At 46.5% G+C, this 260,580-nt stretch overlaps 4 protein-coding genes across 6 annotated transcripts in view; 3 read left to right on the plus strand and 1 right to left on the minus strand.

Moving 5' to 3' along the window:
* Positions 1–28,107, plus strand: part of Phf20l1 (PHD finger protein 20-like 1) — an 86,196-nt gene extending 58,089 nt beyond the window's left edge. The window contains exons 15-21 of the mRNA XM_013025171.1: positions 8,882–9,046; positions 13,420–13,601; positions 14,384–14,483; positions 15,793–15,988; positions 20,817–21,177; positions 22,541–22,703; positions 24,048–28,107. Of these exons, the coding sequence (XP_012880625.1) occupies positions 8,882–9,046; positions 13,420–13,601; positions 14,384–14,483; positions 15,793–15,988; positions 20,817–21,177; positions 22,541–22,703; positions 24,048–24,190 (1,310 nt within the window). The 3' untranslated portion in view covers positions 24,191–28,107. The remainder of the gene's footprint in view (positions 1–8,881; positions 9,047–13,419; positions 13,602–14,383; positions 14,484–15,792; positions 15,989–20,816; positions 21,178–22,540; positions 22,704–24,047) is intronic.
* Positions 28,108–38,273: 10,166 nt separating this feature from the next.
* Positions 38,274–224,207, plus strand: Tg (thyroglobulin). Its single transcript, XM_013025192.1, has 48 exons — positions 38,274–38,340; positions 39,296–39,404; positions 39,904–40,001; positions 41,134–41,337; positions 41,769–41,928; positions 47,963–48,069; positions 48,542–48,685; positions 49,139–49,324; positions 52,782–53,879; positions 54,527–55,114; positions 58,324–58,560; positions 59,890–60,027; positions 60,395–60,472; positions 60,988–61,100; positions 63,704–63,806; positions 64,507–64,707; positions 67,600–67,812; positions 69,208–69,362; positions 72,340–72,496; positions 73,901–74,125; positions 80,342–80,491; positions 81,714–81,884; positions 84,745–84,861; positions 86,442–86,557; positions 89,866–89,974; positions 92,950–93,135; positions 98,813–98,980; positions 102,017–102,082; positions 103,270–103,350; positions 104,042–104,179; positions 104,891–105,067; positions 108,111–108,222; positions 112,888–112,967; positions 113,628–113,771; positions 119,519–119,581; positions 129,310–129,444; positions 131,161–131,325; positions 135,220–135,442; positions 135,826–135,919; positions 137,098–137,257; positions 144,321–144,523; positions 197,255–197,419; positions 198,511–198,678; positions 209,364–209,545; positions 212,489–212,596; positions 221,303–221,437; positions 222,831–223,018; positions 223,991–224,207. Exons 1-48 carry the CDS (start codon positions 38,274–38,276, stop codon positions 224,107–224,109), a joined length of 8,304 nt encoding a protein of 2,767 aa, XP_012880646.1. The 3' UTR covers positions 224,110–224,207.
* Sla (Src-like-adaptor) lies at positions 153,159–181,121 on the minus strand. 2 transcript variants are annotated; one of them, XM_013025194.1, is made up of 8 exons: positions 180,886–181,121; positions 171,009–171,106; positions 162,821–162,920; positions 161,679–161,765; positions 161,366–161,469; positions 159,401–159,532; positions 156,009–156,141; positions 153,159–155,025 (listed from the first exon to the last, which is right to left on the minus strand). In XM_013025194.1, the coding sequence occupies exons 2-8, from the start codon at positions 171,067–171,069 to the stop codon at positions 154,812–154,814; spliced, it is 831 nt and encodes a 276-aa protein (XP_012880648.1). In that variant the 5' UTR covers positions 171,070–171,106; positions 180,886–181,121; the 3' UTR covers positions 153,159–154,811. The 2 variants fall into 2 exon arrangements, with proteins under 2 accessions (XP_012880648.1, XP_012880647.1); XM_013025193.1 differs by lacking the exon at positions 180,886–181,121 and having other exon boundaries at positions 171,009–171,238.
* A 33,324-nt stretch (positions 224,208–257,531) lies between the features above and the next one.
* The window catches only part of Wisp1 (WNT1 inducible signaling pathway protein 1), a 30,738-nt gene continuing 27,689 nt past the window's right edge, over positions 257,532–260,580 (plus strand). For both annotated transcript variants that reach the window (XM_013025124.1, XM_013025125.1), the window contains exon 1: positions 257,532–257,645. In XM_013025124.1, coding sequence (XP_012880578.1) covers positions 257,577–257,645 — 69 coding nt within the window. In that variant the 5' untranslated portion in view covers positions 257,532–257,576. The remainder of the gene's footprint in view (positions 257,646–260,580) is intronic.

Raw genomic sequence — 260,580 nt, forward strand, 5'->3', positions numbered from 1 at the left:
AAGTTGTAAAGTTTGTTTTCTACATGACAACTTGTACTTCTCATTGTTGCAAAGGGTCCACCTGTATCCTTATTTAAACAACTTGTTTTTCCCCTTCCCCTCCACAAGTTATACCGACATCAAATACAGTGAAAGCAAGGCTTATACTGTGGGGGAGGGACATACAAAGCAACAAAGCAAACTGATATTATTAACCTAAGCAATTACATTTAGTACCATATATAAAGGACATAACCAACCCTCTGTTTCGATTGCAACATTTTTTACACTAGAAATTATATCATGAAAATTCACCACAATATAAGATAAAGGAGAACAAACATTGCTGTCTCTGCAAGTATAGAAAAGCATTCAGTGCATCCATGTATACTTATTTTTTATTGACTTTACACAGACATATGATGTTGTAAGGTAAATCATCCCAGAAGCCACATTTTAAAATAGAGAATATTGGAGTCTTTATTATAGAGTTAACAGGCTGCAGGCCACCAGTTGTTACAAAGACCTGCAGCATGCAAATACACATAACACAGCTAGGAAACATGCTGCACAAGAAAGAAAAAACAAAAACAATACCAACAAGCCAATTCAGCTCCAATGGAGAGCTGAACTGGGATGCCATGATGACTGGAGATGAGCCAGGACACAGGACACAGGACACGATCACAGAGACACACATGGCATAGAGTCCCGTGGCTAGGCTGGTCTGGGACTAAATAGGTTGGCACAGGGGGAAGATCCTCAGGAAATTCCCAGTGCCAGGCACTGGACTGACAGATTCATTACCTGGGAGGCAGGTGATGGGGGGGGGAGGGATTTCCTTCCCCCCCCCCATGAAGACAAGATGCCAGACCTGTAATCCACCATGTGGCCAATATGGTGCCAGCCAGACCTGACCTCCTTAATTCAATGATCTATCAGTCTTTTTGTTGTGTAATTGGCTACCTTTTAGGTATTTTTCAACTATGAATATCCTTAGTATTTTTTATGAAAAGCTGATTATAAACCTGATTAACAAACCTTGAAGAAGGCCTACATGACTGAGAGATAGTCATTTTCATGGGTTAATAAATTCAGTGTTAAAAAAGATGTTAGTTCCTGCTAAGTAGATCTGTAGATATAGTGCTTATTCTAAAATTGAAAATGGAATAGTAAAATGCCAGCAGTAATACTGTTACTATTCTGCTGTCATTTTTAAGGCAATCAGGTATTTAGGGGAATAAACATATTGATCAAGAACAAAATAAAATAGAAAAATTTGTTATCTATATGGGAAAAAATGAAAATTGAATCTCTATTTTATACCATACACAAAAATTATTTTTAAGTTTATTAAAGACAATGTGTGAAAAAATTATAAAGCTTTCAAAGACAGCAACAGAAAAAAAATATCTATGATCTCTGTCCGGGCAGGAAAGGATCTCTAAACAAACAAACAAACAAAAAACAGTCCTAGGAAAGGTTGAATGTAGAGCTAGACGGGAGTTAAGAAGTTAGATTCACCAAAAGTGTTATAAGTAGCTTCGAATGTCTGCACACCTTTCCAAATATCTCTTGTTTGCACGGAGGCAAGGAGGCAGGGGAGGATGGAGTAGTGCTGTCTCTAGTTGAGAACCACTGGTGGAAGAGCAGCTATGGTTTACGATTCAACAAAGGAAGGCTGACTTAAAGATTTAATTTTTCTATTCCCTATTGGGCCTAAAGCATGTCCATTCCAAAAATCAGAAAAAGAGTGAAAAAGCAACTTACAAACCACAAGAATTAATTACAGTGAAACCATATACTGGATAAAAGATTAATATTTAGAATAGCAAACTCTTACAAATCACAAAGAAAACATGAAATGTAGCTGGTCATACACTTGTACTCCTAGTGTTCATGGCTGGCACAGGAGGATCACAAATTTGAGGTCAGCCCAGGGTACATAGTGAGACTGCATCAAAATCAGTAAAGTAAGAAAAGCAAAGTTGTGAATCATACAACCTAAAATCTTCTGCGGAAGCTCACTCAAAGCAAATCCTCTAGTGTTCATATAAGCCTGGGAATCAGCCTAGGTCTCTGGGAGAAGTATGTGTTCCGTTAGTAGGGTATGTGGCACAGAGTAAAACAATTAAGCCAGGCACTAGTGGCTCATGCCTGTAATCCTAAACTACTCAAAAGGCTGATATTTTAAGATTTCAGTTCAAAGCCAGCCTGGGCAAGAAAGTTCACAAGACTCTTATCTCTAATAAACTACTCAGTAAAAGCTGAAAGTGGCACTGTGGCTCAAGTGGTAGAGTGCTAGCCTTGAGCAAAAGAAGCTCAGGGACCAAGTTCAGGCCCAGATTTCAAGTCCCAGGACCAGCAAAAAAAAAAACCAAAAACACCAATGAATTATAGATACCTCAGGGACAGAATGTTAAGCTAAATAGCATGTCACTGGGGAATAATTTCATTTATATAAAGATCAAAAAGTTGCATTACTAAGAGTATAGCTTTTTAGAGGTTCATTTGCCTATTGGAAAAGCATAGGAGAAAACAAGGTAAAAATAAGAATTCAGTAGCCTGTCCTCAAAGAGCAAGACACAGACATGTTATCAATTCAAACTGGAAAGTGGCAGAGAGCTCAAAAATGTCACTTTCTCTCACTGTACCATCAGTATCTTAGTTTTGTGGTATCAATATTAATGTCACAGCTCTTTTTCCATATTCATTTAATAAAGCCAGTATAAGAAATGTAAACACAATCAGGCAACATCAATATGGGTAGTCGTAATTGGGAAATTTTTCAGATTTCAAGTCTCTAATCCAAAACATATATAATTTTTCCATGGGATATGGCATTCCTGGATTGTCTTAACTCTACAACTGCCAGATTAAATTTGCAGGTAGAGGATCTGTATGTTGAAATCTTGAATTACTTTTTAAGGAGTTTTGGATATTCTTGCACTTTAGTGCCCACTTTGCTCCTTCCCTCCTTCCCTGCTACCACACCCTAGCCTTGACCCCTTCATGTGCAATGCTGGAAAATCTCAACTAGAAATAATGTCAGCTCACAAAAGTAGGGGACCTTGTAAGCAAAAGCCATTAATCTCATGATTTAAAAACTGAACAGCTGGGTGCTGGTGGCTCATGCCTGTAATCCTAGCTACTCAGGAGGCTGAGGATCACGGTTTAAAGCCTGCTGGAACAGGACTGGCAGACTCTAATCTCCAGTAAACCACCAAAAAACTGGAAGTGGCCCTGTGGCTCTAGTGGTAGAGTGCTAACCTTGAGCTGAAGAGCTGAGGGGCACACCCAGGCCCAGAGTTCAAGCCCACGACTGGAAAAAAAAGAAAAAGAAAAGAAGTGAACAACCTCTGTGTGTGTATGGCATAACTTTCAGACTACAGCTAAAACTTCCTATATGCACTGTGTCTAACTCAGTGCTAGGTACTTGATGAAGGAGGCAGCTTTTTGTGCATCTTCTGCTGCATCTGTGCTGAACTACCTGAAAAAGTGGGTAAACAGAGCCCCCAAATGAGGAGACCATTCTTGATGACAATGTGAAATAGAGATAGAGCTTGTGAGAACATAGCAAGTGGCAACTCTTAAGTATTGGGGATGAGCTGAGACATACTTACAAAGCAAACTTGTTACTTCAGACTTGTAATCACCCCTCCCTCTATTTCAGAGAGCCATTTCAAAAGCAGCAGTTTAAATTCCATCCATCCATCCCTCTATGTATCTTTCTAATGAAATAGAAAAGAATCCTCTACTTTCGTTTATATTTAAAATTAGGCCTGCAACTAAAAACCCTAACTTAGTCCATGGAACCCTTGTAAATATTGAATATACAAAACATTTATCTAAACAGCAAGTTGAGCTTGGCCATTGTCAGTATGTTTGCAATGAGTTAATACAGTAGAGAGAATTTATTGTGAGCTTTGTGTGCTGTTTACATTTATCTTGAAAGAGGTTTTCCCTAAGATGATTAAATTAAAAGACTGATATTTGAGTGGGAAATACAGGGTTTCAAGTCTGAGCCAAGTGCTGATGATCCATGCCTATAGACCTAGTTACTTGAGGGAGGGGAGGCCTAAAAATAGGAAGATCATGGTTTGAGGCCTCTTCTCAACCCAAAGCTGGGTGTATGGCTATCATCCCTAGCTACATGGAAGCTGAGATTGGGAGGATCATGGTCCCAGGCTAGTCTCAGAAGAAGAATTCATATTCTATGTCCATGGAAGGGAAGCTGACACGTGGTGTGTGCATATGATTCTGTGATGATGGGAAGCCTAAAACAAGGAGATCATGGCCTATGTTCATATATACCTGAATGAGAGGGGAAACTATGTCATAAAATAACCAGCAAAAATCAAGACTAACAGTGACATTGCTCTATCCTAGGAAGGTATAAATATGTGAGTTCAAACTTGAAGTATTGCTAGAGCAAGATTATCTTAATATTAAAAATTCATATTATTATTGTCTACAAATAAGAGCAGGAAGGTATTTTTAAAATTCTCTTTTACAAGTTTATACTCCCACCAACAATGCAGTAGGGTTCCCTTCTGGCCACATCCCCTCCAGCATCTGTTGTTTAATTAGAGTTCTTGATTATAGCCATTCTAACTGGGGTGAAGTGGAATCTCAATGTTGTTTTGATTTGAATTTCTTTTATGGCTAGAAAGGTTGAGCATTTCTTCATGTGTCTATGGGCCATTCTTATTTCCTCTTCAGAGAAGTTTCTCTTTAATCTTTAGCCCACTTATTTATAGGGCAGTTGTTTCTTTGAGTATTTGTTGTTGGGGGATTTAATTTTTTGAGTTCCAAGTATATTTTAGATATGAGACCCTTGTCCATTGTATGGCTAGTAAAGATCTTCTCTGAATCCGTGGGCTTTCTATTAATCTTGCTAGCTATGTCCTTTGCCATGCAGAAGCTCTGCAGCTTCATGCAATCCCATTTGTCCAACCTTTCTTTGATTTGTTGTGTTCCTGGGTCTCTATTAAGAAAATTTCAGCCTGTGCCAAGGAGCCCTAGGGTTTCTCCTATTCCTTCCTGTAATACTTTGAGGGTGACTCCAAGGTCTTTGATCCATTTGGAGTTGATTCTGGTGCAGGGTGATATATAAGGATCTAGCTTTAGTTTTCTACAGGAGAATAACCAATTTTGCCAGCACCATTTATTGAAGAGGCTGTCTTTCTTCCATTCTATTTTTTTAGCTCCCTTATTGAAGATTAGGTGACTATAGGTCTATGAGTTCATTTCTTGGTCTTCTGTTCTATTCCATTGGTCCTCAGGTCTGTTCTTGTGCCAGTACCAAGCTGTTTTGATTACTATGACTTTGTAGTAGAGTTTGAAATTTGGTATTGATATTCCTCCAGCATTGTTCATTTTGTTAAGGATCATTTTTGTTATTTGGGGTTTTTTATTGTTCCATTTTATTTACCTCTTTATTGTTTTGCATCTAGTGCTCATACTTTTTTTTGGGGGGGGGTGGTCCGGTCGTGGAGCCTGACCTCTGGGCCTGGGCACTGTCCCTCAGCTCTTCACCTCAAGGCTAGCGCTCTACCACTTGAGTCACAGCGCCACTTCCAGCTTTTGCTTATGTGGTGCTGAGGAATCGAACCCAGGGCCTCATGCATGCAAGGCAAGCGCTCTACCACTGAGCCACCTTCCCAGCCCCTAGTGTTAGTACTTGCTATACACCAAACACTGTCTGAGGAGTTTATACATGTGAGTCAGTGTTCAGAGTCTTCATGCTTAGCCTTTACACTATGACCTACTCAAAAAGCTACCAAGTAGTGAAAAGCAGATTCAAACTCACAATGTTGCTTTAGAATCTGAACAAAATTGTGATTTCTTTTTATTGTTTTTACAATTAGAACTTTCTGTTCCTTTTCTTCAGAGAGCAAGATAGATTTCATGGATAAAATGGGTAGCTTTGAAGGTTAGATTCTGAATCTAACATTTATGTTGGGTGACATTTAGCAGTTTATATAAATTTTCTACATCTTAGTTATCATCTCTAATATGGTAATGATACTTTCTGCTGTATCATTCATTAGGATTAAGTAATGTGATCATTGGGAAGTACCAGACACACTACTTAATATATAACATATGTCCCTACTATGTCCTTGTCTAGATAACATGGTGGTAGCAAATTGTGATGGCTGTGAATCCACTGGAGGCAGAGTAGTATAATGCCTCACAGAAACAGCTTGGTTGTCTTCAGTACTCCCACTTCTCACCCACTGGAGAGTGAGGCATAAGTACCTGGGCTTTGAAGAGCTTTCCTGGTAATGCACACATTAAATGTTGAAATCCCTGTTTATACTGGAGTCAAGCTGTCAAGTAGTATAAGTTTGACTGTTGGCTTTGCTTAGTAAGAGCTGAGTGTCCTTGAGCAGTTGCTTTAGCTATTTCATTTCCTAATAGCACTTGCAGCCAAACCTTCCTTATTGAGGTGGTTTTGAGAGCCTTCAGAGAGCCTTCAATTTGGCATGTGTACGTTTGGTTATTTATTGCTAGTACTAGAACTGAACTCAAGTCAATGCTCTGAACTCAGGGCATTGTGATCTCAATGAGCTTTCTTGGTCATGATTGGGACTTTACCACTTGATCCGTACCTCTAGTCTAGCATCTTTGCTAGTTACTTGGAGAGAATGTCACAGACTTCCCTCCTCAGGCTGGCTTTGATCATGATCTTCTGGGTCTCAGCCTCCTGAGTAGTTAGGATTATAGGTATGAGCCAATAGTACCTGTCTCTATTCTAATATTTATGATGGTCATTTGTGTACATTTCCTATAGTTGCTTTCACATGTTTCTATTATTAGTGGATTTGTTTTCTTTAACTTCTAGAGGTCAGAATGCCCAAGTAGATCTCATTGAGCTAAGATATCTTTAGGCCATGTTCCTTTCTGGAGGTTCTAGTGGAAAGTTTGTGTATCTGCCTTGTCCAGTTTCCAGATGCCGTCCCATTTCTGGGCTCTTATTCCCTCCCATCTTCAAAGATAGTGTTAACCAGTCAAGTTTTCCCCATATTACTTCTGACATTAATACTTTTGCTTTTTTCAAGAACTTTGAGATTATATCAAGCCTATTCAAGTAACCTCTATAATATTTTTATTTTAAAGCTAACTACTTATTTTCATTTCTTCTGTAACCTTGGTTTCCCTTCTCCATGTAACTTGAAGTGTTGACAAGTTCCAGGGTCAGGTGGGGTAAGGGTCAGAGGATGAATGCTACCTACAACAACCACAAGCCTCAAATGGATAGCTTGTACTGAACAGTTTTATTACTACTTCTCTCCTATAAAGATGTGTCCCTGCCTTTTTCCTTCACTTTTTCCTGTTCTTTCCTCTTTCTTGTTCTTAAGTCTGCCTCAGTGCCAGCATTTGCCTCACACTCAATTAAGAAAATAGACATACAAGGGGGAAACTAAAGATTTTCTTTTTTTTATTAATAAGTTTTTGTGAAAATACCGTACAGAGGGGTTACAATTACATGAGCAAGGTAATGAGTACATTTCTTATCAAGCATAGTTGCCTCCTCCTTTGTTTCCCCTTACCTATCCCTGTCTATCCATAGCTACATTTTTACCTGAATGTAAGACTCTACTAAAATGAAGGGAAAATATGCCTTGTATCATTACATTCACCAACCCTTTTTATTTTTTGTCAGTCATGGGGCTTGAACTCAGGGCCTGGACGCTGTCCCTGAATTCTTCTGCTCAAGACTAGTGCTCTACCACTTTGAGACACAGCACCACTTCCAGTTTTCTGGCAATTTCCTGCCTAGGCCTTGATCATCAGATCTTAGCCTCCTAAGTAGCTAGTATTACATGTGTGAGCTTACATTCTCCCAACCTTAGAAAGAAATCCCTCTTTTAAACTACTCTGTTTTCCTTAGCTCCATCTACTGACTAGCTCCCTCTGAAACCTATTTGTGTTACCTAGTTCCTCAAGCAGAAATGTGGAGCTCCATCTCTGCTTTCCACATTAGGTCTGTAACGTTTTTGCATCTTCTATATCTTTCACTCCATTACCACCATTACATTGTAAGCCACCAGCCTGTCTTACCTGGACCACTGCCATACCTCTGGCTTGTGTTCCATCTCTGCATGTGCCTGTGTCCTCTGCTACACCGTCCTACTACTGAGAGGCCTATTAGAAACATAACTGGACATTCTGCTCTCCCTTATATAACCTGTGAATTAAAAAAATACTACATTAGGATAAAACTTTGAAGATTAAAATGTGAAAACTGTCATACTCCTACCTCACTGTGTTCTAGCAATCATGATTGTCAAGTGTGCAGTGTACTCTTGGGCTGTGGAATCTTCCCACATATCTAGAATCTCACCCTCTGCTGGCTTTCTTTTCCCTCATCACAGCCTTCTTATATCTGTATGACTTATCCTAATCTGAGAACTTTGACAGTTATCTTTTCCCAGAACTAGTTCATTGCCTTCAAGGTGGTGGAGTATTTTTGTTTGTTTTTTTGCTCTAATTATCACTATAATAATCAGTGTGCTAGACATCAGAAGAACTTCTTCATGGGAAATTGAAAATAGAGGTTAATTCCATCTTGCAGATATTGCTACAGACCATAAATCATGATTTTACTGGAAGAAAAGGTAGAATCTGTTTGCATTTCTGCATATGAGTTTACTGTTAGAGTCTGCAGTCTCACCTGTGTCACTTTTGTGTACTGTGTGGAATAACTGACTTCCCCAGTGTTCTTGCCAAGACCTTTGCATCAGATCCATAATCTAGTTGGTAATGGATGAGAGAGTGTGCTTTTGGTATGGTTGCTTTGTGTATCTTGAAATGTCACTTCCTCAGTTTTGTAGCAACTTCTCTTGATTACTTGAGACTTTACTAATATGTCTTTATGTATCTTATGTTACAGACTATTCAGACTATGAAGACAGTTCCCTAGAATTTTTGGAAAGGTGCTCTTCTCCACTAACTCGATCTTCTGGGAGTTCTGTGGCTCCACGAAGCATGTTTACGGAGAAAACTACAACTTATCAGTACCCAAGGGCCATTCTGTCCGTTGACCTTAGTGGTGAAAGTATGTGTAAACATGTAATGGTTAAAATGAAATTAAGATTCCTAAATGTGGAGCTGAAAATAAACCTATTTCACTGAATGACCACTCACATAAGACCCAGTTTACAAAGTTGTTACTTAATAGAAAAATCTCAATATTAAAAAATTTGAGCTACATTCTAATTTATGTAAAGATTGGTTTGGTGGTGGGAAAAGATGTTATAAAATTAATATCAATACCCACTATAATTCCATTCTCCTATTTGTGTTTTTAATATATTCTTACATTTTTCTCTACCAACTTATAAAGTACAATTCTTACCCACATTTTACAGATTAAACAGAGTTGTTAGGTTAAGTAGCCTATAGCTTCTTTATTATGAGAGTTAAGATTCACACTCCAAAGATAATACTTTCCTACCAATATTGTCATAATCTTAGAAATGTACTTTGAGCTGGTAGTTCACACCTATAATTCTAGCTTACTCAGGTGGCTGAGATCTGAGGATTGAGGTTGGAAGCCAGCCTGGGCAGGAAAGTCCATGAAACTCTTTTCTCCAATAAACAACTCAGAAAAAGCCAGAAGTAGCACTGTGGCTCAAGTAGTAGAGCACCAGCCTTGAGCACAAAGAAGCTCAGGGATAGTACCTAGGCCCTGAGTTCTAGACCCAAGACTGGCAAAAAAAGAAGAAAAGAAAATGTACTTTAAATTGCCACTCACAGATATTTCTATAACAGATCTGGGATTATAGTCTGGTTAGTATGTAAATCAGACACAAGAATTACACACCTTTACAAAAACAAAAGACTTTGTCAGGCTGATAAGGGCCTAGAGTTGGAATCCATCAAATGGTTCTTGGGAGTCTAGCCATCAGGCTATATCGCAGTGGAAGGAATTAGGTACTCTTCCATTTCTCATACTGTGTACAATAGGAGCAGAGATTCTCTCAGCTTTGAACACCGAGGGAAAGCTTGAGAGCAGAACTCTAATGCAGTACAGACCAGAGTCAGGAAATGAGGAAGAAAGGACTAGGTCTTCATCTTTGGGAAAGCCCTAGAATCTTCCTGGGCTGGGCTTACTCTTTTCTTTGCCCTTCTGAGTTCTTGCGATGGAAGATTATAGCTTCTGTTTTATTTTGCACTATTACTGCATGCTCTCTTCCAGGACTAACTCATCCCTGAGATCACTAAAGGGAAGAATGTTTTCTTTACTGTGAAACACATTGCACTTTTGAAATTAAATTTTTTTTTTTGGGGGGGGGTCTGGTCGTGGGGCCCGAACTCTGGGCCTAGGCGCTGTCCCTCAGCTCTTCAGCTCAAGGCTAGCGCTCTACCACTTGAGCCACAGCGCCACTTCCGGCTTTTTTCTTTTTGCCTATGTGGTGCCGAAGAATCGAACCCAGGGCCTCAGGCATGCAAGGCAAGTGCTCTACCACTGAGCCACCTTCCCAGCCTCTGAAATTTTAATTTTTGTAAGTTCGAGGTGAGCGGGGAAAAGATTAACAAAAAGTCTCTTGCTTCCCTCTGTTCTCTTTTTCTAAGAGACACTCCTCCCCACTTTTCCCCATTTGGCCACTGGTTCTTAATTGAACCAAGTGGTCTGTGTTATGGTTCCTTTAAAATACAGCAGTCCTGTGTCCTACCACAGAACACAATTAATTGACATTTCTGTGGAGATCTTGTCAAGATACAGCTTCTATGTGATTCTGTGGCATTGCCTTAAGAACATTCATAGTATTGGACTATATCTGGGCTAGCCACAGGGCTAGAGTAAGAATGCTTGAGACAGTGAAAAGAGTCATACATATACATCCTTGATTCTTTCTTGTCTTGGCTCTGCCCTTCTGACCAAGTGCTAGAGTAGGAGAAAGAAAAATGTTAGAAGGAAAAAAGTTAGCATGTATCAAACCAGCCAACGAACTCATCTAAGCACATTTCCTGTATCTTCCCTCAGAATTGCTTATTTCTAACATGTACCCAGGTGATGTTAAGGTTGTTGAATTTGAGAGTCATTTTGAGAATGCTGGCTAGGAAATTGGTAATGATAGTTTAGGAGATAGGGCTAGAGGTTCAAAAGTACCAGTGTCCTAGTGATACCCAATTAGAGCCTTGTCCCTATAGTAAGAATATTCTTGATTTACTTTTCAGGTATAACTTTTAACCCAGTGACCAATTTTCTCAGCTCCCAAAACTTAGCCAGTGGTTGTGAGTTATATGTGTGCTTATATTCTAAAATCTTATTCATACACTTAATTCCTTCCAGTGATATAGTTTTAATTAAGTCCAGCATTGTATATGACTGTCATTCACTTAATATCACATATATGTTGCAACAGTTTCTAAAACTGTTTATCTACTGCACATGTTCACAGCTGTAATCCCATCTATTTGGGAGGTGGAAATTAGTAGAATTATAGTTCAAGGCCAGCCTGCACAAAAATAAGACCCATTTCAAACAACAAATAAGTGTGATGCTTGATAATGGCTGTCCCAGATTTGTGGGAAATACAGGTTGGAGAATCATCATAGTCTGAGGCTAGCCTTGAGCAAAAACATGAGGCTATTTGGAAAACTACCTAAAGCAAAAGTTGCTTGAAAGTATGAATCAAATGGTAGAGTGCCTGCCTAACAAGTACAGAGCCCTGAGTTCAAGCCCCAGTATTGCCTAAAAAATAAAAAATGAATATTTTATCAATATTCTAATCTACTCTTTTATTTTTTTTTTTTGGATCCGGTCATGGGGCCTGAACTCTGGGCCTGGGCGCTGCCCCTCAGCTCTTCAGCTCAAGGCTAGCACTCTACCAGTTGAGCCACAGCACCACTTCCGGCTTTTTTCTTTTTGCTTATGTGGTGCTGAGGAATCGAACCCAGGGCATCAGGCATGCAAGGCAAGCGCTCTACCACTGAGCCACCTTCCCAGCCCCTAATCTACTCTTTTAAAACATAAACTTGTAGTAAGAAAATCCCAAGAGAAAATACTAGTTTTGGATTTAAGCCAGCAAGATTATTGATTGATGAAAATTTCAAAATAAATATAATATTTGGAATATTAGGAGAATTTTCTGTATACACGTGGTTTACTTCTGATTCTTTGACTATTTAAAGGCATTTTGCTACCATTATCTCATTTCTACTGCCTTTATCCAACATATCCTAAGACATCAATGAGGATATTTTTCTTCAAAACATTAATTTTTTTATTTTTTTATTTTATTTTTTGGGTCCAGTTGTGGGGCCTGAACTCTGGGCTTGGGCGCTGTCCCTTAGCTCTTCAGCTCAAGGCTAGCACTCTTCCACTTGAGCCACAGCACCACTTCTGGCTTTTTTCTTTTTGCTTATGTGGTGCCGAGGAATGGAACCCAGGGCCTCTTGCATGCAAGGCAAGCGCTCTACCACTGAGCCACCTTCCCAGCCCCCAAAACATAAATTTTAATAAGTCAAAACTAAAGCATTGGAAAACACTGAGTCCTAGAAACTGATAGAAGGAATACTAAGAAATACTATGTTTTATTTTTGGTGGTGTAGGGGATTGAGATTGTCTCAGTGTACTAAATGAACATCTACTGAAGGATTATGTCAGCTCTATAGTCAATATTTAAAATATAAATAACATAATCTTCCGTAGTTTAAATGATGCCAATTTATATCTAATCTGATTAAATCTAAAAACTTTGTCTCATCTTCCTTACCTCTTCCACTCATACTGTGGATGACTAATATATGCCAAGCCTCTTTTTGAGCACTTAGCATGCAGTTTATCAAAATTAAAGTGTTAAAAAAAAACTCCTTAGGGAACCCCTGGCCCTGGGATAAGAGTACTGATGAATTAAGAACAAATATTATGAGTCTGTTATATTTAAAAAGAATGAGGCTGTCAGTATTTAGTTGGCTTTTATACTACCTGGCAGTGTTACTCATTCAACTTATGAATCTCCTATTGAAAGTGCTCAGTCAGTGCCTGGTGTATATGTTGTGGTGGTGTTTGCTCCTACTGGTGCTCTTCATATTATAGTAAGTATTATGTCCTAGGTAAGCTCTTTCACTTCTTTGAAGTTGTTAATCTCTGCAGCCAGAAAAGTGCTACTATTTGCGAATGATTGATCATAAGGAAAACATTTGTGAAAGTTTACAGGAAATACAGATTTTAATAGTTCCTAAAGCACTAGCCATAATCTATGTAACTTAGTGTTCATTACAATGATGTATGCACTAGGATAGAAAAGAGAATTACCTAAGCCTCTGTTTGTTTCTCTGGAGACATATTTTATTAGCATCAGTCTTCCCCCTGTTAAAATGATTAATACTTTACAGTCACTCTTCATAGCTCCTCTCTTTCTGAAAAATGACATAAGAAATGGAAAACTGTACTGAGTGTCCTTTCCATGTATCTTCTAGACTTATCAGATATGGAGTTCCTAGATGACTCTTCAACAGAGAGTTTGCTTCTGAGTGGGGATGAGTACAATCAGGATTTTGATTCAACCAATTTTGAGGAATCTCAGGATGAAGATGATGCTCTTAATGAAATTGTACGATGTATTTGTGAAATGGATGAAGAGAATGGCTTCATGATCCAGGTAGTCCCAGATTATTTCAGTGCTCAGCAGGTGCATCTGATGCCCTCCCCTTTGTACTAGCCATCACATCAAAGCCACAACTTTTAGATTGCTACAGGGTATTTAGATTGAGGCCTCCATGATGAAATTCTTAGACATAAAATGGGCCAACCTTTACTTGTAAGAGTGAAATCACAGTATCTGATCCATGTTGTGCAACAATTTGTATATAGTCACCCTCCAGTGAGCGGAAATTGAAAAAGTTGTTTTCTCAAAGAAAGGAAAACTTGTTGTAAGGGTTAACATCCTTCCCTTGCAGGAAAGGCATCTCTAGTTAAAAAAAAAGGGGGGGGGGAACTAACTTGTGTTTTGGAATGACAAAGTGGAAGATTTGGAGATACTGGTTACAGGAATAAAGAAAAGGTAATCTTGTTTGTTAGAGGTGTTCTCAGATAAGGGAACTGCAGATCAGCTAGCAAATAGACTTTAAGAGGTCATTTCTATAGGCAACAGTTCAATGCTTTAAGAAAACATGATGATAAAGTGTTTTTAAGAGAATGTGGTATTTTAAAAACAGTGGTTACCACAGAAATCAATAGAGGAGGGGAATTCTGGCATTTTATAACCTAAGTAATTTATTAAAGCACATCTTAAATCATGACTTGCTTTTGTTATTTGCATAGGAGTTGAACTGTCAGTGTCAAGAAAGCAAGCCAGCTAATTAGAAGGCAGGGCGTTGACCCTTGCTGGGGAGTGGGGACCCATTGCAGACAACACCGTATGTGTCTTCTGTTCTCTGGCAGTGTGAAGAGTGTCTGTGCTGGCAGCACAGCGTGTGCATGGGGCTGCTGGAGGAGAGCATTCCGGAGCAGTATATCTGCTATATCTGCCGAGACCCTCCAGGTAGGCTCTCGGCGCTGGGCTGTATATTTTGTATGTACTGATGGCTGGTGATATTCAAGACCCACCACAGAAGGCAGTGCTACTTCTTGCTTCACTTTTTTTTTTTTACTACAAATACGTTCTCACTGTTATAGTTTTATATTAATGACTTAAACAAACAAATATTCACTAAGCATTAATGTACCAATACAGTCACCTCTCATTACTGAAAGAGAAAATGTGGTTTTTTTCCTGTCAAAGAACTAGCTTTTGTCTATCTCTGTGTAGTAGTTTCAACTAAGCTTATTTATGGTGATTTGAAAGGACTGGTAGTCTACACTTGTATTCTCCTGATATGATTTTAAAGAAGTTTCTGGTAGTGCTACATATCCAACTCATTTCAGATCAGTGATAATCATAGAATATCTTATGCTACTGGCACTGAACGCTGTGTGCTGTGGGTCGAGGGGAAGCAGTAGTCATAGCTGACTGAGGTAGAACAAGATTATTGACTTCTGGTCTATTGTGTCTTCTCCATGCCTAGAGAATCATTAAGAAGCAAGTTTCTTACATATAATTTCTGCCAAAAAACAGAAAACAAGTTATTTCTAATAAAAGACAAATTGATTGTATACCTATGAAAGAAAAACAAGAAAAAAATAGAAGCAAGGGAAGCTTCTGACCTTGTAGACACTTGTTCCTTCAGTCACCAGCATATATTGTAGAAATATGCTATTCACTGTGCTTATTCGGTAAAAAAAAAAAGTGGACACTTATCCAGTAGCATTTGTGGATACTTTTTATTTGCCCCCTATTGTGGAAAAGTGAATGATTCAAACGAACTATGCCCCATAGTAGGGACACAGACACAGAGCTTCTAATGGTAATAGGATCTAATTTGTGTTTCACACTGAGTCTGTTGGATGATAGAGGATCCTGTGAAATCATAGCCATGTAAATGAGGTTCCTATTTGCTCGACTCCATTTCATCTGAAGACATAGTACTTAAAGAAGAAACCCTGTAATTTTTGTTCAGCCTTTTTAGCATTTTAGAAGACAAGTGACTGATAAACTGAAAGCAAGAATCAGTTTCCTTTGCAGGTCTGTCTGCCTCTGATCACATCCTAAATGGAGCTGTTCCTCCTTAAGTAGGCTGACATATGGGACATGTGGAAGGATCCTTTTCTCAGCATTGCTCCATCCAACATTGTCTTACTTTGGTTGTAAATGCACTGGTAGCTTCAAAACTCGCTTTACTCTCTGAGAAGCAGTGCAAGGGAGACCTGAACAAGTAGCATCCTTTGTGACTTTAATGTCAACTTCATTACAGGTCAGAGGTGGAGTGCAAAATACCGTTATGATAAGGACTGGTTGAATAATGGGAGAATGTGCGGGTTATCATTTTTAAAAGAAAATTACTCTCATCTCAATGCCAAAAAGATAGTTTCCACACATCATCTGCTTGCTGATGTGTATGGTGTGACAGAAGTGCTGCACGGGTTACAGCTGAAGATCGGAATTCTAAAGTAAGTGAAGGGCTGGGGAGGGCCATGTGTTCATACACATTTGGATAAAAATCAACTAGACATAAATACGAAAACAAAAATATTTAAAGTGGCATTTGAAGACCTAGTGTTGATATTTCTACTTTTCAAAAGGGCAGATGAGTTAATTTTTAAATGACTAGGTTTGCCAGCTTGTAGCCATTAGGTGACCATGGTTAAAGATTGATAACACATCTACCAGTTTAGTTCTAGTCTTATATACTCACCAGGTACAGAAAATTAGGTGTAGTTGCTGTGGTGAGCCTGTGTCTTCTGTGATGAGGAAACAAGAGGGATTCTAGAAAAAGTGGATATTTTCTTTGTTAGGTAGATTCAATCCTGGGGACCAATTGCATTTAGTCCCAAACACATTTCCCTTGAAGAAAATGTAGAGCAAGCCTTCGTTTACTATGATATCAAAATGTTACTCCAGGCTTTGCTTGTAATTCCTGATAATGCCTAACCATAATAACTTCTTATTTATAATCCAGGCTACTTGGGGTGGATCCAGGTTTGAGGTCAGTTAGCCAAAAAGTTAGCAAGATTCAACAAACAAAGCCAGGCATGGTGGTTCAAATCCATAATTCTGGCTATGTGGGAAGCATTGAGATCTGAGGCCAACCCAGGCAAAAAGATACATTGCACTTTATGAGAAATAACCTAAAGCCTGAAGAGATGGAATTATAGATCAAGTTGTAGAGTGTTTGCCTTGAAAATTTAAGACCCTAAATTCAAACCTCAGTACCAACAAAAATACAAATAAAAAATGAAAAGTTCTTCACAAGATTTTCTTCCTTTGAACTCCCCCATCCAGAAGCTTGGCCTTTTTCCCTCCTGTCTGCTTTCCTGAGTCTCCACATTGTTCCCTTGAAGTTGTTGTCTCCCTCTCCTTTGTTCCCTCCTCCCAGAAGTGCTGTCTCAGCCCTTCAATCCCCTGGGGCTCCAGTCTTTTGCTTTTCCAATATATTCTTTATTCAGTTGCCAGTATGATTTTAGTGAAAGATAGATATGAGATTATTTCTTTTAGTATCATAGTCTTCCTGTTGTCTAGTGAACAAAGTCTGAGCTCTCTAGCATGCACTCTGTGTCCTATCATAAGTATTTTGCTGCCACACCTTCCCTCCTAAACATTTTCCTCAAATGTCCAGCTATAGCAATGCATGAGGCATGCTTTCTTGTAAGACAGGATTTTACTCAAAGCCATGCATACCCTTCCACTATTGGCTTAACTAGCAGATAAATTTGCATTGCCTCTTGCCCAACTAAATGTGACCTGGCTAGTTGGGAAGTTCCGTGCATACTGAGAGTGCACTCAGCTTTTTTATTGCCTGTCTCCTCCAGGTGAACCACAGATTTCTTCTAGCATTTTATCCCTAGTTTGCTATATTAAGAGTAAGTACTTAAGAACTGGTTAAGTGAAATTTGTTTTCGTTGTATAGATTTCTTTGTTAAAAGGCCATGTAAGCTGGGTACTCGTGGCTCACACCTTTGATTCTAGTTACTCAGGAGAGATCTGAAGATGGTTCAAAGCTAGCCCAGGCAAAAATCGTCCTTCCAATTAACCAAAGAGCCAGAAGTGGAGGCTTGGCTCAAGTGGTAGAACATTAACCATAATAGAAAAAAAAAAAAATCAAAACAAAACAGGGGAGGGCCAGGTGCCAGTGGCTTACACCTTTAATCCTAGTTACTCAGGAGGCCGAGATATAAGGATCACGACTGAAAGCCAGCCTGGGCAGAAAAGTCTGTGAAACTCTTTAAACTACTGAGAAAAAGCTGGAAGTGGCATTGTGGTTTAAGTGGTAGAATGTTAGCCTTGAGCATAAAGGGGCTCGGACAGTGCTCAGGCCTTGAGTTCAAGCCCTAGGATCAGCAAAACAAAAACAAAACAGAAAAAAACAAGTGGAGGAGAAGGCAAGTTCCTGGGTTCAAATCCCAATACTGGTCAAAAAACAAAAACAAAATAGGCCATGTAAATGCTAAGACCTAAAGGAATGGCTTAATATATCAGTTCTTTTTTAAAAATGATTAAAACCCAATTTATCTTCCTTCTAGTTATCAGTACGAGTTTCTCTGCATTTATTATTATACTAAGAATATTTTAGCTTCATCATTTCTGCCTGTGTGCCTACAGGCCTTCCTTATATTAATATTTGTAGTAGTAATAGGCATTATTATGGATACTTCATGAAACTGGTGTTTTGTGGAGATTTGAATTAATCCTTACAATAATCAGTAAAAATAAACCTTGCTTTAAGGTAAATAGTTAAGCAGCTTCTATCACCTATCGTTGCTCCTCAGAGGGAATAGCAATATTTACTTGCTGCATTATTAAAATCCATCTTTTTTACTACCATTCCTTCTACTGATTGAGAATTTTAAATGAGCATTTTCTAGTTAATTATTAAATTATTAGAGATGGTGACTTAAATGGTAAAATGATGGCTTTGCATAAAAAAAGGCAAGCAAGTACACAAAGCCCTGAGTTCAAGCTCCAGTATTAGCACAAAAAGAAAAAATAATTTATTCGAGAGCCAGATGTGGTGGCATGCACATATAATCCTTGCACTAGAGATGATGCAGCAGGAAGATCGTAAGTTCGAGTCTGGTCTGAGCTGTATATCAAGAGCTACATGTCAAGTGCTGATGCTGATGATAATAGTACAAGAGTCTAAAAGGGGACACAGTGGAAGAAGAATGAGGAAACAAGAGGCTATTGGAAGATAAAGAGGATAGAAATGTATTACACACACACACACACACAAACACACGAAAATGACTTAATGAAAACCACACACACACACACACACACACACACACAAATGACTTAATGAAAACCACCAAACATTGTTTGAAAAAGTGGAGGATGGATAGGACAAATGAACTGATCAAATGATCTTGCTCAAAATCACTAGACATCTATGAAATCATCACAGTGGAACCTCATTGTACTGTTAATGTATGTTAATAAAAGTAGTTAATCTGGAACTGGGCGCCTGTGGCACATGCCTGTAATAGTAGCTACTCAGGAGGCTGAGGTCTAAGGATCGTGGTTCAAAGCCAGCCTGGGCAGGAAAGTCCAGTTTAATCTCCAATAATCCACCAGAAAACCAGAAGTGGTACTGTGGCTCAAGTGGTAGAGTGCTCACCTTGAGCTAAAGAGCTCAAGGACAGTGCCCAGGCCGAGTTCAAGCCCTATGACCAACAACAACAAAAATTAATCTGGGGAACAAAAGACTATGTCTCAAAAGCAAATCTAAAAGATAATTTATAATTTCAGAAAAAATGCATGATTAGTACTAGAAGAAAAATAATTTGACTCAAATTTAGGCGGTACTAATATACAAACATTATTGAGCCTTTAGAAAGGTTTATGGGGATGTGAGGGCAATCTGGCTGCTACATCTGTCACCCCAGTGATCTCCAGAGTTGATTTGGCTGATCTGGCTGGTGAGGCGAGTGTCCCCTTCCTCCCTCACCACTCCATGTGCATCCCTCCCAAAGCTGAGTGCTCTGTCAAAGAGGACGACTGTCCCTCCTAGAGGTGGACTGGTCTTTGCTCAGAGGTATACGAGTAGCTGTGCTCCCCTGCTAGAACCTCCAAACAAACTCTCAAGAAAAGTTTATGCTTCTCAAATACCTTTATTCACTTAAGCTCTGATAGAGTCATGCTTTTTCTCTTAGTTAAGAGTTGTCATGACTGCTCAGTTAAGTGCACAGTATTGTGCTCACTTGTTTAGTGAGGATGAGTTAAATAGACATTACCATAGACCCACACCATGGTAAGGTGTGAATAGTATACTCCCTTTGGAAGCCAGTTATACAGTACAATTAGAAATACATTCTGCTCAGCAGTTCCAAATCTATAAATGTATTTGGGTGCGTGCAAGCAGATATGCCTATCATTGGGCAATTGGTTAGCTAAATCAGATGGGTAAGTAATAAGTACCATTCGGCCACTTCAGTATAAGTAAGGGAAAGCTGTATGTACTTGGTGGTAAGGTGTCCATAATATGTATATATATATATATATATATATATATATATGAAAGGGGCAGATTGTAGTAGTCCCAACTGTATAAGAAAGCATGTATGCTCATCTATTCAAAAGTAATTTTATGTATATACAAATGTCTGGACTATCATACCTCATTAATGATTGCCATGCAGGAGGAGAGGTTTGATTTCTCTCTGTCTATACTTGGAATTTTTTTTTTTGTCAGTCGTGGGGCTTGAACTCTGGGCTTAGGCACTATCCCTGCACTCTTCAGCTCAAGGTGAGCTCTCTATCGCTTGAGCCACAACACCACTTCCAGTTTTCTAGTGGTTTATTGGAGATAAGAGTCTCACGGACTTTCCTGCCCCGGCTTGCTTTCAACTGCCATCTCAGATCTCAGCCTCCTGAGTAGCTAGGATTACAGGTGTGAGCCACAGGCGTCTGGCTTATACTTGGAATTCTTTTATCACAAGTTTTTGCTTTTTCATTGAGTAAATATCTTTAAATTTCACACGTAAATATTTTTGTATCATACAATATAAAAGTTATAGAAAATATAAGTATGATGTGACAACATTAATGATCAATAGAAGTCATTATTGCTCTTGTGGGTATTATTTCTTTAAAATTGAGAGAATCTGATTTTGGATGAAACACTGGAGTGAGTTAGCTTAAAGAAAATCTTTTCTCTTGTCATGGCTCCTAACCTCCTACTAACTTGGACTTGAAATTTATTATGGTCTTAAGTTTGTACCAGGTTTGTTTTTTTTTTATTTATGTTTTCCTTTACTTCTCTTTCTTCACTTTTGTTTTAAGGAATAAACATCATCCTGACCTTCACCTGTGGGCTTGTTCTGGGAAACGAAAGGACCAAGATCAAATAATAGCTGGAGTGGAGAAAAAAATCACAGTTCAAGACACAGCTAATTTAGAAGAAAAGAAACATGTACAAAACCATAAAGAGCCACCTCGTTTTCCCTTGAGAATGGAAGGAACTTACATAACAAGCGAGCACAGCTATCAAAAGCCACAAAGTTTTGGTCAGGACCACAAATCTCTTGTAGATCCTGGGAGCTCTGATGACGATGTTAGCAGTTTTGAAGAAGAGCAAGAATTCTACCTGGGAGCTGCAAGACATTCCCAGTATTCAGCAAAAGAGCATGGAATGTCAGAAAAGGTAAAACAGGTTCATCTGGAACAACAGATGGAAAGTATATAATACTAAACTGCATGAAGCAGTACTTGTAAAAGACACATATTCTTTGTTCTGCTCGAAAATTCCATCCATTTAAACATTAGTTATACCTAATTCAGAATTGGTATAATTAAAAAAATGGTTACACTAATAAAAGTTTGAATTTTATGAGCATACTTAAATGCCTCTAAAACTAGTGAGGTACCTTGTATTCCAGATGAAAGTGTCTATGTGAAAGAATATGAAAATAAGTATGGTTATAATAATGCCTTTTTAATGTATTTTAGACAACATAACACTTTATCTTTTAAATAACAGCATATTTGTAAGTGCACGTTAATTCCAGTATGTAAGAAGCTGAATTTCTTGTGCATATTGAATATCTGTAAATATTGTTTCCTATTTGTTGAGATTACCTTTGATAAGTTACGTCTTTTATTTTCTATTGATTTTCAATTACCATGGCCACTTTAAAATTATTTTCCAAGTAATTGTTACAGGTAAGGATATAACAATTTGAAAAGCTGTTATGAAAGTTGTTTCAAATATTTGTTGTCAAATTAGTATACCTCCAATGATTTATTTAATGCAAATGCAAGTTCTCTGTATGTGTGTAGCAGCGTGTGTGTGTGTGTGTGTGTGTGTGTGTGTTTTGTCAGCTGTGGGGCTCGAACTCTGGGCCTGGGTGTTGTGCCTGAGCTGAAGTCTTCAGCTCAAAGATAGCACTCTACAACTTGAGCCACAGCACCATTTCCAGTTTTCTGTTGGTTCATTGAAGGTAAGAGTCTCACAGACGTTCCTCCCCAGGCTGTCTGTGAACTATGATCTCAACCTCCTGAGTAGCTAGAATGACAGGCATAAGCTTGCACAGCTTGCACTCTTGAAGCTTTTAGACTACTTAGATACTTTAGATACTTACCATATCTTCTTGATGTAACTACAAGAGTAAAGTCCACTCTTTTGTGAACTAGACTTTGTATTGGTATTCAACAGTTCTTTTGTTTTTCCATTACTTGGCCCTTACTTCATTAATGTTACCAGTTGAAATTACTTGAAGAAGGAAATGTTCCAAATTGGCCCATTAGAGCAAAATAGGATTATTGACTTAATTCATCAAGTATCATTGAAACACATACGCTTTGTAGAGAGAGAAATGTACTTTAAAGGACCACTGCATGTAATTTGATTATGTACCTGAACTTTTCTTTAAAGACATCCTTAGGAATCAAATTGTATTGCACAGATTATAGTAGGTAATGAGGTTTTTTAATGTACCTTTCCCTGTTGACATTGCTTTTCAACCAATTTAGTATGTTTTGTTTTTTCTACTGGTCTTGTGAAGAAGAACCCAACTTTAGGAAATAAGGCATCTGTTTATAATGATAAAAGAGGCACTGAAGACCCAGGAGACTCACATCTTCAGTGGCAGCTCAATCTCCTTACACACATAGAAAATGTGCAGAATGAAGTCACCAGCAGGATGGACCTCATAGAAAAAGAAATGGATGGTAATTTAACAAAGAACTAAGATGCAGTTAATAGAATATGTTCAATGCCATTGCAAAGAAGTTGTTTAAAACTATTTAATTATATGATGAAAAGTACAGCTTCTCTCCATAACTACAGAGCCTTCCCTCTCCCTTTGCACTATATTAGCCCATATAGGGTCTTTTAGGCTCAAGGCACGGTGATTGGGTATTATCTTAATGTTTATTTTTGTGAGATGGATATTTATTAAAAACTGCTTATCACCTGCCAAGCTCAATACACAACATTTACTGAATATTTATAGTTTTATTGAGCCATTATCTCTCAGGGAATCAGCATAACAAGTATAAGCACATTTGACATATGAGGGAAAATATGGTGACCATATGGTTTTACTTTGGTTAGTATTGGGTACATGGAATTGAACAGCTTCCTGAGTTAAATAGCTAAGCCTTATGTTTGCATACAGATGTTCTAATGTATCATAATAGTATCATAAAAAATTACCATTACTTAGGAACTCAAAATTTAAGCAAGACAAATTTTATATCTGAGAAATCAGAATAAGTTGGGTTACTGGATTCACAATCCATGTTTCTTTTATTCGTTTTGACTCTTGTGTTCTTACCTTCCTTCTCTATTGTTCTGGTAAGAGCATGGAACACCTCACTTCTCCGAGGTTGAACTCCTGCCTTCTTTATCCCCCATGATGATGGTACACCCTTGCAGAAGCATGTTCCACTGGGGTTTTATCTTGGTTATAGGATTATTTTACTGTCTGATGTAAATTTTTGAAGAAATAAAATACAGCCTGACTTGATTCCATATTTTCAAAGGAGACTATAAAACTAGAATTTTAATGTACATGCATTAAAAAAGTTATAGTGATGAAATAGTAAAGCTAAAAAGGTCAATAGAAATCACCAACTCTTTTGTGAAAAAGGAAGACTGGATAGAGGTGATTTAAAATACATTAGTAGAAAGCTTGGGTCAGACACAAGGAGCTGTTGTTTCTTATTCCAGAAAAAGAATAGAAGGGGAAATTAAAAATGAAACTAATTTATATATAAAGGAAACATGGAGCTGATAATTTAGCCCAATTGTAGAGCACCTGTCCAGTGAGCACAGGGTTTCAGAATCAATTCCTAGCATTGAAAAACAAATTGGTAATGCCAGAGTGACTATGTTATATCACTGTGGAGTGGGTACAGACACCACTGAGCCTTACACAAAATGGCTTGAGTATATTTGCCTTCTGAAGACAAAAAACATGAACTCTTAGTCACTATTCCAACCTGCTAATGACACCATTTTCTAACCATTCGTCCAGAAATTATTTAAATGTGCTCTTCTCTTTCTTTTAGTTCTGGAAAGCTGGCTTGATTTTACCGGGGAGTTGGAGCCACCAGATCCTCTCGCAAGACTGCCCCAACTTAAACGTCACATAAAACAGCTCCTAATCGACATGGGCAAAGTACAGCAAATAGCAGCTCTTTGCTCTGTATGACAGTGGTGAACTTAGTGACAAGAGTATGGCTCTCCAGTCCAATCATTTTTATTATTCACATGATTACTAAGTGTGTACTTTAAAAATCTTAGTGATGTTTGGTCATTTACTGATTTGTAATGTCAATAGGAAGGCACCTTGAAAGAAAAAGAGCAACTTTATCAAGTGAATATTAAAAATATAAGCAAGCTGCAAATGACAATGTTTTGTATGCCAAGGATCAGCGAAATAGAATTAGAATATAATCTATACTAAGGGGATCAAATTGGCAGGAATTTTGAATAGCTGCTTATATGAAATTGAAGATACCTGTACAAAGAAATATGGTGCGTTTATATAGTTTTTATAGAAAGATCCATATTTATAAACCAGCATTTGGCCAAAATTAAAATTAATGGAAATTTAAATTCTGGAGAGTTCTACAAGGTTGCTCTAAGAACTGCCTTCTCAGCAGTTGAATCCAGCTGCACAGAAATTTAGGTTATTTAAACTTCCATAGGATCATGAGTTGTTTCTTGGGTGATGAATGTATTTAATCAGTAAACTGACAGTTTAGAAGTCTCACTTTTGAGAAAAACAATTGTGGAATTCTTACTTCATTATGAATGTATTTAAAAAAACAAGCACCAAATAATTGGAATTTACTGCAGGCACTAAGCTTATTAAAAACAAACTAGCTTGCAGAAAGATCCCATGTGCCAAATGTTGATGCTGCTGCTGGACAGAGGATTTAAATATTGTGGGCATTGTCACACCCCGAGTCTTACATAGTACCATGAGTTCATCCGAAGCCTTTTTGTCACATATATCACATATATAGTTAAATGGCAGTGTTCAGGTTCAACATAACTGTTTGATCCTGGATATGCTTGGTGTTTGCCTTCAGAAAAAAAATATAAATAACCTCAGCTGGGATGAGGAGTGAAAAATATATCAAATAATTTGTGGCTGTGGATTTTTTTAACTGCTAGCTAGTAGTGGAATACTGGAAAAGGTTCATTTCAGAAGATGAATTTTATTTTTGAATAATACACATGCACTCAGACTTTTAGCTTTGATCGCAAATGAACAGATTTTCTGAAACCAAAGGCAACTAAGTTGCTGTCTTAGCTCTTGCTGGATTTTGAGCCTAGGTCCTACTGTCTGCCAGTCCTCACATGAGTTGTGTGTGCCCCCAGTGCTACATAAGCAGGTATGCGTAAGTGTGTATGCTTGTTTTAAACACTCAACATGTACATAACCAACACATATTTATATTACACATATCTAGTTTTATTACTATAGACTCTACAAATTGGTGGTTAACATGAAATGTTGCCTTTTAACAGACTTTTTAAAAATTAAAAATGTATGTACAGGTTTTGACATTTTTGAGATTGTTAAGAGGAGGCCATTTGATGACATATAACACTTGAATATTTTATGCCTCATTCTGTTTATCAGTTCTAGCAATCTGTAAATGCATTTCAGAACTGGTAGACAGAGAACTTGAATTTATCTTTGATAAGAATTCATGCCACTGTACATTCAGATATTATTTAAATTTGCAAACACACTGTTCTATATGTAAGGTACTGTATGTAAAATTTTATTAAAACTATTCCTCATATCCTAAAATTTCATCTTGCCTTTTTGCGGCCTTATGTTTTAATGTAAAGATTAAAAGAATGTGCAAAGAAGTCCAATTTTATTGCCTTTGAGATTCTCCAACTTGACAAATGTGCCAAAGATAACCATAAATATAATCCTATGTATTTACTTGTGATGCGTTAACTTTGTAAAAAATTTATTGGTGAATGGAAAGCTTTAGCAGAGGTCATATTGTGGGTAGCTGCTTAAATTTTCATATTAAAATACAAAAAATAGTGCCTATATTCCATTGTGGAGTAAATTTGCCAATGTCTGCTTCATGACTGATAGTATAATCTTTCATTTGTGTTGAAAATAATATATCTGGACATTGAATTTGTGTCTTCATTTTTACAGAAATGGAGCAGTAACATCCCTCACCTGGGAATAGTGGTGGTGCCTAGATTCTTGTCAGGAAGTCAGAAGACCTTTGCATCCCATAGTACTCATCTCCCTCAGTTCTGGTGAACATGGTTAAAGTAATGCGCATTTGTTCTTGATGCCATCCTTAATTCAAAAGTCTGAAATCCTCCAAGGGCCAAAACTTTTGAGTGCTGAGAGGATAAGACCTCAAGTACAGGTTCATGGTCAAAATACAGGTTCATGAAGTTACCTCTACACAGCATGGTCACATTGTATATGAATCATGTAAATTTACATCTCATACTTACGGTATATAAAGCAAAGATTCTGACTCCCTCCTAAAATTGTCAAATCCCAAGTATTTCTGGTCCCAAGTATTTCCAATAAAGGATACTGAACTTGTGTTAATTGACTTAGTTAGCAACCAATAAATGGGACATCCCATTGATGAATTGTTAAAAGTTTTGTTCTGCTCCTATGTATGAATTGGAAATACAGTTTATAAGTTGAGATCTTTAAAGTACCTACCGGTTTATCTATGTGTACATATCCATTTAACATAGCTCATATCAGTAACTAGAGCCTTTTAGCAACTGAAGGAATGAATAGGCTTTGAGATTGAGGTATTTTTTTGAGGATTTTTTTTCTTTTTAATTTAGAGGGTATTTCTTTAAAAGATGGAATTTTATTTGCTATCCATACAGAATAGAATTTGAGCCTAGATGGGGAGGGATCCCTCTCAGTATATCACTGATAAATACAATTTGTACTTTCTCTGTTTGTGATTCTACTGACTTATACTATGGGAGTAACATACCTTGTTGTTAAAGGAATTTAGGTATTACAATTTCAGGTAAAGCCTCTTTCCTAACAGATACTCTTTCAAGTGTTCAAACTTCACATGTTCAAAATGAACCATTGTTTCCCCTCCAGCAAACAGAATCTCTGCCAGCGTCTCTTTGTTATCATCACGTCACCCTCCGAGCCCAGGCTTGATGTGTGCAGTCATTCCTCACATCCATTTCATCACCAGCTGTGGTGCCTCCTCAAGTACTGATTCTGGCTGCCTTACAACCCTTCTGGGAGCCACTGCTTTTCATAACACAACTCCATGGAAGTGTGAGGCATTCCTGTTCATCTCTGGTATTCTGTGTCTTCACTAAGTCTACATAATTATCACTGCCAGGACAGAAGATTAGCACTTACTGATTACCTGCTTTGTGCCTGCAGTAGCAAGATAGGTGAAAAAGCCCATTATTTTTATAATGAGGATGCTGAGATTTAGAAATACTTAGAAACACTGTGGATGAGACTTAAGTGGCAGCATCAGCATTTGACAGCATTTGAACCCTGTGCTTTTCAAAGTCATGGTTTTTTCTAGCATATGTGCTTTAGCTATTCCTATCATTTTAGTTTTCTGCAGTGGAAACTACTAATTCCTATTGCAAACCATATTTGGTCTGTATAATGTGGATGTTATGCAGCCTACTTAGCCAGCTCTCAAATTCATGTAAACAGAACCTCACAAACAAGATACTCCCTTGTTTGTGTCTACATAACCAGAAAATCTGATCTTCAATTTCCTTTCCAAGAGAAGGAATTTATTCGGAAGGTTGCTTCTTAATAGTGTCTTGGATTGTACCAGGATATGGGGGAACTATTATCAATGAATAGTGAATGAATGAATGAATGAATGAATGAATGAATGTGTGTGTGTGTGTGTGTGTGTGTAAGTGTGTAGTATAATGGAGCAGGCATGAGCTTTGCAATCTGTCCTTGAATTTTTATTCTGGCAGTTTACTGGCACTGTTCTCCCTGAGCTTTTGTTTTTGTTTGTAAAATGGGAATAATACTTTAGAAACTTGTTTTGAGAAATAAATAAAATGCCTAGAAACTCTTATTAAATAAACTGGAAATTCAATGAACTGAATGTCATCTGTTTACTAGTTATTAAGAAGGATGGGGTGGACAAAGAATAAGATTGGTCTGTTAGCTAATCAAAGTTTTCCAGTGAGAATACAAGAACATAGCCAACCCAGGAAAGTAAGATGGATTTGTAGATGGAAATGTTTGGGGAAACAGATAATGTATATTAAAACAGCAATCTGTAAGTGATTTGTGAGCTTTCTAAAGAAGTATTGAGAAAATGCAATCCATTTCTGATACCTGTTTCCTTTGAATACTCTTTAAGGTAGAACTAGAAACAAGTCTTGAGTTTATTAGACAATCCAAGGCATTCAATGAGGGAGCAAAGGTAAGAAAGGAGAGGATTAAAAACTATACAATGTATCACTGAGATCATAGCTATGAGCACTGGGGCTTTCATTCTATCACTGGAAGTTTGTAATTTAAATAGTTGCAAAGGTTGTGGTTTCCAATTTACTCTATATTACTGAATTAGGTTTGCTTCTTTGAGGCTTTTTTGTTCAAGGGAGAAAAAATTGTGTAGATGTATGCCCTCTGTGCCCACCCCTTTCCAGAAATTCATGTACTATCCTCCCAGTGGAGTGAGTCACAATGACACAGACAAATGAAAGGGACCTCACCTGGAAAGGAGGAAAAACAGATTTAGCTGACAGGTTGTATATAAGGAAAAGTTTAAGGACACTATCATAGCTAGTATTTCTGTGAATGATCAAATATCAGTTGGAAATTGAAGTTAAATACCAATAGCATACTTAATGGCCTAGAAAATATGAACACTTAATGATAATTTTTACACACATAAGCTACACACAGAAAACAATGCTGACAATAAAGGTGACAAACGAATAGACATGACAATTATAGATCAGCAAATTCAACATTTTTTATGTGTCAAATTGTTCTAATAGGCAGATGTAATGAAACCCTAGTTAATAACTTGAAACTCAAGTAGAAATTAGCAAATTTTCTCACACTTGTATGTAAATGCAAAGGACCTAGAATAGCCTTTTGGACAAAAAAAAGAACAAATCTAGAGATCATACAGTTATTTATTTACAGGCTCATTATAAAGCTACAGCAATCTGGATTGTAGACATACCCTAAAGATTCAGAAATAGATGGATGGCATACAACAGAGTATTCAGAAACACAACTAAAACTACCACCAGATGAATGAGCGTTCCTATTGTTCCACAGGCTGTCCACATCAATTATAGGATTTATCTATTTAGGTTGTAGTTTCCTAAAAGGAAATTGAAATTGATAGATTTCAAACAAATGGACCCATATAAAATTTATGTCTAGGGGATGCAGCCACTGAAAATATATCATGTTTGAAAAAAAAGTGCTTATGGCATGCTAGAAACAATACTAGGCACCTAATATGTATTAATTCATTTATAATCACAATCTGAAGTTAGGAACAAAGAGCACTACAACTTTAGAGATGATTAGAATAGGGTAGTTCAGTGATAGAGTGCTTGTATTGTTGGGTTCTATGCCAGCACTACTAAACAACCAACCAAAACAGAGTCAGTTTTACAGAGGAGGAAATTGGGGCCCAGAGTTACATAGCCGTCCAATGTTACTTCGTAAATACAAAGAACGATTTTAATGGCTGAACTTTTCTCTCCATTATTTTAATGGTTGTAAGGCCATTAGACTTAGTGCAGGTTTAGTGGTGGTATATTTTAGGGAATATAGTTCAGAAGGAAAGACTCTTGGTTTGTAGTCTCTGAGAAAGGTTTATTCCCCCAATTACTCTTGGTCTCCTGTTCTGTTCCTTTTTCATGGATGTTGGTATTTGGCAGGTAACCTTTCTTCTAATATAAGCATTTCACTGTAGTTTTCCCTTAAGCTGTGTACCATGGCTTTTGGTATTTGTATTAATATTTTTGGGTGTTGAATGTGTTTTTATATATATTTTTATTGTGAAAAGAATGTACAGAGGGGTTACAATTACATGTGCAAGATAATGAGTACATTTCCTATCAAGCATTGTAGCCTCCTCCTTTGTTTCCCCTTCCCACCCCTTCCCATCCTCCTCCTGCCCCCTCCCACCCAATCCTCCCCGCTCCCCCCCCCCGCCCTGCACCAAAGTTGTAAAGTTCGTTTTCAAAATAACGACTTGTACATCTAATTGTTGCAATGGGTCCACCTGTATCCCTATTTAAATGATTTGTTTTTCCCCTTCCCCTCCACGAATTATACCGACATCAAATACAGTGAAAGCAGGGGTTATACCATGGGGGAGGGACATACAAAGCAACAAAGAAATAATCTTATAAAAGTGTTAGAAACAATCACTTGAATGTGTTTTTAAGTTTCCCTTGAGACTTCAAACTGAAATATTTAGAAATGTTATTTAGTTTATAGGTGATTGGAAGTTTTATAGTTGTTTTTCATTTACTAATTTCTACTTTGAGTCCACTGTGCTCAGAAAACACATTGTGTATGGTTTCAATGATTTCTAAATCTGTTCAAGTAGTTTAATGGCTCAGAATATGGTCTATCTTAGTAGATGTTTTATGGGTACTTAAAAAGAATGTGTGTTTTGCCCTTTTTCAATGGAGTATTCCATAAGATTTAATAGGATCCTGCTGTTGGATGGTACCTTGATCTCTTTTGCATTCTTACTCCTAAGATTCCTTTCCCGTAAGACTTTTATTTACTCTGAAATGCTTTTTCTGATACACTACTTTCTTTTTATTAATGTTCACATGTATATCTTTTTCCTAACCCTAATTCTTGTTCTTGAATTATTTTTGAAGTGAGGTTTTGCAGACACTTCGCAATTGGCTCATGATTTCTTGTATAATCAGTTAATTTATATTTATAAATAGTATATTTAAACCATATATACTATATATAGTAATATATTGTAATGTATATATTAATAGTTGATACAGTGAGGCCAACAAGTCTGACATTTAATTTTTCTTTTCTGCTTCTTCACTCTGTTTCCTATTTTTATCTTCCTATAGATTACTTGCACATGATTTTAGAATTCTATTTTAATTTATATGTAGCATTTTAGTTGACTTTTTAATGCTTCATTTAGATGTTTTAATATATGTGCCTAACGTATCAATCTGCTGATATTGACATTACAAATTGGGGCAAAGTATAGAAATCTTTCTTCTGCATCCATGTCTTCACCCTCCTTGTTTGTTTGCTTGTCTGTTTGGCAATACTGGGGATTGAATGCAGGACTTAGTGTTTGCTAGCCAAGCCCTCTACAGCTTGGCCTATTCCATTAGCCATTTTTATTGGTTACTTTTTTAGGTGAGATCTCACTTTATGCCCTGGCAGGCTTGGACTATGATCCTTCTATCTGCTTCCCTATACTGCTAGGATCTGGTGAGTGCTATCATGCCTAGCCATTAACTAGATGGAATCTCAGCCTTGAACCACAATATCCCAACCTCTACCTCCCCAAAAAGGTAGGATTACAGCCTTGAGCTACTATACTTGGCTCAGTCTCTTGTGTTTATAAGTATTTTTTTCTGCACACGTTGAAGAAAAACCAAATTAGATTGTGTTCAACCATCAAAGAAAGCTAATTTAGGAAACTTAAGAAGAGAAAGAAAGTCTATTATATTTACCCATTTTCTGTATGTTCCATATTCTTTCTTTCTTTTTTTTTTCTTTTTTTTTTGTTGGTCATGGGGCTTGAATTCTGGGCCTGGGCGCGGTCCCTCAGCTCTATAGCTAAAGGCGAGCGCTCTACCACTTGAGCCACAGCACCACTTCCGGCTTTTTTTCTTTTTTTTGCTTATGTGGTGCTGAGGAATCGAACCCAGGGCCTCAGGCATGCAAGGCAAGCGCTTTACCACTGAGCCACCTTCCCAGCCCCCATATTCTTTCTTTCTAATGTTCCAAGATTCTATCACATCATTTTCTTTCTTTTTATCTATTCATTTAAGTTAGGAAATCTGGCAATAGATTCTTTTTTTTGGGGGGGGGTCCGGTTGTGGGGCCTGAACTCTGGGCCTGGGTGCTGTCCTTCAGCTCTTCAGCTCAAGGCTAGCACTCTACCACTTGAGCCACAGTGCCACTTCCAGCTTTTTCCTTTTTGCTTATGTGGTGCTGGGGAATCGAACCCAGGGCCTGATGCATTGCAAGGCAAGCGCTCTACCACTGAGCCACCTTCCCAGCCCCTGGCAATAGATTCTTATAACTTTCCTCCATCTGAGAATGTCTGGATTTCATTTTATTCTTTAAGAACATATTTACTGAATATAGAACACTGAACTGATTCTTTCAAGCAGTGAAAGGGGTCCTACCATTTCCTCTTTCCTCCCATTATTTCTTATGAGAAGTCTGCTGTTACTTGAACTGTTTTCCTCTATAGGAAAGGTATTGTTTCTCCCTTGCTAGTCACAATTTTTCTTTGTAATTCTCAAAAGTTTGACTTTGATGTGTTTTGACACTGATTTCTTTCGAATTTCTTCTTTGGATTTTGCTTAGTTTATTAGATCTGCATGTTTATGACTTTTGACAGATTTGGGGACTTTTTCAGCCAGTATTTCCTCAAATAACTTTTTAGTGCCAACACTGTTTCCTTTCTCTGGCACTCAATCTAGTGTTAGATCTTTTGGGGCTAAAAGTCACAAAGACAATGTTTATTTTTATTTTAAGTTCTAAGTCTATTTTTCCTCTGTGTTCAGATAGGTTCATTTTATTGTTCTGACTTCAAGTTCTTCTTTTCCTTCTATTTTATTATTTAGCATGTTTGTCAAGTTATTCAAGTTATTTTAGCTTTCAGTTCTAAAATTTCTGTATTTTTTCTTTGTATCTTGGCTTTCTTTATGGAGACTTTGTGCTTTTTCACTTGCTTCAAATTTTTTCATAATATCTTGAAGCATTTTTAGGATGCCTAATTTAATATCAGACAATTCAGATATCTGTCATTTAGTACTGGCTTTGTCCATTTTTTTCATTGCTGGCTATTTTTATTCAATGTAACATTTTTAAAGTGTTGGGTTTTTTTTTTTACATAATTTGACATTCTTGGTTCTTGGAACAATGTGTGATTTTTAAAAAATCAAAACCTATGCAATTGGGCATTTGTCAGCAAGTTTGTTAAGAGTCTTCTCTTTAAGCACTGTCTGACCACTCTAGTGGAGAACTGGAGGCAACTCTTACCACCAGGCGAAGCTAGAAGTCCAAGTTCTTCAAATCCACTGTCAGCTGGCAGGTAGTGTTTGCTTTTTCCCACTGGGTGCCCCTGGGAGTTCAAGCTCTCTTCAGGCTCCTACCAATGCACCCTGACCCCTGCTCTGCCCCAACGTCTTGGAGATAGTCTTGCTACTTACTGCTAAGCAATAGAGAAGGTCCTGATTCTGCACTCTGCCTCTCCAATACCATCCCAGTGGTAAGTGGAAGTGATCCTCTTTTACCACTAGACAGGGATGGATGGAAGGGTATCATTTCCACATCACCCTGTCCGGTCTTGGGAATCCTCTTACAGTTTTCCCGAGGTAGAAGTTGAGACTTCTCACTTGAGCTTGGTTAGCTTAGGAGGGGTTTAGAGCTCAGCTTTTCTTCTTCTTGCTGTTTTTAAGAGGCTATTACCTAAAAGATTTTGCCTTGCAAGATCCCTTTGTCTGGAATTGTGGCTTAAGTTGCTTGTCTCCCTCCCTCCTTCCCTTCTTCCTTGCTTCCCTCTCTGCCTCTCTCCCTTCCTTCCCTTTTCCTTTTCTTCTTTCTTTGTTTTTGTTTCATACTTCTTCCAAATGCAATCTTAAACATATAAGAACAAGATGAAAACCCGAGGACTCAAAACCGTGTCCACTTGGTCCTGAGATATTTAGCCACATTACCTCCTTCCCTCTCCCTTTCAGTGTCTTCTGTCTTCTTTCAGATATTGAACATGGTTTTAGCTATACTTAGTAGGGGAGATAGGGAAAACTATTTCTCCTCCATCTTACTGGTATAGATACCAAGTGGCAGGGATTTTTACTATTGCCCTGAAATTCTAGGAGAAGGAGGAATGTGGCTGTCACGAGGGATGAGAGAGGGGGAGAAGCAGTGAATGGGATCTACAAATATGGGGAGAGGTTAGACTGGGGAAGCAAATGCTGTGGGGGTAAGGTAACAGTGATAGTGATGTCTGATGTTCCCCTTACAGCATTTCCTCTTCTGTGTGCCACATATTACACACAGAATAGTCTACGTAGAGTCCTCAGATTGCAGAGAGATAGAGATGGAGGAGAAACTTAGGCCAAATCTCTGGAGTCAAGGAAAATAGGATCCAAAGATGCAGAGCCCACCAGGGTGACAGAGCCCTGCCTGAGGCATGGCCGTGCAGGTGCAGTCTCCCTGTAAGCCTGCATGTTCTCTGCCGCAAAAGGGAAACACAGCGGGAGCAAGAAGCTGAGTCACTGTGACAGGACATTGCAGGATGGAGGGCATTGGCTTGGTGCTCTTCGTGTTCTGCTCCACTGCCTGGGTGGAGAGAAGCACTCTTCATGCGATGTGGGGCAGCAGTTGGTGTGTCTTGAGAAAGTCCAGCCAGATTTGCTCCACAGAACACCCCACTGTCTTCTGAAGGGTGCTCTGAAGAGAGTCCACTCCTGTGGCTACCGTCCCTCTCCCTCACAGTCCTCTTCATCCTGGCCTGCTTCACAGATCTTGTGCCCAGAGTTTCAAATCACCAAATCCACTGAAGCAGAGACACCCTAGAGAGAGCCTGGGCTCTCCTCCTCCTCCTCGGGCTCAGGCCAGAGAGAGTGACTCAGCATATGACCCCCTCAGTCAACTTGGGCACATGTTTGGGAACCATACGAAGTCAGGAAGGCAGCAGGGATTGGGACAAACCTCTGACCATATTCAACTTTTACTAAGACTTACCTTGCTTGAGGACCTGCAACTGAAGAGAGGCATAGGGCTTCAGGACTATACCACTGTCCAGAGCAGAAGGGCCAGTGGGTTGTTGGTCAGGTCAAATGTTCCTATCTTGGGTCTTTGTTTCCAATAAGTGCCACTATGTCTCCCAGAACTAACTTTGCCTGACATCTGAGCCTTAGCTTTAGTTGAGCTTTAGTTGATTTCCCTGTTCTTTTTCCTTGTGAGCACTGTGGGGTGAGTCTCCATTCCTATAGTGGGGAAAGGGATATTTTCCAGTTTTTTCTAGGCCTGTCTGCAGATAGTGAGGAAGCCCTGGTGAGGGTTAGGCTAGAGCTGCTTTGGTCAGCTACTCCAAAGTTTAGGAAAACTGAAATGAAGAATAGCAAGATGACAGGCTGGGAAGGTGACTCAGTGGTAGAGTGCTTGCCTTGCATGTAGGAGGCCCTGGGTTCAGTTCCTCAGCACCATATAAGCAAAAAGAAAAAAGCCGGAGGTGGTGCTGCGGCTCAAGTGGTAGAGCGCTAGCCTTGAGCTGAAGAGCTGAGGGACAGCGCCCAGGCCCAGAGTTCAGGCCCCACGACCCCCCCCCAAAAAAAAAGAATAGCAAGATGCCAAGGAACAAGGCTAGATGGAGAAGCTGTTGTGATTTGAAGGCTGATTTTTTTTGAGAGGTTTAGGAAGGCACTCAGGTTAGAGACTATAGACAGATGGTGTGGTAGGGTGGAAAGTGTTGCAGAGATCATTAAGAGGCATAGCACTACCTGATGAGTGTCTAGCTGGCATGGATCTGAGCTTAGTGGAGAGACTGGCTAGAGACCCAGGAAGAAAGAGATGTGGAATCCCTGAGTATTGAGTGTACCAGGAAAGTTAGAGGCAGGGTTCCTTATCCATTTTTAAGCATATACTCTGACACCAGTATGATGCATAGTTTTCCTTAGTTTGTATTATGAACACAATATCAGTACCTGTTTAGGGTATCCTTCTCCTAAATCCAAATGTCCAAGTCCTACCCCAGTAGCTCAGGAGGTGGTTGTATTTGGAGACAGTAAAGAAGTAACTAAATTAAACTATGCCCGTAAATGTGGCCCCTAGAAAGTGGCGCTGTGGCTCCAGGGGTGGAGCGTTGCCTTGAGCTGAAGAGCTCAAGGATAGTAGCCAGGCCCAGAATTCAAGCCCTATAACCAAAAAAAAAAAAAAAAGGTGGACCCTAAGCCAGTGAGACTGGTATCCTTGAAGAGAAGAGAAGTAGATGCAGATATGCAAAGAGGAAAGAACAGCTGAAGGTATGGGGACAAGACAGCCACCCACAGCCATAGAGAGGGAGGAGCCCCTGAAAACACCAACCCCACAGCCTCCATGTGCTCACAGTCCCAGATACGATAAGAAGAGAAACATCTATGGTGTAAGCGACCATGGTATGCTTCCTTGCAATGGCGGCCAGAGCCACTGCCATTGTAGCCAGTGTCGTGCACTTCCTCCCTGTCCAACGTTATTTTAAATGTATCACATACTTTCACCTGGTTTTCATCTATGGCTACCCAAACTGCAGCCCCTGAGTGGGCCCTGAGGTTTCTCCTGGTGCAAGGCGTCACCCAGCCTGCCTCCTATCTGCTCCTAGTTCAGTGTTTCTCTAGATTCTCATTTGTCCCACCACTTTCCTCAGTGGCCTCCCCAGGTCGTCCACTTACCCCTTCTCCTACCCATCACTACCCTTACCCCATGGGGCTGTCATTCTGCGCCTTTGTGATTACTCGTTGCCAAACAGAAAACGGTGATGATAGGAACTGCCAGCACTAATGAGCAACTTCACTGGTTGTTTGGTTGTCATGTAGCCACTCACACAAGCCAAAACATATGGGCTTCTCCTTGTGGCTTTGCATCTTCCTGCTCTTCTAGCATAGCTCCCAAGGTCCTGGGAATGATGGGAAGGAATGGGATCAGAAATGGGATCAGAAATAAGTTCAGCAGGCCCAGCCTCTAGTGTGGAATCCTCTGAGTGCCTTTTGGCACAATGCTCTCCTTATAGTGCCAGTTCCACAGAGCTCATGTAGCTCATACATCCCTGTGCTGATGAAATCATCTTCATACAGAGAGACAAATGACAGGCCCTTCTAGACTTATTCACCAAATGCTAAATCAGAATGAAGCCCTAGGGATGGTAAATAATCTAACATCCAGGGACTAACTGATGGTATTGGTTCTTATGTGCTTTTAAAAGCATTTGCTTTGAGAAGAGTATATGTGCTTTTTAAATCACTTGGCTTGAGAACAGTACAGATGTGTTGTATAACACAGATAATTAGTGTGAAACTGTTAAAGGTAACTAAATTAAAGCCATATTGTAGACCTGTCCCAAAAAATGGGATCAGAAATATGTGTGCTGTTGCATTTGTGTGAGCATGTGTACATAAATTGTTTCCACACTAAATTTTTTCTATATTTTGGACATACTGGGGTTTGAACTCAGAGTTTCATGCTTGTTAGGCAGGTACTCTGCTGCTTCGGCTCTACCCTCAGTTTTTTTTCTTTGTGTTCTGCTTGCCATGATTCCTTATTTTTGCTTCCCAAGTAGCTTGAGTGTCAGTCACCTGCCCCCACACCTTTTTCTGTGGAGATGAGATCTTATGAGCATTTTGTTCTGTCTTCAAACTGTAATCTTCCTGATTTCTACTTTCCCCATAGCAAGTATTATAGACATGACCCAGTGGCACTCAGCCTAAAATTCTTACATTGTACATTAACGAGGACAGGAATTTGTCTTTCTTTTTTTCTCTGCTGTGTGTGTGTGTGTGTGTGTGTGTGTGTGTGTGTGTGTGTGTGTGTGTATCTTCATTGTCTAGAACAGTGTCTAAAACTCTTGACTAAAAACTTGGAGGAGGAAGGAGTAAGGAAGGGAGAGGGAAGGAGGGAGGGAGTGAAGGAGTGAGGGAAGGAGGGAAGGAGCGAGGGAAGGAAGGAGGGAGGAAAATTGGGAGATGGCTTCTTTTCTAGAGTGGCTCTATCCTGTCACTATAAGGCTACAGAACTCTGTCCTTGGCTAGTAAACAATTGTGTTGCTACATTACCCAGTTCTGCTCCCCAGGGTATAGACGGGTTCCCATGCGCTGATAGCCACTCAAGTGTCCTCATAGGGAGTAGACGCAGGTAGAGGGCATGCCCCGTGACCACCAGAGAAAGCTATGTGAGTCACTGCTCCACTGAGTGCCCTAGAGTGCAAGAACGGCCCCTCATTGCTCTATAAAAGCTGCTTGGCCACCAGGGCTCCTAGGTCAGACAGCGCTCCTGGTTCTTTATCCCAGGAAGGGGCCAGGAAATGGCACTGGTCCTGTGGGTCTTCAGCCTGCTGGGCTCAGTCTGCCTGGTATCAGCCAACATCTTTGGTGAGTTCTGAAGCTGAGGCAGGTGGGTAGGGAGGGGGCTGTCAGACACTGGGCTTCTGCATCAACCAGGCATTACCCAAGACCCTTACTCTTGCTGTCAGATTTAATTTAACCCAGAGGTTGGTTATTTGCTTTTCATTTCTAGATAAAGAGGCAAGGGTTCAGAGAGGTGGCTGTGTTGCCCGAGATCGCAGCACTGGTGATTGGAACAGTAGAGTTAGGAAGCAGATATTCCTAACTCAGGTCTAGCTCCTCCTTACCATACTCTTGGGTCAAGTTTTTGGCATTGAGATTGGCTTTTAATCCCTTTGGCTACCCAAGTCTATGTCACCCATGATAGTATTTAAGGAATAGACAGCAGGCAATAGGGAAAAATATTCGATTTCCTGGTTGAGTGAAATAGAATTAAGCTTTATACTTGACTTAGATGCCTACCTATTCAACTATGGACAGACTGCCCAGCTGCCATGCATGAAAAATTTGCATGTCATACCTCATGGTATGGTTACAACTCAGGAGGGATTTGTGCGTGTCACACAGCTTATCAGTAAAGCATGACATGGTGTGCTTTGTTAACTACTTCACATTGTGTGCCAGGTAATAGGTTAATCCAGTCTAGGACAAAGTTCTGATAGTGTTCTGTCTAGCACACAGAAGTTTGGGCTGCATGGATTCCCAGGGTTTGATTAGGAATTCTCTGTCAGCAGCTGTGTGATCTAGGGCAGGTTACTTCCACTGTCAGAGTATGGATACCACATTGGTGCATGGAAGTACTACCATCACTTCCTGGGGCAGTGTAAAAGATTAAAGGACCTAATGAGATCCTGGGAAAGGCAAACGACTGCCAAGTCTGTTCAACTGTGATGGTTAATGACTATGTACTAGAGACGCATGTGTGTCTGTGGCTGGGATCCAGACTGAATCCTTCCATCCTAAATCACTTTCCTTTGCCCAGAATACCAGGTCGATGCCCAACCACTTCGTCCCTGTGAGCTGCAAAGGGAACGGGCCTTTCTGCAGCAAGCAGACTACATACCCCAGTGCTCTGAAGATGGCAGCTTCCAGTAAGACTGACTTCCTCAAGATACCCCTGGGACAGGGGGACTTGAAGAGCATCTGGAATTTTCTCCTTGCCCTCCACCATGCTTTGCAGTCCTCAGAGTGCATGAGTAGCATGCCCTGCATATGCCTAGCCTAGCCCAGCTTCCGTTCTCCTGAGCTACTGCCAGATCTGAGTCAGGACCTCTGCGAATTCAGGGTGGCAAGAGAGGAATTAACTAGGGTGCCTTCCTTTTGTGAGGGTTTGTTTTTAATGTCCCTGTACCCATGTCTCTTGTTCTAGCACTGAAAATTCAGTCCTACCATGTCTGTAGGAAGGTTCAAACACCCTCTTTTCTTCTTCTCCTCTCCCTGGCTATCCTGCAGCTCTCAGTTTAGCCTTCTCTTCTGTGGGAAGAGACTCCTGCTCCTCCACACCCCCCTGTTATCTCCTGCCCCTTACCAGGTTGGAACTAGTGGCTTCCAGGATCTCTAATGGTGTCACCTCCTGCATCTCCTCCTCAGGACTGTCCAGTGCCAAAATGATGGCCGTTCCTGCTGGTGTGTGGGTGCTGATGGCAAGGAAGTGCCAGGCAGCAGGCAGCAGGGAAGGCCAGTGGCTTGTAAGTGGTGTCCAACGTGACAGGAAGGCCGGGAAGGGTCACCCTGGCTCTGGGAATGAGTAGAGCTTTGGGTGGTGACCCAGGCAGGTCCCCCTCTGGGCTGCGGGTCTTCTTATTAGAATAAGACAAGTTCCTGCCCACCACACATGCTCCTGTTTCCTAAAGATCCCTGTGAAAATCAAATGAGACATCGAAGTCATTTGTTCAGCAAGTAGCTGCCAAGGGCCTCCCTCACGCTAGGTACCGTACCTGGTACAGAGTGAACAATGGCTGATAGACCTCTAAGTGTCCTGAAACCAGAAGGCAGGTGGAAAATTAGGGATGCTGTTGGAGGGCTTGGGAGGAATTTCTAGGATTTGGGAAAAAGCTAGCTAGGTAAACGCTGTCTAGTTACAATGATGGTTAAGGTCAATTGTCAAAGAAACTGCCCATTTAGCTGATGTCCAACCTCTAAAACCAAGGTCATTTTGAGCAGATCACCTTGAATGGTGAAATCAAGCCTCCAGGGGGAGACAATAGTCCTGTCAGGAACCTTGGTTTTATGTAAACAGTGTGGCTGGCTTGGGATCAAGTTGGGCATCTCACATTCCACTTGGTCTTGACCATGTCCCATGCTCTTCTCTGGGCTTCAGAAGGCTTCTCTCCTGTAACACAAGCATTCAGTCTTTCTCCTGTAGTGTGGAGACTTAAAACACTCCATGCACTGAGTGAGTAGTGGTTTTCAGTAGGGGTAAATACTACTAATGTCCCTTTCCTTCATGTCCCTGGAGGGAGGCAGCTGTTACTCACTCTGTGCATGAGGAGAGAGAGGCACAGAAGAGCAAAGCAGCTTCCTCAAGCCACACAGCCCAGGCATGTGCAAATCAGATTTCATCAAGCTCTGAGCCTGATCTCTCTGGACAGTGTGTGGCCATTGTGTGTCTACTTGATGAACATGGCAGTAGAGAGACATACCCTCTTTGTCTCTGTTCCCAGAATACTGGAGCATTCTGAGTACCATGCTGAGCATCCCTAGCCCCTGCCACTGGCTCCCTTTCTACTGCATCCCTTAGGGAAAGAATGAGGGTCTACTTGGATTTATTTCCATTAACCTCTCTCAGCATTCCTCTGACACAACTCTCGGTGTTCTTAGGTCTGTCCTTCTGCCAGCTGCACAAACAGGAGATCTTGCTGAGTGGCTACCTTAACAGCACAGCCACCACCTACCTTCCTCAGTGCCAGGATTCTGGGGACTACGCGCCTGTGCAGTGTGACCTGTGCCAAGGGCAGTGCTGGTGTGTGGACGCAGAGGGGATGGAGGTGTACGGCACCCGCCAGCTGGGGAAGCCCACGCAGTGTGAGTCTCCTACGCACTGGTACCATATCCCTGCGCAGGCTACAGCTTTGCCCACGGTCACTCAGAGCCTGGCCCTCAGAAGGAGAAGGAAAGCTTTGTGCAGACAGGTTTGATTACTTCTCAAATTGTGTAGTGACGGATGATCCATCCACACTTGCTTCTGAATTAAAGGCCAGTAAAAGGACAAGGAGGATTCCAATGAACATTTGTAAGTCACCTGTTTCAGTCAGATCTTAGTCGCAGTTGGCCTTTTATCTGTCTAAAAGGCAGAAACATATTCATCTAAACATCCAAAGGCTGTAAGAGTTTTTACACCTGGGGATGTGGCTCCAGGGGTAGAGTGCTTGCCTAACAAGTATAAGGCCTTGAGTTTAAACCTCAGTTCTGCCAAGAAATAATAACAATGAACATGTTCCATAAAACATGTTTAGGTCCAAGGAGCTGTGAAATAAGAAACCGTCGTCTTCTCCACGGGGTGGGAGACAAGTCGCCACTGCAGTGTTCCACAGATGGAGAGTTTATGCCCGTCCAGTGCAAATTTGTCAACATCACGGACATGATGATTTTTGATCTGCTCCATAACTATAACAGGTAAGGGGAGTCATTGCCTGCCAGAGCCCACTCTCACCTTGAGAGCTGAAGTGCTCTATGTCACACGCACAGCCAAGGGGAGAATTCACATACATCTTACTGTGTGTGGTGTCCTCCTGTGCCTGTAATCCTAGCACTCAGGAGGTGAGTGCAGGAAGATTGTGAGCTCAGAGCTAGCCTGAGCTACGTAGTGAGTTCCAGGCCAATCTGGGTTGCATATGGAGACTTTATACCAAAAGCTGAAATTATATCTTCCCCTCATATGCTGCATGGCTATGTTTTCAACAAAGCAAACTGGCAATTTATGCGATCAATGTTTCACATCATTTTACTTTATTATAATACATGATTACTACATTACATTATTTATTATACATGTGCTGTCTAGTCCAGCTAGCCCAGGAAAAGGAGAGTATCAGAATGTGAAGACACACATACTGGGGTGCCTACTGCATTGGTTTTCATCAGCATGATAGAAAGAATGGAGAGGGGTGGCTGAGTGATTATCAAAGATAGTGGATGACTAATGTTGAGTCTCTATAAATACATATGTAGTCGTTCAAGAGACTGCATTAGAGCTAGAACGGCTGACATGGAGAAGATTCCATTGTACATTACGATACAAAATACAGAGTGCAACTAGCATGATTCAATGGAGGAAAATGAAAGAGCCAAAAGATCATTTCTTTATATAGAGAGGATTTTACGATCATGCTGGGGTCTCTATGGAAGAAGGGAGCCCCGAGGGAGCCCCGAGGGAGCCCCGAGGGAAATGTGGTTGCCATAGGCCATTCAAAGGAGCCAGGCTGCTGTAGAGAAGAAGGGATAGGCAGGAACAGGATCATCAGAAAAAGAAAACTGGTAGCAAAGATAGGGCCATTGTATAGGCACTTTTTAGTGATTTAAATAGCAAAGGCAAAACAGAGAGATGGATGATAACTCTTGAGACAAATAGGTAGATAGCTCTGGCTGTTTCAAGATAGCTACCTGATCATTGTGAAGGGCCCGTGCTGACTTCATGGGCAACTGGGCTTGTCTGAGTAAGAGAAAAAAGGTCCGGCCTAGGAATTGTACTGGGCTACGATGTAGCTGGCTTCTAAAACAAACCTTTACTCTTCCTGTGTGAGAAGGGACATTTTCATGGGCTGTCCCAGAACCCTCAGGCTGAAAGCATGCGCACAAAGATGGCTCTGCGTTGTTTGAGCTGCATAATATATTTTTTAAAAAAATGTAGGAGCTCTCATTAGGCTATCGCCCATGAAGTTGAGCATTAGCAACTTTGTATGTTCAACCTAAAACATAAAATCTGAGATGCTGATCTTAAAGAGCAAGGGCAAGAGGCTATAGGCATTTGCCCACAGCATCAGGAAGCTGGGCTTGAACTGCTCTTTCTGGACCAAAGCCCAACCTCCCATTCCCTGAGTCCCTCTCCTCTCCATTGCCACACTCTGGCACACTCCATCGATTTGCATGCCAGAACTGTCTTTCCCCTGCATTCTGCCTCTGCCACTTTTTAGCACCGTGACCTAGCCATTTACCTTTCCAGAACCTTGGTGCCTCCAGCCATGCAATAAAAGGCAATGCCCTGCTCAACAGGCCATGGTGCAAGTCTGATGTCACCTCATTGATAGGACCATTGAGAATTTGCAGAATTACTATGCATCAACAAGGAATTCTCACATACCACCCAGTTTTAGCATGTGTAGATTAAATTTTTTTTTCCTTTGGGGAATAGAGAATGACCTGTCGGAGAGCATATAGAAATCTCCAACAGGATCATTTACTATACGTATCCATGCAAATCAATGTGTTCTCAGTTCAAGTTAACTAAGTACTCACATTACACAGGGAATTTTTCATCCTTTCACTGACTTTAATATTTTTGGTAAATGCCAATACTGGAGCTTAAACTTCACTCTTCCTTGGCTCTTTTATTCAAGTCTAGTGTTCTACCACTTGAACCACAACTCCAATTGCAGCTTTTTGCTTGTTAATTGGAGAAAAGAGTCTCTTAAATTTTTCTGCCCACTCTGGCTTCAAACTATAATCCTCAGATTTCAGTCTACTGAATAGTAAGGATTCCGGGTATGAGCCACCAGTACCCAACCTTATTCCAGTATTAATAGAAGTCATTTGATGGTTATAGTTTTTAGTACACAAATTTATTTAGTACACAAATGATGACATTACAGCAGAAGCTAAGGAGCTTATTAATAAGTCCTACAGATGTCTGGATGCTTTTATTATCTTGCATTATTGCTATTCATCTCTGTTCCTCACAATGCCATAGCACAGGATCTTGAATGTAGTAGGTCTACAATCTATGGTAATGTGAATAGTCATCACATTGAAGAATGGTGTAGGAGGGGCTGGGAAGGTGGCTCAATGGTAAGAGCGCTTGCCTTGTATGCCTGAGGCCCTGGGTTCCATTCCTCAGCCCCATATAAAACGAAAAAGCTGGAAGTGGTGCTGTGGCTCAAGTGGTAGAGTGCTAACCTTGAGCTGAAGAGCTGAGGGACAGTGCCCAGGCCCCGAGTTCAGGCCCCACCCCCCCCCCCCCCCCCAAAAAAAAGAATGGTGTAGTTGAGATGAATGTACAATTCATAGCTATTTCCACAAGAGGGCAGTCTAGTTAAGTTCAAAAAAGTAATTGGTAAGCATTCCTTGTTTAACAAAAACCAATCCAAACATTCACTGTGGAAAACAGATCCTTTTCTTTTTTGTAAGTAATACAGACTCAGGGTGCCAGGTATATCTGGATTCCAGATAAGCAAAGGGTAATGTCCCCAACATTGCAAAAACCATTTTAAGCTGGGGAGTGAGTGGAGTATGATGTAATCACTATCAGGCTTAGAGTTGGGAAAGCATTGCCAATAGAAATAGCAGAAGCAACAACTCAACAATCTTAACAGTAAAAATTACTTTGCTAAAGGAGGGGGCCTACCATTATTATTTCAGAAACCATCCATAAAAATTGGACTCTGTCAAGTCTGACTTTGAAACACAGAAACAAAGATGTTTAAATCTTGAACTCACCCTGTTGAAGGCAGAATCATGTCAGCTCTATATCTAGAGAATAATGGAAGAAGATTTAGGATACCTGGTTCCTGCTGTTGGCTGGGTGAATTTGATCTAATCAAGTTGCCACTCTACATCCCAGCTTTCTGAGATGGAGATTATTTGAAAGGATAGTTGTGAGAATTTGGACTTAATATGATGAGCTCAAACATTCATAATGCTTTTATAGCATCTTATTTTCAATACACACTGCCTTTTACCCTGTTTGAATAGCAACTACTACTAAAAATCACGTGTTAGGTAAGGAAGGAAATTCTGATACATCAGCTCTAGGCCTTTAGCTCATCTTAACATCTATATAACTGGCAAAACAGGATTAAAGATGGCAGCACAGGGTGTCTGCCCCAGAGAAGATGAAGTGACAGTCTTAAATTGTCCATAAAGCTCTCTTCCTTGGGAGGATGTGATGACTCTACCTGAAGCAAGTCATTTCTAACATGCAGGAAGGGAAAGATACAAAGAGGGATACATGCTAAGAGCTCTGGTAGGTCCAGGAATTGGTCAATATATAAGAGCAGAGACTCCAAGAGAAGGACTTGGACTATAAAATTGCAGAATGAAAATATCACAAAGGTCCTGTAGGTCATAGCTTCTCTAGGCCAGGAAGTCAATATTAGCCATTTGATTCCATTCTCAAAGCATGGAATAGATGATTTAATCTCCTTGTTCCTTGTGATGGAATGGATTCCAGATCCCACTGAGGCAAGTCAGGTGACTGGTCATTGCATCTACCCAGCCCAGTATTTTCAACACCTGTTATGTGCCAGGAAAAGTGAAGCATTGCACCTTCAGAGAAGAGACAGTACAGTCATATTGCCTCACAAGAGATCAGGAGCAACCAAACATGTACTGAATAAAGCCACTGGCAGAGACTAGTAGCATGTGGTGAATGAGACCAGGGTGTGAGCTCCAGTTCTCACTACTAGATAAATATGGTGACCCATATCCCTTATCTTCCTCATCTCTAAACTAAGATAGAAGAAATACAATCTTTCTTTTAGGGGCATCAAGTGGACTACAAAATATTTTGCAGATTGCATTAGCAAAGTATTGCTCAACAGATAGAAACAACTATTATAGCCAGGCACTGATGGTTCACACCTGTAATCCTAGCTACTCAGGAGGCTGAGATCTGAGGACCATGGTTCAAAGCCATCCTGGGCAGAAAAGTCCATAAGACTCTTATCTCCAATTAGCCACTCAAAAAAACCAGAAGAGGAGCTGCGGCTCAAAATGATAGAGTGCTAGTCTTGAGTGAAGAAGCTCAGGGACAGCAGTCAGGCCAGAGTTCAAGACCCACAACCAACAACAAAAAGCAATTGTTATAGAATTGTTAGCATTTTTAGAATTGAATTTGAATCCCAGTTTCCAATAAATAAACTTTTTACTTTATATAACATACATGCACACAATAGACAAGCAACAAGGAAAAAATCTTAACTTACATATTAATTTTTGCTCAAATTAAAAAAATATCTGTTGCCTATAACTGGGCAGTTGCTCTCCCATGCATTGCCTTTTCAATGGCTTTTTTTTGTCAGTCATGGGACTTGAACTGTGGGCCTGGTCACTGTCCCTAAGATCTTCAGCTTAAGATGAGCACAGTACCACTTGAGCCACAGCACCACTTGCAGTTTTCTGGTGGTTAATTGGAGATAAGAGTTTCATGGACTTTCCTGCCCAGGCTGGCTTCCAACCATGATTCTCATATTTCAGCTTCCTGAGTAGCTAGGATTACCAGCACCTAGCTTCCCAATGGTTTTATGTGGTAGATTATGTAGCAGATTAGGTTATGTTGTGCTGCTGCCTTTTACATACTGTTATACATACTCCCTTTCTTGAGATTTCATAATTAGCATACTCATCTACAGGGTTTTATTTTGTTTATTGTAAGTTTAAAAAAAATTCCCAAAGTCTGGTGAAAACAACATAATTGTTTTCATTGTTTTTTATCAATAGATATGTTCATGTGCAGAATTATTGTTTCTTTTAACTTATTGTTTGTTTGGGGATAGATTTACATACATTGACAAAAACACATGTTCAAGCCTTGCGTGCTGGTTTATATAGAGCATGGAAAAAAAAATCAATGTTACATAAGGGTGAAAATTGTTTCTATTGACTCAGTTGTTGTACACAGGAAGACCAGGATGTAAAACATGGGGACTTAGCCAATGGCTGCTTGTAACAATTGTTTGGTCAGACATGATTAAGACAGACCTTTCATCAACTTATAGAGCAAAAGAGAGATAAGATGGTACTCTTGTCATTAATGTTTATAGGTGTTTTTACAAGGATTAGCACATCTCATTTCCTTTTCATAGACTTCCTATGGTGGATTTTGTCTTCTTTACAAGTTTTTGAAAAGCTGTAAAGAGCTCTGGAATCCTTTGATTATAAAAAATGAAATAAATTTATAGTATACCACAAGTTTGTAAAAGAAACTTGATCTTCTATCTCTAGAATTAGACTGTAGTGAAAGAATCTGTTAATGTAGCACTATCAAGGCAGTATTACCCTCATGAACAACCCAACAAGGATATAACAAAAAAGAGAATTAACCAATCTCCTTGATGAACATAGATGCAAAAGCTCTCAGTTCAATTCTTATTAATCAAATTCAACAGCATATTACAAAGATCATACACAAAACCAAGTTGATTTCACTCCAGGAATGCAAGGATAGTTTGATCTATGCAAATCTTGCTTTCTGCATGCCCTTTGAGACACATAGGGACATAAATTGATCAAATTCCACCAAGTGAGATAAAACACTAGTGGGTACATCACAGCTAAGCATGTTTCCTTCACCACTCTGCTTGACTGCAGGCCCCTGGAGTATGTGGCATGGAGCCTAATGAAGATATTCTTTCAGAGGACTTGGTTCACCAATTTTGAGGAGGTGATCATTTTCCTTTTATAAAAAACAATAACCATATATCTCATTCTCTCTCAGGTTTTCTGATGCCTTTATGACCTTCAGTTCCTTCCAAAGCAGGTTCCCTGAGGTATCTGGGTACTGTTATTGTGCTGACAGCCAAGGGCGAGAGCTGGCTGAGACAGGTAAGCAAGTTATTTCTCAGCTACCTTGAGACTACACTGCTGGCAGATAGTGTAAAGTAGAAATAACCATTTCTGGAGGCTACTTGCTTCTCTGCCAGGATCCCATGGGTCTGGAAGAAGATACAATCTTAGAGGAATTTCAGATATGGAACTCTACATGCAGCTGCTACCAGACCATACAGTGCCCTTTTGCACACTGAAAGAAGTCCCCCCAACCTTGGGTAGATGTAACCTTAAGGTTGACAAGTGGAAAACAGAGTCTATGGCTACCTCTTATTCTCTAGGCAAGTGCCTTTTTGAGTTGGAACTTGCATAATTAAACCCCAACTCTGACTTTAGAAACTATTATTGTTCAGAGTCCATGCATAACACAGCTGGTGAAGTCTGTCCCTGAGGTTGCCTGTTAGCACAGCAAGGTCAAATTTGATTTCTAAATGAGCCCATCTCTGAAATTGTGGCTGCCTCTTCTTAGGTTTGGAACTGTTACTGGATGAAATCTATGATACCATCTTTGCTGACCTGGATTTGGCATCCACCTTCACTGAAAGCACCCTATACCGGATATTGAAGAGACGGTTCTTAGCAATTCAATTCGTTATCTCTGGCAGATTCCGATGTAAGTAATACGCTGCCAGGAGAGCGATTTGTGTGTTTCTACTTGGGGCTTGAGGACCTGGGTTTAAGGTTGTTTCAGGCCAGGTGCTGGTAGGTCATGCCTGTAATCCTAGCTACTCAGGAGGCTGAGAGAGATCTGAGGATCATGTTTCAAAGCCAGCTTGGGCAGGAAAGTCTGTGAGACTCTTATCTCCTATTAACCATGAGAAAACGGGAAGTGGTGTTATGGCTCAAGTGGTAGAGCACTTGCCTTGATCTAAAGAGCTCAAGGACATCACCCAGGCCCAGAGTTCAAGCCCCACAACCAACAACAAAAAAAGGGTTGTTTTAGTCTGTGGCTATGCACAGGTTAAGAGCCAAGATTTAGATCATTGTGCCTTCCAATTGCACTGTACAATGCAAATATACAGGCATTTGTCATAACCCGTGGCCTTTGCTGTGACATCTCTTCCAGGTCCTACAAAATGTGAAGTAGAGCAGTTTGCAGCCACCAGATTTCATCACCCTTATATTCCAAGATGCCGCAGAAATGGGGACTACCAACCAGTACAGTGCCAGATGGATGGGCCATGCTGGTGTGTAGACAGCCAGGGGACTGAGATCCCAGGCACTCGGCAGCAAGGGCAGTTACCATCTTGTGGTGGGTTTCCTCTCCAGGGCCATCCTTTCTGGTCTCTTCAAGTTCTGTAACTGTAACCATTTCTCTACCTTCACCTCTCCAAAGTCCACTAATGTTTATCACCTGCTTAATGTGATTGAAGAACAGTGTATTATCATTAGCTGCCAATGTATTTCTTACCACATGTCAGCCATCATTTCTCTAGGAGTACCGAGGGCTGAGCGTAGCTGGGCTGAAAGAGCAGTATGCCACAGGTAGCTGGAGAAACATAAAGGGGACTGAGTTGTTACTTCTGTCTGGTGGTATGTGTGAGAAGAAGGCACCAGCGAAGGCTGTTGTTAGCTGTTACCACACTGAACAATTAACCCTCACTGAAACTTCATGAAGGAAGTACTTGTTGGAACACAGAGGAGGATGCTCACCACTAGATGGAAGAGCAAGAGCAGTTCAGTGAAGCCCTTCTTACTAGAGCCACGGCTCAAGATTGTCATGCTATAATTATAGGGCTGTTGAAGACTGCTGAGGTTCCAGCTGTGATGGGTTTGTGTGAGAAACGAATCATCCAGTATCCTTAGAGGAGGAACTTAAAGGAGCATTGGGCCTGAAGCAAGGGGGCTGGTGATGTTCTGATGAGAGATGGTAGAACTCCATTTGTTCTTAGGACTGTTGCAAGATGTTATCAGAAACTACATAGCTTAATACAACCAGTTTTGCTCAGAGTTTTGGAGGCTGAAAGTATAAATCCAAGGTGTCAGTCGGGCAATGATGCCTCAGAAGGCAGGGACTTTTCTCAGTTTTTTTGATGGCTGTGGCGGTTGCCAGCAATCCTGGGTCTTTGACTTACAATGGTATAACCCTAATTTTGCTACCATGGTTACATGGCTACCTTTTCTCTGTGACTGTCTGTGTTATCTCTTCTTAGAGGGGCTCCCCAATGGGAGCTCATCCTTGCCAATCACATCTACAATGACAATTTTCCCAAATCAGATCACATTTTTGTGATCCTAGGAAAGACATGAATTTTGGAAGATACAAGTTAACCCATGATTCAGCATGGAAGGAGGGAAAGTTGAGACCTAAAAATCACTATAAACACTATCCCTAGCCATTTCCATCTCATCTTCCTAGTTAGATTGTGAAGCATATTACTGATGGGGATAGGGAGCCAGCTTACAGGGGGAATTGGGAAGCTTCAGAAAGTCTTGAAGCAATAAGGGAGGAACCTGTCTATATAGCTTCAGATTAGATATATATCAGCATTCATTTAATAATTCCTGATAAAATCATTCAATTTGTCCAACTTAATATTTTCCCTGGTGTTTGATAACTTTCTATCTTCTGAGTGTAAGAACATAAAAAAATCCTTAAATAAATTTGAAGTCTTTCTTTGAGGTATTTGCAAACATTGCAAGAAGAATGTGCCTTCTTTCTCTCAGGTAGAAAGGAAGAACTCTGACTTTGTTAATTAAAACAGTAACTGCATCAGAGGCATGGATGGTTCACATATTTTCACTTTTCCTCTCTGATGCATGGAAACAAGTGACGCATAGAAACAACACAACTAGGCTTTACCTTAGCAATGCTATAGAGGAAATGCATGCAGGGGTCAGGCTCTTAAGGTGAGAATTAATGAAGAAAAGCTGGGGACTTTATGTCTCCATGTCTTCCTGTGATATCCATTAAGGGAAGTTGTGCCTTGCTAAGGGAGGTGCTGTGTGTCCATGTGCTGCCAGGTCTTTTTCCTGCTCACCACATGTTCCAGTTCTTTCTTGGTTGCCTGGTTACTGAGGGAAACTGGCTGATTTCTTGTTTTAGCATCTGTGCAAACCAAGAGGAAAGAATTATTTTTAAAAGTTTAGGTGGTTTAAAGGTCCCTTAAGATTTATGGTTTTATGGAGAAAAATGGAGCATACTTACTTCTGCTTATATGACTGACAGTCATTTAGCATTTGAATTTTACAGTTTTTTTGTGCATGTGATTACAGTCAACTCAGGATGCTTAGAAAGGACTGACATTAGAAATTAAGCCAATTCATAAATAATGAGAACAGGGTTTTAGAGAAAGGAAAGAAAAGGTTTATCAGTCTTTCCAGGCAAAGTGATGCCTATGTAAGCTGCTACAGGGGAAGATGGTGTTTTAAAGGAGAGCCCGGGAGCAGAGGCTTCTGGATGTACATGCTGACGCATAACTGCAGGCAAGATGGTGGCCTTACACCCACTTATTCTCTGATGTGCTTGAGTTAGTCTCTGGATGTTCATTCCTGTGGTCAGTGAGATAAGGAGAGGAGAAAGATGATCTTGTCTGGAACCAAAAAAGCATTCTTGAGTTTCCTTGCAAGGAAGTTGAGGGGAAGGAACAAAGATAAAGAAAAAAGTATCGATTTAAGACTTAAAAAAAACTTACACAACTGAAAACTGTCTGCTCAGCAAAGTGAGTTGGTTATTGGGCTAGGCCTAGAGTTGTGAGCATATTCAGGAATCTGTTCCCAATATACATCATGCATACAGCTGGCCCGAGTTAGTTAACTTCTCATCAGTAATTTCAAAGAGAGGTCAAGAGGTCAAGACAGATGTGCTAGGTGTGTTGTCAGGGTGGGTATTACTGTATTGAACTATACAAATGATATATTCCTTATATAGTTTTAATATGTATTACAATGTGGGAGCTATTTCTTATTATAAAAAACACTAATAGCATTCAACATGTGGGTCTTATACTCAGAGACATAAACTAGTTAGCCTAAGCACGAAGGAACCAGGCAGTCACATAAATCCACTAAGAAGACAAGAGAAGGCTAGAAGATAGTATGTTAGTAAACACAAACCTATCATAAATTGCTAAACAGAAAAACCAGGTGGCTTCAACAACAGGAATTGTTTTCTAGAGTTCTGGAGCATAGATATCTGAAATTAAGGTGTTGATGGGGCCCTATGCTCCCTGAGTATGGACATTCTTGATGTTCTTTGGCTTATGGTAACATAAATCTAGTATGTGCCTTGGTCCTAACCTGGCTTTCCTCCTTTTCATCTCTATATCTACACAAAACCTTCTCATAGGAGCCCAAGCCACTGGATTCAGAGTCCAGCATAATGATATTACATCTGCCAAGATCTTATTTCTAATAAGCTTACTTTCTGAGATAGACATACCTTTGGAAGGAATACCATTCAACCTTGCACAGTGGGCACATGTGGTCAGGCTTTCAGAATGTGGACCAGGGTCTATGAGAGTTGACCTGCTACAGTAAATGATCTAACCTAGAGAAAACAGAGAGGGCATACGGACCAGGATACTCTTTCCCCAAAACAGCCCTAGAGAGCCACCTCAGAAGGGAGGAAAGGAAAAAGGATACAGGGTAGAATGTGATCTACAATGTAGGTGTCCTTGATTGAATTTTTGGCAACTAATACTATTTTAGAACTGCCTGTGATGCTAAAACCGTGTCCTTCTAAAACCTGTTCCTTCTGTCTCATGCAGCTGAAGACCAGTCATGCACCTCAGAAAGGAGGCAGGCCTTGTCCAGGCTCTACTTTGGAACCTCAGGCTACTTCAGCCAGCACAATTTGTTCTCTGCTCCTGAGAAAACATGGGTCTCTCAAGGAGGAGCTAGACCTGACACATTCTGCTCACCCAGAATCAAAGAGTTCTTTGTCAACTCTGGGCTTCTCCATGCCGTGGTGGCAGGGCAGGGTCCACAGTTATCCACGTCAGGAAGTCTGCTAAAAGAGGCCATCAAGGCAATTCTGCCCTCCAGAGAGCTGGCTCGCCTGGCCCTTCAGTTCACCACCAGCCCCAGGAGACTCCAGCAAAACCTCTTTGGAGGAACATTTTTGGTGAACGTTGGTCAGTTTAACTTGTCTGGGGCCCTTGGCACAAGAGGCACTTTTAATTTCAGTCAGTTTTTTCAGCAATTTGGTCTTCCTGGCTTCCAGAATGGAAGGGGAATAGTAGAGCTAGCTAAGCTACTTTCTGGGGGATTGGATTCAAATTCTGCCACAGAAACTTCCGGTACTTCTAAAGAGGTTGTTAAGAATAAGACAGTTATAGGAACTTTTGGATTTGAAGTCAATTTACAAGAGAATCAAAATGCCTTAAAATTCCTTGCTTCTCTCCTGGAGCTTCCAGAATTCCTTCTCTTCTTGCAACAAGCTATTGCTGTGCCTGAAAGTGTAGCACGGGATCTGGGCGATGTGATGGAAATGGTGCTCAGCTCCCAGGCCTGTGGGGAAACACCTGGAAGGCTCTTTGTCCCATCATGCACCACTGATGGCAGCTATGAAGATGTCCAGTGCTTTGCTGGAGAGTGCTGGTGTGTGGATTCTCAAGGGAAAGAACTCTCCAGCTCAAGGGTCAGAGGAGGACGTCCAAGGTGCCCCACAAAATGTGAGAAGCTGAGGGCTCGCACGCAAAGCCTCCTGAGCAGCCAGCCTGCGGGGTCCAGCCTGTTCACCCCTTCTTGTACTAATGAGGGATATTTCCTACCCGTCCAGTGCTTCAACTCAGACTGCTACTGTGTAGATGCGGAGGGTCAGGCTATTCCTGGAACTCAAAGTGTAATTGGTGAACCCAAGCAATGTAAGTCTACTGGATATTTAACCTAAGTCTCTCTTTAACTCCAGACCCAGTGCATTGTAGGGAAATTATTAGTTAATTCACAGCTAATGGGCAATGTCATTTACTAGCAAAACAGGCAACTTAAAAATTCTCCTAGAGCTGGGCACTGGTGGCTCACGCCTATAATCCTAGCTACTCAGGAGGCTGAGATCTGAGACTCTCGGTTTAAAACCAGTCCAGGCAGGAATGTCCATGGGACTCTTAACTCCAATTAACACTAGAAAACTGGAAGTGGCCTGTGGCTTAAGTAGTAGAGCGCTAGCCTTGTGCTGAAGAGCTCAGGGACAGTGCCCAGGCCCAGAGTTCAAGACCCATGACTGAAATTAAAAAAAAAATTTTCCTGGAAAACTTGGCTGACGTTAACTATTGTAAAGAGCCAATGAGGAGATTTGTTTAGCCTTTAAGTACTACAACATGCATGTCTGTGGTGTTGATCAAGGTTCATCTGTATAGTGCTATGTAGTGTAAGGTGCTCTCTATCTAGATGTTATTTTCTAGTTAAAGCTGCTATATAAAGGATATAGATGGATTTTTAACAGTTAGGTGGTCTTACCTTGATCTTTGTGACTTACTCAATTGGTTAAACACTTGTTCATTATTCTTCTCAGGTCCCACTCGCTGTCAGTTACAGGCCGAGCAAGCTTTCTTGGGAACAATGAGAACCGTGCTCTCTAACTCCAGTGTGACACCCACTGTCTCCAGCATCTACGTCCCACAATGCAGTTCGACAGGGCAGTGGAGACCTGTGCAATGTGATGGGCTCCCAGAGCAGGTCTTTGAGTGGTATGAAAGGTGGGAGACTCAGAACAAAGATGCTCAGAAGCTGGCCCCTGCTGAGCTGCTGCTGAAGATCATGAACTATAAGGAAGAAACTTCTAGAAACTTCCATCTCTTTGTTCAAAGACTCTATGAGGCTGGCCAACAAGGTGTCTTCCCAGGGCTGGCTCAGTACCCTTCCTTCCAAGATGTCCCACTGACAGTATTTGAGGGGACCCCAACTCAGCCAGGAGGGAATATCCTCCTGGAGCCTTACCTCTTTTGGCAGATCCTAAATGACCAGCTTGGCAGGTACCCAGGGCCTCTCTCAGACTTTAGCACACCTCTGGCCCACTTTGACCTCAGGAGCTGCTGGTGTGTGGATGAGACTGGTCAGGAACTGGAAGGAACTCGGGCCGAGCCGAGCAAAGTCCCAACCTGTGAGTTAACTCATGTGAACAACCAAATTTATGTTTTCATTTGTAGTGGGAGAGTGTTTGTTGAGTGTCAAAGCTGAAGTGGCATTTGAGAGTGGCTATCTACATCCCTTCAACTTGTGGCTTGTAGAGAGGAATTGGCATCCTTATACCACAAAGTCAGGTGCTGACAAGGGTAATCTAGTCTGTTCTTAAATCATCTAGTAAGTGATCATTTTAGTCAGCAGGGTAGACTTTCACTGGATGTCTTCCATGTACAGAACATTATCTTAGACCTAATGAAGGTGATGGGGATGATCACTCCATGACCTTCAGGCTTTAGTGATCTTTCCTCAGTCAAGTGCACCATCTGATCTGTCAGCAAATATTATGGTGGTTCTACTACTTGTCCAGACAGAATACTCGTAGGTGGTCAAGACCTCAGGAAAGTGCAAATAACAGTCTTTCATTTACAAGGACAGACTTAACTAAGGATTAATTGGACAGCCACCAATGGAAACTAGTTTGGTTTTGTTGCAGAAACACTTACAGAGAAGTTGTGGTAAGTGAGGTGTAAATATAATAAATTACAAAGCCTTATTTCCATTCCAGCAGGTTGAAAGAACAACCAGACAGACTGAACACTACAATTGTCAAATTGGGATCTCTCTAAGCAGCAGTTACCAATATTACTGATGTTTACTTGGAATGAGCTCTCTGTTTGTTCTCCATATTAAACATTGTCACAACATTTTGGGATCATGTTAAAGTTCATCTGACTATTTGATACTAGCCAAAATTTAAGCTGTAGGGGGCAGAATCCAGTTAGGCCAAGGGAACATGCAACAAGAATAATAATACATTCACCACTGTAAATATCAAGAAGACAGCACTACTCAGATTTCCACATAGATCTAACAATAGGAACTTTTGAATCAACACATCTATGTTGGCATGACTGTTATATATGGAGTTGTTGTAGAGTCATTCTCAATACTAAAGACCAAACTGAGAATTCCTATACTTTTAGGTGCTCTGAGACTGAATTTGGTTCTCTGGATATGCAACTACTGTAGGAACCTTGTGACTAGTCTCATCCATTCTGGGATGAGCAGTAGAACTAGGCTTAGAGTATAGTGGCATTTTCATAGAGTTGGGAGATTATGTGGACCAGATGGCTATATGCATAAGACAATCCATTAGGTAATTATTACAATAGCCACCTATAGCTCATATTTTAAGTTTTCTTTTTGAATTTTGCAATAGCATTGTGTTAAAAGTTGCACCAGCTGAGAACATACTTCACCTAGTACATAACTACAGTGGTACATGCATTTACTTTATAAACAAAGAAATGCCTGTATTTTGGGGATATAGTTTCAGGCTCTTGTTGATAAAAGTTTGTGACCCAAAGTTTGCAGTTCTGAGCTTCAGTATTTACAATGTGGTTATGTAGCATCAGCTACAGGTGGCTTGAGAGAGATTCAGGAACTTGGGCTTCACCTGCTAAACTGAGACCTGTATTTCTATGGTATTTCCAGGCAAATCAAATGCACCCAATAGCCTAAGCAATACCAACCCAGAAAAAAGAGCTTGAGTTGTCCTGAATCTTGGTTCTGCCTCCCGCTGCTGTGTGCTGGAAGAGAGAACCCCCTGAGTTTCACCTTTTCTACAAAGTCTACCTTTCAATAAATTGCTACTTCAGGGCTATTATGAACATTATAAAGGGAATAAAAGTAAAGGGCCACTGTGGATCGTAGAAAATGCTTAGCAAATGTTAGCCAGGTTAATACATCTAACAGTAGTGAGTAGACCAATAATTTCCTACATGTATTCAAGGTTGGCTTAGGCCTCTAGAAGTATCAGACACATTGCTGCCTCTGATCTGAATGAAATTTTGATTTCAATGTTCAGTATGCATTTATGTGCCATCCACTGTATACATTATGCTGTGTGACATAGAGACAGTGCTGAACAGAGTTGTATCTGCCCTGAAGACCTCAGAGAGCAGTAGACCAATCAAGTCAATCATAAGCTATGAGGGTTGAATGGAAGAGTGCATAAAGAAAATGCATTGGAGGATGCCCAGAGAAGCAGGCAGGTGAGGTGGAGATTTACTTGGCACCAATTTCTGGGATGAATCCTGAGATGTGTTTTGGAATATGCCACTCAGGGAAGCTGTAGAAGGGATGGGCTTAAAAGGACACGACAGAAGAGGAGGGAAAGAAAGTAGGGTCAGATTTAAAAGCTTTTCCATGCCTGGTTAAATAATTTTCTCTTTATCTTGAAAGCAATGGAGTATAAGCAGATTTTGAATGTGTGATTATTGGCATCATGGATTCCAAATCTTTGAGATTGATAGAACAGATTTTTGATTAAGGATATGTATTTGATCAAGAAAACAACAATGTCCTCAAATTCCAGAAGTCACAGATTTCTGCTGATCTCATGCTCTCAAGAGAATCCAGGGATGCATCCACTCTTAATTTCACAAAATGATTGGTTGACATAAATATCTCCTGGGCAGCCATTCAATAGCAATACCTTCTAGAATAATTTTTAAAAATCTTATAGAAAATGGAGATTCTTCCATCATTCCCGGTGTACAGATCAGGAGAGTGACAGAGAAGTCAAATGTATTATCTACCACCGTGGTTAATAAAACAAAACAATAGAACTCAGGGATCTTAAGAGATGTGCTTTCTTGTCCACAAGAATACATTTACTGTGTACAAAACCTAACTGTCAGTCTTCTCACTCATCTCTCTATCCACTCATCCATTCACTCACCAATCTATCCATCCCCTTATTCACTCATCTTCCCACCTACCCTTATGAGTCTACCCATCTATCCAACCATTCATCCATTCTCCTACCACTTGCCCATCTTTCCATTACAAACAGCTGGTCCAGATCATCGATTCTAGAGTGAGACTATCTAGAAGAGAATTGTGAATCGATTACTTACTAGCTGGAACTTTGTTGAAATCATCTCACTTCTTTAGGCCTCAGTTTCTCATGTGTGACTTTGGGGCTAAGAGTATCTCCTCAGTCTGACACATACACTAAGTTAGATTATGTGAATGTACTTTAAGCAATGTCTGGCATGGAGCAAACTTCAGCTGTTGCTAATCTTCTTGTGTAGTAGGTTGGCTCTTAAATGCTAAGTAAATGAGATTGCAAAGTACCCTGCTTGGTGAATGAATCTCCTTGTCATGTTTTTATTCCCCCAGGTCCTGGCTCCTGTGAGGAAGTGAAGCTAAGTGTCCTGCAGTTTATTAAGGAATCAGAAGACATCATCTCAGCTTCCAATACTTCATTCTCTCTGGCAGAGAGTTTCCTAGTGGCCAAGGGAATTCGACTGACTAATGAGGAGCTCGGTCTTCCTCCATTCCTCCTATCCCGGGAAGCTTTCTCTGAGAAGTTTCTTCAAGGGGGTGATTATGCCATTCGTTTGGCGGCTCAATCTAGTGAGTGCTGTGTAATGAGGTTCTTTACTCCATTTCTGGGGAAGCAAGGGTGTGAATTTGTTTCTCCTCAGTCACCTCCAAGACTGCTATTTATTTTCCCTGAGGTGTTGGGTCACCAAGAAAGAAAAGACAAGCGATTTTGTGTTCTCAGTCAAGGCTAGGATGCTGCTCACTTCTCCAAAAGGCCCCCAGACTCTCCATTAGAGGCACTGGGGAGCAGAATGCACATTTTGTATTGCAGATGACCTTGGAGCCTTCCTGAAACCACATAGTCTTGTTAAAATGTGAGAGACCTCAAATACTCAGACTCCCCCACCCTGCACTGTTTCAAAACTCTCCTGCATCCCTGGAGATGCAAGGACTCTATGGAAGAGGTCGAGCAAGGACCCTGGTTGCACACAGGAGCCCCTCTACTCTTAACAGTAACTCCCAAAGATACATGCATGTGATGGAGGAAAAAGTCCAGAGAGACCCACAGTCCTCTGGCTCTAGTAACAGCCACACAGTACTTGAATTGGCCTTTGGCAAGGCATTTCCCATGCTGAAAAGATGATCAGATCTTTGCATTGATCCTCTAACACTTTCAGGGTAAAACAAGCCCTAATCACCATCTGTGATTCTTTCCAAATGGGAAACAGTCTCAGGTTGAACTACTTGCTCAGATTTGCCCATCTACTAACTAGACAGACCTGAGTAGGAAGCTGGTGGTGTGAGCCTCTGCCCAAGTCCTTAGGGCCTCTGTGCCCTGCCCAGCAGATCAAGGGCAGCTGAGGTCAGGGCCAAGACCTTCTTAGGATCCTGTCCTTTCTCCTCTACCCACAGCCTGGTCTGGCAGGAGGGTCAGAAGTTCTCTTGTTTCTAAGACTGATCCTACACTAATTTGACAGGAAACCACCTGTCTCCAAGCCTTCCCTAAGTACCTTACCCTCTCCCAATTGTTTTCTCTGAGTCCCTACCTGGAATGTTACTAGGCTTGGGTAGCAAGACAGCAGAGCTATCCATCCCCTGACAATGCATGCGCCAAACCAAAGCAAATCCATCCCAGGGGGCTGAAAGCTCCTTGCTTCCCTAACACTTCCTAACAAGCTATTGGCTTGAGGAAGATGCCTTCGTTCTTCTAACCCCATGTGAGAATCTCTCAAAGCCTATAGTTTCTTTTTATAGGAAAACATGCCCAGTGTCCAATGAGCCTCTCACATTTCAGCTTGAAATGTTATAGATGAATAAGTAGGGTTCCTTGGGTTGGCACAGGGGTGTCCTTGGCTTATCTCAGTGATGATGCCCACGGGGTAAATATCACATACTGATCTTCTCTTTCTGTGACTCTAGCCTTGAACTTTTACGGGAGCCTACGTTCTTCGCTGAACAATTCAGCTGCAGGAGCCATCCCTCTGCGGCCAGGCCCCTATGTGCCCCAGTGTGATGCATTCGGGAGCTGGGAGCCAGTGCAGTGCCATGCTGGGACTGGTAAGGCGGAACCTCCGGAGGCCAACAGACATCCACTTCCGTTTCTGCAAGGAAACAGCCCCACGGTGGGAGGCAAGTGGGAGGCTTGAATCCCCAGTTCTTCCTTGGCAGCTGGAATACACAAGCCTCTTTGCTTCTTTGGTTTTCACTTCTCTCCTGTGTAAGGGAATAGGACCTACAACCAGCCCAAAGATCAAAGGGGTAGTTGCTGGAGGAGTCAGGGCGCTAACATTTGTGACTGTGAATATTGTTGGGCAGTAGATCTTGTTTTTTGTTAAGCAGGGAGATGCAGACTGGCTACTTCACAGGCACGTTAAGCAAATGCATCTTTAGGTTGGTTTTGCTGACATGTGTGGCTCTTTTCTAGGACACTGCTGGTGTGTGGATGGGAAGGGAGAGTTCACCCCTGCCTCACTGATTGCCCGCTCTCCACAGATGCCCCAGTGTAAGTGACACGGAACTGGCCTGTCTGACGCTGGTGATGGGCTCTAGGCTCCTGGCAGCCGCTGTTGTCACCTAACTACAGGGACTTTCTGGCACAGCCTTTCAGATCCATCCCTAAATATAGCTGGACCCATTTTCCAAGTCTCTAGGCAAGGGTTCCCTTGATTCTTCCTTACTGGTGTCCCCAGCTGTGAAGGTGAGGAAGGAGTTGCTGAGTTGGGATGTCATTGGGATGTTACTGTTCCCTGGGAAGGTACAGCCACTCCTGTGGGCTGTATCTTCAGCCCAGCTTCTCTCCGAAGGTCAACCCTGTAAAGTCCATGGCCCACTTGACATCTCAAAGCTGGCACATCTCTTGTGTCCTCATCCTGTGACTCTAGCTTGTGTCTCCTCTGAAGATCTATTTCTGTGGAGGGGACTTCTATTCCTCAGATGCATGGCTCTGGGATCTTGGACCAACCAGGGCTCCCCAGTTACCCTCAGCCCATCAGTTAAAGGCGCCTTTCTCTCCTCTAGGCCCGAGTATCTGTGAACAATCTCGAGCCAATGCACTGCTTTCTGGTTGGAAACAGGTAGGAGTCCAAGGAAACCCATCTCTAGAAGACCTGTTCACCCCGACCTGCCTAGAGGTGAGGCACTGAGGGCCCAGCAGGGGCACAGGTGGGAGAGGCAGAGCTGGCTTCATTTGATTGCAAATTGCTTTTCTAGTCTTCAGTTCACTGGGCTGAGTGAATTCAGAGGGAGGCTGGGGCCTACGTGTTTGTCCTGGGCTAATTGAGTGCTGTTGTGTGCCCTTGGTTAAGCTATTTACTTCCTCGGTGCCCCACATTTTGGTTTTTGTTTTTAGTCGTAGAAGCAGGAAACATTGTTGTCCTATCTAGTGCTGGAATTGTTTTGAGTCTAAGAACAATTGTTTCATAAAAATCCTAGAAATTAATTGACCCCTGAGTGGTTGCTACCATACATTTCCAAAAGTCACATTGATTGGGCCACTGTACTTGCGTCTCAAGGACATCCCTTCAGGTGATTGCAAGAGCACAATTCAGTAAAGCACTGGCAAAGTCTCCCAGAGAAAGAATTCATTGTGCCTGACTCTGAGCTGCTTTCTTGGCACACGATGGAAATCTGAGCTGTACCTCTGTGTCCTTCCCCAGAAGAGAGGTGTCAGCTCAGCTCCCAGGGACTTTGTGAAGTCAGAAGAACTCAGCAATAACGGACACAGAGCCATGAAGGGCTGAACATGTCTCATTATTATCACAGGGTACAGTAGCCATGGAGTCCTGTTAGGAATGAATTCTATAGAGAAATTCTCCCAACGGATTTAGTCTTTTATCTTGGCTAACAACCATGTCCCACTGGCCCACAAGTGAGCTCCATATCTGAGCACAGATACTCACTCACAAGGAAGAAAGGGTGGGAACCGCAGCGTCTGAGAGCAGGGAGATGGCTCTGCTGAGCGCCCAGGGGCTCTCTGACCTCATGGTTCTCACGTCTAGCACCTGCATGGGATCCAGATGCCAGTCAGCAGCATCCAAGAATATTCCTGCCCAAATGGAGCCTTGTATCTCTGGCCCACTCCACCAGAAAAATTCAAGTTGCTGGACTCAACTTTGTTCTCAGACTTAGAACTCTGTTAAATTTCAGGACTGTCTCATAAAGTTTTCTTAGATTTTTGCTTAGGTTTGAATTTCATCAGCACAGTTTATAAGCTGGACAAACAGAGGCATATCACCGGATCTGTCTATACTACTCTTGGTAGAATGGGGACAATAGGGTTCTTCCCTCCCAGACGCTGTGTGGATGGTATGACGCATGTGAAGTGGGGGGCGAATGACACAGTGCAAGCTTCCTGTTTGCCTTCTGGTCAGTGTTACTATTCCTAATGTTGCCATTGTGACTAGCCTGCAAATCAGGCACAGAAGCAAACAGTAACAACACAATACTAAGGGCAGCACCCAGTGACAGCCAGCATAGGGTAGCAGCTGCTCTTCTCCAGCAAACCTGCTTGTACTGGTACCACTTCCCACTGCAGCCATAGAAGAGAAGGCTTGTCTGCTATTGGTGTTCTTAGCAGAAAAGTGCTCAAAGATCTATGCAGTCACTACCTCCTGGTTTTGTAGGTGAGGAACCTGAGGCCTACCTAAGGAGTTGAAGTGGTAGGTCATGGATCCCCAGATGGCCCAAGAGGAAGAGTTGCTGACACTTGTAGCATCTGGTTATGTGAATTCCAGCTAGAGTCAGGGTTTCATAACTGCTTGGTGTCTGTATTATTATTACAGATGCCTAGGGCTTGTCATTTCTAGAACTGAGGTTGGTCTGGAATGTGACTGGGAATGTGAAGACCCTGCCTTAGCTGTCGCTCAGCAGCTCTGATATGTTGCTCTATTATGCCAGTTGTCTGATGGAACCTCAGTTTCCCCCCTCTTGCAGCATAGCTATTGTCCTGGCCTCACACTCACAGGATTGTTGGGATCATTGGCTCAGGTTGTGTGTTTATGTGGGATGGGTACAGGGTAGTATATCTCACACAAAGATGCCTCAATCCCTTTTGAGAAGCTGGAAATGATTGTTTTGGAAAGAACAAGGAATGGTCTTCCTTCCTTCCTTCCTTCCTTCCTTCCTTTCATCCTCCTTCTCCTTCTCTTTCCAATCCCTCCTTCTTTGTGGATAAGACCTCATACTTACTCACCTTGCTTGATTGGCTGGCATTCCACCTCTCAAGCCACACCTACAGCCATTCTATTTGCTGATTATTTTGAAAATTGAATCTTGTAGACTTTTCTGCCTGGACTGGCCTTAAACTTCAGTCCTCCAGATCTCAGCCACTTGAGTAGCTAGGGTTATAGGAGTTAGCCATTGGTACTCAGCAGCCAATAGAGATTATGTGATATACTTCTATCGACCTTGCTTGTGAACTGTGCTGCTGAGAAACACCCAAGCAAAGGTATGAGAAAAATTTATGAGTTAGTCATAAAAATGTAACGTAGATCTATGTGAGAACTAAGTTGAGTCTAGCTATGGAGTTGACTTTTTCTGATGGAAAGGGCTAGAGACTTAGTACTCCATTTGGGCAGGGGCAGTCTTGGTTGCTGTTGACAGGCACATGGGCCCTATACAGGGGTTGCCCATAAGAGCCCCATAAAGAGAGATCCACAAGCCCATTCCCAACAAGAGACACCCCCCACCCGGCCAAAGCATCACCTGTGGTAAGGTAATCTGGGCTTCCTCTCAGACAGGAGAGTATGCCAGGATGCAGGCATCAGGGTCAGGAACCTGGTGTGTGGACCCAACCTCAGGCGAAGCGATGCCACCCAGCACAAGCAGAGGTGCCCAATGTGAGTAGCTCTCCCTGCCCTTGCCACTACTGCGGATGTCCCAGTGTGCCCTGGGTGTGGAGCCCTTCCCATTCCAGCCTGATTACTTCCTCAGCTGGGAACACAGCCCCGGGGCCCACTCTGCCCTGGGTTTTTATGTAGAAACAGGGCACAACCCTGCAGTGGCTGGTGTCACCCTCTGTCAGAGACCTCTGAGCTCAGGGCTAAGCTGAGCTCCTTTGCATGGCCCAGAGCCCTGAGCTCCTGGCCCCTCTCTGTCCCATGCATCTCTTCTTGTCCTCTCCCTCCACTTCAGGATCTCATAACCAATGGTGGTCACACTTTGGAAGAAGGTGGACCTTCTGTCTCCTGCCCCTTCATTCATCCGTGGATCTGTCTCTGCTCTGCTGCCTGCCCCTTTCCATCCCTCATCACCCCCACCCTGTGGAGTCTCCTGTAAACCGCCAGTTATTCCCAGGAAGCCCCTAAATTGCACAATTTGCATCCTTCTCTCCCTCCTCAATCACTTAGACCACCTCTAAGGTTATGCGCCCCGGGAGGAGGAGCAGGTGGTGAAGGGAAGACTACGCACACCCTTGGGGGGCCCTGCTGGTGACTGGCCTGGGGTGACAACAGGGGAAAGGAGGGATGTGGCATCTGTGCCTGTGGAGGGAACAGGGCTGCGCACAGCCTGGTTCACCTGACTTGTCTTTGTTTTCAGGCCCAGGCCTCTGCGACATTCTCAGGAGTAGAGCCTTGTCCAGGAGAATTGGCCCTGGCTTCATCCCAGCCTGTGAGGATAAGGATGGAGGCTTTACACCCATGCAATGCGACCAGTCCCAGAGCAGCTGCTGGTGTGTCCTGGGCAGTGGAGAGGAAGTGCCTGGAACTCGTGTGGTGGGCAGCCAGCCCTCCTGTGAGAGTAAGTTTACCCCACGAAGGACTATCATATCCAGGACTGTGGGAATGGAGGGCACAGGAGGTGCAGGAGAGACGTAGTGACATTTGATTCCCTTGGTGTCAAATTTTTGTCTGCGTTCTGAAAATGCTCAGCCTGGGCTGAATAGAAAGGGCTTGGCTAGGAATCTCCAGTGCTAGTCCTTCAGGTTGCTCCAGAACAGCTTACGATGGGTCTATGCGTGGTCTCTCTCTATGTCCCTCATCTCAGGATGTCGGGATGGTAATTCCAACCACAAGGTGCTTCTTGCACTTGGGGGTATGTTGACTTCTTTTGTCTTTATTTCTAGTTCAGAAAATTAAATATCAAATAGAAATATATATCATATAAGTATTATTAAGATAGTGAAATACATTACTGCATATTAAAATCTACTGGTTATGAATTGTTTGCTTTTTACTTCTCCTATATACTCAACTATCAGGACGAGGCAATAATTTTAGAATTTATTTGAGCAGTAGAGTGGAATAGTTCTAGGATCTTGCTCACTGTGAAGATGGTGTTGACTGACGCCCAGTAAAGTGTGACAGAGAAAACTCAGAGATGGGGACAACAACCACCACTTGATGGGGACCTGAGGCTTATCCCCTAAGCCCTCTGAACCTTATTTTCCCAAGAGTAGCTATTTCTTAGAAGCTATTTCTTAGAGTAGCTATTTCTTGGTAGGACTGGTGAAGACCATCTCTATGAACTCTTCATTAGTGAAGGAAATACTAGTGCCCTTAATAAATGTGTATTATTAGTTCTGCTAGTGTCACTGAGGGTCTGGACTGGCATATATGCCCAGTTGCCTCTCTCTACCTTCAAGGTCAAGGTCACGGAAAGTGCTGCCTCCTCTAGGCATTGCAGACATGACTGAGTGGTAGGCCGCTGGCTCAGAACATAGCTGTGGAGCTTCACTTGGCTCGCTTTCCTGCTGTAGGCCAGAGAAGTCCTTTCCATTCAATCGGATATTTATCTGTTGGCTGAGGCTGAGGGTAGTCCCTGCTTCAGTCTCTTATGTGTGAGAAGCTTGGGAGGTCTGGCAAACACACCTACAATGTATGCAATTCTGTAAGAAGGGAAGGTGGCAGGCAGAAGCGGTTTTCTGGTTTGTTACAAGCATGAGTTCCTGGGGATAGCACATAGCACCTTTGAGCTACCTCTCTCTGTCCCTCTCTTTCTCTCTTCATTTTGTCTCCATCTCACTGTCTCTCTCTCTCTCTCTCTCTCTCTCTCTCTCACACACACACACACACACACACATACACACACACACACACACACACACACACACATACACACACACACACACAGAGCTGCAGCACTTAGTGAGAACCAATTCAACAAGCAAGTCACTGGGAGATCTTTTTTTATTTTTATTTTATTGTGAAAATACCATACAGAGGGGTTACAATTGCATGGGCAAGGTATTGAGTACATTTCTTATCAAGCATTGTTACCTCCTCCTTTGTTTCCCCTTACCATCCCTTCTAATCACCCCCCCACCCCGTGCCAAAGTTGTAAAGTTCGTTTTCGACATAACGTCTTGTATATCTCATTGTTGCAATGGGTCCACCTGTATCCCTATTTAAATATGGTATATATACACAAGGGAATAATATGCCTCCATCAGAAAGAATGACATTGCCCCATTTGTTAGGAAATGGAAAGACTTGGAAAAAAATATAGTAAGTGAAGTAAGCCAAGCCCAAAGAAACATAGGTCCCATGGTTTCCCTTATTTGCAATAGCTAGTATATGTCTAGGACAAGAAGAAATGGTCACTGGGAAATCTTAGCCCAAGGTCATACCCTTGGGCTAAGGATTGATTACTCCTCATCTTTCATCACCAATGCCATTGAAGATTTATATCAGACACATTCTGGCTGCAATGCTGAGCCTGAGTGGTGGCGTTTCTCTAAATCTCAGAGTGTGTCTGCTTTTTAACCTATGCATCCTCCTGTGAGATGTTGGTCAAGCACTGTGCTGAGGCCTGGGAGAAGGGAGGGGAAGTCCCTTGCTCTTCCAGGGACACAATCCCATGGGCGTCCCAAGGTGAGTATGCAGAAGACTAGAGTCTTGAATAACTGGCCAAATGCAGGTCCACACCAGGGGCCTGGAGCCTAAGAGGAAGAAGGCCACCATGAGCCTCAAAATCCACAGAGAAGGCTGGAAGATTAAGGTTATACTACACCTCAGGGTATACCTGAGGGTCAAGTAAAGTCCTTTCAGGCTATGAGAAGGCAGGAGGCAAAGGAGGCAAAGAGGAGAAGGAAGAGGCAACCGCTATAAAAGGAAGAGGAAGTCCATGTCTGGTTTGGGCAGGGGGCTTGGGTAGGGTTGTGGGGAAAGGAGGGTAAGAATGAGGCTTCCATGTGGGAGCCCAGCAAGGAAGATTTGCTGTCTGTTTCGGCTGAAGCTAGGGATCATCTTGCTGAGGGGTGGAGGTAGACTGAAGAGGCATTGAGTCACAGCTTCACTGACTCAGGTCAGAGGAGACAGTGGCTTAGTGCAAGGCCACTGTGCTTCTCCCTTGGGAAGCCTCAAGGCAGAAGATGCCACTCTCGGGGCTTGTGAGCAGCAGCTGCTGCATCCCTGCATGAACTATTAATTCCAAGATGGAGAAGACAGCTTGGAGATCCATTGAATTTATCAGCGGAAGATGATTCAAGACTCACATGTGCTTATGGAGTGGGGGTCTGGAAAGCTGAGAGACAGTGGGCACCTACAGAAGGAGGGCAAAGAAGTAGGGGAGAAGCTCAGGCTATGCTGAGGAAGATCTGGGATGCTGAAGTAGGAAAACTGGAAGAACAGATAGAAGCTGAGCCCGCAAGACCTGACAGGTGCCTACGGCTCTTCTCTCTCCTGCTCCTAGGTCCACAGTGCCCGCTGCCCTTCTCCATGTCCAGTATGGCTGGTGGAGTGGTTCTCTGTGACACAGCTTCAGGTCCGGCAGGGGCCACTGTCCAGCAGTGTCAGCTGCTCTGCCGCCAGGGCTACCAGAACGCCTTCCCACCGCGGAGGCTGGTGTGCAACTTGGAGAGTCGACAATGGGCATCAGAGCCCCCTCACCCCCAGTCCTGCCAGAGTAAGTGGCCTTAGGAACCCATGTCTCAAACCATGCTTCCCCTCAAGGCTGTGGCTGAGGACCAGAATGCAGCTCCCTAGCCACTTCCTTTCCATGGCCCAATGTAGTGTTCCGTGATGAGCCAGGGTACGAGGAAGAGGATTCTTATGGAAAGAGCAGGTGTGTTTCGAAGGCCCTCAGAGTTGGACTTCATGTAGCTTCTCTAAAGCTGTCTGCCCTCTGGGGGAACTGCTGTCATTCCAGCTCTTCTGGGGAATCTTGGGGTTCAGCATATCTGTGTGTCTCTGAGGCCCTGTTAGGGACCATGTGCCCATGTACTCAGAGTTGCTTGTCCACCTGACCATGGCTTGCCTCTGCTTTCTCCCCAGGTCCATCTGGGCCTCCAGGGTGAGTACCTGGCAGGGAAGAGGGCTCAGGTAGTGACAGGTGGGCACCAGCACCCTCTGTAACTACCAGCTTTCCGTGCAGAGCCTTTCCTCTGCTGTCACACTGAGCCCATGTGACCCACAAGAGCAGATGCATAGGGCAGTGTGGCACTACTAAGCTCTGACCACATCTGCCTTGCCAAAGCCTCATTGTGGTGACTCGCAGCCAGACTAGGCAGGAGTGGACAGCTGGGACCTCACACTTGGCCCACCCAGGGTAGTGGGAGGGGCACCTGTGAGAGAGAGCCCAGTTCTGGGACTGACCATCACAAGGGTCTGAATAGTTACCAGATGGAAGAGACAGAATTACTTGCAAAGCATAGAGCTACTGAGGGGCCTCATCTAGGAAAAGGTTAAACGTTGATTTGGACAAGTAGCCTGTCCCTTTGTCCATGACAGGGTCAAGTCAAATGAAGAACAGGATAGTCACCATGGAATCTAGAGCAGGGATTTCTGGAGAAGAACAATAGGTGTGTTTAACCCCAAAAGCTGAATGCAGGGCTTCCTTATGTGATTGCAGATTGTACATTAAACAATTTAGGGAATATCTACCTGCAAAATTACATGGGGTGGCCTTGTTTGTTTGTAAAACAATGTGAAAGATGTTCCAAGGAGAATGGCTAGGACCACTGTTTGGGATTTTTTTTAACTGTAGATTTTGTTGTTGTATTTTCTTCTTATGGTACTGGTGATTGCACTTGCTAGGCAAGTGCTTTGCCACTGAGCTACATCCTGGCTATGACCTCTGGAAAGCATTCTGATTAGAGGCTGAGGTCGGACTGAGTTTGCATGGGTGCTAACTCAGAGACAAAATATCATGGTAGATAATATTTAGACTCTGATGATGATGGTGAACCATGACAGGACTTGTATGCTTCAGACGTGATAGAGGAGAAAGCAAAAGAAAGCTGAGAAGGACCCTGTTGGAGGTCTGTGGCCTTTGCCAGCTGATCCCAGTGTTTGCCTGCAGGGCCCCAGCTGTGGCAGACCATCCAAACACAAGCGCACTTCCAGCTCCAGCTGCCTCCAGGCAAGATGTGCAGTGCTGATTACTCTGGCCTGCTACAGGCTTTCCAAGTCTTCATACTGGATGAGCTGGCAGCCCGTGGCTTCTGCCAGATCCAGGTAGGTACCTGGCCTTCCCTAGCATGAGACAGAGCTGAACTCAGAGTCACTGGGAACCAGGGAGTCCAAATGAACCTGTGCTTAGCTTCAATCTTGACTCATTCCACCAATCGGAAAACGGAGGCTCAGATCTGGAGGAAAATTTGATCATGGTCACGTATGTCAAAATAGAAGTAGAATCCATATTCATAACATTATGGCTGTTTTTTTCCATGGACAGATGTCACCTGTATCCTAAGCCCTTATTATGCATTCATTGCTTGCTATAGATAGCCAATATGGTCCTCACAGGGACCCACTTTATAGATGAGAAAAGGAGATACGAGAATTATAATAGATCCAGAATCACACAGCCAGAAATGCAGGATTCGAGCAGTTTGTGGCACAAAGATGTGGTTAATGCAGGGCAAGAGCCTGGGAACATGGGAGAGGAAGACCAAGATATCAGAGTTCACTCTATCTCTCTGCACATCATGGGACCAGATATATTTTCCAAATCCCTAGAAGAATCTCATTTACCACCTGGAAAGGCACTCCACCTTAAATAATGCACAGCTGAGTTTCCCAACTGTGTAGTATCCAGGGATTTGGTCATAAATATTTGTAGAGAGATCCTTAAAGCCCTCCAGATCAAAGTCCTCCTGCTCAGGTTCTTGTCTCATTATTGGTACTCCCTAGTAAGAATTTTGGAGGACATTTTTACACTAATCAAAACATAAAGTCTTGATTTTTAAAACAAGTAGAAATAAATGTAATTAGTTTTATCCCTTAGCCAAAGAAATGTGCTTGACCCTAATATCAATTATTGAGTGCTATGTCTGTGGAGCCATGCTGGGAACTTTACATTCCTTACCTCTAGTCATGCCAACATCTTGCTGTGGGTGCCACCATGCTTCAACTAGCACATGGATTCACCAAATCCTGCAGAGGAGGTATACACTGATCAAGATTCCATATAGCTTAGATGGCCTAGGATTGTCTTGACTTTCACCGTACCTGATTGGTTCATTCATTCATTAATTCATTCATCCATTCATTCTTGCATTAACAAATGTTTGTCTGTCTCAGGCCAGGCATGGTTTATGGTCTGAGCATGATTCAAGATAAACTAAGCAGACACCAATTAAAATGGTAAGGGCATATTATATAGCTATAAACCAGTGCAATGAGGCGATGAGTCCATCAGAAACTGAATTCAACTTCAGTTTGTCCACAGTGACTAAAATTTTAAAGAGACAACAAGAGAATAGGGAAGAGAAGAGCAAGGACTTGGGAAAGCCAGGGAAATGGAAATTTTCAAAATCAGCTGGAAGAAGAAGTGGGTCTTACAAAGCCCACCTGGTTGTTTGCCAGCAGGTCATTGGTGAACTTTGTCTCTGTCTCCCATAAGAGGCGGGACCCAAGTGTTGTCTGGGGCCACCAGTCCATTCTCCTTGCAGCCTGGAGTTTTCTAGGCAGGTACTTTAAGCAAGGGGATAAGTCATTTCACGACATCACTTGAGCTATTGAAAACTAGGTTAGTGCTTGTTTCTATTTCCATTGGCCAAGACTGAGGCCCAGAACCCTGGTTAGAACTCAAGTCAAGACAGAATCTTCTGCGCTATACAAGAGGGTGAGGAAGCCTGGTTAGGAACCTAGTGGTGAGCAGTTCCAGGACAAAGTATCAAGGGGTAACCATAAGCAAAGAGGATCTAAGCCTGGGGCAGGTCTTATCTTCAGTCGGAGATGATGTACATTGTTCCATGGTTGACAGATCTGGGTTCCAATCTAGCCTCCAAAGTGTTCCCAGCATGACCTGGACCTCTACCAACCTTACTGAGCTTCACCTACATCATCTTTCCTCTGTAGCTAGGAATACCCACTTTGGAGGACAGATTCAGTGAGAAAATACATGGCTCCCAAGTCTTAAGCTCTTGACACTGCTAAGAGTCTTACGTATTCTAGAACTGCCTTGGTTTCAAGTCCAGGATGAACCACTTCCTGGACATGGGAGCCTAGGTAGTTCCTTAGCCTTTTCAGGGTGATTCTTCATCTATAATATTAGGGGGGCAATCATGGTCCCAATCTCATATATTTGTTCTGGAGATCAAACCAGCTCATGTATTTAAAGCACATCTCACAGGGCCTGACTAATGGAAATGTGCAAACATTGTGCTATATTGCTTCCTATAAATATAAAGTGCCTGCCACATGGCAGGTTCTCACTATAGAACACCCATATGCACTCACTGTTGTGGATGGTATAGCATGGTGCACAGACACATGGAAACACATTGTCTAGGAAGAACTTGCTACCAATGCTGAATCTTCTGTCACCTTGATCTTGGACTTCCAGCCTCCAGAACTTAGGGAATGAATTTCCATTGTTTACAAGCCACCAGGTCTACAGCTTTTTGTTACAGCAGCCAGATGGGCTAAGATATTCTTTCAAAGAGGATGATGTGAAGAGGGAAAGATGTGGCTTGTGTTTTACCCTGGATCCATGCTGGGCTCTTTCTTTGATCTAACAGTACTCAACAATGGTCTCCCTGCCCTGACACTGGCCTGAGGAATCTGCTGTTCAACTGTTCATAGACAGTCCACAAGTTTGATGTAGCCTATTTAGGCTGTAAGGGTCATGGAGACATACAGCCAAAAAAGCCAGTGGATGCTATGGGGTAGGACGTATGTGGGGTATGTCCTACTGGGTGTCTGATGGTTAACACAAGGCTGTCACTAGTGGATATGGTGAGAAGAGCTAGGAGCACTTGGGTTGTCAGTGCACAGAACTCAGCAATTCTTCCACTTGCACCTCTTCGCTGGGTGACCAGGGCACTTGTTATTGTCCTTGAACCTTGTTTCCTGGGGTGAGGAAGGTGCCTGTCCTGGTCCACCTGGTGGACAGGAAGTGACATAAGTCCTTCTGTCCTCTGGCAGGGGCTTGGCACCGTTGGGATGTGCCTGTGTCCCTGAATTGAGGGCGTCATTCTCCATGCAGGTGAAGACTTTCGGGTCCCTGGTGTCCATTCCTGTCTGCGACAATTCTTCAGTGCAGGTGGGGTGCCTGACTGCCGAACGTTTAGGAGTGAACGTCACATGGAAGGCACGGCTTGAGGACCTCCCAGCAGCCTCTCTTCCAGATTTGTATGACATTGGTATGCTGACTTAAAAATGCCAGGTAGCCTCTCTGAGTCACAGACTCTACAGCTGGTAAAGATATGTGGGCTTTCTGGGTCAATGGAGGGGAAGAGTCACATACCCGGTCCGTGGCAGGAGCTATGCATTCAAGAGTGTATAAAAAGCAGCAGAACTCTGGTGAGTAGTGAACAGTATCACAGACATGAAAGAACCTACCTGTGGTTTCATGAGGTCTTCTAAGGCCCAGTTTCCTCTGCACAGAAGGGAGAGACCACAGTGTGAAGAACAGAGTGGGGTGGGGCAAGAGCCTCTTTGCTAGTTTATAGTTTATGTCCTAACCCATTTGTAAAATACCTCAGACCCTGTCACTACGTAGGACCAGATAGTTACAAGCTGGATGAATGAGAGAGCACAGTGATACAGGAAGATGGGATAGAACGGAATCTATGCTGGCTACCGTGAGCATGCGTAGCTGAACTTCCAGGTAGGGTGCTAAGTAATTCAGATACTTGTAACCAGAGGCAAGGGCAGTCACTCTCTTTCTAACTCTCGTGCAGTGGCCAAACACCCAGGGTGACCCAGAATAGCTGAATGAGGGGAAAGTTCAGTGAGGGAAAAGTTTTAACAAACATACTCCAGGGCACAACTCAGGAAACAGATTGCAATGCCATTTGTCCTGTCCTCTTTCTGTTGTCATGGAAACCATTCCTTGTTCAGCATCATGAAGCTAGCTTCCCATCAGTCCTCTTCCAGAAAGGATCTGGATAAATGTGGGCAGATCTGACACATAATAACATGAGACAGTATCCCAGGTAGAAGCCATTCGGATGGTGGCTTCAGGTCATGGCTAGCTTTCCTGAAGCCCATGGTGGCATGGATGCTCAATGCCTGAGGAGCCACTCAGCTCCTCCTGCGGTGCTCATCTGCATTTGTCTTAGAACCCTAGGGTTTCCATAGACCTTGGGTTTAGCTGAACACTGTAGCAGAGTGAGTGCCTCCAGGCAGTCTTTATTTCCCCCTTGGGGTAGCCCTTAACATCCTCACCAACTGCAAGAGAAGCATCCCTGGGTTTATTTGGCTCATATTAAAACTGAGGCTCAGAGCCATTGGCTTCTAAGGTTTCCATGGCTGAGTATCTGAACAGTGAATCTTAGGTCAGTGGCTTAGTTATGACATCCTGTTCCAAGATGACCTGCATTGCATTGGTACCACAGTGACCACAGAAGTGGCAGCAGCCCAAGACCTGGGTGGGATTCTTACTTGTGCCGCTCACTCCTGGGTGAAGTTCCCCTCAGTTTGTCTTTCTGTACAAGGAGAGACCACATGTCTATTTCTTTTCAGCCAGAGTATTCCGTGTAGCTTCTCTGTGGACCTTCGCCGAGCACAGTGAGGTGACCTCCGTCTCCTCTTGTGTCTTACAGAGAGGGCCTTGGTGGGCCAGGATCTCCTAGCACGCTTTGCAGATCTGATCCGAAGTGGCACGTTCCAGCTCCATCTGGACTCCAAAACGTTCCAGGCAGATGCCACCCTCCGTTTCATCCAAGGCGACAGCGATAGCACCTCTCCCAGCACACGGTTTGGGTGCTTGGAGGGATTCTACCGTGTACCAGCCATGAGGGAGACCAATCAGGACCCTCTGGGGTGCGGTAGGTCCACTTCTCTTCATGTCCTGCCCTGTGGAGCCCTAGTAGGCTTTGGGAGGAGCTGGGCTCTGGAGACACATGGAGTTGAGAATCACTCATGGGTTCAGTCAAGGAACATTTTTGACCTTCCTCTCTGATTGAACGTTACTTGATAGTCCTTACCCATTAGGAGGTTTGGACTGGCTTGGACCCTGGGGCTAGGCTGCTCTGTCTTTGCAAATAAGGCTGATATCTACTCTGCAGTTTGAGTGGACGTTTCTTGGCCTGCCTGTGGCAATATATCACTAAATACAGTCCCTAGGTGGCCATTTACCAGCCCAGACTCTGACTCAGGGAAGGAATTCTGTAGGTGGTTTTCTTGGACTGCTCTTACTCTTGCCCTTGAGCATCTTTGGACAACAGTTTCACAGGGATGCACCTGCAAATCTGTTGGATGAAAGCTGTGTTCCTTTCCCACCATTACCATATTACCACAGAGTTATTGGCTTAGAATCAGTTGTTTACCTTACATTTCTGCAGGTTCCATTTCAGCTTGGCTAAAATGAAACTTGGTAGGCTGTATTCTTCCTAGCATCCCTCAGGTGATAAGCTTCTTGCCTTCGCAGTTTCTAGAGGCTGCGATTCATGGTTAGCATCTTTCCTTTTCTATTATCAAAGGCCACAGTATGGCAGCTCACTGACCCTGGTCTCTATGCCTCATCTTCTGATTTAGAAACACTTTTAACGACACACAGCTAGGTAATTCAGGATACTCCCCACTCCATCACAAGATTAGTTGATTTGTGACCTTAATCTTAACTATAACCTTCGTTTATCTTTGCCACATAACTTAGTAAACCAACGGATTCCAGGGATTGGGACTGTGACCTTTGGGACAATTGCAACATTGAGGGTTTCAGAGTGAGATGCTTCTTGCAGTGTGGAGGGAGATGGACAGGCTCTAATTATTTATTTTTAGACAAAGAGAGATGCTCTCATCCCCCCACATGCATTATTTATATTGGTTACAACACAAAAACTACATGGCCTTTCCTTTTTTGAAATCTGTACCAAATTCTGACCCCCACACTGGATTGGAGATACAGTTAATTCTTAGCCCAGGCAACAGAAGCCCAACCACTTCTCACAAATGTTTACAGAGGGTTTGCAGTTTTCAATGTGACTTTGCAAGGAAATTCTCATAAGGGTCGTTGGCGACAGGGTATTTCTCCATTAGACTGACAGGAATGCTGAGGGTCAGATTTAATGGAATATATACCTGTCATCCCCAAAGCAGGCTCACCTACAGAAGAGTGAGTCAATGTCACCTGAGTGTCAGGGGACAAGAGCCTATGTTCTGTCTTACCACATCACCAGAGCTGCTCACACCCAAGGACAGGCAGGAAGTGGGAGCAATGGATGGGACAGGGTCCCAGAGGAGGAGTCACACAGAGACATCTGTCACCTGGTTCTCTGACTTTAATGTAAGGAGTCCTTGGTTCTCCTGCCAGACACTGGAAGAGTGGATTACACATGGGCATGGATGTATATATGCACATGAGTTTGCATGCATATTTGCCCACATACATGTGCTTCAATGGATACTATGTGAATACACGTATTTGTGTGCATGTGTGTATGTGTTTATGTGTGTATACTCATGTGTTCCTGCATATACTACATGTGTGTACATTTTTATGTCTGAGTACATGAACATGCACAGCAAATGAAGCAGCTGGTTAGAAATTCCACCTTGAGCTTTCTTCTGAGGGACTGTATTAATAGCCACTATAAATTCCTGTTCACACAGGAGATGTATGTGGGAAAGGAGAGGAGAGACCCTATGCGTGTCCACTAGGGACCCAGGAATCAGCAACCAGCTTAAGGGGAGCAAAGACTTCGAAGGCACAGAGAGAGCCACAGAATGATGCCTGGGAAGGAAGCACAGCCATAGGTTTTTCCCAGGAGGCTTTTCTTCAAAAACAAGAGAGTCACATTTTTTTCTGCCAAGGATCAGTGGAAAACAATTGTGGCATTGTTTTCCCTGACTCACAAAGGATTGTCCATCATACCATTTAGCCCCACCCCCTTACTCCAAAAAGAGAAAGATCTAGAATGGAATTCATGAAGAGTACTGAAAGTCTTGGGTTTCCTCCAGTATCAATCATCCCTTAGTAGTTCTCTGATATGTGTGGAGGCCTTGTTAGCATTTCTCTGTCCAGACAGTTGAGCATTACTAGTCCCATATCATGAATGAGAAAAACAGTGGTATGTGGTTATACATATATACTGTAGGAAAAAAAAGTTCTTGTTGAAATCAGACACATTCCAGCTTAAGTCCTGGCTTCAACTCTTTCTTGTTGTGGAAGTTAAGGAAGTCACTCTCCTCAATGGAAAACAGTAATAATAACTATGCCATGGGACCTTGTCTTGGAAAACAATAAATAATTGATTCAAAACTCTTGGCTCAGGGCCAGGAAGTTGGCTCAGTGGTAGAGCACTTGCCTTGCATGCCTGAGGCCCTGGGTTCGATTCCTCAGCACCACATAAGCAAAAAGAAAAAAGCCGGAAGTGATGCTGTGGCTCAAGTGGTAGAGCACTAGCCTTGAGCTGAAGAGCTGAGGGACAGCACCCAGGCCCTGAGTTCAGGCCCCATGACCAGACCCTCCCCTCCCCCCAAAAAAACCACAAAAAACTCTTGGCTCATAACCAAATCTCAGACAATGGTTTTGTAGTCCATTGGCAGTACTGAGATTTAAGTTTATTACCATCTGTCCTCAAATTCTTTGATTATGTGCATCACTCATTTCAATTCTCAACAGGGGGTGCAGTAAAATCTCACCCTCTGGTATCTATCTTTGGCTCTTGCCCTTCTCAAACACATCTGGAACACAGCTGTGAGGTTATAAGGTAGGACATTGTCCTGTGGAGATGGATCAGACTTTATGTGAGTCACCTCAGGGAACTTATCTAGATGGCCCTTGGGAGGATAGTGACTCAGGGCACAGTGGGAGCATCCATCCTCCATGCCTCTCGTAGACTGGGCAACAGTGATAGAGACCTGGGCATTGCTGTGAGGTACAGTTCACCTTACTGTCTCAAGGCCTGCTCTATGGCTCCTTGGGATTTCCTGCTGGAATCCTTCATAGCAGACTGGCTCATAAAGGAGGATCACAGGGAGATTGTCTAGGCTTTCCAGTTTTCATTCTATTCAGAATGAACTTTCACTTATTCACTATAAATTCTTATAATAGAACTAGTCCTTTATGGATTTTTTTTTCTGAAGAAATATGCTATGTCTTTCTCTCCTCCCTTCTTGCTCCTTCCTTCCTCTTTTTTCTTTCTTCCATTCATCCATCTGTCATCCATTCATCCATCAATTGATATATCCATCCATATGGCCAAGCTTTATATAATTATCTCCCTAAAAACCATGTCACATGTTCAGAAAAGCAAAAGACAGACATAGCTCCACTTTGAAGAAATTCAGTTTATTTGGGGGAAATATAGGGAAATAGGTGTCTGGATAGTCATGAGAACAAAACTTCCACTTATTGGGACTGTGAGGGATGTGTGTTGTTCTGGGACCACAAGCATGAGCTCTGGACAGATGAGTAGCAGTTTCTGCTAAAAACAAAAGCAGATAGGAAGCAGGCTCGTGTGTGTGTGTGTGTGTGTGTGTGTGTGTGTGTATGTGTGTTTAGGGAAAGTATCTATGTTATAGACTGTAGAAGAATGGAGTCTATGGGGAAAATGGCAGGAGGTGGCTGGAGAGATAAGCAGGGACTTCCTCTCTGTCTTAAGACCAGCTACCTACTGAGGGAATGAATGGTAGTGGTCTGCTAGCTGCAGTCTTACTCTGACCTACAAAGTGCCAGTAGATGAAAAGACTCTTGATATGAAGGACCATGGGAGGAAACAGCACACATGCCTGGGGCAGAGAGGAGGTGTGGGGCTTGTTAGGTTTACAGCAAGAAGGTAGCTCTCTTCTTTTTGTCCTGCCCAGCACCCTGAGTTGTGCCGACAAGGTCTTTCAGGCTGGCCAGCAAACTTTTATTTGCTTTTAGCACTAAATTTGGAGTGCTTGTGCTCATAAAAGTAATCCCAGTTCTAAAGTGCTGGAGGTTGTTCATCAACAACCTGACTCATAAAAATAACAAAACTCCACTCACTGGGGAAGATATTTTGCTTGGGGCAGATTAGAAAACAGTCTCCAATTAGTGCCTTAAGTTTCTGCTTTACTCAGAAGTGCCAAGTGCATATGCAGAGCAGAGACAGTTGGTTGCTATATCAACACTGGCTCCATCTTGGTGCATCTCATTCCATTGTGCTGGTTTCTTTACCAGAGGAGGTTGTTGGACCGGGAGTAGAACCCAGGCTTTGATTTAGAGATGAAGAGATGAGATTGCATTCTCACCTCTCTTGGCCTCACTGTCTGGTCAACCTTGATCCTCAATTTTCTATATTCCAGAATATAGATGATACCTTTCTCATTGGATTGTGGGTTAGCACTTCAAAACATCAGGCTCTATACCTGGTATGTTTTTATAATTTCATTTCCCACTGCCTTTTCCAGAAAAGCCAACTACCAAGTCATGCATGAGCACACTGGGGTTTAGCTTTCCTACCTGTGAACTAAAATGCTAGCTTTTGGCAGTGATATGTTAATGCATGTAGACAACACAGATGAGTGCAGCAGAGGGTCAGTATGCTTAAAGCGTAAGTGAGATTTCAGCTCCCACCTTACACTGAGTAAAAGCTCAGTCCTGGAAATTATTTGACAAACTTGTGGACAACACACACTGGATCAGGAAAGAGAGCAAAAAGATTATTCCACTTGTCCTCTGAGCCATAACAAATTAACATGGCCGAGTTTCTATGCTAGCCTTAGAGTAGAGATCCTAGGATCTGACCTTAGAAATCTTATCTTATGATATATGAGTCTCTTTGAGTAGGTTCCTGGCCTTTTAGCCTGTGGGTATTAGTGAAGGAATTGGGAGTATTTGAACCCAAGGGACAGGAAACACTGAGAATCAGCCCATGCACAGTCTGTCTCGGGAAAGACTATTATCCAGGACACCAAGTTTAAGGGTGTTCTCACCCTCAAGGCTGACCTTGGGATTTCTTTTTTTTTTTGTTTTTTTTTGGGGGGGTCTGGTCATGGGGCGTGAACTCTGGGCCTGGGCGCTGTCCCTCAGCTCTTCAGCTCAAGGCTAGCACTCTACCACTTGAGCCACAGCATCACTTCCGGCTTTTTTCTTTTTGCTTATGTGGTGCTGAGGAATCGAACCCAGGGCCTCAGGCATGCAAGGCAAGCGCTCTACCACTGAGCCACCTTCCTAGCCCTGACCTTGGGATTTCTAAGACCATCAAAAACTCAATAGCCCTGCTAGCAAGAACATTCTTTAATCTTATACCCTTATTCTTGTCCCAAGTGTGAGCCATGTTATTAGAGACTGGCTGACAGAGAGGGAGGCCACAGAAATGGAGGTTTTGAATTGGAACATCCCCACAGAGCAAGAACAGCCTGTTTGGACAGAACAGGCATTGAAGTTGGCTGCAGGAAAGACTTCCTCAAATGATAGGTACTATAAGTTCATTATTCCAAAAGGAAAGGGAAATGGAACCTCTAGAAATTCTACAGTCCCTTACACAGGTACAGTGGGCAGTGAGGAAACTCACAACCTTTCTGCTTCCTACCACACCCCATCACACACCTTTAGGTTTTAGAGACATTCCCATGGAAATGTATTACTGGATCCACATCTTATAGGCTATCTTCATCTTCCTGCCATTTTGCCCCTCGACAAACTGAACTCTGGCTCCATAGCTGGCTTTGTTGGACATTTTTCTTGCTATTCCTTAGATATAGTGAGAATGTTGCTCTTGTTGCCGCCCCCTGAGATTTCTGTTCTCTTGCATTGTTTCCTGGGATTATTCTTATCATTTTGTCTCAAGGGTCACCCTTCAGAGGGTCTTTCCATTACCAATACGCTCCATGTTACACAAGCCTGAAGAACTTGTCTGCCTCCCTCTTCTACTGCAAGAGAAAGGCTGGTTTGCCTTCTCACAGCTTTACCTTGGCTTTGGAGCCTGAGGTACACCTGGATCTCAGTGGATATTAATTTCTGGATGGACCATTGTGCTGGTTTTAGAGGTTCACATACCCCTTATTCTGGGGCTGTTATTGTAAATCTAGTGTTTTGTTCTTTAAGCTCACGTCTCTACTTTTTTTCCTAGTTAAGTGTCCTGAAGGCAGCTATGCTCAGGATGAGCAATGCATCCCCTGTCCTGTTGGATTCTACCAAGAGCATGTAGGCAGCGTGGCCTGTGCCCCATGTCCTGCAAGAAGAACCACTGTGAGCACCGGAGCATTCAGCCAGCTTCACTGTAAGTCCTGAGGCTGCTCTGAAGGAGATGTTTCTTTGCCATGGCATGGGAAGGTGTTTGGTGGCAGCACTAGCCTGCCTCCAATAGATGCTGATAATACTCACTCCCCCAAATCATGATAACCAAGCATCACTCTGAACATTGCCAAATATCTCTTGTGATGACAGGGGACAATACTGTCCACCATTAAGGACCACTAGGCACACAGAAAAACATGCAGGCTAACTAGGCAGGTAACTGTCTAAAGAGTTTCCTTTTGGTAGATGGTTCTGGAGGTACAAAGCTTTGCGGGCTGCATATAAAGATGGCAGTCCAGAGGAGTTGAGGGCATTAGTCACACAATAAGGAGTGTGGTTATTTCTGTCTGTGATTCTTGTCTCTCTGCCTCTTCTATTTTTAGTTTAGTTTTTTTTTTGATGGCCAGAACTAAGGGCCTCATGCAAAATAAGCAGGCATTATAGCACTGAGCCATACTTCCAACCTTGTTTTACTTTATTCTTAGACATGTCCCTGGACCTTGATCTACCTATTTTAGGGTTTCCATCATAGTTGGGATGACAGACATGTGCTACCATACCTAGCTTCTTCTGTTGAGATGGAGTCTTACTGACTTTTCTTCCTGGGCCGGCCTGAAACTGTCCTTCTTCTTGTTTCGACCTCCCACCCTGCTAGGATGACAGACATGAGCCACAGTTCTTAGCTGTCTGCCACTTCTTATTAAACTATCAAGATACAATTGAGGGACCTATCCTAAATTGTGTCATCTAATGGCCTTATCTAGTGCTAATCACTTCCTAGAACCTCTCCCCAGTTAGCATGGTTTCCATTCTCTTCATAGCACATAATAAGGGTGAATTTCACTAGAGTTTGAAGGAACAACCCACACTGGAGTCAAGATAGTAGAGGAGAGTAAATGGTGAAGGGCCAGGAGCTGGGGCAGCAGCAGTGGGGCCAATACTTCAATCTGGGTTTGAGTAAATGGAAACAGAGGGCAGGGGCTCTTGAAGTCCAAAGTGTGTAATGAGGCCCAGAGTGCATTCACAGCACTGGGAAGAAGGATGCTTTCTGGAGCTGAACAGGGAGCCCGAGTGTCGTGCTTTGATGAGGATGAGGCCACTGAAGACTTTTAAACCAGAATGTGTAAAATGGGTGACTTTTCCATCGGCTGATACCTGGGACCCCAGGACCTGTTCCTGATTTCTAGGTCCATGTCTCCTTCCAGGTGTCACGGACTGTCAGAAGAATGAGGAGGGCCTGCAGTGTGGCCAGGATGGCCAGTACCAAGCCATCCAGAGGGACCAGGGAAGTGGAATGGCCTTCTGCGTGGATGGAGAAGGGCGGAGACTGCTGTGGTCTCAGACAGAGACCCCACTCTCTGACGCCCAGTGTCTGAGTATGTGCTTGTGGGTACAGTAGCTGTGGCGATGAGATGGCGTCTCTGGGACTGTACAGAAAGGGAAAGATGTGGGACATGCATTTGTCTCCCACGTTAAATTTTGAAAAATGTTAAGCTATATGAGGTTGCATGGCTAGAGATGAACAAGTACACTCTACTAGATCCAACAAGTGTTCATAATTTGTGCTTTTTTGAATCATTTGAAAGCAATTTTCTGACATTGTAAGATCCCACCCTTAAATACTCTAGTCTGCATAAGAAATGAACCTTTAATTAGGGTTCGCCTGTCATTGTGTCCATTCCTGTAGGAAGCTTGCTTCTGCCAGTCAGGCAGCACATCATGCCTATGTGGGCACTGTGGAAACATTGAGTTGTCAATCTTTACTCCATAACTTCCTTGCTGGGTGACTCAGAACACGTTGTTCAGTGTCTCTGATGCTCAATGCCCTTGGTCTATTTTCTGTACAGAGAGCCCATGGCTTTAGATGGAGTAGATGTGTCTTTTACCTAGATTTATCAAATCTCACTAAGTACATGTGAATGTATTGACTTGATGTTAAGCAACCTCTGTTGCTTAACCTGTGAACATGGGTTCATTTATAAAACTGTGTGATGAGTGATTCTATACATGCTTGAAAAGATACATGCAAAGAACCAATACTTTTATAGTTTGGGCTTAAAAATAAATCCTAATTTTCCATTTTTATTTCATTTTTTTTACTAACATCAATTCAATTACTTGTATAAGGAGTTTACTTCAATATGTTAGTATATGCATACAGTGTACTCACCCCTTCAATCACTCGCTCCTCTTCCTTCCTCCCAAACCAATCTCAACAAGCTTCATTGTTCCATTTTTCACTCAGGCATATAAAGAATTTTAACCACATGTATCCTTCTTCACTATCTCCCATTTGCCCCCCAGCTCCTTCCCAGCTTTCCAATAGTACCTCCATACCAACAGGACCTCTGTACTCTTGCCCATTCAAAGTTATTTTACAGTGTGTGCTAACTGTTCAAAGGGGTTGAACTGTGGTTATTTCACACATACATATACAGTATTTTAACCAAATTGTCCCCTCATGTACTTTGTCTTTATTCTCCCTATCCTCTGTAATTCAAGACCTTTCAGTGAGTTTTGTTTTTCTATCTTCATTCACATCTTCACTGTGCTTTGCTATTGTATATCCTCAAATTTTCTGTTTCTTTCCCCTCTCTAATACTCTCAAACTGCCCCACAATTACAAACAAGCCATGAATACACATAATCTGTGTGTTTACATGTTCATGTTATCTTTTAACTCTAGCATCTACACATGGAAGAAAAGATTTTACCCTAGTTCTGCTGAATTTGGATTGCTTTGCTTAACACGATGAGCTCCAGTTTCATCCATTTACCTGCACACACATTTTGTTTTTCTTTATGGCTGAATAATACTCTGCTATATGTACATACCACAGCTTCCTAACCCATTCATGACTCCTAGGGCATCTTGACTACTGTCAAGTTATAGAAATATTGCTGCAGTGAACGTGAGTGTGTCATTATATCAGCATTCCATTGGATAAATACTGAGAGTGGTGTCTCTGGATCATTTGGCAGTTCTAGTTTTAGTTTTTGAGGAACTTTCACACTGTTCTATAGTGATTGCAGTAGTTTACATTCCTACCAACAACGTATGAGGGTTCCTTTCCCCCACATGCTTACCACCATTAGTTGTTTGCATTCTTGATAATAGCCATTATGACAGGAGTGAGGTGAGATTTCAGTGTCATTTTTATTCGTATTTCCTTTATGGGTAGGAATGATGAACATTTCTTCATGTATTTATTGGCCATTTGTATTTTTTTCTTTTGGGAATTGTCTGTTTGGTTCGTTTACCCATTTATCAATGGAGCTTTTTATTCTTCAGTAGTGTAGTATTTTTGGCTTTCTGTAGATTCTGGTTACTAATTTCTTATTCAATCTATAGTCATCAAAGATTTTCTCCCATTATGTAACCTGTCCCTGTAGTTTAGTGACTACTTCCTTTTCTGCGCTGAAGCTTTTCAGTTTGATACAATCCCATTTTTCAATTTTTACTCTTATTAGCTGAGTGATGAGAGTTCTATTTTTGATAGGTACCTGAAAAATTTTGGCATCCTAAGGTGTTTGTGGCCTAGATCATAGACCTTGCTCATTAACAGTTGTGTTCTATGTTATTTTTACTTGATAAGGAATGAAGCTCACGTCATGTAGCCTTGGAAAATTATCTTTCTTCTTCCCTCCTAGCCTGGTTCCTTGAGCAGGTGGCACTGCTTTTCCTACCAAATAGATCTCAATTATGCCTATGATAACTGGAGAAGCAGATGCTAACTTATAGCTTAGACAATCACTGTCGTACAAATGCCTGAGCCACACAACATGCTCATATCCATATGTCTGCCTTTTCTTTTTAAAAATAGCTTACCTCATTTCAGAAAGAATTCAAGTTGTTTTAGGAATAGAAGATTTCCAATAAAATCATATGATATAATTACCATTCAAAGACAAAGGCAAGGAAATACAAGCTTGGATAGAATAAAACGAGAAACAATGAGAAGAAGTGAGTACAAAGCCTAATATAGTATTATTTTTTCCTCTGACCTCTTGATAATGAGGTGGAAAAGGAGAAACTTGGAAAGTTACAGTGCCAATGAACAGAGGTGAGACAGCATGCCTGAGCTCCCTTATGAAGGACTAGCTGAACTTTAAGGGAATTTATGGGGTAGGGCTTCTTGATTATACAGGACTTAAACTGTTAGTTTGTATGAAAGCTATTGTTGTGATACATTATACCCTTCAAGGGCAGAGTTCACAAATCTGTCTTATTTTCAGTGATGCAGAAATTTGAGAAGGCTCCAGAATGGAAGGTAGTCTTCAGTGCTGATGCTCCTGCCATAGTCAGATCTAAAGTCCCTGTTTCTGAATCTTCTCTGGTACAGTGCTTGGCAGGTAAGGGATATGGGAAGATGGGTGCATGGAGAATCATGTAGAATATGTTCTTCAATGTTGGCAAAATACATTGTGTCAAACACTTAAACGATAATGAAAAACCCAGCCTATCAAACACATTGCAAACCAATTGATGTCCACATGGTATGCACAATCCATAACTTCATTGCAGAGTTTATCATGTAGCTACTAAATGCTAAGAATTATAATAAATATGTAGGGACAGAAATAACTGAACTTAGTCCACTGAAAAGCCACTTGTGTATGGAGAGACAATGATAAGAACTATTTGCTAAACATGTAGATACACTGCCTGTACCCAGCGTATCTATCCATAGTGGCCAATGTTGGCGCAAATTACAGTTGAGAAAGAGAGAGCATGGAGATTGTCCGTGACTTCTTCAGTGACACTGAGTTAACAAACTGCAGTGCAGAAGCTCAAGCCCAGGCTAATGGATATGAAGGCCAGCCATCTTAGCCTTAGAGATAGGTCTTCGTCAGTGATAGAATATGGTGTAGTCATTGAGCAAAAGGCCCTTGGAAGATGACTAGGGTGGGCATACACTGCTGTTTGTATCATAATCATAGGGCAAGACAGGAAGTAGGAATTGAACAAACATGTAAAGCACATGGTGTTTGAGGGAACTGGAGGCATAATGCCAAGGGGTACAGTGAGTGGACCTGAGGAGCCAGCACCAAGAAAGCAACCTGGATGCAGAATTAAAGCAGTTAGTTATTTAAGCTGGAAGGAAGAGCCCACTCATCCACACCTGTGTATACACCTGGTGGTAGCCACACAGCTTGACTTGGAAAGGCACACCAGAGAGTTGGGTAGAACAAGAGGGTGAAAAACCACATGGTATGAGGCAAGGAGACAGGACAGTCTAGTCCATGTGTTAGGATCAGGACATGGTTAATCCAACCATCCCAGCCTCAGACACTGACTGAGCTAAAGGTGATGGGAAATGGCCAACAGGTTGAGCAAGGTAATGAGGTTGTCTTTGAAGATCTGGCAAGACACTTACCTTTTCAGAAAAGGAGAACAAGGTCTTCTTAGTTAGGCAACCTGTGTGGATCAGCAGGGTCCACATAGCAGGCCTGTGCTGGTCTTTTTTGCATGCCATGACAAAGTGCCATAGGGTATGGGAGACAGCTTGAATGTGTGTGTGTGTGTGTGTGTGTGTGTGTGTGTGTGTGTGTGTGTGTGTGTGTGAGGTATGATGTGGACATAGATGCAGTTTGTGTGTGGCATAGTGTGAGTATGGTACAGTATGATTAGTGTGTGTGGTGCAATGTGAATGTGCAGTGTACGTACAATGTGAGTGTGCACATACAGTGTGAATGTGGTGGTATAGGTGATATAGTCAGTGAGCCCATAGTGTGACTGACTGTCTGGTATAGTATGAGTGTGTGAAAGTAGATGTGGGGAGAGTATGAGTGTGTGTATGGTATAGTGTGTGAATGCTGGTGTGTGGGTACACTGTTACGGTGGGGGTGGGTGCAATGTGTGGGTTGGGGTAAGTCAGGGAAGTCTCCTGTCTGAGCCAGCCCTGTAGTGATTGTCCCGTGGGTGCTTCCAGACTGTGCAGAGGATGACACCTGCAGCTTCCTCACAGTGTCCACAACGGGGTCAGAAGTCTCATGTGATTTCTATGCGTGGACGAGTGACAACTTTGTCTGCACAACTTCTGGGCAGGTAGGCATGATGGTGACGCTCCTTTTCCATCCTGTATCTGATAGGCTCTATTGTCTTCTGCAAATCATCAGGTGACAGAAGAAGATGGCTGATAGCAGTCCGTTTTTGTTGTCTCTGGTTCTTTAAAGCCCTGAGCCTTTGGAGTTTGCAGCTGCCACAGGCCAGAAACTGACAGAGAAGGCAATGATGTCAGGAGCAGCTTCCCATCCTGACAGAATTAGAAGGGCGCCTCAGTGTTCTCGCCCCTCAGGCCCCGATGCCCTGGGGTCACTGTCTAGAGTCCTAAATACCATCTGCCCTTCTGAGTCCTTGGTCCCAGCAGCCATTCCTTTGTAGAATCTACCATGATTATGGCTCAAAGATTAGAAGGTTAAGTATTCTCAGAATCCCATGAAATTGCCTCTTTTTTTTTTTGGCCGGTCGTGGGGCTTGGGCGCTGTCCCTGCGCTCTTCAGTTCAAGGCGAGTGCTCTACCACTTGAGCCCCAGCGCCACTTCCAGTTTTCTAGTGGTTTATTGGAGATAAGAATCTCATGGACTTTCCTGCCCGGGCTGGCTTTGAACTGTGATCCTCAGATCTCAGCCTCCTGAGTAGCTAGGATTACAGGCGTGAGCCACCAGTGCCAAGCATGAAATTGCCTCTTTTGTAAGCCAAAGCTGGTAGAAAATTGGAAACATATGTGGAACCATCAAATTAAGGTAGAAAGGTATCTTCAGCCCATATAAATCCCCATTTTCCTCTGTGGATTCACATAGGCTCTTCCAGAAAATGTTTCTGTATTTATAAGCATGTTTTTTGTTTACATGCGAGTGTGTTATCATCTGTGTTATTTGCCTTAATTTCTTTTTGGGATTGATGTTTCTGTACTGAGAAAATAATTCTGTATTTTCTCTCAATGGCAGCCTACCAACCCCCTCTGTGGGCACATTGTCTATGCTATGCCTTCTACTAAGGACAAGCAAATCTACTAAAGACACTTTGCAACATCACTAACAGTGGTATATGTCATGGCCCTGTGCCATAACTTTTTAACCACTTTGGAAAGTAGTGTGGAGATTCCTCAAAAGACTTCACATAGAGCTCCCCTATGACCCAACAATACCACTTTTGGGCATTTACCCAAATGATCTTGTACAAACAAGACCATATTAAAGCTACCAGCACAACCATGTTTATTGCAGAATTATTTACCATATCTAAGATATGAAACCAATCGAGATGCCCCTCAGTAGATAAATGGATCAAGAAAATGTGGTATATATACACAATGGAATTCTATGCCTCCATCAGAAAGAATGACATTGCCCCATTTGTTAGGAAATGGAAAGACTGTGAAGTAAGCCAGGCCCAAAGAAACATAGGTCCCATGGTTTCCCTTATTTGCAATAACTAGTATAAGTCTGAGACAAGCAGAAATGGTCAGATAAGTTGATGTTAGGTGACATGAACCCCAAGATAAGGACTCAAATGTTTTTCTTTCTTGCGATTGTTTGTAACATATTTATAAGATATTTCTTTGTTGCTTTGTATGTCCCTCCTCCACGGTATAACCCGTTTCCACTGTATTTGATATTGGTATAATTTGTGGAGGGGAAGGGAAAAAACAAATTGTTTAAATAGGGATACAGGTGGACACATTGCAACAATAAGATGAACAAGACATTATTTCAAAAAAAGAACTTTACAACTTTGGTGCCGGCGGGGGGGGGGGGGGGGGGGGGAGGTAGGAGGGAACACAGGGGAGCGGCAGGGGAAGATGGGAAGGAGAAACAAAGGAGGAGGCAACAATGCTTGATAAGAAATGTACTCATTACCTTGCCCATGTAATTGTAACCCCTCTGTATGGTATTTTTACAATTAAAAAAAAAGTATTCATAAACAACATGATGGAAGAAATCTGGAGAGAAGGCTTTGTCCCTGAGTTTTAGGGCTTTTGAGCCCAAGTTTATAGTTATGAGATACAGGAAGGAAGGCCATGGGTTCAAATCCCAGCCCAATACTCACGTGCTGCTATTTAGGCATATTATATGGGAGCCATAGTGGCAACTATGTCACCAGATCATTGAGAGGACTGAGCAGTTCTTACGTGGACCATCTAGGGATTATTATGATTATCATAATTGCTCATAACTACCAACCTACTCCCAAGTCAGAGCAGAAAGGAATTCCAGCAGGGCCATTATTAAGGATTTTCTCCAGTGCCTTGGGCTTTCCATTCAGTTCTGGAGCAGTGGGTGGGACTTGGCCATTGGTCATCCCTGGTTGGTCCACCTTGACCAGTGTGAGTCCCAGCTCCATAGTCTCCTTCAGCCTCACTTCCTCAACTCCTTCCCCAGCACTGTGCAGAATAGAAACTGCTAAGGTAGGAGCCCAGGGTACTGGGTTTAATCTTCCCAGGTCCAGCCATCTGCCTATCATTTAAGAACCTCTGATCTACCAGGACACAACTAGAGAAGGGGCAATGTTTCGACTAGTCTAGGTCTCCTGCCTGAGACCCTATCAGGTCTGCAGCAGCCTGTTCTCTCCTTATTCTCCAATATCTCTTCCCTTGCTCCCAGGCCTTTACCTCTTCAGTGAGTGCAGGCTTCCTGAACAAGAGGACCTGTCTACAAATAGCCTATGTGCTAGCCCCTACCTTCCAAAATTTTCCATAGCAAATGCCAAGCTTTTCAGCCATGAGGGGGAGGGCAAAATACTGGCAACAAAACACAAATTTATACTGTCCCACTGATGGCAGAATTGTTAGAAAGAAACCAGAAGAGAGATCAGAGATAACTAAGAATATCCGTATGTATCTCTGGGGTCTGACTGGACCATTTCCATACTTAGAGCCTTCGTCTGGATAGAAGTTTTGTGCTTACAAGCTGGCTCTAGTGTTTCCTCCCTGTGTGGTCATTTCTGCTCTAACTAGACCTAGTCTCAAAACACCCAAGGAATTCCAGGTCTCTCTGCTTAGTGTTTCCTCTGATTGAAATGCCTCTTCTCTTGTTTCACCTAGTCTACTCCTACTCATACATCAGAACCTTTCCCAGATTCACTTTCTCTGGGAAATGTTCCTAGGTCCTGATTGTCAGTGGAATTAATCACTTCCTCCTCTCTGATTAAACATCTTTGCCATTAACCCTGGGCAGGAATTTATTGTTCACAGGTCTGTTTGCTTCAGCAGACCAAGAGAAACTAAGGGGCAGGACTCTTAATTTGTCTTTGAGGCCTCAGTGCCTGGCCACGGGTAGAGTTTGCTAAGTGTGTATTGAGTTGAACTTTCATTCACACCTCAGGGTGATAACTTGGTGTCTTTCCATCTTCAGGAACAAGATTCTTTGGGGAGCTCAAAGGCTGCAAGCTTTGGAAGTCTTATGTGCCAGGTGAAAGTGAAAAATGGTGATCCAGATTCTCTGGCTGTGTATTTGAAGAAGGGTAGGTTGGCAAAACTGGAGTGCTTATGGCCTCTATGACTTCCCTTGGCCCTGTTTGGAGCTGGTTTCCGGTAGGATGTCTTTAGCATCCCTCTCATTGACTCCGTGCTCTGGAGCTGGTTCCATCCAGCTGCTTCTGCAGACAGATAGTGGTCTCCAACTGCTACGAAATGATTTCCACACTACATTTATTTGGACCATCAGATTGCATTCCCATCACATCCTTCAGGGACTTTGTTCTACAAATGAGGAGCCAAGTTGCAGGCACCTGAAGTTAATGTAGTGTGCAGTGTGTAGCCCTCATGCAAGGCCAGCATACCTCCTGTAATAAGAACATCTAGCAGGGGGCTGGGCTCAGCTTGCTGCAGATGTCCCTGCCTTCCTGCAGCTTCTCACCTTCCTGGATATCACTGAACCTCTAAGGGCTGCCTCCCTCTCTGTGCTCAGGGGACCACCCATAGCTGCAGTGCATGCTTGCAGCTTGAGGAGCTATGAGTTGCAGACTGTGAGCTGGGGACTACAGAGAGCTGAGATACTGAATTTCTAACAGCTCTGAGGTCTGGTGCATACTCCTCGTAGCAAGAATGATAAGACTTTAGATCTACAACAGATTGACTGTTTGGCCCTTCAGTTCTACCTTCCCTTGTTGAAAGGCAGAGGGGAACAGAATCTCCCTTATTATCACATGATCATTCTGTTACCAGTTTGAGGACATGGGCTTCAGCCTGCTCTGCTGCACAGAGGATGACAAGAGACAGTTGTGTCCACTGGTTACCTGTGGGCTACCCAGCGTCCTGTAGCCTACCTTCTGCTACCTGACCAGCTGGTCTCCTGCCCTCCATCTGCAGTGCAGTGAGGGGACTGTAATGTGGGACTCAGTTCTGGACTGTGGTTCATTGTTCCTCATTCCCTGTTCTTTTTTTAAAAATTGTTATTGTAATCTTGGTGCACAGAGGGGTTATAGTTACATAGGTCAGGTAATGAGCACAAAAGGTACAGAAAATAAAACATCAATAAAGGGGAAAAAACTCTCTTGTTTCCATGTCTTAGAATTCTTTTAGATAAATATCATGTTATATGATCCTATGCACATAGCTATTGAGCCTTTGTGATCCTCTCCTAAGAATATCCTCCTTTGGTCTCACTGTGTGAATGTCTAGAGTCCTGTACAGTTTATCATGTCCAAGTGTAATTTTTTTGTCTTTTACCATCCAATGAGTTTACTTGTAGATTAATAGGCAGATTCTAATTGTGACAAGTGAGGGACATTCCCTGCTCTTCAGGCCCTCCCCTCTCTGTGGTTCTGAGAGTCAGGATGTGAGGCCTTGGATGCTTGCTATGTTTCTAGTAGCTGTGTGATCTAAGGCACATTCCTGGACATTCTGGGTTTTTATGTTCTCAGAGTGAACCCAGATAAGGGGGACTGGGAGAAGGTGGCCCATGTGAGGGTCTCAAACAAGCAGTTAGAACTCAGCAAAGGCCTGGAAAATGTGAGTATTTTTATGATGACTCTTTCTTGTTAAGAAATGTCCTAGTGGCCAAAAGACAGCTAGTAGCAGCTAGAGGTAGGTGGGTAAGAAGGGGGATGGGGTTATTTCTTTTAGGTTTACAGCTAAGAACTTTGGATTTCTGTCCTAGTATGTATTCTAATTTCAAAGTAGGGATTGTTTTCTAAAACTGAACACCTAAGTGAACAAAGAACCCCTACTAAAATGTTCTTTAAAACCGTAATTTGGGACTTTTAATTACATGATTTTTTTAAGCAATCATATTTCTTAAGTGTTTGTTGTTTTGCTCTCTTCCTTCTTGTCTTCTGAAAGTTTATACTTGGAGAAAGATGACAGGGGGCATTAAGAGCCTATCTGTTGCCAAACTAAACCAAGAGCAGAACTTGGTTTGCTTTCTTTGCTCTGTTTTGTTTGCTGGTTTGTTTAAAGCAGATTCTCAGAAGCAGCACACTGGCTCTACTGTCCTGAAGACATAGGGTGGCTGGTTCAGGCAATCTGCCTCCAGGCTCCTGTCTCCTCAGTTCATCTCCATCTCGGATCAGGAACAATTTTATACTTTTCCTTGTAAATGGGACCATATGTCACCAGAGAGGAGGGAGGAATAGTGTCTTCATGGCCCTTGGCACCTGCAGGCTGCTAATCAAGTCCAGTCATTTTTCTCACCCTAAGTAACCCAGAAGGATGGGACCAAAGGACAGGACAGAGACTCCTGGCTTGATCTGTCATCCAGCACCATCCACATTCTGTTCCTACTTGTTGTATGTGAGCCTGGAACTTGAAGAAGAGTGTGTGAATCTCCGTGTCTGAGAGCAGGCTTCTCCAACATTGTGTAGCTCAACCCTTATGCACACATAAGGGGTAGAAAGGAGACCATTTTGCCACCCACTGTATTTAGGAAGACCCGCTCTGAATTCAGAAAGATCTCCCTGATCTGCCACATTGTCTAGGATCTGACTGCCTGATGAAGCACAACCTTCACTGGGCACCCACCAAGGGAAAGAGCTTTGGTGTCTCCGTTGATGAAACATGAGCAGCCAGAATTACTGAGCGATCGAGGAATGAGTTCAGCAATGCAGTCATTTCCAAGGGCAATAAGTGCCTAGAATAGAGTGAAGTGGAATGATGGGATGAGGATGGCCGTGAGCTGGTCTGGCTTGGTCAGGAAAGAACCTCAGAGGAGGGAGCACTGGGACTGAGACTTGAAGGATGGGGAGGAGTCTAACATGTAAAGATCTGTTTGGTGGCATATGCCCTGAATGGGGGATACTGAAGTGGGGCTAAGGTATGGTAGGTACTAGATCAGTAGAACTCTGTGATGAAGATTACCTATGCGCCCTTTGAACCTATGCTTCCCAAGTGATGGTCATCAGTCAAATAATGACATCAGACTTCCTTTTAAGATCAGTGACCCCTGTTCAACTCTACATAGTCTTGAGGTCTTTTTAATCTTCCTTCTGCCTCTCCCCAGGCCAAGACTCACTGACAACAGACCAGAAGCACTTTGAACCAACTGGTTTCCAGAAGACACTCTCTGGGTTGTACAGCCCCATGGTGTTCTCTAGAGCCAACCTGACTGATGTGCACCTCTTCTGTCTGCTTGCCTGTGACCATGACCCCTGTTGTGATGGCTTTGTCATCACGCAGGTCAGAGCAGGTAAGTCTGAGGGTAAGGCCAGGTCTAAGGAGGGACAAGATACATGTGGACAGCAGAAGTCAGGACCTACAATGGGGAGTCTGGTTAGGAGTGGAGAATTTGCAGGTATAAGGCCACCATGCTAAAAGACAGGACAATATTCACACAAGAGAAGAACATGCACATGAAGTCAGGGGCCAGCCTCCCTCTGCCCATCACACACTAATGCCAACCACTTCTTCTTGTCACATTGGCTTATTTATTGTTGCTGTTTTAAGGTCAAGACAAAAAAATCATAGACCCCTAAGAGATGAAATCATTTGCTTTTCCAGGATGGGTTTGACCTGAGGCCCATCAGCAGCAGCATCTTATTGCCAGCAATAGTATTACACAGCCTGATGGCCACAACTTGTTATAAACTGTCAGCTCATTGCCATTGCTCATGACAATCCTTTATCTCTGGTGTGCCTACTGGATTCCAGGTCCTTGTCATTTTCAATGGCAGTGGTGCTTATAGAGACAAATTAATGTACTTAGTAATGTGGCCTAGTGGTTGGGAAGATGGATTCTTGTTACTGCCCTGTTCTTCAATCCTGGGCAAGTTGCTTAAATGAAGTTGCATTTCTATTGTCTATAAAATAGGGAGGAGGATTCTTCCTATTTGACTACTTATAAAGGTGATGGGCATAGATGCTGGCGTGGATGGACTATGATGTGCTACTAACCCAGTAACCCATTCACATGACAGCCAGATCCAACTCACCTCTGTAACAGAACGGTGGGACCAACTGTGAAACTGGTGGCATTTGCTTCTAGAATTAAAGATTTAAAAGAAGTCAGAGTAGCCTTTGTATGGCCTTCACCTTGTTCAACATTAAACTTTAAGGAATTGTTATACATTTGCAACCCAATGAGTACACAGTGGATATTAGAAATAAAGAAAATGGGCTTTGTGTCTAGGGGAAGACAGGGTGTACAATGACCTTTATGATTGATTGAAGGACACCTTCATTTATTCCCTTAGGCCTGTGTGCTGTCATTCTGCACATACTAAGCCTAACTTGGCCAGGCTCAGTAACCAAGGTTGTATCTGATTCCCAGTACAATTAGAGAATAGGAGGTTTAGGGGATGAAGGAAGGTAATAACTAAGGAGATTTAGTGACCATCTGGGAAAGGAGAGTCTGGGCCTGGTTGTGTGGGATGGACAGCACTGAGATGATGAGAGAGGCTCAGGAGTGAGATCCAGAGCCAGCTCCTTGGGAGCTGAGTGAGAGGCAAGGAGACACTCTGTCTGAAGAAAATTAACTTAAGATATTGAGCTTCTCAGTTAGAAAGTATTATTAAGCACCTACATGTCAGTCCCCAGGGCTATGGCCAGCTCCAGGACTCTGCATCCCAGCTGCCTCCATGAAGCTGGAACCACTTATTTCCACCTTCTCGGGATCCTACTCTTCTCTCCTCGCCACCTCCTTCCTTTCTCCCTATCTGATCTCCATAGCCCAGTGCCCTCTCTGGCTCCCTGCACTGAGCACATGCTCTATTCTTACCCTCTCTCTTCTTAAGAACCCAGTGAGTTAGCAGAGCAGAGCTTCGCCCTCCAGCTTTCCTCTAGCTTCTATTCCAAGCTCTCCTTCTAGCCAGACCAAATGCATTAAGCTTTGTGACACCCTGGAGCTTTGTTCCCTTCTGCTAACTTCTTGCTGCTTCTTACCATCTTTGGGATCCAGCTTTGCTACACTCCATCCCTGCTGTGTCTGGTTAGCATGCACTCTCTTGTTCTTGGTAATTGTGCCAGTTCTTAACTACTATCTCACTACCCACTCTTTTTGCCAATGTCTTAATTGGCTGTGCTACAAATGACCTCCTTCAGCTCTAAGCTCCACTCATGCTTTGCTCCCTGTATGCCACTACAAGTACACAGGCCCCTCCCCCTGGTGGATCAGGGCTCCACTAGCTGGACAGAAGCCATCTATCCTAGGACAGTTACAGCCCAGAGGTAGACTGACAGATCCTGAGAAAGGTAGGAGCTTCCCTAGTGCTTAATCCCAGTAGTCTGCACAGTTCACTGGACTCACCTTTCCTGAAGCATAGTTCCAAGAGCTGGTGCCTCTCCCAGTGCCAATACCTTTTCTCAGGTCCTGAGGGAGAAAGGGATAATGGTTAGTTACTGTCCCCTGAAAAAATGAAATACTACTTTGCAAGCATATAAGTTTAACCCTATTTAGAGAGATACATGGAGACAATGTTAGACAATGTGCAGATTTTTTTGTCTGCTGTGGAGCTTGATCTTAGAACCTGGCTTCTGTCCCTGAATTCTTTTGTACAAGGCTAGTGCTTTACCACTTCGAGCCACAGTGCCACTCCAGTTTTCTGGTGGTTAATTGTAGATAAGAGTGTCTCAGACTTTCTTACCTGGGCTGGTTTTGAACCATGATCCTCAGATCTCAGCCTCCTGAGTAGCTAGGATTACAGATGTGAACTACCAGCAGCAGGCAATGTATAGTTTTTTTTAACTTGGTGAAGACAAGAGGGAAGATAATTGCACATGGAGAGGGTAGCACACAGGAGGCCTCTGGGAAGGGGGAGAATATGAAGGAAAAGGCATTTGGAGCTATCTGTGGTACAGGGGCAGGGAGCCCAAAGCGCAGGCCTTGGCTTGAGAAAGGCAGGGGGAAAGGCTGGGCCATTTCATGGAAAACTTTGAGGACTATGCTAATGGATGATTCTCTTTTGAGAGCCACTGGGAGCCACTGAAGGGTTTAAACCCAAAGGTATCAGAACACCTCTGGGTTTGGAAACCAGCCTGAGGCAGGAGCACAGAGAAGGTATTTCCAAGTAGCATGGAGCATCCGTGAGGCACTTGCCCAGGAGCTGGGTAGGAGGGCTGGCATCAGTGAGGAGCTTGCCCAGGAGCTGGGTAGGATGGCTGGGCATCAGTGAGGTGCTTGCCCAGGAGCTGGGTAGGATGGCTGGGCATCAGTGAGGCGCTTGCCCAGGGGCTGGGAAGGAGGGCTGGGCATCAGTGAGGAGCTTTCCCAGGGGCTGGGAAGGAGGCCTGGGAATCAGTGAGGAGCTTTCCCAGGGGCTGGGTAGGATGGCTGGGCATCAGTGAGGAGCTTTCCCAGGGGCTGGGTAGGATGGCTGGGCATCAGTGATGAGCCTTGCCCAGGAGCTGGGTAGGATGGCTGGGCATCAGTGAGGCGCTTGCCCAGGAGCTGGGAAGGAGGGCTGGGCATCAGTGAGGAGCTTTCCCAGGGGCTGGGAAGGAGGGCTTGGCATCTGTGAGGAGCATCCCCCGGAGATGGATAGGAGGGCTGGTAGCTTAGGTGACAGGATGGAGGAAGGAAGATTAATTCAACAGGGCTCTGAATGTGGGCTGAAAGAAGCAGCAGGTGTGTACCTGGCTGCAGAGTCTGTTTCTGTGGAGCATAACACCAGGGTCAGACTTGGTGACAAGGAAGAGGTTTTAGGAAGGCCAGAGGTCCTTTAGGGGCCCATTAAGACCTTTAGGATGCCATCAGAATGGGAGACCAGCTTTTGGATGTGGAGTTCCAGGGCTCAGAAAGGCCATGTGCAGGGGGCTGTCCAGGTGAAGCTCAGCAGCATGAGGTATTTCAGAGGCATGGGAATGACCAAGTTTCTTAGGAAGAAAAAAGGTAAAGATAGAAGACAGGTGGAGCTGATCCCAAAGAACACCCTCAGAAATGGTCATGAGTCTGTCCACTGACATGAAGGACGCTGCCAGGCGGGAAGTGGAGACCAGGAAGGGTTGCCTGCTGGAACCACAGTAGATGGAAGGGATGGGCTTGTAGGGGAGCTGTGGGCATCTCCTATGTTGCTGAGAACTCCAGAGATGACTCTTGGAAAATGCTGAGGTTACCTCACAGTGGTATATTCATGGATAAAATAAGAGTGTCTTGTTGGAGAGGTGGGGCTGGAACCCAGACTAGAGTAAGTCGCCTCCTAAGGTTATTTCCAGTTTCAGTGTCCTGTGGTTGTTGTGTGGATTCATGGTAGTGCTTACACGAGAGGAAGTGTTTTATAAACACACATGCATATGCACATACACTCACGTCTTTCTGTGTATTTAGGAACTCTGCAATTCAAATCCAGGATGTCTCCTTGAACTAAATATATTTTCTGTGAATGCTGCAATTTCCCCAGATGCTCAATTACTCCCTATCATCTTTCATGCTGGAAAGCCTGACTTCATTTTCCTTAGGATCATATATGGAACAACTGCCCACAAAATCCTTTTTCCATGACATTTCTAGCTGGAAGCTTGCTTGCTCTTCCCCTCAAGTCTAACCTGCGGTTTGTGAGCTGTGCTGAGCTGAACCATGCTCTCTTACTGCAGGAAGTTAACCCCCTCCCAAGCACACAGGAGGAGTCTGGTTGATATTCATTCAGATTTACCCAGTGGGAGGATGAGAAGTTTTCATTTGCAGAGCTTTGGCTGAATCTGCTGGCCACTGGGGAATAGAATCCCACCACATCCTTCTACAACAGCCTGGAAAGTCATTTAACTTTCTGGTAGATTCCTCCTCCCCCTTTTCCCCCTCCCAAGTCTCCCATTTCTAAAACATTCCAGCCTACTCCCACCTCTTCCAACCTCCAGCCCCAAATGACTGTTTCCACATGCAGTTGTGAGTGCACATCCATGAGGATCTGAGCTGTGTTTTAGTTGAGGGTACTTGGAGGTGGGGTCCCGGGGGGGTTGCATGGCCTGGGGGTCATACCAGTATAATTGAAGCTGGCAGGGTAAGATCAGCTCCCAGCTCACATGTATGTAGACTTCTAGTTAATATTACAACCATAGCAGAAGAGGACGCTGCCTGTTTCTGATTTGGTGGCAGGAGGAAAAATATACTTTATGTTTGTTTCATTCCCTTATTCTATTTGCGATAGAGGGGGAGGGAAAAAGAGGGGGAAGAGAGGGAGAGGATAAAGAAGAGGAAGAGGAATGGGAGGTGGAGAAGGAAGAGAAGGGGAAGAAGAAGAGGAAGAGGAGGAGAAGAAAGTATAGTAGGAAGGGAATGAGGAAGGGGGAAAGATTAGGAGGAAAGGAGAAGGAAGAAGAGATAGGGGAAAGGGGGAGACAGGGGAGATAGGAAGACAGGGAAAGAAAGATCAGGGCTAGAACGAAGGGACTTAACTCAGTCTTCCTCTGAGCTCCTACTAGCTACTGCTCCACCCTGTACTGACTTTGGGCTCCATGGCTGGCTCTGTCTGCACCGTACAGGGCTCCTGCTGCCTGCTGGCCATTCTGCTATTGCTAACAGCTAGGATAACTATTCATCTTTTTGTTGCCTCGGTTTCCTCCTCAGTCACATGAGGTGATCTAAGGAGGTCAGGGATTCTTGAACCTATCTGTGCCCCTGTCTTGAGACTGTGAACAGACTCTCTACAGATTTTGAGTTCCAAATGCCACCCAGGCTCCCGTGTGACACTGTCAAGTTACAGTCACTATCTCTATTTCCACATCAACTAAGTACCCTGGTTTGGGAACCACACACAAGATGATCTCTCAGGTTATATTGAGAAGATGGAAGTTTAAAGGCTTGGGGCTCCAATGTGCTGTCTACTCCAGAAGCATTGTTACCTGTCCCTGTACTTGACTACCATGGCACGCGTTTGTCTCTGAGTGGCCATCCTGGCCTCTTTCACACTTACCTCTCCTCTCCTGTGGCTTTGCAGGGCCCATTGTCTGTGGACTGCTGAGCTCCCCTGATGTCCTGCTTTGCCACGTCAGTGACTGGAGGGATGCTTCTGGTGCTGAGGCCAGTGCTGCGTGTCCCAGGGTGACATACAACCAGGAGAGCCTCCAGGTGACATTGCGTGTGGGAGGCCAGGAGCTCATGAAGGGTAAGTCTTTATTTTTTGTCCATATCTGTTCAATGTTATTTTTCCCACTGGCTAGGACCTCTGCTAACCTCTCAGGAGACTCCACTGCCTCCTGAGGAATTCATGCTCTGGAAGGAAAATGGTACCCACAGTGCTGCCCAGGATGCAGCTTCAGCAGCTCTGCCTTTCACGAAAGCATCCAGGCTGCAGGCAGGTCAGCCATGGAAAGGAACAGGGTGTCTGCTGGGTGCATCTGCATAGCTCACAGTCTCACTGGGGAATCTCAAGTCGCTGACAGCTACATGATCCAGGCTGAACATGGCCAGGAAGCCTGGCCTGCCTCCTGAAGGTTTCACTCACCTTGGGCTGAGAATATTTTCTGGCAGGCAGTAGAAGTGGAACAGAACAAGGCTCTCGTAAAGCTGAGGCTGGGACCTGACACGTCACCATGTCTACCTCATTCTCATACCTTAGGAGAATGATGTGGTCAAACCAGAAGCCAAAGGGTTGGGAATAAACTCTGGTCTTCTCTATAGAGGGAGGAACTGTAAGCTCACATGTGAAATATCTGAATACTAGCAAGGATGAAGGATGAGACCTAAATGTGTGGAATGCGCCCCAAACCTGCACCCCCTGGCATTTCTCCCAGGGAATGAGGAAACTCCAGGTGATTCTGCTGCTATGCACATTCTAATTGCAAGGCATAGCAGCTGCAGCCATCTTTTATGAGGCCAGTAAACAGAAAAAAAGAAACATGGAGCGTTCTCCTTCCTCTGCTTTATTTCCAAAGCATTTATAACTTATTTTACAGACCTATAAATCTTACGCTAGATCCTCCCCCTACTCACCCCTTAATTCATAGAGTGGAAACTGAGTGTCTGAACTTCAACAGCCCTAACTGCCCCTTCTAGCAGGCCCTGTCAGGAGAAGCGGCATCCCTCTCTGTCCTGAGCTGATTACTAACCAGGCTAGTGCAGCTCATGGGGTCATCCAGCAAGACGAACATCACAAGAAACTGGCTGGACACCCAGGACTCACGCAGGACACAAAGGACACCCTAGCATTAGGAATCTGTATTCTGACAAGCAGCTCCAGCGATGCTTACCTCTGTAACATAATGCCCAGAAGTTTCCTTCCAGCCAAGGGTTGGATCATTGTGAGAATGGGGTCCAGGGCTGGCTCCCATCTTCCAGTTCCAGGAGAGCTGAAGGGGACTTATTCCTCTCTCTTCTTCTCTGCTCTGTTTGATCCCTGGAATCTGAATTCAGCACTCAGGGCCAAGCTTCTTTTCTACCTTTGAAGTCAGTCAGGTGGCTGCAGTCAGATGGGTGCCTCTGAGGGAGCAGATTGGAGGATTTGACCTCTGGGGCTCCTGAGCCATTTGTCACTATAGGAAGTGCCAGGGACTGGCAGAGGAAGATGCTGAGACCCATTCTGCAGAGTCCTGCAGTTTTCAGGTCTCATGGCAGGAGAGTCTGTCCCCTTCTCCTGAGGACCCACAAGGTCATGGCTTCCTCTGCTGCAGAGCTTCTTCCCACAGGCCCCCTACACTGAGGCCATGTCCTTGGCTGTACATTTACCCATTTGGTATAAGTGTCCTATGGTGTCGGGTCCCACCTTTGAACACCAGTTATGTGATGTTGTACAAGTCAGGGTGTCTCTTCAGATTTGGTTCTTCCTTCAACAACTGGAGTGATGGTCGTAATGAGTTCACAGCACTGTGAGATGAACGCAGAGGATGACAACGACAGGGCTCACAGACATGTCTCATGGGGATTTTCTGCTGGCTCACTGTGAGTCAGACACTATGCCTATATGCACGCCAGAGAATGCTGCCACTGTCCCATTTTATGGCTGAAGAAACTGAGCTGCATGGGAGTTAGGAGACTCCTTGGGCTTCCTGAGCTCACACGTGGGAAGGGTGGGGTCTGAAACTTCTCCTGTTGGCTACAAAGATGGCAGCCTGGCCACTCCTTCCTTGGCACTTACCAATTCTTAGCACATGGGATGAACTTTGCACAGTACTTGACACACAGCACTGACATTAGCTTTAATATGTGTTATTCTTTGCTAAATTGTAGGAACTGCACAATGTCTTATTAACTTGTGCAGCCACACCACAGGGCATAAAACCTGGCATAGAAAACATACATGATACGTGGAGGAATTATTCTGAAGCTTGGAAAAAATGTTGAAGAATCTGGTGGCATTCCCCCAAGCCTAAGTAGTTCCTTTTGGAGTAAATACAATCCAATAGCTTATTTACATGATGTCTACTAAGCATATGGCATTCATTACTCTGCGAGGTAGCCCAGGGTAAAAGCAGGCATTTCAGGAAAGACATATGACAGAGTTGTGGGCAATGAATCACAGTGACTTGCTTAAGCTAGAGCGTGTGCTGTGTGTGTGCTTGAGGAATGAGAAATGTGCCCTTGCCCGGCTGTCCAAGACAGAGGGATGACTAACTGACATGTGAATGCTCTGGAGGTTGTAGGGCTATGTGTAGACATGCTTGTATTCTGGGCTGAGAGCAGGGTTAGGAAGAATGTCTTGCGATTTCACAACTGCATGCTGCTTTATACAAGTCAGAAAGCTATCTCTGTTTTTCTTGGTTGGAGTGATCTTGTTTTCCATAATAAGAAGTCAATATTTAAGTATAGACCAATGCAGGAGAAAAAAAAAGGAAGAGTGGCTTAAGTTTTTGCCAAAGTAAGAATGGCTGATAGATACCCTTTCTTAAGAGCTAGTATTGACTTAGTTTTCTTGAAGAAGTCCATAGCTCCTCAAGGGCTCTCCTATATCATGTCACAGGTTCTCAACCTCTTGCCACACAGTCCCTCCATTTGGTGCTTTGAACTGATCCACCTGGCATCTAACCAGCTCTTACTTTGTACCACAAGGGTTAGAATAAAGCTCTATGAGGGTTTGGGGGGACTTCATGTGGGAAGCATTTCTCAGGCTAAGGAGGCTTCAGGGGGAAAGGGGAAAGTGGGTGATTTGGTAATGGTGGGTGCTCTATGAGAGCCAGGTATACACAGTCACACTCTTCCTTTTTAGATCTGACTGACCTAGAAGAAATTCAAGATGCTGCTGCCAGTTTCCAACAAATTTATCTCTGGAAAGGTGAGCCATGGAAAGAGGTGGAGTTGGAGGGATGCTAGCTCTGAGAGTGGACTCAGCTGTCATTCACAGAGCATTCAGACATCACAGAGGCAGTGCACAGACCTGATTTCTAAGGAAGTTCTCTCAGAACTGCATTCTCCATCAGCTCCATTACACAGTCTAACAGGAGGATATTAGACAGGATGGACTTTAACAAGAATGGGGAAATCAAATGACATTAATTGCTACCAAACTGTCATTTAAATCATGAAGAAATTAGCCTTAAAGTACTAACTCAGGAATAATTCTGGACTGATACTAAGATTTGAAAGGTACTAGGTTGCTAGTACATTTATACTTATTAAAAACTTGCTACTAGTCTAACTACTGAATTAAATGTAAGAGAAAACAAATTAATCTAAAACTTATACCCAGAGACATTGTGATGGATATTAGCAAAGCAGTGAATTTTCAATAATGCCTACACTGTAATAAATAAAAATTAAAATGAATAGCAGTTAGCTAAATTATGCCTGAGATATTATACATTTTTGAATGGATCATGTAAGTTGTTTTCAACCTAAAAGTATTTCACTTTGTGAGTTATTTTTATGTAATATGATTTTTAAATGGGCTTTTGAAAATATTAATAAATTTATAAAGCAGAAAAAAGAAAGGATGGAAGCCTGGGAGATGGAGTTCATTAGTTACAGAGTGGGAGCTGGGAGGCAGCCACCATCTACAGAAGACATCTGTTAGGGTGACCTGAGGCTCAGGCCCAGTGGACAAGACCCTCATTGAGGGATGCTATAGAATTTTGCTAATATTTTTCAAATTCCAGCATTTTGCCCACTATTTGAGGGTCTTAGGATAACTTTCTTCATTTCTCTGAGTCTCTGATTCCTCCAAAGTAGCATGCAAGCCTCATTCCTCATGTCACAGGTCATAACCAATGTTTATAAGCATTTCATTTACTGCAGAGGGTTATTTGTTAATAACCATAGCATTATAGATGAACATAGATAGCGCTATCACAGAGTAGTTGGTTGATGTTTGGAACCAGATCATGGGGTACATGCTGGGCCCCTGCTGGTCCTACATCTTGTTCTGTGGACCATGAGGATTTCCCAAATTGCTTGTACCATCTTTCATCAAAAGAATACCCCTCCTTTTCTGTATCACCAGTATTTGTCTTTTATCCTCCTTAGATTCGGACATGGGGTCTAGGCCTGAGTCTTTGGGATGTAGAAGAGGCACGGTACCAAGAGAGGAATCTCCAACAGAAGCAGGTATCAACAGACTTCCAGGGAGGTGTAAACAGTGTGCTGCTGGAGGGTCACCTGAGGTAGTTGGGTGAGGGCAATGTGCATGTAGACCTGGTAGAGAGAAGAACTTAGACTTCATACTTCAGTTTTGAGGTAGTGAGGAACCCAAGAAGAGTCTTAGGCTGGAGACCATAGCGTGTGAAAATGTAAGAGAGACCAGGAGAATAGTTAAGCCATGATGTTCAGGTCTGGCACTGGGTAGAGCAGATATCTGTCTTCAAAGATGAAAGTGGCCAATGGCTTAGCAGTTGGACTTCTAGGTGGCTTCAACAGACAAAGGAACATCTGTGGTCCAAAGTTACAGTGGGGTGGACCTGACTCCACAGCTCCTTGATGATAAAAGGTTTCTATGGTCGTTATAGACGGGTAGATGGGACCACAAAGACCAGAAATCTCATGGAGAATACCCTGCCTGGGGATAAAAAGGCCATCAATGAGTTTCTAAAGTTTCTTTCAAACCAAAATTTTAGATTTGCAAATCTATACTTTTTAGGCACTTTGGAACCTTTTTAAGAACCCCTCCTGGTTTGGCTCACAGATTTATTGGTTCCAAACTGGCTCTGGTCTCCCTTCACCTGGAATGTTTCTGTCTCTGAATCACTGTTTCATATTCCCAACAGAGATGGAGATGAAAGAAGTTGACTCTTTTTTTCAGGTTTGGTGACAGATCTTTTCTCATCCGTGGACCTCACCCAGATCATCATCAGGACAAACATATCACTACGCAGCCAACAGCACTGGCTTTTCAAACATTCATTTTCAGCCCAGCAGGCAAGCCTGTGGTGCCTTTCTCGTAAGTGTTGTTAGATTTCATCCTTTTTTTCTCAGACATTGGATCATCATAGAGCTTTGTTTGACAGCTACTAAGATACAAGTAACACAAAACTCAGTGGCATAATTTAAGGTTTGCTATACTATTCGAAGACAGACTTCTAGGAGTTTTTAGTGTCATTTTATTCTCTACTTTTCTCCTAAAGCCTATCTTTTGTTTGTTCCTTCGTTCATTCCTTTGTTCGTTCGTTCCTTCCTTCCTTCCTTCCATCCATCCTTCCTTCCTTCCTGCTATTGTTGAATTTCTTTTCTAGGCCTTCTATATGGTTTTGAATCAGAATCAGTGGTGTTCCTTGCCCCCAAGTACTCACCATTACATTGACAAAGACTGGTATGGATGGTAGATAGGGGATCCGTCTTTACAGTTCAGGGACTATGGTGTTCAGACTCTCCCTGCAGCCCTGGACAGAGTCAGTGGAATATTATCCCTTGCCTCCTGTATTACTGAGTTTGAGGTTTTTGTCTCATCCTACATTGGCTCTGTCTTTTTCAGGACCATAGAGCCCCTTCCTCCCAAGGCCCAGTATTTTGGGCCTTCCAGACTGGAAAATTACTATTATCCTGGGACTCTACCCTAAGAAAGGTCCCTACCAGACATTTCACTCATTTCACACCCCAATACTCAATGGATAACTGTCAAGAATTAAAGACCCAACTTTTCTCTTGCCTCTAGGGTGTATCCAGGAGTCCACTTTCTGTCAGTTGGCAGAGATAACAGAGAGTGGTCCCTTGTACTTCACCTGCTCCCTCTACCCAGAGATCCAGATGTGTGATGATATCATGGAGTCCAGCACCAAGGGCTGCAGCCTGATCCTGCCCCAGCAGCCTAATGCCCTCTTCCGGAAGAAAGGTGATCTGTACAAGGCTTCTTTGTCTATTGACATCAATCATTGTATTGCTTTATTTTTATTTATTTTTGTGACTTATGGGGCTTGAACTCAGGGCATACATGCTGTCCCTGAGCTTTTTTGGTCAAAACTAATGATTTACCACTTTGAGTCACAATTCTAGTTCTGGTTTTCTAGTGATTGATTTGAGACAAGAATCTCACAGACTTTCCTGCCTGGGCTGGCTTTGAATCATGATCTTCAGATCTCAGCCTCCTGCATAGCTATGATTACAGGCATGAGCCACCAGTGTCTGGCCTGGGGATTTCATTTTAACGTGCTCATTTATGTATATACACTATGCTTCTTGATCATAATCACTTCTCTATGATTCTACTTCCTCTCTCTCCTCCTGAAACGAGCCTCATCAAGTTACCTTGTTCCATTTTCACACAAGTATGTAAAGTATTTCATCTATATGCACCTCCCCTTTTGTCAGCTCCCCTCATAATGGCTATACTCCAAACAAGACATGTCAATTGCTAATTTTACTTACTAATATTCACTTTTGTTAAAATGCATGTTACTTGTTCAAGAGGTTTCTTTCTGATGTCTCACACATGCATTCTTTGGTCAGATTAATTATACATGTGTGTATCTATATATACATATACATTTATATTACAAATGTGAATGATATATATATATTATATATACATAGCCACATATGTGTGGTGTATGCTTATGCTTCCATATATATTTATATTTTAGGTTAACATCTCCATACGAGGAAAACACCTGTCATTTGTCACTCACAGCATGAAACCATGCTTTCACTAAATATGACAGTGTCCAGTTGTATCAATTTCCTTGCAAATGATACCATTTCATTACTCTTTATGTCCAAATAATATTACATTTTGTAAATCCACCACATTTTCTTGGTCCACTCAACATATGTAGGACTGGGCTGTTTCTATAACTTGGCCATTATGAATAGTGCTGGAACAAACATGACTGTATAAGTGCCTATGATAAATCTAACTTACATTTTCTATATTTAGGGTTTTTATGCTTTGAAGAACTGGCATATTGATTCCCATAGTGTTTGCATAGTTTATAGGCCCCAAAACAGTATATTCATATTCTTTTCTCACCAAATACTTGCCATCATTTGCTGTTTGTATTCTCGAGGCTAGCCATTCTTCCTGGAGTGGGAAGACATCTCAATACCATTTCAGTGTGCTTTCCTTTATAGCCAGAGACTTTGAGGATTTCTTCACTTATTTTTTGGCAGTTTATACTTCTTTTGAAAATTGTCTGCTTGGTTCATTTGCCCATTTATCAATTGGATTCTTTGATCTTGGAGGGGTTAGTATTTTTAGCTACTTGTATGATGTTATGGTTATTAGTCCTTTAGCAAATGTATGGTTGGGGAAGATATTCTCCCATTCTGTAGACTCTCTTTTTAGCTTAGAAACGACTCCCTTTGTTGTACAAAAGCTTTTCAGTTCAACACAATCCCATTTGTCAATCCTCTCTGCTATTTCTTGAGCCCTGGGAATTATTTTCAGGAAGTTCTTTTATATGCCAATTAGTTCTACTGTTTTCCTTACTTGTACCTCTAACAATTTCTAGATTTCAGGTCTTATATTAAGATATTTAATACACTGTAAGTTGATATTAGTACTGGATGAGAGATAATGACCCAGTTTCAATGTACTACATTGTACTACAATGTACTACAGTTTTCTCAGCATCATTTGTAGAAGATAATACCTTTCTCCAATGTGTTTTTGGCTCCTCTGTAAAAAATCTCTTGTAGTGTTTGTGTTGTATATCTTGTAGTATGTGGTATGTATGTTTCTGGGTTTCCTTGTCTGTCCATTCTCTAATTTCTAATCCATTGACAGCTCCATGGTGTCACAAATACCACATGAACTCGAGTTTTTACAAAGACATGCTCTTTGTAGACATGTGATGCTGCTTGGAACCACATGGGATGACCCTGGAGGGCGCCCTACACTGAACCCCCCAGAGAGCCCCAGCTGAGGCACATGCCTACGAGGCTCCACGTGACTGTCACAGGGAGCCTTAAAATCAGCTCTGCACACCATCAGAATCCATGTTTCTCTTCAAGGAGACCAAGGAGACCGTATCTGGGGATTCAGTCTCATTTCCCCCATATGTTGGCTCCTTTCACTTCTATTCCATCTTTCTTGATGAAACACTTGAGGTCTAGTGCCCTTCAGATTTCTACGAAAGGGAAGACCACAGGAAAACCGAGAAGCTCTGTTTACTGGGAGCTTGCTGTCTGCATGCATTCTAGAGGGGTGGTTGGGCCACCTTCTAGAGTGTTCTGTTTGTGGTGTATTTCTAGGTCCTTGCTCCCGAGGAATTTACAGTTCCTAATGAGGCACGTTTACCTGGCTGCTTGTGGGACCTGCAAGGTGATAAGGTCTCGGGATCACCAGGGAGCTTGACATGAAGGACCTTCTCTAACTGAGCAATTGTTTCCACTGCCCTGGAGTACTCAGGAGACCCTTTCTTCTGTCCTCTCCTATCTTCTCTGTCAAGAAGACATTTGTCAGTGATAGAAAGCACAGCTGAGACCTAATTCTGCTGAAAGAGATTCTCAGGCCATCCCTGTGTTTTAGGTCACCTTCCCCCTCCTTCCCCAGTACCACCCACACTTGATCTCTGGGAGTACAGACAGAGGCATATAAACTTTAGTTTTTGTTCTTTCCACTGAAAAGTGGAGTCTGTGCTTACATCTATGGAACCACGTTTTTCTCTTTAGTATGCTTTCCAGCTCCTGAAATTGTGTCACTCAGTTCCTTCTCCCATGTACTCTCTTTATCCTCCTGGGTTCCTGCTTTTACAAAATTCCCTTGATTGCTATTTTAGTGAGATGTGGGGTGGGAGATGAGAGTAAATATGTGAATTTAATGTGCCATCTGTCATGGGAACTGTTGGTTTGGTTTGTACTACACGTCTTCTTATTTTCACAGGAATTATAAATTTCTCTCTAAATAAACACTATCATTTCTTTCTTCTTCTGTGTAGTTATACTGAAGGAGAGAGTGAAGAGCTTTTACACTCGTCTGCCATTCCAAAGGCTGAGGGATATTGCTGTTAGAAACAAAGTACCCATGTTTGAGAAACCCATTTCCAATGGGTAAGTGACCTGTGCCATAAAAAATTGATACAGGATATTTTGTCTTGAAATTTTTGCTGGCCTTGACTGTGTTGACGGTCAAGATGGATATGAAAGACCTGGAATCAGCCTGACTCTGATACTCAGGTTGGGGTGAAGGGGAGCTTGTATAGTCTGATTCAGGGAGGAACGGTTAGCTGGGGGAAATCATGGTCAGAGCTGGGGCTTAGAAGTATTTATTATTAAGACTCATTGGCCACCACAGAAAAAGTGGTTCTAGAGTAGGTGATGGGAAAAGCCCAGCTACAACTTGAAGCAAATGAGTCTACAAAGTAATAAGGAGGTAATTATACTTAAAAATCATTGGCTAAGGGCTAGGTGCTGGTGGCTTATACCTATAATCCTAGATACCCAGTAGAATGAGATCAGAGGATCATGGTTCAAAGCCAGCTTAGATAGAAAAATTCAAGAGACTACATTTCTAAAGTAATCAAGAAAAGCCTCCCTAGGGGTTTGCCTCAAATGCTAGAGCACCAGCTGTGTAAGTGAGGTGAGCAAGTACAAGGACCTAGGTTCAAGTCCTGGTACCCCCTTAAAAAGTGGGGGATAAGGCTGGAGGCATGGCTCAAGCAATAGAGATCAAGCACAAACCCTAAGTTTAAACCCCAGTACTACCAAATAAATAAAAACCCCAATGAAGACAAGTTACTGATAATAACCATTAAATTTAGCTCTGAATCTCCATTTAGCTGAAAAAAGAATAGAAACATTAAGCTGTCAAGAATTCAACCCCACCCAAAGCTAATAAACCAATCCCTAAAGGAGCAAAGGAGCTAAGGAGAGAGGTAAGAATGGCAAAAAAAATACACGAGGAAATGCTCATCATCCCTAGCCATATAGGAAATGCAGTTAGATTGGCCAACATCATGAATTTCAACATCAATAAATGTTGGCAGGAATATGGGGGAAAAGGAACCTTCCTGCACTGTTGATAGGAATGTAAACTAATACAACTATTCTGGACAGCAGCTTGGAGGTTCCTCAAAATGCTAAACATAGATCTTCACTATGACTCAGTCATAACACTCCTGAGCATCTACCCAGAACATCACAAGCCAGAATACCATAAAGACATTTGCACATCCATGTTCATTGCTGCAAAAGTCACCATAGCCAAGTTGTGGAAACAGCAAAGATGCCCTACAGTAGATGAGTGGATCACCAAAATGTGGTGTCCATACACCACATAATTTTACACAGCTATTAGAAATAATATAATGTCATTTGCAGGGAAATGAATGGACCTAGAACAAATCATGTTAAGTGAAGTAAGCCAAGCTCAGAGAGACAAACAGTACAAGTTTTCTCTCATATGCAGAAGCTAGACATTCAAACACAGTAAGACCAAAGGAGGATACTCTTAGGAGAGGAACACAACGGTACAATGCCTGTGTGCATTTGACCATATAAAATAATATTTATTGAAATGAACAAAAAATACTGAGTTGTATTTTGTCAGCTAGTAAAAACTACCAATCACGATAATAGACTCGATCTTCAAAGCCTGATGATGCTGTATGCAAAATCTGGAGAGCAAGTCATGTTCAACCTAATCTTAAGCTTCTAAGGATGTTTTTTATTTGATTGGTTATTTAAAAAATTTGTTCACTGATTTATTTGCTTTGTTCTTATTTATTTGCTTTTTAATATTAATAATTAATATTATTGTACTGTATAGAGTGATTACAGTTACATGAGCAAGGTACTGAGTACATTTCCTATTGAGCATTGTTGCCTCCTTTGTTTTTCCTCTACCATCCCTTCCCTCCCACCTCCACACTACCCCCCACCCCCACCAAAGTTGTAAAGTTCACTTTCAACATAGTGTCTTGTACATATCATTGTTACAATGGGTCAACCTGTATCCCTATTTAAGCATTTTGTTTTTTCCCTTCCCCTCCCCGAATTAGAGAAGTGTATATACAAGATGCAGGGCATCAACATCAAATAGAGTGAAAACAGGGGTTATACCATGGGGGAGGAAAATACAAAGAAACAAAAAAAATTACATGGTACATTATAAATATGTTAGAAACAATAGCAAGAAAGAAAAACAATATTTGTGGCCCTATCTTGGGGTTCATTTTGCTTAACATCATCTTATATAGTCATATGTGTATAGCTTTTGACCTTTTCTACTTGTCCTACACATGTACTTGTTATTGCAAATAAGGGAAACCATGGGACCTATGTTTCTTTGGGCCTGGCTTACTTCACTTAATATAATTTTTTCCAAGACTTTCCATTTCCTAACAAATGGGTGATATCATTCTTTCTGATGGAGGCATCAAATTCCATTTTATATATATATATATATATATATATATATATATATACACACTTATATACATATATACACACACACACATATATATATACATATATATGTATATACCACATTTTCTTGATCCAGCCATCTATTGAGGGGTTGATTCCATATCTTAGCTATGGTAAATAATGCTGCAATAAACATAGTTGTGCTGGTAGCCTTAGTATGGCCTTGTTCGTGATCGTTTGGGTAAATGCCCAAAAGTGGGATTGCTGGGTCATAGGGGAGCTCTATGTGGAGTCTTTTGAGAAACCTCCATACTGCTTTCCAAAGTGGTTGAATAAGTTTACACTCCTACCAATAATGCAGTAGGGTTCCCTTCTGGCCACATCCCCTCCAGCATCTGTTGTTACTAGAGTTCTTGATTTTTGCCATTCTAACTGGGGTGAGGTGGAATCTCAATGTTGTTTTGATTTGCATTTCTTTTATGGCTAGAGAAGTTGAGCATTTCTTCATGTGTCTATTATTGGCCATCCTTCTTTCCTCTTCAGAGTTTAAGTCTTTAGCCCACTTATTTATGGGGCAGTTGTTTCTTTGAGGATTTGTTGTTGGGGGATTTAATTTTTTGAGTTCCAAGTATATTTTAGATATGAGATCCTTGTCTGTTGTATGGCTAGTGAAGATTTAACTGAAGGTGGGTTTCTCTAAGCACAGCCTTGAACATCACCCATCAGAATCCCAGTAGGGCTATTCACTAACTTCATTCATGGTTCTACCCTGCACCTACTGAATCAGTGTTCTGGGATGGGACTGAAGATTTTGTATTTTAAAGAATTTTAAAGAATCTCCTCAATGATGCCTCTGTGTGCTGCGGGTCATTGATCCATAAACTGTTCATCCTGGAGGTGATTTGAGTTCTGAAAGTGCCTCATGCTGCTGGCATTATAGTTTACTTTTGGAAATAGAGGCAAAAAGATGATGCAGGCTGCCTGTTTTGAGATCCAGCTGGACACCACCGTACTGATATAGGGAGTAGTGCAGACAGGGAACAGCCTCATCTCAACGCAGGGGACATGGCTTATACAACCCAACTCAGGGAGGCGTGGTCAGCCGGAAAAGCCCATGGTCCCATCTGGAGCCTAGCAATGGGCTTCCCAGGGAGGAAAGGAAGTGGCACTTGGACTGATGGGCAGAGGTCTTGGAAAGAGAGAGTCAGGCAAGGCTTATTCGACTCAGGGCAGAGAGGGAACCAGCACTATAGAATTTCCTAGCACATGACAACTTCAGTCTCTGGGACGTGACGTGCTGAGGGAAAAAGAATAGCAGGAAGAAGATGAGGTCCTCACACTGAAAGACAGAGAGCTCAAGGAAGCTCTTGGGATTTGGGTATGAGTGATCAGGACAAATGGGCAGGGTCAGAGGAGTTAGAACCAAGTGCTGACAGCTCGGTTTGGAGCTATTAAGTCTTCCTACCGTGATTGGTAATAGTAGCTGAGAGTGATGCCAGTATCCACACTGAGAGATGGACCAGATGGGGATGGACTGTCTTCCTGGAGTGTGATCTGTCCAAGGAAAGCAAAACTCAGCGATCCTTAATCAGACCCAGGTTGAATTGCCCTGACTGTATGCCCTTGGAACCCCCCCCCCCCCGCTTTCTAGAAGAGCCTCTCTGCCATTTCTTCTTTTTCCAGAGATGAAAACCAAAGTTTCTTCCTTGTCTGTAAGACTTGTAGGAAGTCATTCAGGGTCCAGATTAGCTCAATTTGGAGCTTGGCAGGTAATATGTGTAGATTATATTCTTGATCAGTGAATGAGTAGATGAATGAAGGATGGCAAGACAGCATTCCTGAGAAAAGAGTAGAATTTTGTTTTCAAAAAGCCTCAAAGCATTTTGTCATTTCTCTTCCCCTCTCCAAATTAGAAAAATGTATATACAAGATACAAGATACAGGGCACCGACATCCAAAACAGTGAAAACAGTTGACCCATTGTAACAATGAGATATACAAGACACTATGTTGAAAAAGAACTTTACAACCTGGTGGGGGGTAGGGGAAGAGTTGGGGAGAGAAAGGATGGTAGGGAAAAAACAAAGGAGGAGGCAACAATGCTCGATAGGAAATGTACTCATTACCTTGCTCATGTAACTGTAACCCCTCTGTACAGTATTTTTACAATAAAAAACGTTTTTTTAAAAATCTCAACGCTAGGCTACTGATGTACCAGGTAGTTTGGATTGTTATAAAGAAAACTCTTCTCCCAAACTGAGAATGAGAAAAATTCAGAGCCGCCTGGCCCCCAGAAGACCCTGGGCCCCCAAGAAGCCCTCATGCCCTCTCTTTCTCTTTTCATCCCAGGTTCTTCGAATGTGAACGGCTGTGTGATGCAGACCCATGCTGCGTCGGCTTTGGCTTCCTCAACGTTTCCCAGTCAAAAGGTAATAATGGTGGAATATCTCTTTCCCTAGACTCAGCACTTGTAGTCTAGAAAACACATTCCCACCTGTGAGCTGTCTCATCCTCAGCCTCCCCTCAAGGAGGAAAGAGAGGGTTAATGCTTCTTCACAAGAAGGAGGTGAGGGCTAAGCAAGGCCTACAGCTCACTCACAGAGAGCTGGAGGATAACTCCTGGTCCATGATCCACCATAGCCCTCAATCCTCCCGTGCCTCCCTTAGCTCTCTGCTGCTCATCTTTCATACTCTGGCCAAGAGGCATGCACTTTGAATGCATCTACATGATGAATTTTTAGCATTTGGCTCAGTGACTTACTCTGAAGAGGTTACTTACAACCTCTCTGAACATTAGTTTCTTGAACATGAGTAGGAACACACATCTTGCCTTTGTCACTGGGACCAAGGAAAGTGAGGCAAATAGAGCCCAAGAAGGCTCTGCTTCAATGTGTTTCAAGTGTTCAGTTGGTATCAGCTGCCTCCATCCCTGACCATTTAGTTCCTTAAATGCAGGAGCCAGGTCTGCCTCAGGGGCTAAGATCTTACCTGGAAGGCAGTGGTGAACCCCGATGTCTGCTAATCAGTTTGTAGAATTCCCTTTGCCTCCGAGTCTCACCTTCTTGGCTCTTGGCTGTGTCTTTCTATAGGAGGAGAGGTGACGTGCCTAACGCTGAACAGCATGGGGATCCAGACATGCAGTGAAGAAAATGGAGCGGCCTGGCGAATTTTGGACTGTGGTTCCCAGGACATTGAGGTCCGCACCTATCCATTCGGATGGTACCAGAAGCCTGGTAAGCAACCTGTTCCTAACAGCTGCCCAGGCCTCTTAATTAGTGGTCTGTGTTTCAATCCTGCATTAGGACAACATCCTTGACTTTGGAAGTAGATTTTTCAGCATTCATTGGATGCTAGCCAGAGACACTGATTTTTATTTCACAGAAGCAAAAAAGAAATGCATAGGTTATCTGCTCATTAACTCAAAGGAAAGATGACCAACTTTCCTGGTTAAAGATACAACTGGACATCCTCCAGGGGGTTACTTAGCATGAAACATGGCCATTTTCTTCAATGTGACAAATATTACTGGCATGCTCCATATGAGCTAATTGTAGTGCTCAAGCCTTAAATTCAAGGGAGAAGATGTGGCCCAATGTGGGTTATGAGACCACCCACTACTATAGAGAAGAGGGTAGGGGAAACTTGAGTTACAGTCCCAACATATCTAGATGTGTGGGGAGGACATGTTCCCTGAAGAATGGTTAAGTTCTTGTTGCTGGGGAAGAAAAGTCAGTGTATGCCCACTCAGCCAGGTTCTCTGGGTCATTTCACCACCTTCATTGATCACAATATTGTAGCACGTGGTGATCTCAGGGAAGAAGACAGTTGCCCTAGGTGGACTGATGATATACATCTAGTTAGGATCTCCGCACCAAGGCAGTGTTGGTTCAGGTGTCTCTTGTAGACAGGTGTCCTTAAGGTACATAAACATGTATTCTGGCACCTTCTCAGAGCTGCATCTGAATCAGTGAGGGAGGAAACAAAGGAATGCCCCTTGTACTATGATAAGGTACAATTAGAGTCACACAAAGAAACGGTTGTATCTCCTCAACTTTGCTGTCTATATAGACTTGTCGGAATCCTGAGACCTCTTCTCAAGTGCTTTATTAGTGAGAGTCTCTGAAGCCTCATTACCTCTTGCCTTCCATTTGTTTATGGTGTGTGTAGACTTGGGTAACCAAGTATGACCACATGCAAACTAGGTAAGACTAGACATCTGCCTGTAGTCCAGGAGCAATGTCACAAAGGGACAGACCCCGAGAGTTGAAATCCTCATCTCAGGAGGAGTCAGAGGCACAGGCTGAGCTTAGGATAGTAAAAATTGCCTTAGGGTACATTTGCCTTATAGCAATTCTGCTTTTTCTGGATTTCTTTGTGTTATACTTTTTGACATTACCAATTGGGCCTGGCAAGCTCAGGTCTGATTGGCTTACTGCATCTGGGTCACTGTTGTTTAGATGTCTGTTTTCCCCAAACATCCTTTCAAACACAGCTTGGCTTTTGCCAGATGCCCTTTCAAGGTTAGGTACCCTTCTTTGGCAAAAACTTTTGTGATCAAAGGAGTCATTTTACCAAAGGTTTTCTTCCTGGGATAAGTGGCTCTTTCTTTTGGGGGGGGCGGTCGTGGGGCCTGAACTCTGAGCCTGGGTGCTGTCCCTCAGCTCTTCAGCTCAAGGCTAGCACTCTACCACTTGAGCCACAGCGCCACTTCCGGCTTTTTTCTTTTTGCTTATGTGGTGCTGAGGAATCGAACCCAGGGCCTCACGCATGCAAGGCAAGCGCTCTACCACTGAGCCACTTTCCCAGCCCCAATAAGTGGCTCTTTTTAATAATTAAATGTATGTTTCAGCCAGGCATTGGTGGCTCATGCCTGTAATCCTAGCTATTCGAGTGGCTGAGATCTGAAGATCGTGGTTCAAAGCCAGCCCGGGTACCAAAGTCTGTGAGACTCTTACCTCCAATGAACTACCAGAAAACCAGAAGTGGTGCTGTGGCTCAAGTGATAGAGCACTATATTTGAGCTGAAGAGTTGAGGGATAGCACCCAGGCTCAGAATTCAAAAAAAAGAAAAAAAGGAAAAAAATGTATGCTTCAGCTTAGGAAAAGCAGTGTGAAGCTTTAAAAAGTAGTGACTGGCTGGCGCCAGTGGCTCACGCCTGTAATCCTAGCTACTCAGAAGGCTGAGATCTGAGGATCATGGTTCAAAGCCAGCCCTGGCAGGAATGTCTGTGAGACTCTTATCTCTAATAAACCACTAGAAAACCAGACGTGGTGTTGTGGCTCAAGTGGTAGAGTACTCGCCTTGAGCTGAAGAGTGTAGAGCAGTGCCCAGGCCCAGAGTTCAAGCCCCACAAACGACCAAAAAAAAAAAAGTAGTGTCTGTGTAATTTTAATCAAGGCATTTACTAATACAATGAATACCTCCGGATTCCTGGTCCCTGTTTCCCATGCCTCATTTTCCCCTGTTCGATCCTACCTTGCTGTCTCCCTTTCAGGATGTCTCCTGCCAGGTCTTCAGGCAAGTGCATGTTAAAAATGTCCAGCAACTTTGTCTGACTGGTTTCTTCCCAACTCAACTGAAGAAAATGATGACTAACTGGCAAATCAATTCCTTTGTGGTTTGGCCTCTATCTAGAGCCACATTGGAGCTACAAGTCCAGCTTGGGCTCTAGGCCAAGTTCTGGTCGTTGACCTTGCTCGGGAGCCTGACTTCATGTTCCTCGACTTCATGGCAAGATTTTTGTCTTGGATTTATCATTTCTAGGCCAGAGGGATCATCTTGCTCTTGTCTGCCTCAGCATCTTGTGATTTGATCTAAAGTCACTTTGTTGGCCTTGACTTTAACATCTTGGGTTATTTTAGGAAAGCCACTGGAGTTATGTAATGAAATGGTCTCTGTGGGTTTCTATTTAGGAAGGATGTTTTGTATATAGTGGTCCTGCCTTTACCTCACAGGCCAGAGAGAAGAGAGGGTGGCCTACAGCTTCAGTCCTGAGGGATGCTGAAGGCCAGCTGTGGGTGTCCAGGCAGCTTCAAAGCTGTACTTAAACCCAATGCATCTTCTGCCTGCCTTCTGACCTCCTCACCCCTTCAGAGTCTGGAAAATGTCAGGTTCCATCTTCAGATAACTTTAGAGGAGAGTTAGATAGAAAGAAGCTTACGCAGTAACTCATGGAAATGGAATGGAAATCAGACCAGAGTGTTGCAACATCTTGACAGGGGTTGGCAAGGAGAAGAACTCAAGGTGTTCCTTGTCCAGCTGCTCTGCTTCCTTTCATCTGCCTGCCCAAACCATTCTCATTTTCCAGCACCTACTCCATGGGGTCAAGCTGGGGACTCAGAAGCCTTGGCCAGAAGAAACCACAGGGCAGAGAATGAAAATTCAGATGGGCTTTTGTTCAGCCAACTGCCTGAGTGTTAGCTGGGTAACAACCAACTGCCTGAGTGTTAACCTCTGTACGTGGGGCTCTTACTACATGGCTGGATACCAAGAACCTTGCCCTCATAGCCTTGGCAGATGAAAACACAGGCCAGGGAAGTAGAGTCCCTTGCTAACAGTCACACAGCTGATTAAGGACTGAGTTTGGTTTCAGACCCAGTTCACTGTGACTCTAAAGTGCCATGGCATATGACTGAGTATGGATGAGACATAGACATTCCCTAGGTACTCACAGTCTAAAGAGGAGTCTCTCATCTTCCACCCAGGTCCCTGGATAGAAACTACCATGAGGGGATGGGAAGGTGGCTCAGTGGTAGAGCATTTGCCTGGCATGCATGAGGCCCTGGGTTCGATTCCTCAGCACCACATAAGCAAAAAGAAAAAAGCCGGAAATGGTGCTGTGGCTCAAGTGGCTAGCCTTGAGCTGAAGAACTGAGGGACAATGCCCAGGCCCTGAGTTCAGGCCCCACAACCGGACCCAAAAAGGAAAAAAAGAAACTACCATGACATGCACAAAGCTCATAGTTACTCCAGTGTGAGTAATTCTATGCTCCATGCCAGCACAGAGGTCACCACATAGCGTCTCTCTATCTGAGCAGGACAAGTGCTTCTCTCGTAACTGGTCTTCTTCAGCAACGAGGTAGGGAAGTCTTAAGACTCTGTGGTTCATACCCTCCTATGGGATAGCCAAGCAAAGGAACTCACTTAAAGAGATCAAATGAATAAATTAGACTCCTCTCCTAGCAGGTCATGTTGACCAGCACAAAATCATCTTTTGTAGCAGGGTCCAGCACATTTAAAGCATCTTGGAATCTCTTTTCTCTAGCAGACAAAGCTCTACCAGTAGATGTTTAAAAAGCCCGGCACATCAACTGACTCAGGAGAGACTGTACACCAGCAATGGCAACCTAATCCTTCACAGCCTAGCTGTGTTCACAGAACAGAGGATACAGTGGAGTCTCCCACTGTCCAGGAGGCAAAGGCACAAACCCAGAGGCTGCTCATGGATTCCTGAGTGTGGCATTGCATGAAAGCAATATTATAAATGAGTAATGGGCGGCATTTATTTAATGCTAACTGTAGGCTAAACATTGTAATACAAACTCCTATAAGCCTCACAAGAATAAGGTAGTACTATAAAGCACTATTTAAAGACAAAGAAAAAGAAACTGAGGACAGAGGGATAATGGCTCAAGATCACACAGAAGGAAAGTGAGCTGCTAGTCTCAGAGTCCTGGCAGATGCTTATTGACCTTGTCTTGCTGTAGCTCCAAGGTAGCATGTGCTGGGTTCTATCATGGGGTATTAGAGGAGAAAAGAAGGACAGGGCTTTGCAGATTTGGATGTGCTTACTAAAGGAAGAACTCCTTCAGGGAGGGAGATAAGCCGTATCTGGGAGTCACCTACTGGGTGGAAGTGGCTTCTCATTTAACACTTTTAAAAAAAATTGTTATTATAAAGATGATGTACAGAGTGGTTACAGGTAAAGAGTACATTTGGGAGGGGGGATGATGCCATTCCTTCCCTCCTTCTCTCCCAGTTTTCCTTCCTATCCCCACCCAAAAGTTGTATAGTTCGTTTTCCACATAGTGTCTAGTGAGTACCACTTTGTCCCTCCAATTCTGTGCTTCCCCACCCTTCTAAAGATAGATAAACAAACAAGACAAAAAGAAAAGAAAAACAGCAACGAAGGGAAAAAACCTCTTGCTTCCATTTCCTGGAGTTCATTTTGATATATATTATTTTATAGGATCAGATGCGCACAGGCATTGTGCCTTTATGTTTCTCTCCTAGGAATACCTTCCTTTGGTCTCATTGTGTGTGACTGCCTTGAGTCCTGTAGAAATTATCATGTCCCAATGCTCATTTAATTCTTGTATCATCTTCATCTTATGAATGCCAAGACTGGGGTAGAAGTTAGACAACTGTCACTTTACATCGCTTCTCTATGTTATATTGAGTTCAAATCCAAGCCTATATTTCTTCAAAGTCCAGGTTATCTCCTAGCCATTGTTGAGCTCTTATGCTGGACCTAGCACCAAATGTCAGACATAACATCACTGATCACTGTGTATAATCTTAGTATAATCCTGGAGGTGGACAAAACTACAGTATGGATGTGGAAACTGAGGCCTAGGTAAGGCCAGGTTCACAGAATCTGGAGATGATGGTGACAGATGTTTGCCATGTGATTCCAGCAGTCCATGGGAGGCATGTACTTCAGGCTCTCTCGGCCCTGTGTGACAATGGTTAAAGCTCCAGGGGAGATGGAACCTTCTTCGCTAAGTCCCAAGGGAGGAGGACATAGAGCGGAGCCCCAGCCCTTCTGCATTAGGGTACATCGTGATCAAGAGGCAGCCATGCTGTTTAAGTGGCTGGAGGCTGTTTGTTACTTCAGCGTCGTCCGGTCCATCCTGCCTGGCAGGTGCTGCAGCCTACCTGCTGCAGAGCCTGGCTTCCCCATTGCCATCCTCTGCCTCAGATCCCATTTCTGGTTCTGAGGGAGCCTCAGGGCTAAAAGGCTGCTCTTCTTTGTTTCAGTTTCCTCGAGTGATGCTCCCAGCTTCTGCCCTGTGGTTGCCCTGCCTTCCCTCACCAAGAAGGGTAAGTTGGCTCTCTGATCGTTCTCACAAGAAAGAGCAACTACTTTCTCCTCTTCACCTCTACTTCCTCCTTCCAAGCTGTGCTTTTGTTCAGTGTCACGTTCGTGGATCCCAGCTCTGTGCTCAGTTAGACCTAGGAGGGGAAGTGCCAGCTGTGTGCACCCGCTCTCCTGATAAAGGCACCAACCCACAGAATTGGTGCGATGCCCTCAGAGTACAGAGCTTCCAACCAGAGTGGCATCTGAGCCCCTTCCCCGTATACATCCATTTTATGGATGCTTCTCCATCCCTGGTCCTGGTGAGACCCACACAGCTCCATGTGATATGAGTGAAAGAGGACAGATGTTTTGGTGCAAAACAGCTGGCCCAGTTCCTGGGCCCCCTGAGGGGGACAATGAAGGATGGAGCTCCAGCCCTGTGCCAGGAACCCAGCCTAGGCTGGGCTTGCAGTATGTAAGTGCTCTAAGCAGCTCTAAGTGCTCTGAGGGAAGGCCTGGGCTGGCATGGAGTGAGGTTCAGGGCTGCAGGCCAGCATAGGCCTCCTGCACCAGCCCCTCTTCTCCTTCCCTCCGTCCGGAAACACACTTGGCCTGGAATCTAGGTCTCGCTAAGAGGACTTGAGATGTTAATTCCTGGTCTGTGATATGATATCAGAGGGGCCCTAGACACTTGTACCTGTGGCCCTCGCTGAACATAGCTCACAGAATAGCTGAACACAGCTCACCAAGGCTGTGGCTGAAAATGTAAAAATATCCTTAGGTCATTCTATTTATCAGCCTCATGAAATCAAATAGTTAAATTTGGAGATCTTATAGCTCATTTGTGTATATTTCCTTCCTGGGCATTCTGTATCAAATGTCTGCCACACTGTGAGGTAAGTGACATTATTTGTGCGTGGTGATGGCACAGGTGGAGCTCACAGGCAGGTCACAATACCCAGGGATCAACAGGAAACACGGGCCCGAATCAAAACAATAGAGACATCCCAAACATTTATGGTTTATATAAAACTATTTCCCTATCTTACTTCTTCCCACCACTTCCATCATCGTCCATTACCTTTTCTCATTGTGGATTCCATGTTTTTTTGTGCAAAATACTGTACAGAGGGGTTACAATTACATGGGCAAGATAATGAGTACATTTCTTATCAAGCATTGTTGCCTCCTCCTTTGTTTCCCCTTCCCATCCCTTCCCATCTCCCCCCTCTCGCCCCCTACCCCACCAAAGTTGTAAAGTTCATTTTTCAACATAACGACTTGTACCTCTCTTTGTTGCAATGGGTCTACCTGCATCCCTATTTAAATGATTTGTTTTTTTCCCTTCCCCTCCACAAATTATACCAACATCAAATACAGTGAAAACGGGTTATACTGTGGGGGAGGGACATTCAAAGCAACAAAGAAATCATCTTATAAATGTGTTAGAAACAATCGCATGAAAGAAAAAAACATTTGAATACTTATCTTGGGGTTCATTCCCCTAACATCAACTTATCTGATCTTTTCTGCTTGACTCAGACATATACTAGTTATTGAAAATAAGGGAAACCATGGGACCTATGTTTCTTTGGGCCTGGCTTACTTTTTTCCAAGTCTTTCCATTTCCTAACAAATGGGGCAATGTCATTCTTTCTGATGGAGGCATAGAATTCCATTGTGTATATATACCACATTTTATTTGAATCTTCCAGTTCTTTGATTTGTCAAGTTTAGAACTGGTTTATTTCCTTCCAAATGTGGACTGTTCCACAGGTTCTGACACAGTGATGTTTCCTCTCTATGCCACAGTTGATACTTTTCATTGTAACAGTGACCATCCTACAGATTTGGAAGCTGAGTCTCATCAGGTGGGGGGTGGGATAGGGGGATGGGAGAGGAATGAAAGCCATATGACTAGCTCTAATGATAGAGCTGCAACTCAAACTCAGTTTGAATCCAGGCTCACAGTCTTCCCATTGGTGCCGTGACTATCCACAGGAATCTGCACCGGAAGGGAGTTTGATATGTAGACTGATTTTCTAGTAATTTCTTCCAGCTGGAAATGAGGGGGAAAGGGAGGAGGCTGAGACTTGGGCTGAGGGGGCTGTGGGGCTGTGACACCATCTCAGAGGAGGCTTGGGTAACCCTGGAGGGGGCTGGCCTATGGGCCCAGCCAGATGTGATCTTACCTGCCTTCAGTAGCTATAAAAGCTCTCTAACATTAGTCCTAATTTTTTCATCTTGGGGCCTAAAGGCCAGCGTGAGCACACACTGACTCTAAAAATGTAGCATTTTAAATCTCCTTTCCAGATATGCAGAGCTGGTGTGACTACGTGCACACAAGCACTCCACACCCACTATGTGGCTTTTTTATGAGATCACAGTCTGGGGATTGGTGCCATGTTGCAGGCCAGCAAAGCAGGGCCGACTGGCACAGCACACTTCCTGTCATGGCTGGCAGTGCTAAGAGCAGTGCCAAGGTCACAGCTGCAGGGCTCCGAGCAGCTACTGCCACAGGGCAGCCTGAAGCCAAGGCCTGTGTCAGCCACATACTGGAATTGCTGTGATGGGCAGGGCTGGCACCATCACCCAGCTGGACTCCTGGACTCCTGCTCTGCCTCCCAGAGACCAAAGAGCAGAGCTGGGTCTAAGAAAGATGGGAAGAGCTGGGTGCCATTGGCTCACATCTGTAATCCTAGCTACTCAGGAGGCTGATATCTGAGGATCACAGTGCAAAGCCAGTAAGTAAAGCCTGTGAGACTCTTATTGCCAATTAACCACTGGAAAACTGTGGCTCAAGTGGTAGAGCACTAGCCTTGAGCTGAAGAGTTCAAGGACAGGACCCAGGCCTAGCGTTCAAGCCCCATGACCAGCCAAAACAAAACAAATCAAAAAGATGGGAAGGATGAGAGAGCTGGTCCTGGCCTGGAGGAATCTCTTCCCATCACAGGTGCAGAGGCAGCTAGGAAGAAGATAAAGCAGGGACAGTTATGGCTTTCTCTGCTTCTGCTACCTTTCTGCTTTTTTCACTCACTTATTTATCCAACAAACATTACTGTAACCAGCTGAGTACAAGGCATCAGGTTGCTGGGACTATGCCAGCAGATAGAGGTGAGGCGATTCCTCCTTTGCTATGAGCCCTGGTTGTCCCTTCAAAATGACCTCTAGTCACTGCTCCACCGCAGTCCTCAGCATTTGCTGCTCCTTGCTCTGCTTCAGTGCCTTTAGACATTGTTTCTTTACCTGTCCAGTGTGTCTCTCCAGAAGGGGCCTTTAGGGAACAAATAAAGCTCCTGCTGGAGCTGATGTTCAGGAACTACTGAATGTTGGTTGATTGTGCTCTCCTGCTTGTTAGATTCTGCGCTCTGTGCATGCTGTTTTGTAATCTGTGGGTGGATTCTTCACACCTAGCAAAATGTACAGTACATGGTAATAATACTTCATTGATAGATAGTTGTTTTTAAGTATGTAGATACAGAATTCCACATGGATCTAGGCTAGTGTACAAAGCTAACAATAATTCAATTAATGTTTGTTAAAAAAGAAATAAAGGAATGAACAGAAGAATGAATGGTGGTGGTTATGGAGTTCTGTAACATAAATGCAATAAACCAAGCATGGCACATGCCTGTAATTCTAGCACTGGGGAAGCTGAAGCAGGAGGAAGTTGTGTTCAAGGCTAGCCTAGGCTATATAGAAGCCATTCTCTAAAAAATCACAAAAATAAAGGAAAGAAGGGCAGATAGCAGTAGACTGGGGAGAGAGAGAGACAGAGAGAGAGAGAGAGAGAGGGAGGGAGGGAGGGAGGGAGGGAGAGGGAGAGGGAGAAGGAGAGAGAGAGAAGGGAAGAAGAAGAAGAGGAAAATTAGGGGGAGGAAGAGGAAGAGGAGAAAGAGGACCACACATGATATCAGGTTAGGCAGGTTGGCTGTGAATTGTCTCTTTGTTGCTCCTTGGTCAAGTTCAAAGCTCTTTCTGGGCCACTATTGCCTCCTGTGTAGAGTTGATGCGTACCTCAGGGGACTTTTGTTATGAAGCATGGAAGAAGTATGGCATATATGATCACTATTTCCAGCCCTCACAAAGGTGGCAGTGGTGGATTATGTGTGCTGGCATTTCTATGGGGTCCCTTTCACAGGAACTTTGTGGATACTGGCTGCAGTTGAACAGCATGCATTTTGCACAGCTGAACATAATGGAGCCTGGATGGTGCTTGATAAGTGTTTTCCTCATGATAGTATCTTCAACTATTGTTAGTTGTTAAGAGTCTCAGAGGATGGAAAAGACAGGATTCTCCATAGGAGCTTCTTCCCCAAACAGTTCCAGGTTTGTACTCAATCCATCAAGAAGTTGATCAATTGAACCTGAGAATGATGCAGCCAAGAACTATATGTGCCAACTGAAGGATGCTTTTTAGTCTAGAATCAATCTGCAGTCCCATGATCAGAAATGACCGCCATCAAAAATCACAAGGTTAGGGAACTGACCTTGGGTGCTCTGCTTCTTGCCTCCCTCTGTCATCGGCCTCGTGACTCCTTGCTCCCACCCCTGAGCCTACCACCCAGAATGGCTGATACAAGGCTGAGCATCAGGATGGAGGAGGTTCTTTCTTCCCTCTCCAAGTTCACTTGACCCCGTCACCATCATGTAGCAGATGAGCCTGGTTTATTACGCCATTCCCTAGTGTCATGTCTGAGCCATTTGTCAAACCAAATGAAATTGACCAAGTGACTCACTCTAAGATAAAATGTGTCTGCTTCAATGAGATATTTTCCCAGGAGTATTCTTGATTTAACAAGTGTGAAAAGCAGGAAGATTTCACTCCTAATGTTAGAAAGTCAGAAGATTTGGCAAGCATTTAAGAGACCTATTAGGGTATCCATTCTGCCCCCCCCATCCTGCTTTGATAGCTATACATTAGACTATCCTAAGTCCCCATCCATCAGCAGAGATATAGGTGACATGCATATGTGAAATGCTTAGCACAGTGCCCGGCACAGCCATGACAATAACAGCTGTTCCTACAACTTCTGTGGACTGCATCAGGCAGCCTGGGTCTGACCATCTGAGTTCCAGCCAGCTGTGCGTGAGTAAACCACCCAAGATCCACTGGGTACATCACACATCAGTTACACACATGCATTCGAGTCCTCTGTTTTGCTGCCTGGCTAACCCAATGCCCTGTGACTCCAAGAAAGAGGAGCTTGATGCTTCCCACCTCCAGGTAGCCTAGGATCCAGGAGGGAGGGCTGGGTAGGATATTCAATCATAATCAAACTTCTTAGAGAGAAATTAGACATTTAGAGGAGCTTTTGTACATCCACTAGCACTTTTGGCTGATGAACTTAATAATTTTTCATGAGGGCCTAAAGGGTTTTAGATCCAAGGGTGGTTTTCCTTAGTTATAAATTTCTGCAGATCTGCGTTTGAAGTTAGTGGGATAAATGATTGTGCAGCAGCCCACAAAGCTCATAACTCAGCAGATGTGGAGCACTTGCAGATGTCTCTGGAAACTTCTGTCCTGGGTGTGCCATTATAGAATGGCTTCCCACATTAGCTAAATCCATCTCAACTGGGAATGAGGGAGCCTGGCAGAGTGAAGATTGGGAAAGAATGGTGCAGGCCAAATATCTGGCACAAGCTCTAGAATTCCTTTGAGCACCAGCTCTGTACCCTGAGGATAGTAATACAGTCATCAATATGTGGGTTGAGGTAATCATTAGTTCCTATAGTAAATGAAAGTGTTTTCTAAGCTGAAACAGGCCAGATAAAAGTAATATATTATGAAATCAACAGCTCTTTGTGTGCTTTCTGTGTGACTATTTTAACTTATCAATTATTAATTATTTATTACTTCAATAATTATCTAGGTCTTGTGGTAGGCGAATAATGATTATGTTAATCTGTTTCGAGAAAGTAATGGGGTCTGAACTCATAGCCTAATTTTTGTTACACTGGCCCTCTGTCACTCTGTTACTGTTACACATCCAGCCCTGCTTTTTACTGGTTATTTTGGAAACGGAGTCTATTGAACTTTTCTTTCTGGGCTTGCCTTGAACCACTATCCTCTAGATCTCAGCTAGGATTAAAGTTGTAAGTCCACAGTACTTGACTAATTGTATCAATATTTATAGAGCTGGGGAAAAAAGAATTATGGCTCCATTGCTTAATTAAGATCCTTGATCCTCAGTTCTCAGCCTCCTGAATAGCTAGGATTACAGGCATGAGCCACCAGTGCCTGGTGTGTGCTAATTTTAATGACACCAAATATTCAACATTAAATTAAAATTACAAAACAAACCTATGTTTAACTTTGAGACACTTCCAGATGATAAGCCAAAGGAATGTTCTTGAAAATTGACCAAATAGTTTTAAATTTCATCCAAAACCATATATGGTCACATAATTATTTTACAAAGCAAACTGACTTGGAGAAAGTAGTCACCAGATGTTAAAATTCGTTATAAAATGACTAGGTTTAAAAGTGTGAGAGTAAATCCAGAATTTTTAAAGAGATTAATGAAACGTAAGTGGTACCCACCAAAGCAACTTCATTCATAATATTAAATATATTATAGAATATATTTCAAATTCCCAGAGATTATATTTTAACAAATAACAATGGTATTACAAACCATAAGCAATTTTGAGGGGAAAAGAAGGAAAGGAAAATCAAACCATCAATTTGCTGTGTAGCAGTCCTCCCATTGTGTCATCCTAGAGCATCCTACCTCGCTCAGCTGGAGAGGCAGTCTCTCTGATGGACTCTGGGTTCAGAGCCAAGGCTCAGCAAGCCAACATCACCTGGTTGGTTAAGCTGACACTGGTTAAGCTAACAGGAGCTACTGTTTACCTGCTTTCCTGACTGTAAGACATGGACAGTGCTAAGAGCCCCCTCGCAGGTCATCCAGGGCAATGGTGTTGCAATTTCCTGGAAAATAGTAGGCTACCCATGAGAACTTCCACCAAGAGTCCAAAGCTCCATGCTTCAGAATCCTTTTGCATCTACAAAGACCTTGTTCTTTGAATGGCCATGAGATGCATATGGTCCCCTGGAGGTTAATGTGTGCAAACATCAAAGTCTCATCCACGGAAGTCATGGAGCCCAGGGCAGAAACAGGTGGAAGCATGCCAGGGACTTGGCTCTAGGCCCTGAGACGGTGGTGACACATGAACTGGCTCTCATGTCTCATAGAGGAGAAATTTACTCTTCAATTATATTGTTTTCCACCAGACAGTAACCTAAACATGGAGTATGGTCAAGGTTCGTTTTTAGAATGCTAATTGATCACTTGGATCCTGAAACCTGTCATCACCTCCCTCCTAAACTGCAGTATTCTCACTAAAAATACACAGCTCAGTGTGATCCTCTTGCAAAAATGCCATTTGGGCTGACCATGAAAATAGCAGCATGTGGCATTTGCCTAAGAAAATGAGAGACCAGAGCCTCTTCCCGCCCAGCCAGGTGCAAGTGTGGCAAGACCCAGGTCCTGAGTCTGAGGATGGTGCTGTGGTTCCAGGATGGCCTGAGGGAGGGGGAGGGGCTTTCACTCTGAGCCCTGAGAAACTGAATTTCAGTAGTTGACAACTTCTGTGGCTAAATCTCTTTTTTTCTTTTTATAAAAAATGAGTAGCACATCCAATGGCCATGTACTTCTGCCCCATTCCTGCATTGAAACAATTGAGACTGCCGTCACCATCCGATAGAATGTGTTAGGAGGTGAGACTGGAAGGTGACATGCGAGTGGAGGCTTCATGATGACCTTACCCTTCAAGGAGACTTGGGAAAGGGCTCGCTTGTTCTCTCTGCCATTTGTCATGTGGGATGTGGGGAGAAACAAGCATCTACAACCAGGAAGAGGAGCAAGAACCCAGCTACACTGGCTCCCTCTTAGGTTCCCAACTTCCAGCTCCAGAATTGTGAGAAGTCCACGTTGCTGTGTGAGTCACCAGTGTGTGGAGTCCAGCTACACAGTGAAGCTGGATTTGCCCTCTTGGTGAGGGAGTTTATGGTAAATGTACTGCTGAAATCTTAGTGGCACTCCCACTCATCAGTGCTGATGTTAAAGACAGGCTGAACTCAGAAATTACAGGCTTTCCAGACAGTGAAGAGCTCTGGGCTATCAAAGGAAAGCCACTCCCGCACTAGGGGGAATGTTCTGGAAAGAGCACTTGGGGACAGAGACTCAGAGGGGCAGAAGACTTAGAACCAAGAGCCCTTGTGTCATCTGAGGTGAACGCTTTTCAGCTTCTTGGTAAATACACATGCCTTTGGGTTTTTGTTTGTGAGGTAGCATTAGAGTCCCTACCCTACCCGACACTTAGGAGGCTGTGGCGATCAAAGCTGGTGAAGTTGTGGACTGTAAGAGATGGTCATACCTGCCCAAGGAAAATTCTCACAAACATTTATTAAAAGGATAAACTTCTGTGGTCTCTGAAAAAAAAGAGGGGAAGAAAGGAAGGAAAGAAGGAAAGGGGGAGGGAAAGAGAGGGAGAGCGGGGGAGAAATTGTTTCTTCACTAACCTTGACCAGTGTTCTCCCTTTGCCTTTCTCTGGGGTTCTGGAATTATCTGTCTGAATGCTTGAGGTGGTCTCCATAGGAAGCAGAATTCTGAGTGCTTTAACACTAAATGCCATCACAAACCTAGATCCAGTCCTTCCTCAGCGTGGCTCCAACCTAGATCCAGTCCTTCCTCAGAGTGGCTCCATCATCCCACTGCTTGTGGCCACCTCTGTCCTCACAGGGACACACGGCTTGGCTCTAGCCAAAGCCTTGACACCAAACCAGATGTGTCCAGGAGACCTCATTCCTCTCCCAAGTGGTCTCTCTGGCTGCCTGCCCCACAATGTGCTATGTGCAGGCCTCGAGAAACAGCCATGGAAGGGCACAGGCTACATAGTTGTGGAGACACAACTGCTTTTACTGCTCCAGAACTGTGCAGCCCTGGCAAAGCCACATAATGTCCCTGGGCCTTGTGTCAGTGCTAGGCTGTCCAGGATGCTGACTGGGTTGGAAATTCACTGAAATGGATTCGATATGAAGAGTACGAGAGTCTGCAGGGAAGGGAATCTGCCTGGGGAGCAAGGGAAGGACTGAGTAGAGAAGAACCTCCATGAGATCTCCCTCTCCTCCTACCCTCATGTCCTCAGAGAACAGAGCCAGGGTGTCTCTCAAGAGCCATGCAGTGATGAGGTCAGCACCTTCCTGGGTCTGTCCATGCTCGCTTTTGGACACAGTCATCTCTGGAGAAGCAGCCACTTCTCCTAGACCAAGGACAATTCCCGGAGCACTCCATTGGGAGCCATGAGTCTTCCAGCAGTTGAGAAAATGAGAGTACCATTCTACAGGGGACTGGGCAGCATCTCAATATCCCCTGGAGGGGACAGAGGGCTTGGGTTCTGTGAGCACAGACTGGTACACCCAGCAGGGCTGCTCTGGCATCATTACCATGACTCTGGCCATCATTATGCCACAGTGACACCAAGTTCTTGATTCCTCTCCTATGTGTCTCGGCTGCTCAGCAGGACACTTGGTGCTTCTGCTTGCTTATTTTGTCTTGTTTTCTAAGCTTTGCACCCCTAGGCTTGAGCACAGAGCTTGTCTCCTAGAACCAACTTAAGAAATAATTATAGAATGGAGAGAGAAATGAAGAAGACACAGGGCCCGAGAGTGGAGACCACATGGAGGATGCCCCTGGGGCAGCCTTGGGGGACATTGGTTTGACCATCCCCTCCTTTCTCTCCTAGTCCCTCTGGACTCCTGGCAGTCCCTGGCCCTGTCGGTGGCAGTTGTGGATCCTTCCATCCAGGACTTCGATGTTGCTCACATCAGCACTACTGCCACCAGCAACTTCTCTGCAGCCCGTGACTTCTGCTTGTGGGGTAAGAGAATCCTCCCCCAAGAGAGTCTCAGAAGCAGACAGGGGATTCAGGAGGGAAAGACCTTGCGGGTAAGAGGTGGGGTGTCTTCCTACGCCTCCTCACTTGGCAGTCTACAGACAAGGTCTGCAAGGAGAACAGCTAGATAGCTAATAAATGACCTTGAATGAGGATGAAGGAAAGTCAGGGGCCGGAATTAGAGTTAGTGTGAGTTAACAGAGTTCCATGGTGCCTTGGTGACCATCCTTAGACAGCAATGGGCCAGCATGGAAGGGAGGAAGTTACTTATTCTGGTCAGGACCTTTGTGTAAAATTCAAATTTCAAGAGGTGTTTTTCAATGCAATGGGAAGAACTTCCTGTTTGTTTGGTTGTTTTTGTTTGGGGGCAGTATTGGAATTTGAACTTAGAACTTCATATTTGCTAGACAGGTATTCTATGGCTTGAGCCATACCTCCACCCCTGGAAGATCTTTCTAATAAGCACAGTTATCCAAAGATGCACAATTCTTTTGGAGAGTTTTTAATCATTGGTGGTACTCAATAAAAACCTAGGCCTCTTGTTCTGAAGGTTCTACAAAGACTATTAGCTCCTAATAGTAGCTGAGTTCAGATTCCACTTACCCAGCTCTAATACCCCAACGCCTCTGTGAGTCCATGAATTTCAAGCCTCTCCTCTACAAGTTTGGATAGCACAGTGCTCAAAGCCATGTTTATCATGATGAGTCGGTGGTTATGTACAGATTTGAACCATGTGTGCTACACAACTCGGGATGGTGCATTCACAGATTGTGCTCTCTCTTGGGGCCCTTTGACCCATGCACAGTCTACCCAATGGAATCAAGCTGCACTATTTGCAAAGCTGGTCTTCGTACTGAATGGCATAATGTAGGTAACATGCTCATGCAGTTCCTGGCTTGCAGGTAAAAGGGCAAAGACCTGATGGCACATGGCGACTGTGATGCAAACTATGCAGATATTACAAAGGAGGTAGAACCCAGGGGACAGTGGCTCACGCCTGTAATCCTACCTACTCAGGGGGTAGAGATTTGATGAGCACAGTTCAAAACTAGCCTGGCCAGGAACGTCCATGAGATTTCTTGTCTCCAGTTAACCACCAAAAAGCTAGAAGTGGTGCTGTGGCTGAGGTGGTAGAGCTCTAACCTTGAGCAAAACATAAAAGCTCAGGGACAGCACCCAGGCCCCTAATTCAAATCCCAGGACCAGAATAAAAACAAACAAAACCAAAAAGGAAGCTGATGCAGATGAAGCTGAAGAGGACAGCATGGGATGGAATTAGCACCATCTCATCCTGAAGCCCAGAGGAGCCATTGAAGTGTTTTTAAGCGAGGGACACACAAGGGCACATTGATAGGGTAAATAATAAAGAACTGACTAGTGTGGAAACAGTTTGGATTGAGAGTTGGGCTCCTTCCTAACTAACACCCACACACAGCACATTGAACTTATTGTACGAGTTCAAATAAATGAATGACTGCCCAATAAATGGATGTGGGAATAGGTGTAAAGATCTAGATGTGGATGGTCAGATGGATGCATGCATTCATGGAAGCATGACTGGGTACACAGGCCAGTGAATGATGGGGTGGATGGACAGCTTCTGTGGGTGGATGCACGGGTGGAGACATGCATGTGAGCCTACGGGCATGGGTGAAGTGGTGAGGTCTGGGGCCCTGCCTTACTCCCTCCTCTGCCCTGCAGAATGCTCCCGTCACCAGGCTTGCCTCATCACCACTCTGCAGACCCAACCTGGAGCTGTAAGGTGTGTTTTCTATGCTGACACCCACAGCTGCACGTACAGTGTGCAAGGCCAGAACTGCCGGCTTCTGCTCCGGGAAGAGGCTGCCTACATCTACCGGAAACCCGGTGAGTCTGGGCCTGAGCCTTTGCAACCAGCGCTGGGGCCCTGAGGTGGCTGGGAAGACTGTCTGCTAGCTGACTCAGGGGGCTGTTGTCTGACTCAATGGAGAGTTGCGCCAAGGCTTCCTGAAAGGAGGACAAACTTCCACTTCTGCATCACTTCTACTCATTTATTCCCTCCAGTGATAAAAGCCACTGGGGCCTTTGAATTTCACAGTGTAACAATCACCAACAGGACATATTTTGGTGCCATTTTGTAGTTTAGAGAATTATTACCCTGACTTGTCTTGTTTGGTCCCCACAGTAATCCTGCAATAGGATCCTGCGGCAGAATACGTGCTTTCTCCCTATTGTGTAGATCAGGAGACTATAGCCCAGAGAAGTTAAGTTACTTCCATGATTTCACACTGCCTACTACTATATCATAAACACTTTGGAGAGAGGACCTGTTCCCATGGTGTTGAGGGTAGATTCAGTGCTAAGGTTGCTCAGCATGACAAGGCATGGGATTGATGCTTCACACTCCCCCCAAAAACAATAAGTAAAGAAGAAACTTATTTAGTATGGAACTGTTATGTGTCAGACTTCATGTTAGGCATAGGACACGGAAGATGGACACTATCAAGGGTAAGCAGCATAAAAATCTATCACTGACTCAGAGCTGCAGACCAGAAAAAAAATTGAGAGTGAGGAGTAAGGTGCAACTTATCCCCAGATGGACGTGTTCATTGAAGAAATGAGAGCTGCTATGATGTTGTCTGAAACTACGATCTTGTCCTGTAGAGAAGGTTGTATATTTTCCCTGCAAATGTTCAGATTAGAAATAGTTTAGACTTTACACCATACCTTCATGACATTTCTGTGACAACTATTCCATGGCTATTACAATAAGGAAGCAGAAGAAACAATAGGTCAAAGTAATGAGCATGACTGTATTCCAATAAAATGATAGCAAAATACAAAGGGAGCCTTTGGATTTGGCCTTTCCTCTGTCCTGCATGGACAGTCCTGCAGTTCCATCTGGAGATCAGGGATCATCAGCCTTCAGACTTCGAGAGAATATCTCCCAAGCCTGGGGATGTCGGGGGCCCTCACACTTGTCTTCTGAGCATCTGGACATGGGTAGCATTGAGTGAAGCTGGACAGATTTTTAGCTTTATTTCACCTCTCATGTAGTAGTTGATATGAGTGGTGGTTCTGCTGAGAAATGCCTTAATGTTGAGCTCTGCAAGACAAGTTAGCTACTTTTCTCTTAATTTTGTGAGTAAAGCTCACTTCCTATAGAAGTAGTTAGCATATATGTATGTATGAAGACGTGATACTTTTCTTATCTAGGGAGTCCCATGGGTAAATATGTTGGTAGTATGGAGGGAATCTATTATTTGTGCCAAAGAATTCTGAAGGGAAAAGCACACATCTAGGTTTCACCTCACATTTGATCTCCTGGGGCTGCCTGGCGGGGTGGATCAAGTGCTACAGTCATGGGAAACAGATCTGCATTCCCTTGGACCCACAGGCTTTGTGTCTCTTTGGCTTTGCTCCCATCTTAGAGCGAGGCTGTGATTGTGAAATCACAGCCTTTCCTCCTGCAGGAGAAAGCTTGGCTGCCTTAGCAGCCACAGTCCTGAATGCCTGCCTGAGACCCTTTGATTTAAGATTGTAACAGGAACTGAGTGAGGAAGGGGCGTTAGTCAGGGCTTGTGACGGAGCCAGATTAGAAAACAGCAGCTATTTCTTTCCATTCCAAGTTTCCATTGTACTTCTAACTTTTACTCCAGAGCTTTTGTCACAAAGGCTCCCCTCATTCTTCTATATGTTTCTCTTTCTTCTCTCCTTCCTCCCTCTTTCTTTTCCATCTTCCTTTCGTTTATCCATCCATTCATCTAACCACTCATCCATCCAACCATTCATCTATCCACTATTCGTCCATTGTCCAGGCTATCATACATCCTCCCATTTAATCTTCCTATCGCCCTCTGTCAAATCCTCTCTCCTTCCTTCCATTTCTCCTTATACTTGTGGAACTCCGGCACTAAGCCGGAGCAATTGCCAGTATGGCCCTTTCTTCCTGACACCACTGTGTGGCAGAGTGGCCACCAGTCCTAATACACACAAGGGAAACTGAGTCAGAAAGCTTACAAAGTTCTCTCAATGAGCCACTGGTTCATGTGAACCACAGGTGTGCTTTTCTCCCCAGATCATCTCTGGGTTCCACCTCACCTGGCTGATCCCCAGTGGCAGGAAGTCATGTCACAAAGAGATTTGTACCATTAACCTCAGAACCCACCACCACTCTGGGGTAGAGAATCCTTTTTGAGTGTGTGTAATGGGAGAGTGACGCGGAGATGCACGGCATGACAGACCGTCCAGGCTCTTACAAGGTGCTCAGGATTTCCCGTCAGATGGCAGTAACTTTAGCCACCCTGTCCTCAGATATGGTCGAATATTCCTTTAAGGATCAAATCATTTCCAGCTCATATCAGCTCTTAAAGAAAGGATAGGCCTCTGCCTGCTTGCTTGCCTTCTCCCACACCTTGGTTATCTACTGTGACATACACACTGGGGTAGAAGGAACAGCACAGGGGCAAGAAGAGCTTTGCCTCTCAACCAGTCCCACCCCCAGCACAGCTGTCTCCACCTAGCGATTACCTCTCCCTGTCTACGTCCTGGCCTTTTAATCCATCTCCTCCTTCATCTCTATTTGTCTTTCCCTTTCTCTTTTTTTTCTCTCTCCCCATCTCCCCACCTCGTCATCTTCCAGAACCCCGTGCCTCTGTGCACAACACATATACAAAAACACCCATGCCTGTCTGTTTTCACCAGTGGAGTATTTATAGTATCCTTGTTCAAGGTCCTTGGTCCTATTTCAAAGTCCCTGTAAATAGCATTTGGCAACAGAGCCTGGGCCCGACTAAAGTGTACTGAATTGATGAATGAATGCAAGGAAACACAGTGGCAGAAATACGATAAGGTGGCAGAGGAGCTGATAAGGGTGGCTGGCAATTAGCCCTGCAGGAGGGAGGGGGGAGTCTGTGCCCCAGAGAGCAGGGCTGGCATGGCAGGCAGGTGGCACCAGACTTGGACTTTGCAAACTGGGCCAGGGACAGGAACACCCAGCAGGGAAGCCTGGGCCTGCACCCATAGCCACAGGAGCTCTGCCCTGTCCCTGGCTTGTGTAAATGGGGTATGCGTGGGGCTGGGCTTCACAAGGGTGATCTTTGAGCCTGTGTCACCTTGTGGCCCTATCAGGCTAGCCATCCCCAGCACACACATCCTTCCATCCTTCCCCAGGAAAGTGTAAATGAGACTGGATTTGAAGATCCTAGCATGCTGAAAGTTCACTTTTTATCTAGTGAGGTCATTTGTTTTAGATAAGTTCTCTGCAAACTCACTTATTGGTAAAAAAAAAAAATCTGATCCACAGTGACTGAAGAAATACTCATTAGTCATCTCTGCTAGAATGGACAGTATGTTCACTTTGTCCAGAAGTAATTGATATGTTTGATGACAAGCTCTAGTCCAAAACCTCTGGGAATGGACTATGTATTCCCCTGTCCCCCTCCCAGGCCCCAGGGCACAGAATAAGGGGTGTGGTCTCTGGTAGCACCTCCCTTTAAGGCGCATTGGGAAGAATTCAGGTGATAATCTTCAAAGAAGTAGAATTAGCACCATGCTTCACACATATTTGATGTCTAATAAAATCAGCTTATCACTGCTGTTTTATGTTGTTGACATTAAAATCTAACTTGAGATCTCGGATCTGGATGGACTGCTGACGTTTTCAAAGTTAAAAAGAGAAAGTATTTTTCTTGCAATGAAAATGCACCGGGCAGGAAAGCCAGAGACAGCGCACTCACTTCCCTCTCCCTCCGCCCCTACTCTGCCCCTCCTCTCCACCAGGTGTCCCTGCACCCCGCTTCTCAGCAGCACCTGCTCCTTCCGTGACCATCGCCACCCGTGGCCAACTGCTAGGCAGGTCCCAGGCAATCCAGGTGGGCCCTTCCTGGAGGCAAGTGGACCAGTTCCTTGGAGTTCCATATGCCGCTCCACCCCTGGCAGAGAGCCGCTTCCGAGCACCAGAGCCTTTGAACTGGACAGGCTCCTGGGATGCCACCAAGCCAAGGTAGGGGGTGGTGGCATGCATTTGGTGACTGGGCAGCAGAGCTGTGCATTGTGGGTTGCACAGTCACCTCATGGGGATGGATTAGTGAGAGCTTTGTGCAGGCAGCGCCCATGTGGCTTCTGCCGCCCTTTCTCTATCTCAGGCTATCGGGTCAGCACAGCTCCCTCCAGGAGCCCACAATACCCCTTGGGAATGTCGCATCACAGGGGTCAGAGAGAGCCATGAGCCCTGCTACCCCTTCTGTTCACTAAAAGCCTGACTACCACAGATCAGGTGGAATACCAGTTGGGACTGGGCAGTGGCTGGTCATGGAGGTGGGTGGGAGGAAGATGGAGCATGTCCCCTTGCTTTTTGTCCTGAAGTCACACCTTCTGTCCCTGCAGGGCCAGCTGCTGGCAGCCTGGTGCCCGTACACCCACGCCCCCAGGAGTCAGTGAGGACTGCCTGTATCTCAACGTCTTTGTCCCCGAGAGCATGGTGGGTTCCCAAATGTCTGCGATGTTTGTCCAGTGAAGTCCCCTTTCAGGGTCCTGTCCCCACTGTGCCCGCGCACCACCCCTTCCCTTGACTCTGCCTGGTCTGTGCTTCTGCAGCACCAGGCCAGCCTGGTTGCCGGCATCTGACTAAGAAGCCACTGCAACCCTGCTACTGAGGGACTGAGTCTCCTGTATATGGAAACTGTTTTATGGGGGAGATCAAAGCCTATGAGAGAGAAAAGGAAGAGGTGTTGGGAAACGAGTCTCTAGTGACATCAACCCAGTGCATGATGAGTGACCACGCCACCTTCCTGGGCCTCTAGCTAACTAGCAGTGAGAATAAATTATACTTTGGAGGTTTGTTCACCACCAGTTGATCTGAACAAACTTTGTCATAGCCATGAGAGCTCTCCCTGGCTGCAGTAATAGGAGCGTTGAACCTTGGGTGACTGAGGTGCTAGAGTTTCATTCTGCTCAGTACTAGTCACACTGTATCCTTGCCATGCTGAATTAAGCAGCTCTGGCACCCACTGCTACTTCTTCATCACCCTGGAGAAGGTTCTACCTGTACCAGCTACCTGCCTTACCTGGAGAGGGAAAGATCTATCACACTGCCTTCTTAAAGCTCTGTGAGAAATGGAGACACGCAGAAGTGAGTGCTCAGACCTGGGTGTGCCCCGTGCAGTGGAGCTGAGCTGATGGGGTGGCACCGGAGCAGGTCACAAGACCACTCCACTAAAGGAGGAGGCATCTCCCAACCAGGGAGAGAAAACACGTGGGCAGTGTAAGCCACCTTGATGGCAGGAGGGTCACCAAGGTCATCAAGGTCATCACCAATCATCTTGGGTTAGAGACCAATATATGAGCCACTTACATATAAGCTCTACCTCCTACCTCCTTCCTTCCTTCCTTCTTTCCTTCTTAGATCTCCAGATCCAGGCACCTTCTGAGATATGAGGGTTTCAAGTTTACGATACAGAGTCCATCTAAGTATGCCACTGATTAGTGCTAAGTATTAGTACCAAGTAGGGCTAAATATGCCATTGAGTATGGCCACATATACCTCCAGGTCAAATTTTCAGGAGTGAGGGTTTATAGCCTAGATCCTCTCATGGAAAAGTGCCTCCTCGTCAAAGTTTTATGAAATAGAAACAAAAGAGCCTTCACCCTTTCCCACAGGCCCCCAATGCGTCAGTGTTGGTGTTCTTCCACAATTCCATGGAGGTAGAAGGAAGTGACGGACCACTGATCATTGATGGCTCCTTCCTGGCTGCAATTGGCAACCTCATTGTGATCACTGCCAACTACCGAGTGGGTGTCTTCGGCTTCCTGAGTTCTGGTGAGTTTCTAGTATTGGTGGGTGTATTATCCAACTTTCCATCTCTATAACAAAACACCTGAGACGACTTACTTATAAAGAAGAAAGGTTTGTTTGGGTTCACAGTTTCGGAGTTCTTGTCTGTGATTGATTGGCACTGATGCTTTGGGTCTATGCCAAGCAGGAATGCTTACCTTATGACCAGGAAGAGAAATAGAAAAAGGAGAGATGGATGAAGTACCAGTATCTCCATCAGGAGAATGACCTCAGTGACATTTGGACCAACTTACAGCCTTACCTCTCAAAGGTTCTACCAAAGGAGAGGCCTTGCGGGCCTTTGAGATTTAAACTGTAAGAGGGCTTAGGGTTAGGCCTAGGATTACCCTGGGCTGAGCCTAGCTCCTGCCACAAGCTCCTTCCTTCCTTGCTTCCTTCCTTGCTTCCTTCCTTGCTTCCTTCCTTCCTTCCTTCCTTCCTTCCTTCCTTCCTTCCTTCCCAGAGCCATTGAGCCCACGCCCCATCTCTAGCCCAACTAGACTCATACCACAGAATGGAAACTTGAGCATTCCAAGGCCCTCCAGCAATACTGATACCCACCCTTAGGTGAGAACAATAGTTGTTTTTCATTGAGAACTTGCTGCAGGTTTGAAACAGCTCATGCTTCACTTTGTGATGGGATGTGACATGTGCATATGTATGTGCATGTGTGTGTTTTGTTTTATTTTATTGTACAGAGGCTGTACAGAGGAGTTATAGTTACATGAGTAGTGTAATGAATAGGTTTCTTGTGTTTCATTCATTTCAAAGAGAAAAAAATGAGGTCCAACGAGGTTAGAAATGTGCTCAAGTTAATGTAGTTTTTATTTTTAAAAAGCCATGCTGGGTGCCAATAGCTCACGCCTGTAACCCTAGCTACTCAGGAGGCTGAGATCTGAGGTTTGCAGTTTGAAGCCAGATGGGGCAAGAAAGTCTATGAGATTCTTACCTCCAGTTAACCACCAAAAAGCCAGAAGGGAAGCCCAAGTGCTAGCCCTTGAACACCAAACTTCAGGACAATCTTTGGGCACAAAAGTGCAGGACCATACCCAGGCCTTGAGTTCAAGTCCAAAGACCAGTACCCCCCCCCCAAAAAAGGGCATAACCAAGCCAGGACTTCACTGTCCTGATAAGCTCTATGGAAGAAGAGATTACAGCTCTTATGCCAAAGGGAAGCTATCAGGTTTGGAGTGAGAGCTGTATCAAGAATGGCATTACCTCTTTTATTTTTTATCTCAGCTGGCTCATCCTATCTTCCCACACCAATCTGTTTCTGGAGTTTTGCCCTCTATCCTCCCCAGCTGCTGGGCAGAATAGAGCTGGACTATCACAAACACCCTCCCCCTATCCATCACCCTCCCCCTATCCATCACCCTCCCCCTATCCATACCTTCTTCTCCTCCCCAGTTTCACTGGGGGGAGCATCAGGCAATGGAGCAGGTGGTGTGGTACAGATACATCGGTCTTAGAATCTGAAGGGCCAAGAGCCAGCGCTGCTCCTCATTGGCTGTGTGAGCTTGTATCAAACGCTCCCTCTCTTCTAGCGTTCAGTTTTCTTCATGGGAAGTTTACCTACCTTCCAGTATCTTGAGGCTCACATTTTTAGAGGCCATGTAGGTTTTCCAAGTACCCAGGCACAGAGGGTGAACTCTGTCTCTGATTTCTAACATCTTCTTTAAGCCCTGGGCATTTCTCATGCTAAGTGTGAAATGGCAGGTTGCTGTAAGTATGAAGACAGGCTAGACTAGAATGTGTGTATGGGAGGGGAACCCAGCATGTGCCGAAGCCAGGGGCATGAGGTAAGGCTGCTAGGTGGTACAGGGTCTGAGGCTTGAGAGCCTCAGAGATGTTAGATTAAACAATACGCAAGCAAATTCTTGGCCTAAGAAGCAGGCAGGAAATTAAGGCAAAGCACTGCCCAGTGCTGGTATGGGATTGAGAAATGAAAAGTAGGATTCAGTTTCTGATGGGTAGAGGATGGCTGGGAGCCAGCAAGAACGAGTGGGCAGAGGTGAGGAGGGATGGGTCAGGCCTCTGCTTCTTCCTGGTTCATTATTTTCTAAGGAACTTCTGAATGGTAGTGAGAAGTGAGCATGGTACCTGGAATTTTGTGAGAGATTTGAGGAAGTGGGGAGAATGATTCCCATCGAATTTATGCTCATTACAGAGAAGCAGCCCCTACAGGGGTTTTCTGGCTTCTTTTCAAACACAAGGCCGACAGTAATGCTAAACCAGCCCCTGCCAAGCAGCTGCAAGCTCATGAAATTCAGGTTTCAGCTGGTTGAAGCCAGTCATGGGAAGCTCGTCCCAGACATGGCTGACTTTGGCTCAGAAAGTTTCTAGACAGGAGGAAAGTGAATTTCCATATGTCCTCTATCCCACAAGGGCAAGGGATTGTAATTTCAGAGAGTGCACTCGTGTGGAAAACTCATGTGCTCCTGGAAAGGCAAATCCATTCTGGATGCTGACATGGGCAGTCTGTGGGGAGGATAGGGAAGCTTCCAGAATACTCAGGGAACTGACTTGCATCAAGGCTGCCCGACCATTTTGCTTGGAGGAAAAAACTATCTGAAAGAGCAGAGGGAAGTTACATTTCCCTAATGCCTCTCTTTCCCCAGATCTTTCCTTTACATGATATTTAATTCTCGATCAGTGGTATGAAGCTAGTGTCATGTGTCCACTTTGCAGAAAAAGCTGAAGCCAGGTTTTTAGACCTCAGGCACAAAGTCCAGAAGTCCCAAGTTACATGCAGCCACTCACCCCCATATGCCAAATAAAGGAACATGGCAAAGGGCAGAAAAAGATTTATTTCATGGCACCGTGGGAAGATAGCACCTCAGTACATCTTCAACCATCTTTGGAATGATAAACATTGGCTTCAGATTAAATAGAGAGAATTGGGGGCAGGGAATGAGAAAGGTATGCAGAGTTAAAATAGTCCCAAGTCACAGATATGGCCAGTTTGACCTTTAGCTCCGTCTGTAGAGGAGTTCTGGAGAAGTTATTACTTTGTTAGTGGAACAGAACAGGAACAAGATAGTCTCCTGAATTTGTTGCTGTTTGCTTGAAGACATTGCTCATTTGAAGGGAAATTTGCCTTCCGTACAAGAATGCTTATCTGGGAATCTGGTCTTTTTTGGAGCCCGTGGTGACTGCAAAGTTGATGAAGCAGAGAACAACTCAGATCAAAGAGCACAGACTCCAAGTTGAGGGCTGTTAGTTAATCCACAGTACCCAGCAAAGGCATCTTCTAAATCTCCTCTGACAGAACAAGGAGGCCTGGAGAGGCTTTGAAGCTCACTCGCCCAGTGTCTCATCAGAGACTTGCTGTACTCTGCTGGGCAGCTGGACTACAACTACTGTTTGATCTTCAGGATCTTTGATACTCTCCCCATCTGGGGAAGCTTCCTTTGGTTTCTTCTCCAGACCTCTCTGAGAATCCCCCATACTGGACCTCTCTGGACTCTTATTTGAGCCTCCCTGCTGTTCAGCCCAGAAAAGGAGCCAGACCACAAGGCCCAGCTCACCCAGGTACTGAAGCACAGACAGGTGGTGGTGGCAAGGCCGATGGTCCCTGTCCTGGTGGCCGCAAGAGGCAGCTACTCACATCCTGCAGCCATGTTCCTACCGTGGAAGGGATGGGGCAGTCTTCTACCTCAACCTGTACCCAGTAAATAGTTGCAGATCAGCAGTCTTTGTGTGTACAGAACAATTAAATAGAAAGTGCAGCGTATCCCCACACACTCTCTCCCCTGCCTCAACTTGCTGTACAGGAGCTCACCTTTCTTAGCTGGAGGGGTCCTGCAGGGACCATCTATCACTCTTAGGTAGAGCACTCCAGGCAGTACTTTCCAGTCACAGGCTGTGGCTCCAAGAATGGAAGGTGCTAAGATGTGTGGAGTAGCTCAGCTCATCTGAGATAAGTGGATGGCTGCTACCTAGCAGCTTCTGTGCATGTGTGCGTGTGTGCATGTGTGTGTGTGTGTGTATGTGTGTGTGTGTTACCCTTTGCTAGGTATGAGCACCTTCCAGGCAAGCTGTGCATTTACTTCCAGCCCAGCATGTGGTCTGTGCCTGCTCATTACAGAGTCAGTCTCAGAAAGGCTGGCTTTCCCAGAGTTGGGCTGAGCCATTGCTTGGGCTGTTTCCTTATTTGATAGTGAGTGTCACATCTTCTTGGGGAGCCCAGAGTATAAATGATCCCTGGGAGTCTTAAACTACAGAGATACTTTACAAAAGAGATAGGTAACAAAGGAAGGCAGAAGGTCAAACCAGGTCTGAGCCTCACAAGACAAACTTTCACTCTGCAGAAGGAAGGACCAGGCAAGGCCAATTTTAGAGGAGATGTTAGGTCCTGTCAAAATGAGAAGCTAGAAAGAAAATGGGGATTGGAGATGAGCCAAACAAGGCCATCTCCTTCACCTGGGTTCTACAAATGCCACAGAAGATGCAAGGCATCGGGTCCCAGAGATTGTCTTTTTCTTCTGGCCTGGGGCACTAGCAGTAGCATAAGGACAGAGGAGGAGAAAGTGGGTGATGTGCTTTCAGACCTAGGCAGGGTGGGAGCAGAGGAAGTGTGTGTTATCCAGGGAGCCAGACAGAAGACTGGACAGCCATCATAATCACACATTGCCCTGTTATTCCCCCAGGCACTCGGGGATGTCTGCATTGGTCTGTTATCCTCTTGGACCAGAAAAGTAGGCAAGCAGAGTCTACCTGTGTGGATACTTCACATAGCTACATCTGCCACTGAAGAGGAGGCAGACCCACTAAGGGGATTAGAAAGACAGTTTGGGGACTTAGCCTGTTTTATATTTAAGGAAACAAAATCCTATATCTTCTGTAATGCCCTATGAACAGTCTGTGGCCTTCACAAATGCTAATTGATTTAATCACTGACTACTGAATGAAGCTGGCACTATCCTGATCTCCATTTTATAAACAGGGAGAATCAAAGTCCAGAAGTATTCATTAAATACTAGCCTGCTGTGCGCCCCACACAGAGTAAGGACCGAGTCCATAATGAATTCTGATTGTGAATTGGGATCTGAGTCCTAACTTGACCACACATGCAATTCTAGCTTTTAAACCAAGTCTTTCACTCCCAAGTTTCCCTTTCTTCTTCAATAAAGGCTAGGCTGAGCCAGATCATCTCATTGCCCTGATTTTTGGTCTCTGCCTCCAGAGCTGCCCCCTAGGGGCTGATCTCCTTTCTGCCCTCAGCTATACCTAGCACAGTGCCTGGCTAGGAGTCCAGTTGGTATTTGTTTAATGGTGACCTCGTGCAGCACCTCAGCACTGGCCTCCTTAGAGACTGTAAACCTGGAAGGTCAGTGCTGGTCTTCTTCACTGAGTAGGAAGTAGATTCACAAGAAAGTGAAAGTCAGAACATTCCCCCCACCCCCACTGTCACTGGCCGTGCAGGCTGTAGGTGTCACTACCTGCACTTGCAGGACTTGGTGCTACTCAGTTCACACCCTGCTCTCCTGAGCTGCCTGAGACCTGGAAGGAAGGAGATGAACACATTTATCCTGATGAACGGAACCCATGAGCCATCTAGAAAAGCCCATCGTGAGGGTCATGCTGTGTCAATGGCTTCACCAGACATAGAACATGAAAAGCACTTGAAGAAATTCTGCAAATCTCCCCAGCTGGAAGAGTAATTAGTGTTGCCAGCATATTCCCAGCTGGGGTTCCCTTCAGCTTTGTCAATTCTAGCTTCCACAATTGGGATGGAAGCTTTTCCTAGCTTTGTCTATGTGGGAATGTGGAATCTTGACAATAGTTTCTTGTTCAATACCAAATCCCATTCATCATAAATGCAGTGCCTTCTGGAGACCTGTAAGGGGTCTGCTGGTCAGGCTTCTGGAGGCCTAAGAGCTATGTACATGCAAGTTGAGATAGGAATCACGGAGCCTGGTGAGCACAGAGTCAGAAATGAAGGGTGCGAACCTCAGATGAAGCCAGAGCCAGGCTTCAAGGTTTGATGCAGAAGAATAAGTTCATGAAACAGAATGGCAGGGCGGATGCATGGACTCACAATCAGAAGGGGGAGGCAAGTCTCATCCTCCAAAAATAAAGAGAAATGTTTATTTTTGCTATACTTCTTTTGTGTCTCAAATATTTCATTAAAACTGTAGTGTGCCAACCTCAGTGAATGGTTCTTGAATTCTGTGGAAAGGAAAGAAATATCATTTCAGTTGCATACTGTTAAGGCTATAGGCAGTGGAAAGGCCTGAGATCCACAGCCCCAGCCTGACTTGGCCAGTGTTTGAGAGAACCAAACTGCAACGGGAAATGTGGGACAGGGACCATCTTCTTCCCTCAGATCGCTGAGACAAGTGGAGGAACTGAGCATACAGTTCTAGTTCCTAAGAAATCCACAAAGAAAAAAAGATGCTGTAGCTCAGAGTGCTAATAATATTCAAGGTCTCTTAACTAGCAAAGGCCAAGGTGGAAGTCAGACCAGATCAAAGCTCATGTTCTTCCCCATGTCCTTCCCTGTACTGATCTTGAGGACCAGAGCGCAGGCTCCCTGGAGGAGACCCCTGCCTGACCTAAGCAGTACTATGTTTTTGGTTTGCTTTGCTTTTGTTCTTACTGGTTCCAGGAATTGGACTTGGTGTCTTGTGCTTTTCCAGAGCAGCTTATGTTTATGCCAGTCCTGAGGCTTGAACTCAGGGCCTGGATACTGTTCCTGAGCTTCGTTGCTCAAAGCTAGCCCTTGAGCCATGGCTCCACTTTCAGCTCTTTTGGTGCTCAATTAGAGCCTCAAGTCTCATGGATTTTTAGTTTCTAACCACAATCCTCAGATCTCAGCCTCCTGACTATCTAGGATTACAAGCAGGAGCCACAGACCAGCTCAGCTTTTTGCTGGCTAATCAAAGATACAGACTTTCCTTCTTAGACCTGCTTCTAAAAGCAATCTTCCAGGTTTCTGCCTCCTGAAAAGCTAGGATTACAGCCCTGAGCCACTGATTCCTGGTGTGATTTTTAAATGAAAAGTTGTAAAATCACAAAAGACGAACAGCTTTCTTCCTTTCCGCAGGCTCCAGCGAGGCGACTGGCAACTGGGGGCTGTTGGATCAGGTGGCAGCCCTGACCTGGGTGCAGACTCACATTGGAGCATTTGGTGGGGACCCTCTGCGTGTGACCTTGGCAGCAGACCGGGGTGGAGCTGACGTAGCCAGCATCCACCTTCTTGTGACAAGGGCCACAAGCCCCAGGCTCTTCCGGAGGGCTCTTCTGATGGTGAGTGGTCTGCCCTGCTTTTGGTCTGGCTTCCATAGTTGGGTCTTCTCTTATTTTTGTGCTGGGTGTGGATCCTGCTATCACTCTCTTCCCAGGTATGATTAGATCCAGGAAGCTGAGAACTATTCCCACTCATGTTCAAAGTATCTGTGCTTCCTCAGAGAGCCTCAGTAGAGTTTGGTGTACGTATCAACAAATGGAAGCCAAAAACAGAACTTGACTATTCAGGATTCTACTGAGCAGGCTGAGATGTTTGCTGGATGAGGACAAGGAGGAGGAGGAGGAGGAGGGTGAGGATGATAGTGCTGCTGATGGTGATGATGGTGGTGGTGCTAGTGATGATGTGGTGTGATGCTGACAATGGTGATGATGAAGATAGTGCCGTTTATGATGATAGTGATGGTAGTGATGAGGGTAGACATAGTGGTAGTGATAATAGCTCTAATGTTGATACGATGATGATGATGATGATTATAGCGCATGATGATGAAGATTACAGAAACTGCAATCAAAGAAATAAGCTGGCTGGCCACAGTATGAGAGCTCTGGTGTTTATGCTTCTGACATTAACTTCTAACGAGCAAGCTCCAGCTTCCAGCTTGAGCAAGATGCTGTGCCAGCTACTTGAAATGCTCCAATAAATAAAACATGTTCCATCTCCTATGCGGTTTGCAGGAACTGGGCATGGGGACACTTAATATAAAGATTTGTACAAGGATTTTGGAGCAGGTCAAAGAGGAAGCCTTAAACAAAGGAGGAAGTGGGAGGAATATGTCTCTGGAGATCACTCTCTGGAATATCTGAGCTAAATGTTGAAGGCTGCAAGGCATTAACCTCATGCAGATCCTGGTGTGAGGAACGGATGGAGGATGGGCTCTATGGGTGACATTGTGGGACAAAGGAGGGCCAGATTTCCCTGGGCAGCTCAGGCTTTGTGCTGAATGTATGCAGAGCTATGCAAGTGTCTTGTTTATGGGACAGTTTTTTTTGTTTTATGATTTTTATCCATTTTTATGTTGTTCATGAAGCATAGTCGCAATGCTGTGTAATCACGCTCACTATCTACCATTATCCCAACTAGAAACTCTGTACCCACTAAAGGTTAGCTTCTCACTCTATCCACTGAGCCCCTTAGAAGCTACTTTCTGTCTCCATGGATTTACCAACTCTAAGTACCTCATTTTAGCAGAATTGTGTGAGATTTTCCCTTGTGTGTCTGGCTTATTCTACTTAGCATTTTGTCTTCAATGTTTATCTATGGTAGAACACTGTCAGAAAAATCCATCCACTTTCAGGCTGAACAGAATTGCATTGCAGGGATGAACTGCATTTGGTCAGTCTGTCCATTCACCTGTTAATAGATATCTGGTTGTTTGCTCTTTGGTTATAATAAATAGTGCTGCTGTGAGCATGGTGTGCCACTGAAGACTTTTTAAGCTTAGATATTCTCTGGAGGAAGATCTCCCTTGGAGCTGGGTGGAAAGTGATTTGATGAGGTTGAGGCAGAGAAACATTCTGGAGACTATACAGTAGGGTTATAAAACAATGAAGAGTCATCACAACCACCCTAATGGACAAAGCTCCTCATTGGCAATTCTGATCCTGTAGCTACACACAAGTCTTCTAGGGACCCACACCCTTGATCAGGAGGAAAGGAGAAGGACATTGCTTACTCATGTCTGATGTTGCATCAGTGTTGTCACCATTTCTGAGTCATCAGTGCCTCTTGCCAATCTGCCTCCCTACCTTTGATGATCCTTTTGTCATCTTGTATTGGGCTGAAGTGTTAGCATCTCAAACAAGGAATTAAATGGAAATACACACAAAAGTAAAGAAGCAAAGCAATGACTTTAATAGAAAAAGCAGAAATTAATTAAGGGAATCTGTGGGTATCAGCATCAAGGTTGCTATGGATTTGAGATTTTATAAGGCTTGTGGAAATGTGGGAGGAATCATAGGAATGGTAGTTGTCTGGTCTTAGGGAAATGAAGATTATGATCAACAGATGTGTGTGTGTGTGGTGTGTGTGTGTGTGTGTGGTGTGGTGTGTGTATGTGTGTGTGTGTGTGTGTGTGTGAATCCTGGGGTTTGAATTTGGGGCCTGGGTGCTGTCCCTGAGCTCTTTGCTCAAGGCTAGCACTCTACCACTTGAACCACAGCTCTATTTCTGGATTTTTGTGGTTAATTAGAGATAAAAATCTCTCAGCCTTTTCCTGCCAGGGCTGGCTTTCAACCATGATCCTCAGATCTCCACCTCCTGAATAGTCAGGATTACCAGTGTGAGCCACTGGTGCTCAGCTTAGAATTTTTAGGATGTGCTTCGGGGTTTAGCATGTGCAAGGTGGGCATTTCATAATTTTACATATCTGTATCAGATATAGTCTGTATACATGAAGCCTTAAGTAGGGAGTTTTATCGTAAAAAAAAAAAACAAGCTGGGGACATACTGGTTTCTACCATCATATGCCACTATCTGGTTAGAAAAAACTTGATCTCTTCTTACCACCTAAGATCAAACCAACAGCCAGGAGGCGTGGTCATGGGCAGGATTAGAGAGGAGGTGGAGCTCCTGGGGGTGTCTGAAAGAGGGTTCCATTAGAGGCAGAGAAGCAATAGGGAGACTGTACAATAACCTAAGTGAAGGAAAGACAAAGCAGCATGGAGATCACCACCGTGGACAGAATCCTTCTGTGGCTTGGCAACGGTGACCACGTAGCTGTCCCCACACGTTCTAGGGGTGACCAGGAGAGGCATGGTTTAGGATCTCTTTCCCTGGAGCTAATTCGGCTGGCTTGGGTTCGTTTTGCCCTTTGCCTGCCCATTTGTTTAGGAAAACCTTCCAACCTAGAACTTGACTTTTGCTCTAGCCGTGGTATTGGGACTTCTTTTGTACAGCATGTATCACAATTTTCATCAGTGATTAATTGTTCTTAGGACATCTGCTTGGTCATCAAAGAAGCTCCAGAGAACAAGCAGCAGTGTACCTTGCTCTCCACAGAGCCCTGGACATCACACTCAGCACAGCTTGCCATGAGCAGGTGCTCTTGGCAGCAAGTGTACAAGTGAATGGGCCAGTCTCCTGATGGTGCTGCCAAGGGCTGTGGACCACAGGCTAGCCTCTGATCCCCCATCCACACCCCTTTCTTGGGATTCTTGTCTACTGGCTCTGGTTTTCTGCATTTTTCCTCTTCAAGTTGGTCTGTCTTAGAGGAAGGGAATAACAGCTTTGGCATCCTGGTATAGAAACCAAACTTCTCTCTCTGAGTTGATCCTGGAGAGCCTTCTCCAGGGGCTTCTCAGCAACCAACCCAGCACTCACTAGGACCCAGGAGGCACCCAAGTGCCTCAAAGGGACCCAGAAGGCAGGCTTTTCTTTTAGGCTTAGGTTTGGGTGTTTGGGGAATTTCAGAAATGAATCTGTTTTAACAAGGTAGTGTGTCTAAAAATATACTCACTCCATTTAATAATTTGGAAGTGGCTTTCACAACGGCTCCCAGAAGTCCTTGGATGTGTGTGAGATTATGAAATCGAGAGGACTAAAAGCCTTCAATATAGAAATATCTTGTAAGCATACTCTTAATCAACAGATGCTTGGGGAGTGGATGGGAGTTAGCAACTTATTCTTTGGTAAAAATCTTAAGTCTGTAAATCTGGAGGCGAGAACCGTGGGAACCTCCATCAAAAGCAACTTCAGATGGCCACTCATGGCCTGCATTAGTTTAGCACAGTTTGGGCTATAAAATGCTATATCTTATCTTGGATTCCTCGCATTAGTTGGCACAGGGTCTTTATTTTGTTTCCTGTAAAAAAAAAAACAACATAAAGTATAAAATAATACAAGAAATCTGAAAGTCAGGGAAGTTTAGGGACCTGGCAAAGGACACTCAGCAAAGAAAGGACTTCATTAGGGCCTGAATGCTAAAGCCAAATCCTGTGTCCCTGAGGCTGGTTTTGTAGGAATTCAGTGTCTCAATAAGTAAGAGGTAAGGGAAAGGCCCAAACTGAGAGGGGCGGGGGGCAGCAGGCCTAGCTAAATATGGTGACCTTGGTCAAAAACCTTCCACCCCAATTCTCATGTAAAACCTATGATTACTTCTGTCTCCTGAGGCCTCGGGAAGGCAGCATGGTTAAGTTTGCAAGGTGCCCTGTTCACCATAGGAACCCAATACATTCATGTCTCCCTTCCTCTGCCTCAGCACATCACCTCCAAACAGAAGCAAGCCTCATACTTTACCCGCCCTGGGGCCAGGTTAGAGGAAAGGAACTTGTTACAAACATGGGTTCTGCAATGTTGAGCTCCTGGCTGGTTTAAGGAAGGGAAGAGGAGAATTTGCCCCAGGAGAGACTGTCCACTCTACCTACTGCATTGCCCCAATTCTGTATCCCTCCAGACAGCCCTTGGCCTCCTGAATTGCCTGGAATGAGATTCTCTGCTCCCTTTCCTGTTTCATTTATGGCGGTACTTGCAGGACTTGCCCACTGCAGGTGCATTGGCTATATCACACCTACAGAAAGCCACAGCTCCTTGAAGGCCTTTCTGTCTTTGTTCTGTGCTCAGCATATCCAGTGTGCCCTGAACATTCAATACTTCTCATTCCTCAGGGCACAGAAGAGCTGTGACTTAACAAGATTTTCCAAGTCTCTCAACACAAAGGAAATCTCATCTTATCAGAGAGACTTTTATTTACCAGTTCTTTGTTTTTTGTTTTTGTTTTTTTGGGGGTCCAGTTGTGGGGCCTGAACTCTGGGCCTGGGCGCTGTCCCTCAGCTCTTCAGCTCAAGGCTAGCACTCTACCACTTGAGCCACAGCGCCACTTCCGGCTTTTTTCTTTTTGCTTATGTGGGCTGAGGAATTGAATCCAGGGCCTCAGGCATGCAAGGCAAGCACTCTACCACTGAGCCAACTTCCCAGCCCCAGTTCTTTGTTTTCTGTTTTGTTTTTAGAAATTCTGTCCAGTGCTTCTTGCCTTTTGGCTAAGAGAAGAATAGAAATTCTGCCGTACATTTATTTTCTTTTTTCCTTCCTTCCTTCCTTCCTTCTCATCCTCCCTCCCTCCCCCTCTCTCTTTTTGGTGCTGGTCCTAGGGCTTGAACTCAGGTCCTGAACACTAAGATTTTGTGTTCAAGGCTAGTATGCTACCACTTGAGCCACAGTTCCATTTCTAGGTTTTTTGGTAGTTAATTGAAGATAAGAGTCTCACACACTTCCTTGCCCAGGCTGACTTCAAACTGTGATCCTTAGATCTCAAACTCCTGAGTGGTAAGGATTATAGGTGAGAAAACTTGCATAAGTTTCATTCTCCTAGTGCATGCCTAGTTTGCACAGGCACCCACTCATCCAAGACCTGGATAGGGAGAAGGTGGTTTAAATGCAAAGCTCTACATCCTGTGAAATCTCAGAGTGAATGCCCTCTCTGCGCTGGCCTCACTCAAAACTAGCCCAGCTAGACCTTGGCATGGATATTTCTGTCCAAATCTCAGAATGAGGTTACTGAAGTATGTGCTGTTCTCATACTCCACTTGGGAATCTGAGTGCAATTTCATAGAATTTATCTGTTAATTTTAGAAAAAGAAAATCATAATTTTTCTGATGTCCAGTCTTGCATCTACAAATTAGGGTAACACAAGAGCCATAAACATAGAATTTTGACCTCCCAAAGTCTTTATATGGAGCTTTGAATGTTTATCTACAAAAGCTTTTCGTGATGGGTTGTGAAGCAGGCTCCTTCATACAGCACAGCCCTCCTGGCATTGTGAAGGGAATCACATTCTTCCTTGGAATCTCCAGTTGGAAATGCTGGTGTTGGGAAATACATTGATCTGGAACTTTCCTGAGTGTTCTTCTCACTTTGAATATGTCTTTTGGCTACAAAGGATTCTCTGTGAGGTTACTTCATCCTCCACAGATAATATCAGGTTTCTTCATTTTTAATATTTTTTTCTTTTCAGTATTATCTTTAAGTAGTTTTACAAAGGAGTTGCCAACTAACAAAGCGATTTATGAGTACAGTATATCTGTACCCATTGCTCAGCTGCTATAACAAGACCCAACGCCAAAGCATCTTAATGAAGGAAGAAACTCCTTGTTTGGTTTCTCATAGAGTTTCCCAGAGCTGGTTATTTTCTTACTCTGCTCCCTTGGTTCTTCTAGGCACTTCTGAGTCATCAAGGGCTTTGTTCTCATCTGCAGGGTTGAGTTTTCTCTGGAGAGAGGAAGGCTGCCCCTTCCCCCCTCCCTTTAGAGTTTACCACAACGGGCACCCCTCCGGCAGAATTCCTTACAAGCAGGCTGGACTTGCCTGGGCTTGGCTTGCCTCTCTTCTGCTTGTTCTGCTTCCTGATTGTAGGGGTTCAGGTTGACACCTACCATGCTTATCTTAGTGTTTGAAGATTGTCAATCCTGGATATCATCACTCAGAGCTCTTGAGTTAGAAGACAGCCTTGTTTCCTCTTAATCTTTGTTTTTTGGTCAATGTACTATATTTCCACTAATAAAATTCACCCATACTACTTTAAAAGCTATGAATCAGCTATTTTGAAAAAATAGCAAATGTCCCTTGAATATTTTTTATTTTTTGCATTTTTTTGTTCTTTTTTATTAATTTAAGGTTCATTGTGGGTTTTTGTAAATATATACATACATATATATTAGGTTTGATCCTCTATTCGTCTTTATTAGCCCCTTCCACTTATTATTGCTTTTAATGCTTTCAGTGGGTCTCATGATGCTGTTTCAAACCATATTGTTTCCTTTTCCTACCCCCTACAACAGTCTCCCTTTTACTACTCATGCCATCTGTAATGTTTTGGGTCTAGATTCCAAATATGAGAGAGAACCTGAGCTATTTGTCTTTCTGAACCTGCCTTATGTGACTTAACACTATAATATCTGGTTCTTTTTTTTTTTTGTCAGTCGTGGGGCTTGAACTCTGGGCCTGGGCGTTGTCCCTCAGCTCTTCAACTCAAGGCGAGCGCTCTACCACTTGAGCTATAGCGCCACTTCCTATCTGGTTCTATCTACTGTCTTGCTAACAACATAATTAAATTAGGGGTTTTTTGTGTTTTGGTTGGTCGTGGGGCTTGAACTCTGGGCTTGGGAACAAAAGCTTTTCATGATGGGTTGTGAAGCAGGCTCCTTCATATAGCACAGCCCGCCTGGCATTGTGAAGGGCATCACATTCTTCCTTGGAATCTTCAGTTGGAAATGCTGGTGCTGGGAAATACATTGATCTGGAACTTTCCTGAGTGTTCTTCTGCACTGTCCCTGCGTTCTTCAGCTCAAGGCAAGCGCTCTACCACTTGAGCCACAGTGCCACTTCCAGTTTTCTAGTGGTTTATTGGAGATAAGAGTCTCATGGACTTTCTTGTCTGGGCTGGCTTTGAACCACGATTCTTAGATCTTAGCCTCCTGAGTAGCTAGGATTATAGGCATAAACCATCGGCACCTGGCTTTAAATTCCTTTTTATGGACTAACAATATTCATATATATATATATATATATGAATATATATAATCCAGTAGAAAGTACATATGTATGTCTACATACATAGTAGAAAGTACACAATAACCAGGAGACCTTTCAAACACCTGAATGAGATGTCACCACTTCCCTTTCTTAGACCCTTACCATTGCTTCTTATTTCTCTCAGACAAAGTTCTAAGCCTTTCCCCTTCTCTGCTAGGACCCTGCAGGCCTCCTCACCCTGAGGGCAGACCTCTGTCCTAGCACCTCCGGGGCTGGCTGCCCTCTCCATCTCTTAGTGTCCTTGCAGACCCTCTCCTGCCTGCAGGAGTGGCCCTGATACCTTGTCATCTTCATAATACCTCTGTACATAGTTATGTGCTGCGCTGTTTCAGGACTCAGCTCAAATGCTGCCTCTTCTTGCAGGAGTTTCATTGTCTGCATGTCACTCCAATTCCTCAGAAAGCATCCTGCTTATCTATGACACCAGCATTTGTGACATCAGCGGCTGTGGCCACCACGACAGTACCAGCACCTAGAGAAGTCTATTGAATAAGTGTCCTGAAAATATTTGTGGAAAAGGATTCTAAGAAGAATGGTAGCTTGGGTACCAAATGAGTTTTTCTCTTTTTTTTGGCAGTACTAGGGTTTGAACACAGAACACTATGCTTGCGAGGCAGGTGCTCTACTACTTGGATGAGAGTTCCAGCACATTTTGCTTTTTATGTATTTTTCAGGTAGGGTCTTCTGTTTTTTTCCAGGGTGAGCCTCAGGTCTCCATCCTCCTATCTAGAACCTCTGCCATTACTAGAACCACTGGTGTACACCAACACATCTGGATTGTTTGTTTGTTGATTGAGATAGAATCTTGTTAAGATTTTGCCCAGGCTGACTTTGAACTATGGTCTTTCCCATCTCACCCTCCCCAGTGTGAGCCTCTGCACCCAGCTCAGACATAGAATTTTCATAGTGATCAACGAAGAATTGTTCTCTCATTCAACCCATATCCCTGCCTTCAAGAATGATAAGCAATCCCAAGACAAGAAATACCTTTGGCCAGGATAGTTTTGCTTTCAACCCTTGCCCCTGCCCTCCAGTTACAAGCTTCCTTAAGAATTCAAAACCCACTGAGTGTCTGAGATGAGTAGAGGTTTACTCATCTCATCCTGAAGCCATCTTATCCCAAGGTTAAATATTTATTAGGTTTACATTAGGAATAAATACACGCTTCCACAAAATGTAATGCTTCCCACTTACATGTCTCCCCACAGCCTCCCTCCAAAGTTCTCATGACATTGACCACGGGGAATAGGACACTAACAATGCTGAGCTGGCATCTGGAGTCTGGAGGTCACCTGTCCTGCAAGGCGGGGGGGTCCCGCTCTCACTATGACATACCTCCCTCACTGCTGGCCGGTCACTCTGAACCCACCTCATAGGAGGGGTTGGAACTGCAAAGGTCCTTGGAGTCAGAGCCCTGCAGGCTGAGCTCAGGACTGGGGAATGAATGTACCATAACAGGCACACCATACCACACACGCACCCCTCCATCCCAGAATTCTTCAAACCCAGATGGGGTGGGGAAGCTGACATACGCATGCATCTTCCTTGTCTGGCTTCCAGCAGGATCCGTCTGGCAGCCTCCTGGACCAAGGCTCGCCCGTCTCAGGATGCTTTGCACGTTCTCCGTTACCTCTTGTAATTGGATTTGGCAGAACTCAGCCACGTTGGCTCCCCCTTTTCCTGGGGTGCAGCATTTTTATTCACATGAATGCCAGACTGACCCTCTTGAGAATCAAATGCAAGGGGCATTAATTCTTTAGAATGGCTCCGTTGCTTTTTGAGAAGAAAATCCAACCAGTCTCCTCAGTCCAGCAATCCCTCCATGGTTCCTGGTTGCCCTCACCTGAACCTGCCCTTTGCTCCCTGTGGGTGGGTCTCTCCTATCATGTCCAATGTCCACTTAGCTGCTGATCTGCTTTTCCTGTCTCCGCCATGACATATTGTTGAGGGCTGGAGATTCTTCATGCTGCTCTGGCCTCACACCATGCAGCACATTTCAGGCTCACAGCACCTTGCCAGACCATCCTGAAAGACCAAAGGTGCCTTCACACAAGCCCTAGAGCCCCAGCAGTTCCATTCCGGCCATGGAGGGCTATGTGTTCCCGAAGCCTGTGCCATGGCAGCAATTTCTGCCTGTCCCCCAGCAGCCTCCTTTTCTCCCATGTTCCCTCCTGGGAGAAGGACAATCAACTGCCCACTTCCCACAGTGGCTTTGACAGCAGAGAGCCCGGGGAGCCTCAAGGCTCAGCACTGCAAAGTCTCTCAGGCTAGTGCCTAGTGTCACAAGACCCCTAGAAAGAGATGGGGTGCATGCTCGGGTGTCCCTGGGCTGGCGACAGTGGCTTCATCAAGGGCCACTCTGCGGACCCAGCTACTCGTCTGTAGCTGCTGCAGCCTGTGGCTCATCTTCCTCCCAGGCTTTATCATAAAAAACGTTCTCCTGCGACAGTGGAGTGGGACCCTCTGCACTGTACACTGGAGCCCGGTCCCTTTGCACATTCTTGTGAATGTCTTGCTCTTCTCTGCACACCAAGTACACACACACACACACACACACACGACTCTCAGGAGTGTGTCTCCTCATCATGAGTCAGCCGTGTGGTATCACAGCACTGGTCAGACACCAAGGAGGAGAAGCTCCTTTGGCCACACTGCAGCCCCTATGTGGCTTCTCTTGGCCTCTGGAGGACCCGCGGTGTCCAGGGAGCAGAGGCCCCTGCCTTTTGGGGACCCTGGGTGTGAGCCAGGCCATGGTCCTCTGGCTAGTCTTCAAAGTAGGGGGGGACTGAGAAGAAGGAGCTCTTGCGCTTGCTTCCGCTGTACATGAGGGAGAGGCTCTTCTTCTTCCTGTCGAAGGGGCTGGTTTCGTCCGTGGTCAGGGACAGATAGGATGCGATGCTCTCCCGAAGGCCATAGCTGAAGAGGGACTCATCCACCCCCAGAGGGTTCTCTGCAACTTCGGGGTCCTCCTGCAGTCTGTGAGTTAGGAAGCAGATGCCAAAGGCAGAGAAAAGAACAGAGTGGACAAAAGGAGAGGCCAAGCAACAAAAATAAATGAGCAGAAGAGGAAAGAAAACGAAAAAGCATGGTTAATCTTTGAGCTTATTGTTTCAATTCTGGTGCTTACATCTGTGGACTGGCTGTATGGTTTTGGACAAGCCCCTTAACCTTTCTGAACCTCTGTATTTTCAGACAAACCTTTCAATTAGAAATAGTAGCAAATATTTACAAGAAAAAGTGTTCTATTATATAATTCTGCTCTCTGATTTTCTTTGAACTTACCAATAGATACCCTAATCTATGTTCAATTAATAGTATGTCTACTGATCAAACTCACAAATAGAAGCACAGCTGAAAATTCAGTTTTAATAGTGGAATGGATACAACAAACTGATAAAATATTGTATTCTTTGAACTCAGGGCCTTGAATTCTCAAGTATTTTACACCTGAGTTATGACCCTAGTCCTTTTGCTTAAAGTTTATTTTGGAGATAGAGTCTTGTACTTTTGCCAGTCTGGTCCCAAACCATGATCCTCTTACCACTGTCTCCCAAGTATCTGGGATTATAGGCAGATACTATCATATTTTCCTCTTAGGAAAAAAAAATGAGTCACCTTAGGACTTTGGTGGTGGTATCTAACTCTTGAGTGAATTTTAAATGATGTTAAATTTATATAAGATCCGTGTGTATGTCACTCTCTAAAATCCTAATAAATAAGAGCAAGGTGGTATACTGCTCCTAGAAAATGTACTATTCACACTGACTAGGGACTCGGTACATGTTTGCAGAGCAGGGGACTGTGAGCCTTGATGAAAAGTTGCTATAGACTGTGTGATGTCCCAGTCTGGGTCTGTGGGATTGAGGGTCTGGGCCCACTCTCGGGATCCCTGGCTGTGGTTTTCGTGTGCCTGGCTCACAGACGTTGAGGGACACACACACACACACACATACACGCACCTGGGTGTCCTCTTCCAGTTGAAGGTCTTCTGGCGCAAGGTGACAGGTGAGCTGGGGGCACTGGCTGCTGGGGTGGGCGTGTTCTGCATCAGACAGGGTGTGGTAAGCACACAGCACAGGCCGTCCGCCACCTCTGTGGAGGGAAGCAGATGATGCTCAGGGTCCCACATCTCACAGCCAGTCAGAAATACGACTTCCTGGGTTGTTGGCATGAAAATTGAGGCCAGGATGGGGAAGGGGCTTGGTGGGGAATGGCAGTGGTTTGGGAAATGTCACCACCCTGAGTGAACTGTGCTCTGCCCTTTGCTAGGGAAGGCAGAGAGAAGGATTTGGCTGTGCCCCAGGTGGAGCGATCTGGAACCTCTCTGAGTTTCATTTGTCTCAGGTGCAGGATGAGGGAAGCAGGGAACACACAGAGAACATCAGGCAGCGGCCCACATGAAGCAGCCGTTTCAGATCTCTAACGGCAAGCTGAGCCTGTGTTCAAGAATGGGGCCGTGTGCAAAGCTCCTAGTGCATTGAGGATAACATGTAGAAGAGCAAAGAGCTCGTGGGCCATGTGCACCGAAAAGAAGAAAACAAGATAGGGAGAAGGAGAGAGAGGCAGGTGGGAAAAAAGAGAGAAATGACACAGGTATCCTGTAGAGAGAACATGCAAATTAAATCCACCCACTTTGTTCTTGACTCAGGAACACCTCAGCCTGCATGGCCTTGGGTCTTCCAGAGCACTGAACACGGGATTCTAAATGGCCTCCACGTATCAGATCCTCACCCCATGTCCGTGCCCTTAGAAGCAACACTGACCCCTGCTATTCTGGGCCCCCAATAAGGCCAGACCCAGACCAAAAGTCCCAGCACCTCCTTCATTCCTGGAAAGACACAGTGACTCAGGATGTGACACCCTGGTCACAGGTCACCTGCTGTCATGCTTTAGGGAGTGCACCATGCTGCTGGTGCCACCCTGCCCCCTTGTGATTTGTGGAGCTGCCCCTATGTCCTTGTGCAAGAACAGAAGGAATCTGACTGGAGAAACCCAGCAAGCCCAGCTAAAGGGAACAGCCCGTGTCTGCTGTGGGTTCTAGTCTGATTTCACTTGAAAGGTCGTGTACATGGAGGAATGGCATGGGGTCATGGAGTCATGTGCTCCTTGTGTAATTGCCACTCTTGGTGGAAGAAAAAAGCACTTTGAGCCTAGGAGAGGAGGAGAGGAAGCCAAACACAATACTCAAGAGACTTGCGGGTGTTCCAGAGCATAGCAGGCCAGGCTCAGAGAGGGTCAGCCTTAGACTGGCTTATGTGAGGAACGAAAAAAGAAGTAGTAGAAAAGAAAAAGAAAGAAGAATGTGGAACAGATTCACACTCACAGCATGTGATACCCAAGTGCTGAGCTATCCTCACCCATTGTGTCTTTCAACCCTGTGTTGTAATTTTTATGTCCGCTTTAGAATAAGGATCCTGGGGTGAAGCCACTTTCTAAGGGGCACAGAAATGTGACCCGACAGCCCCATCTCCTTGGCTGTGAGCCAGTGAGCCAGTTCCACATTCCCAAAGCAACCCATTGCCTGCTGAATGGAGGACAGAGGAACTCTGCATTACTCTCAGGTGAATCACAGAGTCTCATTCACTGTCTACGCAACTGTCCCAACATCCTCTTGAGTTTACACCCTGGACTCCAGCAACTTGCATTCAAACATCTCATTTCCCCTTCATTTTCCTTTGCCTTGTGGGACAGTTCGTAGAAGGAGCCTGGGAAACGTCCTGGGCTTTCAGCCCCTCTACAGTCAATCAGAGGAAGGCTCTTGGATGCCAGGAGGGTCGGCGCCAGTCTGAAGTCTCCCCAGGGCCCCACAGCCCAGGCAGACTTGGCCCCCTGGTCCCTCGGAGCTCTACTGGGAGCATCTGTTTCATGTTTACTGTTGTCTATGCAAACTTGTGGTCTGTACACCCTCAGATGATTGTCATTAAGAGCCAAATACCACAGCCAAGCTGGGTGTGTACCCAGCAAGTGGCTGTCTCCAGGACTCCCTTCCTCTTTCAGTTTTAGCTAGCTTCTAGTCTTTTATCCAGCACAGAGGAGAATGTGTTAGCAATTAGTTTGCATCTGATGCATGACAGACTATGCTGGATTCGGCACATAAAGGTTGATGTTAAGTGATCATCTAACCCTTTGTGAGCGGCCTATTCCTGACCACTTTGCATGAATGAGAACAGAGGCTCTGAGAGGTGGAGGGCCTGCACAGAGCTCCCATAGCCTAGGCCTACTGAGGACCGGCCTCTCCCAGAAGCCCTTGCTCCTTCACATCTGCTGTTTCTTATTGCTCAGAGGTGTCACGCCAAAGGCTGTGGGCTCCTTTGCTTCTTCATTACAAGATTCCAAATCCTAAAGAATACTAGCAAGGTTTCCCATTTCAGCACCTGAAATCCTGAACCCATAAAGGGGGAAGATGATAACACAGTGTGAGGTCCTGTCCCATCCTCCCTCTAGTAAGGCACAGGAAGAGAAGAGGAAGGGCAGCTGCTCTAGGTCAGGTGCCAGCCCATTCCTCAGCACCTTCTACCACCTAGCCCCACGCCCCAGCAAGTAGCTGCAGCTGGTATCTGCACAAAGAGCTGAATAGTCCAGCAAGGCCAGCCACCATGAGCAGACAGAAAATAAACATGGTAGGGAGGGTGGAGCTGGTGTTTTCAATCTCTCTCCTGTCTGTGAGGTAGAAATCCACCTCCTGAGCAAGTTCAGGGCTTTCATGGCCTATCTAAATACTCTCCCTCTGACTCTCCATGTGTCGTACTCCACCAAAATCATGTTGGAAGCTGCTCTCCATCCAGATCAGCCTGAGAAAATCGGGACCCTCTCCTGGGCCCAGAAAATGTGTGCAAATGAAGGTACGGTAAGGGCGCACAAGTGGATATAACACAATCCCTAGTCTTCAGGAGCTCCTTGGTAAACACAGTCTTGCTCATAGTTAACCAGGCCACACGGCACAACAACCAAGGCACGGGGGAGAGGCGCACCTCGACAGGGAATGGAGAGGGTAGAGTCCAATACTAACTCCTAGGGCTGTATCACACAGGCAGGGTGCTGTTGGCCCTCAAAGCTGAAGAGAACGTTGACAAGTAGAAAAAGGGAAATTAGTCAATGTTCAGGACAAAGTCCTGGAAGTGTGACTCTGCCTTGCTGAGAGGCACCTCACCTGTGTTTATGCCTTTGGGCATGCCTTTATTTACAGAGAGGGTGAGCCTGAGGTTCTGTGCCTTGTGATTTCTATGCTGTACTCACAGCTACTCTTGGCCTGAAATTCACTCTCAACAGACACATGGACAAGTCCGTGAGACCCACGTCCTAGCCTAGACCCTTTGTGAGCATGCAGAGGACACAGACCCCTGTGCCTTACCAGAATAGTGGCTCACCAGGTCCTCCAGGCACTGGAAGGTGAGCCGCGGGGAGATGTAGTACCAGTTGTTGGGCAGACGGAAGATACGGTAGTGTCTCACCTGCCTGTGCTTCACCGACAGCGAATAGAAACCTATGGGAGGCAAGGGCCCATTAGTGGCATCCACGTGTCCCCACCCAAGGGTGACCAACAGAGCAGCTCCCGTCCACCAGGGCAGAGAGCCGCTCACCTGGGGACACTGCCAGTATACCAACACTCATCACCTCCAGCACTGACTATTCCCTTAGCTGCTGCTTCTGTCTTGAGCGCTCGGGGTGCTCCCATACCAACCCTCAATCTGCAGTACAGCCATTCCTGGCACCCAGGCCTGGTCCTCTTGCTGTTGAGGTGAGCATTTGGAGTGCTCCCACATCTCTTTGGCTCCAGATGTTGCTTAGTTTGTAGCCTGGCGATCACCTGCTGATCCAGGCTCCGCAGCCTGTGAATCTTTCCTGGGAGTTTGCTGAGATGTGGGAATTGCTGCTTTCCCCCCTGGTTCTCCGCCCTCCAGTGCTACCACAAGACACACTGGGGGAGCTCGGGTCGTTCCTTCTCTCCTGGTCCCTGCTCGCTGTGGCTTTAAGCTTGGTTTTCTCAGAAATGTGGTGTGAGTGGCAGTTAGGACCTTGTACTTCATGTCCCCAAGGTGCTGCGAGGTGACGGCACCTCCCCCAGCTCTGTGCTGTCCATCCGTATCTAGCAGAGATGGAGGCACGTCAGGAACACCTCCACTCATTCTCAGAGAGCTGGGGACCGACGGCCCCAGGTGTTGTATGGGTGGAGACACGGAGCCTCAGAGCTTGTGATGTGCTCTCACTTCTGGGATGCATCACTTGGGGACAGCAGCCCTGGGTGTGGCCTCCGGCCCATCCCAAGCAGCCTGTGGACCTAGCTGTGTGGAACTACCCACTGTGTGACTTCTCCTCATGTCTAGGTGCAAGTGGAAACTCATCAGGACTTTGCATATCCAGGGGCCAAGACAGAGCCTACACACATATCAGACCTGGGACATGGGCATTTTTCAATGAGTTGTACCTCTGTGTAGGCCTCCCCTTCTTGCCAGGCCAGCCTAGGAGGCTGTGAGCCTGGGTGGCCCCCATCAGGAGACCCTTAAGACATGTAGAAGGCATTGTGATTCTGCTTGTATCTTGCTTTCCTCCAGCACATTCAAGATTTGGGGCAAACATTTGTTCTAGCATTCTGAATCAGGCCCCACAGGCTTGCTTCTCCACCAGCCAGGCTAGTGATGGTTCCAGTTCTTGCTGAGGTACCTGTGAAATCCTAGATGCTATTTTCCATTCTCTGACAGCGAGTGGGCAAAAATCAGGCTGACAACCTGAATGCTTTCCTGCATTAAAAGTTATTAGAATGACTCTTTGGTGGGGAGAGCTGGAGCTGTTGAATGTTTTGTTCCTGTGACTTGAAGCCTGGACTACACTCCATGCACCATGCTAAGCGCTTACCTATGGTGAGACCCTGAGCTATAGCTAAGGGAACCTGGGCGTCAGAGAGGGGAGGTAGTTGTAGAACTGCTGAAACTAGACTTTGGGACCCTGGCCTTCAACCACAGAAAGGACAGAGTGTTTTGTGCTCTGTGGCACAGGAAGTCACATGGGTAAAGCTCACAGTGAGCCTGTGAGCTCTGACGTGGATTTGGCCTCATTCTCTGAGCTCTGTCACTTCCGTGGTGGTACAGCCTTGTGCATGGCAGGGACCACAGAATGGGAAATGCTCCCACAAGAGTCAAGGGGAGGCTGTGGCAGGCCGAGCTGATGGCAGTGCCCAGCCAGCTTTACTCCCTGTTGGTAGGCCTCTTGCTTACATGTAGGGCCTTGGCTGCAGGAGCTGACTGGGCAGATCCATTTGTGCTCATCGGGAAGGGGGAGGGGAGCTCAGACCTGCCCGTGAGGTCGAGGGCCTGCTCACCTTTCTTGGTCTCACTCTCTCTGATCATGAAGGAGCCCATCTTCGTGTCTGGCAGCTGCAGCAGCTCCTCTGCCTTGTCCCTGCCCAGCCCTTCAAACAGCCAGCTGGGAAGGACAGGAAAAGGACCTCTTACTCCTGGGGAAGTCATGTCCCAGAGGATGGACAGAATTTGCCTGGGTCTCATCATTTCTGATGGCCAGAGCCGGGGTAGCAGTGCTGCTGGTCCACCCAGCCCCTCCTCCCCAGTGGACCATACCATCTTGAGTCACCCACCTAAAGACGATGAATGATTCTACTGGAGACACGCACTCACCCGTGGTAGACTCTGGCCACACATATTCCAGGAATATAACTCTCCCGGCCAGTGCTCAGAGAAATAGCTTTCCACCATCCCCCTTCGCTGTCAGAACAAAATACAAAGGAACAGGTAAGGAGTTAAATGGCAGGACCAGAGAGAAATGATTTTACCCACCGTAGATGAGATATTACTTTTTCAAGATCTATGATTGGCCAGGTTGGGGTTTCATTTTTAAGTTGAATTTTTAAATATTATTTTATTGGAAAGATGCTGTACAGAGTTATCGCAAATAAGGGAAACCATGGGACCTATGTTTCTTTGGGTCTGGCTTACTTCACTTAATATGATTTTTAAAGCGTGTGTGTTCAGTAGACACTGCATTGCAAGCTACTTTGGGGACCTCCCCGTATGCTGGCAGGGCCCCCCTTCCTGTGCCAGCAGCTGATGACTCCAACTGATGCGTACAGTCAGAGGCTCCTAAAAATAACTGCCTTCTGTCTCTCTTTATACTCTGAAGTATAAACCAAAGATGGTACTTATGTCAGTAAGGATTCATACGAGGGACTCAGACCCCTGTTTCTTTCCATAAAGTCTTTGGAATCCAACTGAAGAGAAGCAGGAACAGAAGATGATACTCTCTATCATCAGAAGCATTTTTTTAGTTGGTCGTGGGGGCTGAACTCTGGGCCTGGGTGCTGTCCTTCAGCTCTTCAGCTCAAGGCTAGTGCCCTACCACTTGAGCCACAGTGCCAGTTCTGGCTTTTTTCTGCTTATGTGGTGCTGAGGAATCGAACCCAGGGCCTCATGCTTGTGAGGTAAGCACTCTACCACTGAGCCACCTTCCCAGCCCCATCAGAAGCATTTTTAAACCCAGACATCTTTTCAGCTTTCCTTGGTATATAGTATTCCACACACAGCATGATGTGTTGTAGGAGGCAAGGCAGGAAGCAGAATTGGGGTCATAAAGGGTCTCATCTGGCAGGCAATAAGGTGCCAACGGAGGTCTAATCATTCTGGCAGCATTAAGGGGGGAGGAGTCACAGTAGGGGCTAAATTTCTTACCTGATGGTAGGGCCAGCTAAACATCGAAGGACTCCCACCTAAAGCTAAGGATTTCCTGTCTTGAAGTGTATGAAAGTTTTGAAAAGCACACTCACTCAGAAATCACACGTAGTTTCTCTCCCCGATGGAATATCGGGGGGCTGATGTCAGGAGATGGGTAGTCACTCAGCACAGCCAGGAAGTCGCTTTCCAGCCCTGGGAAGCAAAGAAGGTGGGTCTTGATCACCGGAAACAGAGAGGCAGGTGGGTGCCACGAGGTCCTGGGAAGTCTCAGGCACCTGCCCTGAGCTGGCGGGGAGGGAGCCCAAAGAACCCAAGAGCAGGCTATACCTCCCATTCGCAGGCCTGCCTGGGACCTGATGCTCTCATTGAGAAATGGGGATCCAGAGACCCACGAATAGAAGTCACACAATCTGCCTTGTATCTACAAGCCTCAGTCTCCCCTTCTTTCAAATGGGGCTAAAACCTGGTTCCAGGGTCCTTCTGAGATGAGATGACCGTGGATGCATGACACCATCTCAGGAATGACAGGCACGATAGAATCCGCCTGGCCTTGTGTCCTCTCCTGGCCGGTGGCCCTACCTCTACATCATTTAGAGGTTAGGAATTAGGCCAAAGAATCTCAAACTTTGAGATTAAAAATAAGTTCAGGCTCGTGCCTAGAATTCTAGCTGTTCAGGAGGCTGAGATCTGAGGATGAGGGTTGGCACAGCACAGGCAGGAAAGTCCATGGGACTCTTATTTCCAGTTAAACATCCAAAAAACTGTGGCTCAAGTGGCAGAGCATTAGCCTTGAACAGAAGCCCAGTGACAGTATCCAGCCCCTGAGTTCAAGCCCCAGAACTGGCATAAATACATAAATACACAGACGCTCTTTCTTGTAGAGAGTGGGCACCAGGCTGGGAATCTATTCCACAGGGACTTTTATTGGTTGTGTGGGGTGGGAGAGAAGCAAAGTTAAGTACTTTTCATTGTGTGTATGTCGAAAGTCACTTCAATGGACTTTGGGGAAGAAAGGAATCCTGTTTGGTTTATGTGAGTGATGACTTACACTGGAGAGAAAATGATACAGCATGAATTTCCCCTTTGACACTAGATCATATCTGCTTTACAACCTTCGTGATTTACCGTAATTGCATTTCCATGCATCAGATAAGAGTAATGTCTGCGTGTATTTGGAAGAAATAACGTCTTACAAAGCAGCGGATGTGATCGTTGTTCTGTTATGGCTCTACCTGTTGCCTCAGGAACTGAGCTCACAGTTCTGGTAGCTGACCCTCTACCCTGAGCCCAGCACAGTGAGTGAGCTGGTGCCCCATGGAGCCCATGTTCTAGAGCTCACGTGGTGGTCAGGGCCTATGCTGACTCTATGCCTGGCCATGAACTGATAAACTCCCAGCACCCAGGCAGGCAGGCAGGACCTTTTCTGTCCAAAGGCATTCCCTGCTGAGACTCCAGCCAGTCTCTTACAGCTCCTGTGTCCTATATACAACAAGTCTCTGAAGCAGGCTGAATGGACACATTGAGCTCCAGGATGAGTGAGGGCGATGAATGGGTTTGGGGTAAAGGGCTTGGTTATCAGTTGGCAAATAAATCAGGAACAAGTTATCAGAGCACACTCAAATGTGGTGCTCACGAGGGGAAACTATGTAAATCTAAGATATGGGGTAGAAACCGAGTGACCTTTGGCATCCTTACACATCCTGGAGAAGAGCCAGGGGTCTGAGGAAAGCAGCACCAAGGCCACGGAAGGACCAGCCTGGCAAGGTCGCTGGCCTGTCCAACTGTGCACCTTCCCTGAGCCTGTTTGTATGTCTATGTGGACCGAGATCTTCCCTCACTCTACTCACTGAATTAAAAGAGAAACTCCGTGGATAGTCCAATGATTAGAAGCAGCACTAATGTTGTATGGATTCTGGAGTCAGAAGACCTGAGTTCTAAGGAGGGGAGATCTGGTGGTTTGTTGAGATGATGCAAATTTAGATCCGTTTTAGAAAAAGAACACGAAGTGGTGCATGGCAAATGAGGTGCAGACCCTAGGAGGGGCCAGAGCTTCCATGGTTTCTCAGCTTTCTGGCAATTCTGCCCAGCCGCCCAGGTGGGCCATGCAGCAATGGGCACGAACCACCCTTCCCATCCTGGACCTAGGCTGAGGAGGATGTCTAGACTCTTCCTGGTCCAATGGCCCCAGCAAAAAGTGACATTTACTCATCAACCCAGCTGCCTTTTAGCCTTCAGAGCCCCTGATGAGAATGTTCCCGCTCATGTTCTCCCCTGCCTCCCCACAAGCTCAGGTCCAGCCGCCTGGAAGAGGCTCAGCTCTCTACTATGCTGTTCATACTCTGGAAGCAAATATCCCAGACTTGAATTGTCGCATGTGTATGGCCCTCAGGGGGCTGTCACCTCCCCACCTTGCTGTGGGGTCCCAAAAGGCAGAGCACATGTCATCATGTCTTCAGTCTGAGCCCAGCCCTGAACCTGTCCTGGTTGGAGGCTCTGGAATGCAAGGTGCAGCTGTCCCTGTGTCACAGAGTCCTCAAGAGTGACTCTGGGATTGGTTTTGGCTGGTCTAGACATAAGGGAGGTGTCCCAGAACCCCTGACAAGAAAGAAGGGCAGAGATGAGAGGCACAGAATTTGTTTCCTGTGCCAAGACAAGGGCCTTAGATCAGTCTGTGTCTATGTAGGGGTTGTAGTTTGGTGTCTGGTTTAACGTTAAGACTGAAACAGAGCAGAATTGCTATCATCTGTGCCGTTGGAAAGCTAACTAACAGAAGCAGAAACAAATGGCATCCCACTGTAGAAACAAGTGTTCCAGTGGGGGAATGGAAGCGATTGGGCTAGAGTTTCAGTTTCGTGGTAATACTGTGAACTTTCGGTGGAATTTCCATGGTGTGTTTATATCAAGAATAGCTAAGCTTCGCCAAAACTACTGGTAAGGCGCCTTTATCTACAGGTCTGGTGGCTCTCTGCACCCTACCAGCAGCATTAGGAAAGCAGACAAATCACTGGAAAATTATTACTGCAGCCTATTGCAGCTTTGTGACAAGCTCAGGTCCAGCTCCATTCCCATCCTCTCTGAGCTTTGGTCCCTACAGGGAAACAAGTGCCAGGCAGGTATTTCCATTTGCCCAAGCTCAAGTACTTCATCACCTCACATTCCCAGATCCCCCTGGGCTTGTGGGGAGCTGAGCACTTGACTCAAACCCGATGCCTAAATGAAGCAGAGGGAGAGAACTCTGCTAAGGGCAGAGAGAAGATGATCACAGATTTGAGAGAAGGAAGCAAATAACAAAGAGATATGAGCCCCGCATGAGAGAAACCCAGAGAAAATTTTCAGAAGGACTTTACTGGAAGAGATCTGGCTTTAAAACTAATCAGGCCTGACTTAAATCCGCCTCTACCACTTCATAGCTCTACAGTTTGGGGAAAGATTTATTTTTAACTGTTCAAGTTCTGCCTCACGTGATGGATTCATGCGTCATCGTGATGTATATGTCTGGCCTCGGTGACTGGCAGCCAGCCCCATTTCCCAAACTGGGTTTAAGTATTATATAACCCACAGCCCATCCCGGCTGCATGTTCCCAACTTTATGACTATCTAGGTGAACAGATATGAATATACTGTGTGATCTTCTTGTCCTCTAAACACAAATCCCTTTGATGAGCACAGAAAACAAAATCAAGACATCAAGTATTTGCTGAGAGTGCAACTCAGCAATGAGGCAGGGTAAACAGAATGCAGAAAAGTGTAAAGCAGCAAGTGATCCAGGACATAAAGAAGCCCAGGCAAACTTCCTGGACACAGATATTTGTCAAGGAAGGACGGGCTTTTTCTAGTATTCTCTTCTTGAGAACAGTGTAATTGTTTCTCAAAGCTGAAAGCGTTCGAGTCACTGTCATTGATACCTGGGTAGGAAGCTAGTCATTCATGCCTTCCAGTTCCCTAGCTAGCCCTTCCAGTTCTGCCAGAATGTGGATTCTGATCTGAACGGTGAAGGCCAAAGCAGAGAAAAACTTAGTGACATGGTCAAGAGACTGTGAGGACTTCAATGCCTGGGGTCACCTCACTGAGGCACACAGTTCTCACTTGCTCTGTTTCCGGGCTGTCCCCATCAACACCTGGTCCTCACAGACCTAAACAAAGGCCCACTCCAAGAGTGCCTTCAAAATGGGGAAAGATGCCCCCACACAGGGTGGGAGCAGGGTTGAAAGGCCCAGAGATTGCCACTTCCGCTTGACGTTCTCATATGTGTAGTACAGTACATATTGTACAACACACACACACACATACACACACACACACACACACACAGAGCCAATCAGATGGAGCCCATAGTCTGGTAGTCTGGCTTGGTAAAAGGACCTCCAATCTGCCCCAGGGGTCTGAGGGTCTTCATCCATATATGAAAGATTTCACTGAGGCCTTGGAAGTGAGACCCAGTAGTCTAGGGAGCTCCCAACTTAGTGGGAAACGTGGAGCTAGATCAACCCTGAGGCCATGAGAGGTCAGCAGAGTTGACCTCTGTATGCAAAGCTGGCAGAATGCAGAGCAGAAGGGAGGCAGCCTGCAGGCCTCAGAGTTTCAGAGTGTATCCTGCTTGGGCACCGTTTTCCCATCCTCCTCTTTCCTTCCCATTACCATTCCCTAGCAGCAGCAGCAGGACAGTTGAGATGCAGCTTTTCAGAGAGCATTAGTGACCAGCCAATGATGCCCAAACAGATAGCTTCTTTTGTCACAGTCAAGACTCACCTAGAACACCGGTGACCAATGATGTGTCTCTTAATATTAACTTTAAAATCTATCCTGCTGTAAGCTAGGCGAGATCATGAATCTGATGGGTTGGTTGTGTTATGATTTTCACTAAATGGAAATTGGCTGTTCTGCCCTGAAACCAGCCTCTATGCCAGCAGTGGGTGAGTGACAATTAGTAGAAGTAGGAATCTAGTCCAACATTTCATATGGGAGGCTTGCTTAGGGGTTCACCTAGGGGCAAATATCTGTGTCATTGAATCTTGTGGCCAGACAGGCTGTCCCAGCTTGAGATAGAACAGCCTCTCTCTGAGCTTCCAAACCTCTTGAAAGCTGCTCTACTCTGTATAAATTGAGGTAGTGAAAAGATAGATGCTAGACTCAGGCTCCCTGGCCTCTTCTGAGCTGCATGGCCTCAGTTTCCTTAAATGAACTTTGGAGTGGTAATAATGATCAATCCCTTAATGGGGTGTTGTGAAAAGTAATAGTTTCTCTGTGTGAATTCACATGTATTTGCATGTAACGTGCAAATATGTTACACCTGCATGTGTCAGTCATACATTCATGTGTATAAACCACTTGGAATGCTATCTGACAAGCACCCATCAGCACCCAGCCACTCCATAACGATTCCTACTGTACAACCTGAAACAGAGAACTCTGCTGTGAACTCCCTTCTCACCCCTAGCTGTGATGAGTGGCAACAAATCTAGAAACTGGCCTGTGGTTCACCATCTCTCAGGGGTTCATGGTTGGCTGGTAAGAAATACAGCTAAGTGCTATTGCGCATGCTCAGCCCACCATCGTGGCATCTGACTAGTAGGTGTAGGTAGTGCTTGATCAGATGTGGGTGGTTTGAAGAACACCACTGAAAAAGTAAGACGTTCCAAGGTGGGTTTGGATATTTGGGTCTTCTTCCTCTCTACCCCTTTTTCCATGAGCAGCCATGATGATGCCTACCCTGGCACATTTGGTTTGCATGGTCACCTGTGAGCGGATGTCTCCCTGTGGAGCCGAGTGACATGAGGGGAAGAGACAAAGAGGGGGAAAGATCACAGCACAATAACTGAGTGGTGGTGGGGTGGAAAACACGCCACTTCCCCCTTTGCTGGGAAGGCCTGGCTCTTCATCTGTTCTGTACGCCTGTCACCAGCCCAGAGGAGGCGTCTGAAGTAGCTCAGTGGCGGAGGATGTTGACTGTCTGGGACCCTTTGGAAGCAAGTATGGACTGATAGTGTGGGCAGCTGACCCCAAGAGAGTGTTCCGACTTCCCACCTCTGCCAGTTCACTGCTCTGGGCTCTCCTGTGGCAAAGACAGATCACCACCAAGTCCTCTATGGAAGGCAAGCAACTTCCCTAAGGTCACATGGCCTCCAAGGGACATGACCAGGGGCTCAGCCTGGGCCTTTGCCTCTGGAACCTGCAGTACTCCTATCAAGGACTGCCACAGAGGTTTAGTTGCATGACTTGCTGGGAACTGGCCTGGTGAAGAATGTTCTAGAAAGCTTAGTTTAGGAGAACATAGACTGGCAAAGCCACATCCCAAGGTATTCAGAGTCTCCCCAAAGGTCTGAAGTGTTTTCCTTGAGTCCCTAGGTTGGCCTCTGCTGTTCTTCGGGCAGGGCCTTAGGCTTTAGTGCCTTGAACACTTGGTCACTGGGGGCTGGTGTCAGAGAGTGCTGGTGTTACAGGCGGGCCTGACACAGGGAGCCCAGGGCACTGTGGGTGGAGACGCCTCAGATGAGCATGCTCACATAGAAGCTACTTCCATGAAGAATGCTCTTCCCTGGCACCCTGCAGATTGGAGTGATAGCATCACCTTCTCCCTTAGGTCTCAGTAGATGTCGGGGGAAAGGGGAAGTGAGGTTAGGAGGGATGAGAAGGGGAGCTTTGCAGGGCCGGGGTACAAAAGCAGCCTCCAGTGCTTGATGTGGCTGCCTGGCTCACAGAGTGGTGTGACCTGGGGAGTTCTCCCTCCAGGGGCGGAGGGGAAGACCCCTCGACCTCCCACCCACACAGTGGAAAAAGAAAAACTTGCTTTGTGGCAATTTGCATTTGGAAAAAGAAAGGTAAATGAGCAAGTCCTTAGAGGCTGATGTTTTCATGGGGCTCGCTCAAGTGTGTAGCCCCTTCTGTGACTGGCTGAAAGGCCACAACTTTAAACGGGGTCTCTCCTGAGGTGGCTGGGCCTCTAGGCACTGTACAGCCAGCTTCCCAGTAGTCGTAGTGACCTGAGTCAGCCTGGGATGGCAGGAAGGGGCCCAGCGGGGCGGCTCTGCATCGGGGCACAGTGGCCAAGCAGTTCATGGGAGGCCCCTTCCACAGGACAGTTCCTCTGTCCTCCCTTATTTCCTGGTCCTGGGGATGTGCTTTGTGCTTTTCTCCATTTGGTTTGAGGCTGGAAAACTAAAAGCCATGTGCAGTGCCCTGCATGAGACTCGGGAGGATGTGGGGGACAGGGCGCTCTCATGCTCAGTAGGGGCCTCGACAAGACCATCCGACTGTGTAATTTGGGCAGCTAAGTGGTTCCATTTTGGAGGAAGTAAGAAGCCTTCCTTGCCAAAGAGCCACAGGAGTCATAGAAAGAGAAGTAGCCAATAGCAGGGGAGGGCAGGGCAGGGTGGCCGTCCTTGCTCTGTGACCTCTACCAAGGAGGTTACCGGGGACAAGACAAACAGGCTTGGTCACCTCTGCTGGGAAAGGTCACCATGCCCCAGGTGATATGACTCAGGGTGGGAAGCAGGTCACCCCCAGACTCGTCCTGTGGACACCTGGCCTCCCTGAGGCACCCATTCCAAGCTCTCGGGACCTACGCCCTCCCTCCCCCCAAATACAAGAAATCAAGAAAAGTGTATTCGAAAGGTCAGCGCTGCTGACCTCAGAGCACATCAGCCTTTGCCTCCTGCTGGCTGATAGTTCCTCCACGTCTCGGGTCAGGGACTGGAGGACTTTGTGGCTTTGGGAGTCTGGCCCAACCTGGCTTCTTTCTGCAGGGCTAAACTGCTGCCATCTTGGTTAGCTTGCAACCCCAGGTTCTCCCCAGAAGCACTGAGCACCTTACTACAGTGTCCTTTGTGTTTAAGCAGGACCAGGGGTACAGCGCCCAGCTCTGCCCCTGAAAGATTGGCACTGGCCAAACTCCAGCAGAACTCACGTATTTGTCCTGAGCTGGTGGGGGACAGTGAGCAAGAGTCTAGTTTTCAGAATTAGAAGTCTTGGTCAGAAATATGGCTTTTAAGTAGCTAATAGCATGAACTCCATTCTCCTGACAGGCCTCAGTTTTCCCCCATCTACAAGGTAAGTAGATTCAACTAGCAGAGTTCAGAGATCAACCTGAAAAATGTCAACTATTTAGAACTATTTCCAAGTACCCAGCTCTTTCGACTTGAAATATCTGAACCACAGACAACGTGAGAGACAAGTACTGTACTGTTATCCTATTGCCCCAGATAATAATGTCCACTATTGCTAGTCTTTCACGTGGGCTTCCAGGGACAGAGTAAAACATCTTGCTTAAGAAGTCAGACTTACCATCTGTGCTGGGCAGAGGCCTCTCAGGGGGCACAGGGGTGGATTTCATGCTGTTCCCCATTTCTGTATCTCCTGGAGCTGTTGGAGATGTGTGAAGCCTACAGCACAAGAGACACACAGGTACAGTCAAGCGCACCCTGAGCCTTCTGAGCGGAGAGTGACCCAGTTTAAAGCACATTGTACACCATTCTCCTTCTGCCCTGCCAGGCGGCTGTTTTCATGTGAGGATATGGCTTGTGAGTGTTGTTACATTTGCGCTGCTCGACTACTTTTATCAAGGGATTGGCAGAGAAAAACCACAGAGAGGGAAGTCGCAAGCAAGTGCTGATGGTGACAAAAGTTTCCATTCCTCACTGTCACTGAGGAGAGCAGGCAGTTTGTGTAAGAGGCTAAGCCGGCTTGCCCCATGCACCCCAAAAACCAAGACCCACAACCCCTGGCCATCTACAACCCCTGGCCCTCAGCTCCTCAGCCCAGAGAACTCAGGGCATCCAGAACTTAGGAGCTTTGTGGCTTTACAACGTGAAGTAGTAAGAAAATGGCACCTTCTGGTTCCACTTTTTTCTTGTCTGTGAGAATCTTCCAACCTGGGTTCCCAGAGGCCCAAAAAGGACAGCTTGGTGAAACACTTTTTTACTGAGAGCATGTAGTCGAGTGTGGTCACATCTCTTTGTGCCCAGTTTGCAGGGAGGGAAACTGAGTCTCAGAGAAAGTAAGCAACTTGTCCCAAGTCACGTGGAAGGAAAAGGGGCAGCTGGAGCGTGAACCACTGATATTTACTTTCCATTTTTCCCCCATGGCTTCTCTCTCTGGAGCTCAAGCAAGTGGGAATTTATAAAGCCAGATGACCTATGGGAAGTTGCTAACCTCTCTCTGCCTGTCTTAGGAGATAATCAAGTAGCTATGAGCCACTACAGAGGTAGCTTAAGGCAGAGCAGTGAAAACACTTAGAATATGGCCTGGCATCAATATGCTGCTAGTTGTCATCATGCTAGTCTATTTCCTGATTTGTCCTTCATGGTAAATGTCCAACCCTAGAACCCTCACACAATTATTTTACAAAGGGACCAGAGGTTGCAGAACAGAGCCATAGGGAAACTATCAGCCGAGGAGGACAGAAGATGATGAATAAGTTTTTCTTTCCAGTCCTCAACCTCCCTCCAGATACACGTCAGTGAGTCTCTTGGGTGTTTCGAGAGAGGCTTCAGTGTGCGAAGGCAACCCCCAAAACAGCACCAGTGCTAGCCTGGCCTCCCTCCCACCCTCCCCATTTCACCGTGCAGCCTCGCATGGTTCCAGCCACAGTGCCCTTTGGCGCCCTTGAATGCCTTTGGCATCACACGTCATTCAGCATCTACTGATAGTCCCACCTCCCTCCGGCCCATCTTCCTCCCACCCCGTCCTCTCTTCTGAGATACTTCCTAGCTGCAGGCGCCTGCTGAAATCTTCCCAGTAACAAGAAGAAACCTGGGGTTCCAAGACCCCCAGGAGGGTGAACTCAGCTCCTGCTCGGCGCCTGCTCTTCTCCTGCCTCACCTTTCCACAGGCCCTGTGGTACCATTCCCTCTTCCATCTTGCAAGCCCTTGGGGTTCACTCTCCAGGAGAAGATGGTTGTGCAGCGCAATGAGACCACAGAATTAGGGACAGGTCTCGGTGTCCCCTTAGCTGTTTGCTCGCTGCCTGCCTCTCAGAGCCTCCAGGAAGGAGTTAACTCATCAGAAAAAGAAAGGGTTTTATCTGAAAAGAGTGAAAATGCCCCTGAGGACCACCGCCAGCGTCTTCCTAATGAAAGGCTGAGCAATTTGATTTAATCCATGACAGTTTTATGCGGCGGCTGGAGATGGGAGAGAAAGTGTAAGAGACATAATTGCTTCCAGGAGCAATAATAAAAGGGCAAAAGAGAAATGAGTTAATTAACACTGGCTCTGTGCATTCTTGATTTCCTTTTCCCTTGTCTTTGAGGGGCAGCTCTTAGGTTTCCAAGTCAAAGGACCGCGTCGTCTCTAGGCACCATGTTTTCCCACCAGTCTTTGGAGCAATGCTATTTTCTCCTTGTGACCTTGAGCCTCAGTTTCCCATCTGGAAAATGAGATGAGTGGAAAAGATGCTCCCTAGAGAGGGAGTCTTTGCACCCCTCTCCAGTCTAGCAATCAAGACTCGTGGCTCTTTGAAAATTATTAATAAGAGAAAAGAACCATCGTAATTTTTTATGAAGTCCCATTGGACAGAATGCAGACCTTGTCATTCTATTCTTTGGGACTGGGGGAAGGCAGGTAATATACCAGGGCTTCTACATTGCTCTCCCAGCATCCCATAGGTAGACTCTTCTCTTTTGCTTTAATGTATTGGATCAGAATTACTTCACCTGCCCACTGTCTGGAGCTAGAAACCTGCAGCTCTTGACTTCAGGTCCTGTGCTCTTTGTCTTGGTCATTACACCATTATTGAGTCCTCCTCTGGGAGGGCTCAGGTCAGAAAACTATGGTGTAGGTGAATGATGTCACTGGGGGAGAAACCCCGGTGCCTACTAGCTGTGTTACCTGAAATCCAGCAGCCCATGAACCAGGCAAGCATGAGTCTGAACTTTGTGTGGCCACCATGCCAGGAACGTCCCAACCTGATTAACAGACTGAAGGTAAGTTCAAAGCAGTTCTCCCTGGCTCCACACCGCAAGGATCTGACTGCTATACAGTGGAGCCCTGGCCTTCTGCTTGCTGCCCTATTGGAAGAGGCCGTGAGAAAGGAACCCTTAGAAGTTACCAAAGCAAATTTCAGAAACTAGAAACTTTGGGGGAAACCATTAATGCAAGAGATGGAAGAGGCTCTAAAACTGGCTTGGATATACAGAGCAAAGATTGGGGGCTCCAGTTAAGGGAAGCCCTAGGGGAGGACAGGGAGGTCTGCTGTGGCCACAAGAATAAGAGGGGGACCGTGTGAAGTGTTTCTTAGCTTTTGCCATGTTATTTTCCAGACTGTTAATGCCATAGGCAAAACAAACAAAGAAAAACTAGCTGTGCTCATTAAATTGCAAATTACTGTGCAGGGGGAGAAACTTTCATTTTAGAGTTAGGATCTGCCTAGGTAGCTCAGGCTGGTCTTGAATTCAAGATCTTCCTATCTCAGACACCCGAGTGCTGAGACTATACAAGCATGTTCTACTATACCTGGCACAAGTTTATGAAAGTTTAGCCTCTAAACACTATGCATTGAAACTAGTGTAACAAAATCTCTACAATGTCTTCAAGTTTCTCTCTGGTTGGTGAGTGGTATTATAGGTGAGTATTTATGTATTTCTAGACTTTCCAAATTTCTTCCATGTGCATGAATAACTTAAGTTTAAGAGCTGGGGAAGAATGCAAGGTCTTTGGTGCAGGGTTCAGGGCAAATAGAAAAACCTAAGCAATGATTCCAGCTCTAGGATTATTAGCTGTGTGTCCTCTGACCAGATCCTTCTCCCTCTCTGAACCCTGGCTTTCAAATCCATTGACTTGGGATGCAAATATCCCATAAGGCTGTTTTGAAGATTAAATTACAAACAGTCTGTAAAACAGAGTCTGGTAAATGGTAGCTAAAAGTTCATGGGAGCACAGCTAACTCACTGTGCAGCTTGAACAAAACCCTGTCCCTGGGTAGGCCCCCAGCCCTCAGATGCAGCCGAGAGAGAACCGAATCAGTTATCTCACTAGGCTTCTTTGCCTCAGTTTTCCCCACTCATACCCCTTCCACCAGGACAGGACCCCATGCACCCACAATTGCTGGCACTGCCTGAGGTCTGACCCCTCACTTGGGGCACTAAGAGCTGGCACAGTGGCTCGGCCTTGGTTGCCCCCTCCCCTGCAGAGGTCTCACAGGGCTTCCGGGAAGCCCCACCACATCCTGGCCTCCCCAGGTGCATCCCCTCAACGCCAGGCGGGGGGCCCCTGTGACCCCACCTTTCCCTGCTCTCATCACAGGGGGGTACAGCTGCATATTTCTCCTGCTGCCACTCCCACATCTCCCTCCCTGTGTAGCAAAATGGGGCTCACCATCCCAGGGTTCCAGGGCTCCAAGGAGGCCCACGGAAGGAGGCCACTGCTCAGTCAATGCCCACTCCAGGCTTCCCATGCCTAACTTATGACCAGAGGTGCAGGAGGAGAACCTGGGGACTTGAACCCAGGGCCTGGGCACTGGTCCTTAGCTATTTCACCCAAGACACACATTCTACCACTTGAGATACAGCTCCACTGCCATCTATCTTTTGCTGGTTAATTTGAGAACAGAGCCTCTCAGACTTTCTGCACAGGATAGCTTTAAACCGAGATCTTCTGATCTCAGCCTCCTGAGCAGGTAGGATTACAGACACGAGTCACTGGTACCTGGCTTCAGCTTTCTTATAACATGAAATAAAGCTCAGAATGTAAGCAACCTGCTCACACACACACACAGTAAATAATCTGTCTATGACGAGAGACAGCCATTGCAGGCTTGTTGGCTGTGACCCACATGACTACAAGCTTACACCTGATAGAGGAGCCTTAGGTATCTAGGAAGGGATTTTGTCTGCAGGCTAGGCTTTCCCTAACACATCTCACATGAGATTTTATACAAAGAAGCCAGATGTGAGTCTAGCCAATGCAGAGACAAACCTCACTGTTGCTGTCTTCTCTACCTCTCTCCTTAATAGATGCAGCCACATCTACTTTGCTGGGTTTTCCTTTGTTTTGTTTGCCAGTACCAAGGTCTGAACCCAGAGCCTCAGGCTCACTTAGCTTGTTTTCCTAGCTGTCACTCTACCATTTGAGCCATGCCTTCCATCTGACATTTTTCTGGTAAATTGGATAATAGAGTCTCATAGACTTTCTACCTAGCTTCAAACTACACTCTTCCAGGCCTAGGATTACAGGCATGGTTCTATGAAACTCATTGGCACCCAGCTTACTGGGTCTTTACAGGGAAGATTAGCAAGAGCAGGTATTGAAGTCCCCATGGCTCCACTCTCCACTGGTGCCGGCGTCCTTGTCACCCAGACATGTCAGACAGAGGGGCAGGAGTGGCAGGGGCCTCTGTCAGAGCAGAGATGGATGACAAAGGCCATGCTTGATAGGGCTTGGATGCTCCATTGAAAGAAAAACCAGCTCTCACCTTTCTGAATCAGCTTTTCATGCACAGAGGCCCCAGGCCCCAGGTGGTGGGGCACAGAGCTGCCAGCCCTCGACTCTGTGGGACCCAGTGTCCTCTGAGCACCATACTTTCGATGGAGCTGGACCCAGGCTAGTAATGACAGCATTACATGGGGAGGAACATGGTGGGGAGGCCCTTGGGAAGTTTGAGCTCATTAGAGCAAAAGGAAGCGGAGGGACACTTCCGTGGCAACAGAAGGGCAGCCGGGGATTGGAAAGGGTATGGTTTCTTCATGACATCATGCTTCCCAGCAAGAAGTCATTTTACTTTTTATTCATACATATGAGTCACCAGCATTACTCACCCACCATCAAGCAAGCTGGAAGTGGGTATTTGGCCCAATGAGCATGTGCAGATGACAGACCATCACGGGTGTCCACCTCCCTGTAACTCACTTAGAGCAGATAGCTGGCAGGGCCTTGGGGCGTAGGCTTCAAATCTCTAAAGAGATCCCCTGTCCTATCTCCAGGCTGCTGGGGGCCTTCCCTGGGTTGCTCTTCCTCTGAGATGCTGAACATCTGTAGGGATGAGTTTGGTTCTCTGCTGTTGGCCTGAGTATTCTAATCATGACGTCCCCTGCTGACTGTAAGTGTTCTGAAGGCCGCTATCACTTCAGCTCTGTCTTCTCTCCCCGTGGGAGCACAGCAGATGTTCCAGAAAGAAACCCAAAGGAACTGATAAAAGAAGAGCCATGGTGTGTGTGTGTGTGTGTGTGTGTGTGTGTGTGTGTGTGTGTGTGTGTTGGGGAGGAATACAGCGTGGATCAGTTTTGTGCTGGTAAACATTTCCCCTTCATGAAGGGAGGAGAGCACCCAGTTTGCCAATTCCTCTGGTGTAAATCACCTCCCACCATGGCTGATTTCTGGCTTTTCTAATGTGACATCTTTAAGAGTACAGGTGAAAAAGCTTCACCCAATGGTCTCCCCAGCCAGCATGGGATAGCTTTAGGAGCTGTTGGAGAAAACAGACTCTTCATTAAAGCTTTCTCCTGATGAGAATTCTAAGTGTGAAGCTGACTTCAAGTTACCCATTTGTTTCAGAAGAAAAGGGACGCTGATCTCGATGGCAGCCACTGTGCGGGAATTCCAGCTGCAACGTTCCAAGTACACTGATTCCAAAGGCCCAGCTGGCAGGCTCAGGAGGTTGCCCACTTCATGCTATGAAGTCTCACCCTATTTTCCCTGAAGTTTACATTCTACCCACTGCATCTTTAGAACCCACTAGAGTGGGTTTTTGGCATGCCATAGTCCTCCTTTGGTGTCTTTCTGCTTCTCTGTAAAGAGGGTGGACCAGGGCACATTTCTCTATTCTCCATTTGCATCCTGAGAGAGCCAGGACCTGGGCATGTACAGAACTTGGGGGAGAGAGGGCAACACTGGCTGCTAAGTGGTAAAGGCAGGATTTGGAACGAGGCACTCAGGGTCCAGTGATGACCTCTGGGTCTCCTAGGGGTAATGAAGCCAAGTCTGTCCTTTCTCACAACAAGCACTGCAGGCCTCTTTCTGTATGCTGAGCTCATTCACAGGTGTTCTAGAGTGCAGGTACATTGAGAAAGCAGAAAGTAGAAAGGTGTATCAGGCTCAGGGGAATTGAAATTCAATAGCCATAACCAGCTCTGGTGACTCATGCCTATAATCCTAGCTACTCAGGAGATAGAGAAGGAAAGAATATCTATTGGGTTGAAACCAGCCCAATCAAAAGGTTAACGAGACCTCATTTCAACCAACAAACTGGGCTTGAGACCCAATCACAAAATCAACTAAAGCCAAAAGAGAACTGTAGCTCAAATGGTGGAGTGTTGCCTAAGAGAGGCCTAAGAGACCCTTAGTTCAATTCCCAGTGCTTGCCAAAAGGTAAAACAAAATTGACTTTAAGCTGATCGTTATGTGACGTGGAAGGTCTGGAGTGGGGATGGCTGAGCTGTAACGCAGGTGAATCACATGCACATCCTAGATCAATGTGAGAACTCAGTTACAGCAACTGTGCTGGCTGCTCTATTTTCCTCTGACCTCACTCTCTGGACTCATAACCTTTTTCATGGACGTTCTAGGATGGCTTTTACCAGACAGGTGACCTTTAACTCCTTCTGAGGAAAGATCACATGTCTATTCCTATTGAAAGATGAGTAATAATAACAAATTATATTGTAGGTGCTGGAACATATTCCAGTGACTTAGAACTATTGGAAGAGGTGTTGCATTTACTGTTTTGTCTGGGGTGGGCAGAGGTGCATGGCTTTAGGACAATGGACCCCGCTTCAGGTAGTCATTTGCCTTTGATGACAACCAGATTCCTCCTGGAGCTCTTTGAGTCTACGCAGCTTTATTGTTAACCCTTCCCCCAATTACTGCACGCACCTACCTAAGCCACCAGGTGCCAAGGGACATGTGACTTTGTAAAGCTGTTTGATCACAAAGGATGCCACTGAGCCCTAGAGGCCCTGGGCTCGGGCTGGAGCTGGAGTTCCTGTGAGCGAACCTCCCCCTCCTTTGGTGGCGCTCAGGGGAGGAAGTGGTTTGGACTCAATGTTCTTAATTCCTTCACAATCTCTAGGGAGGCTGAGAGAGGGAGGAAGCTGGTCACCTGGTATGGCCTCAATGCATAGTCACTGAAGGGGGATGGATGGGTGGGTAGGTGGGTAAATGGGTAGATGGATGGATGGATGGGTAGATAGATGCATGTATGGATGGATGGATGGATAGATTATGGATGTACATATGGATGGATATATGGATGGATGGATGGATGGATGGGTGGTAAATGGATGAATGGATGGGTGGGTGGATAGATGGATGGATGGATGTGTAGGTGTTGGGTGGATGGATAGATGGATGGACAGGCAGTCATACAGAAATGAATGTACTACCATGTCTCTTAGGTTTTGTCTGACATGCTGGAAATCCTGGAGAATCTCCACTTGTGAACTCTCTCCGAGCTAGGGAGAAATTAATTCTCATTGAATGTGAAATGAAAAGTTAGAACCCTGCAGCCTCTGCTAAGGCCAAAGTGGGCACCATGGGATGAGTGAGCTGTGTTTAAGAAAGGCACAACTCCTCAAAGCTCACTCTCAGTATTATTAAACTGGTTCCCATCTGCTGCAGTGGAAGCCTACTTTGTCTGCTCCTTTCCCACGGCACAGGCAGAAACTGGGGGGTTAGGAAAAGAAGGAATGCCCCAGTCACTGGCCTTGCAGCTTGACTTCCCTAAATTCAGCCGCCTGCTAGCACTGCTCTGCCAGTATTGACTGGTTTGGGAATGATAATAATAACCACTGTTTAGCATCTCTTATGCATTCCACGCTGTTTAGACTTCTTACAAGCATTTTATAAAGTGGAAGTGGGACATTTGATGAGGAAGAAGTTGACTTTCAGAGAGGCAAAGTGGCTTGTCTGGAGTCACACAGCCCTTGGGGGACCAACCCAGAAGCTGACCCTGGTATAGCTGGCTGTAAAACATGGCCTCTCATGGTGGTATCTCGTTGTCCCAGATCTAGAGGGGTTTAAGGTGCAGAAGTCTGAAAGGATTTCAGTCTGTTTTCTATGTTATCCTTACACTTTTCAGAACATACTAAGTACCCTGGCGTGTATAGCATTCTTCTAACAAGAAGATCAGATACAGAAGAATTTACCAGAATTTATTCTCCCCCAAATTCATTCTCTGCCCCATGGTCGAAGGCCCACTGTCCAGTTACGTAGACTTGCAGCTTAGAATCGCATCCAACACTCAGAAGGACAGTTTTCGCAGGATGAGATATATAACCCCTAACACAGAGCACTGCTCTAACCAGGGGCCAGAATCCTTGGCCACTGGCCGTCGCTGAGACTCCACCCTCAGCCCCTCAGCCCTGTCACTGCTCTGCCCCACTCCCACCAGCCGGGTGACTTGAGCAAGTCACTTACCCCCACCCCAGTCCCCATTTGCTCCTTTATCTGAAGCAAATAACAATTGCAAACTTACAGGACTTTTCTGAGGATTACATGAAAATACAAGTTCTCATGTCACTCAGCTTACTGACATCTGTTTATACTCTCAACACAGCCCCAAGTTAGGCCATCCTGGGGCCAAAGTCGGGATCACTCTCTAACACCAGGGTCTCTCGGTGTAGCCCCATGAGCCTGTGCCCTGTGCCCAATCCTTAGGAATCCGTGTTTCTCCCTTTTCCACCACAGTCCACCTGACTCCCACTTCAACTCTTATCAGTGATCTTTGGCTGAGCTACCAGGACCACATTCTTCTATGATTGAGGTTCCCCTAGCTGGGCCCTTTTGCACCTTTAGACATCACAACTCCCAGCTTTGCTGAGCATCTGCTCTGTGTCTGAAACTGTCTTGAGCACTACGCCTATGTTAGTTCATTGGATAGGCCACACCTGCATGAACTCAGTACTGTTAGCCCCATTTTACAGATGAGAAAGTGGAGCCACCCAATCTAAATGACTTGTCCAAGATTGCTCAGCCAGGAAGTCTGATGGCAACTCCCAGTTGTCACTTGCAAGAAGCCAATACACTTGCCTGTGGGAGGAGTGTGGCCTACGTTCCCTGCCTGTGCTGCTCTGCCCACCCCAGTGCTCCTTTCTTCGGTATTAGTTGTCAGCATGCGCTGAACAGTCACATTGTGCCAGGCGCCAGGCCATTTGTCCTCAGAGCTCATCTCTGGCTGTGGAGAATAAAAGAAGTGAAGTCCCTCCCTGCCCCTCCCAGCACTTCCCCCAAGTACCTTCAGATGCAGATGTGGGGCCTTGCCTCTTTCAGGAATGGGCTGTAGAGGACCACCAGGCTCTGGGTCATCCAAGCTCCATCAGCGGCTGCTCTAGGGTGAGCTGGTGGCTGGGGTTCAGGAGGACAGAGAGGAACGGCCCATGCTGTCAGGCTGCACTTCCTCTGTTAGAAACGGGGAAGGCACTCAGCTGGCAGAAGGCAGGTTCCTGTTTCACTAACCACGCTGAGCAGACTCGTCTCTGTAAGGACGGGGAGGAGAGACAGGCATTATTCATTCTTTTACAAACCACTTGAGAATACAGACAGCTTGATTCTAAATGGCCAGGGCATTTAGAATCTTGCTCTGGATTCCCCCCCCCTAATTAATAGGCAGAAGAGCTGAAAATTTGCTCCTGTGCATCCCCAGAGCTTACTGGGACCAAGGAGGCTGTGGCTTAGCTCACTGCAACTTCTCTTTTTGGAGTTTCCCAGTTTTTACAGCTTCTGTGTGTCACTGTCGGATGGCCCTAAGGAGAACTCCCAAGCCTTGTCTGGGTTATAAACTAGAGACAGGTGCACAGCAAACCCCTGTGTGCACAGGGCTTCCTGGTAGCCGTCACAGGTATGGGATCCTGCCTCCTCTATGGTACTGCTACCAGAAGACACTAGAAAGCTCATGACAAAAGGAGTGCATCCAGATCTTGATTATAAGAGGCACAAGAGGCCTGGCAACTAGATGTTGGGGTGATCCTTGATTGTGCACTGAATGAAGGGAAACAGACCAGAAGGGGAAGAGGGAGAGGTTTGGATTCATGGTACCTATTAGAAAGCAAGTGTGGGGAGATCTGTTCTCATGAGTGTGGTAGTGAGATGCTGGTCATGAGAGAGCATGTTCTGGTTCCTAGAGGACCTGTGTGCATGTCGACATATCTGGGGGAAAGGTTCACAATGCATACAACTTGAAAATGATCACTTAAATATAGTGGAGAGAGAGAGAAATAGGTAGAGAGAGAGTGTACCATATTTTGGATATTTGGTGAATCAAGAAGAGTACCTAAAAATGATCTTTCTCCTCCTTCAACCTTTTCATGAGCTTGAAATTAAAATGTAGATTTATGTATTATATAATACATTATGTATATCAAATATTTCCATATATTCATATATACACATATGTGTATATATATGGATATATGAGTATATCCGTATATATGGAAGTATATATATATATATATATATATATATATATATATATATGGTGGCCTGAGGAGCTACCTGTGAACACAGCATGCCAGAAAGGAAACACTGCCAAAGGTGGGTCATTTGTCTGTGTGTGTGTGTGTGTGTGTGTGTATAGAGAAAATCCAGGCCTGCAAGTCTTATAGGCATATCAAGGAAAGGTTGAAGGCTCCAGAACACCAGGTCAAGGATCTCTTGGGACTTGCCTGCTTAGGAGCAAGAAATGCCTGGTGACAGTGAGTGCCAGGTTGTCTTCTCCTGCCCCTTCACTTTCTAGACAGGGCATCAGAGAACACGATGACTTGCCTGGGTTGCACAGCTAGTCCTTGCTCAGAGCCAGGGCAGAGTTGAGGGCCTGCGGCTCAGGGCCCCACCCAGTGAGGCTCACACAGTCACCCCAGGACAGTCATTGTGAAACTTTACTTGGGGTGTAGTTTGCAAAGATAAATTAAAAACATCAGGGCTGTGTGTAAATTTAGAAGTTACCCTGTACTAGACAGAGGGCTTCTCAGACAGCCTGGGCCTGAGGAGCCACCTGTGCACACAGCATGCTGGGAAGATGCCAAGAAACATTGCCAAATGTGGGCCATTGCTGGACGTGGGAAAAAAGAGGGCAGGGCTGTGCAGGCAAGTTTAGTCAGAAGGTGGAAGCAGCACAACCACTTCCCGATGTTTAACTGGTGTTACACGGAATGTACTCACTGCTAACCTTGTTCCTTCGCTTACACCAGCTATGCAAAGCACCCTCCTGACTTAGATTCAGCCATGACTGCAGACTGGTGAAGCCCACCCTCTCTGAGCTCCTCTTCCTTGGAGCGGGCAGAGGACAAAGGCTCAGAGCATGGCTCAGAGCACGGCTGAGCTGAGATCCACAAGAAGGACAGAAGCCAGCCAAACGACAAGCCAGGGTGAGGATGCACATCTGGTTTGAGAGGAGGATGTCTGGGGACAGACCCAGGCCATCCTTAAGGGCACTCCAGTCTGAGGCAGAGGCAGATGAGTGGCTGCGGGCAGAGCCTGGTGTGAAGGAGAACACACCTACCAGGAGCCACTGTGGCAGAGTCAGGTCTGTTCCTGTTTCAGGACAGAGGTTCCTCAAAGGAGGGTTGCTTTGTGAAAGCTGCCTCCCAGGCCTCTCCCACTGCATCTGCAGTGTCCTGAGTATCCTTCCAAGGGCCATTTTCCATACTGCCTGTTTCTCTCCTAGTCCATGAAGGAGGCACTGAGTTCAAGAACATTGTCATTTATTCATTCTATGGCCCATTCATTCATTCCATCAATCAATCAATCAACAAACCTTGGTTAGCACTTGCTCCATGCCAAGCACTGTGCCAAACAGCATTAAGCACCAGCAGGACAAAGCACTGTCCTCGAGGCGCTCACAGCCAAATACTCTGCTGTTGCCCAAGTCTAGCACAAAACACGGTTCATTGAATATTGCTGGACATGGGATGTGGTAAACATTTGCTACTGACTTCCTTGCCCTGTGGGGACACGTGGGGCAGAATCCACAGAGGTGGATGAGTGGCCCCACCCCTGTCCTGCCCTGGGGGAATGTATAATCTAGTGGAGGAGACAGATGTTTGGGAATAGAAGCAAGAAACTGATGATGAGGTAGCCAGAGAGGAGGCTGAGCAGACTCCCGGCTCTGATTCCATGTAGAATGATACCAATGCCTGGCGGGGCCTAGCTGTATTCCATCTAAGCAATCATTAAATGTCAAGGTCCTCAACATGCTGAGTCCATACAAGAGACACTGGCGGGGGCTGGGAAGGTGGCTCAGTGGTAGAGTGCTTGCCTTGCATGCCTGAGGCCCTGGGTTCGATTCCTCAGCACCACATAACCAAAAAAAAAAAAAGAGAGAGAGACACTGGCAAGTGATGTTCCATTGAGGACTTCAAGGTAAGCCAGCCCAGGCTGTACTAGTACAGAAGGAAATTACACTTCAGGGCTCATGAAGCTACCCCAGACCCTCTGTGTAGGAAGAAGATTCCTCTGGAAAGATTTGCAAATTAATTTGCTTTCAGGACGCAGACAAATGGGCACAGGGAGGTCACTAAGGTGCCAGCCGTATGTAGCTTCAGGGTTGCGCAGTTGAATGGAACAGTGCGGTCACCACCTTTGCTCTGGTGATGGGGTCTCCTACCAGGAGCCAGATGTTATGTTCCCTGCTGGAACTGGCTGTGAGTGGCAGCTCCAGTGTCACTTGGCAGGGCACCACCCACGCTGAGTCAAGTTCCCATCTTGGTCCAGTGGCTTGTTTTTAGGCTAACCAGACAAAAACACATGAGACCCTGTACAAAAGAGTATCTAAAGCAAAAAGGATTGGGGTATGGCTCAAGTCGTAGAGTACCTACCTAGCAAACACAAGGCCTCAATTCAGACCCTGGTACTATGGAAAGAAAATTATCTGAGAGGACACCGCGAGCATGGAGTTCTCTCCTCAGAAGGGTGACCTTGGAAGGGGGCCAGTGTCCAGATGTGAGGATTAAGCTGAAGAGCCAGCCAGGGAAAGAGCAGCCAGTGCTCTGAGCTGGAAGCTGAGTTGTGTTCTGGAGCCTAGAGGAGCCAGGGGACTGCCAGGAAGCACACTGGTGCTCCAGGGCTCTTGCTCTCCGTATGTGTTTGGTGTTACCCTGGCTGTATGCGTGGCACCTGACCAAGCCCGGCTCCCCTCACTTGTCCTTGGCCACCAGCGCATGCCGCAGTGCCCCCTAGTCTATGTTTGTGGACTCTCAAGGTTGTGGGCTGCTAACCCTCTAGCTAGTCTTCCCAAGTTCTACCTCAGCTTCCCACCGGTCCTTTCCCTCCCTGCATTCGCAGTGAAAGGTTGGGTCCTGTTGTATCCTTCTTAGGCTGCTACCAAGCCTCGCTTCCCACAGCTAGCTCCACCCCAGCTTCACAGTTCTCATAAGGCCAGCACCACTGGGAGCCTCTGTGCCTCACCCCGTAGACACTTCCAACCCCCTGCCCTGCAAACAGGTCCCACACCCCTTGTTTCCATCCTTCCCAACCTGTGCCAACAGTCCACTCAGTGCTCAACTTGTGCATAAGAATGCCAGGCCTCCCCTGTCCAGAAGTACACCCTCTCACACACACACTGGGAGTTTTACCTGCATTTCAGGAATGGAGCACATTTCATGTTGGAGACAAGGTCAAGAAGGGAGCCCTGGGGGTGTGTGACCTTAAGCAGATTTCTCAGTCTTCCCTGGAGGCTACAAGTTACTAATACCAGTTGGCCATGAAGACCCCTAGGAAGATGTATGTGAACCACCTAACAAGAGCAAGATCAAAGCCTCCGAAGTTCTCAGCTTCAGGACCCAGACAAACAGCCTTTCCTATCCAGAGACTTGGGCAGGCTGGTTGAGTTCACTAAGCAGCTATGGAGCCTCGTCCGGAAGAGATACCCATCCAATAAATAAAGAACCAAGCTCACATCTGTCACACACAATGACATAGGTTGTGACCGTCTGGTTTCAAGCATGGAAGACCATGTGTTAACTATCCCACCTGAGGGAGGACAAATATTAGTGTTTCTCTGAAAGTCAGAGCGCAGAGCTAGGAAGGAACTGAGCCCTCCACTAAGCGGAACCTGAAGGTGGTTGAGTCTTGGTGGGAAGCCCAAGAAAGGGACTAAGAACTATCTCAGGAGCAAGAAAAGTGGAGGGTCTGTTTTCACCTCCTTCCCTGCTAAGAGATATTGACTCACTAGAGCTGGTCCTTGCTCAACCAAGGCACTGCCTGTGGCTTGTGGAACATGCACTGCTAGCTTTGCAAGAATCCACCAAAAGGGTCACAGTTTGTCCCCAGAGGACTAGAGGGTCCCTGAGCAGTGCCCAGCTACAGCAGCTTGCATCTCTGCTTTCTTTACTGATTGGCAAGTGCTTTCCTTTCCTAGAATCTAGAGAAGATGCATTCATTCTTTCATATGGGCATTTATGCAGGGACTCTCTTGATCCAGTCTGGAGCCAAGCTGGGGGGAGGGAGTGCAGGATGACCCCCTGCATGTTCTGCCCTGCAGGAGCTCTGAATGAGCCCAGGGGCCAAGAGTGAACTGAGTGGGCAGTGTGGTGTGGCTCCAGAGTTGAAGGAACTCTTCACTGGCCCAAGGTCTGACAAAGAGATGGTGTTTGTGGAGGACCTCAAACATGGTGGAAGTCTAGTGAGGCTAGGAGTCTGATGAGCTCGTGGGTGGTCTCTCTATACCTTCTCATTTCCTTCTTATCATGGAATGACTTCGGTTGGGTCTTGTCTGAATTGGATGTCAGTCCTCTCACCTCCTGAGCTCACTATCTGCCCCTCTCTGACCCAACAGAAGAGGCCAATGGGCCAGACCAGTGTCTGCCCTTCTCTGCCCTAGCCTTCTGTACCCCACTGCCCTAAGGACTGCGTGGCTCTGTACCAGGTCCTCATCCTCCTCCTTCTCAGTACCTTCCTCTACTGCCTGCAACTTAGATAGCAATTCTGGCTCTTGCTTTGGTGATTCCTGCTCACCTATCCACTGCTCAGGAATGAACAGTCTACCCGTCTCCTCATGCAAGTCTGCATATGACAGAGAGCTTAGTGCTCCCGTAGAAAGCAGTGCCCCTCCCCAGCACCTGTCCTTCACACCAGGTGAAGCTCTTCAGGTTCTGATAGTCTGAGCCCTAGAACTGCTCATTCCACATTCCATGTGGCAATGGAGAGGATGAAGGATGACAGAGGCAAAGCCATTGCCAGCATGAACTAGTCCTGTCCAGGGACAGGGGCGGCATCCTAGCTCCACTGTTCCCTCAGTGCCTCCTATCATCTGGCTTGTCATCTCCTAATTTCTGGTTATGCAGGGAGTTGTTAGTGAGCAACCCTAGTCTATCCATATTCAGTTGCCTTGCAAACAAGAAAATGTAAGTTTCCTTAAACACTCCAGAACTTTCAGCCTCTATTCTAGTGATTATCTCTTGGCTACCCCCATTCTGGAGACTATCAGAGGGAGCAGGTATCCTGTCACTTCAAAGCAATAAGAAGTCTTGAAGAAAAAAAAAAGAAGTCTTGACAAGGGCTTTGAATGAATTGCTTGTTGTCTTCCCTCCATGCCAATCCATGGGCTGTCCCCTGAAGGACATAGGAATCATGGTGAGCTCTGCTTGAGCACAAATCCAGTCACATCTTCCCATGAGAAAGAGCCCAGGCATGGTGGATTGGCTGCTGTCCTTTGTCAAGAGAGTCTCATAAAAAACATTTTCCCCATCGCTCTGCTGGCCTGGCTTTTAAAAGCTCTCATTTCTGAGAATCTAGGAGAACATCTGTTTTGTCAGTGTGACACTAAGTGCCTGTACTTTGTATGGCCAAAGCAACCAGCAAATACTGGCTGAGAGGAAGGGAGGGAAGAAGGGAAAGAGAATAGTACAGAGAATGTTCTCCTCATTGGCAAACTTTCTTGAGGCCTAATCATCCTCAGATTCCTCAGCCACCTGTAGTAGGAGCTGCTCAGAAAGCTCATGGATTATCTCAAAATAGAGTAGCTAGAGGCAGCAGGGCAAGCCTGTCATCCTAGAAACCAGCTGGCTGTCTGATGATAAGGCTTGTGCGATTAGCTTCCTGACATAGCCTGAGTCAGCCAGCGTACACTCTGGAGACCATTGTACTCACTCAGAAGTCACAGTGCCAGTACGTCTGTGCCAGCCATCTACAAATATGCTGGTTCCACATGAAGTAAGGTTAGCAGCTATGACAGAATGACTCTGGCTTTTATTCAAATCCCTTCCAATGTTCTCATTGTGAGAAGCGTTAATACTTCTCAGAGATACATGCTTTTTCCCCCAATGACAAGAGTTTGTTATCAAAAGCTCAAAATTGACCTTGATGCCGTATGATTCGCTGTCATTCAGTTGAAGCTGATTGGAAAGGTGTGAAATTATCAGAGCATTAATTTCTGTGCCCACTGAGTCGAGACTAATTGTACTCAGCAGTGGCAGCCATGGTTTATTGCTTAGATGTTAACTTTAGCCAGAATGAAATTTCAACCCAAACACCTTTGCTTTAGACTTGGAGAATGGTTAACTTCTATTCTATTCATCTAAAAATAGAATATTTTCATGTTTGAGTAGTTATAAGGTTAATGTGTTAAATAAACCTTATGACTACTGATATCTTTGAATGAGTCATAAGGTTAATGTGGTTTTTTCTCCTTCATTTTTCACAAGGACTCATTGAAATATTGCTTGTGATTCCAACAACTCATACTGTTTATTGGAAACCTGGAGTATACCATTTTCTTAAGAGTTTGCCCACCAAAATGAATGAATTGGCTCTTCTCTTCATCTTTAGTTTACATTTTGGAAAACTGAAGTGACAGGAAGTTAGGTCATTTTTCTAAGGGCATGAAGCTAAAGAGCAGGTGCTGCACTTGAACCTGGGCTGAGGAGTCCTGTGAGCTATGCTCAGACCTATGCGACACACTTAAGTCTCACCCTGCTCCCCTCTGTTTTATAGATGAGGAAACAGGTCCAGAGAGTATAGGCCAAGTGATCAGTGAAGGATTAAGATTTCTCAAACCCCAAAATCCATTCTTGCCTGTTCTTTTTACCTCTTTGAACTAACTGACTGCCCCTTCCTCTGACAAACAAGTAAGCTTGTGTCCTTGTTCTTGTCAGACAGGCATGAAGGGGTTGGTGTTGGGCATGGTGTGAGATGGATTCCTGGGACGAAGTCCATCTAGAGGTTCAGATGAGTGCCTGTTTAGTTCAGAGAGGTGCATCGGCAGGTGCCCCAGGGGGACCCTTAGGAAACACTGTGGATGCGAGTCAGCTTGAGTGGGGAGCCTGGGGCTGTCGGAGCTGCTCTCATTCTGGGTGGGGGATGGGCCATGAGAAGAGGAAGTGAACATCACAGGGAAGTTCCAGCCCCTCTGAACACACAAGCTGCAGGGCTGGTGAGGCCCCAGGCTTGCGGAGGTAGACACTAGGCAGGCCAGAACCATAGACTGTAATTCAGCTGGTGGACCAGATAGTCACAACACAGAAACCTCAGAGGGTCTCCCTACCGGACAACACCCCAGGGTGGTGCTGGGCATTGTTTGCTGGTGCAGGTCCTCTGTAGCCATTCCCTCCATCATAGCCTGTGTGAGCTCCCTGAATTTCACACCTCGCCCCAGACCCTAGAGACTCCTTTGCTCACTCCTTCTATAGAGGTAACCAGGAGCCCTACTAGGCTTGGGTCCAGCCTTCCTCCAAGCCCCTTCCCCTGACAGCCCCTGTGTATCAGTGGCTATCGGCTCTCTGCTCAGCCTCTACCTTCTCTATACAGAGTCATCCTCAGCCCCTCTACACCATGACCCTTAGTCATGGTTCCTGTGGGCTGTCCTGAGAGGCCTCTGGGATCCTCCTCTGTGTTCTCAAGGTGGGAAGTTCCTACCCCCTCTTCAGGACTTCCTGCTCATGAGTTTTGCTCCTGCTGGGCATAAGCTGGCCAGCAGCACTGGGGGAAGGAAGAAAAAAAGGAAGGAATGGTAAGAGGGGACCAGGAACACTGGCCTTCTAGATACATCTTTCTCTTTGTGGACATCTTCACTGAGTTCCATCTACTCTCTTCTCTAGTCTCACATCTTGGGCCTTGCTCTTCCTAATCTAAGCTAGTGACAGGAGTCAAGGCTTTTGGAAAAAAGCTGTCTCCATACAGGGCAGAGTCTGAGTGGAGGCTTCAGTCCAAGGTGTGGGATCCTAGGGTTTGGGATCCAGGGGCACCCCTCAACCTCTCTCTACTCAGTCTGTCCAGATAAAAGTAGACACTGGACAACAGGACTCCTAGAGCTGCTGCTGGGGGCTAACATCTGTGATATCACCTGGCTGCAGAGCATGCATAAGACATGCCAATCAAACCCAGCCTTCGGCCGTGGAACCCAAGTTCACTGAGTGGACAAGGTGACAAGTCCACTCAGAGCACAGACTGCAGCGTGACAGAATTTCCAAATTCATATTCTATAGGAAACGTAGTTCTTAAAAGCTTTCTTCTTTAGTGGGCCTTAATATTTTCTTGGGTGAACATGTAATCCTTGCACATATGTGTGGGTAACATTGTGACATGTATGCAGTATGTTTGGATCAGATGGGGGTAATTTGCATACCAGCTCATTATTTCTTTATTTTCCAACTCATTATTTCTCTGAGTGCCTCTCTTCTTGTGTTTCACACGTTTTGGTTGTTTGGTTGGTGGACCGATTGGGTTTTTCTGAGACAGGCTCTCACAATATAGACCAGGCTGACCTTGAATTCATTATGTGACCCAGGCTGACCTCTATTAGGGATCCCACCTTCCCACCTGCCCGAGGGCTGGGATTACAGGAGATTACCTCCATACTTGGCTTGTTTGAAAGAGAACAAAGAAGAAAACTGGGGAGAAGCACATGCTCCCCTACAAGTTCTCATTAGGAAGTTTCCTGTGTGGAGAAGCAGATGCCCATGTGTATGCATGAAGGGCTCCCTGGCAGCCTGGGGATGCTCGCATTGCAAGCTCCTGAATGAGGGCAGCCTGGGCCTTGGCAATCGCTCACACTGGCACTTCTTCACGTATGACACCTTGGCCTGGGAAATCAGTAATTTTCAAGTGTCACACAATTTCAATGGCTTCTGACAGCCAGCAGGTGACAGAAGCAATTAGACATCATGTCTGTGACAGATGGAAAAAGGCGTTTTGTCAAGTCAGAAAGATCGGGGGGTGGGGAGAGCCATGTCAGGTGTGTGCTCTGATCTACGAGAGCAAAGCCGAGACCAAGTCCTGTCCATTTCAAAGCCAAAGAAGTGCCAGGGATGGGGTCTTTGGAGCCCTCCCCGCCCCTCACCAGGCAGGTATGGGCTCCACCCAGTGGGCTCCATAGGCTCAAGGTGGTTATTCAGTGTGGCCAACTGGACAGCGCCACTAGCCAGAAAAACCCACAGTGGGGAGGGGAAGGCAGGTGCTACTGAGCATCACCAGGCTGCAGTGTCTTCAGAGGCAAATGTCCTCTGAATGACTGGCCCCTGGCACTGGGCAGTGGGGGGCAGGATTTTTGTCCCTCTCAGCCTCTGACACTCTTTGATGCAGGCACAGTCATGGTTCCCTTGCTCAGAGGCAGAGAGCACAAACTAGAACATCGATGAAGAGCGCAGAAGGCAGTAGATACCCATAATGTATCAGTACCCTCCTTCTTTCTCCTCCCTGTGTAGAAAAGTGGGATGGGCAATGTCAGTTTGCAAATACTTTATCCTCTGAGGAAGCAGACAGTGATTGCCTAGCAAGTATGAAGCCCTGGGGTCAAATACCAATCTCTCTCTCTCTCTCTCTCTCTCTCTCTCTCTCTCTCTCTCTCTCAATGTTTTAAACCCAAATATTTATAGAATATAGGGCAGAATTTCTAGACCTTGTATTAGAAAACAGTTTCTTAGCCACAACAATAAAAGCACTAGTAGGAAAAGAGAAAAGACATCTATTGGACTTGTCAAAATTTTAAAAGATGCTGTCAGGAAAGGGAAGAGACAGCAGACAGAATAGATGATATATTTGCAATTGTGTGTCTGATGAGACACTTGTATTAACCGAGTTTAAGAATCCTTTACGAGCTGAGTATGGTAGTGCATACCCATAATCTCTTTATCTGGAAGCAGAAGCAGGAAGATGTTTTCCCCAAAAGTGCATATAAATATGTGCATACACACACGTAACGCCACACATGCATGAGCACAGACTTGAGTATATACATACTAACATGTGTGTACACACGAGACAAGCCAGGAGGCAAACAGCGTTCTTTGATATGGGAAGGGGTTAGGTATAATAGCAAAGCTCTTGGGTTTTGTCACCTGTATTTTCTATAGTGGAGTTTTATACTACTATATATTTTTGTAAAAATATCACGAAAGGAACTGGGCTAGCACTGGATGATGTTAGACATAGGCCCTCCAGCTCACCTTCTTGCAGGGTAGGAAAATGATGGCTATGTAGGCTGGGCCAGCCTATGAAGACAATGAGGCTTGTTAGAGCCTTTGCCCTCCCTTACTCATCCCTCCTTCTCCTCCTGAGTATCTTCCTTCTGCTCTAGCTCAGGTTTTTTTCCTCCTACAGTGTTTTTTCCCATCTTTCATGAATGAGGTAGCTCATTCCTGTAATCCTATCTGCTTGAGAGGCTATGATTGGGAGGCTTGGAATTTGAGACCAGTCCAGAGAAAATAGCTAGAAGGACTCCCTTCTTAATGAATGAAGTGCCAGAGGTGGTGGTGAACAACTAATATCCTGGGTACACAGGAAGCCAAACATAGATGGGTCATACCTAGACCCATGCTTGGGCAGGAAGTGAGACTCTATCTCAGAGGAAAATCTAGCAAAACTCAGGGCTGGAGGTATGGCTCAAGGGTAACAGTGCTTGCCTAACAAGAGTGTGAACCCCAGCATCACAAAAGCAGCAGCTGCAACAACAAAAATCACTACTTCAAAAGGTTTTGTGGTTCTGTTTTCATATGCGGGCGTGAAGCGCTTCATCAAAGTGCTCTTAAAGTGCTTCATCAAAGTGCTCTTAAGTGCCCTTCACCATCAGCAGCTGCTAAGGGGCAGGTGGCAGTGACCGGTCCAAGGACAAAAGGTACTATAATACACAATACATTTTTTCTTGTTATACTACTGGGATTTGAACTCGGGGTCTTGTGCTTTCTGGGCAGAAATTTTACCACTGAGCCATGCCTCCAGCCCTTTCTTCACTGATTATTTTTAAGATAGGGTCCTAATCCCATTTGGGGCATGTGCCGAGACTCTGATCCACCTACCTCAGGCCTCCCACTGTAGATGACAGGTGTATACCACCATGCCCAGCGCCACACGTTGAACTGACCCTTTGATTTTTCTCATCCAAATTCCACAGCCTCCACCAAAAAAATCTGAGAATTGCTCATTCTTAAGAAGAGCAGAAGTGGGGGAGGGGGGAGGCTGGGAAGGGATGGGAAGGGTAAACAAAGGAGGGGGCTGCAATGCTTGGTAAGAAATGTACGCATTATCCTGCCCATGCAATTGTAACCCCTCTGTACAGTATGTTCACAAATAAAATAAAATTAAATTTAAAAAAAAAGAAAAGCAGAAGTGAGTTTGGGCCCTTTAAGATTCAGGTTTTGAGATGAATGTTTATTCATTATCATAGCTCTGTCTGAAGTTTTGCCAGAACCAAAGTACTACAAATTACCGTAAGACTCATGCTGTCAGGAATGAGGAGGAAGGACATCCTGGGTAGAAGATATTTCAGACAATACTCGTGGGGCATGGATGCCAGCTGTTGGGTTTTGTTGTTATTGTTGTTGTTATGGTTGTTTATCTCAAGTGCCTCTGCTGTAGATTCTGGGGTTTCTTCTCTGGGATTCCAACCTGCTCAACTTCCCACAGGACTTGGTTGCAGTCTCCAGGCTTGGCCTCATTCCCAGCCAACTGTGTGGGGCAGTGGAATTCACTCTGGGTCACACCCTCCTCCTCAGGTGATGCCCGGCCGGAACCCTGCCTGGGGCTCCTTCCAGCCTGGCAGGCAGCATCCACCCTTCATCCCTGTCTAGTGCTGTAGCATACAGCCTTAGTAGGGCTGCTGTTGCAGGCTCTGTGTTGGGCAGTAACAGAATGACCTTTGTCACCTACCCTTAGGGGTGACAAGAGGAGACTCCTAGTTCAGTCATTTCCACAGGCTTTCTGAGAACTCAGAATGCAAAGATATGGCCTCATGACACTCAGATACTTTATGTAATTCCCTATTCAAAAGTTATGCTGACTGCCCACGGTGGTAGGCAAGGTTGCAGCTCAAGCTTGAACCTTTGAAAATGTCCTCCTGCCTAGAGAGTTACCCTGCTCTGGACTGGACTCCGCACTGTCACTACCAAATTCCCTGTTTCCTTCAGGATAATTCAGTGTTCCCCTGGCTTTCCTTTCATTTGTCCATCCACTCCCTCACAAATAGTGCTCCCCTCCCTCTCTCCCTGTGTCAGTAAGTACATACACACACACACACACACACATATAGTAAGTACATATATATATATTATATATATGACACACATATATAGTACATACATATATGTATATACTATATATGTATATTGTATATACATATATATAATATATATACTTACTATATATATATATATATATATGCCTCTGCTGGCATGCTAGGGCCTCAAGGCCAACTCCTATCCTCTGTAGCTCCACCAGGGAACCAGGGCAGCTGGCACAGCTTAAGACTTTGTAGAAGTTGGCTCAGCAATGCCACGTGGTGCCTGCCGATGAGTCTGTGGCCAAGGACTGCACTGCACCCCCTCTTCCTGCCCCCTGCTCCTCCCCTCATAGTGCTCCACCTCACATCAAGGACAGGGGTGGCGCGGGGGACTGTGGGAGGGCCTCCATCTGCACAGAGCTACCTTCTGCTGCCTGCCCCTAGGGCTGGGCCACTCAGACACATCCAGGGTGCGTGTGGGATGCCAAGCTTGTCACAGAGAATCTGCCTGTTCCTTTTGCTCCGCTGGTGGAGGACATCATGGAAGACCTGAGAGAGGGTTCAAGCATCTGCCTGAAAAAGGGTTGATGGTGTGTGTATGTATGCTTCAGTTTGTGTATGTATCTGCATCTGTATTATGTATGTGTGTATGTGCTTGCATGTATGTCTGTGTGTATCTGTATGTTCCTATGGGGGGCTGTATTTGTGTTTCTTTGTGTGTATGTTCTTCAGGCTGTGACCAAGTATATCTGTGTGTCTCTGTATGAGTGTGTCTTCCTGGGACTGTGTCTGTGCATGTGCTTGTGTGTGTGCTTATGTGCATGTGTGTGTATGTTTCTCTGCATGTCTGTATCTGTGTGTATATGTCTGTTCATCTGACTATGTGTCCTAGTGTGTCTTATGTGTCTCTGTGAGAGGTTGTCTGTCTGGGACTCTGTGTGTGTGTGTGTGTGTGTGTGTGTGTGTGCACTCCGTGCTTGGCAGGGCAGATCTTTGAGTTCATAACCAGAGCTAACTGAGGTCAAAACAGTGTGCAGAAGTTCTAGGAAAAAGCCGTGGTCAGCAGTTATGATTTGGGCCCATGCTATTTTTGAAGTTAAATAAAACGACAAGAGGAAACTCATCGCCACTTAATAACAGATCAGATGTAGATAAAGCGCAGGCCTGGGCTGCAGACCTGCCGCCCTAATGCAGTGGCCGAGAGTGTGGCTCTGCACCGAGGTCCTGCTTCCATGCAGCTGTGTAGGGACCCACGCCATCTTCGACCTGGCCCCTCCTGGCCCCGGACACGGGCATCTTATTCACATTCCCCATGGGGGCATGCAGGCCTTGAGACCTGCTCACTATTCACCTGACGACAGTGACAGAGCTGGAGCTCAGGCCTTGCCCCTCTGTTGCCCAACCATATTCAGGAGTGGCCCATAGCCACCAAGTTCTTGGTCTCTAAGAAAGTACTCTGAACCAGGCCTGAGCAGCCATTGGTTTTCCTAACTGCTGATTTTCCATGGTGAAAGAAGTTTCCTTCAGAAAGATCAATGGAATGAAATAAGAGAGAGGAAAGTTCTCTAAGCTATCTCAGGATATCACTGTAGCCCACTTCTTTAACCACTTCCTCCCTGAGTCAGGCCCTGGCTATTTATAGCTGGCTAAAATGTTGACAACATCAGAGAGTCATCCTGAGGTCCTCCTGTCCCCAAGCCTGCTCCTGGACAATGCTGGGCCCAGCAGCCCTTCCTCGCCACCCCAACTCCACCGTCTGCTCTGTGAAGAAAACCACAGCTAGTGGTTCTCAGAAAAGCCAGCCACCTTGGATGTTAGAAAAGCAAACCTATGGCACAGAACTCAACACTAGCACCAAATTGACATTGTGTTGTGTGTATTATGGCCACCCTCCCTGAACTCCAGGTTAAAGGTCAGTGGCTCAAGTTCAAGCACTGACTAGGTTCTTGACCTTGCATTGCTGCTGACTCTCACAAACAGCCTCAGTTAGGACTTTTTATAGATGTTGAAGATCTGAGAGCCACGGTCTGGCAATCCCAGCCTCTGGCACCCTGTTCAGCATGTCTTCTTGTAGACAAGCCTCAGCCAACACACTAAACATTTATTACCTAAATGGGGAAAGGACAGAAAATCACATCTCTACCTGTCTTTGTCTTGAGTCTTAATCCCAGCAGCTGAGCCTGATCTGAGCAGCTCAGACCAGGAGGTGATTCTAGGTACCAGGCCACGCCCGGTATGCTATGCTCTCCAAGCCCTTGACTGAGTCTCTGACTGCCCCATTGTACCTCTGGCCATAGCTTCCTCCTGGGATTTCATAACTGAAAAGGAGACAAACAGCACCGCCAGGCACTTTCCACAAGGATACTCCACAGTGTACATGAAATCCTCCCAGGAGCCTAGTGCTTGACCTCGGGGTATGACCCCGCCTCTGGCTCTTATTATTCCTGGAGCCTTGGGCCAAATATTTTCTTCTCTCTGCCTTGGCTCCTAATCCATGCAATTTTGAGGCTATGCCATCTGCCCTATAGGACAGCTTGGGGACTGGAACGGGCTCCTATCTATGGTACAGGGCTAAGATTGGTGCCTGGCATGGAGGAAGATCTCCATCCATGTGAGCTAACATGGATGTGAGCTAACTCACAGTAACTCACCTTAATAACTCCTCACAACTCCCTGGGGCTGACACCACTGTGCCTGGTTCCTGAGGATGTCCCTGGCATCATTGCTGTGGAGCTGGAAGCCCATCCTGGGCACAGAGCTTCTCCCCAACGTGGCCTTTGGCTGCCTCTGATGGCATGTGTCCTCAGACCAGGGCTGGGCGGGGGGAGGGGGCTCTCTGTGGACAAGGCCTGACTTGGGCTCCTCACTCCTGCCCTCCTTATTACATTAACTACCATGGTAAGCCTGGGCACCTGACCGTCCTGCCAGTGACCATGAGAGCAGACCTCGCTGGTGACTCCAGAATCCTGCCAGGCACCCTGTAACTACTGCCTTGGGAACATGGAATTAAATGAAAATAAAACAAGCCAAATATAATTAGGAAGTTGTATGCCAACGGTGTCCTTGGCCAGGGTCCTGGGGTCTCCATGTGTAGAGTCCTGCTGGTGTCCTGAGGTCTCAGGGCTGAGCGAAGGCAGAAAGTGGGGGACACCATCCACACTGAGCCTACTTTCCCTTCCAGGGAGGCTCCGCCCTCTCCCCGGCCGCCATCATCAGCCGTCAAAGGGCTCAACAGCAGGCAGAGGCCTTGGCCAAGGAGGTCGGCTGCCCCTCATCATCCAGCAAGGAAGTGGTGGCCTGTCTCCGCCAGAAGCCAGCCAACATCCTCAGCGACGCCCAGACCAAGGTGGGCCCTGGTGTACAATGGAGAAGGGACAGTGTCTAGCAAAACAGGGCCCAGGACAGACATGACCCACCCAAGCCAGGCAGTCAGGGGAGGACCAGTTGGAGCTGGGCTGCAAGTTCCCTACCCACCCCCCCCCCATCCCTGCTGGGCCGCAGGCCTTAGCAGACCACACGTGTGGGTACTGAGGGGTGACTAAGCTCTCTTCAACTCACTATCTTATCTGCAAATGGAATCAGAATGCCAACCTTGTAAAGTAGGAGGCTAAAAATGACATAACCCATGTCAGCCAGTGGTCAGATTACAGCTCGTGCACTGGACATGTGGTCATGGCTTCCCAGATGCGTAATGGATTTGGGCCATCCACTCTTTAGACTGCTATATAGCCCTCCCCCTTTTAGTCAGTTGTGGGATTTGACCTAGGGACCTGGGTGCTGTCCCTGAGAACCTGTCCCTGCTCAAGGCTAGTCCTCTAACAGCACCATTTCCAGTTTTCTGGAGGTTATTTGGAGATAAGAGTCTCATGGACTTGCCCACTTGGGTTGACTTGGAACCATGATCATCAGATCTCAGCCTCCTGAGTAGCTAGGATTACAGGTGTGAGCCATCAGCACCTGCAAAGACCTTGCACAGCCCAAGTCCCTGGCTCTCCTTATCGTTGGTGAAGAGGACACCAACAAAAATGACCATGGTCATTTCAGGTCACGGCTGGTCCTCTCAGCAAGGAGTCTGAACTCAGGAGCCTATGTGGATCTCAGCCTCATCTGTCCTAAATTCAGACTAATCTGAACGAAATTAAAGCTAGCTCATGGCACCTGGCAGGACCCCACGCCTGCTCTTCCTGGGAACCTGTTGTGACTTTAGCAGGGGTCAGGGCTCTGGGTGCCTTCCTGAGAACCAGCCATCCAGTCCCTGAGATTGCCACCTGGTGTTCTTTTATCTTTGCTTCCCAGAGGACCCCAGCTGGATAGCAGCACAGACTCATTGTAGCTAGGACTTCATCAAGCAAAACAAAAAATGTATTACTCCAGTACTGTGACAAAGGGAAAGAAAGAAAAAGCCTGGCAGTAACAGCATTCCTTTGTGCCATGCAGCTCCTGGCCGTGAGTGGTCCATTTCACTACTGGGGTCCAGTGGTTGATGGCCAGTACCTCCCTGAAGCACCAGCCAGAGCGCTGCAAAGGCCTGCACGGGCCAAGGTGGACCTGCTCATTGGGAGTTCTCAGGACGACGGGCTCATCAACAGGGCCAAGGCTGTGAAGGTAAGCATCATGCTCTGCAGACCAAGAGTCATGACCTTGCTTGCCTGTTCACAAAACCAACAGGTTAGTGCCTGTGTACAGAGGCTACAGAGTTTGAAGGTGATGACAGGGGAGTTGCAGGAAGTGAGCAACCACAGCTGCATTGAAGTACACTGGACAGTTATAAACGGGAGCTTGAGCCTGGGCCAGCTGAGCTTGCTTGGGACAAGCTGAGAGTTCTGAGCCAATGTAGCCTGATTTTGAACCAGAGAGGCAAATCCCTTCCATGCAGGATGCTGGTTCTGTGGAGAGCTGGGAGATGCAGGGGCAGGGAGATGAGAGGCACAGTGGAAACCTCAACATTTGTAATGCAGCAAGGACAACCCGACACCAGCCTTCCAAGCTGGCTTCCTTCTCAGAAAAGTAGCTATGGAGGACCTGGAAAAACGTGGCTCTCTGTGGTATGCTGGAGGCTGGGCAGGTAGGAGTGAGCTGTGAAGGTTGCTGCCAGCCCGAACACATCGTCACAGCTCTGCCTGAGGGCTGCAACCCATGCCAGGGTGGAGCAAGGCCTGGGAGAGGCAGAGCACATCTCTGCCCAGACTCCGCTCTGCTCTTGACCAGAGTTTTCTTTTTTTGGGGATGGGCAGGTCCAGTCGTGGGGCCTGAACTCGGGGCCTGGGCGCTGTCCCTCAGCTCTTCAGCTCAAGGCTAGCGCTCTACCACTTGAGACACAGCACCACTTCCAGCGCTTTTTTTCCTGTTTCTGTGGTGCTGAGGAATCGAACCCAGGGCCTCAGGCATGCAAGACAAGTGCTCTACCACTGAGCCACCTTCCCAGCTCCTTGACCAAAGTTTTCTAGGTGATCAAACTGGGGTGGGCATCACAGACATGAACCCAAGAGACAGGGCCCACTCTTGAGCAACCACCAACCTTGTACACACGGTATGTGTCACGGTCACCTCAACTGAATATAAAGCAGTGTCAAAAAACCACATGTGCACACACACAGGGTCCTGTGTTCCTTTCCATGATTCTGTTTCTCCTGGGTAATCTATCACACAGCAACAAAAGCACTCATTTTACATGAGATGTGTACAAGAGTGTTTATCACAGCATTGATTATTGTGGCCAAAAAAAAATTGGAAGCAAGTCAAATGTCCATTAGCAGGGAAATGGTTGAGTGAATTAGGGTATGCACAAATTATTTAATATTATGCAGCTGTTAAAAAGACAAAGCAGGTATCTGTGTGTCAGACTGAGGGGTGCTATAGGTGGAAAACAAAGCTGTAAATAAATGTGGAATTAAGGGAACACACATACTTACGAAAAATAACAGCAACCTGTAAATATGCCTATCTTAGGAGGCATGGAGGAGTGAGAAAGAATACTAAGAATTAATCTGAACTGTTGCTCTGCATGAATACATAATATAGTATATGCACTATAGTCTTTTCCTTGGGATGCCATATTTAACAAGGGAGAAGGTGTACAATCTTTGTGCAGAACAACTCAGTTGTGGCTGAAAACCCACCCAATTTCCTCCATGTTCAGATTCCCAGGAGCCTTGGGGGATCCTAGACAGGGCACATGGGACAGGAAGTCTGTTCTGGTAGTACTTCCCTTCTCCTCCCAGGTGGAATGGAAGTCCCACCCACCAGACAAGGAGGGTGGTCTGCTATTGGTAGAGAACCAGAGCATATTCTGGTTCGAATTTCTCAGTTGTAACGGTCCCATGGCACCTGACTGCCTTGGGCTTGCCTTATCCAAACACTACCTTCACGCTGCCTGGGGGCTTGTCCCCACTCTGACCAGAATTTCTGAGCTACTCCAATCAAAAGTGGGATCCCGAGGACAGTATTCCAGCCTCCTTGCTGCATTTCTTCCTCTTTGTGAACTGGTCCTGAGACCAGCAGGAGGTACACTGCCCAAATCAGGCCTGGCCCGAGAGGAAAGCCATGGAAACAAGCGCAGGGAGACCTCTGGGCCCGGCTAGGCCACTCACAATCTTGCTCCACCAGGACTACTCAGAATCTCCCTCTGACCCTGGGCCCTGGTGTGGGCATGCTTTTTACAGGTTATGCCATTCCTTTCTCCTGCCTACCCTCTTCTCAGGAGCACACCTTGGTACAGCACCAAGCAGTCTTTGACTCTGCCTCCTGCCTGAATCCATCTGGGCACTGCCTGGGGTGGAGGGCAACAATCCCATCCCTACCTCCGTAGAGGTCAGATCAGGCAGCCTCATCTAGACGTGGCAGGGGCCCAGGACTTCCTGCGGTTTCCAGAGCCCTTGCCCTGGGGCCCTTGTTGCTCCCTGGACTCGCTTCCTACTCTTTCCTCTGGGTCTCTTGTTTGATGGTAGCAACTGATCCCTTTGGTGTTGCTCAGATTCCATAATACATTCCTTCCTTAGGGGTATAGCAGGCACCATTCCCTCTTCTAGAATGTTCCCAGGTATTGCAAAGCCTCATTTCATTGAGAGTCATTATCACATCCTGAGTACAGTTCATCAGCCTGTCTACCTTAGCAAGGATCGGGCAGGTATGTCCAACAACAACCTGTCTGCTGCACCATTCAACACCAGAGTTACCCACTTTGAGCCAGACACAGGGCCGGGGGGTGTGGCAGCTAAATATCAATTGAATTTCTATCCCCAAGAAGGACACAGGCAGCCTCAGAAATACAGAACAAGGCAAACAGACCACTAGCTCTGTAGAGAGGACAGCTCATCCCTGAGCCTTGGTGGGAGTGAAGGGGTCACTGCCAGCTGACACATGGCCAAGAACTGACCAGGGCTTCTTCCTTGGCTGTCAGCAGAGCTGGGAAGAGAGTCCTGGTCCTGGTATTGAAATCAGGAGTTTCCCAGAGGTGAGCCTCAGTTTTCCTATCTGTTGGTTGGGAGATCACTGGTAAATATCCTCATAAAGATGGGCAGAGGGTAGAAATACAGTTCCAGTTCTTCAGAACAGCGGGGCCTCAATAAGTGCTAGCTTTTCTCAGCTTCTTTAATTTGAATAGAAACATAAATGCCCCCATTCTGAGAATTATCTCCATAGACACCAAGAGTATGGGAAAAATATAAAACTGTATAAACACCAAACTATGTCACCTGACCTGAATTAATTTTCCAAATCATAGCAGAAGTACCTACTTGCACACACACACATACACACACACACACACACACACACACACACAGACATTTCTTCCCCATGCCAACCTGAAGAAATACTAGGCGGAGCCCAGCCCACAAACACACACAGTCCTCCTTCCCCGGAAGTCCCATTGTCATGCCCCTGGGCCAGCCAACACATTAGCAGAGACCTGCCAAATTCCCTCCAACCAAAGACGGTGGTGGGTAGGGACTGTATCCAGTCAACATCAAGACCCCCCACCCCTGGACACCCCAGGCCAGTTCTAGCCCAGCCAAGGAGTCCGAATGACACTCAGTAATTTACAAACATACCTGCGGAGCCTGGGTGCTGCTGGGAGGTGGAAAGGCTCTGTGCACAGAGAATAGTCTTATTTCCCGAAGTAGCAGCTTTCTACTGAAATTCTTCATCAGTGTCTGTGATGAGGAATCCCCCCCACCAGCCTTTCCTTACTGGTGAAATTGACAGTCTGCCTACATTAACGGGCTTTCATTTGCATGATCAAAAGCAGATTTGCTCAGAGATACAACATTCTGAGTCCCCTCCGGGCACAACCATCTTCTCCAAGGAAGGCAAGATAATCAGAAGAGAAGCAGAGCGCCACACTGTGCCCTGGGCTTGGCCAGGACTCGGCCTCGCTGGGAGCAGGTGCAGGTGGGGGAGGGGGAGGGGTGGCGGGGAGGGGGGGATGCTATAGATGGGAGAGAGACTGTCTGAGAGTTGTAAAGCTGTGCCTGGCAACCAAGGCACTGGCTGGCAAGAGCCCCAGACTCAGGAATATCGAGTCCTTAGTGACAGATTACAGCAAGAGGCACTACAGGAATCCCAAGAGTGTAAGTGGATTTCTTGGAAAGAGGCAGTACAGCACTAAATCCTGGTGCTGGGGTTGGTGTGGAGCGGGGGAAGGGGGAGGTAGGTTAGGTGGGTGTTAGGTCTGGATCTAGGCACACCAGGATGTGGCATTGGAAAAGTGAGTGTCTGTCTATTCCTGGCTCCAGCGTGCTATTTAGGCAAGTTGTTTGCAAGTCGGAGCTGTAGCTATTTTAGCCTCTGAGTGGCAGAGTGCGCCCCTCGCCTGCCTCCTGCTTTGTTGTGAGAAGATGTCTAAGGAAAGAGAGCATTCCCTCCTCCCTCCAAGATCTCCTCTGCAGGACTCCTGGCACAAGGTGACCCGTCTCCCTGCACTGAGACCCAGCCCTCAGCGCCCCACGCCCCATGTTGCCTTGCCTCATGATCCCCCTCCAGCCTCCCCTTGGGCCTCGCACCCTGGGATTATTCTCCAGACAAAGCTGGGGGTTGGAAGGGCAAGGTAGCTCTTCCCTGCAATCCTACTTACTCAAGACAGAAAGATCTGCCCCAAGCCAACAGAGCCAAAGGTTAGTAAGACCCCATTTCAACCAATAAGCTGGCTGTAATGATACATGCTTGTCACTTCAGGTACACAGGAAGCATAAATAGGAGAACTTGCAGTCCAGACTAGCCTATGCCTAAGCCAAAAAGTAACTAAAGCAAAGGTTTGGGAATAGCCTGGTATTATAAGTGCCTCAGCACCTGTCACACAAGCAGGAGGTTCTGAGTTCAAACCCCGGCACCCTCAAGGAAAGATGGGGGCTGTGAGGTCCAGGGGGGTTGACTTATAATCCTCATCATTTCTATTTTATGATGGTATGGGTCTAATGGTGAATGCAAAGCTAGAATTACTATTCTCTCATCAATATATCATAGCATGTTTATCCTTCTGATTTTAGAAGAATCCGGCAGCAAGCCAAGCACAGTGGCTCAAGCCTTCAGTCTTAGTTACTTTGGAAGTCGAGATAGGGAATTGTGATTTGAGAGCAGCCCAGGAATGAAAGTGTGTGAGATTCCATCTCAACCAACAGCCAGGTGAAGTGGAATGTGCCTGTATGCAGTGACCCAGGAAGCACAAGTACTCGTATTACAGCATAAAGAGGGATCCTACCTCAAAGATCACCAGTGCAAAAAGGGGCTGCAAGTGTGACGTGGTATACCAAGGCCCTGGGTTCAATCTCCAGTACCACTGAAAGACAAAGTGAAAAAGTGAGGGGAAAAAAAGAAGGGAGAGGGGGAAAGGAAAAAGGAGAGATAAAATGATAAAGGCAAGAAGAAGAGAAAGAAACTATCAGGAAAATATATCTACAGGACTGAAAGTTCTCTGGGACCTCAGCCCTGGGCCTCCTAGGCCTGGTGGAGAAGCAGGTCCCTGGGGGAGAAGCAGGTCCTTGGGGAGAAGCAGGTCCCTGCCTGGGAAGTTGGTCCCTTGTCCTTTAGCACTGTAATCAGTAAAGGAGTCAAGTTGTCTGAGTGATCCTTGGTGTGAGCATATCATAGACTCACTGAGCACTCTGTAGGGAGTCCTTCCGGCTCTGGGGAGAAAATTCTAACCAACCAGTAAAGGACATCTCTCACAGGGCATGCACAGATCAGGACGGCAAGCAAGAATGCTAAGGATTCCAGATCTTGACATGAGATCTAGAGAAAACTATGCCAGGGTAGAGGAAGTGGCAGGCGGGGGACACCGTTGGGGGAGTCAGGAGAGGCCTGTTAGAGGAGGTTATCTCTGGCCTGAGACCTGGGTGGTGAGTGGAGGCAGCCCCAGGAGAGGTAGGGGAGGAACTGATCCTGGGGCTGAGGCCAGCCAGAGCTGCTGCCCCTCCTCCCTGCTCCCTGCACCAGGGTCCCACACAGCAATGAAACAGTGGGGGGAGGGGGAGGCATGGGGAGACTTCAGAGGGGTGATTTTAGTCTCCATACAGGAGGCCGCTAAGGGACGTTTCTAAGCTGGAATGGTGTTCATAGTATTATATTGATTACCCTTTTTACTAAGGGCATCCTGGCACTCCAGTGGAACACTGATTGAGGGCAGGGACGATGAGGTGGTACTGTCAGGAGCTCCTGGGCGTAGCGGAAGATGTGCACGCAATCAGAGCACGTGGACTGTGGCTGGAGTGGCACCCAGAGGAATGAGCCGGGCATCCGGGAGGGGGCTCAGAGCTGTAGATACAGACAAGAAAACCGGGCAAGAAAACTGGGGAAATCGGCTCTCACAAAAGGCAAATAAATAAATGAGAGGATTTTCTGAGAAGAGCTGAGAGGTGAGTTCAAATGCAAACACTGGCAGAAGTGGGCTGCGGTGGGGGGCAGAGGTCTGGGTGCTGTGCTTGCTGGTATGGACCACAGGAAATCTGTTGGGGCCACTTCAGCCGGGTGTAGGGAAAGGAGGAGTTGCTCTGTTCCCTGAAGCCCCACTCTGAATAGGGAGCCCCGAATGGAGCCTTCGTAGAGCACTGTGCTCCCCTGACCAGGCCCTGCTCCATAGAAACTGGTTATCTTGAACCCTCAGATCCTATTGGTGCAGGTCAGTCTTGAGTGTATGCCCATTAAACAGACAAGAGGGTCCTTGTTGCCCAGCTCCCTGAGAGCTCCAGATAATTCTAGCATCCATGCATTTACCCATCCTCCCATCCATCCATCATCTATCCACACTGCCCAGAAGGTTGTGGGCAGGTGGCAGACAGGACTGGTGATGGACAGGACAGGCAGGAGGAGCCCCGGGAGCTTTGGTAGACGGGGCAGGATGGAGGAAGGGAGAACAGTTTCATCAGGGGATGGTGCTGTGGGCCTGGGCGAGGGGAAGGGGGCTCTCCAGGTGAGTGAGAACAGGAGTCCAGGATGAAGTGACTGCCCCTCGCTGCCGTTGAGGGTCAGGCAGTCGCCAAATTTGGCCAGTGTTCCCACCTAGCACCAGACTTTCAGGATGGCACAGAAGTCTCAGTGACCTTCAGGCCTCCTTGAAGCCCGCCTTTTTCTGAGGGCATGACAAATGTACTTCAAAGAAACACACATTCAGTGGGATGCCGTAGCTCACACCTGTAGTCCCTCCTACTCAGGAGGTAGAGATTGGGATGATCACTTGGATGGTCAAGGGCTTGCCAACTTTCCATAGCCCCTTACAAAGCCCCACCTGCAGCAAAGCCACAGTCCAGGGTGGATCCCGCCTGTAATTACAGCCTGCGGACAAGGTGGACGATCCCCAAGTCCTGCTGCTGGCTCTCTGATTACACCAGCATCAGCAGCCCATGCTGTGGGCTGATTCAGACATGCGTGGCGAATGTGCCTGGGGAGTCTGGGCCCGCCTCCCCGCTGGAGGGGGCCCTGGCCAGCTAGTGGCCCCCATCCCCTGACAATGGGAAGTGCTGATAAACCGGTACCCTGGGCTTCCATGCCCAGCAGAGGCCCTCTTCTCAGTGCTCCTCAGACTCCTCCCTCTCTCTCTCTGCCTCTCTCTGTCTCTCTCTCTGTCTCTCTCTGTCTCTCTCTGTCTCTCTCTGTGTGTCTCCCTCTCTCTCTCTCTGAGATGTGGACTTTCCTGACCCTCTGGCATGGACCTGGGGTGAATGGATAAATAGCCAGTAATGAGGACCACAGAGGTAGTGCTGGGCACTTGGCAGGCGCAGCGTCGTGTGATGTCAAGGCAGCTTAGAAAGACTGTACCCTGCAGAAAGGACAAAGGCACAGAGAGATTAAGTCCCTTTTCCAAGGTCACCCAGATAATGTGAAGAAAAGGAGAGCTAGCATCCCAGCCCAGATCTTTCTGCCTCGGGGATCCTAACCCACAGGGTTTGGCTGTAGGGTCCTCCTTCCCTCCACCTGCATGCAGCCCAGGGTTAGGAAAACCCGGCACAGCCTTATCCAAGATCATGTCATTCCCCAAGAGGAAATGGCGGTAGAAATGAGAGCGAGAGGGAGTTTTCTCCCAGTAGGTAGACGCACAGCCACTTTGGATCTGCTTTTGTTAATGTGGTTTGGGGCTTCCTGTTCAACCTTCAGGTCTCTAATTGAAGCCAATGGAACCACGATTAATAAAAACTTATTAACTCTTATTAACTTATTAGCTCTCTTTCATCAAGTGCTCTATGCCAAGTTTAGAGCTAGGTGCTTCAAAACGTCTGTCTAATTCTCCAGACGACAGTGGAAAGTAGATTTTAATTAACTCCAGTTTGCCCATGAGGATCAGAGAGGTTAAGTGAGCTGCCCAAAGTCAAGCAGCTGTGACATACAGAGATGAGATTCACGTGTGGGCTGCTGGCTCCGGGCTTGGGGGTTTGTGCTGAGCCCTCCTGGGTCCTCTTTGCTCAGCCAGAGTGAACAGCCAGCACATAGCAGGGCCCATCTTGAAAGTCAGGACTGGGGCAGTACAATCCTACCCAGTGTAAAGAGGTAAGGCTCAGAGAGAGGCAAAACTCTCCCTTCCACGGCCTACCACCAAGTCTAGCAGAGGGCATGGAACCTTAGCCTGAGGGCTGACTCAGTCTCTTCTCCCTGCAAGGGACAGTTACCTTGGGTGGACTTTCTGCCTTCTGGGTGCTGAGGTCCTGAATTCTCAGCCCTAATGCAGGCTATGGGTTCATTGAGTCTGGAAAGTGTCTGATCTGGAGCAAGCCTGGGTGAGTCTAGCTGCAGCTGCCCCTCTGTGTGGCCTCCGTGGGCAACACAGCTTCTCCCAGAGGGGGTCACGGGGAGAAAAGCCAATGACACAGGGCCTGACCTCCTCGTCCGCATGGACGCTTAGGCGCAACATTCAGGAGATGCGTCTCATGAAGTCGTGGCTAGGGGGCGCTATGCCAGAGGTCACCAGTGGCCAGGTAGCCAGTGATGACATGGTCCAAAGTACCAGAAAAGATGGAGGACCATGCAGCACTCTTACTCAGGAAATCTTAGGAGCTAATGAAGCTTGCACAGGCATGCATAAACACACCAAGAGGGACCAGAGCAAAAGTCATCAGTTGTATTGTGGCTAGAAGAGCAGGGTGAAAGCTGTGTGTGTTATTTTAGGTTTTTGAGGGAGTGTGTGTGTGTGTGTGTGTGTGTGTGTGTGTGTGTGCTGAGAGAGAGAATAAGAGACAGAGTGCACACTTGTGTGTTCTGTAGGCATGAAACTTCTTACCTTCTTCCACCATGGGCAATGATACTTGCATGTTGCTGATACAAATAGTGCCCACTGTTGGGACTGAGTGTTACTGTGTTGTCAGTACTGGGATCTGAACTCAGGGCCTCATGCTTGCTAGGCAAGCACTCTAGGACTCGAGTCACATCTCCAGTCCTTTTTGCTTTGCTTTGTTTTTCAGATAGGGTCTGGTGCTTTTACCTGGGGCCAGCCTCAGACCAGGATCCTCCTGTCTCTACCCCCTACGTAGCTAGGATTACAGACACGCTGTACCAGCATGCCGGGCTTTGTGTGTGTTCACATTTTCTTCAGACTTCTTTCCAGGAAGTAGTGTTGTAGGCAGAAGGAAGTGAGTGCTCTGGGTTGTCCGTCCCCCATCCCCTGGGGCTCAGTCAGCCTGTCCCAGGGGAGAAGGCCTCCTCACCCAGGAGGGATGAAGCAGATGCCCTGCTCTCTCTGTTCTAATCCCATCCTGCGGGCTGGAAATGCCCAGGGGAGCGTGCAACCCTGCCGGCTGTGCTGGTAAGCAGGCTCGCGGGTTACATCAGACCCTAGAAATGTAAACATATATGTAAACACATATGCCGGGGCTGTCTGGGGCCTGGGAGTCTGGACCACACACCTAGAGCTGCACTGCTGACATCCTCCATCCTGTGCCCCTCGACTGCAGACACGAGAGGCTGTGGGCCAGCCCCACAGCCCAGGCAGCAGCAAGGAAACAAATGGAGGGAGGATGAGAGGAAGGGGGTGGGGGGAGAGAGGGAGGATGGAGGGAGGGAGAGAAATAGAGGCAGGGAGGGAGGGAAGGAGAGGGAGGTCAGGAGAGAGGGAAAGAGGAGGAGGTCAGGAGAGAGGGAGAGAGGGAGGCAGGGAGGGAGGGAAGGAGAGAGGGAAGTAGGGAGAGAGGGAAAGAGAGGGAGGCTGGGAGAGAGGGGGAGAGGGAACCAGGGAGGGAGGGAGGGAGGGAGAGGACATGAGAGAGTACTGTTCCCACTTGGACACGCAGGCCCCATCAGAGTACCTTCTCTGACTCTCCTTCCTACAGTAGTGCCCCTGGCCTTTCCTCTGCCACTTACCTTGATTTCATCCCAGGAAGCTTTTTCCGATGCACCTCAGGGTCTTTGCTTGTCCTCGCCTCTCCCCGGAACGTGGGCACAGAGGCCGGGCTCTGACCAGGGCTCATGTGGATGACACGGATACCACATGTGGACAACGGGGTAGCAGTGAAGGGCTCTCCCCACATCACCCCAAGGCTGTGCACTGGCTGAGCACTGCCAGGCAGAGCCAGGTGAGACGCAGGGGCATGACCCGCGGCCAGGCGGCATGGCGGCAGTGCTGACCAGGCTGAGCGCCACGCTGGGCAAAAGAAGATCTGGGAGGCCCAGCCGTTTCTCAAGGTCACACACTGAAGAGGGCAAAGCTAGGATCCAAATGCGTCGCTCTGCTTCCAATACCCAGATGTTTAATGCCGTGGTTTACTCCTTCCTAAAGAATATTCTAGAACAAGGTGTGAAAGTGTGAGAGATGCTGCCATGGGCCTTTTGGGTTATAACTGGGGTGTCTGACTGTCTTATCTTGTTGTCCATAGCAATTTGAGGCACGCCAAGGCCGGGAAAACAGCAAGACAGCCTTTTACCAGGCGCTGCAGAACTCGCTGGGTGGTGAGGACTCGGATGCCCGCGTCCTGGCGGCCGCCACGTGGTATTACTCCCTAGAACACAGCACGGATGACTACGCCTCCTTCTCCCGGGCACTGGAGAATGCCACCAGGTTAGTGGGGCAGAGTCGGAGTGTCCTGTGCAGGCCCAAGTCTCAGACATGCTGGGGATGACCAGCCCTTTGCTCTGCCCTGCCCGGCCCTGGGGGTGGGCATTCCTGGCATGGGGGACACAAGAACACAGCCCTGGCTTCCCCTGGGCAAGCAGGGGACAGAGCGCACACTGCAGGTGCCAGGGGCGGCAGCACGTAACTCCAGGAGGACCTGCCTGGGCCTCCTGCTGACCAGGCCTGGTGCCTTCCCCTGCCTGTCCCTCTGGCCACGTGGGAGGGAGACACACAGGCCTAGAGCCATGAACGTGTCTGTAACTCTGCAGCCACGTGCACTGCGGCCAGTTCCCACCCAGGACTGCTCACAGGCAGAGACCAAGCCAGGACAGGTCCTGTGCTGTGTCACACTCAGCACCCAAAGTGCGTGTTCCCTCTCGGGGTGCTGCCTCTGCAGCCTCCCCAAGCCTTCACCACTGGAGCGCCTCTTCCTTGGGACACCTGAACTGACCCCACCCAGCCTTACTGGTCCTCTGGTCCTCTGTCACAGGGCCCTGCTGTACCCAGTGCTTCCTCTCACAGCATCAGAGTTAGGCCTGTCCTGTCTCCCTGTCCGAAGAAGATGGGGGCAGCGTCCTCTGGCTGCTTTTCTCTCTCCTTCTTTTTTTTTTTTTGCCAGTCCTGGGACTGGGACTTGAACTCAGGGCCTGGGCACTGTCCCTGAGCTTCTTTTGCTCAAGGCTAGCACTCTACCACTTGAGCCACAGTGCCACTTCCGGCTTTTTCTGTGTATGTGGTACTGAGGAATGGAACCCAGGGCTTCATGCATGCTAGGCAAGCACTCTACCACTGAGCCACCTTCCCAGCCCTCTCTCCTTCCATTTGCTCTCTGTTCCCAGGGATGGGGATAATGTCCACGCTCAGATTTCAGGTGACCTTGCAGGTGTCTTTGGCAAGGATCAGCTGCAGATCCTACTGCTCTGCATGGCCTCTCTGCCCAGGTCCCCAGGGCTCCAATCAGGGAAACTTGGAAACTTGGAAAACTTGGATCCTAGGATCCAAGTCAGGTGGTGAGCTTGGTTTTTATAGTGTGTGTGTGTGTGTGTGTGTGTGTGTGTGTGTGTGTGTGTGTGTGTGTGTGTGTGTTGGTCATGGGGTTGAACTCAGGGCCTGGGTGCTGTCCCTGAGCTTCTTTTGCTCAAGGCTAGTGCCCTACCACTTGAGCCACAGCTCCACTTTTTTTAGTAGTTTATTGGAGACAGGAGTCTCAAGGGCTTTCCTGCCGGAGCTGGATTCAAACTGTGATCCTCGTATCTCAGCCTTCTGTGTAGCTATGATTACAGGTGTGAGCTGTCAGCACCTGGCTGTGAGCTTGGTTTCAAACCACAGCCGTTTCTTTTATTTGGGGGGGGGTCCGATCGTGGGGCCTGAACTTTGGGCCTGGGCGCTGTCCCTCAGCTCTTCAGCCCAAAGCTAGCACTCTACCACTTGAGCCACAGCGCCACTTCCGGCTTTTTTTCTTTTTGCTTATGTGGTGCTGAGGAATGGAACCCAGGGCCTCATGCATGCAAGGCAAGTGCTCTACCACTGAGCCACCTTCCCAGCCCTTCCACAGCCATTTCTGAAAGCCCAGCCCCAGGCTGGATCATGAGACCCAGAAGACATTTCAGGGCCTAACTCCAAGACTCCCACCATCCAGCCAGCGCTGCTCCAAACCCAGGTGGTAGAAGAGCTCAGGACTCAGAGCCCTGTCTGCCTTGGGCTAAAAACTGAGACCTGAGACAAAGGGAGGCTTCCCTGGGGAGGCTGGAGGCCCCCTGCAGGCAGGTTCTCATTCTCTGCAGCCTCCCGTGGGCCTCCCTGCCTCCTGTCTCCCAGCAGCATCCCGCCCACCGCCTCCAGTGTGTCTCCTCCTGCAAGCCTGCTCTCTCCCCGTCCTTGTAGCTGCAGAGCCATCGGCCCTTCCAGACCCCCACTTGGAGCTTTGCCTGTGACTGTTTAGCTGCACCCTGCCTCCCTGGATGTTGTCTTGTTCATGACAGCAAAGGGGTGGCGTCCCTCCTCGGTGAGGAGCGCCATCCATGTCCTTGGCCTGGGCCATCGCAGCTTGGCAGGGCAGTGGTGCACCTCTACTGCTCACCTGAGAGAGTGGAGGTGAAGCTGGGCACCTCCCCTGACAAACGGTGCCAGTGACATCGACACCCAAGGTCGCAAGGCCCAGCAGGTGCCGCCTGGTCCTCAGCAGGCACCTACTTCACTAAGCACAGAGCCTGTGTGCCGGGCATGCTCAGGACTGTGGTATAGCAGGCGTCCTGAGTTTATTCACCACAAAGGTAACTAGTGTGAGCCAGGGGTTCTCAGCATTCTTTCCTCCAACATCAGACTCCTGGGAGTCCATTCTTTGGGACATTGTGGGACTTTTAGCAACAGCACCAGGTGCCAGGTGCTGCTTTAAACCTCACTTGTCTCCAGAGATTGTCAAAAGCACCCGGAGCAGCAGACTGTGGCAGAATTTCCTCGCGCTGTGCAGCATGGGTCCACGGGCATCTTACGCATGCAGTATCTTCCGGGTCTTCCCTTAAAACTCAGTGGGTGAATGCTACATAATATAGTTACTGTGCATTTTTATGAGCATCCTGATGCCAAATCTTTTAAGTAAAACTGGTGCCAGGGCAGAGGTCTATCCACTGGCCCTGGGAGGTCAGTGGGAGGTCCCTGACCCCCGGGACACAGCATCACGAGCTCCAGTGTCGGCCTCTGGTGTGCATAAGGCAGAGCAGACAACGTGCCTTGCTCCATCTTTGTGGGCACAAAGCCACCAGGAAGAGCTGAGACCGGGCGGGGGGACGAGAGAGCTCGGTGGGCCTTGCTTGCCTGGAGAAAAGCCTAGCTGGCACAGCTGCCCGTGGCGCCGTGGGTGACCAGGCCCCGCCTCTGTCCTCTCCGCAGGGACTACTTCATCACCTGCCCCATCATCGACATGGCCAGCCTCTGGGCAAGGAGCACCCGCGGAAACGTCTTCCTGTACCACGCGCCTGAAAGCTATGGCCACAGCAGGTGAGCTGGCGGTCACAGCGCTGGGGAAAGGAAAGCAGGAGAGTGAGGAATGGATTCTCCCAGAGCTTCCAGAGAGAGCAAGGTCACAAGGGTGCCGCTACCTCCTAAGACCAGCCGATTCCCTGAGCCTTGGGGAGCACAGACATTCGGAAGAGGGCAGCATTGGGGGGGGAGGGAGCAGGGTGTCAAGGACTTCATCTGGATCCCCAGGGACAAGCAGCTGACTGTTCCTAGAGCAGTGATCTGCCAGAGCCCCTGTGAGTCTTGGCACTAAATCTCCCCTGACACGTGTGGGCCCTGTGCTTAGAACTATTTATATGATCAGCTTCATCAACCCCCTAGAGTGGAACAGCCGCCTGGGGCTGTGGGAAGGAAGCCATCCTGGCAGGGGGCATCCATCAGGAGGGAAGAGAGGGAGGGAGGGAGAGAGGAAGGAGGTGATGAATGTGGATGGAAACAGCCCTGGGACCCACTGGGCTGTGCTACCCCTGGCCACGCAGCCACACAGGGCGTCTGGCCTTGGTGATGCCTTCCCCCCGGAGCCCAGCCATGCCTGGTTCTCTAGTCTGTGGCTGCCTTCCTCCCTGCTGGGGCAGGGGTGTAAGGAAGAGTGGAGTTTCCGCAGTGGGGCAGCTCTTCAGGTACTACCTACCCCTTCGTTCCTCCAAAATGACAGTGGTGCCAGGATGGCTCCTGCCCGTCATCCTAGTTACTCAAGGAGCCTGAGATCCAGAGGAGGATAGTTTGAGGCCAGCCCAAGCAGAAAAGTTCTAGAGATTCGATATCCATTTAACCAGCAAAACACTGGGCTGGAGGCTTGACTCAAGGGGGTAAAGCCCCAGTTAAGCAAACAAGCTAAGCAAGTGTGAAGTCTGGCGTCCAAAGCCCAGTATAGTAAAAATAAACAAAACTGGTAGTGGCTACAATGTATGAAAGACCTCTTGCACATAAGGACAGAATGATCAAGCAAACCCAAGCAAAAGCATTCGGGCATTTCCAGCCGGGATTTGAACAGGGTTTCGGAGGCCTGCACCAAAGCAGCAGCGCAGACCAGGAGGTTTAGAGCGGCAGAAACTGTCTTCCAATCTGCAAGCAAAAATCTAAATTCGAGGCGCTGGTGGGGCCGCCTCCACCAAAGGCTCTGGGAAGGGGGCGTCCGGCGTCTCCTGGCCTTCGGTGGGAGTGAGTGTCCCTTGGCTTGCCGATGGCCACCTTCATGCTGTGCCTCTTCCCATCCTCCTCCTCTGTGTGTCTGTCTCTGCTCCATGCTCCCCTTTCTATAGAAGTGTCAGTTATACTGACACCCCAAGAGACACAAGACCCTCTCTCCAAATGAGGTCCCAGGGTAGAGGGTCGGGACACCAGCTTGCCTCTGGAGGGGCCATGTCACGCAGCACCCGCTCCTCTCTGGGACAACAGACTCTTCCTAGCCAGCTCCAGTGGCCCAGGGCCTGAACATCCCCATAGGAGCAGCTGTTATCACGCTCAAGTCCACGCTGGGTGCCCGTCTCTGCGGCCGAGTAGCCGCCTCCTGTCCACCCAGGGCCCAGCAGACCCGAGCCCTGCTCTGCATGGGGAACAGACACCCGGTGCAGCAACCCCTCACCACGTGCCCTGAGTCCTCAGGGCTGTTAGTGCTCCCGGCAGGGGCACAGGGAGGCCTGCTGGGTGCCAGGCCAGCACCCTCTCTCAGCCGGCGGGAAACGGTTCTTCCCATTTGCGTGTCTGCGTCCCCGATCTAACCATCTCGAGAGTAGCGTGGGAGCCAGGCAAAGCTGGGAACATACTCCTCACCGGGTCCCAGCCCTCAGAGGCAGATTATGAGGTGGGGGTCTCATCTCCAGCCCCGTCTCTACCCCACAGCCTGCGCACTAGTCCTTGCTGGAGGGGAGACCAGCTACTAAGCTGGTTCCAATCAGCAAGCCTGGCATGCTGTGTGTGCCGCCTCTTCTCCTTGGCCATCAGAAGGTGATGCTGGCAGGTGTGTGCTGTGCACACAGCTTGGGTCCCCACCGTGGTGGCTCTGTGGGGTCACGGGGGTGGGCGGAGCTACAGCCTATGAGCGGTCGCAGAAGGAGCTCTGTGAAGTTTATCTTCACCTCTCCTGCCTCTCCCGCCCCTTCCTTTTCCTCCCCTCCCTCTCTCTGCCTTGGAGCCATCATGTCGCTCATTTTATTTCTGGCTCAAATTTAACACTTAAAATGTGTGTGTGTATGTTTGTGTGTGTGTGTGTGTGTGTGAGAGAGAGAGAGAGAGAGAGAGAGAGAGAGACGTTTTCAGCCATCTGTCTCTTCCTGCCTCCACTCTGAGCACAGACTTACCTTCCTGGAGGCCTGGGAGTGAATGTGGCCAGTTCCTCTCTCTTATGGCGCTGCAGTGCTCATGGGCACAGCTGGCTCCCAAAAGGCCCGCTGCGTTGGAGGATGCTGGGCTCAGACCGCGGTGGGAGAGGGTCGCTGGGCAGTGTGGGGTGGGGGCCCCGTGGGGTGAATGGTGCATTGAGGACCCAGATTCAAGGGCTCACAGAATGTGGAAGTTGGGTTTGTCTCTTGTCCCTACCTTCCTCTTACACACAGAGCTCAGCACTGAGCCAGATGGTGGGAAGGTGGCCCCATCTCCGAGGCGGTTCGTGGTAGTGGGACCGATGCGCACCTGCCTCCTGCTCTCTCCAGCTTTCCATCGCAGCCACTTCAGCCAGAGCCTGGCCGACTGTCCTGGTTGTTATGGCTGTGTAACTTAGGGCAAATCACTTAGCTTCTCTAGGCTTCCTCGGTGTAACTGGAGAGAGAAAAAAACCACTGTTCAGCTGTGCTGCTGAGGAAGTTCAGAGAGATGGGGCCTGCACAGTCTTGCTCAGGCTCGTGTGTATGTGAGTGTGTGTGTGTGTGTGTGTGTGTGTGTGTGTGTGTGTGTAGGTATGTGTGGGTCTGTCTGTCTGTTCATACCTACAGGCTTTGATTACCCAGGCTATGGATGTGAGAGTTAATTAAGGTGTCATACTGTCTCTTCTATTTATTAGCTGTTTGCCTCTGAACATGTTCCCTTACCTCAGTGGCTCCCCTAGAGATGGGTCCAGATTTCCCCCACTTCAAGGGGTGGATAGTACACTTAGATACCTGGCAATCTGCACACGTCACACTGTGGTAGCTGGCATCCATTTCCTTTGAAGAAAAGTAGTAAGGGTCTGGTGGGAAAAGATGACTAGGGAAGGGCTAATTCCCCCTTTATCAGTTGTCCCAACTGGGCAAAACAAAGCTGGAAATGTGAGATTTGAGTTGTTCTGTGCACCACCAAGTTGTCTTCTAGATTCTTGGGTGCATTCCAGGGCCATGGCCCAGTCCAGATCAGAACATTGTCTGCTCTGTGGCCATCCCAGCAAGTTGGCTAGGATTTGCTAACCAAAGAAGCATGAAGTGCTGGCTGGACACCTGAACTGAGTCCCCTGGCCTGGTTACCTCCTGCTCAGAACAAGATTTCTCATTCTGGTTAAGAACAATATTTCTGCTTTAAATCATTTTCTCAAATGGCACTCCACTTGGTGTGTATCCTCATCAACATCCGTTGGACAAAGGTGGTCTGAAGTCTGTGGCCAGTCTCCAAAATGGGCCTCTCGGCACGGCTGAGGGCTCTAGTTGAGGAGGGGACTTAAGGGGGCTCCAGGATAGGCAACACACACATCAGTCCACACAGTGAACTCAGAGAATGGTACCAAAAAGGAGGTACACTAAAGTACTATCAGCACAGGTACTATGGTCAACATGAAGATGTGCTCCTGATGTAGAAGTGGGAAGTGAATAATCCCCAAAAGATGATCAGATGCCAAGGTCCTGGGATAGAAAAGGCCCAGTATGCTTGTGAATAAAGAAGACCCAGAACCTGGGAGTCCATTCAAAGAGAGTGGTTGGAGGTGAGGAGGGGAGGGTCTTATGGTTTACCCAGGAGTTGATAAATCCTACAAGGTGACGAGATAGTAGTTTATCTGAGTGTGGTGGGAAGTCATTGAAGATTTTTACCTGAAATGCACAGTGGTCTTAAACACAGCTTACTGAAATACTGGGTATCTATTCTTCACTGTTGTTAAGAGACTATAGAATAAAAATGTTGTTATCCAATGTGATGGTCAGTGAGTCAGGGAAATCTAGGAAAACAGGAAATGATGAGAAGAGTCTAAGGCATTGTTTTCCTCCGTATACAACACTCACTTTAAACCTGGGACCCTGGAGTGTCTTCCTCCCATTATTGGGGTTCCAGATTAGAGGCCTGAGTTGAATGTTAAATTTCTTGCAACATCATAAGCATAGGTATTTGTCACAGTTTCCAGTTTGTGACTCTGAAAGTGGACATTAAATGAGTATCATCGTACAGCCAGATCCCAGGGACAGACACAGCTAGGCCTTAGTCACCGCTCTCAGCAGGTACCCAGCTTGGCTGGTGAGAACACGTACCCCAGGCCAGACAACAGTTTTAAGACTTCACAAGGAATAAGATGTGCACACTGGTCTAGAGGTCAGCTGAGAGCTTTGGATATTCTGCTAAACACCATCCCATATAACTCTGCTAGGCTCTGGAGAATTCGAGAACTACTACAAGCAAGTTTGGGGTGAAGGGGGCCCATGTAAAAGGAAGGAACTTGCAAGAATCTTTTTTTTAAAGAACTGCACAGCAAAGCCTGTGGTAAGACACAAGCTATTTACAAAGCATCTAATTACAGAACCTCCGATTCCTTCCCAGAAAGAATCTGCACTCTTGCATTACATTGCAGCACAAGCATCAGTTTAGATTCCTACATGAAATAATAATCCCCCACATTTTAGGAAGAAAACACAGAAGCCAGGCACCAGTGGCTCATACCTGTCATCCTATCTACTCAGGAGGCTGCAATCTGAGGATCCTAGTTTGAAGACAGCCAGGACAGAAAAGTCCCTTATTGGAGACTCTTATCTCCAATTAACCACTCAAAAACCGGAAGTGACGCTGTGGCTCAGAGTGGTAGAGCACTAGCCTTGAGCAAAAAGACCTAAGGGACAGCACCCAGGCCAAGTTCAAGCCCCACGACGAACAAAACAAGTACAAGAAAAGGAAAGGTGAAGCCTAGTAAGAGGACCCTCCCCCCTCCTCCTTAACCTTTGGGACTGGAGGAAGCTTTCTGTAGACACTGGCCTGTGAGAACAGGCCTTGTGTCAGTCAGGGCTGAGCTCAGTCAACACACTTCCCCTACAGGGGGAGAGCAGCTGGAAGTTCCCGAGATGCAGGCTCGGACCCACCACTGACTCTGATCACTTGCAAAGCAGATTTCTTGGGAAGAAACAGGAGACCGGACCTGGTCACGGAGAGGGAGACAGAGGGAGACGGAACAATGGTGGCTCCCAGGACCCAAGTTCCAGACTGGGAGGAGAAGTCCCTTCTCCCAGTCTCTTGGCTGATCACAGAGTCGCTTGAAGTTACATTCAGAGCCCAACTGTCCACAAAGCCTCTCAGGGTGTGTCACCTGCTGTGACTTAGTGCCATGCAAATTGCCTTTATTAAGAGCCTGGCCCCAGCACACCAGTCCTGGGTTCTTCTGCCCTGGAAATGGGATACATGAGGATGGTGGGCAAAAAAACCACTGAGCCACCTGCCTTTAAATTCTCTACTACTTACACCATCTGCTTTTGGATGTTGGGAGTTTGGGTGTCCAAAAACTTACCAGAGGCTAGCCAGCAAGAAGGGGAAGAAGCTATGACGGGGACGTGTGAGTCCCAGGGCCTTTCATTCAGATGGTGCCTGAAGGCTGATCTGGTTCGGCTGCTCCATCGACTGTGTGTGTACGCGTGTGTCTCTAAGCAAGCCAGCAAACCTGGCTGGATTTCATTTCCCTCATCTGTAAAAATTAGAAATGACTGCAGGGAGCGGAGGCCAACAAAAAAGAGGGCACCGTCTCCACACGAGACAATTCTTACTTCTCACAGCACCTCCAAATTTAGGGGAACCCCAAGTTACCTTCGGGTGGGGTCATTCACTGAGAGGACCCACAGCCCTCCCTGAAGACCGCCGCACTCCATTGTGTAGTGACTTCTTCCACGAGGGTGCAGGCTAGCTCAGCCAGAGGGAGAGAAGCCGTGCAGGGCTGAGCCTGGAGCTTCCTATCCTGTACTCTCCTCATGGGGCGAAAATGGGTTTCTCTCTGCACAGCATATGTGAAGGACAGACAAGGGTTGCCAACCAGAGCTGCTAACCCACGTGTTTTTCTTATGTTTTTTTTTTTATTGGGAAAAAACCATACAGAGGGGCTACAATCACATGAGCAAGGTAATGAGTACATTTCTTATCAAGCATTGTTGCCTCCTCCTTTGTTTTTCCCCGACCATCCCTTCCCTCCCATCTCCTAAACTACGGTACCCCCCTCATCCCCTTCCCGCCTAAATTGTAAAGTTCATTTTTCAACATAGCACCTTGTACATCTCATGGTTGCAATAGGTTAACCTGTATCCTTATTTAAATAATTTATTTTTTCCCTTCTGCTCCCCAAATTATACCAACATCAAATACAGTGAAAACAGGGGTTATACCGTGGGGGAGGGACATATAAAGCAACAAAAAATCATGTGGCTGTCAGTCATGGGGCTTGAATCTCTGGGCCTGGTGCTGTCCCTGCGCTCTTCAGCTCAAGGCAAGTGCTCTACCACTTGAGCCACAGTATCATTTCTGGTTTTCTACTAGTTTATTGGAGATAAGAGTCTCACAGACTTTCCTGCCCGGGCTGGCTTTGAACCGTGATCCTCAGATCTCAGCCTCCTGAGTAGCTAGGATGACAGGTGTGAGCCACCAGAGCCCGGCTACCCACTTGTTTTAATTAGGGCTTTATTCATCACGTAGGCACAATAAGTTGATTACCTATGGGATAAACCTCAGTTTACAGGTTGAGCCAGATAATCTGATCCCAAGCTCCCACCCTAAGTCACATGCCTGGTGTTTCTCATCTGTCCAGCCCATACCCAGAGACTGATAGGAATGACCACATCACCCCTAAGATCTACTCTTGAAACCCTTTTCCCTAACAGTGACTGATTCTAGAGGTAGAAGGCAAGGTCCAGGCCCGACTTCTCTATGGGCAAAGCCAAATCCTTTCTCACTGTCGTGAGGGAGATATGCTATTAACATAAATGGACGCTTGTGGCTTTCCATAGGTCAGAATTTACCAAGTATCTATAGATAGGCACGCTGCATAGTTTTCTGGGGTTCATGTCACCAAATATTCCCGGTTTCATTTGACACTGTGAACGTGGAAGTTGAAATTTCCTTACTCCCCTCCGGTCCTAATTACTAATTTCTATACTACTCAGATCACATATCACACTCCACAAAATCAAATATAGGCTACAAAATAGCTGAAAACTCTAAGAAAGAAAAAACCGCCTAGGGCTGTAAATGGCGATGTAAAGAGCCAAGGCAAACAGGCAAATGTGAAGAGTGGCTGGAGTGCTTGGGAGCTGGGTTAGGGAACCCCAGGGGTGCTGGAGAGGGGCCAAGGAGGCCTCCACACGGCTGCTGTCAGCAAGCACTGACTCTGGGAAGATGGCAGAGGTTGGGTGCGTACCCTGGAGTGGCCTGAGACAAGATGGTGGGCAGTGTGCCGAGTTTCGGTCTCATCTCCGTTTTCGGGTTGGCTGTGTCTGATGAGCTCACTGGCGAGCCTGTGCCTTGTGGTTGCTGACAGAGGGTGGCAGTTCCTGTGTGCAAACAAGATGCCAGTCATTCTGCCTTTGAGTCTGCACCCACAGAGTGGTGCCTCAGACAGACGTCTGCCCTGAGTAAAATGGAGTGACTCGGGGCAGGGCACCGCCTGGGCTGTAAAATCCCTGCCAGCCCTTCCACCTAACACCCTCTCCGGCTCATAGTATTTATTCCATGGCCACAAATGCCCAGGCTCCCCGGGTTACCTCTGTGGAGCTTGGGAAATTCTTTACTCTTACAGCAGACTCCAGTCAGTTACAACTTGTGTTTATTGAACAGCTACCAGGCACCAGGCACCGGCGAGAGCAATGTGGATAAATGCTGGCTTACAAGAACTGTGGACGTGCCGGGCTCTGGTGGCTCATGCCTGTCATCCTAGCTACTCAAGAGGCTGAGAGCTGAGGATCACGGTTCAAAGCCAGCCTGGGCAGGAAAGTCTGTGAGACTCTTATCTCCAATAAACCACTAGAAAACCAGAAGTGGCGCTGTGGCTCAAGTGGTAGAGTGCTCGCCTTGAGCTGAAGAGTGCAGGGACAGCGCCCAGGCCCAGAGTTCAGGCCCCATGACCGACCAAAAAAAAAAAAAGAACTGTGGGCACATTGTGGGTGGAGAAGGACCAGTGCAGAGGAAGGACAGAAAACCCATCCATTGCTGACGGCCCAGGGACTGGCAGAGCAATCAAATATACTGAGTTGTAAGTGGCACACGTGGCCTGTGGTATCGAGATGACAACTGCTTGGAAAATCACTGACGAGCCTTTGGTTCCCAGCACTAATGCGCCTCAGCCAACAAATGCCCTGAGTCTGCCTGCAAGAGCCAAGGGGGCTGAAGGCCACGCTGGACCTCAGCTATACTGGAACTAAGTGGGCACCCTACACACAGTGTGCAGTGGGAAAGGCCTGTGTGGGGAGGGATGTCGAGTTTGGACCGATTTAATTTCTCTCATGTTTACTACTCCCTGAATGTTCCTCCACCCTTTCCCTGTTTCTTCAGTCTGGAACTGCTGGCAGACGTCCAGTACGCCTTCGGACTGCCTTTCTACCCAGCCTACGAGGGACAGTTCTCTCTGGAGGAGAAAAGCCTATCACTGAAAGTCATGCAGTACTTCTCCAACTTCATCAGATCTGGGTGAGCAGACCACTGAACCCCTCAATTCTACCACTGTGCTTCCCACTCTCTGCCATCTGAACACCAAGGCCACATTCTGTATCAGCAGATTTTACGCTCTGCCCAAAGACACCTCCATCCTCAACCACTTTCTTCTCCCTGTCTCAATCCTCCCCCCTCTGTCCTGAGCTACATAAATCCTCCCGAACTACATAAAGCTTCCAGTTCCAGCTCCTGATGTGCACAATCACAGCTGAGGGCTCTCAATCAGGGTTCCACAGACCCCCGCGACACCCGTGTGACAGCGTGTTTAACTGTATCTCTGGCCGCTACCCACCAGAGGACAGCAGGGCCCATTCTATCCCCTATCCTAAAACACCCTCCGGCACTGGCGATGTCTCCTGGGGAAGTCACTGGGAGGATCACTTTGCCCCTCCCGGTGTTGGTGCAGACAACTCTTGTCCTTTCTGGAGCTGTGAGCGGGGGTCTGCCTGCAGTGCAGTCCTGCGCTGTACTCCATCTCCTCCCTGGCTGTCTCCGGATGCCCTGCTCTTCCTCCTTCTGGTGTATTATCTACTGCCCTTGTCTCTTGGTAAGTCCCAAGGAACAGGAGTGTGTAACACCCTGGCTCAGTGATACATTGCTGACAACTTAGAACAGTAAGACCAAGCATGATTTGTAACGAGATAAAATAAAGCTTCGTTCAGTCTGCTTTGGGAGCTCAGTAGAAGAAGACTTTTTTTTTTTCTTGGAAAACATTTCCCCAGAGAGCAGGTCTTCACGGGTGAGCAGAGTATTCAGATGAGCAAAGGAGAGGGTGCTGAGGAGGAGGTGTGTTCTAAACCAGGGTGGGTGGTGAGAAATTACACCTTTCCTGGAAGGTGGGAAGGTGTGGAGGGGCTTGCCAGGAGGGGGCGTGGCCAGCAGGTCCTGGACAGAGGCCAGTCGGAGGGAATGTCAAGTCCTCTGCACGGGAAAGTTGACCTGTGCGTGGCAAGGTGGCAGGTTCTGGAAACCACCCTCCTGCCCAGGTCTTCGATGTCATGGGTGTTCCAGAAATTGTGCATGGTGTGCAGGTCAGAGGACCTGAGTGTAGAAAGGCCACTCTGGACCCCCTGAGCATTCAGCAAGTCCCAGGAGCTTCGCTGGGTCCTGAGTCACACTGCTGGGTCAGAAACTCCCTTTTCCCTTGGGAAAGTGGCCTACAAGAGGTGAGCTAGGGATCCTTGCTCACTAAACGCTTGTTAATGCCCAGTCCAGGCCACGGCTTGGAGTTGCACCAATGAGTTCCTGCCTGGCATTCAAAGATCTCTGATCCGGCCTTCAGAGACCAAGAGCCGGAGGGAATCGAGAGGGGAGTGACGAGACTAAAGATGTATCTCTCGTGGATGTTTCTTCCTTCTCATGTCCCCAGAAATCCAAACTACCCACATGAGTTCTCACAGAAAGCGCCCGAGTTTGCAGCCCCCTGGCCTGACTTCATCCCCCAAGCCGGCGGGGAGAGCTACAAGGAGTTCACTGCTCTGCTTCCCACTGGACGGGGCCTGAAACAAGCTGACTGTTCCTTCTGGTCCAAGTACATCCGGGCCCTGAAGGCGGCAGGTAGCGACACTCGGTTCCAGGGCTGGGAGGCTGGTTGTGGCTGTGTCCTGATAAACTCCGCCTTTGGGTTCACTAGGTCCCTGGGCACTGGGGACTCTGCTCCTCACCAGGAGCTGCTCAGTGTGGGGCTCCTTTGTGAATGTGAAGGGCCCCTCTTGTGATGTGAAGCAGTCCCCAGAGGGTGAGGGGTGAAAGGGCATGGGGAGGGGGAATGAGGGGTGAGCCAGATTCTAACAGGGAATGCAGGTACAGGGAAAAATGGCAGCTTCTTGAAACTCCTCCCAGCACCCTTGCTAGGAGGGAGAGAAAAATCTTAGAGCTATGATTCTAGCCAGGATAAAGTGGGTTCGTCTTCCTGTTTATAGTAATAAAAGAGAAAAATGGATCCTAAGGAAGATGTCAGGAATACAGAAATAAACATATCCTTAAGAAGCTTCTAGAAGGGACAGGAAGCAAGTGACATAGACCAGTAACTGTCATCAGCTTTCCTGTTGCATTGGTAGAAGTTTGAGACCAGGCCATTCCTCCTCCCAAAGAGGCCTGACTTCTCCCTAGAGCATCTAGGAAGGGACCCTCAGGTGGGGGACAGGGGGTGGGTCACAGTGACAGTTGTGCAGCTGGGAGGGGTGGGAATGCGGTAACATAGAAAAGGGAGCGTGTTCAGCACGTGGTTTCCATTCTCATCTCTGCTTCTGGCTTAGTATTGTTGTACCCTTAGCTTGTTCTGTTCCTGTAGCTCAGAGACAAATCTGGTGTCCAAGCATCAGGAGTGTGTGTGTGTGTGTGTGTGTGTGTGTGTGTGTATGTGTGGGGTGTGTGTGTGTGTGTGTGGTGTGTGTGTGGTGTGTGTGTGTGTGTGTGTGTGGTGTGTGTGTGTGTGTGTGTGTGTGTGTGTGTGTGTGTGTGTGTGGTCTCTTTGGGCTGAAGGGACAGGGCTGCAGAGAACACACCACCTTGCCCCTTCTGTTTCAGATGGAACCAAGGATACACAGTCAGCTGGTGGTGAAGAAGAGGGCTTGGTGGTGGGGTCTGAGCTTACAGAAGACCCTCTGGACTCCCTGGAGCCAGGCCCCAAGAGCTACAGCAAGTGACCAGCTCTGAGCCGCCCAGCTGCCCGGCCAGCCCCTCCCCATGGTGGTGACCTCATTCTGTACCATACCGCTTGATCGCAATAAAGTCTCAATATGCAGTGAAGCAGCCGCGAGTTATGAATCCAAAGCAAGTCCTGGGTGAGCTGGGTCATAGTATCAACCTTCTTGCGTTTGACTCCCAGACAACTGCTCTGGACAAGAAATATTGACAGAGCATTGGCGTGTATCAGCCCACGCTGAGTGCTGGGGAAGCCAGGACCCTGTCCCTGTGCAGAGAGAGTCGGGCAAAAGAAAGACAGTCACACAAAAAGTAAGGCTCCATCAAGGACAGGCCCCAGAGAGACACAGCCCCACCTGAGGGATGAGACACAGTCCCACACAGCGAGCGTCCAGCATACAAGACAGCAGTCTAACAGACATGAGCTCTGTGAGGGTGGCAATGGGGGACAGTAGACCCCAGGACTCTGCCAGGAGAATTGAGAGACCTGCTTGTACATGGAAAGGAGTGGGACCAGGAGAGAGATTGACTCCAGCTTTTGTTTGATTTGGGCAGCTAGACCAACAGACGATTTTCTCCCTTACATTTACCTTCCTAGGGAACACACCTGTAAGAGCAAACCTGTTTAAAATTCTCACTCTTCCCTTCCCCTTCTTTGACCCCTTTCTGTCTCTTCTTCCTCCTTCCCTCTCTTCTTACACACACACACACACACACACACACACACACACACTCCCCAAAATAAAAGCAGGCAGAATTCGTTAGCAGTCTCTGTCATTTTCGTGGCACATCATAAAATGTGTTCACACTCATCATGTTGCTTGAGTTCAGTCCAAGCCCAGAGCAGAGCTTGGAAAGGCTCCTGCTGTGCTTGGATCCCCATAGCAGGGCGGAGAGGATGGCGTCCAACTCAGGTCTCTAGCAGAAGGAGGCTTCTCCAGAGAAAAGATGCCTCCACCTATCTGGCCATAGGTCTGGGTTGTGTTAAGCCTCTAAGTTTGCCATCCTTTGTTATAGCAGCCACAGGAAGCGAGTACACCACCTGCTTGTCCAGTTGTATATCTTGCCCTGGCACCAAAGCTCAGGTGTGACTAGATCAGTCTCTTCCTGGTCATGAAACACCCACTTCAGTCCAACTTCAAAGCCCAGTGTCCCTAGCACTGGCTTGAGAACAGATTGCCCCTCTCCTGTCTCATGACTGAATGAGGTGTGGGCTTTGCTGGTTAGGTTGTGACCCCTGCTTGTATGTACCCTGCGCTTCTGGTATGTTATGAAACACTGCTGGATGGCACCTGCTATTTTGTTCTCCAACTTGACAACCTAAGCTAGAAAACATCTTATATTTACATCCGGTTAAGTGAAAGTGCTTGCTGGGCAGATGTGCCCTGCCCACGGGGGCTGCTGATGCATGGAAACAGGAAACAGGAAAGCACTGCTCACAAAACCCTCACCTTGAAGAGTGGATTTGGAGCACCTACGATGTCAAGGAGACAGGGAAAGACAGGGGAGCCCAGGCGCTCAGAGCCTTGCCCTGGAACAAACTTCCTCAGGAAGCTGAGGAGAATATACAGTAGAGAGGCACTGAGCCCGACAAGACCCGATTCTCCACTGGGACTGGAGCAGGCAGTGCATGCCCCGCCCCCAGTGACCTTCTGACCACTCCTGTAGCCGGTCTAGGTGCCCCAGAGACCCCCCTGAAGCCAGGCACCAAACCTGTCCCCACGGGGGCTGGACAGGCAGCCAGAAAGGTGCTGTAAGCTTTCCTCTCCTTCTGAAAAAATCAGGTAAAGCACAGGACACCCTGTACCAAGGTCAGGGTCATGTCCAGGTCAAAGATAAACAAACGGGGGCCTCTCCCCACATGGGGAAGCAGGGTGTCCTTTGAATTCAGCAAAGCCTGACTCAACAAGGAAGTGTCGACACGAGCTGGAAGTGAACGCGTGCCGGAAGCACTCTGGAGAACAGGATGGACAATGAGGCAAGCCGTCCTTTCCAAGGCATGCTGGACATCTCCTCTCCCTGAGTGCCCTTTTGACCCTCCCAAGGCCAGAGGCCTGTGATGGCTCCAGGACTGGGCTGAGGGCTCAGTCACGCAAGCGGCCCCTTCAAAGCATAGGTTCCCTGCCAGGTGCAGGTGGCTCACGCCTGTAATCCTAGTTACTCAGGGAGGCTACGATCTGAGAAGCATAGTTTGAAGCCAGCCCAGGCAGGAAAGCCTACAAGACTCTCGTCTCCAATTAAGCACCAAAAAGCCAGAAGTGGAGCTGTGGCTTGAGCCAAAAAAAGCTCTGGGAATGGGAGGGAATGGGAGTGGGAATGGGAGGGAAAATGTGGGAGAGAGCGAGGGAAGGTGTAACAGTGTACAAAACAAAATGGGCTCTTTACCTGACTTGTGTGATTATAACCCCTGTACCGCATCTTACAACTAAAAATTAAATTAAAAAAAAAAAGCTGAGGATCCTGAGTTCAAGCCTCAGGACTGGTATATACAACAAAAAAGCATAGATTCCTATCCCCAAATTTCTGAGACTAAACAGATCTAAGAGTGCTCTTATTTTAAATGCATTGGAAATACTTCCTGGGCCTCCTAGTAAGCCCTAACCCCATTCTCCAGAAGTGGCCTAGTCTAGCCTTTAGATGACTCGTGGCCTAGTAGGCTAGTACCGAGTTACCTCATCACTCTGAGAAGTTAGTCACCCTTGACTTGCGATCTGTCAGTGCTGTACTCGGAAGTGAGGTCCTAACTCTTGTGTGCCACCCACTTCCTGTGCCACAGAAGTTGGGTAATGATTTAATTTCTGTTTCTCCTTCTGTGACTTTTGCAATTCCAAGGGATGCCTTCTCTTGCGCATTCCATCCACTTTGTGACGGCTTGCTGTGTAATTGATGAGCATGCTCACATTCTCAAATCATAGTCCCGCCCTTTCCCTTCTTACTTTCCCCTCATCCTGGCCAGACCCTTCTTGTGACTCTCTGCTTTGTCCTGAAACTGAGGTCAGCCTTCTGCCTCTCTATGGAAGACTGACCTGCATTTTCCTGGCTCCGGGTCCAAGTTATCTGACAGGTCTCAACATGTATGTGGGACATGTGTGCAGATAAACTGACCTACAGGAAAGCACAGAGTCAGGCACATTGCAATTGCTAAGGTGCGACTGTCGGCACCATTCGATGAAATCTCTCAGATCCCAGAACTCTTTGTTTAGATGTGGAAGCACCTAATCTGTCCCCAACTCTTAAAAGGCCAAAGTCTGAAAACGAATGCCTACAACTCACTGCCTTTTGCAGGATACACTAAAAATATACCAGTCGCCAAAAAGAGGAAGGAGTGCACCTGGACGCCAAGTGCATGTAAATTTGGCCCAGGCTGACTGCTGGGCTGCAGCTTTCGCAGTCCCACCATCTCCTCCTGGGTTCTGCAGAACTCTGCACACCCAAACTAGGGGCCAGAGGCCACCAGATGTCCCCTCCAGCCACCCCAGAACCTGCCCCCCGGGCTGGAGTAAGTCATAGGGCTTCATCCCTGAGCAGCCTCCTTTCTAAAGGAAAGGAACAATGATCCTACTTGTGTATATACAACTGTGTATACTTCTGAACATGGCCTTCGAGTCGTGGGCTAGGGAGCCAGAAGGAATAAAGGGATGTTCCTTAACAGTTACAGAAGTCAGATGAGCTGTTCCTAGTGGATGGGCGACCCCATGTTTCTTGATTCTCTGGGAATGATATGTACAATTAGAGAATTGATTCAGTGTCTGATGTTAGAATAAACAAGCAAAGGAAGGTAGGGTAGAGTTAAAGTCCTTTCGTGTGAAAAGACAGAGGCTTTTATCAGAAGTGACAGTAAGTCCCTGAAAAGAAATTTGGAGCAGACAGTTTCCAAGCTTTCAGGGCTTATGGTTTTACTATTCCATCAGGAGAGATGGTTAGGTAGTAAGAAGCCGAGGTACTGCCCTGATGATTTGATATCTGAGCAGCACCGGTGTCCTGGTGGAGAAAGTCATCCACCTGTGCTTTTGAGAGGATGAGGACAGGCATCTGAGGATGTGACCCTCTCTCAGCTTCCTCATTTAGCAAGGCCATTGGAAGGTCATATAGAGGTCATCATGCCAGCAAGGTACAAGTACAACCTTGATATGGGCTCCACAGGGATGTGACATAGAGGGCCACTGTCGTAACTGTTGGTCCGGTAGGTAGCTATCTGAGGGTGTAGAATGGAATCTTGTAGCTCAGGGTATCTTTCTGTCCCTGCTCCTGTCTACCTAGTTACCCACTCTAACAGTGGTGGGCCATTCATTGAACCCTGGACCTCCAGTTTTCTCACCTGTGTCATGGGTGGCCTTTGAACTTTGGTGAGGACTCAGGTAGGATTTATGCAACGGCAGAGCTCAACAGAAGTCCTCTTCATCCTTCCTCTCTATAGCCTTGTCATTTCCGGGTTGGGCCCCCAGCGTACCCAATTCCCACATCTGGTGAGTTCTCACCGGAGAGAATGGGTGAACGACCTTCAGAGTTGCTGTCCATTTTCAGAGGGAGAGGAAATCTCTTGTAAAGTGTGATGGACAGAATAGTGACTCATGACATGTCCAGCCTGAAGCCTGGGACCTATGCATTGGCTCTGTTGCGTGACAAAAGGGATGTGGCAAGCCCAATAGTGAGGCATGGCCTATAATCCCAGCTGCTCAGGAGGTGGGCTCAGAAGGATTGTGAATTAGAGGTCAGCCTGGGAAAAGTTAGAAGCCTTGTCTGAAAAACAAAGAAGCAAACAAAACAAAAGCACCAGTGACACATTTCAAGTAGTAGAGCCCTTGCCTATCTCCTGTGAGGCCCAGAGTTCAATCTCCAAGACTTCCAAAAATGGGGGAGGGGTGTTCGATAGGTGTCATGAAGGCTAGACGAAGTGGTTGACATAGCAGATCTCTGAGTCATCTTGTTGAGGCCAGTCTACAGAAATACAGACCTGTTTTTAGCCAAGTGGGTGGTAAGGGAAGATAGACACCTAGGGTAAGAATGATTCGAATGGTTTGCTGGTCCTGACATGGGGTCTATATACAAGGATCCAATAGGAACCCTGGGAGCTAAATGTGACCTCCAATAAGAAAAGGAGGGCCTTGTTACCACAGCAACGAACTGCTTTCTTCCCTCTTTAATCCTGAAGAGCCTCGACAGTGGTCCGGCCCAGAGCTTGATTTTAGCCCAGCCTTTCTGACCTACACAAATGTCAGCATCAAGCTAGCAGTTCCATGTACCTTAAGTGATTAAAAATTTTCATTTGTACCTTGGCAGTTACATGGCAGCCGCAGAAAATTTTAGCCCGATTGAAGATTTATAAAAGTTTTATGACAGAGAAAAGAATAGAACATTTTAGCCTGATGGAAGGTTTATAAGTTTGATGACAGAGAAAAGAATAGAACACAGAACAATAGACATGGAATCCACCCAAACCAGCACCTGAAGGTGACTTCTGACATTTTAGGGTATGTTCTTATTGGTAATATGAATCTTACTACATGTAATTAAGATGTATAGTGTGATGTTATAAGAGGCAGGCAGATGGTCAAATGGTTACTATAGTAACCCAAATTAACATATATCTGTGTGCATGTATGTACATATGTGCATGTGGGTGCAGGTGTATGCATATGTACATTTGTGTGTGTCAAGGACAACTCAGACCTTCTCATTGAACATAAATGGCATAAATAACACATGTTTTTCCTATCATCCTCTCAAACTCAGTGAATTGAAAGGCCTGTTCTTACATCATCTAATTGTTTACTAATTTGAGTAAAAGTGGCTGTGTGACTGAACAGTATTTTATGGCCTATTCTCAAAAACACTTTAATAAATGGTAGACTTGCGTCTATAACTTACTCTTCTAAATGATGTTTTAATCACAGTGTGTTACACAATGACTGGGTCTTGTCAAGGAAGTTCTGTTCCCTTTTTTGGTAGTACTTAGGTTTGAGTTTAGGGCCTTTTGCTTGCTTGGTGGGTGTTCTACCATTTGAGACCCACACTCACAACCCTCTTGTTGCATTGGTTATTTTTGAGGTAGGGTATTGCTTCATTGCCCTACCCCAGCTAAGCTGTGACTCTCCTATTCATGTGTCCCTGTATCGCAGGGGATGATAATCATGTACCACTATGCTCAGTCATTGAGTGAGATGGAGTCTTGAAAAGGTTTATGCCTGGGCTAGGCTAGAACACAGTCTCCCCACCCCCACCCCCATCTCTGCCTCTCAAGTAGCTAGGATTACAGGCTTGAGCCACTAAACTCAGCTAGGTTATCATCCGTACTGTCAAGATAAACCTTGAACTCTTATGCCCAGATAAGGATCCCCAAAGACCACCAAGGAGCCGATTCCCATGTAAGCACATGAGAGTGGTTTATAAAAAGCACGAGCCTGGACTCACAACCATCACCAAAGCAGTGGGTCAGAGTTGAGAGCCCCGACCCTCCCTCTAGCAAGGTTTTTATAGGGTTTTTGGGACTTCTATGAGTCATTGCAACACTTAAATCATATCACATAGCGGGAAAATCATAAAATAATTCTAAAAGATGATTAGTATGACCAATGGCGGGAACCAACCAGGTACTATTCATGGGGTTGATGCTCTTTGAAATGATTGGCTGGAGCAGATGGTCTGAACCCCGACCGAGTGGTCCTTATCCTGTTATCTGCTGATTAGCTGTGCTTAGCAGAATTTTCCGTAAAGGGGGTTGCTCCTGGAATTTGGGCACAAGGTGATCAAGGGGAGTTGCTGATTTCCTGGAATTTGAGCTCAAGGGGAGTTACTGACACAGTTCCCAGACAAAATGGAATCCAAACCTAATCGCTGTATTTTGTTCAGGCTTCACAGAACATCTGGACAGGGCACAGCTGTGGTGTAGGGTGTAGCTTGCAACTCTGAAGACAGACCGATGTTCTCCAGAGTTTGAGCAGACGCGGCTAATGGTGGGAAAGTGCAGCTTGCATTGGTAGCAACTTGATGGCATTTATCCTCAGCCACCAGTCTGTTGTGAGGACGCAGGTCTGCCCCCAACTGGGCGGCTGTGTATCCATGACCATTATGGCTGCTGGGCTGTTAAACAAGCAACGCCAGCATTTCTGCCTAAGACTTTAGCCTTTACGGCATAGACAGTGAGCTCTGATCAGGAAAGAACAGCAGTCCAGATCAGCACCTCACTAAGGGTGAGGCCAGCATAGGCCTAGGGGGTTTCTACCTCTTAGCCTGTGTCCCACAGTGCTCTGCCTGGAGTGCTCAGCCTCTCTGCTCCCAAGCAACCTCCTTGTTCCTCCTTCCTGTCTCTTTAATGGAGCCTGCTTTGGCCTCTCTAGGCATTTGGAGATTGTCTTCTCTACTGCCCCACAGAATATCACTTGCTGTCATTCTCTGATTCTCCAGACAGTGGGCAGCGGGAAGGCAATAAAGCATCATACGGGTTCCCATGGCAGTTAAACCCATAGAAATGATCTCATTTCCTTCAGCTCTCCAATCCTTCTGTGGTCATCTCCCTTTAAAGAGAATGACTGGTTACAGTTCCTATCTCTCATGCCCAGGGAAGCCTAGTCCCCGCATGAGATAGAATGTCGGGAATGACCCTGGGAACTCACTCTGGGGTGGGTTCTGAGACCATGAGGCGTCCGGGCTCAATGACAGCATCTCTCCCGGCTAGAGGGCTGCACCCAGGCTGAGCTCCTCACGGCAGGGCCCCTTCCAGCCTTGCCAGCAGGCACCACAGCTTCAAAGAGAGCAGCTGGCTTCCTAGACAACAGCTGTAAACAACTGCACCCAGATGTGGATCTGCTGGCACTTGGCAGACTCTGAAATCATCCCCCCTACCCCCCACCCCCAGCCCCAGCCCCCAGATGAGGCGCTTTCTCACCAGGAGCCGACAGCCTTCCCACCTCCCTGGTAGGAGGGCAGGGATCCTCTTGTCTTCTCTTCCAGACATTCCAGACTTGGAAGCTTCTCTTTAGCAAGATGACAGCTCCCTGTCTGTGATGGTGAAATGTATCCCCGGCCCAGTGCCAAGCAACTGATCCCGCGGCAGTGCCTCGTGGGTGCTGTGTACAGCGCCTGGACTGCTCCTTCTCACGCTCTCTGTCCTCTGTGATGCTCTGACAACAGACACCCCATCCGCCCCCTGCGCCTACCGCCTTCTTCCCAGAGTATCTCACTTTCCTTGGCTCCTTCTCTTACCCTCTGCTCAAATCTGCAGGACATGTGACAGACCCTGACCACAGACCAGGACAATGAACGCAGCCCACAGAGCATCGGGAAACCACTTTGATATGTGATACTAGATCATTCTGAGATCTCGGCCATTGTACTGCCAGACGGAGATCATTTTCCATTGCGGGAGGCCCAGCCTCCCGAGAGGGCAGGAAATCTTCTAGTAAGACTGTCTCCCATATTCTCTTCTTCCTCTCCTCAGCCCCTCCTGATAGGGTCGGGTCCTTTTACATAGTCGGGTAAGTCATCTTCCCCGAGCTGAGCCATCCTTGTACAGTGAGTAGGGCAGGGACAGAAGCTTGCATTTCCTACCTCATTTAGCATTCTCCTAAATGAAAGGACCATCTCCTCTGTTTTCTATCTTTAGTTCCACTGAGAGATCCCACAGGCTTTGAAATGATAGTAGTAGTTCCTTCATGTGAGACTCAGTAAGTTTCCTCACACTCTCGCCAGCTATCTGGATGATAGTGAGGGTCTCCCATGCGGTGGAGACCCTCCCAGTGTCTGCTGCGTGTGTGTGTGTGTGTGAGTGTGTGTGTGTGAGTGTGTGTGTGTGTGAGTGTGTGTGTGTGTGAGTGTGTGTGTGTGTGTGAGTGTGTGTGACTTCTTTCCATCACCAGCACAGCATGGAGTTGATACTCTCTTGTGTGTTGGGGCAGGTGGTTTTCACGAACTGGAGTTGGAGGCCATTTCCACGTGTGCAAGCACACACGTGTCTACAGAGGTACTGTCTTGTGCTGGTCCAGGAAGAAAGGCACATCCGTGTCAGCTTGCGTGTGCTGAGGCTGGCGGTGGCATGTGGTGCTTTCAGGGGCCAGAGCTGGAGGTCGGGTGGAGTGTGGGAGAGGGAAAAATTTGTATATGATTTGAGATTTTTTTCAAGCTGTCTCTTGCCAAGCGGTTTCCTCTGAAGCTCAGATTCAGCCCATATGGCCTGGGGTGGAAAATACCATTGTAGGCAGCCAGACCTGACTCATTCTGAAAGCCTGCAGGCCTCCTGCTTACTACTGTGTGTCTCACACTCAAATCTGCTCCCCGCACCTCCTGTCTGTGTGCTGCCCAGAGGCCTGCTTCTCCCCCAAAGCTCAGGACGGTCACAGGAGATGCTGGATCACAGGTACCATCCACTCCCTCCTTGTTATCTGCCCTTGTCCAGTGCAGCGCACGCTGCTACTCTAAGTTCGAAGCTCTCTCCACCTCAGCCTCTCTTACTGAGGACCTTCTTCAAAGTCTCACCTCTGCTCTGCTACCCCCTTCTCTCCTACTTACACTCCCTGGAAGTGGGGGACAGGCACCACACACCTCAGAACCATATAGAAGTGATGCCAACACCTGGAAACAGACTCTGTCCGACAGAGAGACCGTGAGAACTGTGGGGAGTGCCGGGGAGCTGCTGGGGATGAACTCAGCTCCTTGGCTGCTTCTCAAGACCACGGGATGTGTCCCCAGATCCCATCCACGACCCTTCCCCTGCTCCTGATCTCCCTGGAATGTGTCGGGGGGCAGGTGTGGGGCGAGCATTGGTCCAGCATGGGTACCCGCCATCTTGTCTTCCCATCGACATCTTACTAGGTGTAGGGAAGCTGCAAAATGGCTGCCACTGAGGTTCTGCCTCTAAGGGGCTGGTGCAGCACATGAGTCTGGAGCTACATCCACCTCAGGGTGCTGGCTGAGCTCCAATGCCAGGGGTTCACAGGGTGCACTGCTGTGAGTGCGGGCAGAATAGGTGTTGATCTGCTGAAATACAGGCAGCCATCAGCTCACTAGTTACAGCCCCTAGGCATGGTGACAGGCTGACATCTACCAGTAGGGCACCATCCTCCATCTACCAGAGGCTTGTGTCCCCACTGAGGACAGTTTCTCCCACCAGCTACCCAGCACAACTTCACAGGCGCGCACACACACACACACACACACACATATCCACCCATGTGTGAACCTCCCGAAGAGGCCCTGCCCAAGCCAGTGAATTCTCTGGGCAGTAAATGCCATATTCCTGCCTCGAGATCCTTCTTTAGCAACTCAATAGATCAAGAGCCGAGCCAACCCAGGCTTCTGCCTTCCTGAATCCCCTCTTCTGGCCCCCCTGCTCTGGCCCCACCCGGCCATCAATCCCACATGGCCTCCTTTCCACCCAAGCCCATTTGCTTCAGGATTCACTGAGGCCTAAGGGAGGGACAGGGTGGTCCTTCCCAGACTCCCATGCAGCCCCTGGACCCAGAGAAAAAAAGAGATCACTACTGGCCAGCTGTTGTCCTTGCCTGGAAAAGCCTCTGACCGGAAATACTGCACATCCAGACAAATCATCTGATTCTTACTATGGTGGATTAGGAACTTTAGAGTCAAGACGAAAGATGAACAGAAATTCAACGTAAAGTCGATTTTGACACCTGCCCCTTTCCTCCCTGGTACTGGAAACTCAAGGGTAGGGTATTTCTTGATAAATGGAATTGATTCAAGTACAAGTGCAGGCTCTCTGGTAGCCTCTGAGAATTTTTTAAATTTTATTTGAAGTAGTTGGACCAAGAGATTGCAATTCAGCACGAGCACGTATAGCCCCTGAATTGCGGTGAAGGGAAATAAACTGGAGCTGTGCGGAGGCATCTCAAGGCAAGGCAGAGCTGGCTTTCGTCACCTCCAGTGCCCCAATTCACCATTCTCTGGGCCGTGATTTAACATTTAGTTAAGGGACTGATCACTCCATTTGAGTGCACACAGGGTACTACCTTTGGCTACTATTTATCTTACTCTGAATAGTATATTGGTGATCGTAAGGAAGTTACCAGACAAAGGCTTTGCTTGATGGATAGAAGCTGCCATTTACTGTTTAGTAGGAATGTGTGCGCTGTAGGTGATGCATTTGGGTGTGTCCATGAAGCTGACGTCTCTGACTCGAGAAAGGCCAAGCTGTGATCAGTGAGCACTCTCCACCGAAACGAACACCTCAGGCAGGAGCCACCCTTTGTTGAAGCTCTTTAAGGCTTTTTTTTCTTAAACCTGTTCATGGATTTTTTTTCAATTATAAATTTCGTACGAAATCATGGTAAAAAAAAATTTACAGCAAAAATAGTGTAAGTTAAGAGGAATCAAATGTCACTGTGATTTCTTCTAGAAATCCCACAAACAGATACTAGATATTTTGATGTGTTTTCTTCAGGCCTTTTTTCTCCATGTGGGGGTTTGGGGGCATTTACAAAACTACACTAATTCTTTATATATCCCTTGAATCTTTTCTTAACATCTGCTATACGTCATGAACTGTTTCAATTTTCCACTGAAATATCTGTGAAGCCACCAAAGAAGTGGAAAGCGAAACCTAACTGAAGGAAAATCAAAGCACCTTTCTACTCAAAAAGGACTAAGTATATATAATAATAACACCTTTCTATTCATGGAGGACATAGCATATATTATAAAAGCACTTCATTACTCAAAGAGGATATAATACGTTCCAGGCATTGTCTCCTTTACCACAGCCTGAGGAAGTAGGTACTACTTCCCCTCCCACTTTACAGATGAGGAGACTGAGATTTCTACGAGTAATAGGTAACAGAAAACAAGTTGTGGAAATAGAAAAATTGGTGTGTGTACCTCTTAACCACCATTCAATCATTCATTCACTCAAATGCATGCATTCTGCAAATGGTTGAACGCTTGCTTATTGCCAGATATTCCTCCAGATCATGTCAACAAAAAGAGCAAGAAGAAGAAAATAATGGGGTTCTACTCTATTAGAGGCTGAAAATAGTCAATGAACAAGTTAACTAAATAGAGCAAGTAGGATGTAGGCTAACAAGACACGGAGGTGGGATTCCTGCAACTGGGAACAGGATGGTAAGGTAGGCCCTGCTGAGCAGGTAACAACTGAGTAAAAAAGAATTGAGTAAAAATAATAAAGGTGAAAATTGAAGAAGATGAAGAAGTAACTCATGCAGCTATCTGGGTATCATGGTTTGGATATGAGGTGTCCCCCCAAAAGGCTCACGTGTTCACAATTTCATCCAATCATTGGGAGGTGATTGCACCAAAAGGGTTCTGCTACCATCAATGGATTGATTAAGCCATCAATGAATTCCTGATCCAATTGCTTTGTTGGGAGGTGGTGAGGTGGGCCTAGTTGGAGGATCTCATTCTCGGCCCCTCTGCTTCCTGGTCACCATGGGGTGAATAGCTTTACTCCATTATGTTTTCCTGCCGCTATGATGCGTTCATTGGTGTTTGACTTAGCCAAACACCAATCTAAACCTTTTCAACCATGGGCCCAGACAAGTCCTCCCTCCTTTAATTTTTTTTTAATCCGGGTATTTTTCATAGTAGCAGAAGGGTATAGACTATTAGAGGAATAGGGAAAGTCAGAATGGCTGAGGCAGAGGGAGAAAGAGAATAAGAGGGGATAAGATTTGAGTCTGGTCAAGGCTCCAGCCCTTTCACGCTCATGAGAAGGTACCAGGTGAGAGAAATGGTGTAACATGGCACAACTTGATTTTGAACACACCTCTCTGGGTTGTTTGGTTTTGCTTTTTCTTTTCTTTTTTCTCCCTTAACTTTATTGATAGAGGCTTCTGCATAAGAATCTTCTTTAAATTTTTTTTAATTTTATTGTTAAGTAGTTGTACAAAGAAGTTACAATTCCATAAGTCAGGCTATGAGTGCAATAGATCTTGATCACTGTCACCTCGTTCGTCATTCTCCCCCATTATTTCCCCTCCCAGCCCTACCTTCAAATTACGTAGTTCAGTTTTTATATACCATATAGTGGGAATAATGAATGAATATATTTGTTCACCCTACCTCTCTCGATTCAGTCGCTGGTTTTTGTGTGAAGAAAAGATTATAGAGAGAGTGAGGATGAAAAGAAATTACACAGTAGAAAAATAACTGTAGTTGCCTAAGCAAAAGACAAGTAATTGGACCTGGTCTAGTGGCAGTGGACATGAGACCCAGACGCCAGGCCCCTTGTGAGGCTGGCCCAAAGCTCCCAGCAGCAAAGCAATGTGTGGGGCTACCCTGGGTGAGAGCCAAGGTCTTCAGGTGAGATGAACTCCCCTGGAGACATTGTCCTAGGGAAGGTAGAGGCCAAAGGCCTGATCCTCACCCCACAAGGTGAAGGAAGCCAGTCAAAACTAAGACAGCCAGGTGGTGCGACAGTGAGTCTCTTCTGAGAGCCCACCTGAAGCGAGTTTCCTATCATGGGCTGTTTCATCATATCTACATTCCAATCTGGGGGAGACGGTATTCTCCTCAACTTACAGACCACAGAAATAGTGACTCCAAAAGCAGAAAGATACTATCCATGTGTCAAGTAGGACATAGAAGAGCGAGGAGAAAAGCCTTTCTCTAGTGTCTTGATGTGCAGTGCCCCCAAGAGAAGCCAACATGGAAGTCAGACTTCTCTTTCTACAGTACCCTGGGAAACTGGGCCTCACCATAAGGGAGGGGGCCTGCTGCTATACCACCCAGCTTCCTCTTGCCTGCGATGAGATGACTATAAGCTACAATCCGCACCTTCTCCCAGAGACACTGGACTCCAATGCTCATGGAGGCATTGATGACATTCCCTGGTTGGGTGTCCTGCAGGCCCTGTCTCATTGCACATGCCCTTAGCTAGATTCCCACATTGTCTTCCAAGCACATCCCTTGCCACAAATTCTGGGGTTGCTTTTGTGGGTACCCAGACAAGGCCACTGTGGTGAAGATCACAGACCCAGCTGGAGGGGGATAGACATGTCCCTGGTCATGTGGAGATGGCACCCATGCACACTGTCCACGTGTGTGATCCAATGGCCCTGCTGTGGATGTGGGTGGGGGCTCGTGTCTGTGTGCCAGCTCATCAGTTACAAACCAGAAGGGAAAATGTCAGCTGCTTCTTATGTAAATATTGGGCAGGCTGAGTACGTTTCTTCTGCTTCTAGTCATTTCGGAGTTTCTGAAGCTTTTCCACCCTTCCCCTTGGATGGAGGGTGGGAGTGGAGGTGGGGGATGAGGCTATTCTTGTTCTAGAGACTCAGGGTCCCTTTCCTGTGTTATCTCCTTCTCCCTCCCCAACCACTTGAGTCCCAGAAGGGATGATTTTACAGACATTCAGGAGCTGCTGGGCAGAGCAGATACCCTCTCTGTGCCCTAGATAGCAGAGAGTTTACTGGAAGGTACCACATCCATCTGTGTTAACCCTGACATGCCATCTACCTCCGTGTTCCCAACCCGAGGAAAGAGTGTGGGCGGAGCTGGGGTCAGAACAGTTGTAGGTTTCATTAGGGAAATTGTGGGGGCATCGTCTGTCTGTGAATGTGTCTGTGGAGGAGTCATTTGACCTCTCCGAGTACCTGATCTTATCTGTAGGAAGAGGATGGTGGAGGCTCTCCCCTGACCCCACGGGTGGCTGTGAACTTCACAGGACACCAGGAGTCAGAAGAGGAGTTGTTTGGGGTTTTTTTTGTCAGTCATAGGACTTGAACTCTGGGTCTGAACGCTGTACCTTATCTCTTCAGCTCAAGGCTACCACTTGAGCCACTGTGCCACTTCCGGTTTTTCTGAGTGGTTCATTGGAAATAAGAGTCTCATGGACTTTCCTGCCTGGGCTGGCTTTGAACCACCATCCTCAGATCTCAGCCTCCTGAGTAGCTAGGATGACAGAGGTGAGCCACCGGTGCCCGGAGGAGGAGGAGATTTTTAAAAGGAATATTAGACCCGGCAAACATGTCTTCAGATCTGATCTCTGCTATTTCTGTGACTTTGAAGGATAATGTCCCTGAGCTTCTGCATCCTCATCTGCAGAATGAAGTGGAAATGTTTTCATTGAAGAAGTAACACAGGGACTGCCCATCCCAGATACTGACCTGTAGAACCTTCTCCATAATGTCCCTTTCCTTTTTCTTTTTTTTTTTTGGGGGGGGGTCCGGTCATGGCGCCTGAACTCTGGGCCTGGGCGCTGTCCCTCAGCTCTTCAGCTCAAGGCTAGCACTCTACCACTTGAGCCACAGCACCACTTCCGGCTTTTTTCTTTTCTGCTTATGTGGTGCTGAGGAATTGAACCCAGGGCCTCAGGCATGCAAGGCAAGCGCTCTACCACTGAGCCACCTTCCCAACCCTCCCTTTCCTTTTCCATGTCAACCCAGCCTTCCTAAGAGATGGAGGGAAGGAGAAGCAAGAGCGGAGGAGGAAGCTGCGCACCTGCCTTTGCCCAGAGGTGTCTGTCTTCCAAACCTTCCAGACAGCCAAGAGCTGTCTGACAGCTGTCTACATGCAGCGTGCCACAGCCCAGCCAATGTACTTCGATGTTCTTGGTCATCCCCTGAAGTGCTTGGGGCTATGGAATATTCTGGGCTATCCAAAAGCTTGGCCTACTTCATTATGTTATTTGCTCATTTTACCATTGTGACAGTAAAAAAATAATAGAGGTTTGTTGTTTTATTATAGAAAAACTTGAAATACAGGAGATTAGAACAAACAGGCATGATTTCATCCACTAGGGAATATGTCTCCTTACTCGGATGCCTTTTTCCTCCCCTATGAAAAAGATTTTCTTTTTAAAAAATTAATATCATGTCTCCTATTTGGCCAACATTCGAAATGTCTGGAATAGTCTATATCCTAACTATTTAGAACTGCCAATGCTATCAGTCAACTGAACATAAGCACAGGCTTATTTGAGATCCACAGACACGTGGATCTTGTGCTTGCTAGTGGATCTGCACACAGAGGCTCACAACCTTTGCTCCATCTCCCAGCAAGTTTAAGTACTGTTTGCTTTTTCCTTTTTCATTGAGATATAATCATGTTTCACCATGAACACACTGAAACATTAAAAGGCATGGGTAAGCAGGTACTGGTGGCACACACCTGTAACCCTCGCTACTCCAGAGGCTAAGCTCTGCGGATCCAGGTTCAAAGCCAAGCCCAAGCAGAAAAGTCCCCATGAGACTCTTATCTCTGATTAACCACTCAAAAACCATAGTGAAGCTGTGGCCCAAAGTGGTAGAGTGCTAGCCTTGAGCAAAAAGAACCCAGGGACAGTACCCTCAGCATCCAGATTCTGAGTTCAGGCTCCCCAACTGACAAAAAGAAAAAATGAAAACAGGCCTGGTTAAAGGCAATGAGCTTGTTCTACAACTATCCTGTCACAACATTTTCAGTTTCACATACTTTTCCTTGAAAATGACAGAACTGGAGTTGGAATCACAGCCACACTTTGCCCACAGTTTTACCATTAATAAATGTGAGTTGATGCTGGGTGTGGAGGCTCACACCTGTAATCCTAGCTGCTCAGGAGGCTGAGATATGAGGATTGTGGTTCAAAGCCAGCCTGGGCAAGAAAGTCCATGAAACTCTTATCTCCAATGAATCACCAAAAGACTGGAAGTGGCTCTGTGGCTCAAGTAGTAGAGCACTAACTTTGAGCTGAAGAGCTGAGGGACAGCATCCAGGCCCAGAGTTCAGACCCCACAACTAACATTAATAAATAAATAAACAAAGGTGGGTTGAGTTCTTGTCTCCCGACTCGTTTTCCTTGGCCCATTCTAACTCATGTAATCTGAGACAACTCCTGATCAAGGAAGAGATAAACAAAACCAGGACAGTATCTGCCTGTGTAGACACCCAAAAGTGAGAGTCAATCTGTCAAATGGGCATATTTAATGTGCTGGATTTGAAGAGACCTTGGACAAAATTATACTGGGCTGTCCCAATGGACCCGAAAACAAGCCTGCGCTTTTTACTAACGCCTTTTAGATAGACAGATATTTAACCCTCGATGACCGAGGCACAGCAGCGTATGGTGCAGGAAGATGAACAGAAAGGACGATTGCAGCTGAGGAAGTGACCACACAGTGGGCCCCAGGGAAGAAAGCCACCCCTCACTTGTCTCCAGAACGCCAACACAGTCTGACACCCATCACGTGACCAAGTAGAAATGGCAAGTCTACAGTTAAATGCCAAAGGGTAATTCATACATGCAAGACTCTTTAAACTTGATGACAAAATTGTAACACAACTTATAGACAGTGCCTTATAGTTTCTGTAGCACAGGAAGATGATACATCTTCACATCAGCTGATTTTGTTTATTTTTTAATATCTGATGCCTACAAAGTACTGAACCACCCTAGAGTATTTGGACAAATCCATTTGGATAAGTTTGTGCAAACTTTATTATATCTCAGCTTCATGAAAACCGGGGCTGATTTGCTCTATTGTATTCATTTCTCAGTAAATACAGGAATAAGATAAACATAGCTATCACTTACCTGGCTCACAAGCATTATGGAGAGTTGGTCAGGTATCAAACCTAGGCTTAGGGCTGAACCCTGAAATGCAGAACACTACCGTATGTATAAAAACGAAAGTCATAAAATTACCTATATGACATTATTCATCCATTGGTTCACAGCCATGAACAAGATACCTGTGGTTCTGTCTTGTGGAGCTCACAGTAGGTTAAGTCAGATACTGTGCTCAGAAGTAAGCTGCAATGGGGAATGGAGATAGGGAACAAAGGAAGTCCAGAGGCCTCTTGGAGAGGATGTGAAGGGCAGGAAAAGCCCAGCCAATCACAGAGCAGCAGATGGTGGACTAGGAGTAGAGGAGCCGAATGACCTCTGTGCTCCTAGAGGATGCACAGTGAGGAAGGAATGAGAAAAGGCAGGATAGAGCCAGGTCGACACCAATATCAGGGAACTCATTCTCGGAGCATGCGAAGCCACTGGTGCCTTTCAAATGCAGGTATGGCAAAACATGATTTCAAAAGATGGCCCTGCGTGGGGAGAGACCCTGAAGGCTGGGTCCTTGCAAGTTGGAGACAGAGAAGCACAGAATACACTCTAGGCCAGCATGCTACTGCTGTGCTCCTGGGAGGAGGGAAGAGGTTTGGAGCATGATGATGGCAACAAGAAGAGCAGAAATAACAAGATATAAGATCTTTTTTAGGAAGCAAAGTCAAGAGGATTTGTTAAGAGATTAGATCAGAAAACAAAGAAACGTGGCCCTTTCTTTGGTATTTGCAGCCAGTATGGAAAGATAGGGGAGAGGAGGAGTTTGGAGGCTGACATGCTGTTCCTGAGTTATCTATGGCACAGCCATCGGACACATGTGAGGCCAGGCAGGGAGGAGACTCAGCAGGAGGTGCCCAGGCCAGGATGTTGGCTCCCAGTGGCATCTTAGCCACTGGAACCTATGAGATCACCATAGCAGAGAGACCCTTACAAAGTACGGAGAACAACTCAGTTATTCCAAACAAAACACCCAGAGCCTTAAGGAATTTTTAAATAAGCCACTTGGGGGAACTTCCTCTGCAGCTCTGGGTTCCACTAGTCATTTTTGGCTGTGAGAGTGATGTTGCTGGCCCTGCTCCGGGCTTGGCTTCCAGGATCACACTACGCTGGCTCGAAAACCACATCACCTCCTGCAGTTTTCCCTGCCAGTCCCCGTGATTCTCCTGCTAACTTTCCTCACACTCTTCCCCCACAGAGACACAACGGGTCTTTGGTCTTAGAGTTTTGGAACAATCCTAAGTATTTTTTACAAGGTCTGGCTTTCTCTCTCGTATGCTACAGCTCCAGTGGGTGGAGGCGGCTAAAGAGGGAGAGAGGTTGTACACACAGCTTTTTTCAGATATGAAGGAGCTATGGAGAGCCAATCCGAAGAGCATTGCACACTGACTTCAGAAGAATACATCATGACCAAAATACCTCTTGGACTCCAATGGAAAACTCAGACAGTTCGAGAGAGTTTGAAGTGACAAAGATGAATAGAAGAAAGACTTCCAACCTTTCTACTCTCTCAGCTCTCATACAGAAACAGGGAGCCGGAACTCAACCCTTAGAATCCATCATTGCAATGTCTCAAGCAGAAGAGTTAGACCGCATCTTCTTTATTCTCTTCCTGGTTAGCTTTCAGAACTCCTTCTTTCACTTCACAAAGTCACATTCATTCATTCCTCCATCTGTCCATTCAACATGTACTGAGCACCTGTCCCAGCCAGCCACAGTTGGTGTTCAGAAGTGAAGAACAGAAACAGAGGCGGGTCTCATGAGAGAGGCAGCATAAGTAGACCATCAGGTTAGTAACACACAGTTTCACATGTCAGAAATGCAATGAGGACCACTAGAAGCAAGCAAGGTCTGTCTGTTACACCTACAACACAAACATCCAAGAAATAATTCTGTGTAATAGAGAGGCAGCATCGCTTCAATGTGGTCTCCTCACCAATGTTCTTGTCCCTGATAGGTTCCTACATAGCATGTGGCACTGAGCAGGGAGGCTGAGGACTCACACCATCCTCCTCAGTTCACACAGCCTCTGGTTGCCCCTCCCTCTCATGTGTCTCTCTAAATTCATATCCAGAGCTTTGTCTTCTTTGCATTATGGTTTTCAGGGGTGCTGAGACCCCCTGAAAGATTCCAAAAGGCATCATGCAGATGATCAGCAGTTGGAACTGGATGCCAAAGGAGTCTCAAGCTCACCAGGCAGAGTCTCTCCATGTAGCTCCTTGGGCTTCCTCACAGCATGGCGCTGAATTTCCTGGTCCAGCCATCCAGGACAATGAGCCTCAAAGCCCTCACTTTGTCTTGCCTGCGGACATCCCACTGAGTAAGGCTGATCTCAGGACAAAGCCCAGGGTCCGTGAGAGAGGGGCCCACAGAGCGATGAGTACTGGGGCAGCGTCTCACTAACACCAAACATGGTTGTTCATGGCCGCCCCCAGGGCTTTCACCTTGACCTTTTTCATTGTCAATTTCTCCCTAGTTGTCTCAGCCTGTGTCACCGCTTCAGATTCCTTCCAAATCTGAGGACTTCCAAGTGCTCTTTCTTGACTAGACACACCTTCTCTGTTTCTTCTTCCAGACCTTTCCTTTCCCAGATGTCACGTTTTACCTCAGGACTTGGGGACCAACTCAGGTGCTCCCTGTTCAACACAGTCTGCCTTGAAGTTGGCTAAGGAGCTGGCTACCTCCGGTGACTCTCCCACGTGGCATTAACTTTTCTCCACCTGCCTTTGCCTGTGGTTCAGCTAGGTATTTGTGACCTGACTTTCCTCTCAGAGAGCAGTCAGTCTGGGAGACTGTTACAGCCTCAGTGGGAGAGGTCAGGCACATAGTAGGCCCTTCATAAACCTCTGTGCTCTGGCTCCTAATAGCAATGATGAGAGCTAATAGTCAATACTTCACAGTTTTTACCCTATACTGGGAACGATGAATGATTTTCTCCACATGAATGTGAACTTCAGATTCTAGCTCTACCCCCACAGGGCTGGCTGTGTGGTTCGCCCAGCCTACCTCACTGCTCTGAGTAAAATGGAAATGACAACTTCCCTCTTATCAAGGGATGGACAGGGTAAAGGTCACTGGAGTTGAAAAGGTCAACAAAGTTTTTGTTGTTTGTACTGAGGTTTGAACTCAGAGCTTCGTGCTTGTCAGGGAGAAGCTCCAGCAATAAAGCTATGCTTCCAGCTTTGTTTGCTTTAGTTGTTTTGAGGATAAATCCCCATATTTATTCTCAGCCAGCCTGGATGCTGAACCTCCTATTTATGCCACTGAGGTGACAGATGGATGCCACTACATCCAGCATTTTTGATTGAGATGAGATCTCTCCAGCCTTCTACGTGAGCTGGCCTGGAACTCAATCCTCCTGACCTCAGTTTCCTGCATAGTTGGGATTACAGGTGTGAGCTCCATACATGGTCAGTCAACTGGTTTGTGAACATGGCTGAGTCTCTCATTTAATCTCCCTCACGGATCCTGTGAGGTGGCTGTTGGCCTTGTCTGTGGTGAGAAGAGGGAAACTCAAGGGGAAGTCGCATAGCACAAGTAACAGAGCAGGACTGGAACCCGAGTCATGATGTCACAGTGCTGCCAGGCCTCCCCATCCCCGGCTCCCAGCTTCACCCTTGGCTGTGAAAGTGAACGACTAGTCCTGCTTTCCTCATTCACGGGGTCTTGGCCTCTCCTGGCCTCAGCTTTCCACCTGTGCAATGAGGGGTCTGGACGGAACCTCTGGTCCGGGTCCACTGCCAGGCTTCGTGAACTAACAACGCAGAAGCTGGTTTGTACCACATTCCTGAAGTGTCTTTCTGCCTTTCCCCGAGTCACGTGTGTCAGGAAACAAAACCCACAGCAGAAGGATGTGAGGTTAGGGGAAAGAACATGAGGTCCAGTGTGGGCAGCGGTGTCGAACCCACCAGACCTGCCCCGAGCCACACATTGCCAGAATTGCTGCGGAAGCACGTGGCTTGTGCATGAGCTCATGGCGGTGAGCACTGGGGACACCACAGACCAGCTCAGGTTTCTCCAGCACGTTGTCCAGCCATGGGAGGGAAAGAGCTCCTCCCTTCTCATCCAACGCTGGCCCTGCCCAGGCTTGCTGGGAAGAAAGGCAAACTCCCGGAAAAGGGTGGGATTGGGGGCTGGGGAACACCATGGAAGACCTCAGCCCTGCCCAGGGGTGAGGGTTGGGTAGAGGACAGGAGGGGAACTCCTTAGCTCCTGACCTCAGCCGGACCATGCTGATCCACTTACCTGTGGACACTCAGTTCCTAATAATAATTTGATTCTCAAGTAGTCATTGTGTTCATATTGTTGCTGTTGTTTGAGACAGGGCCTCACTGTGTGGCCCAGGCTGGCTCAAGCTCAATCCTCCTTTCTCAGTCTCCCACTTGGTGGGATTACAGGTATGCACCACCATCCTCCACTTTCTTATGGATTTGACATAGTAGTCACACTTCTATTCCAGGCCAATGGCTGCACAGCTGGAGAGAAAGGATGCAGGCAGGGAGCTGCAGGAGTGAGCAGCTTTGCTCCACATGTCGACTTGCTTTCTGCAAGCATCTCCAGCCACACCTCCCTGGGAGCCGAGGCTGGCCAAGTCCGTGCACTACAGAAAGCAGCCAGCTTCTCCCTTCACCCAGCACCCAGCACGCAGCATGGCTGGAAGCTGAGTGCTTCCCAGTTCCCAGCACAGTTCTCTATGTACATTTCTTATCAAGCATTGTTGCCTCCTCTTTGTTTCCCCTTCCCATCCCTTCCCATCCTCCCCCCTTCCCCCACCCAGTCCTCCCCCCCCCCATCCAGCACAGTTCTCTTAAATGTGAGTCAACAGAACCAGAAACTCATTGCCAGCCTTCCTGAAGTCACTAGAAAAACAACTACAGCCTGGAGGATTTGCAGGAGGAACTGCTGAAGTTGTGTTTGAAGTTCTGGGCCAAGCCCTGAAGGACTTGTGCGAAAAGGATTCTCAGAAAACTGTCTTCCTTGCCTGTCCCGAGACAACATCCCCTTGAACCCCACTTTCCCTGAGGGCCCATTCCCCTCCCCTCCTCTCCAGGCAGGACACAGTGGGGAGGAAATGGTGAGGTTCCAAAAGGTCCATCTGGAGCTCCTCAGGGGGCCGTGGGTGGTAAATGGCTACTGGGTTTCTGGAAGGAGGCCCTGGGAGAAGCTGTGGGGAACAAAAGATGGGCTTTGAGGAACTTCAGAGGGGTTGGTAGAGTGGGGACTCCTCCACCCATGGGGAGCCTTTGTAGGTAACCCATTGGCCATGAGCTTTGGGCTCAGACAGGCCTGATTTCAAACCCAGATCCCATGCTGCTAGAGAAGGGGAAATCTGGAAACAAACCAAGGGTCCACAATGGGAGATTGCTGTCATAATTCACAGCGGGACCGTATACTTGCTATCACACGGCCATTCGGATATTCCTCAAAGAATACTGAAAGCAACAGGAAGTGTCTTGGCCGTAACGCTAAGTTAAAAAGTGAGACAGGAAGTGAGGTTCTGGATGATCGAGTTTCCAGAGCAGCCTGGGCAAAAAGTTAGGGGGTATCCACCTCAACAAACACACTAGGCACCAAGTACACATCTGCCATCCCAGCCAGAGAATCTCCCAGGTAGGAGAATCATGGATCTAGGCTGGGACCAATCTTAAGGCTGTTCCAAAGAACTAACTGAAAGCAAAAAGGGCTGAGGATATAGTCCAAATGGCAGAGTACGAAAATTCATACCTCAGAACTACCAAAAAGAGAAAATGAAGGAAAAACTAGCATCCCTTCAGATTTAAATGTGTGTGTGTGTGTGTGTGTGTGTGTGTGTGTGTGTGTGTGTGTGTGGTAATCTAGCCATATGTATAGAAACACGCTAAAAATTACTCAAACATATAGTAACAGTTATCCTTGAGAATATTTTTCTATGTGCTTTTGGTTTCCTTCTTTAATGAGTGTAGTTGATAAACAAATATACTTTAAAATATCTATAAATATATGTGCTTTTACATATACAAAAGTTAATATCAAAAATAGTCACCAGCCGGGAGCTGGTGCCTCACACCTGTAATCCTAGCTACTCAGGAGGCTGAGATCTGAGGATCTCGATTCAAAGCCAGCCCGGGCAGGAAAGTCCTTGAGACTCTTATCTCCAATGAACCACTCGAAAACCGGAAGTGGCGCTGTGGCTCAAGCATTAGAGCGCTTGCCTTGAGCTGAAGAGTTCAAGGACAATGCCCAGGCCCAGAGTTCAAGCCCCATGGCAGACCAAAAAAAAAAAAAAAGTCACCATTTCTCTCATTGGCCAGGCTTTCCAGGAATGTTCTAGTCTCGTTTTCATTAAAAGTCCTTTCTGGTCAATTGTTAGTAATGCTCATTACCACGGAGGAAACTGGAAGATTCAGTAGCAGAGCTGTCTTCTCTCTGAGCCTCTTCCCTTCCAGCTCAGGATATCTACCCCCAGCCCCAAGCACCCCCAGGATCCCGAGGCTTGAAGAGGGACTGAGGGAGGGATGGACGCATTTCCCCATTGAACTCACGCTGTGACACCTGCTGAGTCCCGGGTCCCCACTGACTGGCTGTTCTCTCTGAGGTCAAGTTTGCCGAAACTCAGAAAAGAAGAGGAAAAAAAAACCAACAAGGAAACCGTTTTATCTAACCCAGATCTGGAAGAGAGGAGACGGGTAGCATTGTGCTGTGGAGGCGTGCCCGGGAAGGCTGCCCAAGCCGAGTCAAAGCTACCCCAAGAGTCTGCAGAGGCCAAAAGATCAGGTGCTGGCCCAGCCAGGGTGGCCAGCCAGCCAGGCCTGGGCTGTCCCCAATTGCCCTCTCCAAGGAAGGTGCTATTGTTCACTGGGAAGTCAGGAAGCTCAGAGGCACAAGGTTTTGGGGACAATTGCATCCAGCCCCTCCACACACAGAACAGGACATGGGCCCAAGAAGGAAGAAGCAGCCCAGAACTGCAGAAAGCAGTGCATGGGAGGCTGCAGTGCTCAGACCCAAAGCAAAGGGACCTGTATCTTGCGGGTGCTGTGGCAGGAAACAGTGGTGGGCAAGGGGCAGGAATGTGGCCCCACATGCTCATGGGATAAGACCTGCTCCACCATTGCCCATCCAGGTGGCCATGCATTCTCTGCCACCACGGAGTGCAGCCCATAGGACCGGACCTGCTATCTGACAGAAACCCCAGAACAGATCTTCATAATCCCAGCTCTTCATTCAGTCTCTCCACTTCATTTGTCTGTCTAGTCATCTGTCCACTCAAAATGACATAAATCCACCCATTTATCCTTCCTTCCATCCAGCCAGCCAGCCATCTATCCAACCATACCTCCTCCCATCCATAATATGTCCATCCACCTATCCATCTATCCATCCATCCAACCTCCATTCTCCCATCCATCTACCCTTCATCTCCACACACCCATTCAGACATGAAGTTCCCAAATTTATTTGTCTTTGTACTTCTTTCTTTGTGCTGGTAGTGGGGTTTGAACTCAGGGTCTTACACTCTCATTTAGTTTCTTGCTACCACTTGACCTCCACTCCAGCATCATTGAAGATGGAGTGTCAGAGACTTTTTATCCAGACTAGCTTCAACCTGTGATCCTCAAATCTCAGCCTCCTCAGTAGCTAGAATCACAGGCATGAGCCTCCAGGTCCTTGCTTTTTTTTTTTAATTTTTGTTTTTGGCTGTTTATGCTCTCTTTCTTCTCTTCTTTCGTTTTTGCTCCCTGTTTTTCTCTTTACCTTTCTTCTTATAATTACTTCACTGAACAAGAGTCAGACCCAGAATCTTAGCCTGGTAAACACACAGACAAATGAAGCCATGCTTCTGCCTCTAAATATTACAACTTCTTTGAAAGTATTGCTGGTATGTCCAAATGATTGCCGTGGGCTGCGGGAATGTACATTTCACAGAGAGAATCTGTGACTGCCATTTGAAGCCTCTCGGAAGCCGCTGGGGCCTTGGGAGACCCACGCAAGGAAACCCTGGGTGTAGACAGCCCTGGGGGATTTCAGAGCAGCAGAGCAAAGCATGGGAATGTCGCCTGACCCGCAGCCCTGCCTTTCACACCCGTGCTGAGCTTGCCTCTGTCACGCGTCTGTCACTGTAGTCTCTGGGGACCTGGACCGTCACCGGCCGTTCCTCAGCTGTGTCCAGGGCTGAGCACAGCACTGGCCTCTGCTCTCTCTCTCTCTCTCTCTCTCTCTCTCTCTCTCTCTCTCTCTCACTGTGCTCCCACCTCATCGTGTGACCCAGGGAGGATGGGTACGCGGAGCCTGCTGGCCTTCCCCTCCCCGGCCATTCTCCCCAGCCTGTCCCTCATTATGCAGGTTTCCGTCTGTACAGGGGCACCCGGTGCTCCTGAGGCCTGGAGGACCGATCCACTTCTGTCCTGATGCCCTCCCTTCCCACCTCAGGCCTCCAACCCCCTTCTTGCCTCAGGTGTGTGGGGGTCAAGCCACCTGTAACATCCGCTTCCAAACCCCACCCAGAAACCAGCTCCTGACTAGACGCCAGCTGCCAATGCTCTCCTAGACCCATGCTTCCCCACAGCATCCTCACAGAGCATTCTGGAATCCTCCCATGTGCCCCTCCTGGTGATACCACACTGAGAAGAACAGCACCTCCTCTGTGATATGACAGGCATCTGGAGGACTTGGTCCCCCCACGTGTCCTTCCCTTCTGTACAGCCCTGCGCTCCCTGGGCTCTGCTCTTCCAATGCCTTCTCTCCGCCTCACAAAGTCTACCCTTCCGTCTCAGCCTCCTCTGCCCGTAGCTCCCTGTACCTCACACCCTCCCCCCCCACACCCCAGGCTGAGGGAAAGTCTCTCCTCTCCTCCCATCATTCACTGGACTGCCTAACTGCAGTTCTGTGATGGACCTCTGCCGTGCTTATACAGTAGCATTCTTGGTGCTCTGAGAGCGTCTGTTTCGACAGCCCCGTGCAGAGCTAGTTTAGGAATGATTTAATTTCTCTGCAGCTTTTACATATAAGATGAAGACATTCATCTGCTGTGCATGAACTCCTATTCATCCTTTGTGGGTCCTTTAGCATCCTTCGTGGCCTACCTAGGTTTCTCACCCTGGCACATAGAAAGCCCTAATCTGACATATGGAGAAATTGTGTGTGGACCTACTATGCGCCCACATACCCTGCTGGAGCTCATCCCCTTGTTCGTCTCTGCATCCCCACTGCGCCAAGTGTGGGCCTGCGTTCCTATCCATTGTGCAGACACTTGCTGAGTAAAGTTGACACTTCCCTCCCAGGGCAGGAGAGAGACCAGTGTGACACCTGAGTCTCAGCCTGCATGCAAGGTCACATTGCTCCAGCAAGGTGACAGCAACATACCCCCCCCACTCTGAGACCACCTAGCTCTCTCAGGCCCCAACACTAGAGAGTAACACAGCTCTGCAGAGGAAAGCAGTCTGGTCCAAAATTCCCAACCAGTCTTGGCAGAAGGAGCCTCAGAGCTATGGAGACTGTCTGACAGTCCCAATCTCCCCAGCCCCCACCAGACTCCGGGTTCATGTCCACTGGCAGCTGGCTGGCCGGCTGTATCCACGTGAGGGGGAGGGGGGGGTGTGCTCAGCCCAGCGCAGGCCTGGCTGCCAGCCGTGCACCCACAGGCTCCCCACCCAGAAGCCAGTCATCCCACCTCCCCTAGCCCCAGCCCACACTCAGTAGGCGGAGTCAAGCTCCACGTGACCTGGGGATGTGAAGGGATGGGGGGGGGGCGGGCACCCTGCCTGGCCTCTCAGAGGCGCTGAGATCACCTGGGTGTTTGAGGCTGTGAAGGTGAGGCCCAGCTGTGATTGTGCGTGCTGCAGACAAGGTGTGCATCTCTCTCTCCTTCAGAGGATCCAGTCCTGGATCATCATTTACAGCTCCAGTCATTTAGCAAGTGCCAAAAGTTCCTGGGGGTGCCGACCCAGCCAAAGCATGTGGCCCCCAGTCCCTCTGTGTCATCCATGATGGTAGCTAGATGGAGTTCCCTGAAATCCTTATCCTCAAGATCTTACCCCAAGAATCCAAGGATGTGACTAGGCCCAGAAATGGACCTCTTTCCAGGGACAGTTCTGGTAAAATGGGGCCATATGGCTAAGTCGTCTTCCCGAGTGACTGGTGTCCTTGTAAGAAGAGACGAGGCTACAGACACAGGCAGAGAAAGGATCTGCAGGCCAAGCAGAGGGGCACACATGAAGCCAGCCCTGAGACCCCAGCCTCCCCATGACAGGCAGTTGTGGTCCCTTACACCCACACACTCTGTGGCACTCTATTAAAGCAGCCCCTCTTTGAGCCCTACCCCCTCAATGTGATCTCTCTAAGCCTCAGTTTACCCCCATGATTCTCAGGCTCCTTAACTGAAAATGAGCATCTTCCCAGGGTTATGAAAGCAGAATAGTTTGTGAGCATGAAAGTGACTGGAATGTGGGAAATTGCTCCCCAATTTTAGCTCCTCTCCCTTTCCTTTCTGTGGACAATTTCTAGTTACTTCTTTTTTATGCCTGAGTAGTAGGCATAGCACAGCTGGACCCCAGCTGGCTTGAACTGGCACCGATTCAATGGCATTTTGCATGTGTCTAATTTAGGGATATTACAAACCGCCCTGTGCAAGGCTTTGTGGAAACATGAGCCTCCTTCCTTCCTCTTCCCTCCTTTCCTCCTCTTTGTCCTCCTCTTCTTTCCTTTTATATTTTCCTCTCTCTGCCTTTTCTATTTTCTACTGTTTCTCTGTTCTTCCTCCTCTTCCTCTGCCTCCTTCCTCCTTAGCAAGTACTGCTCTGCTTCTTTTTTCTTTTTTTTTTTTTTAATGCGCTGGTACTGAGACTTAAACTCAAGGCTTCTCACTTGCTTAGTTTTTTTGCTCAAGGCTAGTGCTCTATCACTTGAGCCACATCTTCACTTTGAGCTTTTTCCTGGTTAACTGAAGATTCAAATCTCACAGACCTTACTGCTCAGGGTAGTTTTGAACCTCAATTCTCAGATCTCACCATCCTGAGCAGCTAAGATTACAGGTGTGAGCCATGGGAGCCAAACTGTTTCCTCTTTATTCTCATGTTGCATTGCCCTGGGGTGTAGAGTCATTGAGGTTAACTGGACTTTCCACCTACAGCTAGTGATGATCCATGCACAGCCCTTCTCTTGGTTCACTGGGGCCATTTAGCCGTCTCTTAGAGGGCCATAGTGGGTCTGTGAGATGCACATTCTTGAACACATGCATATATTTGTAAAATAGAGAGCATGACTGTGTGTGCCTTTCGTGCACACCCAGGGTGGAGGCTGGAGGCTCTGAGCACCAGATTTCTTTCCTTCACCTCTGGGTCAAGCTCCCTCCCAGTGTCCAGGGGATCTGTCTATGGCTCCTAAGCTGACTCCTCCGTCCAAAGGCACTGTGCAAGGTCTCTCCCTTCCCCCAGAGGCTCATTCACAGCACAAGTCAGACCTGCGTGAATGGCTTCTCATGTCACCCTTTCTGGGCTCCAGAAAAATTTCCAGGGGCATTGTCGCAGCAAAGCAGCCCTGGCCACAGCTCTGCCCTGCTTGATCCGCTGAGCTGCACAAGTCTGTTCTCAGCGGGGCTCTTGGCCCACACCGGGAGGGGCAGGCTGCGTAGCTTTCACAGCTTGACTGGGTCTCCCGGAAGGAGAGACCCAGTATTGGAAGTGTGTGAGTTTAAAGAGGCAATTATTTCCTGTCTCCTCTGCCACTGACAAACAAGACCACCATGATAGACACCCACGTCTGTTCCCTGTCAAGAGCTTGGAGAACTGGAACGGAGTGGAGCATCAGCATTTACAGTGCTTTTCTTCTTGGAGCGAGCACATGACCAGGAGAAGATCCAGACAGCGGATCAGATGTGGACAGAGACATATGTGTATAATGCAGATGTGCACTCTAAGTCACATTTAGACCAAGCCTGGAGGCCTCTGGCATCCACAGAGCAAGCCAGCAGACTAGAATTGCTTGGGCAGGGGTTGATGTCAAATCTTACCAGTGTGATACTTTCCCCCAGAGGTGAACCAGGAGAGACTGTGTGCTTCAGTTTTGTCTCCCAGTTTTTCTATCCCAGCTGGAATGTTTGGCCTTCACTCAGTCAAATCTCAAGAATTTTCTCATGTGGTTTTCTCTCTCTTCCTCCCCTTTCCCTCCCTCCCCTTCTCTATCTGTCTTCTCACTCTGTCCAATCACAGCACCTGATGGGGCCAGCAGACCGCAGACTGGAAGCAGGCCAGCCTTCCAGGCCTTGCATTCCAGCTAGCCACCCACTAGCTGAGTGTCTGTGGACAAGTTACTTAACCCCTCTGTACTTCCTGTCTCATTTCTTGTCTGCCAAACAGCAACGGTAACAGTAGGACAAGGACTGTGAGGTTGTTCTAAAACTAAATAGATGATCACAGAGCAGGAACTTAGAAAATGGCCAGCACATGGTAGATTAAAATCACACCCATGTTACTGAGATGTATGACAAGTAGGGGTACAGTCTACCTCCACTGACTTAGAAGAGGCGAGAGACAGGAGGCCAGGGACAGTTCAGTGTGGAGAAGTGAGACATGAGAGCCTGTGACACTCACAGTAACACAAACACCCAGAACTGATGTGTGAAGTCAGGACTCCACGGGAGCACAGAGAATAAGGCACTGGAGTCGGTCCCCAGTTCACACAAGGTGAGCTGGATCATTCAGGTCAATTTGGCGAAGGGTGGGAACTACAACTCCCAGAATCCCTCTCTCTGATATGGCGTCCCATCTGCTTTTCCCCTGGAGGACTTGTAGGAGGCGTTCAGGGTGGATGTGAACATGAAGCTGAGACCCTGGGGTAGGAGGATCTGAATGCCTGACAAGAAGTTCTGGGAACACGGAACAGGAACAAGCTGTAGCTCCTGGTCTGGCTGCCAGCAGGGAGTTTTGATTTCATGTCTTGATGCAAAAAGTTTAAGAGGTCCGTAGACTCCCTGACACTTAGACCAGAAAAGACAAGATAGGGACTACAGAGTTGCCAGAATGTTCTTTCTGCCCCTTGATGGAATGGGCTTTTTATACACCAGCTGCCATGCCCTGCTCCCGAGGCTGTACCCCTGTGAGGAGCCTCCTTCTCCAGCCCCAGTGAGACACGGAGAGACACACTGGGGAGCGGGCCCTGCTGTGGCCGTCGCTCAGGCTGGGCTCAGGATGGGAGGTCCTGCTCTAGACAGCCTCCCGATTCCCTTCCATAGGGATGATGGAGATGGGCACTCATGAGTGACAGTTCTCAGACCCCGCCTCCTTCCTCCTTTCCTCCTGGATCTTCATTGCTGCATCCCACGCTGGAGTGAGGGCTGATGCTGGGCACCCCTCAGGGAGGAGGCTCCTTTAAGATTGGAATGTGCCGCACTTGGAACCCAGTGCTTCCTGAATCCTGAGGGTCACAGGGACCTGGGGAGACAGCATCACAGGGAAGAATCCAGAAGGACAAATGTCAGGGTAAGACTGAGGCCCTGGTGGAGGACTCTTCCCATCAGGTGGGTGCCCGTCTTCAGGAGGCTGGGAGGCAGAGGCCTCGCTGGGCCCCGGGCTGAGGACACTTGTCTCCCACATCTAGGAGCCCCGCTGCAGGTGGCAGGTCTCGCTAACCTGCCTTTCCTTCCATAGAGGCTGTTGCTTCAGAGAAAATGAGTTGCTCACACACAGCGCTACCTGCTTTCAAACAGTGTCATAAAGTGTGGGCCTCCTCGTCAGCACACAGGTGGGGGGGGTCCCACCCGGGGGGGTCCCACCCCACAGCGGTCTCCAGGAAGGGACCTCTGGGAGCAAGAGCAAGGGCTGGGCTCCAAGTGACCCGGACTGAGCAAAGATACCAGTAATCAGTGCAACCTCAGCACCAGCAGTGACCGCCACCACGCCCCCACCCCAGGAGGCAGCCCGTAGCTTCACCCCCAATTCCTGATGGGGAGACTGGGGCTCACAGAAGAAAAGGGGCCTGCCCACCATGAGAGATCTGGCCTCTCCCCAAACTAGGCCTTATTTTGTTGACTTATTTCTTCATTTCACCCAGGCCAGCCCAACCCCAACACCTCAGTGCTCTCCCTTATTGTCCCAGGTGAGAAGCTGAAGTTCTAGCATCTTCCACCTGTCACTAAAGCTGTGGAGAGAGCGGAGTGCCTGCCCAAAGAGCCATGAGCCATGGCTCAAAGTGAAGTGGGGGGCTCAGTGACCACCCCAACTCCAGGGAGGACCTTCGAGGGGCATAAGGGACCTCACTTCTGCACACCACGCCTCTCCAGGCAGGTCTGAGGTCCTGGGTGACCTTCACTGGCTCCTTTTGTCCTTGGGGCTCAGGACCAGGGGTGGAGCCTTCCTGCGCCCTGCCCAGCGCTGCAGGGAGGCAGGGAGGCTCAGCAGGGCCCACTTTGCCCACTGCTGGCTTTGCCCTGCAGAAGTGGCCACCCCCGGGCAGACCTGTTGAACGGTGCAAGTCTGGTAGCCGCAGGGCCTGGGCCGTGTGTGGCTGCCATGCTGTTCTTAAGACACGTAAGTGACAAACAGGCTGCGAACAGATCTAAGGCAGATGGCAGCCTCAGGCCTCTAAGCCTGCCCCCCAGACAGGGCCTGGAATCTTCCATGCATCTGCTCTGGTCAGGGGCTTTGCTGCTGGGCGGAGGGAACTCACCTCTGGCTCTGCCCCTAAACCCCTCCACTGTGGGCTGTGGAATGTATGTATGGCTGCCAGGCAGCTGCCCATCCGGAAAGGACCCCTGACCCCAGAGGCTGGAGTGGGAGGCCCGGCCTCCTCAGAACAAGGGTGGAGCCCAGACACAGCCCCTCTGTGCGCTCGCTGGTCTCTGCCCACCCACGCCAGAGTACCTGCCGTGGGACGGGCCAGGGTGGGACTCGGGAGCAACCTAGCCCAGGACATTCCAGGCAGGGCCAGGTGGTCGGAACATTCCACAGAGGGGGTCACCACACACGGGATCTGGGCTGTTTGCTTAGTGAACCCCTTCTTCGTCCCTCCCTCTATAGAGGAGGAACCTAAAACAGAACGGCTCGGTGAGCCTCCCAGTGTCACACAGCCATCAGCCTTCAGCAGCCAGGCCTCTGAGGATGTCCAGGAGGGACCCACAGGTGGGGGGAAGGAGGGGCTGTGGCTCCAGCCCAGACCACCCTTCTTGCTCTGAGACAAGAGGGTGGAGGGAAAGATGGCGTGCCAGGAGGTGTCTGCAGTGGCCCAGGTGGGGCTGGCTGGGGCTTGGCTGGGGCAGGATGGGCTTGGCTCCCCATTCTTCCTCTCACAAGCAAAGGACAGGTGTGAGAACCTACCAGGGTCAAGGTCAGGAAGCCACGCCCACCAAGGGTGACAAGGGTGCAGAGACCAGCGCCAGCGGGGCAGAGCGCGGGCTGAGGAGCCAGGCTGACCACACACACACACACACACACACACACACACACACACACGGCCTTCATGTAGCCCAGACCCTGACAACTCGAGCCTCCTGCTGTTCTCTCCAAGAATTCCGATCATTTCTCTGCTTCGCCTGTAGCTGGAAAGACAGGCACAGAGGTGGCAGATGAAGACCTGCAGAAGACCGCGTCTGCAGAGCTGGGAGGAGGGGTGCGATGGGCCTATGGCTTTCAGAGCCCCCCAGATGTGCTCCAGCTGTGCCCCGCCTGCGCCCTTCCCCACCCTGGAGAACCCAAGTATGGGAGGGGTGCTGGACCCTGCGACTTTCCCTTTAAGAACTGTCAGAGCAGGGAGGCTGGCCAAGCTGGGCTGGAGGTGGGGACAGAGGGAAGAAAGAAAAAGAGAGGCAGGAAAAAAAGTTTTTGAGAGGAAAATGCAGGGCTTGTCCTTCACCCTGACGTCAGATCTCTTCCCCAACCCCCCCGCGGGCCCGGGCTGTGGAGCGGGGCTATCTGCCGCTCTTGATGGGCCTGGCCAGTCTGGGCCCAAGGCTCCCAAGAGGCAGCCAGATCCTCCTCTGAGCCTCGCTGGCTTCCGTCCCCAGGCATGAAGTGGCTCCTGCTGTGGATGCTGGCAGCTGGGGCCGCAGCGGTGGCGGGCAGCGTCCTGACCACGGTGAGTCCCTGCTGGAGGAGATGGGGGCTGGAGGGAGGGTCCTGCTCCTGTCCAGCTAGTCCGGGGGCAGGAGGGCTGGGGTGGAGAAGCAGAGAGATCACCAGCCGCCTGGGGAATAGAGGGAAGAGGAGGAAGGGGCGCTGCCCCCCACACCCACCCCAGAGAGGCAAGAGTGCATTTCTTCCTTCCCACCAGAGCAGCAAACCAAAGAGGAGGGACACACAGGGAGGGGGTACCATGTTGGAGCTTGAGACCCCAGAGATGGCTTCATCAGAGAGGCTGTGTGACCTTAGGCTAGTCATTCCCCTCCCTGGGCAGCAGGACATTGCAGGGGGGCTTTTTCAAGTCTGAGTTAATGTGACCGCAAGCGATCGTGCCAGGAAACGCTGGATGAGAAATATGCCAGCTTTCAACAATCTCCTCACCCTCCAGGCGGCTTCGAGTTCAGCCGCTGCCACCCTGGGCGTGCAATTGCCCCGGGACACTGCCTTCCAAGCAGGCTCAGACACACGGCAGGGGAGGGGGAGGGGGAGGGGGAAAGCGGGACACGTGGCAACCCGGCACCCGCTGGACAGCGTGGGGGATGGTGAAGGTGGCAGGGTGGACAAAGGCCACAGAGCCTGAGATATCCCCATGTGGCCAGGTGAAAGCAAGAGCTCTTACTGCAGACTTATCCTGAGCGCTCCTTTGGGACCCATGCGCCCATTTGTGGATGAGAAAACTTGGGCTCGGGGCCCTGTGGCTCGCAGGTTCTAGGGCCAAAGCGCACTGGCTCTGAGGTTGAGAGTGGGTGTGGCTGGCACCGCGTGGTGGGCATCTTTCTGAGTCCCTCCGGTGTGGACAATCCAGGAAATGTGTCTGGGTTTTGATCCTTGTGTGGTGGTTGCCAGTAGTTGACGCTAAATTCCTCTTTATGAGCTCTTGGCTCCAATGACCAAAGGAAGAATGCTTGCCGCGGGGCTCACAGGGAGCAAACAGCCACACGCGACTGGCAGGTGGGGTCTGTGATGCCAAATCCTCAACTCCCAGAGCCTTCCTAGATGGGGGTAACATCTCCTACAGCCAGAGCTGTCATTCAAACCTGCCTGGATTTCGGGCGTGCAGCTGGGGCACAGGCCTGCCAGTAGGTAGCAGGGCTTGGGAGAGCTGGGCATGGATGGAGAACAGGTTAGAGTTTCAGGATCTGCAGGCATCTGAGCTGAGGTCCCAATCACCTCCCCCAGAGAAAGGCTGGGAAGAGCAGAAACAGATCCAGCAAAGAGGAGCAGGGGTGGTGTGCGTGGCAGACATCAGCAAGAGGGAAGATCCAGGGGACAACAGGCTTCATGCAGCCCTGCCTGGGACTCGGACTCAGACAATTCACCCGCCCTGTTCTAGGATGTGGGGCTGTGGGCAGGGATCAGTGCTTGCTTTAGCGCAGACTCTGTGCCTGGCCTTCTCTGAATTCATCGGGACAGGAAAGGAGGGCTGAGGAGGGACCGGAGGCATCTGAATGGAAAAGAAGAAAGAGGAGAAACGTCCCTATGGAAGGAGCCATACGTTGAGAATTGCCAAGAAAACTGGGGGGAAGCTGAGCTGTGAGGGAACGTTCCGGGCCATGAGCGTGTAGTGTCAAGTTTCCTGGGAATGAAGAAGCTGGCGTTGGACGCACAGCCCAGGGGTCGGGGAATCACGCGCATGAAGGCCACTCCAAACACGCGCAGTCTGGAACGGAGCAGTGGCAAAGGCATCTATCTGTGGATAGGGTGTTTTGTTTTCTTTCTTTCGGTACCTGATACTTTGGCTCATTGGCAAGTGCTCTACAAATAGAGCCCTACCTCCAACGCTAGGTGGTGCTTTTCAGTCTTTTTTCTTTTCTTTCTCCGGCATCTTCTGTTGAGAATCCACCACCCCCTTCCAGGAGCCAGGGACCACTGTGAACGGTCCCTGGCCACCACAGTGTGCCCCTCTGTGCCACGGGGCCTAGGGCACTAACTCACGGGGACAGACCACTGCTCTGTTCCTAGAGTGGTCCCACTAGGCTCATGCAACCATCCTTTAAACATGCACAAATTGAAGTTCAGCCTGGCGTGGTGGTGCATGCAGACCCTCTGGGTGGATGTGTGGGGGCTGAGGTCTTCTACGTGTGTGTAGGTGTGTATGCATGTATATGCGTGTGTTATGTGTGTACACCAGTGTGTATGAGCCTCCTAATTAGGTGCAGAACCCATATTCTCTATGCTAAGAACCAACTGCAGAACACAGTGGGAACAGAGCTCTTTAAAACAGAGAGCAAGCTGGGCGCTGGTGGCTCACACCTGTAATCCTGGCTATTCAAGAGGCTGAGATCTGAGGATCGCAGAATTTCAGTCAGAAGTCAGCTGGGGTAGGAAAGTCCATAAGATTCTTATCTCCTGTTAACTAGCAACAAAGACCAGAAGTGGGGCTGTAGCTCTGGTGGTGGAGTGCTAACAGGACACTGCCAAGGCCCTCAGTGCAAGCCCAAGGACATACAAACAAACCAGGGTCATAATCGGGTCTTCCCTTTGGTCTGACATAGCCTTAGAACAGCCAGCTCTATAGCCTACACTTACTGCTCGGTGTAAGTCCTGTGAGACCCTGGAATCCCTGCAAGCCCAGGGTTCGTGGGCCACAGGCCCATGCCTCCGCCCCTGCTCCAGGGCATTTGACAAAAGCCTGCCTGGGCCAGCTGAGCAGGGAACCTACCCAGAGGCTGCAGTGGCCTTGCTGGTCAGGAGGGGTCCGTGGCTGGCCCTGGGAGCAGCCTTGTGCATAAGGGGCTCGCTGTGTTCCCAGTGACCACATGGACTGAGCCCCAGAGAAATGTACTCTGCACAGGAGGGGGGGAGGACGAGGAGGTCTGCACAGGAGGGGGGGAGAACGAGGAGGAAGAGGAAGAGGAGGAGGAAGAGAAGAGAAGAAGAAGGAGAAGAAG

The sequence above is a fragment of the Dipodomys ordii genome, unplaced genomic scaffold (assembly GCF_000151885.1).
Source record: "Dipodomys ordii isolate 6190 unplaced genomic scaffold, Dord_2.0 Scaffold82, whole genome shotgun sequence".
Lineage (NCBI taxonomy): Eukaryota > Metazoa > Chordata > Mammalia > Rodentia > Heteromyidae > Dipodomys > Dipodomys ordii.

Coding starts and splice junctions, on each gene's coding strand:
- Tg (XM_013025192.1), top strand. CDS start 38,274: ATGGCACTGGTCCTGTGGGTCTTCAGCCTGCTGGGCTCAGTCTGCCTG. Junction 74,126..80,341: donor TCAGGACCCTCTGGGGTGCG/GTAGGTCCACTT, acceptor TTTTTTTCCTAG/TTAAGTGTCCTGAAGGCAGC. Junction 135,920..137,097: donor TCTTTGTCCCCGAGAGCATG/GTGGGTTCCCAA, acceptor CCTTTCCCACAG/GCCCCCAATGCGTCAGTGTT.
- Sla (XM_013025193.1), bottom strand. CDS start 171,186: ATGTGCTTTAAACTGGGTCACTCTCCGCTCAGAAGGCTCAGGGTGCGC. Junction 161,766..162,820: donor AAACTACGTGTGATTTCTGA/GTGAGTGTGCTT, acceptor TTGTTCTGACAG/CGAAGGGGGATGGTGGAAAG. Junction 159,533..161,365: donor AGAGAGTGAGACCAAGAAAG/GTGAGCAGGCCC, acceptor TGCCTCCCATAG/GTTTCTATTCGCTGTCGGTG.